The sequence below is a fragment of the Galleria mellonella genome, unplaced genomic scaffold (assembly GCF_026898425.1).
Source record: "Galleria mellonella isolate WM207_F2 unplaced genomic scaffold, CSIRO_AGI_GalMel_v1 utg1812, whole genome shotgun sequence".
Lineage (NCBI taxonomy): Eukaryota > Metazoa > Arthropoda > Insecta > Lepidoptera > Pyralidae > Galleria > Galleria mellonella.
In genome coordinates this window covers 2,927-291,284 of record NW_026442022.1, presented here as the reverse complement: position 1 = coordinate 291,284, position 288,358 = coordinate 2,927, and the positions used below count along the sequence as shown (strand labels likewise).

General features: G+C 38.8%; 19 protein-coding genes, 1 long non-coding RNA gene and 1 other non-coding gene across 33 annotated transcripts in view; 11 read left to right on the top strand and 10 right to left on the bottom strand.

The window, feature by feature from the left end:
• Window positions 1-32,685: 32,685 nt before the first annotated feature.
• LOC113519081 (pro-resilin) lies at window positions 32,686-58,872 on the top strand. Its single transcript, XM_031911515.2, has 4 exons — window positions 32,686-32,774; window positions 33,908-33,950; window positions 56,855-56,924; window positions 57,168-58,872. The coding sequence occupies exons 2-4, from the start codon at window positions 33,930-33,932 to the stop codon at window positions 58,295-58,297; spliced, it is 1,221 nt and encodes a 406-aa protein (XP_031767375.2). The 5' UTR covers window positions 32,686-32,774; window positions 33,908-33,929; the 3' UTR covers window positions 58,298-58,872.
• Window positions 58,873-60,661: 1,789 nt separating this feature from the next.
• Window positions 60,662-104,384, bottom strand: LOC113518886 (high-affinity choline transporter 1). The gene is made up of 10 exons (XM_026903911.3): window positions 103,862-104,384; window positions 103,252-103,439; window positions 99,648-99,755; window positions 99,362-99,517; window positions 87,296-87,594; window positions 87,040-87,169; window positions 86,597-86,795; window positions 85,928-86,062; window positions 68,358-68,630; window positions 60,662-64,181 (listed from the first exon to the last, which is right to left on the bottom strand). Exons 2-10 carry the CDS (start codon window positions 103,415-103,417, stop codon window positions 63,863-63,865), a joined length of 1,785 nt encoding a protein of 594 aa, XP_026759712.1. The 5' UTR covers window positions 103,418-103,439; window positions 103,862-104,384; the 3' UTR covers window positions 60,662-63,862.
• Window positions 72,155-74,924, bottom strand: LOC128200368 (uncharacterized). Its single transcript, XM_052893581.1, has 2 exons — window positions 74,814-74,924; window positions 72,155-74,289 (listed from the first exon to the last, which is right to left on the bottom strand). Exon 2 carries the CDS (start codon window positions 74,282-74,284, stop codon window positions 72,413-72,415), a length of 1,872 nt encoding a protein of 623 aa, XP_052749541.1. The 5' UTR covers window positions 74,285-74,289; window positions 74,814-74,924; the 3' UTR covers window positions 72,155-72,412.
• LOC128200369 (uncharacterized) lies at window positions 75,538-76,229 on the top strand. The gene is made up of 2 exons (XM_052893590.1): window positions 75,538-75,668; window positions 75,778-76,229. Exons 1-2 carry the CDS (start codon window positions 75,608-75,610, stop codon window positions 76,122-76,124), a joined length of 408 nt encoding a protein of 135 aa, XP_052749550.1. The 5' UTR covers window positions 75,538-75,607; the 3' UTR covers window positions 76,125-76,229.
• Window positions 104,385-105,992: 1,608 nt separating the features above from the next.
• LOC113518964 (uncharacterized) lies at window positions 105,993-118,247 on the top strand. The gene is made up of 14 exons (XM_026904006.3): window positions 105,993-106,136; window positions 106,914-107,037; window positions 107,957-108,103; window positions 109,324-109,499; window positions 109,815-110,009; window positions 110,810-111,025; window positions 111,583-111,763; window positions 113,334-113,550; window positions 114,018-114,162; window positions 114,390-114,515; window positions 114,907-115,055; window positions 115,745-115,985; window positions 116,735-116,881; window positions 118,116-118,247. The coding sequence occupies exons 1-14, from the start codon at window positions 106,125-106,127 to the stop codon at window positions 118,182-118,184; spliced, it is 2,145 nt and encodes a 714-aa protein (XP_026759807.2). The 5' UTR covers window positions 105,993-106,124; the 3' UTR covers window positions 118,185-118,247.
• Window positions 118,248-119,393: 1,146 nt separating this feature from the next.
• Window positions 119,394-126,208, bottom strand: LOC113519097 (RNA-binding protein squid). 2 transcript variants are annotated; one of them, XM_026904156.3, is made up of 8 exons: window positions 125,981-126,208; window positions 124,914-124,954; window positions 124,444-124,718; window positions 123,490-123,621; window positions 123,130-123,397; window positions 121,706-121,768; window positions 120,598-120,720; window positions 119,394-120,084 (listed from the first exon to the last, which is right to left on the bottom strand). In XM_026904156.3, exons 1-7 carry the CDS (start codon window positions 126,103-126,105, stop codon window positions 120,647-120,649), a joined length of 978 nt encoding a protein of 325 aa, XP_026759957.2. In that variant the 5' UTR covers window positions 126,106-126,208; the 3' UTR covers window positions 119,394-120,084; window positions 120,598-120,646. The 2 variants fall into 2 exon arrangements, with proteins under 2 accessions (XP_026759957.2, XP_026759958.2); XM_026904157.3 differs by lacking the exon at window positions 121,706-121,768.
• On the bottom strand, window positions 124,788-124,859 carry LOC113519107 (small nucleolar RNA snR61/Z1/Z11). Its single transcript, XR_003402304.1, has one exon. It is a non-coding gene; the product is annotated as a small nucleolar RNA snR61/Z1/Z11 (small nucleolar RNA).
• Window positions 126,209-128,428: 2,220 nt separating the features above from the next.
• Window positions 128,429-141,095, top strand: LOC113519080 (ras GTPase-activating protein-binding protein 2). The gene is made up of 11 exons (XM_052893591.1): window positions 128,429-128,578; window positions 129,240-129,339; window positions 130,606-130,744; window positions 132,767-132,908; window positions 135,782-135,940; window positions 136,317-136,617; window positions 137,053-137,193; window positions 137,563-137,766; window positions 138,440-138,669; window positions 139,164-139,320; window positions 140,386-141,095. Exons 1-10 carry the CDS (start codon window positions 128,444-128,446, stop codon window positions 139,305-139,307), a joined length of 1,695 nt encoding a protein of 564 aa, XP_052749551.1. The 5' UTR covers window positions 128,429-128,443; the 3' UTR covers window positions 139,308-139,320; window positions 140,386-141,095.
• Window positions 141,096-146,397: 5,302 nt separating this feature from the next.
• Window positions 146,398-167,079, top strand: LOC113518918 (SPARC). Its single transcript, XM_052893583.1, has 9 exons — window positions 146,398-146,557; window positions 160,171-160,252; window positions 160,759-160,917; window positions 162,031-162,112; window positions 162,581-162,696; window positions 163,353-163,499; window positions 164,404-164,606; window positions 165,752-165,899; window positions 166,757-167,079. Exons 2-9 carry the CDS (start codon window positions 160,190-160,192, stop codon window positions 166,805-166,807), a joined length of 969 nt encoding a protein of 322 aa, XP_052749543.1. The 5' UTR covers window positions 146,398-146,557; window positions 160,171-160,189; the 3' UTR covers window positions 166,808-167,079.
• A 3,011-nt stretch (window positions 167,080-170,090) lies between these two features.
• LOC113518755 (histone H2A.V) lies at window positions 170,091-173,669 on the top strand. Its single transcript, XM_026903729.3, has 5 exons — window positions 170,091-170,248; window positions 170,392-170,469; window positions 170,656-170,769; window positions 172,152-172,351; window positions 173,066-173,669. Exons 1-4 carry the CDS (start codon window positions 170,246-170,248, stop codon window positions 172,344-172,346), a joined length of 390 nt encoding a protein of 129 aa, XP_026759530.1. The 5' UTR covers window positions 170,091-170,245; the 3' UTR covers window positions 172,347-172,351; window positions 173,066-173,669.
• A 2,268-nt stretch (window positions 173,670-175,937) lies between these two features.
• On the top strand, window positions 175,938-191,726 carry LOC113518762 (splicing factor 1). 2 transcript variants are annotated; one of them, XM_031907692.2, is made up of 16 exons: window positions 175,938-176,406; window positions 177,117-177,224; window positions 177,858-177,990; window positions 178,779-178,968; window positions 179,251-179,397; window positions 180,242-180,317; window positions 182,944-183,096; window positions 184,268-184,374; window positions 185,031-185,197; window positions 185,856-186,014; window positions 186,155-186,277; window positions 186,360-186,522; window positions 187,089-187,154; window positions 188,436-188,545; window positions 189,416-189,476; window positions 190,721-191,726. In XM_031907692.2, exons 1-16 carry the CDS (start codon window positions 176,210-176,212, stop codon window positions 190,840-190,842), a joined length of 2,082 nt encoding a protein of 693 aa, XP_031763552.2. In that variant the 5' UTR covers window positions 175,938-176,209; the 3' UTR covers window positions 190,843-191,726. The 2 variants fall into 2 exon arrangements, with proteins under 2 accessions (XP_031763552.2, XP_026759542.3); XM_026903741.3 differs by having other exon boundaries at window positions 178,764-178,968.
• A 512-nt stretch (window positions 191,727-192,238) lies between these two features.
• LOC113518791 (MOB kinase activator-like 1) lies at window positions 192,239-198,931 on the bottom strand. 3 transcript variants are annotated; one of them, XM_026903783.3, is made up of 5 exons: window positions 198,782-198,931; window positions 198,302-198,468; window positions 196,397-196,624; window positions 196,142-196,305; window positions 192,239-194,717 (listed from the first exon to the last, which is right to left on the bottom strand). In XM_026903783.3, exons 1-5 carry the CDS (start codon window positions 198,793-198,795, stop codon window positions 194,637-194,639), a joined length of 654 nt encoding a protein of 217 aa, XP_026759584.1. In that variant the 5' UTR covers window positions 198,796-198,931; the 3' UTR covers window positions 192,239-194,636. The 3 variants fall into 3 exon arrangements, with proteins under 3 accessions (XP_026759584.1, XP_052749548.1, XP_031770143.1); XM_052893588.1 differs by having other exon boundaries at window positions 198,763-198,901; XM_031914283.2 differs by lacking the exon at window positions 198,782-198,931 and adding an exon at window positions 198,552-198,703.
• On the bottom strand, window positions 196,935-198,283 carry LOC128200370 (uncharacterized). Its single transcript, XR_008252694.1, has 2 exons — window positions 197,749-198,283; window positions 196,935-197,400 (listed from the first exon to the last, which is right to left on the bottom strand). It is a non-coding gene; the product is annotated as an uncharacterized LOC128200370 (long non-coding RNA).
• A 426-nt stretch (window positions 198,932-199,357) lies between the features above and the next one.
• LOC113518901 (cytochrome c oxidase subunit NDUFA4) lies at window positions 199,358-201,295 on the top strand. Its single transcript, XM_026903925.3, has 3 exons — window positions 199,358-199,529; window positions 199,653-199,799; window positions 201,162-201,295. Exons 1-3 carry the CDS (start codon window positions 199,488-199,490, stop codon window positions 201,216-201,218), a joined length of 246 nt encoding a protein of 81 aa, XP_026759726.1. The 5' UTR covers window positions 199,358-199,487; the 3' UTR covers window positions 201,219-201,295.
• A 496-nt stretch (window positions 201,296-201,791) lies between these two features.
• On the bottom strand, window positions 201,792-216,488 carry LOC113519075 (programmed cell death 6-interacting protein). Its single transcript, XM_052893561.1, is given in 16 exon segments — window positions 201,792-203,463; window positions 203,989-204,109; window positions 204,362-204,411; window positions 204,414-204,507; window positions 204,893-205,255; window positions 205,527-205,712; window positions 206,362-206,495; window positions 206,732-206,760; window positions 207,070-207,193; window positions 208,667-208,886; window positions 211,260-211,361; window positions 211,884-212,008; window positions 213,648-213,801; window positions 214,095-214,222; window positions 215,889-216,007; window positions 216,274-216,488. Coding segments are annotated over 16 exon segments (2,358 nt in total). The 5' UTR covers window positions 216,474-216,488; the 3' UTR covers window positions 201,792-203,254.
• A 293-nt stretch (window positions 216,489-216,781) lies between these two features.
• On the top strand, window positions 216,782-231,872 carry LOC113519074 (sterile alpha motif domain-containing protein 1). 5 transcript variants are annotated; one of them, XM_052893577.1, is made up of 10 exons: window positions 216,782-216,940; window positions 220,172-220,279; window positions 223,710-223,835; window positions 223,912-224,338; window positions 224,452-224,593; window positions 224,845-224,924; window positions 225,025-225,190; window positions 225,268-225,450; window positions 227,109-227,164; window positions 227,689-231,872. In XM_052893577.1, the coding sequence occupies exons 1-10, from the start codon at window positions 216,909-216,911 to the stop codon at window positions 228,112-228,114; spliced, it is 1,746 nt and encodes a 581-aa protein (XP_052749537.1). In that variant the 5' UTR covers window positions 216,782-216,908; the 3' UTR covers window positions 228,115-231,872. The 5 variants fall into 5 exon arrangements, with proteins under 5 accessions (XP_052749537.1, XP_052749536.1, XP_052749539.1 ...); XM_052893576.1 differs by lacking the exon at window positions 216,782-216,940 and adding an exon at window positions 217,587-217,896; XM_052893579.1 differs by lacking the exon at window positions 216,782-216,940 and adding an exon at window positions 217,587-217,896 and having other exon boundaries at window positions 227,705-227,938.
• A 1,059-nt stretch (window positions 231,873-232,931) lies between these two features.
• Window positions 232,932-251,970, bottom strand: LOC113514023 (unconventional myosin-Ia-like). Of its 5 annotated transcripts, none has more exons than XM_052893572.1 (19): window positions 251,704-251,970; window positions 248,773-248,984; window positions 248,579-248,694; window positions 248,257-248,327; window positions 247,881-247,946; window positions 247,756-247,823; window positions 247,073-247,136; window positions 245,309-245,322; window positions 244,618-244,702; window positions 243,956-244,134; window positions 243,330-243,477; window positions 242,921-243,010; window positions 242,618-242,826; window positions 241,977-242,210; window positions 241,777-241,904; window positions 240,747-241,296; window positions 240,536-240,673; window positions 238,073-239,040; window positions 232,932-237,289 (listed from the first exon to the last, which is right to left on the bottom strand). In XM_052893572.1, the coding sequence occupies exons 2-19, from the start codon at window positions 248,887-248,889 to the stop codon at window positions 237,133-237,135; spliced, it is 3,402 nt and encodes a 1,133-aa protein (XP_052749532.1). In that variant the 5' UTR covers window positions 248,890-248,984; window positions 251,704-251,970; the 3' UTR covers window positions 232,932-237,132. The 5 variants fall into 5 exon arrangements, with proteins under 5 accessions (XP_052749532.1, XP_052749533.1, XP_052749531.1 ...); XM_052893573.1 differs by having other exon boundaries at window positions 238,073-238,914; window positions 238,993-239,040; window positions 247,756-247,946; window positions 251,704-251,969; XM_052893571.1 differs by having other exon boundaries at window positions 247,756-247,946; window positions 248,773-249,045.
• A 3,714-nt stretch (window positions 251,971-255,684) lies between these two features.
• LOC113518818 (ATP synthase mitochondrial F1 complex assembly factor 1) lies at window positions 255,685-259,904 on the bottom strand. Its single transcript, XM_026903817.3, has 4 exons — window positions 259,449-259,904; window positions 257,862-258,183; window positions 256,999-257,094; window positions 255,685-255,922 (listed from the first exon to the last, which is right to left on the bottom strand). Exons 1-4 carry the CDS (start codon window positions 259,718-259,720, stop codon window positions 255,755-255,757), a joined length of 858 nt encoding a protein of 285 aa, XP_026759618.2. The 5' UTR covers window positions 259,721-259,904; the 3' UTR covers window positions 255,685-255,754.
• A 1,296-nt stretch (window positions 259,905-261,200) lies between these two features.
• LOC113519073 (cyclin-dependent kinase 2) lies at window positions 261,201-271,237 on the top strand. Its single transcript, XM_026904118.3, has 4 exons — window positions 261,201-261,413; window positions 265,935-266,130; window positions 267,766-268,038; window positions 268,758-271,237. Exons 1-4 carry the CDS (start codon window positions 261,298-261,300, stop codon window positions 269,079-269,081), a joined length of 909 nt encoding a protein of 302 aa, XP_026759919.2. The 5' UTR covers window positions 261,201-261,297; the 3' UTR covers window positions 269,082-271,237.
• LOC113518802 (WD40 repeat-containing protein SMU1) lies at window positions 271,221-279,365 on the bottom strand. The gene is made up of 9 exons (XM_026903797.3): window positions 279,185-279,365; window positions 279,041-279,107; window positions 277,009-277,267; window positions 276,496-276,702; window positions 275,920-276,040; window positions 275,213-275,417; window positions 274,746-274,873; window positions 274,198-274,642; window positions 271,221-271,537 (listed from the first exon to the last, which is right to left on the bottom strand). The coding sequence occupies exons 1-9, from the start codon at window positions 279,208-279,210 to the stop codon at window positions 271,439-271,441; spliced, it is 1,557 nt and encodes a 518-aa protein (XP_026759598.1). The 5' UTR covers window positions 279,211-279,365; the 3' UTR covers window positions 271,221-271,438.
• A 5,543-nt stretch (window positions 279,366-284,908) lies between these two features.
• Window positions 284,909-288,358, top strand: part of LOC128200365 (uncharacterized) — a gene marked incomplete at its 3' end in the record, with an annotated part of 6,368 nt that continues 2,918 nt past the window's right edge. Inside the window, exon 1 of the mRNA XM_052893558.1 lies at window positions 284,909-285,009. The remainder of the gene's footprint in view (window positions 285,010-288,358) is intronic.

The window sequence follows — 288,358 nt, the reverse complement described above, 5'->3', positions numbered from 1 at the left end:
GAATGGCAACGCATGGGGGGTATCATGGGCGAAACAGTATACTCTGTTATGTCCATGGTACTGCTCATGTCTATAGGCGACGGTTACCACTTTACATCAGGTGGGCCGTCAGCTTGATTGCCATTCTATGTTGTATAAAAAAAAAAAAGAAAAAAGATTCGTTAGTGTGTTTGTGAATAAAGATACTAAAATATTGTGCTATCAACAACCAGAAACATAGTTCGATTTGTATTCAGGATTTCTGTATGTTCCGGACATTTCAAACGACTGCATAATAAACTAATATTTATATCTCTACTTTGCAACCTAATATAAATTATTTGTCCCTTCCAATATTAAAGCGACTTCAAAAAACGCAAATCTTTTATTCAAAGTATTTTTACGTGTAGCCATTCTGAAAATAACACAGAGTAAACATAGCATAACATTGGAACGATAGCGCAAGAAGGGTATCATGGGCGACACAGTACACTCTGTTAAATTTATAACTATAGGCGACAGTTACCATTTTCCGACCACTTGTTTGCATTCCAAGTTGCATGAAGAAACTCTTCGAGAAAAATCCATTAAATCGGTGGCAATTAATGAAAATATCTTGTATTTTCATCATTAATTTTATTTTAATTAAATATAAAGGGTACAGACCCTTACGTTATGTAACATCTATCGTTTGACACAAAATAAATATGATTTACAATATATATTAACAAATATTTACGTACATTAACATACTGTGACCCGCCTTGCCTAATGACCATTGTGTAAAGCTAAAGTAACATTTTGGAACTTAGCAAACATACACACTCGCACACCCATTACATACATATGTATAATTTGTATGTTAATAACTATATATGCAATTAATTTGGCTCACTTTCAATTTAGGTAATTATACATAAGGCTCTAAATATCTCAAAATTAAACTCTGGTACAATTTATTGCATAATCATTCTGTAAAATTAGAAACCAAGTAAAAATTGCACATTTGATATTTTTAGTAATTTATGCGTATATATTGCATGCGATAATGAACCAAAAACAATGATTTATAATTTTTTTCTCAGTTTGTATGTTTGTTTATTTCTCCGTATACCTATTAACATTCCAAGTAAAAACGTTTGTAAAAATGTTTCCAATGAACTTTTCACAGTATTGTGAACCAAAGATCAAAATAAAACCTATAGGAAGTTTAAAACATTAACTCCAAATGGTTAATTTTTTTCAAAAGCCATTGTCGTCCATTATTGTCTCTACTAGATAATATGTAGCTTAAAGAGAATAAAAAATATTTGTACAAAAGTAATGAAATTTTAATGGAATGTAAAATGAAGTGAACAAAGTTGCGGGGCGCAGATAGTTCATAAACAAACACTTAATACACAGTAACTCCAATTAGTAATTAGTAAAACTTCGCCTACGCACAAACATAGGCGTATTTAAAGAGGGGGAAGGAGGAGGGGCTGTTACCACCCCAGATTCCGAGGAGCTATCCACAAAGACAAAAACTGAAAATAAATATGGGCCTTATTTAGGAAATCAGTCGCCTTGGCAAAATAATTGTTAACTGAATGGACCTGAATCGATTTAGGAAAGTTCGTTTCCAAAACAACTCCGACGTAGAAACGAACCGGACACCTCATTTATTCAAGCAGCTCCCACTGTCCCGCTGAGGTCGTCAACTTTAAAAATGACGTCCTTTGTACAACAAATGAACTATTATACTAATTATCGAATTCCCAGCAAATTGTATGGGTACTTTATAATCCTGGAAAGCGTTTTCTACGCGATTATAAAATACCTGTAGATAATTATAAAAAACCAAGAGTTAAAATTACATAGTAGATAATGCAAGTATAAAATAAATTTTAAATCATTAATCATACCTTGAGATGGTGCTAATTATGCCGTATATAGAAAGTGACCGGAAAGTCTTCAAGACGCGTCGTGAAGGTCGGCCTCACATGTAGGGATATTCTTTAAATAATTCACACAGCGATCGAAGTTTTGGTGTTCCTCTATATATCGATACGTAAGTTCATTTATAACTTCGTCATATGGTCCAGGTACTCAGCCACTCCTTTCTTTCCCGTGGGTTTTTTATACAACTTAGAATGGCAAACAAGCTGACGGCCCAACTGATGGAAAGTGGTAACCGTCGCCTATAAACATGAGCAGTACCATGAACATAACTGAGTATACTGTTTCGCCCATGATACCCCCCATGCGTTGCCATTCCTGAGGACTCAGGTGTTATTCGTCTGTACCCAGTAAATTCAGGCCATATCCCACCCTTCAAACCGAAACCATGCATACACAACTGGTTTACGGTTGAAACACGAATGGGACAGAGGTACCCAAGCAATCGACTTTTGTACAAAGTCTCCCTCTGGTGTTGTTGTTGGTAATATTTACTTGTTTATCCATGCGACTAACCCTATATCAAAGCTGTACATGGTTAAAATATGATGCTTAGTGCTTGCCCACTAAAACGCTATGTAAGCTTGCATTCATGGTCAATTACATGGCGATATAATTGAACATAATCCAATAACATCACGCAATCTCGACCGACGGACGGACGGACGGTACGGCGGTGTGCTAACGCGCCTTCCGACCGAGTAATTTGTACCTCTCTTCTATATTTCGGGTTCTGTATATTGATTTTACGGCTGATAAGAATTACCTAATAGTAGTTATCTCACTGGAGGAAAAGGGATTGTTAGTAATGGAGACTGAGAATCCCATTGCTAGCAATATACCCAACCAGGTCGACCTCCACGCGGTTCCCCCTGGAAACTATCATGGTTAATTCCTGATGAATTCATCATGATAGGCTAACTGGCCTGTTTTCATTCTCATCGATCACCCTTCACTGGTGCTTCGCCGGCGTATCCCGTTAGCGCAGGCGGAGTTACCAATCCATTTTCATCCAACAAAAAAAAAATAGTAGCTTTTATACTCACGACTCCCTCCGCATGCCTAAGAAGTATTCTTTGAACCAGGATAAAAATAACTCTTTCTCTGTACATATACTATAGTATGTTTATACCAAACATAGTGATAAGTTAAACCGTTGGGGAAAGGGATTGTTAATAATAGGGTCTAACAGCTCCATTGCTAACAATGTACCCTATCAGGTTGACCTCCACGCAGTTCTCCTTGGAAACCATCGTGGTTAATTCTCGTGGAATTCTTCACGATGGCCTAACTGACCTGCTTTAATTCTCTGCTATCACCTCTCACTGGTGCCCCGTCAGCGTATACCGATAACGCAGGCGGGGTTACCATACCATTTTCACCCATTAAAAAATAAAAAAGTTAAACCGTTAGAGCACTAAGAGGTAATAAATAAATTTTAGTCTATTAACCCACAGTTATTTGATGACAGAATAAAAATGAGATAGGAGTAACCATGCAGGTAACTTTGTTCAGAAGCTCAATACACTTTTTTTTATGCAACTTAGAACGGTAAACAAGCTGACAGCCCACCTGATGGACAGTGGTAACCGTCGCCTATAGACATGAGCAGTACCATGGACATAACAGAGTATACTGTTTCGCCCATGATACACCTCATGCGTTGCCATTCCTGAGGGCTCTGGTGTTATACCACTGTACGCTGTAAATTCACGCCATATCCCACCTTTCAAACCGAAACACTACCATGCAAACACAACTGCTTCACGATTGAAACACAAATGGGACAGAGATGCCCACGCAAACGACTTTTGTACAAAATCTCCCTCTGGTGATTTTATTTAAGTAAAACAGCTGGGCCATTTTAACTATTTTTTTCTTCAAATATTCCTTAAGTCCAAAGGACGTACTTATGAAAAGAAAATTTGTATTAATTACGCGTAAATATTTACGTATTACCGCGTATACCTACTCATTTTCTTTTTTCTCATACATACTGTTTTGCGCGTAGACAGAGGTTTGGCTCAACTTGAAAATAATATTTTACTTTGTTTTATATAACAGAAATTATTTATTGTCTCAAATTCTAAGAAATTAAAACACTGTGAGAAACATGACCAAACACGAGTAAAGCGTAGCTACAATTCATAACGGTCTCAATGCATACCTTCCAGTTAACTTTAAAAGTTATTCCTTTACTCGGCCTGACTAATGTCACATAGAGTTATAAAAGAAATCGTCTCTTATATATCTGTCTACCCGTATCTTTTCCTTGAATAATAAAGCTAAAGCCAACCCCTGTCTAACTGTCGAAAAAGGAAAAAATCAGTCTCCTTATAATCCCTTGGGGCGAATTTGTAGCCCACCAATATAAAAGATGTCCATGAGAAAACGTTAAGGTTTCTAATACTGTACTCCGCATAAAAGAGATTAACGTTCAGAATTGTTTCAAGATAGAATAAGGGTATACTAAAAACATTTTTTTTTTAATTTATTTATTTATTTAATACAAAAGTCCATAGCTCTTAAAAATTATCTTACAAGCTAAGTCTCTAATAAATACAGCCAATAATAGATTTCAATTATATAAACGAAAATTAGAATTATATTCTAAAACAAGATAGACAAGTTAGAGTGGGTGTATGTAAGTAGTGTAAGTGGATGTATGAAAGAAACCATGAATAATAATGAGTGTCCATAAAGTCAGGTTAATTAATATATAAATTAAATAAAATCTATATTGCTGCAGTTCAGATATCCACAACAATGATTAAATAATACAATTTCATGGTAAACAATTGTAAAGAGGTATAGATGTATGAGTAGGTAAGTAATATATATATTATGAATATACACGTGTAGTATATATATGTACGTGTACATATATGCACATGTACGTCTAAGTATACGTATAAAAAAGAATGAACGAGAAGAGAACATTGGTTGAAATAATACAGAATAGAAGAGGCAAAATGCTGGGTCACCTTATACGACATGGCGATTTTTTTAAGAGCATAGTAGAAGGAAAGATAGAGGGCAAAAGAGGAAGAGGAAGACCGAGGAATAACCACATGGGACAGATAAAGGAAATACTAGGCGTCATGTCGTATAGGGAGATAAAGGATCTGGCCTGGGATAGAGCTGGCTGGAGGAAGATGCATGAATTAGTTGCACCGACAAGAGGAAACTCTTAAATGAAAAAAAAAACATATATGCACATAGGTAATTATGATATTATCTGATCCATTATTACAGCCCTGAATTTATATCTACTCAATTGGAGTAAATTATTTATGCTGAAACAGTAAAGAATTAAACATAATTCACCTTTGCATATAATACTCGAATTTAAATTCCCAGCATAAATTTAGCAATTTAGCTTCGCATATTTTTCAAAACGCATTCCTCAAATGTTATTTTATCACATTCTAAATACGTATGTACTTACGTCATAGTTATTATGCATGCAATTAGTGCATCATAAAATATACTAAGGTATTATGTAATTTGTTAAAAATTCCCGTAACATTACAATTAAAAATTTTGTTCCACTTCAAATCAGATTTTAGTTTTGACAAAACGTGACTAATACGAGAATGAATCCAGTAGAGTAGCGTCGTAAAGGAAACATCTTATTCAGTACGTATTTAGGAAAAATTTGCGTATTATAAAATTAATGTGCAATTTAAAGGAAAAATTATTTCCACCATCCTGAAGTCAAATGAACATAGATGAAATGTCTCTTATTACTTAGTTTGAAAGATGATTCTAAGTCGTGACTTTCTATGCTCAATCCAATTGGATAAGGATCTTATTTTTTTATGAACAACTTAAAATGTCAAACAAGCTGACAGCCCACCTGATGAACAGTGGTAACCGTCGCCTATAGACATGAGCAGTACCATGGACATAACAGAGTATACTGTTTCACCCATGATATCTTCCATGCGTTGCCATTCCTAATGACTCAGGTGTTATTCCCCTTTAAGATCTAACTTAACATCTGGTATAAGTCCTTAGGTACTTCGATACACCAAAAATAGTCATAACAACGCCGTATACCTCCAGCCGTATATCATTAGCGGAATTTTAATCTATTTAAAACTGCACGTCTAAATTAAATAACGTATATAAAGTACTAAGTTACAAAACTGAGTTAGGTAGCCAAATGAAACTGCCATTTGTCTGCAAATGGAATCCAACAAATGCAATCTAGCTCACAACTGTCGCCCCCGGCACAGTCAAGCCATTACATTTCTTAACATTCGTTTGAACGGAATAGTTTTTATCCCCATGCGTTGCCATTCCTGAGTACTCAAGTGTTATTTCTCTGTACTCTGTAAATTCACTGCCATATCACACCCTTCAAACCAAAACACAGCCATGCAAACACAACTGCTTCACGGTAGAAACACGAATGGAGCAGAGGTGACCAAACAAACAAACTTTTGTACACTCTCCCTCTGGTAAATCTATTTTAATGTATTCGATCAAGAAAAATACAATCTGTTTTAGTAAATATATAATGTCAGACAAATGAATGAAATAAAATAATATAAAAAAATTAAAGAATATAATATCGTTATAGTGGTAGAATACTGACGGATCTATATATGTAATATTTGTCAGATCCGTCAGTATTCTACGACTATGACGATATAATGACAGACAAGACAAGGAATGTAGATATATCGACGCTAGAAAGGAAATATATATCAAGTACCGCTTAAACTGATATCAAGTTATATACGAATAATCATCAATGAATTCAGTTATTTCTCTGCGTTGAATTATATATTTAATAAATCATACCTATTGACAACGGGGGGAAAGGGATTGTTAGTAATGGAGACTGAAAATCCCATTGCTAGCAATATACCCAATCAGGTCGACCTCCTCGCGATTCCCCTGGAAACTATCATGGTTAATTCCTGATGAATTCATCATGATGGGCTAACTGGCCTGTTTTCATTCTCATCGATCACCCTTCACTGGTGCTCCGCCAGCGTAATTAGCGCAGGCGGGGTTACCATACCATTTTCACCCATAACCTATTGACAATTATAGTGACAATTTAGTCAAATTAAATGACCAAAAACATTTTTTTTTTGTTGTATAAATACACTACACAAGTTTTGATTGTTTTCTATTTTTTTTTTTATTTATATAAACTATATAAAAAAATAAGTCTTATTGTGTCAAACGTTTCGTTTAATTGTTCTCCTGTAAAATTCAACTAAGTTACGCTTAACACACATTCTTTTCAAGGTCATTATTTTTAGCCTTTGGGATGGAATAACGATGTCTCGTTGAACTTTAAAGACTTGGCAGACGAGAAAAATATACCTAAAGAGAATATTTATTCAGAGACAAAGAGTCTCTTGTCAGCGCAAACCGTAAGGTGGTACCATGAGATGGTTTGTTCGATATTTCTTTTACGCAACTTATTATTACAAACAAGCTAATAGCCTATTTGATGGCAAATAACTATTATGACCTTGGTAACCATGATGATACAAATAACACCATGATCTTCGGGGGGAAAGGGATTGTTAGTAATGGAGACTGAGAATCCCATTGCTAGCAATATACTCAACCAGGTCGACCTCCTCGCGGTTCCCCCTGGAAACTATCATGGTTAATTCCTGATGAATTCATTATGATGGGCTAACTGGCCTGTTTTCATTCTCATCGATCACCCTTCACTGGTGCTCTGCCAGCGTATCCCGTTAGCGCAGGCGGGGTTACCATTTCATTAATCATCCATTAAAAAAAAACACCATGATCTTTATAGAACACACTGCATTTACCATTCCAACGTAAAAAGAGAAAGAGATAATTTCCTCTTATGGGAAAAAGCTCAAACCCATTAGTGGGATATAAACAGATTATTGGCTGCGTGGTCCCGGCATAGATTCGGCCACCCCTTCCTATTCCGTAGGTGTCGTAAGAGACGACTCAGAGAGGGCGAGGGATGAACAGCAACGTCCCTCTTAAAACATCTCTAAAGTCTGACTGCGGATGCCAATCCGTCTGCTAAGCTTGACAACTAAAGACAAAACCCCCAAAGGGGAGATTTATGTTCAGAAGTGATAGAAGGTAGGCAGTTAACAAAAACAAATGGTGCCTAAATGTTGTACGGAACCCTAAAATGAGGTAAGTGCTAGTAGCAACCTACGCACATCTGCAACACAATACTTATGTATATAGTAACACTGTGACGATACAGAAATTACTATAACCTTCATCAAAAGCGAATTTTAAGAGCCAAGGTCTTATCTGAGAGCATCTCCGTGAAACGCAAATCATTTATATTTCATTTGCTTGTAACTACTGCAAGACTTCTTAGCAAATGTTATGACGGATTGCGTAAAACTTTTCACGGTTGGCCACGGTTTCAGAGCACAGGAGCTTTCCCTATAAGAAAAATTCAAAATTCATTAAAATAAAATTTTTTTATTGGAATTGACAAAGAAAATAATTAATAATTAAAGATTGTGATTCACAAAAAAAAAAAACCAGTTATTTCAGTTTCAGAAACTAAAACTAGTCAACCAATTTTGATAAAATCTCCATAAAACCAATCAGTAAGTATCTCCTTTCAGATAAAAACGAAATATTTTTTCAAATAAGTTCATAACTGACGGAGTTACAAGGTAACAAACGTAAAAAACAAATACAACCGAATCGAGAAGCTCCTTATTTTTGAAGTCGCTTGAAAAGCCAAATGTGATAACCGTTGTCTTTATCCTAAATGATGTACAATAAATATTAGAGTACATTTTTCAAGTAGTTCACTTTGTTAATGCTGTAGAGTGTTAAAAAAAGCTTTTCCTTAGAAATACACAATATAAATTGTGTAAATTCTTCGAAAAATACGTATTTTAGGACATCCCCAAAGTCGTGTAACACGCACGTGACTCTCCCAGTTTTAAATTGTATGGACATGTAAATTACAGTAATCAGAATTGTTTTATGGCAGTAATATATGTAAATAAAACATTAGTGTTTTAATCTCTTCTCAAGCGAATCAATATCTTTGCTCTACCATCAGAATTATTCTACATTTTGCGTTTTTTGTATTTTGCGTTAACGCCCTTTTAATTACAGACCATTTTTTATTATTTATGCTAATTGAGTAAATATTATTAAATATGTTAAAAACTTTACTATCTAGGAAAAAGTATATAAAAGTATATATATATATATATATATCTTCTTGACTTAATGACGTCTTTTAACTGAATTGACGTTCTCATTTCTAAGTAAAAAGAAGAAAACAGAGTCAAGTTCAACAGTTCTATTTAAATTAACAACTACTCTACGAATACAACTTTATAAAGAGGTGCTATTTCACCATAACTTGATCGCGTTTTGATTAACATCGCAAAACAATGTTCCGATACATTTCCCGCGCTGTACATTATTGTACATATGTATTTTTACAATTTGTTATACAACTCTGTACATAGTATTACACAATGTATGAATATACAGACGAACAATTTGGCCAGCTACCGCATAATAATGCAAATAAATCTATCTCGCAACGGGTGTCGAACCCACGACCGCTATCACCACGATATAATGTCGGCTCGCTCTGATTGTCCGGACATATTCGTAGCAACTGTAATTATAAATATAACAAAAAGAGAAATTGGTATAATAGCTGTATACAAAAGTAAAGTCTTTCTTTCTTATTACTAAAGACGTGAAATTGTTTGCATAAATATACCTTGTCATACTTTCTATGTATTAAAATAAATTCTTACACTTTAAAATACTGCAATAAAATTTATGCTTCGAACGAAGTAGGGCTCAAGAGAATTCAATTTGCGTTTGGTTTTACAAGTTGGTAATATCCAATAGCCTGCCTAGATCCGACTTTAAAGTTTTACATAATACTCGCTTACCATAAGACGTTCTGTTGTTTTATATTAAATTCTTGTCTTTAGTTCAGTAAAAACACTCTGTAAAGTTTTGAATTTGTATATTTTTGTTACAACACAGGGGGCAAACGAGCATGCGGCTTACCTGATGGTAAGTGACTACCGCCGCCCATGATCACCCACAACACCAGCGGCATTGCAGGTGTGCTGCCGGCCTTTTAAAAAGGAATATGCTCTTTTCTTGAAGGTTATGTTCTCGTATCGGTTCAGAAATACTGCTGCTGGAAGTTGATTACAAAGAGTGGTTGTGCGTGGGAGAAAGTGCCTTGAAAAACGCACGGTGGAGGACCGCCACTCGTCCAGATAGTTGGGAGGAAATTTATATATTTATTATATATTTTATTATAAAAGTTATCTGCCTGCAGGGGCTTTTTTTGTTGTACATATTAAATCTGTCACGATTAAAATCACATTTTTATTAAATAAAATTTCTAATTAGTACATTAAATTGTTATCTCAATTTACTTTCATTGACTAAAATACTACTAAAAAAACTAAATTAAAATCATCAATCTTCAATTTAATCATATCAGTACTCTATTGTCCAGTTTTGAATATTTGATAACATCTGGCTCGAAGGACCATAAAGACCATAAGGTATAATTTGACACACGTACACTTATCCAGAGGGAGACTTTGTACAAAACTCGATTGCTTGGGTACCTCTGTCTCATTCGTGTTTCTACCGTGAAGCAGTTGTGTTTGCATGGCTGTGTTTCGGTTTGAAGGGTGGGATATGGCGTGAATTTACTGGGTACAGAGGAATAACACCTGAGTCCTCAGGAATGGCAACGCATGGGGGTATCATGGGCGAAACAGTATAATCTGTTATTTCCATAGTACTGTTCATGTCTATAGGCGACGGTTATCACTTTCCATCACTTTCCAAAAAATTCATTGGCTGCCACGAACTTCCTCGTCCTGATCCTCTGACTCCCTATAAGATCGTCACTCCATCTAGTGAAAGGCTGTTCTACACTAAATTTTCTTGTACAAGATTTTAGCTGGAGAAAATTTCTTCCCCCATCGGTTGTAGATCTTCGAGCTATGTCACCGCATCGTTATCGCTTTCTTTTATCTGTGGAAATCCCCATTTGCATTCTACCCGCAGCGAAACCCTTAACATAACGCTCTTCAATACTAAACTTTGGTCTCATTGTTCCAACATATTGTTAGAACGTTGGTATATTTTGCAATTTCTTGTAAGAAGATTATAATTTTGCTTCTGTACCTATAAAATTATATATATTTTCATTTCACCTTTAGAAATTATTTTACTACCTAAATAAGGATGAAATGGTTTTATCTTAAAATTATTCGTTTTGAAATTAAGATGCCTGAAATTTGAATACACAAATCTGAGCTAAAACTGTTCAACGTAACGAAATTTATATTTAAGCCTCGAAAGACATTTCATTTCATTCAGTATTTGTCTTTATTTAGTAAAACCAGAGGGAGACTTTGTACAAAAGTCGATTGCTTGGGCACCTCTGTCCCATTCGTGTTTCTACCGTGAAGCAGTTGTGTTTGCATGGCTATGTTTCGGTTTGAAGGGTGGGATATGGCGTGAATTTACTGGGTACAGAGGAATAACACCCGAGTCCTCAGGAATGGCAACGCATGGGGGGTATCATGGGCGAAACAGTATACTCTGTTATGTCCATGGTACTGCTCATGTCTACAGGCAACGGTTACCACTTTCCATCAAGTGGGCCGTCAGCTTGTTTGCCATTCTAAGTTGTATAAAAAAAAAATTAGACGTAGTTTAAAATGTAAACATATTATATATTTAAATTTTTCAAATGTAGTTCAAGTATAATACATTCAGTTTATTGGAAAGGTAATAAGAATTATTCAGTTATTCAAATAAAATGTAGAATAATGATACAATAAACGGACTTAATGTCAGTAACATATTTTTTTTCAATCTACCTTTGAGATAAGCAGAAAGTCGTTAAAATTAATAAAAAATATTAACAATCTATAAATAGAATTATTACAACAAAGATATAAAGGGAGGAAGGAATACTGCTCATGTCTATAGGCGACGGTTACCACTTTCCATCAGGTGGGCCGTCAGTTTATTTGCTATTCTAAGTTGTATAAAAAAAAATACGCCAAAACATTGGCTTATTTTTGATAAATTCTCTCTGCAATGCATACAATTTGTACATACATAATCCCGAGGGATAAAAATTCTGTTAGCAGAATTTTGATAATACTCTGGTGAGCATACGTGGAAAATATGGCAAAATAAAATTCAGGCTCCATTCTTTATATTATTATTATTATTTTAGCCATTAACTGTCCACTGCTGGACGTAAAACTTCCTCAAAAGGGGAGTTTTGCCAGTAGTTGCCACGTTTGGCAGGCGGGTTAGCAACTGCAGTTAGGCTTTAGAGATGTTTTAAGAAGGACGCTGCTACTCATCCCTCGCCCTCCCCTAGTCAGCTCTTACGACACCCACGGGAAAGGAAGGGGTGGTCCATTCTATGCAGGGACCACACGGAGCACAAAGAGCGGGTTTTAAATCAATTTCAAAACGATGAAAGTTCTCAATTCGGTTGTGTTTTTTTTTTATATTTATTTATTTAACTCTTTATTGCACCAGAAACAAAAATATACAATGACAATTAAATAATTAAAGTGAAATACAGTAACATAAATACAGATTGAAATATATACATAAAGGTACAAAAGGCGGTCTTATCGCTAGGGCAATGTCTTACAGACAATCTTTATCACCTCATAATTCCGTCAGTTGTAAATCGATTTGAAAAATAGATTTTTTTTTTATTAGAAAGGATATAGTCACAGATTAGTCCCATACATCTTATATATAAAATTCTCGTGTCGCGGTGATTGTTACCAAACTCCTCCGAAACGGCTTTACCGATTTTTATGAAATTTTGTGTGCATATTGGGTAGGTCTGAGAATCGGCCAACATCTATTTTTCATACCCCTCAATGATAAGGGTGACCCTCTCCAAATTATTTTTTTTTTTATTTAATTAACTAATTTTTTCATTTTTATTTTATTATGATTTAGCATTAAAAAATACATACAACTTTAAATTTTCATCGTTTTACGATCAACCGCCGTCTTTTAATCGCGATTTTTATATTTCGCCATAAGTGGTAAAAGAACGTTTACGGGGTCAGCTAGTTTTTTTTATAAAAATAGATTCAGTTTTTAAATTAAAATAACAGATTTTGTCATAATAAATGTAGTTTTTTTTTTGTGGAACGCAATCTTAAATCATTTAGAATTATATGAACGATACGAATGTTTTCTGTTTGCACATAACATAGGTTTAATACCTATAATTTAGTTTAACCAACTATAATTTTTTTCTCTTGCACAAATATAATTAGTAACTATTGACTATTAATTCTTCTTTAGTTACGTACAACTTCATAGTAGGTAGATATTGGAACTGGTAACTGAGCCCTTTGTGGGCGGTTGCCATTTTTGAATAGTGACGAGGAATGACATAACGCGGTTTGGCATTACACAAAAGTCACAATGCGCGTTCAAACCATTATTGTACAAAATTACTTTTTTTTTATACAACTTAGAATGGCGAACAAGCTGACGGCCCACCTGATGGAAAGTGGTAACTGTTACCTATAGACATAAGCAGTACCATGGACATAACAGAGTATACTGTTTCGTCCATGATACCTCCCATGCGTTGCCATTGCTGAGGACTCAGGTCTTATTCCTCTGTACCCTGTAAATTAACGCCATATCCCACTCTTCAAACCGAAACACAACCCTGCAAACACAACTGCTTTACGGTTGAAACACGAATGGGACAGAGGTACCCGAAAAAACTACTTTTGTACGAAGTCTCCCTCTGGTTACTTGGTTGAGAGTTGGTCCCACTGCAATTTATATCGACGTAAATACGAACTAGAAGGAAATAAACGCAACAAGTTGCTTATTCTATACTTGTTAATGACTTATGCCCATGACCCTGTAAGTTTGGATATTGGGAAGTAGGAAAACAAAAAGTAATAGAGATAAAAGGAAACAGACTACATATAAATGGCATATTAACATAAAACACATGTACACATATATATACTATATTTCAAATTAGACATTTTGAGTTACGACTGTAAAAATCATATCCAATTTGGTGCAGTTGGTGCAGTACGACGCAGTTTTTTTTTTTGATGGGTGATAATAGAATAGTAACCCCGCCTGCGCTAATGGTATACGCTGGCAGGGCACCAGTGAAGGGTGATCGATGACAATGAAAACAGGCCAGTTAGCCCATCACGATGAATCCATCATGAATTAACCATGATAGTTTCCAGGGAGAACCACGAGGAAATCGACCTGGTTGGGTATATTGCTAGCAAATGGGATTTTTAGTCTCTATTACTAACAATCCCTTTCCCCCCTGTACGACGCAGTTGTAAAGCGCAGTGGTGGACATATCGCTTTGTGCAACTCCGGTCCCGGGTTCGTGTTTAGGAAAAGATTTTTTCGTTTCGGGTCTAGGTGTTCTCGGGTATGTTCCCAGGTGTTGATCGTTTGATTTCTCATTCTCAGGATATCCTAAGTTGAAGAAATGAATAAGACTGATAGACGAAGAAAAACTCTAAAAATTTTAACCCTATTGCTCTTTGTAAAGCATTTAATAATATAATATTTTCTTTTATACCTCCTTTGCTGACGTCATCTACAATTTTATTATACGTTTGATTGTTTTGTTATATATATATTACTGAAGTACTTGCTTATTGGATTATGTTGAAAGCTTTTTAATGCTATTTTGTCAATCCGCTAAACTCGTTTCGACTTAAAAAGGAATAGATAAAGTTGGCGTCATCTTTGACTGGTGTCTTGGCTTGAGCGCCGCTCATGCAAATGGTTTATTTTGAAGAATTATTCTAAATGAAACAAAGACTTTTATTGAGGTCATGTAGCTCAACAATATTGAATCTAAGAAATTAGACCAGCTCCCTGACACACTGGCTTATGGTACTGTATAGAAATAGTTCACCCATATACATATAATAACAATTCTAAAATAATAAATAATAAAAAAAAAATCTTTATTGCACTTGTAAGTTACATATAAAATAATGTATTTATAAATGTTGTGAGCAAGGGTGGACTTGTCTCTGACAGAGATCTCTTCCAGTCAACCCAGTACAGTAAGAAAGCATTTCGTTAGCTGAAGTGCTACAACTATTAATACATAAACAAATATACAGTTAATAATAAAAAATAAATTGTTTTTATTGTATTATATATTCAATTTTAGAGTAAGAAACAGTGTGATTAGAGAGAAGTGTGCACTGAAAGACGATGTAGTGACAAAAATCGAAAAAGGAATGTTGCGTTGGTTTGGTCATTTGGAGAGGATGGATGAAAGAAGAATTACGAAAGAGATTTATCGAGCAAGAATGAATGGAGATGTCGGTAGGGGCCGCCCTAGACGGACGTATGTCGACCAAATAGGCGACGTGCTGAAGAAGGGCCAAATTAAAAGTACCCGTAACCGACGAGCGTGTATGACAAGATTGATGAATGTGGAAGAAGCGAAAGAGGTTTGTTTGCACCGAAGCATTTGGCGTTCCATTGTTTCTGCCTACCCTAATGGGAGACAGGCGTGACAGATATGTATGTATGTATGTATATTCAATTTTTTACTGGGTATTATTTAGTTTATCTTTAATTGTACGGTTATTACCCTTGTACATTCTACAGTTTTCTTTCAGCTTCTCAAAGGTTGACTGTAAGAGATCCCTTTATGGGATAAGTCCGCCATTGTATATTGGATCTTTTAATGTATTCAGTATGAATTATGTACAATAAAGATTTTGCAATACATTACAATATATAATAACAATAAAAAAAAAAAACATATACAACTTTTACGGCACGAAGAACAGTAATTTGGCAAAAGGCTCTGCTCTCATTAAATCCACATACATATTCGAATATTTACATGTAACGCTACATAAAATGTATATAATACAATGAGAATTAAACTGTACTATGCCCATGGCGGACTGTGTAAGTAGATCAGGAAGTTGTAAACCCGAGATGAGCATCGTAACGATCAATGTAATGGGCACTTTTTGACCGACTTCTCAAAAAGGAACACAAGACAGACTCAATTCGGTTGTATTTTTCTATATTTGTTATCTCAGAAGTCCATCATTTATAAACCGATTTGGAAAATTCTTTTTTCCTTGAAAATTATTTTTTCTACCTGCTGCTAAATTTCACCATTATACAACCCACCACAAACTAAAGTTCCATCCCAACCATCTGGATAAGTGGCGGTCTTTCACTTGAAAGGATATATACATGATATACTGTAAATGATACAGTTATGAATAAAAATTTTGCCACAATCAAAGCGCACGATATCGTGTCACAGTTCATTAGCGACAATATTGCATTGCTTCGCCCACGTGAAACAGTACATTCTAAGTTTCTACTCGTGTACCAAATTTCATTCAAATCCGTTCATTACTTTTTGCGTGAAAGAGTAACAAACATATATACATTTTCACATTCTCATATATATAGTAGAATCAGTGCCGTAAACTATAAAAAGCCCATCACATCGATCGTTAACATCATCATCTTAACATTTGTTTTCATTATATTCATCAACAAACGCACAGAAGGTCAATGTTTAATTGAAGTGACATTAAATGGTGTTCGCTCTCCACCCATGAATACCTATTAAGTTTTAAAATTTTTGTTATTTTTGGGCAGTACGTTTATTGAGTTACCAAAAACATAATTGACCTTAAAATCTGTTTAGTTACTGTCAACATGTGTTATTCCGTTACGTCATCGTGGTAAGCAATAATAAAATGTAAAACAGTAATGAAGATCGAAGCCAGATGATGACGCCATGTATGAAGTAACAAGTTCCTAGTCATACTTCCAAGGTACCGTCATCAGGCAGGTAAAATACACAGAGTGAATAATATGAGATGAAATGAGATAAGATAAAATAAGATTTTATTTCCACCACAAATTTTACATAAAAACAGGTAGCCACGTGAAAAAATATAAATATATATGTATAAATATATAATGCATATATGATACTGTAAAACTTATGGGAGAATGGACCCTAAACTGGACCAGAGATCTCAGGAATCCAGGCACCCAACTCGGACACCATGTACAGTTTGCAATAAATAAAGTTAAAACTATGAATAACGCAAAAATGGAAGAATTAAGGGAAAGTTGTAGTTATAGGATAAGACCAAAACGCCTATAGCAATCAGATAGAACGTGTGCTGATGAGATGAAGAAGTTTCCGGAGCCAGCACGTATGTATGAATCGAGTTATAAAAGTGGATGAGATCTGAGAAAAAAATGGATGAAGCAACGGACAGATGTTTTTAGAAATCAGTTCTCTCTGCCTACACCTCAAGGCGCTTAGCGTGATAATATAGAATATAAATGACTACGCTCCCACCAGAACTTAATACCTATCATAAAATTGTATAAATTTATAGATATTGCTCACGTTTGATTGACGCCATATCTCGTAGAGATTATACAACGAAATAATAATAATTGTCATAAAAAAATACAGCATTCGACAAAAAAAAAATGTTGAAACGTAATAAATAGCAGGAAATAAGGATTTGACACTCCGGTAAAATCGATTGTGTACATATAAGATTTATTTAAGCGGCTTTAAAAATTTCTTCAAAGGAAAGGAAATTCTTTTAATTCACCTGTATTTTTTGTACATTTGTTAAACGCTATATCAACGCCATATCTGAATCGATTTTGATAATTTTATTAGCAATAATTAGGTAATGTACTCTCATTATTATTTATTTATATATTCATAGGCAAACCAGGGCTACACTAGAGCAAAAAGATACAGTTTAGGATCACAAAATAAGGCACTAATAGGTTTTCACAAGTAGCAACAATATAGATACAAGGCGCTGTACAGCTGTTAACTGTCCACTGCTGAACATAAGCCTTGGCAGGCGGATCGACAACCGCAGTTGGCTTTTAGAGATGTTTTAAGAGGGCCGCTGCTGTCCATCCCTCGCTCTCCCTAAGTCTCCTCTTACGACACCCACGGGAAAGGAAGAGGTGGCCTATTCTATACAGGGACCACACGGCGATGTACTATCATGGTTTTACGTAATAAAACCTAATTTGTTTTTTATGCCACCAGAGGGAGACTCAGTACAAAACTTGTCTATATTGGTACCTCTGTCTAACTTATCAAGCAAGTGCGCTTACATGGTTGTGTTTTGGTGTAGAGAGAACAGTGAAATTATAGAATAACACCTTAGTCCTTCACAATAACAACGCACGCTTCACACCATCATACCATAATATTGTTATTAGTAATATATCATCTGTGATCTGTCTATATACGTCTATCATCTCCATGGTACTCTATAGTCTTTTTTTATACAACCTAGAACGACATACAAGCTGACGGCCCACCTCATGGACAGTGGTAACCGTCGTCTATAGACATGTGCAGTACCGTGGACATAACATAGTATACCATTTCGCGCATGATACCCCCCATGCGTTGCCATTTCTAAGGGCTCAGATATTATTTCTCTGTACCATGTAAATTTACTGCCATAACCCACCCTTTAAACCAAAACACAACCATGCAAACACAACTGCTTCACGGTAGAAACACGAATGGAATAGAGGTGCCCAAGCAAACGACTTTTGTACAAAGTCTCCCTATAAATATATAATAGTATAATCTAATAATAATATAATAGTATAATCTATAATCTGTCTGGTGATAAAAGGATTGTTAATAATGGGGTCTAATAGCCTCATTGCTAGCAATATACCCTATCAGATCGACCTCCATGCGGTTCCTGAACACCATCGTATTTTTTTTAGTAATCATATAGTTTATTCTTATAGAATACGTCACTGTGGGCTAACTAACCTGTTTTCATCCTCACCTCTCATCTCTCACTGGTGCCCCGCCAGCGTATACCGTTAGCGCAGGCGGGGTTACCATTCCATTATCATACATTAAAAAAAAAAGTACTCTGTCTGTGTCATTAGCAACTGTCACCCCTTTCCATCGGATAAACTGTCAAATTGTTGGTATATATTTTATTTCAATAACAATGTAATATTTGACTATATGGTATATCTTCGCTCCAGTTGTCTTGGATCCCTTATTAGATTGTTTGTAATATCTAAAACTTTATCAACAATCATAAATCTCGTCGTTATTAGATTTAAAATATTGTTTGCATAATTTTCTCGTGCACGCTTCACGAATTTACTCTCTGGCGTTTGTCACGTTCTGTCAACACGAAGACTTGGCCAGCGTTACCAGTACTGATCACCATAATTTAATAAAACTTAAAATGTAACAATTTTTTTTAAATTCCACTGCCAAATAGCTAATAAAAAGGAGGAGAGGATTATTAATAATGTGGACTACTTACTAATACGGAATTGCTAACAATATACCCACCCTATCTGGTCGACCTCCACGCGATTCTCCCTGGAAATCATTGTGCTGAATTCCAGGTTCATCACAATGGACTAACTGTCCTGCCTTTTCATTCTCACCTATCATCCTTCACTGGTGCTCCGCCAGCGTATACCGTTAATGCGAGCGGAGTTACCATTTCATTATCATCCATTAAAGAAAATTACTAATAACCTTTCACATACATGTCTCGTTTGTTTTTTTATTTGTACGTTTTTCAAAGCTACAAAAGATTTACTAACCATCATCTGTAAAATTATGTATTCGTAACTATTATAAAAAGATATAGAAACGAATAGTATTTACGATTTATTTTACGATTTTTGACAGGTCTCATCAAATATTGTTAAAACGTCGTCTGTTTATATTATAAAAACATTTCAATAAATACACATAACGTTAACAGAAATTTAAAAGAGTAACTGGTGAGTTTCTCGCGGGCTCTTCTAAACAGATAACAAATTTTTCGAACCCTGCAGTAGATTTAAAAAAATGACAATTTAAAAGTGCTTATAAACAAGGTTACTTGAATAAAAATATTTTGAATTTGAAAGTATTTACATTCTTTTTTGTCGATTTGTTTTTTATAACATAGGAGCAATCGAGCATGCGGCTCACCTGATGGTAAGTGACTACCGCCGCCCATGGTCACCCACAACACCAGCGGCATTGCAGGTGTGCTGCCGGCCTTTTAAAAAGGAATATACTCTTTTCTTGAAGGTTATGTTGTCGTATCGGTTCGGAAATACTGCTGCTGGAAGTTGATTCCAAAGAGTGGTTGTACGTGGAATAAAGTGCCTTGAAAAACGCACGGTGGAGGACCGCCACTGATCCAGATGGTTGGGATGAAACTTTAGTTTATGGCGGGTAGTGCAATGGTGAAAATCAGCAGCAGGTATCAATCCGAATTCAATTCAGAATAAACAAATGTCGACATATTGTCGACATTTGTTTATTCTGAAACACAACTGTGTACGCAATCTGCGCCATCTTATTTACATACACGTATAATCACAAAATATTATTGTGGCGCCAATTATGGGAATTCAAACCCTCACATGAACAGATGAGACCAACCTGTATTGCCGAACAACCCCCCTGCCCTCACCAAGTTTCCCACTTTTACAACAACGAAAAGAAATTATGATAAAGTTTTTTTTTTTTTTATAAATAGTACAAAATAAAATTATTTCGGTTGCTACTTACCTATTAATAACTCGCAGACATATAAATGAGCAGGCTAAAAACATAAAACGGTCACAGACCGGTTATATTCTTTTTGGCCAGTTTTTTCCCATTTCTAGAGTTCCATGACCATATCCGGGTGCGACGGACGCCGTTAACATGCCGATATTAGCAGAAATGTCGCACACCTGTTGCCAAGCGTGAAGAAAGAAAAAAACGTCTCTTTTAGAATGAACTTATTAACCCTTTGGAAAAACCTCGTTTCTCAGCGGAAAGGGATTGTTACGAATAATAATAACGACCTAACAGCTCAATAACTAGCAGAATACCCTATCCTGGGGGGAAAGGGATTGTTAGGGATGGAGACTGAGAATCCCATTGCTAACAATATACCCAACCAGGTCGACCTCCTCGCGGTTCCCCCTGGAAACTATCATGGTTAATTCCTGATGAATTCATCATGATGGGCTAACTGGCCTGTTTTCATTCTCATCTATCACCCTTCACTGGTGCCAGCGTATCCCGTTAGCGCAGGCGGGGTTACCATAGCATTTTCACCCATCAAAAAACAAATATCCTATCCTTCCAGCGGTCAGACGTGTAGGTCCCAAAATAGAATTGGCCGTCCCTTCTTTTCGTGAGTGTAAGGGAGCTTCTGGTGAAGGGTTTGACAGCAACGTCCCTCTTCAAACATCACCAAAAGCCAAACTGCGGTTACTAATACGCCTGCCAAACGTGGCAATTAGTGATAAACCCCTCCTTATGGGGGAGGCTATGTTCAGCAGTGGACAGTTAACGGTTAATACAACTTCATGCGGTTCCTCCTAGAAAACATCCTTCTAGAAATTATCACGATAGGCACACTAACCTCTTTTTATCGTCACCTATCATCCCTCACTGATACTCCGTCAGCGTATACCGACAGACCAGGCGCGGTTACATTTTCATTATCATCTATTAAAAAAAAAAACAAACTTTCTCGAGGAAGCTCGTTTCACAAATTCCTATATAGTTATTATATCTATAATAAGGATAGATGGGAAGAGAGCAATGGAAGAAAGGGATCTAAGGGACAAGAACAACCGACCACGTTGCTAGCGAGTCCGAGTGAAATAATCTCCGCTTGGCCCCCGCTGTAAAAGTATGCGATAATTTTCTATAAATTCGTCACAATCACCTGACCAGAGTTCATCCTTACCCATCGCCTTACTGATACCCCATCGTTGTAAACCAATAGCGTAGCAAACTTGCTATAAATAAAACAACTTTTATGCCTTTCTAAAAGGCTGGCAATGCGTTAATATCTATGGCCAGCGGTAATCACTTACCATCAAGTGAACCGCATGTTAATTTGTCGCTTTTTTTTTTACATAAAAAAAACTTCAAATAATTCACTGAGTACCTAAATAAGAATATTAATACTATGTTTATTATTGACAGACAGATTTTTTAATACATAAATAGATAGATAATAGATAAATAAACCCCTTTTTTTTTGAAACATTTATGATACTTGTAAATTAACAAACGAGTTCATACAATCTAATTAATTACACTTTTTTAAATACAGTACTACCTCGAGATACGAATTTAATTCTCATTCTTCTCGCTCGTATCTCAAAGCAATTTTCCCCATTGAAATTAATTGAAATGCCATTAACCCGTACTCCCAAAAAACCACCTCAGTTGTTTTTATTAAATGTTAGTCTAAGAGGGGAGAAACTGTTAGACACCAACATCCAGCCCGCATGTTGGGGTCGTGTGCAGCGGTGTAGTGTGCGATTCCCCGTATCTCAAATCTTGCTCTCATCTCGAAGCAAAATATGGCTCGCTCGGCGACTCGTGTCTCAAAACACTTGTACATTAGGGCACTAGTATATCAAGGTACCACTGTATAAAATAAAAATGAAATACAAAACTTTTTCAGACAGAAAAACTTGTGACTGCCACTGCGACCTTTTCGTGATATTTTGTGTTCGCCCTTTTTTTTATAACGTGTTAGCGACATCTTTGACCCGTTGCATTGCCGGTACACTACACGAGCCATGCGCCATTTTTCCGACAACACGCAAATTCTGTTTCTGTTGTTACTAAACAAAATTTCCATATTACTCAAACATAATTACCATATATTTATCGGCGCGGCTCCCTCGCTCGGATCACCGACAGCGGTTGTTCGTATACAAATAATGTGCATACAATCAGTAGGCTTAAAGATTGGTTTACACTTCAAGCGACCTATGGTTTAACTTCGCTTCGCTTGTAATAAAATATATTATATAAAATATAAATATATAAACATATATATATATATAAACATATATATATTTTATTAAATACAACATATACATATCAAATAAAAGAGAACACAATGATGACACTCTTCTAATCAATTATATTCAAACAAAATTAGAAAAATACAATGATTTTAATCCAATAAATTTAATTTAATAAATAATTTCAGTTATATTAGTCTTCAAGTCAAAATACGTGCATTTACTTTCCTATCTTCACTAAAAACCACCTCATAAGTATATGTATTCTTTATTGCACTAAAACATACAGTAATAATAACAAATTAGTAACAATATGTATGTACAAAGGCGAACTTATCTCTAATAAAGAGTTCTTCCAGTCAACGTAACGTAACTATGAAATAACTCTTATATTACCGCTGTCTCTGGTGTGCTGGCCTTTAATAAATGATTAAGTTTTCGTAAGATAACAGAGCGGTCTTGCAAGACTACTCTAATAGCCCGAATATTATGACGTACGATGTATTAATTATGTTCAAATTTCGTTTTGTCAGTACTATTGTTCACTTACAGCATTTACCACAGTAAGTAATGCTTTTTCTGATATATATTCTATTATATATATATAATTTTAAATTGTTGTTTATTTAATTAATGTAAATCGAAATTATTGCATGACAAATGTATTTAAAAACGAATAATTATATATAATATAATCTGACATCTAAATTGACATTAATACATGTATATTAGCTAGCTATCAATATAATTTGGCTACACGCAACCAGGGTTCGTATACTTACTCTACATAAGAACATTGTAACAAATCTATTTTATTTATTTATTTATTCTTTATTGTACACAAAAAATTACAAACATATAATATATATTAAATAAGGATGTACAACGTGCGAGCTTAACTCTGTAAGAGTTCTCTTCCAGCAAACCCTGAGTAGAAAGGTTTTCACCAGAGGGAGACTTTGTACAAAAGTCGATTGCTTAGGTACCTCTGTCCTATTCGTGTTTCTACCGTGAAGCAGTTGTGTTTTTAGACTGTGTTTCGGTTTTAACTTCGTTAAACTTGTGTTCGGGTGGAATATGGCAATGAATTTACAAGGTACAGACGTATAATACCTGAGTCCTCAGGAATGGCAACGCATGGGGGGTATCATGGGCGAAACAGTATGTTATGTTCATGGTACTGCTCATGTCTATAGGCGACGGTTACCACTTTCCATCAGGTGGGCCGTCAGCTTGTTTGTCATTCTAAGTTGTATAAAAAAAGTGAATAAATAAAGGAGCATTAATTACCAGCGGGCAGTGTGCGTACAATAAGAGATGGAAACAGTACAGTTGTTTCTATTAAAAATTCTATATTATGTACATGAATGCATTATAATAAATTTATTTGGGCATGTGTGTGTTGGTTTGCCCTTGCCTTGGGTAGTTCCAATTTAATTTTACTGGATTGGCAGTAAATAACGAATTGTTGTTGAAATTATGATTTTTAATATTGAAACTAAACTATATAAAATTATAATATATATATATATATATATATATATATATATATATATATATATATATATATATATATATATATATATATATATATATATATATATATATATGTGTGAAAATGAAGAGGTGACGGTATATAAAAGGCAATTCAATTGTAACGAACGACGTGAATGTGGCTGCTGATTAGTGGGTCGTCGCAATTTGCTTCACACTTCACGCTCCTTTCAGCAACCATAGATTATGCAGTAACAAAATTAATGAAGCTTATCTTACTACTACATCAATTCTGAATATTGTTATACGTACTCCAACAAGTGTAAGATTATGATCTAAAAAATAACACAAGTATTTTAATTCTCACCGCAACATCTCTACAGCTGTTGGACCCGAGAAACGGAGATAAAATCAGTGTATTCATATTTGACAAGACTATATGTATTATGGTTTGTGTTAAGGAAACCCCCGCACATTTAACGTACAATGACTTGTATTTATTTATATATATATACACTAGAGGGAGACTTTGTACAAAAGTTGATTGCTTGGGTACCTCTGTCCCATTCGTGTTTCAACCGTGAAACAGTGAAGAGATTACTATGGAGTTCTTCAAAAAAGAGGTAAAGAGGTTTCTTCAGGGCCGACATCGCGAGCATAATTCCCCTAGTATTGCAGGCGTTCATAGGCTACGGTAACCACTTATCATCAGGTGGATTGTATGCGTGTTTGCATGGCTGTGTTTCGGTTTGAAGGGTGGGATATGGCGTGAATTTACTGGGTACAGAGGAATAACATCTGACTCCTCAGGAATGGCAACGCATGGGGGGTATCATGGGCGAAACAATATACTCTGTTATGTCCATGGTACTGCTCATGTCTATAGGCGACGGTTACCACTTTCCATCAGGTGGGCCGTCAGCTTGTTTGCCATTTTAAGTTGTATAAAAAATAAAAAATATACATATGATTTTTTTAATAATTTCTAAGTAATTAATTCACAATTCCGTGTTCTGTTATAATAAAAGAAATGTATAACTAAAACAAACGGGTTTAAATGAAAAAAAAAATTAAAGAGTGCATTATACTTATGAATACATAATAAAAGCAACTTTTGAGTAAATTACAAAAAAAAAATGAGTTTCTATATTCATCTATATTTTTGATCCGTATATTACTTGACGTGTTTGCCGTGTGGTCCCGGCGTAGTATAGACCACCTCTCCCTTTCTCGTGAGTATCGTAAGAGACGACTAAGGGAGAGCAAAGGATAGGCAGCTTCTCTTAAAACATCTCTAAATCCTAACTGCGGTTGCCAATGCGCCTGCCAAGCGTGGCAACTATTAAGAAAATGCCCCACTTGCTTATGTTCAGCAGTGGACAATGAAAGGCTGATATGATGTTTATGTTACATGACCATTTCAGAACAGAATTGGTTAATTCTTTTAGCAGCTGTAGCAATTAAATTGCTGCAGCCACATGCTGAGTGGTGACCACGTTGGCAATAATAAATGTAAAGTTTTTTTTTTTTTAATTCATAATGTATGTAACTTTTTGTTGTTGTCAATAAATGTTTTCCTTTCTTTCTTTCTTTCTTCTTTCTTTTTGCAATCCGTAATGTTTACGTCCGCGTTGATAAGGTGATAAAATTACGGGTACGGAAGTGTTACACCATAGTCTTACCGTGTATTTTGTAATGCCTATAAAATTATTTATGTTCATAGGCGACGGTTACCACTTTGCTTCAGACGGGCCCATAAGCGTATTTAAGAGTTGGATCGTTGTTAGACTTGTTGTTGTTGTTGGAGTTGGAGAGACTACAGCATGGGGTTCTTCAAAAGGGAGGTAAAGAGGTTTCTTCAGGGTCGGCAACGCGCGCGTAATACCTCTGGTATTGCAGGCGTTCATAGGCTACGGTAACCACTTACTATCAGGTGGGTTGTATGCTTGTTTCTTCAGTGGTCGGCCCGTCCGGAACGCGCGCGTAAGTATGTTATACCGACTGGTATTGCAGGCGTTCATAGGCTACGCTGAGGTAACCACTTCACCATCAGGTGGGTTCATAGGCTACGGTGCTTGTTTTGCCACCTCAACGGTATAAAAAAAGGCCTTAAATACGCCCATGGGTGAGTTATTAACTTACCACTCCATGTTGTAGAGAAAAAAAATGGCTTTATTAATCAAATATGAATAGATTATGAGCGAAACGTATTTCACATTAAGTGCCTAATATAGGAGTGAGTCCATTATGTACTGGCTTTATAACACATCATTAGCCATGCCCGCGTACATCGTCATGATGGGGGAATGGCGCAATCGCTACGGTTGCCAAATGCAAATTGTTCATAAACTCGAATTTATTTATTGCTTTAATAACAATAATCATCTTTAACTAATAATTACATTGATTGCCGAATTGAATGCGTTGAAGCCAGAGAGATTTATTGACGAATAAAAATGGAATGGTAACTCCGCCTGCACTTTTTCTATATACTGACGAGGTATCACTGAAAGATGATAGATAAGTATGAAAGCAGGTCAGTCAGCCCATCGTGACATTGGGGGGAAAGGGATTGTTAGTGGTGGAGTCAAATAGCCTAGCAACATTTTTTTTTTATACAACTTAGAATAGCAATCAAGCTGACGGCCCACCTGATGGAAAGTGGTAACTGTCGCCTATACACATGAGCAGTACCATAGACATAACAGAGTATACTGTTTCGCTCATGATACCCCCATGCATTGCCATTCCCGAGGACTCAGGTGTTAATCCTCCGTACCCAGTAAATTCACGCCATATCCCACCCTTCAAACCGAAACACAGCCATGCAAACACAACTGCTTCACGGTTGAAACACGAATGGGACAGAGGAACCCAAGCAATCGACTTTTGTACAAAGTCTCCCTCTGGTACCAATATACCCTGTCAGGTCAATCTCTACGTGGTTCCCCCTGGAAACCATCGTGGCTAATTCTAGTTGAATTCGTCAGGATGGGCTAACTGATCCGCCTTCATCTTCATTAGTCATCTATCACTGGTGCCCCGCCAGTGTATACCGATAGCGCAGACGGGGTTACCATACCATTATCACCCATTAAAAGCCCATCGTGATGTATACAAGAATTAACAACAATGGTTTCCAGGGGAAACAGCATACATATCGACCTGATAGGATACATTGCTAGCAGTAAGGCTTTTTAAACCTCATTACTAATAATTCCTTTCCCCACAACAGAGTATATTACTAGCATCGCCTAGACATAACCCAAAATTACCAGACTAAAACTAAAATCAGACTAAAAGATATTCCCTAATGAGCCCAAGCCGAGAAGGTAGTTGGAGTATATAATTACACAAAGGAGCGTAATTAACTAGATACTATATTAGCCTTATTAGAGAGTTGATAATTAAATTTACTGAGACGTACATACATTTTCAAATAAGCACACGGAATTGTGTGTACATATTAATATAATGTTGTAAATACAAGATAGATACGATAAGGAATCTCACACGAGCACTCCCATATTACTTACTAGAAATTTTATAACTATTTATCACAAAATAATCCTAAATATGTTAAAATATCATCTAAACCTAACTGCTACGCCTCGCAGTTACCAACCACCTGCTAATCCTCGAAACTACTGGCAAAACCTCCCAATGTAGGGAGGCCAAGTTTTTTTTAAAGGGTGATAATGTAACCCCGCCCGCGCTATCGGTATACACTGGCGGTGCACTAGTGAGAGATGATAGGTGAGGATGAAGCAGGTCCGTTAGCCCATCGTGACGAATACAACAAGAATTGTTCACGATGATTTCCAGAGAGAACCACGTGGAGGTCGACCTGATTAGGTGTATTGCTAGCAATGGGTTCATTAGATCCCATTACTAACAATCCCTTTCCCCTTAGAAGGCCTATGTCTAGCAGTGGACAGTGAACGGTTGATATAATAGTACTAAAAACATTAAATTTATTTTATTTATTTATTTATTTATGATATAAAGAGCCCCATAAAACGCCGAAATGTAAAAACTATTAATAGATATGCACATTAAGAAACTGTTGAATCACTGCCAAAACAGAACAATAGAATGCTAAAAATATAATCTAACTCTGCATTCAATCCTCCAAGTATATAAAATCCATTAAGCAATAACTTAATTAATTAGCAAATAATTATATATTTTAATTCACTAACAATAACAACGTAAACAATAGCTTTATGGAAACCAAATTATAATACTCTGAGTGAGTAATAAAACAAAAGTATGTCAAAGACGAAATGTCTCGGGGTCCAGCCCCGCCTCGAGCCAGCGGCTTGTTAGCCTCTTGCCCGGGATACAAGTAATTTGAAATTTTCTATGTACTAATATTTTATGACAATAAACATTAAAATAGTCGTGTAAGTCTGGATATAAAATAGGCCACCCCTTCCTTTCCCGTGGACTTATGCTAGAGGGATGGACAACAGTGTCCCTCTTAAAATATCACCAAAAGCCAAACTGCGGTTGCCAACCCGTTTACCAAGTGTGGTTATAACTGGCAATCTCCCCCCCCCCCTTATGGAGGAGGCTATGTTCAGCAGCGGACAGTCAACAGCTGATTCAACAACAAACATAGTAATAATGTATTTGCAATAATAACATTTCGTGATTCTAATTTTCCACTTAGATATTAGCGCGCGTCCGCGACCTCGCTTAGATGCGAATACATTTTGCAGCCCAAAATCTTTTCCATTCCAATTCACGGAAAAAATACGAGTATATACAATGGCGTGAATTTACTGGGTACCGAGGAATAACACCTGAGTCCTCAGGAATGGCAACGCATGGGGGGTATCATGGGCGAAACAGTATACTCTGTTATGTCCATGGTACTGCTCATGTCTATAGGCGACGGTTACGCTTTCCATCAGGTGGGCAGTCAGCTTATTTGCCATTCTAAGTTGTTTAAAAAAAAAAACCTTAGAGTATATAGATAGAGAGAGCATCGAGCCTTAAAAACGGGTCAACTCTTTGTGAGCTAATTGTCAAGTTAGCCGGCTCGTTTTTTTTTTTTATTATACTTTTTAGCAGTGTTCTGGATATTTACGCATAAAGTCTATCTTGACGTATTATTTAATAAATAAAATGAGCGTTTACGCATTAAAAAGATGCAGAAATTATAAAACAAAATAAATATAGAAGTCATAAAGGAATCACCCCTAACTATTTATCACGCAAAATTGTATGAAAAAGTTGTGCCGTTTTTCTCGAAACATTTCTATGGAGACACTCTATTTATAAAATCTAAGATACGAATATTTTACTACAAGAATTCCACAGGCAGTATTTGCGAAATTGAACATTTTTTTTCAAGTAATTAATTTTTTGTTGTACATAAACATAGCGATTTAAAAATTCTTTTCACATTTCGGAAAGCTCCTTATGGATAATTGTTTTCTTTTATATACAACAATAATGGCCAATAAGTATATATAAAATGCGTCTGATAGCAAATGGTCATCGTAACCGGATATTATGTGAACTCTCGTAGCCTATGGACACCTACAATGCCAGAGGTTTCACGTTTTTGTTGCCAACTCGCAAAAAAAACCTTAATAGATATACCGTTTTCGAAGAAGCGTACACTACAATCTCTAGAAAAATCTAGGCATGAAATGTATCATGAAGACTAGAATTTTTTTCTAATCTACGTTTAATTTACCAGAGGGAGACTGTACAAAAGTCGTTTGCTTGGTTACCTCTGTCCCATTCGATTTTCAACCGTGAAACAGTTGTGTTTACATGGCTGTGTTTCGGTTTGAAGGGTGGAATATGACGTGAATTTACAGGGTACAGAGGAGTAACATCTGAATCATCAGAAATGGCAACGCATGGGGGGTGTCATGGGCGAAACAGTATACTCTGTTATGTCCATGGTACTGCTCATGTCTATAGGCGACGGTTACCACTTTCCATCAGGTGGGCCGTCAGCATTTGACTGCGCGCACCACAGGATTCACGGGTTCATACCTCCATCGAATTATTAATCTTCGGAATTCACTTCCCGACCACGTGTTTTCTTTTACCTTGAAGAACTACATTTGCAGGCTGCCAAGATGTCGATCGTCAATACAGTATAAATTACTATAATGCGGACCCTCACATTTGGACCACATTACCTGTTTACTCTCAGGTGGAATATGGTCACTTTAACTAGCTTCTATAAAAAAAAATACACATTGTCTATTGACAAATATTTCAAAATACCGGCCGGCATAGAATAGGCCACCCCTTCTTTTCCTGTGGGTGTAAGAGATGACTAGGGGAGGGCGAGGGATGGACAGCAGCGTCTCTCTTAAAACATCTCCAAAGCCTAACTGCGGTTGCTAATCCGCTTGCCAAGTTTGGCAACTAATGGTAAAACCCCCCTAGAGTTAAAGGGTGATATGATGATGATATATATATATATATATATATATATATATATATATATATATATATATATATATATATATATATATATATATATATATATATATATATATATATATATATATATATATATATATATATATATATATATATATATATATATATATGTACAGAATATATTTTGTACGTAATTTTACAATGTTTTCTCTTACCAGCGTGGGAGGGACGTCACCCACGCTAACATTGCATGTAATAAATATTCAAAAGGAAAAAATAACTACACTTTTACAATATCTTTTTTAAACTTTTAGGTCAAATAGTGATTGAAATATTGACAATGACGAAAAATTAAAATTGGCATGAATGACAAAATTACCAGAGATCATTATTATCTCATACAGTGATTAGTAAGACTGAGGTTACACTTAAATATTTCGATCAGTAATATTTATAATCGTTAAGTTAATACTAACATTATGGATGTGAAAGTAGATCATTTGTTTGTCTTTATACAACTTAGAATGGCAAACAAGCTTTGACGGCCCACCTGATGGACAGTGGTAACCGTCGCCTATAGACTTGATCAGTGCCATGCACATAACAGAGTATACTGTTTCGCCCATGATACCCCATGCGTTGCCATTCCTGAGGACTTAGGTGTTATTCCTCTGTACTCTGTACCTCTGATGGGTCGATTTGTTATTATAGAAGATGTCAGTGTCACCCATAATACCTTTCATATTCCCCTTGGTACTTTAACAACTAATCATCTTGAATTTTGGTATACACAGCATTTAAGGTCAATGAATGCCAATCATGGTGTATTTTGATAGACGATAATGGAATGGTTACCCCGCCTGCGTCACCGGTATACACTGGCGGGGCACCAGTGAGAGATGATAGGTGTAGATGAAGCAGGTCACTTAGACCATCGTGACGAATTTACCAATAAATCAAAGTTTCCTAGAGGATCTGCGAGGAGGACCTGATAGGGTATGTTACAAGTAATAGTCTTTCTAATACCCATTACTAACAATCCCTTCCCCCCTGCCAATCATGAAACCTAGTCAAGCGACCAAAGTCATGCATGTAAGAGAGAGATTATCGTCGACTGTTTAAATACGAATTCTCAAGTACTTCGGACATATCATCCGGAATGAAAATTGTATGGAACATCTAATTGTCCAAGGGTCGGTACACGGAAAACGTCTTCGGAGTAAATCACCAACGCGATGGACTGACCTCATCAAAACGGCCACACAGCAGTCTATTGTGGAATGCTCTCGTTCGGCTGTGAACAGAAGTAGATGGAGACGCATTGCGAGGACCTCAGTCGCGAAGGAGGGCCTCGTCGACAGTCCATTATCATCATAAAAATCACGACCACTCTGTCGAGAGTTTTTTTTTTATACAACTCAGAATGGCAAACAAGCTGACGGCCCACCTGATGGGAAGTGGTAACCGTCGCCTATAGACCTGAACAGTACCATGGACATAACAGAGTATACTGTTTCGCCCATGATACCCCCCATGCGTTGCCATTCCTGAGGACTCAGGTGTTATTACTCTGTACCCTGTAAATTCACTGCCATATCCCACCCTTCAAACCAAAACACAGCCATGCAAACACAACTGAAAATAACAAATAACTAAAAATTAATCTATAATATTCTCAAATTGTAGTAAAACATAAAAATTTTCACACTTTATAAATAACCTTCATTACCTATATAAAATATATAATTTACCTCAACACGCACAAAGAGACAAAACTATTTCTTAACAATTTTATTACTGTCTATTGTGAATAAATTTTTTTTTTTACTATTATTTTCTTATAATGTACATATTTTACGAGTGTGTGCTATGAAAATACTGAAATGAGAGATGACGTGGGGTGGGGCTGGCAGCGTATATATGTGGTAGGCGCGGGCGGCGGTCGCAGTGCGCGCATCACACTTGACACATTGGTCGCATCCCAGTGCCGCCACTAACCCACACTACCCACACTTAGTGCGCCCCGTGACCTGGTGAGTACGCGAGTGAGTGCGTGTGAAGTGTTACCCAAATGTTCCAGTCGTGTGAAAAGTATTTAGTAGTCACGTGGTAAAAACAGATGGAGAAAGAAATTGATTGGAATTGGTATAGATAGTGAATACATATAGTGGAATCAAATATATATATATATATATATATATATATATATATATATATATATATATATATATATATATATATATATTTAATTATATTATGATATTGTATGTAATCAGAATTGGATTAATTGCTCGTGGACTGCATATAATCACGCCACACCCTTTTGGTGAAAGCAGAGTTTGTTTTAATATTCTACATAAATAATCAGTATATATTTGCTATTAAAACTTACATATGTTTGAGTAATGTAGTAAAATGTATTTAGTTGTATTAGACGATACATTCGCCGTTTCAGAGTTGATTTTGATGAATCTTTTATTCCTTTAGCGGTTTAATTCTTTCTGGAATCAAATTTTAATTTTCTTTATTAACGTAACATATTATTTGTGTTTATTCGATAAATTTGCCTGTCAACGTGTTAATATACTGAATGTTGTTAAAAAAAAAAACTATTAAATTAATAATCTATTTATAATATACTTCATCAAAATCTCTAAATTTTAATCTAAAGTGTCTACAAAAATAATAATCAAATGCCTGTAAAATATTTAACGACATATACGCAGTTGTTGTCTAAGGCATTAATTATAAAAGCTTTGTCACTCTCTCTACGTACCCCTTGAAACGTCTAGCGTGAAGTTAATTAAAATATATACGCTATTTCAATAGTTAAGCAATCATGATTCTCAATTAATTACATGGAAACAATATAATACAACGTGAACTCAAAATCCTTATAATTTTGCATTTAAAAATACATAAATTACATTGTAGCTTTATGAACGAGGAAATCCAATTCATACGTGTCCAATAACCCGTCATTACAATGGTGTTTCATATATAATTATTGGCAGAGAAACCCATGTAATTTTCACTTGATATTATCATGCAAATTGAGCACTGGTGAAATAATAAATCGTATGTCAATTAGAATACAATGTATCATGTCTTCCTAGATCATTCCTTGATATTTTAAATTTTAAGCACCTTTTACTTTTATTTTCAGAAACCAACTGCCGAATAACAAGATGATCCAAATGAAAGCAATGGTATGTACTAATTACATTTAATTAATACAAAAAATAAATATGTTCACGACTATAATCACTAATGGGGTAGTCAGTGGTATTTTTTCCGATAATAGTTGAGTTATAGTGAACGCAAAACTCCAATGTCATAGATGGTGAAAATTGATGTTATTGGTGTTACCCATCGCCGCCAAGTTAATCAGAAATTGAAACACACGATAGTTTTTAGTGTCGATTAAATTCGATCTCACGATCTATGCAATGCAAATCGGGATCACCACTAGCTCATATCTCTCTCAATGTTTAATTATTACAGATAAATTTATTTCTTATTTATTTCCATCTAAATAATATGTAAATATCATATATATATATTCATTTATTACCTAACTAGAAGACTATAAATTAAACAGCTGTTTTAAATTAAAATGTTCATGCAAATACTAGACTAGATTTATCTTTGTTAATGAAATAAATCTAATAAATTACGAGCTATGTCATCCGACTAGATTACTATAGTTAGCTATTTTTTTATATTTCCGGATTAATAAATCTATAGGTAATAAATTAAATCTATCTATCATTTATATTTTTTTTACAATTGAGTAAAAAATTCTTTGTATACTGAGTGCAAGGCGAAAGCCGACACCACTGTCAATATTATGACTTAGCTACCAGCTGCTAACAGGACGACAACTCCGAAAACATAGCTACAAACGTACCATCTTCTATAATAACAAATCGACCCATCAGAGGTACAGAGTACAGAGGAGTATCACCTGAATCCTCAGGAATGGCTACGCATGGGCGAAACAGTATACTCTGTTATGTACATGGTACTGCTCATGTCTATAGCCGACGGTTACCACTTTCCATCAGGTGGACCGTCAGCGCGTTTGCCATTCTAAGTTGTTTAAAAAAAAATCTAGACAAGTAGTTTTGTTTTATACCATAAAGATAGCAATCTACATACATACAGCCCGTCTGATGGTGAACGATCATTGTGGTAAACGAGATTATCTATAAATACTTTTCGCTACCACATTTATGACGTAGGATGAATTCTTCTCGTACAAACCATAATAACTGTGCTGAAGCGTTTAAGAAGCTGAAGTTAAAACTTACTAGTTTACAAACCTCTTGTAATCGCTTATGAGAGGTCAACAGTACGACGCTAGTTCGATTCTAATGATTACATAAAATTAACCTTCAAAGATTCACCATGTGTTAAGCTAAAAGTTGTATTTTGCGCAATAACAACGAAATATTAAATAGATATTACAAAATCCAAGTCGTACTACAGACAACTTCATGGTGTTGCAAATGGTACGTGGCCGGATGTTTAATCCGGACGCTTTCTTAACAATATTTACGATCAGACATTTAAACTCTGTTATTTTTTTTTTTATGTAACTTGGATTAACAAATGAACTTACGGGCTATCTGATGGAAAGAAATAATATCGTCTATAGACGTGAACGGGTCTCATGAGCATCAATGTATGCATTTATGTCCACGGATAAGACTTCCATTATCATTCCTGATAAGTGAAATATTATTTCTCCATAACTTGTAATTTACCTGCCATATATGTACCTGCATCTTAGTAAACCGATCATAGAATAAGCACATGCTGATGCTGCTTCGCTGTAGAAACAGTATTTTTCCCCAAAACGGCGATTTTATTACTGTGTTTCGGTTTGAAAGGTGGGATATGGCGTGAATTTACAGGGTACAGAGGAATAACACCTGAGTCCTCAGGAATGGCAACGCATGGGGGGTATTATGGGCGAAACAGTATACTCTGTTATGTCCATGGTACTGCTCATGTCTCTAGGCGACGGTTACCACTTTCCATAAGGTGGGCCGTCAGCTTGTTTGCCATTCTAAGTTGTATAAAAAAAGCCATAAGAAAACAGTGCCATTCTGAGTTAAGAAATTTTAAAATTGTCTATAATCTACGCATACAGAATTGTCCCCAACAACTGTTCACGGTCTGGTTTCCTATATAATCAAGTTTTAAGAACCGTGTAATTGGTGTTATTCACATTTTATTTCACATTTGTGCTGCTAATAATTACAAACATTATGGTATAGAAATCGCAGATAGAGATATCTGACAATCTTCCTCTGAAATTGTAATTTGGCCTTTGCCTAAATATTACCATTGGCAGCCCAACAAAGTCGAAGGTATTTAATATTCACGGCGACTGTTAATCTGTGAAACCCCTAAGGTTATCTCTACAATATATCCTATTACGAAACTTGCGGTTTGAAGGGTTATTATTATTACTAACTCCTCGGGAATGACAATGCATATGACATACAGTGGGCATCAGAATTTACTCAGTTCATGACTACTTTCTATTAGAGAGAACAGCAACTTTTATTGTATTCTAAAATATAGAAATAATCTCCACAAAATGCAATTCTAAAATATATTTCACTAATGAAACTATAATGAAATATAATATTGTCATCACAGGAATAGATAATAACAGATTCACATAATGGCAGCCGCAAGTAACATCGTATCTTTTGTATAAAATATAGTATTTAAAGTATTTATATGATAAAATAACCTGCAACACAGTTCGTGAGCAACGAGCAATCCTTTACTTGATTTAGTTAAGTGAATTCATCGCACGCGTGCTCGCTGTCCGAGCGGAATTTAAAAGCTCAAATTAAAATTTTGTCCTAACTGCAATAACAACCAACAGGGCTGCTAGTATTCAGTACTACAATGATAGAATAGACTAGAAATAATCATCGTTTCTCTATTCTTATACCAGTTATATAAATTTTGAGGTGGACGGTTAATTTTTTTATCCACATTACCCAAGATTTTGACCTTTAGTTTTACAACTAGAAATATTTTTTTTTATATACAACTTAGAATGGCAAACAAGCTGACGGGCCACCTGATGGAAAGTGGTAACCGTCACCTATAGACACGAGCAGTACCCTGGACATAACAGAGTATACTGTTTCGCCCATGATACCCCCCATGCGATGCCATTCCTGAGGACTCAGGTGTTATTCCTCTGTACCCTGTAAATTCACGCCATATCCCACCCTTCAAACCGAAACACAGCCATGCAAACGCAACTGCTTCACGGTAGAAACACGAATGGAACAGAGGTACCCAAGCAATCGACTTTTTTACAAAGTCTCCCTCTGGTAGATATGTAGATAGATACACATTATTGTTTTCTCCAAAAGATTACAGTAGTAAGCTTATTATTAATACAAACAATTACAAGAAATGATCACATTGAGAAAACAATAGGCGATCTTATTGCTAAAAGCGATCTCTTCTAGGCAACCTTTGGATGGAAAGGAAAAGTAACATTTAGGAAAAGAATACTTAGTGTTCCAATCACCGAAATAACAGTAGCACATATATGTCTGTGATTACGGTTTAAAATCGTGGACATATTTAAAAGCATTTTTATTTAAGATTTTAATTGACCCTTTTTGATAAATGTAACCAGTCAAAAAGGACCTCTAAAGCCCCATATATTTAAATAAATTATTAAATCTTAATTTTTTTTATACCACTGAGGTGGCAAACAAGCATACGGCCCACCTGATGCTAAGCGGTTACCGTAGCCTATGAACGCCTGCAATACCAGAGGTATTACGCGCGCGTTGCCGACCCTGAAGAAACCTCTTTACCCCCCTTTTGAAGAACCCCATGCTGTAGTCTCTTGGGAAGACCTCGGAAAATGTTAGTAATTCAACAATATAATGTTATAAATGAAGTTTACGTTACGTTACATATTAACACCGTACACAGGGTTGAAAGCAGATACTTTTATCATTTTAATGTACATGAGGGTTCATGTACATTAAAATGATAAAAGTACACTGCTTACCATTTATTAAAAATATCTTTTTATAAATTGTTTTAATTTGTATGCATTCGATTTATTTATATAAACACTCGAATTTATGAAATTATACAAAACAAACTTCCAGGATACAATGAGCTATAACAAATCCGTAACTTTTTGTTTTCGTTCATATTTTATTCAGAGGAATTTTACCAAAGTTAAAATACATTCCGATTGTCGTGCTGCTCTTGTTTTTAATGAGTTGTATTGTGGTTTTCCAATTATATATTCTGACAGCCCTAACCGGTAAACATTTTGCGACTTTCTTAAACTTCCACATAAAATGTAGCCAATCCAAATTGAACCGTGAAAAATGTGAATATTCAAGGGAATTACTGAAATGGGGAATCCAACACTTTATTTACTATGTATGACGTGATACGAGTGATTTATCGCTTCGTACATACATGAATAAACTTTAGAATTCTATTAAATAAATACAAATTGCTGATGGTAATGTTTTCTCATATTCACTCGAATTTTATTCCTCTGAGAAACGTCCGTCCGAGAAATTAAGCCATAACATCTCACTGTGGCAATGAGCTAATCACATGGCTTGAAGAATCGACAACCGATAGGGAAGAAAGGTTCTTGAGCGGCGACCGCGTACGGGTAAACTCAGTGTAGGACGACACCCCACTAGATAGAGTGACGACCTGAAATACATCGCAGATACAGGTGGCTCAGGACCATTCTCTATAGCAAATCTATGGGGGAGACTTATGTCCAGCAGTGGACGGATCATGGTTGAAATGATGATGGCGATGATGATAATCCCACTGTTGAAATCCCACAGAAGAAAAATATAGCCTCCAATTACCACGCTAGCCATACAGTAGTCATAAAGGATTTAACTTTTTCTTCGTTGTTATGACATTGTATAATTATTCCTGAAAGATCTTTCACGATTTCCTAGGATTGAAAAGGAGTATATTTAAAAGAATTATTTTTAATACCAATACATAGTGTTATTCTATTAACCATACAAGGTTGCTCTGAGTCGTTCAGTGATGTTTAGACGAACTATATCCGAATTTCATTCATTCATTCATTCATTCTCATCAACCATTAACTGTCCAATACTGAACATGCTAACCAACTCCATAAAGGGGGTTTTGTTTTAGTTGCCATGCTTGGTGGGATTGGCGCACAGTTTTTTAAGATAATTTTAGTAGAACACTACTGCCCATCCTTCGACCTTTAAATTCCCTCAGTCGCCTCTTACAATATCTGCAGGTAAAGAAGGGGTGGTCCGTTCTACGTCGGGACCACACGTCAACCCAGTTTCCGAAATCATAATAATAACATAATCCGAAAACTTTGAGGGCTATAGTAGCAATGGATGGTGTACCTAGCCCGAATAACCAATAATAAGTCCGGAGGAAAAGTTCTCTAGTATCGTTATATAAAAACAGATAAAAAAAATTAAGTAACAAGTTAAAGGAAAGCTTTTATTAAAAGTCATTTCATAATACTTAAACTTCCCTATTAGTTAGTTACATCCGTAAGCGGTCTCTAATGTGTTTCCATTCACACGGCCCACCGTAAGGGTATAGATACACGGGCGGTTCTCCCGCCGCGGCTACTCGCAGAGCATCTAAAAACACGATGTCTACATACGGCCACAGACATGGATAGATATAGACGACGCAACTATTTAATAAAACGATATTTCAATGAACTACTTATTGATAAAAAATCTCTCTCTCGACTAACAGAGTGAGAACACGGTGTCACAGATAATACTATACTAGTTTACTTTAAAAAAAATTAAACTAGTAATTAAATTTTACATCAAACAGCCTGACTAATATAGTAATAATAGCATATATAACTCTCTCGTGGGAAAATACCCGTGTCCAGCAGTGGCAACCGCGGTAAATCCGTAACAGACCTTTATCCTTAAAGTTTTTTCAACATAAGTACATGTTTAGCATAACCTACTTTTCTTGTTTTGGATATGATGCACCCCCAGAGAGGACACGTCAGTATAGACAACTGAAACTGGCCTAATAAATCTTACTCAAACGAACAAACATGTAAAAACTCCGAATTTATACTTAGCCGAAGTCAAATAGCCTCTTTTGAGCGTATGTTAGGGTCAACAGTTTACATACAAACTAAATACAGTCTGCGATATCTATTTGAATCTATATCTGTGTATATAGCTTAAAAATTGTCTCTACTAGAGTTTACAAACGGATTCTCGCAACGAGGGTGGCTTACCTGTCACATTATGACATGAATCTATCCAACTATTCTTCAACCTTCCACATATAGCTAGTTTGTAAATGGTCGATAATGTTGGATCGTGGCTTCTTAATACGTATTCATTCAAATCATTGATGATCAGCGCCTTACTGTCCAACTTGACCCGCTGAAACTGCGTAGAGATGTTGCATCTCTGTGCATCTTCTATCGAATTTATCATGGGGAGTGCTCGGAGGAATTGTTCGGATTGATACTTGCTGCTGACTTTCACCACCGTACAACCCGCCATAAACTAAAGTTTCATCCCAACCATCTGGACGAGTGGCGGTCTTCCATCGTGCGTTTTTCAAGGCACTTTCTTTCACGCACAACCACTCTTTGGAATCAACTTCCAGCAGCAGTATTTCCGAACCGATACGACATCATAACCTTCACGAAAAGAGCATATTTCTTTTTAAAAGACCGGCAGCACACCTGCAATGCCGTTGGTGTTGTGTGTGATCGTGGGCGGCGGTAGTCACTTACCATCAGGTGAGCCGCATGCTCGTTCGCCCCCTGTGTTGTAAAAAAAAAGTAGAGTCTCAATTAGTTGGAATAAACTGGAGTCACGTCGGACGGTAGAACTCTTGGACGATAGTGCAGTGTCGGCTTAAGGGTGCTTATGCAGCGCACCGCAGCCCCATCGCTCGCCGTGACCACACGCCGCACGCTGCACGCCGCACGCATTCGTCTTGCGGCCCAGCGCAGCGGCGCGATTGCGTCACGAGGCAATTTGAAGCGACCGCAGAGTCGCGCGGTTGCGTCACACCCCAGCGACGAACCGTCTCGATGTGAACTCATAAATCTTCGCGAAAATATAACGTTTTCGACAGGAATTCATTCGCGGCTTTTCAATGACTGCGACGCGGAGACAGAACTCATTGTTCCGGCAAGAAGTCGAAGTTCCGGGAACGCGGACGTGGTCTTACGCAATACGTCATGATAGGCAAACATGGTGTAATTCTTTATAGACCCATAAAATGATTAGGTGATCGTTTATTTAGTAAAATAGGTGGACAGAGATACCCATATCAATCAAATCTCCTTCTGGTCAAAGACACAGAATGTAAGTACAAAATTGTACCTATAGTATTAGTATTATAGAAAGTGGTAACCGTCGCCTATAGACATGAGCAGTACCACGGACATAACAGAGTATAATGTTTCGCCCATGATACCCCCAATGCGTTGCCATTCCTGAGGACTCAGGTGTTATTCCTCCAGTAAATTCACGCCATATCCCACCCTTCAAACCGAAACAGTATCCAGTTGATATAAGTATATGTTAATTTACTACGAGTCTCTTCAAAACCTATCGATCGATTATAACTTTAAAATCCATTACCTGTAATTTGAATATCAAGTAGGTCGTCAATTAGTTGGCTGTTTCATGTTGCATAAAAAAATGATTTATAACACAAATAATAAAAATTAGCATGTGTTATATTTACCAACTTATTCGGTCTACTTACGAAAAGCGTTACTCAAATTGCTCTACGCATGCAATTTATTTCTTGGGTGATTATCGACTTCTCACTAAACGTTTCTATGTACATTGATGTAAACTAACTCTAGATGCACATTTACATTTAAAACATGCACCCAAGTGTACAGATTGTGTTGTAGTGAACATAAATGAAGTCTATTGCTTATCTCGTCTTACTAACATGGGAAATACTCAAGTAAAATTTGATATGAGGAGTCTTCATGAGATCAATAATTGCCAAAACAATAAAATTTAGAAAATTTGTCTGTCTGTCTGTTTGTTCAGGCATTGCGTAAAAACTACTGCACCAAATTAAATACGGTTTTCACAGTAGTGTTTCTAAACGCTTCTTAAAATCTGGTGTATATTTTTTATCTCGATACACCAATCAGAAGTAATCTTTTTCATTGGTTTTCCTACTTCTAAAATCCACGTTTACGAAATAGCGAGCATAAATCTAGTTGTACAAAAGTCGATTGCTTGGGTACCTCTGTCCTATTCGTGTTTCAACTGTGAAGCAACTGTGTTTACATGGCTGTGTTTCGGTTTGAAGGGTGGTATATGGCGTGAATTTACTGGGTACAGAAGAATAATACCTGAGTCCTCAGGAATGGCAACGCATGGGGGGTATCATGGGCGAAACAGTATACTCTGTTATGTCCATGGTACTGTTCATGTCTATAGGCGACGGTTACCACTTTCCATCAGGTGGGCCGTCAGCTTGTTTGCCATTCTAAGTTGTATAAAAAAAACGCTTAAAAGTGAATACATAATTTACAATTTACAAGTATGTAAACTCTTCAAGTTTCCCAATTTCCGATTGTGTATCTTGAGTTAATTAGTACATCAATAGTCTTGTATAGATTAATACCGTTAATGAACAGTAAGTCACAGTGAGCTAGAAGGCGATGACATAACGGCTACGGACGGCGGCGAAAGCTAAGAAGGTCAATGTCAGTTTCCGCAGCGCGCGCGCAGCGCAGGTGCGTTACGTCACGCGCATGCGCATCTCGCGGGCTCGCCCGGCCCTCGAGTTACCTTATGTTACGATAGCAAGCCATATCATATGTCTACGGTTGTTTATGTTTTATTTTATTAAAGTTTGAATTTAAATATCAAGAGTCATTATGTTTATATTGTTTTCTAAATGCGTATCTTGTAGTACACTAAATACCTATTTGCAACCTACAAAAGGAATTTCACAACATAAGTATATATATAATAGTATTAGTTTTTTTTTAAAGGGTGAAAATGGTATGGTAACCCCGCCTGCGCTAACGGGATACGCTGGCGGGGCACCAGTGAAGGGCGATCGACAAAAATGAAAACAGGCCAGTTGGCCCATCATGATGAATTTATCAGGAATTAATCATGATAGTTTCCAGGGGAATCCGCGAAGAGGTCGACCTGATTGGGTATATTGCTAGCAATGGGATTCTTAGTCTCCATTACTAACAATCCCTTTCCCCCCAATAGTATCAGTTAGGTACAACACCTTTATATATGTGTTATTGGAATCCTGCAATGAGGAGGAGGGCGTTGATATTCGCGACACAGTTTTATACTTCTGCGGATATCGTCGTTTTTTTTAAATAATATTGTAACCAATGTTTTTGTTCCAAATAAAGAATTAATATTATATATTAAACCCCTTAAAACTGAAATCTTCTACAAACCTATTTCAACTATTTCACTGTTTTGTTACTTTTTTTCAAATGGGGAATTTAATGTAAAAGAAAGAGACAAAACCATTGAATAACTAAAACAGGTTTGGTTTGAAGTTTTCATGAAAAAGGGAGTAAGTTTTTATCTCGAGCTGCATAATGATAATTTCATAACGATTGGTTAAATTAAAAATTTCAATCGACTTCTAAAAGGGGCATCTCAATTGACACAATATTGAGTTTCAAAATTATCACGCAGTACTAATATAAAGGTGCCTAAGTTAATTTAGATTTTACTCTATTAGGTAAATTTAAATAATAATAAAAAAAGTAATGATCTTAGGCCATTAATCTTTGCAGATTTCTTTCGCGGCATAATATGGCATACGAGTCACAAAACCTGAGCCGAAGCTATTCTAGTAGTACAATTAGCAGACCGTTTTCACCCGCCTTTCTTTGCAACAATGGTATGATATGACAATGCTGCGATGTGGCTCATTGTTCGGAGATATCCGATGGATTATATCACCGGCAATCGTTTGGCCATTGAACTTACGAGACGTGGGAAAGTTTTCCCATATCATTATATATTTTAAAAACCAATGCCGACCTGTACCCTGATTAGAATAGATAGATAGATAGATAGATAGATAGACAATTTATTTGCATTACTTACAGCACACAAATTACAATAAAAAAAATAAAAAAAACATACACGTAATACACAGTAAAAGAGACAAAAGAATAAAAATAAAAAAAGCACAAATAAAAAAACAAAAATACAAAAACAAAATACATAATCTAACAATCTCCTTTGTTAACATTCCTTCATGCGTGTGCCATAGTAACACAAAATGGTCACAGCTCAGTTTATTGCTTCAATAACAATTGTTTAATAACAAACTTCACGGCAGTAGGTATCGTGGATCCTATCTTTAAAACACTTTGTATTTCCCCCATCCTTGAACGTTGAACTCGTTTATTTAAAATGTCGTTGAATCCTGTTGAATATTAATATTTTGTTTGTTTATCAATATTTAATACATTTATACATATCTGTATTAAATATAATTTTAAATGTTTTTGTAATATACAAAGAAATATAATTAAAAATATTTTTTTGTTCTCTATAGAAAAATCAATTGGCTATATTAGATGAAAACGTAAGCCATCTTAAACTTCGATAAGAAATTAATTGAATAACTTCTCAACTCCAACGATATTTGAACGATACCTACGTTTTTACGAGTATTGGACTAGTATAAAATAAGTATATTTATTTTTAGGATCGACGTAATATTTGAAAAAATGTACAAGTGACTATTGTATAGATACATTGCAAATATTAGAAATATAGATACGGCATCATAACCAATAAACCATCTGCACAACAATACAAATAATTATTTTTCTGTATAAATGTAATATCAAATTTATTACACGTTCTGCTCTCGGCTGTAATCGAAAATCGTAATGAAATATAACACGTTAACAATTTTATCTGTCAACATTATACGGGAATGAGCTTTCCAAATTTTGCATTCAACATTATCACGGCGCATTCGACATATCAACAACACGGGACTGTAACATTAAAAAAAAACAACAATTTTAATACTACTCATACATGTGTTCGAATAGTCAATCTTTTTATACTTGTCTTACTCATATTTAATAGACAAACTAGAGATAGATATTTTTTTAAATTGAGTTGTTTACAAACAAAATCTACGCTTCCAATCTGTGACACATGACAGTTTACGAGCCTCCGCGCGTTTGTTGCTTTGGTTGTCAATTTATTAATTGTCTTGGTTTTTGGTCGAGTAGCCGCCATTTTGTAATGGATTCCTTTTTGCATTGTCATCTGAGAACAAGGAATTACATAGGAGGGAATGATAAAATAAAAACTGTAAATCATATAGTTACCTCCTTCCTTCTTATGCAAATATAATTAGTAAAAAGAGGACGAAAGATACACCATCAGTTGCTATTTTTCTCAATTCACAGCCTGGCTAATGTATAGAAAAAGTTTGATATGTCATCTATTTGTCAATGACAAATATTACATTACTAGATTATATATTCGACACAGTTTATGTAGAAAGTATGCAAGCAGGTTGTATTTGAATTTAGTAAGGTTATACGGCCGTATAATATTTTCTATACACTGGCCTGCTATGAATTGACAATTTTATCACTCCTGCTATGTAATTCCTTGTTCTTAGACTTAAACTAAAACATAAAACCCTTAATTATCATCTTTATTTCACAAGTAAACAGTTCCCAAATTGAACAAGAAATAATTATCAATAGTAGATAGAAGATTTTCTATGTATGTCATTTTATTAAAGTTCATAATTTCATTCGTACTTTGTCCGGTAATTAAATATAATCAATACTAATTAACATTAATTTAAATATAGTGTAGTAATACCACTATATTTATACTCTATCATTCTAACCACAATTTATCGACCCACATTGAAAATGTACATGTAGTTACATGTAGTGGAGGTGTAATTGTGATGGTGGAACTTCTTTATAGTAGAAGAAAACAATATTCATCAAGAATATTTTGTGGCGTAGATGATCCAACAAACTTCTTTTTTTATACAACTTAGAATGGCAAACAAGCTGACGGCCCACCTGATGGAAAGTGGTAACCGTCGCCTATAGACATGAGCAGTACCATGGACATAACAGAGTATACTGTTTCGCCCATGATACCCCCCATGCGTTGCTATTCCTGAGGACTCAGGTGTTATTCCTCTGTACCCTGTAAATTCACGCCATATCCCACCCTTCAAACCGAAACACAGCCGTGCAAACACAACTGCTTCACGGTTGAAACACGAATGGGACAGAGGTACCCAAGCAATCGACTTTTGTACAGAGTCTCCCTCTGGTAAACTCCGATTGACTTGATCAAGTTTTAATACATACCTGTCTTCTTAGAAGGAGGGAATTGAGAAACGGAAGGATATTTGGGTCTTGATAAGTATATGTATATATTTATCAAGTATTTACAGAATATTTACAGAGAACAGGTTCGAATTCAGAATAGAATAAATCTTTACAAACAGTGCGAATTTATCGGTCGTGTATTAATAATCAACAAGACCTCGTATCGTAGCAACTGTATTGCCACGCACGTAACGATGAATACGCCATACAAACAACAACAAAAGCCTGGCTTGAAAAACTTATTCATAACTTAAAACAATTAATAATGACAAGGAAATTGTTGAAACCAAAATAAACTTTTCTTTGTTATAATCATATTACTTTGTCGTAGGCTCTTACATGCCTTTCTAATTTGTTTTTACTGTAAGACATGTTGTAGGTGGACGTATAATAGTAATAAACACATATTTTATCATCTAATACTACAATTCATCCAAGTAAAATCGCGTTGTACTTAACATAAGCCATTGTAGGCCACGACACAAAACCTCTGGGTCACAGTTCACACACCTCATTTGTAGTTTTACATAATACGCGACTGCGACACTTGCACGCATACATCTCTGCTTCTAATACAATTCTTTTGATAATATCAGTAAATGACATTCAATGGATATGATGGCATCGCTCTCAACCGTTGGATTTAAGTCTGGGTAAGAGGAACACTTCTACTTTCGCTTGGGAAACGCAATCGGCCGAATAGCACGTGGCGCGAGTTATATCATATGATGTTATTTAAAATAACATTATGTGCCACAACTTGATACTATTTATAGACGTGGTTCACATCTCTGAGCGACATGATACACATAATTAAGACGATATCTGCATGTTAATACGGTTATACAAGAAAATAATGAATTATCAAATACTCATCTCAAAAATTATATACTCATGCCCGTAAGTAACGTTGTAATTAGGAAAATATTGATGTCATTAGATCAGACGTGAAATTTGTTTACATTTACAAACATTGGGTCACGGTTATGTCATTTACAAACACTCCGATATTCCGGTCGTTCGCACTAAGAAAATGGGCGGGAAAATACCAACGCCATTTTGTAATGGAAAGTGTCATGGCGGACAATCTCAGCTACCGGGTTCCGCGTGATCTAAAATGCACTTCCTCGCTCAATCTCCTAGTGAAGCAAAACCTCTATTGCTTTTCACCTTTCGCCTAACAATGACGCTCGTAAATTCACACAGTTACGAAAAACACTTCGTTTCAAGAACAATTTGTTTTAATTCGCGTTTGATTATGAATAATATGAATAATTGCACGTGCAATCGTTTCCGATCTCATTAGAGGATCTTTGAATGATAGCGCGGGAAAATAATGAAATGTAATGGGAAGAATAATGTTGTGTTTGCACAATTTTTGAACAATACAGCGTATACGATATTGCGCAGACAATTGTAGCGACTACACGGTGGATCGCCATGGGTCGCACGCGCACCCGTGGGAGTCCTGAGACGAGCCGACGCCCGACGGCCTCACGAATAGCCTTTGAATTACTGTAGTCCGCATAATTTACTACTGTCATGTTCTACTTCAATTCAGCTATTTTATCTTGCAAATTTCTAAACTTATTTTTATATTTTTTTTTTCACATGTCGTTTTTTTACGTTGGTTATTTCTCTTCAAAGTTATTATATATAATTTAAATACCTAATAAACAACAATGATGCTTAATTCTCCATTCATAAAAAAAGTGAGTTGGTAAATTAATTTTTTTTTAATCTACGTTTTATTTGGGATTTTTGTTTTTTAACATGTCAATCCCAAATTAATTTTAACAATTATTTTGTAAATTTTTCGTATAAATTTATTTAATTTCAAAAAGAATTATATTGATCTGTGAACGAACCTGTGAAATTTGAAGGAACCTTTTTTGCTAATTTCTGAACGAATGATATAATAATAATTATATAATAATGCATTCTATGTCAGGACCATTATTTCGATAACTATCTCTCACTCGTGCGCCGTCAGCGTATACCGTTAGTGCATGGGGTGTTACCATTTCATTATCACCCATTAAAAAAACAATTAATGATGTTATTTATTATATTATAGTTTAACATAAGTACCTACTCAATACCAAGTGTGACCTGAGTATACCCATTGTGGTACCTCTATAAAAAGTGCAAAATTACTATACCCAATGTTATGCAGTTTATTTTGGTTTATGGTCGATTCTCACTTGATCCAATTTCCGCGCATTATATTGCAAGCAGGAACTCCGGTGATGTGCAGCCATCTTGCGGTTTGTCTCAAATCGTTTTTGCTAATGGCGCATAGAGTGAGCGAAAATTTTTTTCATTTCGTTTCACGTCTTAGAATGAGCTTTTTTTTGATAGGTGAAAATGGTATGGTAACCCCGCCTGCGCTAACGGGATACGCTGACGAAGCACCAGTAAAGGGTGATAGATGAGAATGAAAACAGGCCAGTTAGCTCATCATGACGAATTCACAAAGATTTAACCATGATAGTTTCCAGGGGGAACCGCGAGGAGGTCGACCTGGTTGGGTATATTACTAGCAATGGAATTCTCAGTCTCCATTACTAACAATCCCTTTCCCCCTCTTAGAATGAGCTAGGCATAAGCTATAAACAGGAAGTTATTCAAAAAATGTTTACTTTACTTTAATACTAGCTTTTATCCACGACTTCGTCTGCGTGAGCGGGATATATTTAATGACTGGTATTAAAAATAACCTATATACTTTTCCATTACCTATTGTACATTTATACCAAATTTCATAGCAATTGGTTAAGCCGTTAAAGCGCTTTAAGTTAACAAACAAACTCACTTTAACATTTGTAATATTAATAAAGATAAATTGGTATTTTTATTGGTACTTTTTTATGAAGAATTAACTATATTACAGAAAAAAAGGTTACAACCCACCTATTATAAAGTAATAACCAACCAAACAACACCATGGACAGCAGAATACATAATGAAAGCATGGTACTACCTCATGTGTTGCCATTCCTAAATACTAAAGTATTTGACCTTGTCTTGATGGGACTTTTTATATTATACTTATTTAAAATATTTTTACTAGCATACCCAATTATTTAAATATATTCCCGATTCAAGAATACGATGGTACTGGCAGTTTACCATGTAACATAATTTTGAAATTTTGCGCCAAAATTTCGTTCCATGATGACTCACGTTCATACTGAAATCAGTATTTCATTTGTCATTTCACCTATAGTATTCGAATGATTGAAATTTTTTATAATATTTATTTTGTGATTTTAATGATAGATTAGTTAAATCAATTAGGAAATAATCCTTTGTTCGTACCTAAAGAAATCTGTGATTTATTCGTCCATTGACGATAAATTGTCCTGTATGAACATTAAAAAAACTGTTTCACCACACACGACGGAGTCAGCGACCTAAGACATCCGTTACACTACAGATCTCTAGATGAATTTGTAAAACAATTGCATAATAGCGGGACGGGTGCGCGCGCGCACGTGTTTACACGTCGTGAAATCACTTAATGAGTGTTCACGGTTCGCGCATTTTTTATTGTCTTGTTTGCTATTAATTAACATTTTTTATTATCTATAGTTCGGGTTTAATAGTGAAAACATAGTTTTGTATAGCAACCGTGCGACATTGTTTAAATCTTGATAATCAGATTAGATTAAGATAGATTGCCGTGTGGTCCCGGCATAGAATAGTCCACCCCTATCTTTCCCGTTGGTGTTGTAATAGCCAACTAAGGGAGGGCGAAGGATGGACAGCAGCGTCCCTCTTGAAACATCTCTAAATCCTGACTGCGGTTGCCAATCCGCCTGCCAAGCGTGGCAACTACTGGCAAAACCCCCCAAGGTGGAGGATTATGTTTTTTTGTTATATAACAACTTAGAATGGCAAACAAGCTGACGGTCCACCTGATGGAAAGTGATAACCGTCGCCTATAGACATGAGCAGTACCGTGGACATAACAGAGTATATTGTTTCGTCCGTGATACCCCCCATGCGTTGCCATTCCTGAGGACTCAGGTATTATTCCTCTGTACCCAGTAAATTTATGTCCAGCAGTGAACAGTTAAAGGCTGATATGATGGTGATGATGAATCAGATTAAAGTTTAATTACCATTATCATAATTACAAGCCAAGAATAATTCCTATCTATTATTCATCTCTACTTCAGTTTCTTAAAAAATAACAAACAAATAAAAAAAAACAAAAATCACGTACAGTGCAGTTTCAGAAGGGTGTTCTCTCGCAAACGCTCAATGGAACGAGCTCCCTGCCGACGTTTTCCCAAAAGGCTACAGTATGGGGTTTTCAAAAAAAGGGTGAATTAAGTTTTCTTCAGAGCAGACAACGCGCACGTGACACACCTAGTGTTGCAAGCGTCCATAGGCTACAGTGTCCTTTTACCATCAGACGGGCTGTATGCTTGTTTCTCACCTTCGTGGTATAAAAAAAATATGATCTTTATATACTCTTACCTAATTTTGTTTAGAATTTGACTATTTAATTCAATTATTATTTAAGTAAATTAATTGATAATTATTTGTTACTATTAGTATACAAGATCTTGCACTTTTTCGCGACTAGGCCAATTAAGCATAGAAAATTTTCTAAAGTAAGTCTGGTCGGAGTATTCCACGCAGTTTTAGTCTCCTAAATGTTTATAGTTTGGTGGACTAACTTTGAAATCATATAATTAATAAGAAGCACTTGTAAAGTAATTGATCTACCCTACTTACGAAGCTTTTCATCTTTAAAGTTTTCTTCATACGCTTTATAATAATATATACCAATAAAAAGCTACATAATACATATGTAGCTTTTTAAACATTTATATTTATAAATTGCTCATTCTTTCAATTTTCCATAGAGTCACGTCATATGATTTTTCAAAAAGGCTATTAAAACTATTATCAAAGTCGGCAATGTCGCTTACTGCTTGCCATCAAACTAACGTTATATTACCTTATATACCTTACGATTTCCTCTAGGTACAGAATCTAATTTAAAATCATTGCTTGGGAACAAAAAGAACTAGCATCCAATATAGTGGAATTTTGTTCAGTTTTTAATGCAGAAATGGATCTTAATAGACAATTTACATACTATCGTATATGACAATCTCATACTTCACGTAACCGTGTACCTGCATCGGAGACAAACGGGGGCGCGCCAGTGAAAGTGGTACATTATTTAATTACTGGTGGATTAAGATTGCCATTTAATTGTCCCACAATGCGAACCCATTGAACACGCTGTGTCATTGTGGATGTGTATTTATACTTTAAAAATTATATGATCTATTTATTTAAATCGAAAAAAAAAAACTTCATTACTATATAATTCTGTAAAATATATATTTCTATAAAAAAAAACAATTCTTAAGAATGTATTAATTGTTACATAAATTGTAATAGAAGTATTGAAATTCAAATCTACTAGCCTACTTTGAAATTTCTCGTCTTCACATTCTTCCACGGCCATTCTCATATCAGTATTAAAAAATCGACTTATTTTTTTAATTAATTGTTCTAATTATGACTCTGCACCATTAATTTTTTTTATACAACTCAGAATAGTATACGAGCTGACGGCCCACCTAATGGAAAGTGGTAACCGTCGCCTATGGACATGAGCAGTACCATGGACATAACAGAGTATACTGTTTCGCCCATGATACCCCCCATGCGTTGCCATTCCTGAGGACTCAGATGTTATTCCTCTGTACCCAGTAAATTCACGCCATATCCCACCCTTCAAACCGAAACACAGCCATGCAAACACAACTGCTTCACGGTTGAAACACGAATGGGACAGAGATACTCAAGCAATCGACTTTATTTGTATAATTCTAGATTTAATTTTAAAGAATTTTACTAACTTAACTGAACGTGGCAAAATCTATAGATAAAAAAAAAACAATGAACATTCTTTCCAGTGATGAATGAGTTAATTGTAAGTTGTGGCAACTCGCCGTCCAGCTGGGCCTAGCAGCCTACCATTGTCGCGGCGCATTCTCGTCGCCGCCATTACAGCGCCACGACCGCATACAACAAGCTAATCACTTCACAGCTGAAAGAAATGCCACGAACCACCTAATTAGAATAAATTTGCATGTGCCGCTATTGTTCTGGCCGCCTGTTGGCACACTCGCGTCCGATAATGTTGCAATTACTCGGATCCGCGCTTTTTGTTTTTCACCTCACCTCGTTGTTGCCACATCATAATGTACACCCTTGGGAATAAATAGACCACAATGGCTGTTTATGCAATTATTTAAGCCAATGATTTAAGGCCTTCAGGTTCCGGACAGATCAAGCACACTTAAATCATCATAAAGCCGCATAGAAACAAAATGGGATTTCTTCTTCCCTTCAAGATTCATAATGAACATACAATGAAAATCTGTCCGAAATTTAAATGTAATGTTAAAATTATCAAAAATATGTTATCGAGACATTATTTATGATGGATTAAAATCACACTTGATCAACGAGTCCAATTTTGCTGTAAACGTATTTAATGTAAACGGATTTAATCATACATTAGAAATTTGGATCTGAAATTTCGGAATTACATTTCGTATTAGACCGTCAGACCGTTACACCACATTATTAAATTGTATTTAGTCATGAGTATTAATCACTATTGTACCTTGTCATATTAAACTTTTATTTAATTAACTAAAGGATAATCTTTACAATTGATTGATATTACTCAACAAGTAATTGAAAAGGTTTTCCCTAACAAGCGATAAAAAGTCTCTGCCATCGTTAAAAATTAGGGCTAATCATAAGGAAAAATTTATAAATATATAAGATTTCTCCTACCTGTACAAAGTTATTTACCCTTAATGCGAAAGTTTTAACAATGTTGCTGAAATATGCCAAAATGCTTCCACAGACTTTGGTGAAAATTATGGGCACAAACTTAGTTTGAAATTTTGGTTTAAAATTATGAATTTTCTATGAAATAAATAAGGAAGGAGGAGAAACTAAGAACCCTATAAACAATAACGAAACCATGAGAAACCGCTTGTTTGTATTTTGTTTAGTACCCATAAATAATATTGAAATTAAAAAACTTTTGAAGACTGCTTCAACCCATGCCTTCAACCGGGACAGTTCCGAAGGACTGCCACAATAAAACACATCTGAAGAGCCCTTTTTTATGTCTCTGGGAAAATTCTTTTCGCATTTCTTGTATGCTCTCACTACGAAATCGAATCTATTTTTTTTAGATTTTCCAACATTTTTCACCGCGAAAAAAAGCAGTATACGTATACACGGACGAACAAGGAGATATTTGGTAGACATATTAGATCTGAATTATTTGCAAGTATAAACTTTATATCTTGACTTTCAAGACTAAATTATTCCAATTAGACGTTACTTTATAACAACCAGTTGCTTGCTCCACAAACAAAAGCAACAGTTTCAATCGTTCAAGAGAATTTATATTTATGTCAATTAATAAGCGAGTAAACCCTATCAAATATTATGAGATATAATAACCTCCTTCTTTCAGAAGTGGCTTCAAAAGTGCAAAACGATTTAAATAGAAAATACAAAATCTACATGTTTTTTATGCCATGAAGATGTCTTAACTGCCCTTTTTAAAGAACCCCAAACTATAGTTTCGGAGACAACCTCGACAGAGACCTCACTTTAGAGAAATTCCACTGAAACCGCACTGTACACGACCATTTAAGGTCTACAAGCTATGAAACACACAAAGGAAGGCAAAGTTATACTTAAGGACCATGTAATGTCCATATTGCAATATAACAATAATACTTCTTTGAAAATAGACAACAAACGTTTTTATCATAGATAACGATCTAGTTTAGAGATTCGCGAAAGTGGAGTTAGCATGTTTACGAGTGACGTGAACGGATTTCGGAACAAGTGCCGACGGAGTAGAGCAAAGAAAGATTTTCACCGCGCGGCGGCTGATCTTTGTTTGCACGCGTCATGGATGTTAACTGGCTATTTATGCTGTAAGCAAATTAGATGAGTTTGAACGCCGCTTCGAATATTTATATTTGACTTTATCTTTACTAATCTCTTTTAAACTCAGAACTTGTAATAGCTTTAATGCATATATTTTATAAGGCTCTCGTTGCGTTTCGCAATAAATTGCTATATGTTAATTAATAATACTGGCCAGGTTATAATTTTACAAAAGTGATTTTCAGAATCTAATCACTAAGTATATTTAGTATTACTCCACATAGTGTTGCGGTCTTAGGAGATCTTAATTGAAAAGCCCCTTGCCTTTCAGTCCTATTATAAGAGAAAGAAAATTTAAAATACTTAATTAAATTAAATTAAATTATATCATAATTAGGGCCAGTTCCACTTGTTCCTATAAATACTTTTGAAATAATATCTTATTAATACAATAAAATTCTAACCAGACGATGTCTGTACATATTTTCAATAAGAACAATAGATACCATAACAATAATTTTTAGAACCTGCCTGTATATTTGGTCCAACATCACGAAAAAACTACATCAAATCGGATTCGGTTATCATCTTTATATTCCTAAAACTCTAACCTAAAATCTGATGTATGTTTCATCTTGATACGCAATCCAGTAGTTGTCAAATTTATTAGTTTTCCCTACCACTGAAATTCTCGCGCACTAAGTACCAGACAAGAAACTATTAAGTATAAGAACTATTATTATAACTATTATAAAATTATTATAAGAAAAATTACAGCAATAAGAAAAAGCACATAACGGTGAATGATTCTTATCAAAGACGTCGTGTTAAATTGTTGAATTGAGATTTTTAAATGTTGTATCCCTAAAACAATTTCAAGTTCAATGTCTAATACAAGTACATATTCAGCTGGCGTTGTATTGCAACACAAAAGGGAAATGATGATCACCGCCGCAGCCTTGCCTTGACTCGCGAGAAAAATCATAGTTTCGTCAACAGTTGCGTAAATTGGTCGTTAACATCTAGCCTTAGGACACTACCTAGCGCGTACAGCAATCTAGCTCTTGTTGGGATAGATTTAACAGCGTATATCGATTACGTACAATGTATCTACAATACGTGTACGAACTACAATAATCTGATAATAAGCTCAGCAGCAAATGAGACACGCGCCATTGGCAAATAAATTCGGATTTGGGTGACAGAATCAATGTCAGGGGAAGAGATACGATAACTTGAGTTGCTTCACGTAAATTGCTATTCAATGAACAACGAATGCCACTATTTGTATGAGATAGTGTGGTTAAATGAACAAACGTAAAAGAGAAATCATGTTTTGTTTCTACATGACAAAATCATGGTGTTTCAACTCACATATTTATTTCGTTTCTGAACTTTATTATTACCCGATTGTTTAACATTGAGTGTCTAGCAATCTTTACTGATATTATAAATGTGAAAGTGTGTTTTGTTTAATAACTTATAACTCCCTAACGGTTTAACCAATTACTATGTTTATACATATACTTTATAGGATGAATAAAAATATAGGCTACTTTTCTTACCAGAGGGAGACTTTGTACAAAAGTCGAATGCTTGGGTACCTCTGTCCCATTCGTGTTTCTACCGTGAAGCAGTTATGTTTGCATGGTTGTGTTTCGGTTTGAAGGTTGGGATATGGCGTGAATTTACAGGGTACAGAGGAATAACATCTGAGTCCTCAGGAATGGCAACGCATGGGGGTATCATGGGCGAAACAGTATGTGTGTGTACTGTTATGTCCATGGTACTGCTCATGTCTATAGGCGACGGTTACCACTTTCCATCAGGTGGGCCGTCAGCTTGTTTGCTATTCTAAATAGTATAAAAAAATCTTAATTACGTGGACGATGTCGCAAACAAAAGCTAGTATTTAATAACTAGTTATTAAACTCACAAATAAAGCTCTCAAATTGAGATCTTTATTTGATCTCATGCTAAGTAACAGCACGTTGATATCCCGTAAAAATGCAGCCCGTCAACCTTGTAATACGTAAATTATGTTAAAACACGCCACACAAACAATTTGATTATTGTGATTTCTGCCTCACATAATATATTTTAGGAGTCGGAATCCTTTCGTTCGTGTATTCTTTTTTTTCAAACGACTTCAAAAAGAAGGAAATTATAAAATTTGTTTTTATCTGAAAGGATATGCTTACAGGTCTTGGTCTCATAGAAATTTTATCAAAATCAGTCCAGTTTTTAAATCAAAATAACTATATTTTTTAAATTAAAATTTAATGATTTTATTAGGATTTCAGAATGATTATTTATGATTGTGTTTTACAAAAAAATAATTTATTATTAATTTCTTGCTATAATTAAGATGCACTTGTTACTAGCAACAGTCTCTGGCATTTAGACTTGACTTATAACATACATCAATCATTTAACAATTTAAATATGTATTAATTTAAACGATAGCGTCGTCAATTCTGATCTGAATGTGACTTTTATATTTTAAGAGTAAACTATGGTACTTATGTTCATATTGGTATCATATTAGTTTTATCAAATTTGAAATGGTTTTTTTTATATGGAATACATTTTTAATTGTTTCATAATTTTGTAATAAGATATATAATTATATACCTAGTTAAATCATAGATCTTCACTACCATTTTCTATGTAGCTGTCCACTAAAATAAAATTTGTTTACAGCTGGTGCCAGCTCTGCTGCTGCTGTCGTGCATCGAAGCATCACCGCCGCGGAGACATTACAAGCGCGATGGTAAATATTGCATCTTATGTACACATATTCTCTTCGTCCTCTTACGTCAGAGCTCGCGCCGCCATTAGCACGCCGGCGAGCCGATACCCAACGGCTTCTGTTTGTTTGTCTTCGATGTGCTCTCACAATATTGACATTACTTAGCCCAGATTCTTAAAGTGTGAAATTTACCACACATTCCAATTTCTTACACAGTATATTTCTTGATGACGCAACAGTAAAACAACACTGCTTTTATTCCAGCTCCGCTGAGTTCATCCTACCTACCGCCCTCGAGCGGCAGCTTCGGCGGTGGCAGGCCGTCATCATCGTACGGTGCACCTAGACCATCGAGCAGCTATGGCGCCCCCAGCCGGCCCTCGTCTAGCTACGGACCTCCGAAACCTTCCAGCAGCTATGGAGCCCCGGCGCCCTCTAACAGTTATGGCGCACCAGCTCCCTCATCTAGCTACGGAGCACCCGCCCCCTCAAGCTCCTACGGTGCCCCAGCCCCATCGTCCAGCTATGGTGCCCCGGCCCCATCATCCAGTTACGGTGCACCACCCTCACGTCCATCCTCAAGCTACGGAGCTCCGAAACCATCCAGCTCTTATGGAGCTCCTGCTAGACCGCCAGCGACGAGCTATGGAGTCCCAACTGGACCCTCTACCTCTTACAATGCTCCAAGGCCATCTAGCAGCTACGGTGCTCCAAAACCTTCGAGCTCCTATGGCGCTCCAGCTCCGTCTAGCTCCTACGGTGCACCTGCGCCATCCAGCTCGTACGGTGCTCCCGCTCCCGCACCTTCCAGCTCTTACGGTGCCCCCGCCCGCGCACCTTCCAGCTCTTACGGCGCCCCTGCTCCATCTAGCTCATACGGCGCTCCTGCTCCATCATCGTCATATGGCGCCCCAGCACCATCTTCGTCTTACGGCGCGCCATCATCTGGGTCTAGTCACGGCAGCAGTGGGTTCAGTAGCAGCGCATTCAGTGGAAGCGGTTTTGGATCAAGCGGTTTCGGCGGCAGTGCTCCGTCTTCAAGCTACGGCGCTCCTTCGGCTCCATCTAGCAGTTATGGCGCTCCTTCGGCTCCTTCTAGCAGTTATGGTGCACCTGCTCCTTCTAGCTCTTATGGGGCACCGGCAGCAGCGCCATCTAGCAGCTACGGTGCGCCGAGCGCAGGTAGCTTCTCTAGCGGATTCTCGTCCAGTGGCTTCTCATCCGGCGGTTCAGGTGGCTACTCCTCGAGCAGTTCAGGTGGATACTCTTCCGGTGGATCCGGGGGATTCTCAGGCGGCTCCTCCGGCGGATTCTCGTCTGGTGGTCACGGCTCCAGCGGCGTCCCGGCCACTATCAGCCAAGGATACGATTCAAATGGAGGGTATGTATACTAGAGACAGTAAGACCCTTAGTATCACGTTATCGGATGCATACGTTAGTCAATTTGGTAAGCTACTTGGATAGGCTTTGTATTGGCGTGATGGAGTCTTCTGTCACATATTACATAAGCCCAGTGTTCAGGAATGAAATTGATAGTGTCAATTGTGATAAGGTTACCGTTTAATTTGGATGTAGACCACTGGGTCTATCCAGATATTGTACTGGGTACTAACTCAGTACCATATCTGCCAGTCAACATTGTAACTTCCGACAATAGTTTGCTACAAGTAAATGTAACATTTAGCTCAATTCAATATTCTCAATTGATTACGCTGTATAAACAAACAATGAATATTGTACGGGCGCTGTTCGAGTACGGATGTTCAGGCCAGCGGGCGCTAGTGTCGACTCTCTATTTATTTATCGCGCGCTATCAGTATCACTCATTATCGATCTGTCGCAAGCTTACCACTGTGGTAAGCGAATGAACGAAAGTATTAAATTTATTTAATTTTAATAATGAATTGTACAAAAATTAGTATGTAAGTACTTAAAAACATTTTGTATAAATTAAAAAATTTGTAAATAACTGTGTGTATTTATTGCTTCGATTCCAGTAGATATATCCTATTCAAATTTTTTTTTTATACAACTTAGAATGGCAAACAAGCTGACGGCCCACCTGATGGAAAGTAGTAACCGTCGCCTATAGACATGAGCAGTACCATGGACATAACAGAGTATACTGTTTCGCCCATGATACCCCCATGAGTTGTCATTCCTGAGGAGTCAGGTGTTATTCCTCTGTACCCAGTAAATTCACGCCATATCCCACCCTTCAAACCGAAACACAGCCATGCAAACACAACTGCTTCGCGGTTGAAACACGAATGGGACAGAGGTATCCAAGCAATCGACTTTTGTACAAAGTCTCCCTCTGGTGATGCAACGTATTTGTTAGTGGTAGCTTATTACTCATTATATATGACTTCTATTTAATAATATAATTAACTTATAACATATAGTTATACATTTTATAATGCAATATGATGTTGGTGTTGCTATAAATAAAAAAATTAACAACATCAACAGCCGAGTTCCTTGTCCGTTCTGCTCAAGTGAAACTGCATTCTGAACTGGGCGGGATATTCATAAAAAAATGCTATCAAACAAAAAATATTTATAATTAACTTTATTTAGACAAGACTTCTTTATCTTTATTTAAAAATATTATAAGTACATATATACTCGTATACTGACCCTGGTCTCACTGAATATATAAGGTTAAATAGAAATCCTGCTGTCCTTTTAATTAATGCAATGTAAATTATAATAGGACGCGTGATCCCGGCGCATAATAGGCCACTGGCGACTAGTGTTCATTAGTGAGAAATGATAGCTGACGATGAAAGCAGGTCATGTGACCCATCGTGAAGAGTTTAACAAGAATTAACCACGATGATTTCTAAGGGGAACTACGTGAAAATCGACCTGATAGGGTGTATTGCTAGCAATGGGGCTATTAGAACCCATTATTAACCGTCCCATTCCCCCATTACCTATACTAGCTACATTGACAACTTCATTCGCGAGACCGGAATAAAAAGTCACCCATGTTCTTCTTCATCCCAAACACTGTTCCCCGCCTGCGATCATGATGAATTCATCACAAAAATTAACCATGATAGTTTCCAGGGGGAACCGCGAGAAGATCGAACTGGTTGGATATATTTCTAGCAATGGGATTCTCAGTCTCCAACACTAACAATCCCTTTCCCCCAGAAAGGGATTATTAGTAACCTATTACTATGTCATGTCTATATCCACACGGTTGGCCCTGAAAACCGTCGTGGTTAATTCTTGATGTTTCGTTAAGATGGACCAACTGACCTATTTTTATCCTCACCCATCATTCTTCACTGGTATTCCCGTTTAAAAGGCCGACCAACACACTTGCAATTCCTCCGGTGTCGTAGGTGCTCATAGGCGGCAGTATTCACTTCATCATCATCATATCTTTTAACTATCCACTACTCAGCAGTTTATAAGTAAGAGACAGAGTAAGCTTATAAGGGAAGTTTTGTCAGTACTTGTCATGCTTGGCAGGCGAGTTGGCAACCGCAGTAAGGCTTTTAGACATGTTTTAAGAAGGACACTGCTGCCTATCCCTCTTCCATCCACATATATATTATTGATGTTTATCATATTAATTATCTTTATAATCTGTATCATTCTTTGAAGAGAACAATAGTTGCATTCATTCATCAAGTTCCCTTAGTCGCTTACAACAACCATGGTAAATGATGGGGTGGACCATTCTATGCCGGGACCACACGGCCAAGGGTATGTACAGTATAGGCGGCACTAAAAGAAACACATCAACATACTATATGTTTTATTACTGTCGCAGCAGCGGCCGCAGAGTTCACAACGTTACACATTTTTTTCACATTTTTTTTTTCAAAATATTCAACAAGAACTAGAAATAAGTCAATAGTAGGTATATATATCTACTATCTAACAGTGGACCGATTGCTTCCTAATACCATGGCGTACATATGTAAGTGTAAACAGAAATATAATTACATTTAATTGTATCAGTACAATTATACGTATATTGAGTTAGTTGAATTTGTTCGCAAACACATTTTGTTTACGTAAGAGAAACGTAGCTACACTCAAAATTGTTTTAAATATACAAAAAATAAATGGGTTGTTATGTTAATTACAATTAATTAAGATAGGAATAATTAAATTATTAAAATACTTTGAGAAACACAAAATAAAGAGTTCTCGTAAAAACTTTAATATTTTCAGTTTAAACATAATTAAGTACATCGTAAAAACTGATTAACAATGTAGATATATATAATTAAACAGACTTGACATAGTTATACTACATTAGATCGACTTATATGCTCACAATTAAAACTGCAGAGTCTACATAGGTGGAATTAAGCAAAATTATTCTTTACGTAAATTAACATTAAAAAGGATTTTCCGAAAATACACTGGGAAGTCGCGGGAGTTAGTTTTATGAATTCCAGGTAAATAAAATGGAACTAAATGCAAATATTCTTAAATCAATTCATATTCGTAACAATTGTTATTAGATATATATGTCTCTGTACATATAGGCTATATACATATATATATAGCAACAATATAGTATATAGCAGTATGCTGATAGTAGTAAACGACAAGGATTCCTTTTAGAGATAAAAAAATTCATTTGTCATTGTATATTTTTGTTTATGGTGCAATAAAGAGTTAAATAAATAAACACATTTACAAATTACAACATATGTTATTGCCATTTTTTTTTATAAATAATGACAAAATTCATATTAAGTTACGTTCATGATATAATATATTAAAAACGAAGTATGCCTCTACTTCAGTATCCGTATAAGAATAGCAAGTCCACAGTATATGCAAGTATGTATATATAGTACGCATGAATACTAGAAAGCAACGCCGAAGAACAACAACAAGACCTATATCTACCCTTATAACTATTGATATGTATCCGTTTCACACTAAATTCTCTATGATATGTATAATATATGTTTTATTCTATATTAAGTCACATATAATATGATATGTATCGTGGTTGAAGTCTTAGCAAAGGTTACGATCGGACAGCACGCCCTTACAGTGATATATAGCTACTTTGTAGTACATATAATATAATAATATATATATATATTATCACATTAAATGGTTATTTCGCAACATATATTAAAAACTTTTACAATATAACCTTATTAGTGACGCTAATAATTTAGCGATAAATATAAACTCTTAAAAAGAATTTACAAGCCAATTAATAATTTGAATTGTACAATGTAAATTTACTATTACGAATAATTTTATTATTACGATATTATAATTAGGTCAAAAAGCGTCAGATTCTGACATATACACCGATTATAAAACACAGATAGAAACACGCGTGGTGCCAGCCGTGGTGGGGACCGGGGAGACACACATATGGTGAACACCAACACACATTTAATACGCCTAAACTTGTAAGGTTGACCAATGGTATTATTTCTCATAAACTTTCACATCATACAATAACAATAATATAAATATTTAAATGCGAAATACGTCATAATAATTATTACCAGCTCTGCGTGTCACGAATTGCATACAAGCCGCTATAACGCCAGCGCGTTTAGGCCGACCATTCAATTTTCAACATTCGATATGACAAAATAACGCATCATTTTCAATAAGTTTTAATGAAAATCAATTTCGTAATTTTCAGTGTCATTTGCACTGAATTAGTATTTCAAAATTGAAAACAAAAAGCATTGTGCATGAAATACTAGACGAATGAAACTATGAAGTTCAATCTATATGATGTGATCGTGTTAAAGAAAGCTACTACAACCATTAGTTTCATTCTTTAATGTTATATGTATTTATAGATGCTGTCCAGTTTACCTATATATCAAGGTATGTATTTAACTGCGCTGATTATACCTAAGTTCCCTCTTGTATAACTGATAACACTGGGAGAGTTGATTATTGAAGCATATTAATCTTATACTTCATTAAATAATAGAATAATAAAATAAAATAAATGATCTGTATATGTTAACATATTATTATTAGTATGGCTACGAAACTGTACCTATTAAACTAAAATTATGCATTTGACATTTCATATATAAAACTAATGCAAAATGGGCAGGTATACTTTGTTTTTAGACATTAATTGATATGTATATGCTTTACAAGCAATATTTTAATGTAACACACTACGTGTAAATAATTTCCAATCATTCAACATTTAGGTATGTGGTTAACACCCGAACATTACTTTGGTCACGTGTGCTATATGTATATATTTATCAAGTGTGAACTGTGACTACAACGCACATATTACATTTATGATCTACGAAGCACATAACATACAGTGCTCGTCATCTCTCTACTTTAATTGACTTAAATAAGGAATCTTTATCAATATAAATAATATATTATATATTATATAAAATATATTCTAACCATGTTAATTAAGATTTCACATGTTGATATGTATGCGTTTCACTCATCATTTATGGTGATCACTGATCGTTTACAATATAGATAATATACATTACATTCCGCTACAAAATAACGTCGCATTTTTTCATACATCACTATTAACAAATTGTCTATTGCTTTAATGCGATCATATTATTATTTGCTACGTACATATACTTTAACCTCATTGCGTATCATATATTATCTATGGTACGTGCCATTATTTTAGTGATCCCTCTCACATAGATCACATTATATGAAGTGATCATAAGTAGCGGCCAATGTCCTATTGAACTTTTAAGGTACAAAATCATGCTATCGGAAGATACTGGCGATATGTATTAGGTTTGAGCATATAATTCTAATTTTCGAAAAATACTGTAGTTCAAACAGTTCCCTATTCGATGTAATGATTACGAAAACAAACAAGTCGTAGAGTAAAATCTTCGTAAAATATAACATTCCGTTGTACGAGCACGTCGCACCTCGCCATGACACGTCGACCACTACCTTTAAGAGAACTAATAAAGGTACTTATCGTCTCAGAAAGCCGTTTGCTTGCCGAAAGGTTGCACGGGCGGGGGCGCACTACTGTTGCCGAATAGAGGCGTTGGACCATCGTTGGGATCATCTAGGTCATCGTCGTCGGGCTCCAGGGCTGGGTTGATGCGGCCAGCCTTCTCGTCCGGCCCGACGAGGGTAGAGGCCGCGCCGTACAGCCGGCCCGGAACTCCGCCCAGCACGGACATCTGCTCTCCAGCCTCCGAGGGCTCGTCTACACGCCGAATGTCCTCAGGGATGTTCACCACACAGTTGAAGTAGTCCGACTCGGGACTCAGATAACCAGAGTTGAATAGATACCTGCAGAATGGATACATAATGTTAAAATCAAACATAGTATATATGTATTCCACTTTGAAAGAATAATTCCATAATAACCGCATAATTAATTATTATTCTATTCGGGTTTCTGTTAGTCACTGTATTTTGAATTCTAATAACAAATACAAAGAAATTACAACATGAATACATCATAAATCCAATTAAAAATTAAATAAGAAAGGTACATATATAAATTTCCATAAAAATACATTACTGTTATTTCCATGAACACCTAAGGGTGTAATTATTTTTCGTTCTTTCTAGAAATTTACTTGTAACCGTAATAATTATTACGTATTATAACATTGTAAATTGTTTCAATAAAATAAATAACTTTCGTATAATTCATGGAAATTTTGTAAAGAAACCTATATTCTGAATGATACTCGTAGAGAAGTTGACCGCCGACCTGATAGAATGGATTTATTATCACTAACGGATATCTACGACATCGCTTATCAGAAATTTTATCTTTATCGTTATATTATTCATTTAATGTATTATATATTAATTTCTTATATTCTTTATTATTTATTGTACACAAAATATAATGTTAAACACAATTTATTTTAAACATAATGTACAAAGGCGAGCTCATCTCTAATAAAAGATTTCTTCCAGCAAACCTTTTCATATAAATTGGATGTTATTTTAAAAAATAAAAATAGGCAGTCGTACGATCTGCATATATTGTATAAACATATTCATAAGATATGTATACACAAAAAATAATACAAACTACACATATAAATAACACAAAATACATAAACCCTGTAAACATATAAATAAATAAATACATAAAAAATATGCACATGTACATACACATATACGAGTGGCGGTCCTCCACCGTGTATATATATATATATATATATATATATATATATACATATATATATATATATATATATATATATATATATATATATATATATATATATATATATATATATATATATATATATATATATATATATATACATAATACGTCAGCATAATGATAAGTAATGTTCCCGTTCGTCCCGTCCGGTCCGTTAAATGATAGAATCATAAAAAAATACTATTCAAAAACGCATGTAATTACTTGGATAAACATATTTCTATCCTGTTCCTTCGGGAATTTGGGTGTGTAAGCTGGTATGTATGTAACATGTATAAAGCCTTATATTACAAGAGTATTAAATAAAATCTTGTACAAACACACAAATATTGTTATTTAAAAGTAACATTAAACAACTTCTATATTTTCTCTATGGTGTGGTACAAAAAAAATAATTTCGTATCATTTGTCTTTGGAAATGCGATTGAGAAAAAGGTACAATATCATGTGTGTTCACGCAAAAATACTTATTTCTCGTTATCATCACTTTGACAGATAGACAACTTAAATAAAGACAAACACATATCTGATTTGTACCGTAGATTGTGGAAAAGATAGTATAGTACGTAACTACGGTGTGTATGAGGGAATATAGACGATAGTAGTGATAACGTGAGGGTGGCCGGAGAATTTCTGCCGTGGTCACGACGTGATATAATCCACGCCAAAACGTCAGCAATAAAAGCCAGGTATGTATGTATTTTTTTTTTGTTGGATGAAAATGGATTAGTAATTCACGGGATATGCTGGCGGAGCACCAGTGAAGGGTGGTCGATGAGAATGAAAACAGGTCAGCCCATCATGATGAATTCATCATGAAGAATTAATCGTGATAGTTTCCAGGGGAAATCGCGTGGAAGTCGATCTGGTTAGGTATATTGCTAGCAATGGGATTCTCAGTCTCCATTACTAACAATCCCTTTCCCCCCGGTATGTATGTATTATTTGCTTGTAATCGCGTCGCGTTAAATTCCAGTAGTAAAATCCCAGTAAAATAAGGAAAAATTACTTTTTTTTAATGTATTAATTATTGTAATGATTTTGAATTTTGGTTTATGAAGTTTAAAATGATAAAAGCGAAAACAAGCTGATGACTCAGATAATCATACAAAACCTCATGCGTTAAAGTACCCCTCATGCGTTATTTTAATTCCCGAATATTAAGATGCTATGCTATACGGGTAGAACCCTGCAATTTTGTTTTATAATACTAAACAAGCTGATGGCTCCGCCATATCCCTCTCTTCAAACCGAAACATAACTATACAAGCATCGCTTTGTGGTTGACATAAACCACAGAACGTCATTTACCTGTAAAATTGGATACCGAAATTATAAAACTAGACATGTGTCCAATAAAATTTCTCATTAATACATTCTAGTTTTACATTTGGGAGGCACATTACATAAGAGATTGTTACATGACTCGTGTCATACTCGCATTCTCTCCCAGTCAATCACAGGGAAGTGTCAGAGTACTCGAATGCGAATTGTACACGGATTATTTTACATTGTAGGAGACCATAAATTAGGTACTCAATCATCTGTCATCATAATAATTATAGGCACACACCGATTAGTTGGCGCATATCAATATATGCTCAATAGCACAGTCTTGAGTTTCATATTAAGCTTTTATCATCGTAACATAAATACTTATACGCAGTACAACAATCGAAGTTCATTTACAATTTATAATGTGTAGTTTGTATTATTCTTTGTGTATACATGTCTTATGTGTTTATACAATATATGCAGATCGTATGACTGCCTATTTTTATTTTTAAAATAACACAATCTACATGAAAAGGTTTTGCTGGAAGAAATCTCTTATTAGAGATAAGCTCGCCTTTGTACATTATGTTTATAATGTATTGTGATTAACAGTATGTTTTGTGTACAATAAAGAATAAAGAAGTTCAAGAAAATTATACTCAATTCGTATTAATACTTCAATGTGTCAACGATTTAGAAATTCTGATAATATAATAGATGTAAACACCAATAACCAAAACTAAAGCATTACAGTAATTTATTGTAAATCAAAAATTACTTTGCATGTTACGAGAAAGAAAAGGTTGCCTGCAATCTTTGCATTATTGCAAGATCTACAATATATTTTCACTTATTTTAACAATGGCACAAACATTATTAGGTAACTTGTAAAGTACCTATACTAAACACATCTATGACATAACCGCCAATAAAGGAATTACATCAATACTTCTCGCAGTCATACTAACTATCCGTAAAATATGGAGACAGTACCACAATACAATAGTATAAAAGTGACAATGAAACTTCCAAAACGGCGGACTGTGAACAATTAATGTAACTTCATAAATCGATGACACCAGCGATCTTAATAATCTAAGTTTTAATAAATCAAAAAGGGTTTTAAATATTTACAGCTAAGCCCTTTGTTTCACAGACAGTTCAGGGCAAAAATACGAATGTAAAATTCTCAATTTTATTTTCTGTCATTCTTCTTTTTCATTTTAATTTTCTATCTAGCTTTAAACCTACAGCGAATCTGTCAGATTTTTATATGTTTATTTAAACATCTATTTAGAAAAGGATAAGTATCAAGTGCATTTTTTTTGAACCCTAAAAAGCTACAAAATAGCGTTGTATGGCTGCGGTCTTCTATCAGACGTGTGTTCCATGCATCCATGCACATTTTTGTGTCTCTATCGTTTTTAAAAAAATATTGAATAAACTCGTCATATCAGCAGAAAACCTAAATAACTGTTGTAGAATAAATATGTCCTATAAATTTGCATAGCCCGAATGATCTACGTTTAATGGAATACTAGGTTTTACCCATAACTTCTTCCATGTAATTAGGATATATTAATCAACCAGAATAAATATAGCCTATGTCTTTCTCCACCTCAAATACACGTAGGAACACATGTTAATCGGTTACAGTGCTAAGATGTAACAAACAAACATACTTTGTCATTTGTATTTTTTTTATGGGTGAAAATGGTATAGTAACCCCACCTGCGCTAACGGGATACGCCGGCGGAGCACCAGTGAAGGGTGATAGATGAGAATGAAAACAGGCCAGTTAGCCCATCATGATGAATTCATCAGAAATTAACCATAATAGTTTCCAGGGAGAACCGCGAGGAAGTCGACCTAATTGAGTATATTGCTAGCAATGGGATTCTCAGTCTCCATTACTAACAATCCCTTTCCCCCCCATTTGTAATATTAGTAAGTAAAAATTCAATGAAAGACCAACTAAAGCTATTAATTATATTTATACTCACACAGACAACCAGGATATGAAGGCCAGAGTGAACAGGGACATCACCATCGCCATGGTCCTGAACGGGAACAGCTGCACTTCATTCTCAGCGTCCCAGCCAGGGTAGTGTATCAGCGCAGGTAGACCCAGCAGCTTCTCTCCCCCGGACAACCGAACCACCAGTGCCACTATGTACGCGGCCAGGGAGCCGTATGTGTTGCAATGTTTCTTAAAGTGCACCACCATGAGCAGTTGGGGGAAAAGGATGACATACACCAGATCCGAGCACATAGACCTGCACAAACATACACGTTTAGAAATTCGAAATACCAGCAGTGTATATAGAAAGACAGAGAGAGATACCAGCACTGTGTCGACTACTTGATTACCTCTGTCCCACTCGGGTTTATTTTTTTTTTTATACCACTGAGGTGGCAAACAAGCATACAACCCACCTGATAGTAAGCGGTTACCGTAACCTATGGACGCCTGCAATACCAGAGGCATTACATTGCCGACCTAAAAAAACTTGAAAGTTTTTTGAAGTCCGAGTGCTTAATAGAGCGAAAGTCTTAGCCGTAAAGCAGTTTTACTTGTATGTCAATATTTCTGTTAGAAGAGTTATGTCAGTGAAATGACTGGGTACAGAGGCATAACATCGTAGTCAGAAATATCAACGCACCAGGGTACCATGGGCGTCACAGTATGTTCGGTAATATCCATGATGATGTTTGTGCCTATAGGCATTGTCACTTTTCATCAGTTGGACTCTCAACTTGTCATTCTAGGTGTATATATATATATATATATATATATATATATATATATATATATATATATATATATATATATATTTCTCAAACATGCTTGGAAATGTGAGCATTATTTTGACAATCTTCTTAGAGACAAATCAAAATTGCCGTACTGGCCAGATACATGCGGGCAGCGGCCGGCAAAAGTTGTATGAAAATCCATATCTGTCGTGTTTTGAGGCCAGATAAATTACTATGTAAACTCATATCTGTCCTGTAATTTAAAAATGGAATGACTTTTTACTTCCAAACATGGCTACCAAGGAGGTAATTAATAAAAGGTTTTGTTTAAATCTCGAACTGGCTTGCAAATAGAAAGCTGTTTATTAAAAAAAAAAACAAAGGAACATTATGGCGCGTACAAATAAATATAGATTTTAATTTTGGAATTAACACAGGTGTTTATATAAATATTAATTTAAAACTTAATATTACAAAATGTAATATTACAATAAAATATTAATTAGTTTAAGATTATAACGTAACTGATTCGTCGTATCTGATGAATAGCTACACAGATTTGCATGCTATTAAATATGGCGAAACATTCTCAACATTAAACAGCAAATTGTAACATCATATTATGTAAGTATATTTTAGGCAAATAAATTATTATTGTTAGTACAATAAAAAATGCAAGCGTTCGCTCTTGATAACTTAAAGTCAAGTAAATTATAATACAATATTTTGTGATCGTTCAATTTGATGCTTACGGCAACCTTCTAAATTAAAACAGCTCGTCATCGACAAAGGAGTTCACCCATATTATCACTATAATCATTTCAGCCATTATCCGTTCACTACTGGACATAAGCTTCCCCCATAGACTTTTTTTTTATGCAACTTAAAATGGCAAACAAACTGACGGCCCACCTGATGGAAAATGGTAACCGTCGCCTATAAACATGAACAGTACCATGGACACAACAGAGTATACTGTTTCGCCCATGATACCCCCCATGCGTTGCCATTTCTGAGGACTTAGGTGTTATTCCTCTGTACCCTGTAAATTCACTGTCATAAAGAACGGTCTTGAACCACCTACATACACTGACTCCCTGCAATGCATTTAAGGTCGTCACTCCATCTAGTGGGGGGTCATCCTACACTGCGTTTGCTTATACGCGGTCACTACTCAAGAACCTTACTTCCCCATCGGTTGTCGATTCTTCGAGCTAAGTGACCAGTCCATCGCCACTTCAGTTTGCTTATCCTTCGGACACCAATATATATTAGAATTTAAATTGTCGTGTACAGCGCAGTTTCAGAAAGGCTTTAAAATACATGATAAACTATAGAATCGACAACACATACTTTACACCCGTGGTATTCATGCGATCGTAAGCTATGGTAACCGCTTCTCATCAGGCGATACTCCTAATACCTGTTTATCACCTTGCTAGTAACTAACTTACATTTTATAAAATAATCCAACAATATAATAATAATATTACAAAGTAATATAAACTCCATGTAAATTAGCCGACTAACAATGCTTTGAACCTAAAGTTCTCTTAGTTATCTAATTCCCAACAATAACCACACTGTTGTAGCTGTACGCTTTTGCTATATTGCACTTTATAGGAGCTAATACCCAAGTAATTAAGACTTTTATAATACTCAAACAATAGTTTTAGCAATATTAATGCATTGCCAACGTTGCTGCGAGTATCCTGTTCCTGCAAATCCTACTAAAATTTGCTATTATAATTGGTTTTATCTCGCGAATTCGCCCACGTAGTTTAAGATAAACATGGTCTAACTATAGTTTGTTTTTTGATGGGTGAAAATGGTATGGTAACCCCGCCTGCGCTAACGGGTTACGCTGGCGGAACACCAGTGAAGGGTGATCGATGAGAATGAAAACAGATCAGTTAGCCCATCATGATGAATTCAATTAGAATTAGCCACGATGGCTTCCAGGGGGAACCGCGTGGAGGTCGACCTGACAGGGTATATTGCTAGCAATGGAACTGATAGCTCGCCCCCCCCCGGTCTACCTATAGTTGTAATAAGCTAGAACTATGTTTTGTCTGTAAACCAAATTTCATTCAATTTTCATATTGTATATTAAGTACGTAATTTTTGCAAAATTTCTATATAACTACTTAGTACCTATTATTGGGGTCACTACGACACACATGGCGAAAACATATTTTCGTATTATATCTTTTGTTTTATGTTTTAAAAAGTGTAATTAATTTGTTAATTTACATGTGTTATAAATGGCTCAAATAAAATAAGTGTCACAGTAAAATCTATCTACCATTTCGCCATACCATAGCAATACTATGTCGCCCATAATACCTTTCATTCGTTGCCATTCTTGAGAAGTAACGTGTTATGCCTCAGTACCTCAGTATGTAATTTTACTGTCATATCCCAATGAATTAATTCATTGAATATTAAACAAAATGTGGCACTCAGATGGACTGTTTCCTGAACTAACATGAAGTATATTAAATTTTTTTTATGCAACGTAGAATGGCAAACAAGTTAACGGCCACCTGATGGAAAGTGGTAACCTTCGCCTATAAGCAGTACCATGGACATAACAGAGTATACTGTTTCGCCCATGATACCCCCCATGCGTTGCCATTCCTGAGGACTCAGGTGTTATTCCTCTGTAGCCTGTAAATTCACGCCTTATCCCACCCTTCAAATCGAAACACAGCCATGCAAACAACTGCTTTACGGTTGAAACACGAATGGGACAGAGGCACCCAAGCAAACGACTTTTGTACAAAGTCTCCCTGTGGTAATATTTTATAACTTACACGACTAAAGCCACGGCAATGAACTAGTTGATAATAAAATAGTAATTTCAGTATTTATTATAACACCGAGACTATATAATTTTAATACCTATCTTGGCAGAAATGAGTGGTGAGCCTAGATAGACGACTACTTAACATAATAAGATACAGCAAGGCCTAATTTTACGATGCTCCGAATATGCACGTTTATAGCGTACGTTCGTTCACGACTGCGCGGTATGTTGCGACTAGAGATGGGCAATCCACCTGGGTGGGTTTAAAGTCTGGTGGGTAAAAACCGGGTGTTTTGGGTTTATTGGGTTTAAACCCCATAAACACCCAAATTTTTGGGTGTTTATGATTTTGTACTTCATCATCGTCATCTCAGCCGCAAGACGTCCACTATACTGGACATAGACAATATTATTATGCAGCCTACAGAATAAAAAACTTTTAATTTGATTTTGAGTTTATTAAGAAAGAGATGAAAGTAAAATGTAAAACTACAGTCAATCACTGTCAGATTCAGAGTTATTACAAGCGATGAATTGTATAGGTTCGATAGGCTCTATTTCGTCTAAACTGTTATGTTCATTTACTTGCTCAATGAAAGCTTCTAAGGTATTTTCTTCATTAAACTGAATGTCCTCGCATTCAGCTTTATGTTTAAGATTCCAGTTATAACAAATGAATGAAATTTTTTCAGTTCTTTCAGTTGTAAGTCGATTTCTTTTGTTATTATGTATGTAGCCTTGGATACTAAAGGAACGCTCAGTGGCTGCCGAAGTACAGGGAGCTGATAGAATACGAATCGCTACTTTGCTTAACTCAGTGGAACCACAAATACCTTTCCACCATATTAGGGGCTCAATGCTATCTAATGAGCTCCATACAAATCCTCTGGCCCAAAAGTTTTCTTTAGCTTTATAACACGCCAAATCTGCCATTACATTTGACAAACTTAAGTGTTGGCTTAAATTGTAGATAAACTCCATACCCTTAAGTTCTTCCTCTTGAGTAAGTTCGACTCCTAGAGTCCTGGGGTCTAGAATATATGCTGCAAAATGTATTGGCCTCATTGCCATATTGCATCTTGAAGATACTGATGTTAGAATCTGCTGTTTGCTTTCTTCGCTCAATGTCGAAATCTCATTTAATGCAAAACGTATCTTAGCTTGTACATCTCTAAATGTAATGTATGTGCGATGCAAACGATTCTGGTCGCTCTCTAAGTAAAATATGCTTTCAGTGACTGGTTCCAAAATACTTATACATTCCCCTGTCTTCGTCCAGAAATCATCACTTAGAATTAAATCTTTAATATCTCTTGAAATTACCACATCTTCTCTAACTGTTAATATTTGCAAAGCTATCTTATTTGCTTTCAAACTTTTTAACGAAGTAACATGACTTCCCCATCTTGTAGCACAAGGCAATTTTAGTGTTTGTGTAGAATCTTCACCCTGCCTTGATTTTATCAACAAGGAACTTAATCGTTGACTCCTTTTAACAGTTTTTATTATATTTATGGCTTGCATAATAAACACAGTTACTTCTTGTATCTTTACAATATCTTGGCACAACAAGTTAAGGATATGTGCACAGCAACCGAGAGGAACAACATGTGGATATTTGAGTTTTGTTAATTCGAATGCCTTTTGTATATTTCTAGCGTTATCGCCAATAAGTACAAGAAACTTATTTGCTCCATACACTTTCATTACTTTTTCAACTTCTTGGCTAAGGTATTCACTAGTGTGAGGATTACTTTCTGTATTCAAACTTTTAACGTATGCAGGTTGAGGTTTTGATATAAGAAAGTTTATTATTCCTTCATTTCTTAAATTAGACCAGCCATCGCACTGAAGGTGTAAGTAACTACAAGCATTTAGTTCCTCATTTAACTCAAAACGCATTTCTCTATATATTTTATCTAAGTATTTTGTCGCTAAAGCTTTACGTGAAGGTATTTTAAATTTTGGTTGCAATTTTTCGAAAAATTGTATCCATAAAGGATGTTGCACCATCGATAATGGCGTCCCTGTTACAAATATAGCTCTCGCTAATTCTGTTTTTATATGATCATCGGTGTCTTGAAACTCAGCATTTATTGTAGTGTTAGCAGACGACGAGGGGCTTATAAAAGAATCATTTGTCTCTATCTCTGACAGTCCAGACATTTTGGTTTTGGACGAGCTATCTTTTATAAGTTTCATAGAGTCTTTTAATGTTTCTGGAGATTTTGGACAAGTGATAAGATGTTGAAGCATTTTGGCAGCATTACTGAATTTGTAGACCTTATTACAAAGCTTGCAAGAAACAGACTTGTTTGGTAAAGTACGGTAGTGCTCCCATATGCGTAAATCTTTAGGTCTCCCCATTGAACCTAAAAAAATGAACGATGATTAGTTGGTCTGACGAAAATTCAACAATAGAGTGCCTATTTTTTTACAATGATTATTTCTTGTTATTTACAATAAATTTATTAAAAAAATAATAAAATAAATACAAAAAGCCTTTGTAAAATTACATCTCCTCGGAGGATTAAACGCAGACGCTAGTTTATTATCGTATTGTTCTGTATTTTTCTCAGCAACTTCTTTAATTCGATTAGGTACTTACGCATATTATGTTAAAAATAAATATCTAGTACACATCTTAGGCTATCCACCATTATTATCCAATGACGACTCTCAGCTAACTATGCACTATCATCCAAAATAAACGTGTATGGAAAATTTTATCCCAGTCGGTTGAGGATTGAGGATAATTGCATCAACATACGAACATACCTACATACTTTTATTTACATAACGCAAGCTAAATAAAAGCTTGTAATAATACATCTAATTTTAAGTTAAAATTGTTAAGTGATCATGATATAATTGTATCATTCAAAAATCCACTTACCTTTAATTATTTCTTGTTAAGTATAAATATTATTTCAAATCTGCTCCCTTAATATGCACTTTTTTACTGCTTTTCCTACCTAACACGTTACCAGGAAGTCACGTTACCAGAGTCAGAGTAATAGTGAACACGTTTGACAGTGATTGTCGTCGCCTCATATTCAGCGTCGACGAATAGGGGAATCCCCAGTCATAATGTATTGCATGCGTGGCGGTCTTACTTCAAATCCATAAACAAAGAGATAATTACAGAACTCGATACTAGATGGCGCTGTTTTTGTTTGAAGAAAGTTTGCGGGCTAAAATACATAGAATTTCATCAATGACTTCCACAAAGAACAACATTTCTGTTTTTTCTAAGTCCGTATCTCTTCCGTATATTTCATAAGATATAAGCTTGGGCTACATTGTTATGCAACGTGATTTTGTCGCTGTCTTGCTAGCAGGGTTGACAGATATACGATTTAAATCGTACTCATACTATTATTTCTCTATTTTTTAATGTACGATCGTAAAGATTATGATCGTAATTCGCACAAAAACATACGACTTTTTGGTTACCTGGCAACATTTTTATTATGAAACGAACATGCTCACATCATCAGTCACATGCAACAATTTATTGGGGATTTCCCCTTCACATCTGGCAGTCCTGCTTGCTAGAATATAGGTAAGTCAGCCACAGTTACTGACGATCGATATTTAAAGGGTATTGTTTTTGTGCTAAATATTTCATAAAAACGTTATTTAATACTTTGTGGATTATTAATTTAGTTGATAATCACTGGAAGTAAAATGGATGCTAATTTGAGAGATCAAGATCTTCGTATAAAACAGTTAATAAAAGAAAATCTACGTAAGTACTCTTTTTATACCTAGGTAGGTAAGGTATAATAAACACAAAAGGTACTTAGATCGCGTGTGTTCGAAGCATTTATTCTAATAAATTTAATTTAAAATTGTAGAAAGAAAAAAATGTCTGCCAAGCCGTAGCCGAAGTCGATCTCCAAATATATTTGGCGATAGTGAGACCCAGTGTCCAGATGATTTACCCAGCGTCGTCGCAACAAAGAAAAAAAACGAGGATAAAGTAAAAGAAAATTTACTGAAAGAAGAAACAAACTGTTCTAAATGCTTAATTTATGGAGAAGAGGATAAAAGAAATGAGTATTTCGGACTGTTAGTGGCTCAAGAATTTAAATATATACGGCCATGTGTGCGAACGAGGTGTTATGAAGAAATTTTAAAGTATCTACGGGAAGCAAAAGGCCAACATGTTGATCAACTGCAACATGAAAACACTGAAAATTAATTACTTTCATTTTATTATATATAGATTTTTAAAATTTCCTGAAATATTATTAGTTAACGTTTTATTTAATATTGTAGAATTGATCAATACAATTTATAAAAATAATTTATTGGTATTACTTACATATTTTCAAAAAAATACGTAAAAACCTATTTTTTTGGGTGATTATGGGAGTTTATGGGTGTTTATTGGGTTTTTACCAAAGCACCGGGTTTAAACCCGGTGCTTTGCCCATCTGTAGTTGCGACACAGTCTCCCTTCGAGCACGACATCGTTTGCGACCCACTCAGAGATGGCATAATCCAATCCTGCTGCCCCTGGACTACACTTTTAATAACACCCCTAGAAAAAGTCATTAATTAGGGTTGTGCCATGTGGATTGCTGGATTCTCCAATTCCCGTCTAACGGTATTGGACAATTTTTCCTGACGTCACAATCCCACTGTTCAGTTTTAACCTCGAATTTGAACTTTACTGATCAGGCATATAGCCGATATTGGTCCCCCTGCCAATACGTCATATCATGAGAAATTATTGTCGATAGCTCATCTTCCCTGATCTAATTATTATCGGATGCTCACCACTCACGTCATGTATTTCGAGAAAATAACTTTTTTTTTTTTTAATATTACATCTGGAATCAACAACTTATATCTAGAATAACTAAAAATATTATATTTGCACCATACATTACGTAATTACAGATTCCCAATTTGTATACCAGACAATATTATGTTTATTTTTGGAGGGTAGGTTAAATTAAATAGAAAAAAATCTATAGAGGTACTTATTTGTATAAATATAATAATGAGTAGGGATAATATTTATATTACTATATGTATCACATCTCCATATTTAGAACTAACGAAATTTTTCATCGTGCCTCCCACCAAATTGTTTATAATTACTCCTCTCCATCCAAAGGTTACCTGAAAGAGATCGCTCTTAGCGATAAGGTCGCCCATTGTTTTCTCACTGTGATTATTTCTTGTAATTATTTATATCTATAATAAGTTTACTATTGTAATCTTTTGGAGGAAACAATTAAGAGTATCTATCTATCTATCTATTTGAAACGTCGCATATATTTAAAAAAATCAATAGACATTGTACCAATTGACGTCTATTGGCTGTCACCACATACAAGAGGTGAAAGGCCAACCTGATTGTTATTACAAGTTACAAAAAATTATTGTAATAAAAAAAACCAACATGAAATTGATTTGCAATTGGCGAACTTATTTATTATACAACGTATCATTTATTTTTATCATTATTCTTTACTCCATTTCACAAACAGGATTTCCATTTCGAAATTCGACCCGACTGAAGGAAAAGCTTCGCCTTCGCAAAAAAACTGCGTGGAATTTCCTCGGCAATAACTTATAATAAATACATTTTAAACCAAATTGAGTTGTTATTGATAATTTGAAATTCAATTAAGTATCTACTCGTCGGAACATCGTTTCTTAAATCATAATTGATCAGCAATTTGGGCCAAATATCGTAATATATATTTACTCTTGCAATACAGACTCATATAGCTTGAAAGTGTCATATATTTTATAATCACTATACACTTGCTATACAAGTGTAGATGGTATACTGATACTCAAATTTTACTGCAGTCTCAATCAGTTACTAGGTCAGGGGGTTAAAAGAGGTATGGGTAATAGGAGGAAGTGGGAGAGACTACCAGTATGGGGTTACAATCGATCGGAGATTAATACCCAATCACTGGTACGGTCACACAGAAATATTTATTAATTGCACTCTAAAAATTTTGATAAATAAATAAATAATAATACATTTATTGTCATTCTTTACAAACATACAGAAGTTATAATGTACATATATTAATTAATTATTGTGCAGTATCCGTACTTCAAATGTTAATCTTAACCAATTTTTGTTTATTATATTTGTTTAAAAATCAAATGGACGTTTAAAATATATCTTAAATAAATTGAGGCCTCAGTTAAAAAGAGAGAATAATCTTACCAACTTAAAAAATACATTATCGAATTACGTTCAGAATTGGCGAAAATTCCGTATAATATACACACAAAATAGACTAAAACTTTGGTTCGCAAAATAAAAATTATGTTTATCATGACATCAATTATTTATATGGAACCGTCACGAAAGGAAATCCTACTAAATCCAAAATAAATTGGTTCAAGATCGGAAAATGTCGTATAACGTACACACAGGACAATACAGGCAAAATAGGAATCTCTACCTTTTGAATTAAATTAAAAAATGTAAAGCATGTATATGTAGAGAAGTAATGTAACATTCATCATAACAGTCTTTTACTGTCCACTGCTGAACATAAGCCTTCCCCATAAGGGGAGTTTTATCAGTAGTTGCCACGATTAGCAGGCGGATGGCAACCGTAATTAGATTTTAGATTAGATTAGATTTGTTTATTTGCCAGAACATTGTTTTTTAAAGATATTAATCCATTGTGAAGTACAAATGTTCGCCTTATATTCTAAAGCATGCAAAATCATTTAGATGTTTTAAGAGGAACACTGCTGCCCATCCCCCAGTCGCTTCTTACGACACCCTCGAGAAAGAAAGCTGTGACCAATTCTATGCCGGGACCACACGGCCAATGTAACATTACTGCCAGGGGGGAAAGGGATTGTTAGCAATGGAGTTTGACAGTCCCATTGCTAGCAATATGCCCTATTAGGTCGACCTCCACGTGGTTCCCCTTGGAAACCATCGTGAACAATTCTTGTTGAATTCGTCACGATGGGCTAACTGGCCTGCTTCATCCTCATCTATCAACTGGCGGGGCACCAGTGAAGGTGCCCCGCCGGTGTATACCGAGAGCGCGGGTGGGGATACCATTCCATTATCACCCATTAAAAAAAAATATTACTGCCAGTTTTAATTGTACAATTTATATGTTCTTTTTTGAGGTAATTATAAAATGTATGAGCATTATGAACTCGTGAAACGATCAGTCACACCGGTATACAGATTATTTGCAATGATCATGAAATTATCCGGCGGGATCCACAGAGGATCATATCCCACGGAACTATGTCAATGGCTCGCACGTTCTCGAGCGGGCACATAATGACGCGATGTGCCAATTCACCATTAAAATTATATGGAATCTGTGGTACCATTAAGTGTGGCGGTGCGGGGCAGGGGGAGGCGAACTATTACTGCTTGCGACACCAACATCGTGTTTGACTAATGCGAAATAAATCGTCATTGAAATGATTTAGCACCTTAACAGCTTAGTTATGGCTTGATCATGATAGCTATCTATTACACAAGCTACTGTTATAATCAATTTAAAAAATTTAAATTACATAGTATTTTATGTAGCAACGTTTGTGCAAATCAGACACTAGAGTCTTAGCAAACAACGATCCATGCATCGTCGTTTGACAGACAAAGATCTGGCATAAAGAACAGACCTCCTCAAAAATACTCCTACTAGACATCACAGTGGGTAAATCTTAACCTCCTTATGCTGTGTTTTGGTTTAAAGTGTGGGATATGGCGTGAATTTACAGGGTACAGAGGAATAACACCTGAGTCCTCAGGAATGGCAACGCATGGGGTGTATCATGGGCGAAACAATACTGTTTCGCATAACATAACAGAGTATACACTCTGTTATGTCCATGGTACTGCTCATGTCTATAGGCGACGGTTACCACTTTACATCAGGTGGGCCATCAGCTTGTTTGCCATTCTAAGTTTTATAACAAATAAAAAATAAATGTCACGAGTGGGGGGAAAGAGATTGTTGGCAATGGAGTTTGATAGCTCCATTGCTAACAATATACCTTATTAAGTCGACCTCCACGTTCCCCCTGGAAACCATCGTGAACAATTCTTGTTGAATTCGTCACGATGGACTAACTGACCTACTTCATCCTCACCTATCATCTTTCACTGGTGCCCCGCCGGTGTATACCGATAGCGCGGGCGGGCCTACCATTCTATTATCATCCATTAAAACAATTTGAAAAACTCTATCCACTGATAAAAATCACAAAACAATGACATATCTATCGTTTTTTCTTAAGCCGTCATGATCATCATTATAAGAAATCCTTTAATGCATTTGCATATTTTTTTATGGATGATAGTGGAATGGCAATCCCCACCTGCACTATCGGTATACAATAACAGGGTATCAGTAAGGAGTGATAAGTGAAGATGAAGCAGATCAGTTAGCCCATCGTGACAAATTTAGCAATGAGTCAATCACAATTATTTTCATAGGGAACCGCGAAGAGGTCCACCTGACAGGGTATATTGCTAGTAATAAGGTTGTTAATTACCATTACATACATATATACTTTATAGCTCTCTTCCAATCTCTCCTATTGGTGCTCTTTGGATGCATAGAAAACAATCGCTTAGCTCAGGCTTCGTCTGACCTGTTCATCTAATGAGTGTTCTACCGCGGAGTTTAATACTTTTGAATATTCTTTGCACTATGAGACGAACATATTTTTACCACGAAATGGCCGTAAAGGTGAGAATATGTAGTTAGACATTCTTAGATATGGATAATACATACAGTTCCTAAATTAAAGACTGGTTGGTACAGAACTCTATGCAAATTTTTTTCTAGCAGAAGCAGTGCAGTAGTGTACATTATATGTAGGTAGGCATTATATGTAGTAGGGTTTACATTGGACGTTATATTTCGATAATTTCTTTTTTCAAATGTTAAGAAAAGAAACGGCGCTTTCATATATTTTATTAAATGTTATGGAACTTTATTTTAAACTTAACTTGTTACCTCATACAATCTCTTGACATTTTCCTATGTTAGCAATCAAAGAACAGCGACGTCGCTATGATTTACATTGGCTAGACAGATGAATATAACTCCAAAGAAGTTTACCTAGATCGTATATCCATTTTAAGTTAATAAACTGTAAAAAATATCTACACCTTCCTCGATCGTGGCTCTGTAAAAGGCTATTTCTGTGAAGCTGTCGCATTTATAATGAACGTTCGGCTTACCGGTAAAGTAACATCTTGTATGTTGTCAAGTACTATTTATAATATCTTATTTATTTATTTATTCTTTATTGACCATATTACAAAAAATGTCTGGTACAAAAGGCGGACTTAATACTGTATAACATTCTCTACCAGTCAATCTTTGGCCAAACAGAAATTTAATTATGTGGTGAAAAAAATTTAATATCTTCCCGAATAAGGAAATAAAGTAATGTACAGTGGTACCCGGCACTTTGGTTGTTTTGTTTAAGAGAGGGACCGGCTGAAAACCAGCGCTGTGCAGCTGTTCACATTGCGCTGGGACACTCACAGCATCCGCTGAGCCGGTTCCTTTTGCCGGGTGTGGGACACTTTTTGTATATGTTATTTATATTTTATATTGTAAGTTTACTGGCAATAAATGTTTCTATTCTTTCTATTCTATTCATAAAACCAGAGTTTTTCAAAATACAACAAAATTATTTCATCTTATCTTTGATTAAACAATCAAATATTCTGCATTAACAATAATAAAAATACGATTGCATCTCGATTTAACAATATTAAAAAAAACTACGTCATGTCTTCGCGTACAAAATACCAACAAAGTTTAATGGAAAAAATTGTCTACGAAACAGGAACATAGTCTTACATTGACAAACTCGCAAAGAACTCGCTAAACGAACTTTGAAAAGGATTACGATCGGAATTTGGCTACGTTATTGGATCCAAAATTAGAATATCCTAGTCAGAAGGACTAAAGCGATCGATATAGCCCGAGACAATGTACCTTGTCTATGGTTACAGTCCACGCGATAATCGACAAGGAACGAAATGATGTCTATGATTAAAAATAATAATTGATAAGTAGGTGCAAAGTATATAAATTAAAAAAAAAGTAAATTTATATGGGACTGATTATAGATTTTTTACCCATAATCTTTTTAGACTCCATATTTTCGCCACTCTATTATTTAGGAGCTGCTGATACCAAATCACATTCTACTGGGGCTGATGATAAGGAGATTATCACAAATAATGTACCTAAAGTATTTAATTTATTAATTAAGGAATAAAGAGATTACTGCCTTATCTCACCCTACCTCTATTGGTCTAAATTAAAAAAAAATAAGTTTCTCAAGTGACCATTCCATACACAGACGAATCTAAGACCGCATTCGTTAAAATTCGTCAACTCATTTAAACTAGATTGTAGATTACAGAATATAGGGTATATATTCAAGACATAGGTCCGAATACGTATAAAGAAACATATTTAGTATATACATACATATCTGTCACGCCTGTCTCCCATTACGGTAGGCAGAAACAATGGAACGCCAAATGCTTCGATTCAAACAAACCTCTTCAATCTTTTTATACACACTCGCCAGTTACGGGTATTTTTACATATTTAGTGTTATAAATAATACTGATCTCAATGTATTTACATTGTTAAAAAAGGTATAGGTAAGGTATAAGGTATTCAGCCAAAAAGTTGATAAAATTGCCAATAATACTTGTATACAAATACTGATATAGTATATATTGTATTCTAATTCCCCATTTCCTACACGTCAATCAATTTAACTTACCTCGTTATCTGTCGGAAAGTTATTCGCGCGGAGAGACGTTATGAAAGTCGACAGCAGCTCGCTAGCTCTTCGCTCTAACAACGTCAATTATGAGCAAACGCTTGTGCGTAGATACCTATTGGTAATTTGATAATATTACGGAACACGTGGCAAACTGTCATCACGAAAAATTCTATATATTTAAGGCCACCATATTTATTTTTCGCGACTTTGCCACTATATAAAATACTAGCGACCCGCCCCGGCTTTGCACGGGTGCACGTTACATCGCATCAAATTGGAAACCTCTAAAATTATCAGGGTTTCTCTACTGTATTATGCATTTATTATACATATAAACCTTCCTCTTGAATCACTCTATCTATAAAAAAAAACCGCTTCAAAATCCGTTGCGTAGTTTTAAAGATTTAAGCATACATAGGGACGGACAGACAGCGACAGCGACTTTGTTTTATACTAAGTAGTGATTCTATATTTTTAGATAAAATATAAACTATCCAAATCTCATTCAAATTAGTATCTGCGTAAAAAATTAACAAATATCTATCTTCACCAAATTTCATATTTATAATATATAATAATCTCGTAATAGGACCTTCATATAGGTTATAACACTCTCAAAGAACTGACCGTATGGTATTTGTTATGCAACTTAGAATGGCAAACAAGCTGACGGCCCACCTGATAGAAAGTGGTAACCGTCGCCTATAGACATGAGCTGTACCATGGACATAACAGAGTATACTATTACGCCCATGATTCCCCCCATGCGTTGCCATTCCTGAGGACTCGGGTGTTATTCCTCTGTACCCTGTAAATTCACTGCCGATTAAAGCTACATAAAGATTACCTTTGTCTGTCATCATGGCGTATTGAGAAACAACAACTCTAATAATCAACACAAATGTAACGACGTCTCTTACCATTCAATCATCATACATATTGCTCCAAATTTAGACATTTATTTATTTACAACTACCTCTTTGCCCGCTACATCATACGCGTGGTTTTCAGAAATAAGCAAATCAATGAAATAGACGAATTCAAGATGGCGTATCAAAATAAAACATTTACCAGATATTAATGTAAACCTAAAGTAAACTAATGTAAAGTTGATAAAAATGTCAGGTATACATTGTAAACCGCATTCAATTTTACCCAATAGTTTTTACTTGATGCCGGAGCAAACATGCAGTCAGACAACATTTATAAAAATTATTGTTTTGTCATCTATTAGTCTTATTAAGACCACTTATATTATTTTTTCTAAAATATCTCCCATGTACAGACATCTATTATCGCTGTGGATGTCCTGGCATAGAATAGGCCACCGTTACCTTTTCCGTGGGTACCATAAAAGACGATAAAGGGACAGCGAGGGATGAGCAGCAGCGTCCCTATTAAAACATCAAAACCTAACTGCGATTGCCGGGGGGAAAGGGATTGTTAGTAATGCAGACTGAGAATCAAATTGCTAGCAATATACCCAACCAGGTCGACCTTCTCGCGGTTCCCCCTGGAAACTATCGTGGTTAATTCCTGATGAATTCATCATGATGGGCTAACTGGCCTGTTTTCATTCTCATCTATCACCCTTCACTGGTGCTCCGCCAACGTATCCCGTTAGCGCAGGCGGGGTTACCATACCGTTTTCACTCATCAAAAAAAAAACTGCGATTGCCAACCCGCCTGCCAACTACTGGCAAAACCCCCCAAAGGGAAAGCTTATGTTCAGCGGTGAACAGTTAAAGGCTGACATGATGACGATATGACAGACGTCATCTACCTACTATTTGAATATATTAGTAAAATATATGTACCTATGTAACCAAAAAACGATACCACTCTTTCGTTAACAGTCGCATTTAAATACTCGTATGTATAAGGTGTGTCAACATTAAAAATATAATTGCGCCAAACAAGATTCCCGGGGGAAGGGATTGTTAGTAATGGGGAGATTAGTCCCTATCGCTATCAATATACCTTATCAATTCCACCTCCACGCTGTTTCCCCTGGAAACTATCGTAACTAATTTATCGTTGAATTCGTCACGATGGGCTAACTGAGGGAGGGACCAGAGGGAGACTTTGTACAAAAGTCGATTGCTTGGGTACCTCTGTCCCATTCGTATTTCAACCGTGAAGCAGTTGTGTTTGCACAGCTGTGTTTCGGTTTGAAGGGTGGGATATGGCGTGAATTTACTGGGTACAGAGGAATAACACCTGAGTCCTCAGGAATGGAAACGCATGGGGGTTATCATGGGCGAAACAGTATACTCTGTTATGTCCATGGCACTGCTCATGTCTATAGGCGACGGTTACCACTTTCCATCAAGTGGGCCGTCAGCTTGTTTGCCATTCTAAGTTGTATAAAAAAAAACCGACCTGCCTTTTCATCCTCACGAATCATCCCTCACTGGTGCCCCGTCAGTGTATACCAAGGCAGGGTTATCATTCCATTATCATCCATAAAAAAAAAACAAGATTCCCACTCACAATATTGAATCCTTGAAATGTTTATAAAGTCTATACAAATTGCAAATACCTGCGCCCAATACCGTCTGGTATTTTTGTTAACCCTCGTTACGTTTGAAACTTCGGACTGAAAGCCGGGTCCAGTCAATATAGACAAATGTGCGGTGACATTTCACAGTATGTGACCGGTGAAGGTTACAATAAATTAATCATTAGGTGTACCCGGAATATTTTTGTTCCAATTTTATGAAACCTAATACTCAGTATTGAATAATTACGCAAAATTTTGCAGGTAAACTTACAGGTACAGTCAGATTCTTTATTCCATTTACAAATTCACTGAATTTTTTAAACATAAAAGAACATAGGTACAAGGAAAAAGAAACACCAGAGATGTTTTCTCGAACACTCAAGTTATGGAATGAGCTTCCTGCCGAGGTTTTCCTAAGAGCCTACAGCATGGGGTTTATTCAAAAGGGGGGTAAAGAGATTTCTTCAGGGTCGGCAATGCGCGCGTAATACCTCTGGTATTACAGGCATTCATAAGCTACGGTAACCGCTTACTATCAGGTGGGCTGTATGCTTGTTTACCACTTCAGTGGTATAAAAAAAATACCCACAAAAATGGGTATAAAAAAAATAACAGAATCAAGAGCAGAAATGCAAACATCAAAACACTGCATCAACACCAAATATTTCGAGGTGACCTAAAGGATGATGGTAATAATGACTGTTACTCACCAAAGCCCGTATATGGAGGGGATGGTGAGTGCCATGACGGTAGATAGCACCCCCACAACCAGGATAGAGACGCGCATCACCCAGATGATCTCCATCTCGGAAGCGTTCTGCCTGAAGATCAGCTTGTACACGTTCCTGAACAAGCACATTCTTATTTCAGTTAAAAGTTATATCTTGTAAATATATGTCAGTACGTGGAGAGAAAATCCCGTGTGGTCCCGATATAGAATAGGCCATCTCTTCCTTTCCCATGAGTGTCGTAAGAAACGACTAAGGGAGGGCGAGGATAGACAACAGTGTCTTTCTTAAAACATCTCCAAAGCCTAACTGCGGTTACCAAACCGCCTGACAAGCGTGGCAACTACTGGAAAAACCCCCTTTAGAAGGAGGCTTGTGTTCAGCAGTAGACAGATAAAAGCTGATATGATGATGATGTAGTGAAGACAAGAAAACAGTTCTTATACTGCTTCAGCCAGAATGTTAAGATGATTTACATTATCGGAGTTCACGTGTAGCGCCTACAGAAAAAAGAGAATCAATAAAAAACCGTCCCCTTGAACCTTTTCCTGTAGTTTCAATTGGTCTATTAAATTGATTTAGCCTTGAAGACAAATCCCTCACTTCAATATATTAATAAATAATATGGGGTCTCCATTATTTGTGACTCACCGTGCAAACATAGACGACGCACTGAGAACGCTCGAGTCGGCTGAGGACATAACGGCCGCTGACACGGCGCCGAGGCCGAAGAACGAGACGAAGTCAGGAGTGAGGTGCTGCAGCACCAGCGGTAATATCATGGACGTCTGGTCGGAGGTCAGCTCCCCCGTTGGAGACAACTGGCCGTGGTATGCCGTCTCATTCCATGCTAGGGACAACATGATATTATAATTATTACTTTACTACATTGCAACAATTAACGTCGAAAATTTAATAAAGTATTAGAAAGAAAAAAAAAGAGAAAACATAGAAGAGTAGGTCAATAGGATCAACACATTGGGTCTCTATCTGCATCGACTTTGAGGAAAAGAGCATAACGCAAAATAATATACAGTCAATCAACACATATCTGTTAATAACTTGAAAGAAAATGCGCTCTAATGCAATATTACCGGTGGCCTTCGCAATGGCACCGATGAGGACTGGAGGTATGGCCATGAAGATGCACCCGATGGCTGCCACGTACGACAGAACCTGCGCCCGGCCTGCTGTCTTGCTGCTCAACACTCGCTGGAAGTATACCTAAATAACACACCATAATAATTAAAATGATTAGAAAACTATCCCACACAACCGATAATATTTCTGTATAAAGAAATCAAAATTAAATTAATGATTATTTTCAAAAAATTAAAAACACCAACAAACCTGCCATGGAATTCCACCAAACACCAGCAGGAGCCCATAATCCACATAGAACCAATAATATTCTGGATCAACCTTTCCTATCCAATCCACTTCCATGGAACTGAGTGGTTTGACATGTGGGTTCGCCCACGCAAATGGAATGCACATCCAGAGGCCGAGGAAGATGCAAAATAGCTGGATGACATCGGTGTACGCGACCGAGTACAGTCCACCGAACAGGGTGTAAAATACTGCCACACACGCGCTGAAGATGACCGACGTGCGGTGGTCCATGTCGATGATCACTGCCAGTGTAGCCCCTGCACCAAACAATTAAATGATATCAATTATTTTGACATGAAAATGGAATTGTAAATTTGCACCCCCATTCGCGCTATACGCTATACGTCGCAGTATACGTTGGCGGGGAAGTGAAGGATGATACATCATGACCAATTGACCAGGAATTATTCATGGTAGTTTCATATATTTTTAATATAATATAATAAATTTGAAAATCCCGATGCTAATGGTTTACATCGAGTTTTCCTCTTTTATTTCGCATGGAAAGAATTATTGTTTAATATAAACGTAAAATAAAATTTGAGCATTTTTATTTTTTATTTTGCATCTTTATTAAAGTACTATAAAATGGATGATAATTAAATATCTAAAAATATATATATATTTAGGTCTATTGTTTTTATTTTATTAAAAGTACCCGTAACCGGCGAGCGTGTATGAAAAGATTGATGAATGTGGAGGAAGCGAAAGAGGTTTGTTTGAATCGAAGCATTTGGCGTTCCATTGTTTCTGCCTACCCTAATGGGAGACAGGCGTGACAGATATATATGTATGTATGTATGTTTTTATTTATTAATAAAACACGGGAAAATTATATAAATATAGTTTGTACGGATTTATTATTACTTATTAAAAGGTTAAAATTAGGCGACCTGCTGAAGAAAGGTCAAATTAAAGTACCCGTAACCGGCGAGCGTGTATGAAAAGATTGATGAATGTGGAAGAAGCGAAAGAGGTTTGCTTGAATCGAAACATTTGGCGTTCCATTGTTTCTGCCTACACTAATGGAAGACAGATATATATGTATGTATGTATATATTATTAAATTCCAAATAAACTTTAAAAATGAATTAACGCTGTTTTCTTTCTTGATTAGATAAATGGATGCTCTGGATTATATGCTAAAGAAAGTATGGTTCCAAAATGTTTGTTAGTTGGCACGCTAGTTGGTTATGTAAACGGCTATTGCTTATCTATATATAAAGCTTATCGGTTTTATTTTTTGATCCGTGTTGTAAACTATTCCTTTATATTGCCTCTGATCCCTTCCTTTAAGATAAAAATAATTCTACCTATAGAAGTGTACATATATTTAACAATTATTTTCGCCTATTTATAAAATTTTAACCCTACAATTACACATATTAACAGAATTAAATTTAATTGTTTTTTATTATAACCAAATTAGACACTTAAGTTAAATGTCAGAAATGTTAGAAAACTTTAAGCCTGACCGCTTCTAGAGGGTCAGTGATACTGGAAATAACATTGCGTCCATTACACCTGACAGATATACGACGTCTAGAGATGTTAATTATAAATAAACACTCATATCTTCAATTGCAAAAGTAGTCAGGAATACATTACGATGATAAAATCCACCTGAATTTACATGCCACATTGTATTCCTTTCAAATTTTATATCAGACCAATACCCATAACCCATACGAGCCCATAACTTATTTCAAACCCATTTACATAACTAAACTCAGTAGAAACCATGCATTTTTTTTTATACAAGTTAGAATGGCAAACAAGCTGACGGCCCACCTGATGAAAAGTGGTAACCGTCGCCTATAGACATGAGCAGTACCATGGACATAACAGAGTATACTGTTTTGCCAATGATACCCCCCATGCGTTGCCATTCCTGAGGACTCAGGTGTTATTCCTCTATACTCAGTAAATTAACGCCATATCCCACCCTTCAAACCGAAACACAGCCATGCAAACACAGCTGCTTCACGGTTGAAACACGAATGGGACAGAGGTACCCAAGCAATCGACTTTTGTACAAAGTCTCCCTCTGGTAAAGTCTATTACAGCGGCAACGCACGTATAATTTTCCTAGTATTGCAAGCTTCTATAGGATACGGTAATTAATATACCTGGAATTCAGCACGATGGTTTCCAGGGAGGACCACGTCGAGGTCGACCTAACAATCCCTTCTCCCCAGTTAGTAATGTCAGTTGTCGTTATCGAGTCGACCTCCACACAGCCCCCTCGTTAACCGTTGTTAATTCCAAGTGAATTCACCACAATGGGCCAACTGACCTGGCTTCAATGTCCTCCATCATCACTCATGAATGCCTCTATGAAGTATATACATTCCTTATTCATCTCATTAAAAAAAAATATTCATCCCTACAATAAAGAAAATAAATATAAATTTTATTGCTGGTGGCTATTCAAAAGTGCCCCTTGCGAACTATTAAATGAAAAAATTGCTATTTGCAGTCGACGCGAGTTATCTATATTTCACGGTCGGGCTGGCCGCTAAGGGTCGCTCGATGGCATGATTTAATCATTTCCATTTACCAACGGTCCGCGGGGCGAATTTAGATTATCCAGAATATCAGTGTCAGTGAAGAATTTTTAGAATAATGTTACATTTTATGAAATAACAGTAACCCTTCCCTACATACATTTTTACTTTTATTATTACTCATTAAGTTTTAATAACAAAATTGCCGACGTCTGTATAATTAATTAAAAAAGCTAATGAAATAATAAAAAAGTTAATACATGTTAAAAATATTATATAATATAGAAAAATACAGTTTTGCACTGTGCGAGAATACAAGTGGACTGTATGTACGATAAGTTTTTTGAAAGATCTAAGAATGCGAAAACCGACAAGTTGTTTCAAAAGTACTACAAACTTAAAATGACTACCCATAGATTCAAACTTAGTTCATGAGAATGAAAACTTTACCCATCATTGATTATCGAAATGATAGTACCTTTTACAACATATTGGGTATATTGCAGATCACTCTCCATTACTAACAATCCCTATTAAGCATGCTAAAGTTACTTGAGATTACCTCGTAAATGTTATAAGAACTAAGGGTTTCAATCTTGAATCTTCCGACAGACGTTTCAATCTTGAATTGTCTTTTTAAATATTTAAGAACGACACGAGAACTTATCTTTTGCGTAGTTCTTTTTATAAAACAATAATATTAAATTCTAAAACTCATAATAAGGAAGAGATTAAGACAAGTTGACACATACAATTAAAAATAACTTTAATAATAATAACATTAATGATTTTATTGCATAACCGTGATTGTAACAAACTCAGCACTGGAATGTACAATAAAAGTAGGCACGAATTCATTTGTACATTTGGATCAGCATAAACATCTGTGTCTGAACTAGGTTATAAAACCTGTATCTCAGACAACAGCGCTCAACCCTCATTACATAGTATAATATTAGCTCAGAAAAATTTTACAACTACATATGGAATGTTAATTTTATATAAAGTTAATTAAACTAATTATAGCTATTAGTAGTTATGAAAATTGTGAAATGTGCTCCCTGTGTGTAGAGTGTAGTTTGAATGTACACGTATGTACACGGAAGTGTGCGTAAAATTATTTATATGTATACTGTAATATTATTTGAACAATTTGAAAGTTCAACTTGAATTTAATTATGCAATATTATAGAAATTAATATAATTCTAAATTATTTTTTTACGTTTCTATTTTTTTTTTATACAACTTAGAATGGCAAACAAGCTAACGGTCCACCTGATAGCAAGTGGTAACCGTCGCCTATAGACATGAGCGGTACCATGGACATAACAGAGTATACTGTTTCGCCCATGATACCCCCCATGCGTTGCCATTCCTGAGGACTCAGGTGTTATTCCTCTGTATCCAGAAAAATTCACGCCATATCCCACCCTTCAAACCGAAACACAGCCATGCAAACACAACTGCTTCACGGTAGAAACACGAATGGGACAGAGGTGCTCAAGCAAACGACTTTTGTACAAAGTCTCCCTCTGGTAAATTTCGTCTTGCCACTCTCGATTTCGACCCCAATTCAAAAAGTTCCAATTCTAAAATGACTCTACCAACTATAAAATATATCTTATTTTAGCAAAATGAATTCTACCGTACTCTATTCTATTCTGATTGTTGCGTGATGCCGTGAGCTAGGTAAAGCGATATCAAACTTTTACATTGGCAGAACTTTAAGCATTAATAATTCGGATTATTTTATTCATATTGTATCGTACCTTTATTTTGTTCGACTACGCTGGTTTCAGATATAATTTGAAACCAAGATAATGTGACAATTGTAAATTTTAAAACTAAATTTGTAAATCCTATGCAAATACCCTTTATTTATATCTATGAATGATAGTTAGTACTTTCGATATAGTAGGATATGAACCCGTTTACTATAGGTACCAAGTGACTTCTCTAATGACAGTGCAAAGGAGCAAAGTCTACCAGACGAAAAGATACCAGAGGAAGAGGTTATACAAAAGACCTTTGTATGGGCGCCTCTGTTCCATTCGCGTTTCTACCGTGAAGCAGTTTGCATGGCTGTGTTTCGGTTTGAAAGGTGGGCTATGGCAGTAAATTTGCAGGGTACAGAGGAATAACACCTGAGTCCTCTTGAATGACTACGCATAGGGGTATCATGTCAATTCTTTATTGTACACACCAGTTATAAGAATATTTATTATTTATAATATTAATAATTTACTATATGAATAACTTTCATATCATTCGACTACTAATTTCATTGAATATACCCTTGTACTAATATCTAAAATCATGCATCAGTAGAAGGTAATGTATGAGTCGGTTTTTTTGGTCGTCATTTGTTTTCATTATTCTCATTCATTACTAATTCGTAGAAGTATCAATTCAAATACCATTAGCGACTGGGTCGCAAGACATTTTACTTAACTTTTGGGCTGTTCCGTGGGTCGCAGCATAAAAATGGTTGAGTAACAATGCCTTATATCATTAAATAAAAAAAATAAAAAATGCTGTCAGATTGTGAACTTTTTGTAGATCTGAAAGAAGTGTTTTTTAAGGCTCTGTGCTACAAGACGGAGCAGTAGCGTTATCTCCCGACTCTAATAAACCTCTAGACGCGTCACAAAGGGATCCACACAAAAGCGACGCGAACCCTCGTGATGGATGACCCAAATCTCTTTTACTACTTACGTGGTACTATGAATCGTCGCGATAACTCTTAATCGCGTCGTGTACGTGTTTAGTGCACCATCCGAACGAGTGAATTCGGACAAACTGAGACGCGTAGAAATACGTAAACTAAGAATCCCATTGCTAGCAATATACCCAACCAGGTCGACCTCCTCGCGGATCTCCCTGGAAACTATCATGATTAATTCCTCACGAATTCATCATGATGGGCTAACTGGCCTGTTTTCATTCTCATCGATCACCCTTCACTGGTGCTCCGCCAGCGTATCCCGTTAGCGCAGAGGAGGTTAAATGATATGGTACCATTTTCACTCATCAAAAAAAAATTATGGAATAAGTTTATTAACTACTTCACAATAACAATTACGTAACACGTAATACTGTGTAATTATTTAATCTGTATTTATGTCAGCAACAAATACCACCCACGCCATCTAATGTTTCCCACCGCCCACGCGTTCCCTCGCCTCCCTCTAATTCATTATGTAGTACACAACCTGCAGGAAACTACCTATTTTACCATTCTAAAATAATCTCCCAAATGTATTGCTCTCTTATTATTATTAACTAGCTTTTGCCCACGACTACGTACGCGTAGATGTTGAAAATATATAACTAACTAGCGGCCCGTTTCGGCTTCTCACAGGTGGACATTTTTACAACATTTTAAAAAGTGGTTATTGTGACATAACGATAATAGTTGGACATAGAGTATCGCAAAGTTGTTTGTAGTTATTGATATTTTCTTCAATATTGTAGGACATACTTTTGTTCTATCACCGATAGTTTCCGCAGTGCACGCGACCAAAGATATTTTATAGCATCTTTTTACACCTTAAGTTACGTTATTAAAGTTTTAGTAACGACCCCTAATCTTTCTAGCAATAAATATAGTCTATGTTACTCAGGATGAATGTAGCTTTCTAATGGTGAAAGAATTTTTGAAATCAGCAAAGTAGTTTTTGTGTTTATTCATTACAAACATACATACACACAAAAATACAAATCTTTCCTCTTTATAATGTTAGTGTATGTGTAGATGTAGACTTTAGACGGTGTATCAAGATGAAAGATACACTCGATTTTAAGTGAAACCTTCAGAAATACAACGACGATAACTGCATCCGATTTGATGCAATTTCCTGATGCCAAAACAAACATACAGACTGACAAAAATTCCTAAAATATTTGTATTGGCTTCTGTTGCTCTTATAAGGACGCCCGATATCTATTTTTAACCGACTTCAAAAAAGGGAAGAGGTTTCTTAATTCGACCGTATATATGCTTTTTTATTCTTAAATACTTCTTACGTGGAAACATAGTCTAGTTACAAGTTCGTTGTAGTAGTAAGATTAGTTCATTTTATTACTACGAAGATAATAGCCTTTTTTTAATGGATGATAATGGAATAGTAACCATGCCTGCGTTAACGGTATACGCTGATGGGGAACCAGTGAGGGACGATAGGTGAGGATGAAAAGGTAGGTCAGTTAACATATCGTGATGAATACACATGGAATTCAACACGACAGTTTGCAGGAGATCGTAGTCCCTCGGTCGGAGTTCACCAAAAGCCAAACTGCGGTTGCCAACCTGCCTGCCAAGCATTACAAGTACTGGCAAAACCCCCCTTATGGGGGAGGCTATGTTTAGCAGCGGACAGTTAATGTCTAATACAACAATGTATTTTTTTCAACAAATATTCCACTGTGACGTTTTTAAGGGAACAATATGTCTACACCCTTTAGACATACTAAATATATTTATAACAAACGTTTATAAAAACAACTGCTATAAGAAAATTATTATTATAGAAGGCGTACGTGTTGCCATTTCCGTCGAAAAAACCAATTGACGGGAAAGGAAACTGCGCGCGATGGAATAAAAAAAGCTCACGCTGACAAAGCGTGTTGGCGAAGGAAGTATTTGATAGCCAATCAAAACAGCATGTAGGGACCTTTTGATGTTTCCTTTATGGATTGGAAACCCTTCATTTTAGGTACGCAAACGCTTTTAACCAAACACAAAAGAACTACAATTACCAGACATTTTAATCAGGAATCATTTCGAAAGTAAATAAATTTTTCAAGTTTACATTTCAAAATATATCATTGGTTCACAATTAATATTATTATAATTATTTCAAAATAATTTTTAATTCTATCACAAAGATGGCAAACAATCTTAAATCCGCATATTGTAAAATGGTTACTGTAATCCATGCAATACCACGGGAATCAAGGGCGCTTTGCCAACTCTAAAGAAACCTTATTACGCCCGTTTTAAAGAACCTTGTAGTTTCGAGGGAAGCTTGCGCAGGCAGCTTACTCCACAACCTAAGTTGTCGTGACAGGAAACTCCTCTGAAACCGCAAAGATGGATGATAATGGAATGGTAACCCCGCCTGCGCAAACAATATAAAGTGGCGGGGCACCAGTGAGGGATGATAAGTGAGAATGAAGCTGACTAGTTGGCCTATCGTGATTAACAATAAATCAATCACAATAGTTTCCAGGGGGAACCGCGTGGAGGTCGACCTGATAGGGTATATTGCTAGCAATGGGAATGTTAATTCCCATTGTTAGCAATCCCCTCTCCCCTTTATTTGAGGGTTACCGCATCTCCGATGTCTACGTACCTGCCCCGCCGCCCTGCCTTCACCGCGCCGACATACTGAATATTTTAGAGCTGTCTGCTCGCCTCTCTTAGCTTACAAAGAATGTACAACACCTATATTCCCCAGTCTAGATATAACTCGAAGACCTAGTAGTGTATATATATATAACAAGTAAATTTTTTTTTAAGAACATGTATATGTTACATTTAGTCAGAAACTTTGTCAATGCGGTAGAAACACGCAATGAACAAAGTGAAATACTTATGTTTTTTATATATGTATTATAAATTTTTTGTGTATGTCTATCTATTTTTGTACTGTAAGTAATGCAAATAAATTATACAATATATCTATTTAAAGTCGTTTGCTTGGGTACCTCTGTCCCTTTCGTGTTTTAACCGTAAAGCAGTCCCTTTCGAACGAAACAGAAATGTTTTAAAATTACATAATACATGTTTAAAATTAATAAAAATGTTAAAATATCATTCCTCTAGACTATAAGGATAAGATTTATGATAAACGAAATGTTAAGCTCCATTTACTGGCTCGATTTTGGTACGAACAAAAAGACGAAATTGAGTGCGAAAATTCGGATTTTCGTTTCATGGTGGACCACCAGTTGTGTTTGTATGACTGTGTTTCGGTTTAAAGGGTGGGCTATAGCGTAAATTTACAGGGTACAGAGGAATAACACCTGAGTCCTCAAAAATGGCAATGCATGAGTAGTATCATGGGCGAAACAGTATACTCTGTTATGTCCATGGTACTGCTCATGTCTACAGGCGACGGTTACCACTTTTTTCAGGTTACATCAGGTGGGCCGTCGGCTTGTTTGGCATTCTAAATTGTATAAAAAAAAAAATATATATTAGAATATTTTTTTTTTTTAAAACAATATTTATACAGATTTAAAAACAATCGTAACATATTTGTTTTTGAATGTTTTGATAATTTCTCAAAAACGGTGCCAAATAGAAAAATCATTTTATTTTTAATGTAATGTTCACATATTCGTAAACTGTATTTATTTTTGTAATCTTTTGATTACTGGTCTTTTTTCTCACGTTTTCGATCGTAATTAAAAAAAAAAACATCATAAAAATAAATAACAATCAGTTTTAAAAGATACAAATTATATGATACCTCACTTAAACTAGTATGTTAATTTTGAAATTTTGATTATGGTTTTAAGACCCCTTATTAAAGAATTTTTTTCTATTATTTCCATGCAATATATGCGAGCCAACAATACGTAAAACTATTCTAAAATTTTAAATCAATAGCATTAGTAGTTGGTAAAATATAGAATGAATGAATGAATGAATGAATGAGTATACTTTATTTGCATTATACAATATAGGAAATAAGCAAGACAATTTACAAACACAACGATACAATTGTATAAGTACAGTAAGTAAGTATTAGAACTGTAACAGACGGCCGAACGGACAAAGTGGCATCATAAGTGTTCCTTTGTATTTTTTCAGTAGCGATCTCTAAAAATAGAGTAATGTTATAATCAATTTCAGACACGTTAGCTCTATAGAAAGATTTCATTCGTTAACAAATAAAATAAATATCATGTCAAAATCACCGATTCGATGTCGTTTGATTGCTTTGAATTATTTGAAATTATATTTTGGAATATTAAATACGGACATTATAAATGCAAAGATCAATTCGGGCAAAGCTTTCCGAACAATTAACTTCCAGGAAATGACTTTAATACTTAATAACCGCTGTTTAAAATGTTGTAACTCGTCATCGTCTCTCTAGAGTACGTCACAGACTTAAATTATATAGATAAAGTATCAAGACCCAAAAACGGGTCAACATTTTGTCAAATTAGCTGACTCGTTTTTTTATCATTCTTCTATATATTTACGCGCATATTGTATCTTGACGTATTTATATTTAATTAAATAAAATGAGTTTTTACGCAATAAAGAGATGCTAAAGTTATAAAACCAAATAAATATAGAACTTATAAGAGAAACATAACTATTCATCACGCAAAATTTTATGAAAAAGTTGTGCCGTTTTCCTCGATGCACTTGTATGGAGACACTCTATCCATACAATCTAAGATACGAACATTCTACTACCAGAATTCCGTAATATATATATATATATATATATATATATATAAGGAATTCTAAGATAGATAAGATGAACTTAGTCACAGTGTACGTAATTTATCTATAGTAATAAGTAACTGATCCAACGAGCGTCGTTCTGTCAAAAGGTTTAAACTCGCCTAATGTATGTCATTGACCGAAATAATTTATATTAATGTAGTCTTTGTGTGCTATAAAGTATAAATAAATAAATTCCCGTGTGGTCCCGATGTAGAATAGGCCACCCCTTCCTTCCCCGTGGATGTCGTAAGAAGCGACTAAGAGAGGGCGAGGGATGGGCAGCAGCGTCCCTTTCAAAACATCTCCAAAGTCTAACTACGGTTCCCAATTCGCCTGCCAAGCGTGGCAACTAGTGGTAAAACCTTATGCTTATGTTCAGCAGTAGACAATTAAAGGCTGATATGATGGTGATGATGAAATAAATAAATGTTTGAATTAATAGTTAGGAACAGCTTGCACCAGGAAAAAAATTATTTTTTACGTTCTTCTGGGCAAATTTCTCGATTTTTTCTTCATAAGGACCTTCCGCGGAGTCATACTTTGACGAATATTTAAATAAATAGCCGAATTGGTCCAGTCATTCTCAAATTTTGTGCTTAACATTTCATTTAGCGTATCATTTTCATTTATATAACTTATTTTTAAAAAAAGGTAAATTTACTTGACTATTCGTATCATCAGGATAACTGATGACTTGGAATAGAAAAGAAGCTAACGGCCTAAGAAACATGACATGCATCATCGATTGACAGGAACAACATCATTACATCACCTCATACACTATGATGACTTTGGTACCCCACAATGTTCACATCCTAAAGATTAAGGGGTTATACAATAGTATCCAATAATACCACTGCCTTGTCTTCAAACTGTAATACATCAACTCGGCAACAAAAACACGAGTGATGCAAGATTACCCATATGTTATGTGAGTTTTGAATTCATTCCACTAACAGAAAAGTTTGCAAATTTTCAGTATTTCCAATCTTTTTTTTTATACAACTTAGAATGGCAAACAAGCTGACGGTCCACCTGATGGAAAATGGTATCCGTCGCCTATAGACATGAGCAGTACCATGGACATAACAGAGTATACTGTTTCGCCCATGATACCCCCCATGCGTTGCCATTCCTGAGGACTCAGGTGTTATTTCTCTGTACCCAGTAATTTCACGCCATACGCCCACCTATCAAACCGAAACACAGCCATGCAAACACAACTGCTTCACGGTTGAAACACACAAAGGTACCCAAGCAATCGACTTTTGTACAAAGTCTCCCTCTGGTAAAAATCTAAACTAAATTTAACACAGAAATACGAGACAAACGATTTGCTCAGGCAATACTGCGGGAAACAGCTAGTATTTAATAAAGCTTGACAATTTCAATTCCATATCCAGCAGAATGATAAAATCGGAGAGCGACAAATGACTGATAAATTTATCAGTGCCTACCATTAACCTAATGGATCCCGGGGCCCACTGCGCCCACTGCTCACACAGTGACAATTTATTTCAGTAACAAATTTCTACAAAGCCTCGTCTCGTGGTGAAAGCTATTCATTTGTACATCAAAAGACATTCATAGGCCAACAATTTCAATGTACACCGGTGTACATAATTAATAAGCCTGAGTAACATCACAGGACCACATAAATTACTTTGTAGTAATATAAGGCACATAAAAAATATGTATGTATCAGCGTGAAATGTTATATACTTAGTATAATATATAAACTTTTTATTAAGCTAAGTGAAGGTGCTAGAACCTTCAATTGGAGTGGGTAATTTCCTATAATCATAGCCCAATAATAGAGGATAAGAACACTCCTCGGCTACTTCAATACAATCTTTACTTAAATTAATTATTACTATTCTTTTTATAGACTTTACTTACGTATTAATTTTGGGGTTTGTCTAACTAGGTTTAAACTCAGTAAGAACCCTTATTCATGAGCGCGATTTACGGGTATATCCCGAGCGGTACAATATGTGAATAAAACCCATATAAATAATTATAAAAACAATAATTTTTCAACTCACCAAGCGCTGCAAGGATGCCGGCTGCCCAGAACACCTCACCGCAGAGTGCAGGCAGGAACAGCAGCCCCCCCATCCGGCTACCGAACGAGTCCTGCAGCGGGTCTAGCATCGTTATGTAGCCCTGTTTCCGCATCGGGTTCGCGAAGAAGATCCCACCTGTTTAGTACGTATTTAAGGCATTAGCAAAGGGGGCATTGTACTTTGGTTAACGCTTTATTGAGCCACAGCTCCAGTCGCGTATCTTGGACTGATACATCACGTGGTTATTCAAAAGGAATATACTTACCAAAGACGAGGGATAGGGCGTATCCGAAGGGCGCCTGGCACCACACCAGGCCCGAGGTGTAGATAGCCTCTGCAGTACCATTGATGTATCCGCCTCCCACCCACGTCGCTGAAACAATGTCCTCATTATAACATCCATAGGTACTACTCTACTTAAGAAAATCCAGTGAAAAACTCGGTGCCGGCAGTAACACACAGACACACACACACACACACACACACACACACACACACACACACACACACACACACACACACACGCACGCACGCACGCACGCACGCACGCACGCACGCACACACACACACACACACACATAAACTAAGGTTTCGTAGACGTATTCATGTAAAAATATTGAATATGGAATCATGTGTCGAGTACTAACTTGTAAAGCTTCGAAATTAACTTTTGATATGGAAAAAAATTCACTTGTCACATAATTAATAGGGAACACAGGACGGGTTAAGAATAAAATCTTTGAGGACGAGAAACAACCTACCGATTTCAAAATTAATTGTCAAATTCAGTACAGAATTGTTGACATAATAACTTAAAACGATCACAAAATAACCAGACGAATTAAAAACCTTATTCATTTAAAAATTAGAGAGAATTCTCTTTACAATTTCTTACACAAGATTACAGTAGAAAATATTTCATAAACCTTATACGTCTCACGAATCATTAAAATATGGAGCTCCCTTCCAATATATTCAACTCAAGCCGAGCGTAAAACAGCCGAACTTTCCTGGCCGACGAGACAAGAATGGTAATTTTTGTGAATATTGTATCTTTATAATACATTTACTCGTCATGATCTTATGTTAACCGACTTCAAAAAGGTAAGTTCTCCATTTCACGATCAACTGTATATTCTCTCTCTCTCTTCGTCCTCTTCATTACTGAAGGTCGTGTCCTTGAAAGGTGTCTGTTGCCTCTCTTATGATGTTATTCCAATTTACACGGTCTTCAGCTTCTCGCAGGGCAGCTGCAATCGACAGTCCCGTAACGGCGGTTATCTGGTCCGACCATCGATTAGGCGATCGTCCGCGTGGTCTTTTTCCCTCTATTATCCAACTGTATATTAACACACTATAATACCGTCAATTTTGTATTATTTAATTTGACGTCTCTTTAAAACACGAGTGTCTTTCTTTCTGGTATTGTTTCCTAAAATTATAACAGTGATATTATATTTAATTTAATAGTTTTATTACAATATATTGTGTCAATGCAACAGTAACAATTTACCAGAGGGAGACTTTGCACAAAAATCGATTGCTTGGGTACCTCTGTCCCATTCGTGTTTCAACCGTGAAGCAGTTGTGTTTGCATGGCTATGTTTCGGTTTGAAGAGTGGGATATGGCGTGAATTTACTGGGTACAGAGGAATAACATCTGAGTCCTCAGGAATGGCAACGCATGGGGGGTATCATGGGCGAAACAGTAAACTCTGTTATGTCCATGGTACAGCTCATGTCTATAGGCGACGGTTACCACTTTCCATCAGGTGGGCCGTCAGCTTGTTTGCCATTCTAAATTGTATAAAAAAAAAACAATACGATGGTTGGATGTATAGCATTTATATTGTAGGTACGTGATATATTAATCATATCGTTTTAATACATTATGTGTTTCAAACGCACATTGTATTGATCTCACTCATGGAGGATAGATATATTCGAGTTTTTGCTTTTCCACTCAACAGCGTCCTATTTCCGATTGACTATGAAAATGAAAATAACAACATTCCGTATTAATTTCTTGGCATTTTATGTGATTGTATCCAGGGAATAAAATGCGTGAAATTACTGGGTACAGAGGAATAACACCTGAGTCCTCAGGAATGGCAACGCATGAAGGGGTATCATGGGCGAAACTGTATACTCTGTTATGTCCACTGTACTGCTCATGTCTATAGGCGACGGTTACCACTTTCCATCAGGTGGGCCGTCAGCTTGTTTACATTCCTTATAGTATTTGCGTCTCGTCGCTAGAACGATTGCTAGGAGGCAATTAAAGCAACAAGACTAGTGTAAGTGAAAGTAAACCCAAAATAAAACCAGCCTGGACGAACAGACTGAACGACGCAGCCTGGCAAGTCTTCTACTTATTACGTAATTGAATTTAAATTGAAATATATTTAGACTCTGATAAAATCATCTTCATTTCCAATTTACCTAAAGGACAAGCAGTGCTAATAGATAAATGTTGTGTATGCCCATGCTGTATATGGAATTTGAACCCCGTCTGCTCTTTCATTACTTATACGTTGGCAGGATACCCATGAGAGATGGTTGGTAAGGATGAAAGCAGGTCAGTCGACACCTAATGATCAATTAATCAATGATTAACCACGATGTTTTCCGAGTAGGTCCACCCTACTCCAAATTCCCATTATTAACAATCATTTCCCCCTGGCTAGTCTTCTATTCATCATACCAGCAGTGTACCGTCCACTGCTGAACATAGGCTTCCCCTTTAGGGATTTTTGCCAGTAGTTGTCACGCTTGGCAGGTAGGTTCTCAAGTTGTTAGGCTTTGGTAATGTTTTAAAAGGGACGCTGCTGTCCATTTCTTGACCATTAAATTCTCTTAGACGCCTTACGACAGCCACGGGAAAAGAAGGGGTGTCCCATTGTATGCTAGGACCTAATCTTGTAATAGTAGACTGAAATCCAATTTTTATATGGATAAATCCGTACCTAACAAAAGAACGATAGATTTAGAAGGTAAAGTGTGTAGTGAAGTTGTACATAACAGTAAATGGATAATAAAATTTTAACAAATTGTATTCGATACTATGCCATTCCCTTGGAAAGCTATTTATAAAAATAACAGCGCTTGACAACCGAATCGATAGAGATATAAGGCCTACTGTTCATAAATGTGTAAAGGTTTAGAGCGATTAGAGAGCAATCGAACCGGTGATGAGGCGTAAAGCCACCCATTACCATGCGTCGAATCACTCATCGGTAATATTAGGTAAACGCTCCGTGACAGACGACCTTTTTTGTTTGCTCTTCTAATAATTTAAATGTGACGGTTTGTCTTTAGAAACCGTTAGGTACATTTGTAATACTCGTATTAGAAGAATATTTGTTTCTCAATAACGCTTAAATGGAAATTTGTTCGTTATTAATTAAGTTTGTTACCCAATGAATAGTCCATTAGTATGCATAGGTTATATTTTATTCTAAATTATTCGTGGTTTATAGTTATAAATCATAATATGTGCAATGCGAATTAAAATTTATTTAATTTTATAAAACATAAACAATACTTAATTCCACATATGTTAGTTAGTTACAGTAAATCTTACATCAGCAGTTTTTGTTTTGGTCAGCATCGAAATAAAAGAAAACAAGATTTTGTACCACAAAAAAAAACCTTCGTGGTGTCAAAAAAAAAGAATTTTCAGTCATTACAAAATTGATATGGGAGTGAATGCCATCGATTGAAAAAGACATCAAAAATAATTATCAGAGTCGGGTCAAAATTGACGGAGATATTGTCTAACACACATACAAAACAAAAATACAAGCGAATTGAAAATCGCCTCATTTCAAAAATCTCACAGAAACAATTTAAATTCGAGGAGTCCTCACCAGTCATCGTAAAGATTCCCACGAAGAGTCCGATGGAACGTCCAGCCAGCATCACCTCCTCCTCGGAGTCATTCCCTGGAGGCTTCTTGCGGCCAGCCCATATGCCTACTGCTAGGATGAGAACGTAGAAAAGGATGATGGAGATCACGCCCGCTATATTGATCATCTTGACTGTTTGTATGTTACACCTGTACAAACAAAAATTCAATACTTTAAAAAAGGAAATCCAATTAAAATCACAGACGGATGTGCCTCTATATTATTTTTATACTTGGCATATATTTGTAGTAAGTGAATACAGACGACTCTCTCTTCTACTTCGTTCTCTCGTCAACTTTAGCCACTAACTGATGCGACCATTTTTATGATCAAATGGCAACGCGCCGGCCGCGGCGATGCCAATTAATTCAACCCAAACTCAACACATTTGTAAGGATGACAGAGTACATCTTCCTTACAATACAAAATTACGTATTTACAGATAAAATTCGGATTTACAGATTTATTAGTTTGTATCTGAATTCATGTCTATTACGTGGAATATTGTTTTATTCTTATTACAAGACCGTGTGTGTATGAATGAATATGTTAGTACTGTCACAATGCTCACTTATTTGAAATTGACTCTCCGTCGTCGTGTCAAGACGCCACAAGCTCACACACTCCAAATGTTTTTCACTTCAATTCCATTTCAAAGTCCATTGTAACAACTGTAACACGAACCATGTAAAATATAATCATGTAAATACTCTATCAGGCTTCACTTGTGCACGGTGAAAGTGTGTTAGCCACTAAACTAGTGATGTTAGAGACAGTTCGAGGAGCCCGTGCCGTGCTGGATGATGTTACATGTTAGGCCTGACGGCGGGAGCGCAGCTGTCGCCCCATCGGAGGGAGGTTTTCTGCGAAGGACTATTCCTGGTCCTAAAGCTTAGCCCGCACATGAGCGCGCGTGCCCCGCACCACAGACATCAAAACTAGTGTCCTCGCCCGCGTTACGTAACCCGCCGTGGCCACATCGTGAGCACACGAGATGTAGATCGGTTCACGTGCTGCGATAGTGACAGCAGTCGGCGGCGGTCGGCGGTGGTGGTGCGCAGGCGGGAGCCAGGTCGCCGGGCGCGCGATCGATTCCCCTGACGTCATTGGTCGCCGCCGGCCGCCAGCGCGCATGCCCCGCACCACCGCCCGTACGACCGACCCGATACAAAGGTCAGCTATCTTCGTATTGTTTGCTGTACATTTCTTACTCGTTACTATAACCTTATATCACCTTGTGGACGTAAGCATTTTTGTACCATTTGCCACATTAATACTTGGGGGGGTTATCGAACGCTGATGCTGCCACCGGGGGAATGGTGCGGACTCATTGACAAATTGATTGATGAGTGACATTTGTAATGTATGCCCTAGGGTTAGTAGTTAGTACTATATATAGCTCTACAGCTTCGCTGATGCTCGAGTGGGAGTACGGTCAATACGAATACATGACAGCCATAATAAAGAGCCATCTTTGGGAAATGATAGTTTTTCGTGTAATCTGTAGATCCGTAACATAATTTTTTTTATACAACGTAGAATGGCAAACAAGCTGACGGTCCACCTGATGGAAAGTGATAACCGTCGCCTATAGACATGAGCAGTACCGTGGACATAACAGAGTATACTGTTTCGCCCATGATACCCCCCATGCGTTGCCATTCCTGAGGACTCAGGTGTTATTCCTCCGTATCCAGTAAATTCACGCCATATCCCACCCTTCAAACCGAAACACAGCCATGCAAACACAACTGCTTTACTGTTGAAACACGAATGGGACAGAGGTACCCAAGCAATCGACTTTTATACAAAGTCTCCCACTGGTGAATTTGTATGGAGACACTCTATCTATATAATCTAAGCCTATGTATACCATCAATTTCATGGTGTTCTTGTTTATAGACGACCGGTGTCAGTGTTCCACCAGGTGAACCATCGGTTTGTTTGCAATTCCAACTCACATAATAAATATATACAAATCTCTTGGCTCCAAACTGCAAAACTCCTGACCTTCTATACAAGTCATCCCTTGTCACCTGCAGCTCCTTAGTGAATTCTAAGTTGAGTTTAAAATTAATGAACTCCGTAACTTAGTTTTATTGTTTGGATTTCGTAACTTTACCTCATGTAATCTAAACTTGCAAGAGTTTCGGCTGAGCAATGATTATGATCGATAAAATACGAGCAGGTATGAAATTTCCTCGCACGACCGCTCGGGCTATGGTATGAGCTCCCTGTCGAGGTTTTTCCAAGAGACAACAGCATGGGGTTCTTCAGAAAAGAGGTTTCTTCGGGATCGGTAACGCGCGCGTAATGCCTTTGGTATTGCAGACGTTCATAGGCTACGGTGACGCTTACTATCAGGTGGGCCTTATGCTTGTTTGCCACCTTGGTGGTTTAAAAAAAATAAAGTAATTATTAGTAAAAAAAACTAACCGCAACTGTACTGTAGGCAAATTTTACATTCATTATTTATTCATTCAAAATTTAAATTTAACGAAAAAGGTTTGTTTGAATCGATGCATTTGGCGTTCCATTGTTTCTGCCTACCCTAATGGGAGACAGGTGTGACTGATATGTGTCTATGTATGTTAAATTATAAAAAAATATTATAACTTTTCGCTGGATATTCCATATTTAAAACTATGTAGGTATATTGCCGAATTACTGTTGATGCTCAATACAGTTGACAAGCGGTTCATTTGACATGTCACTGTCAACCACTCACGATTGATATAATTTATCGGCTATTCAAAATTCTGTGCAAAAATTTCAAACTTCAATAGGATCATTTAAAAAGACATTTCCTCTATTTCAATAAACAAAACATCAATATGCATGACACTGTAAGTTTTCTTTATATTTTGAAGTAAATATGTGGAATTAATATTTAGGTAAATGTACATTAAGTACAGGTAACAAAATCTAAACGGGTTTCAATGAAACCAAGAATTCTGAATAATGTAATTCCCAAATGTAAAACACAAGCAGCACAGCAAATTTGTATTATACTAATTGTTTACAGGGGAATCTCCTGTGAGCAACCGTTCTCATGGTTATTTCAGTGGGGAATAAATTGAATATAACCTTGCCTTATAGCTTTCTATTGATAAAAGAATTTTTATAATTAGTTCGCTAATTTCCCCTTCCTTCACCCTTGATTTTTTTATCATACAGTTTGATGGTAAACAGTCACTGTGGCCTAGCAATGGCGCTTGTAACACTGTTCTTTTCTTGCCCGCAATGAATTTCAAAATATACTTATTAAGTCCAATAAAAATCATTAGAGGGAGACTTTGTACAAAAGTCGTTTGATTGGGCAGCTCTGTCCCATTCGTGTTTCTACCGTGAAACAGTTATATTTATCAGGCTGTGTTTCGGTTTGAAGGCAGTAAATTCACAGGGTATACAGGAATAACACCTTCGTCCTCAGGATTGGCAACGCATGTGATGTATCATGGCCTAAACAATATACTCTGTCTCATGTCTACAGGCGACGGTTACCACTTTCCATCAGATGGGCCATCAGCTTGTTTGCCATTCTAAGTTATATTTATATATAAAACTAATTAACTCTTCGATATCGAGTATGCTCGCATCAGACTCTTTGTACGTATGTACAGATAATACGACTAGCAGATGTATGGAAAACATGCAACAAGATTCGAGCGGCGGCGTTCCGCGTAGGCCTGAATCTGTGGGACTGGTACCGCCCGCTCGACCCTGAAGGGAACTCGCTCATATCTGGTAGGAGTCGGTATACTAATATACTAGTGTAGACGAAAGTATTTGTATACAGTTCTCGGTAGAAAAATAAATCATCAATAGCCTATCTACTAATGGCAAAATTTTGTAACTTCCCCGAATGCATTGTTATATTTTGAGCAATATCTGACACAAGAAACTGTGGTTATAGTAACCACAGAATAATCAGAAGGATAACTGATTTAATGTACCGACAAAAGTGTAAGGGTTGCCACAACAGAGTTATTAAATAAAAAAATATATATTTATTTATCATAATCTAAATCATCATCATCATTTCAACCGATAACTTTTTTTTATGTGTGATAATGGGATGGTAGCTCGGCCTGCGCTATCAGTATACGCTGGCGAGGCACCAGTGACGGATGATAGGTGACGATGAAAAAGCAGGTCAGTTAGCCAATCGTGATGAATTCCACTAGAATTAATCACGATAGTTTCCAGAGCGAACCGCGTGGAGGTCGACCTGATAGGGTGTATTGCTTGTTATAGGCAAATCAGACCCCATTACTAACAATCCCTTTCCCCACTCAGCCGATAACTGTCCACTGCTGAATATAACCTTCCCAATAAGGGGAGTTTTGTCAGTAGTTTCCACGCCTGGCAGGAGGGTTGGCAAACGGAGTTAGGCTTTTACAGATTTTTTAAGAGGGACTCCGCTACCTGTCCCTCTACAATTAAGTTCCCTTAGCCACCTCTTACGAAACTCACAGGAACAAAAGGGGTAGCCTATTCTATTCCGGGACAAACAAATCGATTCAAAACAATACTCATATTAAATGTACGAAGGATTTTATTAATTATTATTATTACAAAATAAAGAACAATTACGTTATACCTTCTCTAAATGAGAGAAACTTGAAATAATTGTTTTGACACACTGCATCCTTGTTTTCGTTAGAATCAAAATTCGTGTCAGTGCTGGCGGGTCCCTTGCGCTCAGTGATTGGACTGTCAGACGCCGAGATCTCTCAGCTGGCGGACTACTTCCGCGCACAAGATGGCCGCGTTCTCTACCACCAGCTCTGCAAGATAATACATGGCGAAGGTAACTTACAACAAATGCTCGAAGTGCTTAAAAAATATGAATTGAAGCCTTTTTGAAGAGAATCCGGATATACAATTCCTTTACATTATTCAACCCTAATATTCTCTTCTTATGAGAAGTCTCCGGAAATAAACCATTAATAGATTTTATTCTAAGTTTTTTTATGCAACTCAGAATGGCAATCAAGCTGACGGCCCACCTGATGGAAAGTGGTAACCGTCGCCTATAGACATGAACAGTACCATAGACATAACAGAATACACTGTTTCGCGCATGATACCCCCCTCCCCTCCCCATGCATTGCCATTCCTGAGGACTCAGGTATTTCCTGAGTCTAACTCAAGACTGAGGATTCCTTTGTACTCTGTAAATTCATTGCTATATCCCACCCTTCAAACCGAAACACAGCCATACAAATACAACTGCTTCACGGTAGAAACACGAATGGAACAGAGGTGTGACTTTTGTACAAAGTCTCCCTCTGATATTTATACTTAATATCCTATATATTTCTACTTAATATCTTATATATTTTATTAATATCCTTCTATTGTAACTGTCGCACAGGTCGAGATATTAATTTAATTAACTGTTTTTTAATTAAATTATGGAGCCTTAAATTCTGAGATACGTTATAAAACTTTCGTAAATAAATTAACAAAAGTTGTAACCCTTCATCGTGAGCTCTGTCTGCCTCAAAATAATCAATAAAGATTAGGATATACTCAGTTAGAAGTAGGTACAGAGAATTTTCAAATAAATTCAATCATATTAATGGTATTTTACCAACTAAAGGGAGACTTTGTACAAAAGTCACCAGCATTGATACCATAGTACTATTAGTGTCTTTTTTTTAATGTGTAATAATGGAATGGTAACCCCGCCCACGCATCAGTATACGCTGGGCAGGGCACCAGTGAGGGATGATAGGTGAGAATGAAAAGGCAGGTCAGTTAGCCCATCGTGATAAATGCGTTTAGAATTTAACACGATGGTTTCTAGAGGAGGCCACGCGAGGATTGACCTGTGCTCAGGTGCTAACAATGGGACTTGTCGTCCGCATTACTAACAATCCCTCCCCCCCCCCCGTGTTATTGATTCAAAGAATAAGATATACTGGTGAAATGACTAGAAATAGAGGCAAAAGACATAAAGCCTTCCTTAAAAACAGCAACGCATGAGGTAGCATGATCAAGTCTGATTACTTTGTGCTGCCATAGACGCCAGCGGCCGCAACAAGACCTCCGCAGACTGCTTGCTGGAGGCGTGCCCACCCCCGGCGGAGCCCGCCTGCCACAAACTCGACGTTTGGCAAACGCAGCGCCTGTGTTGCTTGCTGGCCACCATTGCCGCCAGAGAGATACCACTCAAACCGTATTTTCAGGACTATGAACTGGTGATATTATGGCTATATTTATTATTTATTTATAACAAAGTAACAGATTATAAATTAATACATTAATAAAATAAATATTACATAGAGTTTGATTGCTAGCAATATGCCCTATCAGGTCAATCTCTACGTGGTTTCCTCTGAAAACCATCGTGAACAATTCTTGTTGAATTCGTCATGATGGACTAACTGACCTGCTTCATCCTCATCTATCATCCTTCACTGGTGCCCCGCCGGTGTATACCGATAGCGCAGCTGGAGTTACTTTTTCAGTATCAACCATAAAAAAAAATATCGAAGTTTATACGCTGCGTGCAGGTAGCAAAGAACGACGGTCGTATCACGTTCGCGCACTTCGCGCGCATCTTGAACTACATCGGCGTGCTGGTGTCGCCCGAGGACTTCAACCTGCTCGTGCGGCGGTTCATCAAGGACTCGTACACCCTCGACTACGTGGAGTTTCTCAAGGCCGTGGATGCGGTCAAGAAGGAAGGCATACGAGGCCTTGGCCCGGTAAATATCACTACTTTTGACAGAAACTGAAATATCCTCTATGCCCACCACGTAGAATAACTACAACTGACCTGTTTAATCTTCATCTGTCATCTCCCACTGATACCCAGCCAAAGTATACAAATACCGCAGGCGAGATTGGCATTGCTTTTAGACCCATAAAAATCAATGTGATTTAGATATTATTCTCGTCTTATAAAAAGAGACCGACACCTAACAATAGAAAATTAATGATGACGTAGGAAGTGGATATATAAAGCTATGAAATAATTGGAATCACATAATTTAAGAAACCCTTTTTAGTTCCGTATCTCCAAAGAAAAAAACGGAAACCTTATAGGATCACTTCATTGTCCGTCCGTCCGTCAAGACCCTTTTTCTTAGGAACGCCTGGAGGTATCATGTTGAAATTAATATACTACTCTAATACTCAGGTCTGCAATCTTTTAAAGCAGTGAAAACATCAACCTTCTAAATCGACGCAATCAAATAATACGGCCGTATATGTTCTATTTATGTCGCATATTTTGCCATTCGCAAAAGAAATCAAAACCTATACGGGGCTTCCCGTTGATCAAGAATCATGAAATTTGGTAAGATAGAATGTCATATAGCACAAGTAAAGGAAAAAATCCAAAAACCGTAAACTTGTAGTTATTTCCCAAAAAAATAACTTTCTTGATTTTATACGGAACCCTCGTTTCGCAAGTCCGACTCGCACTCGACCGGCTTTTTTATGTATTATTGTCGCAAGCAATATCATGTAAGTATCTTGTATTATCATAAAATATTATCACCAGGAGTACAACAATCCCAGTGCGGTGATCGACACGAGTCTGCCGAAGCTGAGACGCCCAGAGATAGAAGCAGGGCTGTCGACCGCACCGCTCGGAGCCACAGATGTGTTCCACCCGGCCTTCACACCGCCTCGGCCCTCGCGGCAACTCATCGAGCTCATGCTGCGAGTACAAGAGTTTGTGCTCCAGAGACGCGTCAGAGTCTCTGAATTCTTTAGGGTGAGATCTGTATTTAGACCTGATGTAATACATCGACATGTTTTACTAATTTAGGTTATCGATTTATTATAATTAAAGTAATTCCTGCATATATATAAATATTTTCGTAAAAGATAACTCCAAAAATGTTAAACCTCTGTCGTTCGTGTATTTTTTTTTTAATATATTTATTAATTTTTATGTAGAAAGAATGTTAGAAACTGAAGTATCAGCGTCAAGTTGCTGTGCAGAATTCATTACGCGTCTTGGATTTATTTTTTATCTACCACATTTTTTACTTCCCTTCTTTTATAATCATTTTTACATGTTAACAAATGTTCAAAAAAATCTTAAAATGTATCATTAAAATCCAACTCCAGAGAGTTTTAAACTCCAGTGTGTCAGCGAAGACAAGTGGCATAGCCAACGGTCTGAAGACCCGACGATGGAGATTCAGACATTTTGGCGGGCCCTACTGTTGCTCCGGGGGCCCACAAGATACTATATTAACTAAAATTGTTAACCCTACCTATTTCTACATACCAAAAAGTTAAAAAACATTCAAAATCTGCTTCAAGGACTACGACCCACTGAACAGCGGTCGCATCACCCCGCAACAATTCCGGCGCGCGATGGACGCAATGGGTCTGGGCGCAGTGCTGGACACCAACGAAATGCTGTGCGTGATACGCCACTACCTCGACCCCAACGACTCCGACCGCGCGTGCTGGCGCACCTTCGAGGACGACTGCGATCAAGGTCCAAACACATAAGCTGCTGTATACCTTATTATTTCAACTATTAACTGTCCACTGCTGAACATAAGGGTAGTTTTACCAGTACTTACCACGCTTGGCAGACGAGTTGGCTACCGCAGTTCTTTTTATTTTTTGATGCATGAAAATGGTATGGTAACCCCGCCTGCACTAACGGGATACGCTGGCGGAGCACCAGTGAAGGGAGATAGATGAGAATGAAAACAGGCCAGTTAACCCATCATGATGAATTCATCAGGAATTAACTACGATAGTTTCCAAGGAGAACAGCGAGGAGGTCGACCTGGTTGGGTATATTGCTAGCAATGGGATTCTCAGTTTTCATTACTAACAATCCCTTTTCCCCCTGGCTACCGCAGTTAGGCTTTTAGAGATGTTTTAAGAGGGGGATGTTTTACGATGCTCCCCATCTCTCGTCCTCCCTTAGTCGCCTCTTACGACACTCACGGGAGAGGAAGGGGTGGCCTATTCTATGCCGGGACCACACAGCGATGCTGTAGCAGAGGCATGCTGTATACCTTACATAGTTAATATACATGCTAATTTTCAGATGGTCGAATCCTATTTGAAATAGATTACCGTTGATCATTTTGTTTAAAGTTTTCTTGTGTGTAGGAAGTTTGGAAGTTTATTATAATATTTAGATTGTAATAATGGTCGTCAGTATTTGCTGGCTTGGGCTATGATGATTAATTACGTCAATATAAGATATAACTCTCAATTGTTTTCACAATAGATGATGCAGCCTTCTTAGGTCTTCATGAAACAATAGATGCATACTATGAGGCTTTTCTGTGCTTACTGTTACATTATGATGGAATGGTAACCTCGCCTGCGTTATCGGTATACACTGGCGGAGCGCTAGTGAGGGCTGACAGGCGAGGATGTAGAGGAAAGAAATTCATAGTAATGGTAATTTTCTTCAATAAGTGATAATGGAATGGTAACACCACCTGCGCTATCGTGTGAAGTGTGAGGATGAAGCAGGTCAGTCAGCCCATCGACGAATTCAACAAGTATTGTTCACGATGGTTTCCAGGGGGAACCACGGGGAGGTCGACCTAATAGGGCATATTGCTAGCAATGGGGCTGACAAACTCCATTGCTAACAATCCCTTTCCCCCCTAGTAATGGTAATTAGTAAAGGGTATCTAACAGCCTCATTGCTAGCAATATACCTTATCAGGTCGACCCTCGCGTGGATTTCCCTAAAAGCCGTCGTAGTTAATTCTTTATGAATTCATCACTAGAGGCCAACTGACCTGCTTGATGCTCCTGTCATCCTATCATCTCATATTAGTGTCCCGCCAGCGTATACCAATAGCGCAGGCACGGTTACCATTCGATTATCACCCATTAAAAAAAACACAAACAAGATGGGCGAGCATGAAAGCAAGTCGGTTGACCTGTCGTGATGAATTGAAAATTAATCACAATTATTTCCAAAGGGACTGCGTGGAGGTCAATGAGACAGGGTATATTGCAGTTGCTAGTCCCCGTTACTAAAGATCCGTGTTTCACCAGGGTGGTAATGGTAGTATGTGGTTACGCAGTGTTCACGATCAAGGAGCTGGAGAAGCACCCCGAGGCGGTGGCAGGCGGCGCGGTGGCGGCGGTGGCGGAGCTGCCGGCGCGCGGCTGGGCGGAGGAGGCGGGCGGCGGCCGGGCGGCGGCCGCGCTGGACGCCGCGCAGGCCGCGCTGCTGCGCGTGCGCGCCGCCTGCCGCCAGCGCGCCATCGACCTGCGCCCCGCCTTTTCTGAGCACGACCAGTACAGTTTCTTAATAATTCTAAAAAGCACGTTTGTGATCCGGTGATTCCAACATCGATTCCAAGTTGTATTTCTGAATTCATGCTTAATCTATTTAAAAATTATTGTCACTCACCTGTTGTTTCAGCAACCATATCACAGACTTTCGTGTACGACAAAGGGGGGGGCAAGAGTTTCTAACTCTTGACGCTAGAGAGTGAATAAAATATTATGCACAAAAACATTTGTAGTCTTCCACAAATTATAATGACAGATTGTATTTTTGCCCCCTGTGTTATAAAATATATATTTTTGGTGCGAGAAGGGCTTTGCTATCATATCGCAGCACCGAGTCAGTAAGACACATTTAGTTATATCAATACTAAGCGTGCCATAATCAGTAATCCGAGGCACTGGCATCATCTACGCCTGTCAAGCCTGGCTATGATATAGTGCACCGGTGCAATTTAGGTGGTTTGCGCGCGCAGGCACAACAACGGGCACGTGTCGCGCGCGCAGGTGCGGCGCGTGCTGGCGCGGCTGGGCGTGCTGCCCGCCGCCGCGCAGCTGCGCGCGCTCGAGCTGCGCTACCTCGACGACTGCGGCTTCAACTACGTGCGCCTGCTCCACGAGGTCGCACCATTCTCATCAGATATTATAAGTTGCATATAAATCTACAACTAAAAACTTTGCACCTACTTTATATTTCTTAATAACCGTAATTTCTTAGTAACCATTAATCCACATTCAAAATTCGTCTCATTTATCTAATATCATTCAATCTAATTCTAGGATTTCTACTAACATACGTACTAAAATACTGATATATAAAAGGAATTTAAACTAAGTGAGATGATCAGATGGAGGAACGTGCGGTGGAAAGTGCGACGATAGCGCGGCCGGTGGCGGCGCCACGCCGTCCACGCGTTGCCGCTGATCCACTTGAGACCGACATCGTGCACATACTCGCCAAGATCAAGGGAAAGGTGAATATTTATACAACAGATAACCTTATTATTTTGTACGTTATCATAAAAACCCAAAATCAAATCCAAACAGTCCACCTTGGAAACAATCGTGGTTAATCGCCCTTCTACCCTTACTAATTCCCTACTATAGCGTATAGCTATAGTACAATCGATTTCTTATGGGTGAAAATGGAATGGTGATCCCGCCTGCGCTATCGATATATGCTGGTGATTCACTAGCGAGAGACGATAGATGAAGATAAATCATGACGAATTTAACAAGAATTAACCACGACTGTCTCCAGAGAAAACCGTTGGAGATCAACCTGACAGAGTATATTGCTAGCAATGAGGCCTTTAGACCTCCATTACCAACGATCCCTTTCCTTCCATTTGGTGCAATGTTTAGATGGTGCGAGAGGGTGTGCGCCCCCGCGACTTCCTGCGCCAGTATGACAAACAGAACGAACTGGTGATACCACGGGCGGACTTCTACCGCGGACTTGCCGCCGCCGGGCTCGCGCTCACTCCACTAGAAATGGACACACTCATTGAAGTGTAAGTAATTTACAAAGTCAAGTTGTGTGTATGAGCCTCATGAGATGAAAAGCCATGAAGTACCTAACCCCACTTATAGGGGGAGTGCAATATTGGCGCCAACAACCCTACCCTGTCAAATCAACCTTCATGCGGTCCTGCTGTAAAGGTTATTTCTAATAAATTCGTCACGATGGAACAAATGACCTGACTTCCTCCTCTATCGTCACTAGGTGGTACCCCGCCAGCTTTTTACTCTATTAACAAAAATCTGTCTGTACTATCATCACCATAATTTTAGCCTATATCTATCTATTCACTTCTGTATGTACTTTTCCCAATGCAATGTAATGGGACCACACATTATTGGTTCTTTTATTTGGAGACGCTGGGTTTAAAAGTAGTAACAGCTGTGGTCTCCAGAAGTCTGTACCTATATTTAGTATTTCAGCCGTTAACTGTCCATTGCTGGACATTGATGGCCTTCCCCATAAGGGGCGTTTTGCCAGTAGTTGCCACGCTTGGCAGGTAGGTTGGTAATCGCAATAAGCCTTATAGAAATGTTTTAAGAGGGACGCTGCTGCCCTTCCCTCGCCCTTCCTTAGTCAACTCTTATGACACCCACGGGAAAGGAATGGGTGATTTATTCCAGGATTTATTTAGGGACCACACGGCAACGTATATACCTATATACTTTTCACTAAATATAGTTTCTGCGCGCCCGGCCGCCGCCGCTACGTGGAATACGAGCGGTTCAGCTCGACAGTGGGCGAGGCGCTGACGCAAGAGGGGCTGGAACGCGCGCCCCTCCTGCAGCCCGTGCCGCACGTGCCCACCGCCGACTCGCCCCTCAACTTCCTCACCTTCGAGGAGAGACACATCGTCTCCGGTGCACTAACCAAACTCTCCAAATATCCAGACCAGTTGTCTAACATACTGGAAGTGTTTAAGGTGGGTTTACTATAGAAAATGATTGATACAAAGGTAGGAACCTTGATGCAGTATTTATAAGCAATATAAAACTTCAAGTATCTAAAAGATTGACAAAATTACAAATTGGTTAGTGTTCGATCTTATAAAAGCAGAACGCAATAAATAAACTATTTGATTGTAAACTGTGTTTAATTTTATATATATACAGATACACTGTGAAACGTAAATAACAATTGTTTAAAACCGGAGTTGAACTGAACACACGTACGTGACATTAAAAAATTTGCAGCGGAGCACAGTGTTGCTAGTACAATAAAAAAAACTAGAGAAGGGATGTGCTGAGTATTTCCAACAGAGAATTGATTGCCTAGTGTTACTGTCTCATCACTATCCTATCCTATCCTATAGGGGGGAAGGCATTTTTAGTAATAGCGACTGAAGAATCTATTACCAGCAATATACCCAACCAGGTCGACCTCCCCGTGGTCTCCCTGGAAACCATCGTGCTAAATTCCGAGCATATTCATCACGATGGGCTAACCGACCTGCCTTTTACATTCCCACAGTAGATAGATTTATTTCAAGCTTGATATCCAGATAAAGCTTTCGTTAGAATTTATTTTCTTTGACGGACCGATTTATTTTTCTTTCTTTGCTAACGTTCAAATTTTATCGTCAAGTCGTATTTTTCAGCCTTTTATTTATTTATTAGAACAAACAACAGTACAATATTACTAGACAACCTTTTTATTACTTTTTATGTTCAGGACATAGACAAGGAGCGTTGCGGCACGATACCGCGCGTGTCCGTTGAGCGCGCGCTCTGCCAGCGCAACCTGCTGCAGCTGATGTCGGCACGCGAGCGCGACCTCCTCTACAAGTGCTTCGGATACCGCCGGGGCTGCGGTGACGAGGTAGTCAATGATCAATGCAATGATATTACCAGATTGTAGAAGAAAGAAATTGTTAGTAATGGGGCCTGACAACATTATTGCGGGGGGAAAGGGATTGTTAGTAATGAAGGTGGAAAGGCCCCATGGCTAGCAATATCAGGTTGATCTCCACGTGGTTTGCTCTGGTGACAATCGTGATTAATTCTTGTTCTTGTTAAATTTATCATGGTGGGCCAATTGGCCTTTCATCCTTACCTGTAATTCACCTATCATCTGTCACTGGTGGCCCACCAACGTATACAGAGCGCTGCCGGGGTCGCCATTCCATTCTCATCCATAAAAATCCGATTGAACTATACCTTAGTAAGGAATCAATAAGGGTAGATGGGCAATGAACCACGATAGTTTCCAAGGTGAACAGCTTGGAAATCGTACAACCCGATACTAGCAATCCCACCCATAGCGGCCCAGTTATTCATGTATGATCAAGAAATGTAGAAGCCAAGTACACAAACATACCAGAGGGAGACTTTGTACAAAAGTCGATTGCTTCGGTACCTTTGTCCCATTCGTGTTTCAACTGTGAAGCAGTTCTGTTTGTATGGCTGTGTTTCAGTTTGAAGGGTGGGATATGGCGTGAATTTACTGGGTACAGATGAATAACACCAGGAATGGCAACGCATGGGGGCATCATGGGCGAAACAGTATACTCTGTTATGTCATTCAAGTTGTTTAAAAAAAAAATATAATTGAAACAGGTCAATTGCAGGTGTGAGCGTTGTAAACGGAATCTTGGATTTCGATATAATTAGTAGTTCATTTGACATTCTATTTGGAACCCATGCAACACTATACACTACTAGGTTTAAACACTTCGTCCCTGTATCCAACCGGGATATGTTCACTACTACCATAAAAAATAGCCACCCTTTTCCATCCCATACAGTACATGTATACCAATTTTATAGTGATTAGTTAAAGCGTTATAACAAACATACACACTTTAGTAAGGATTTTTAGCCTGAAAACCGACGTTTTTGGCATGTCTCGAAAGACTACATACATCAATTCAATAAGCAAAGCCGTTTTCGCCAGAAACGAGTTCGTTAGGAATGCGGTGATAATTCTTAGACAGTGATGATATTTAAAGTGACTATACCAAGTGATTAGTGTATTTTTTAATAGATAGTGATCATAGAACGTCATTAGTGTAAATTATTTTATAATAGCTTGCTTATGAAATATACTTGTTTAGGTGAACTACCGTGCGCTATGCAACGCTCTGGACTTGTTGTATGCCACCTCCAGCGCGCAGCCCTGCTGAAGTGCAAAGTTCCCAATGCAGTTTGGTGTTTGAAGCATGTTGAATCGTTGAATCCTAGCTTGTGCCGTTCCAATAAACTATACACCATTGACTCCGACTTTTTAAGTATATATTGCCCGCCAATCATTTACTATCTAACTGCATTAAGTTAGCTGGAAGAGATCTCTTCCAAAGGTAAGCCCCTCCTTGCAAAAGAAATCAATAACCATTCCACTTGCCAGCATTATATATCTTCATTCCAGATATATTTTGCGATAGGCTCATATTCTAAACTCCTTTTAAAACTTATTATTACACTTATGGTATCGGCCATCAAACAATTTAGGTTTCATATGAATATACCCATAATTATTAGGGGGAAGGGATCGTAAATAATGCGGACTACCAGTTCCATTGCTAGCAATATACCCTCCCTGTCAGGTCTACCTCCACGCGGTTCCCCCTGGAAACCATCGTGCTGAGCTCCAGGTGTATTCATCACGATGGGCTGACTGACCTACTTTTTTCATTATTCACCTATCATCCCTCACTGGTGCCCCGCCAGCGTATACCGTTAGCGCAGGCGGGGTTACCGTTCCATTAATCATACATTAAAAAAAAAACAGTATTTAAATAAAAGTTTGCATAGTACAAAAATAGAAAATATTGATTGAATATTTAGACTTGTTTGCTAATTTTGTTTCTATGAAGAATTTTAACAAAATTGAATTGCTAGTTACTAAACGTAAAATTACTGGCTTCTAGCTTTATTATACAGTTAAAAAACACTAGCAGGCCATCTGTAGAGCAATAATAGCACTCATAAATATTATAGTTACGTGGCCAAATCAGTTTTATTTTTTAACAAGCCGACGGCCCACCGGATAGAAAGTGGCAACAGTCGCCTATAGACATGAACAGTACTATGGACATAACAGCGTATACTGTTTTCATATTATATAGTTTATTACAAAAATTGATTTAATTTAAAATTATTAAATACAAATAACTCACCTAATAGTAAATTTTAGTAAAATGCCTTGCATTTTAATGTTATTTATTTGCTCAAGTTATGGATAGGAAATATTTGTATCAGGACAAAAATAGAAATAAACGAGTCGCGTTAACTTTAAATTATAAAGATCCAAATACTTAATTATATTACTTTACATTGTCCACTGTTTAACTCACGTAGTAATGGCGGAAGACGACGAGTGACAAACACACATAAAAAGTCAATATTTTTATTTACATATTTGTTTTATTGTGACATACACAAATTGTATATCTTGAGAAGTTTGTTCATGTCCAAATTACTTAATCTAAGAGTAATTTCATCCTAATCAATGGAAGAAACTAGTTAGTACAAAATACATGATTTGATTTCTTGTTCAATTATGTACCAAATTAATAATACAAAACTACAACATTCTGCAATGAGATCCAGAACAATGATCAATGATTATTTTGCAACAGGGCTAGGGGGGCTGCTGACAACACTCATCACATACACTCTCACAAATACAGACACCATTTGACACCGGACACCGGACTCCGGCCGCCGGCCGCCGGACACCAGCACCGGACAACAGGCGCCGGACGACACATACAAACACAAACATTCTTTTATAAGCTCTGTATAATTATTAATATTTGTATTAGACTATTCAGTTCTAAAGGTCAAAATTGAATCTAATCAATTGGCAATAATACTCAAGTGAATCTATTAAATCCATACTATATTATAATAAATTTACGAAGCGGCTCGCCGGTTGCGGCCGCATTACTTAAAACAGTGTTTTATCCTTAAAAAATTTCTTAAACAGATTACTTCCTTAAATTAGTACTGTGGAATGGAATGACACGCCCCCAGCGCGGCGAACGAGAGGGCGCCGGGGACGTTCATGACCGATGACTTAACCTGCAACAAACAACCGACCGACCACTGCATTACACGCTATAGTCATCGCACGCCACGCCACGCCACGCCACACCACACCACACCACACTGCACTGCACTGCAGGGCAGTGCAGTGGACGCATTAAAATTTCTTAAAAGAGAAATTTCTTCATTCACCTGCAGTTACTGTGTTCTATACTATATCTTCATCTATATTTATTTAACAATTTTGCATTTAATGGATTTTATTCATGTACTAATTTGGACAGCAAAATCAAATCTTTTAACAGAAGTAAATTTTTAATAAAATGAAAATTAGAATCATCAGGCCGATGCAGGTGTTCTGCCTCTCACTCGTACCATACCTGCTCATGGGCCAACGATCTCAAATGTACAAGTAAAAAAACCACTTTAAAGTTTTGTAAATGGCTTATTTTAATAAACAATCATAGTATAACTGGCAATATTGTCTACTAAATACTAATATTTATATTTATATATGATGTGTAGGTAGATGGGTAGACGAGTATTCACCTTACTATTGGACTGAGATGACTATCGACAGGTACGCAGGCGGAGCCTCCTAGTAGGGCTGGTGCCGCTGGTTGGTGCGGCCGCCGCCGCCGCCGCCGCGCTGCTTGCCGCCCTGGTAGCCCGCTGCAACGCACCGCAACACAACACATATAGCTACCACCCACCCTCTAATAAATACCGATGGGGTTGTATTTTGAGAGCACTCGCAAAACAAATCGAAATATAGTACTTTAAATAATAATTATTTACACTAATTCTCTCTCAAAATACTACCCCATTTTCCAATCGACTATTACGATTACATTCAAAACTACAAAAACAAATTGTTAAACAAATGGTGAACAAAACAAGTGGTTAGTACCTAAATATAGCTGTAAACACACTTGTATACACCGACATCGTGCCAGGCGGTTCAATTGTTTTAGAGTGAATGTTATTATATACACGATGTGTTATAATTATAGTACAATAGAAATATACTTATTTGTGTAATATTTCCAACTCCACAATCAAGTAATGAGAGATTTTCATCGATCTACATTGCAGCACATTATTTCAACAAGAACGGTGCAAATAAATATACACATATATAAAATATGATAATGCAAGAGGAATAAAAACATCATGCAGCGCGAATTTTCAATACCGACTGATACACTAATGAAAATCTGATGTGCATTCATAACTGCAATGTACGAGTGAAGACATACTACCGTGGTGCGAGGCGCTCCACCGTACAGCGACGCCGTTAACTCTAGTTATAAATGCACTTCCGTAAAGCTCTAGTAGAGAACTCGCATGTCCGACCTCGCTCGCTAACCACTACTCACGTTTTCGTTAGTAATTTGCCTCTACTCTTATCGCATCAAGCGAATTCCAAAAAGTCGACTACACACGAGCGGGACACGGTACGGACATGACTCACACAGTACAACATACAAGCCTACTTCGCTCCAAACGTTTTGCCGCGTTACCGGAACGATTCGTCATTCGTAAACTCGAGGCGTGGTCGTCAGTGGACGCGTAGCGACGGGCACAAAACGTTTGCAGACGGATGTGACTAGACTAGGTAAGAAGTAAGAGTGAAGAGGAGCGTGAAGGGCAGTACCTTTCCCGCGTGGAGTGGTGCGCGCGCCGTACCCGCCCTCGTACCCTCCGTACCCGCCGTAGTCTGCCCGCACACAACAACACATTAGTTGGCCGAGCTCCGCCCGCCTGCTGCCCTGCCCTGCCCTGCCCTGCGCTGCCTACTACTCTACTACTCTGCCGTGTGCCACCACAAACATACATACTACACTCACTTGTCGCATAATTATTCAATAATCTATCATAATTTATATATAACCAGTCTTCAACATTCAACTTGAAAGTACCTACATTATGGTCTGTGAGCAGAGGTAGATAGATTCCACCCAATATTGATGAATTTGAAAATATTATTTCATGTCTATTCATTCAGCATACATGTTATGCTAGTCTATTCTATATATCTAGATGAGTGACTTGATTACACATTCTCCTCCTCTACTCATTAGGCTTGTGTTCCAATCGGAGTTCACCAGTATGATGTAAACATGCGAGGTTAGTAGAGGCGTGTGAACCCATGTGAGTGGAGTGGAGTGGAGTGAAGCATGGCACGCTCGAGTGGAGGTAAAGGAATAGAGGCCAGGGATACATATGGAAACACATTGAGAATTTTTGTAACAGTGCTTTATTCAAAAGCTTTCATCATATTTATCTTTATCACTTTCACAATGTCTCTCCATATTTACCCCATTTCCCAAATGTAGCAAGTGGCGAGTATTAGCAGGTAAAACAAAAATACCAAAACAAAACTGGCGACATTGCTACATATGTCAAAAGTGGTATTACAAATAAACACTTAAAACATAAGGCAGGTAACATATGTACAGAATATTGTACCCGGTGAAACAATGACAAAGAGAGATAGCAAAATGAATGGCTTTCAACTACTATGTATACAGTACAGTAGATAGGCGAACAGAACGGACAGAGACGCGACCGTCTCGCGACGTCACCGCGAGCGATGATCGTTACACCGACCGGATTAGTGATGGCAGAACTAAATAATGAAAAACTAAAAGCGATCAATCCAAAGATCCAATTAATGTGAAATATTGAATTCTATTTATTCAAACGTTAATTATAAATGGGCCAAGGTTATATCCAAATATACATGGTCGCCCTCCACAAACATTCACTACACATTATCTCGATAGAATATTAAATATTTAGAAAAATAAATATTTTCTACACACTAAGTTATAAACCTATCATTCGCGTGATGTCGACCTCTATGAATATAATGTAAGATATACATAATAATAAGGTAAATAGGCATCTCGAGGACGGAACGTGAGCGCCCCCTCGCACGTCAATAACCTAGCCGGGCAGTCGCGCCCCTTACTCTACGATTACATCCTAGGGATCAGGTAACATCAGTCGAGGTAATGTGTCGGTGAGCGGTAGGCGCGGGCTCGCCGATATACTAGTTCTGCTTGCCGCGTTTACCGTAATTGGGGTAGCCGCTGTAATCGTAACCGCCGTAGCCGCCGTAGCCGTCGTAGCCATAGCCGCCGTAGCCGTAGCCGTCATATCCGCCGCCGTAGCCACCTTGGCCATAGCCGTAGCCGCCGTAGCCCTGGCTGCCCCAAGCGCCCTGCCCGCCGTAACCGCCACGGCCCCCGCGCCCACCCCGCCCGCCACGTCCACCGCGCGCGCCTCGTCCACCCATGCCTCCAGGGCCGTCGGGCTTCGGAGTCGCTCTCTTTACGTCCACCTGGAATACAAACCAAATTGTTTTATTAAACAATGCAATTTTATTCACAAATCATAAAAAAAATAAACAAATTAATGGGTACCACTACACACCTCTTTTCCAGCGATGGTCTGTTTGGGAGTCTTTAGCAGTTCATTTACCACTTGTTCAGATTCAAATGTGATGAAACAAAAACCTTTTCTTTGATTCTTCGTCTTGTCAAATGGCATTTCAACTTCAACTATCTAAAATAGAACAAATTTTGCATTATTACTAGTTACTGCAATGAATAATCTTTTTTTTTTTATTAATTATTCAGTGGCCCGGGTTTATCTTCACAAAAATTCAAGAAATTTCAATCTCACCAATACCGGATTTGTCATCATAAAATATTATTAATACTATTTATAAATATATAAACATATCAGCATAAATAATTTTATTATTAATGATTACTAAACCTTTAAATATATTTAGCATATTTAGTAAATAGACATTCTTGGCAATGTCTTTATATTAAGAATGTAGAAAAACAATTGTGTTGTATATGTTACTAGAAAAAGTGCATAATGATGCGTTTACACATTGGTACCTCTTATATGTAAAGTGTTATAACTCCAAATAGTGTGGATTATAACAGACTTTTATTTAAAAAATTCATTGTACCAATTAAATAGAGACTGATCCTAATATAAATCTCAAATATACCTAATTACAGAAAAATAAACATGTCAAGTTTGTTTATGAAATATGTCACCTTAGATAAAACAGCTCTTATGTTAACACTTTGCTGACCCAGAATTCCATCATGTTTAAAATATTTGTAATTAAACTAAAACTGTGATAAAAAAAAACTAAATATAAAAAAAAAGTATTTTTTGGTCATGAACACTGTAATCCAAATGGTCTCGCTCATCATGGTAGTAGGATGTACCTACATGCTAGTGCAATGACAAGTTCACTCATCAGCAGTCAGGAAAGTGTTAAAGTCACTGTTATCTCTGCCAAGTCCATAATGTAGTGAAAAAAGAAATAATTATTTTACAATAATATTATTAATGACTTACAGTGCCAAAATTACTGAAGAAGTTTTTGATCTCATCATCAGAAATTTCACTGCTCAGGCCACCAACGAATATTTTCCCATGCCTCGCTTTCGCCTTTTTGGGGTCTACTTTTTTGTTGTTGATTGTGTGTTCACCAGCAGCCATAACTTTATCAATGGAATCTGATGCCTTAAATACAATGAATGCAAATCCCCGTGATCTGCCTGTGTTGGGGTCAGTCTTCACATTGATGCTCTCAATCTCACCATAAGCACTGAAGTGGTCACGTAACTCCTCTGCACATATAGATTTTAAGCATTAACAACTAATAAAAAAACAAAACATTATTTAACACAGTAAGAAGAAGGTCAGGGTTGTGGGTATAGCTTTCTTCAAAATTAATTCAGAAGCAGAACTGTTATGAGTCATCATGTAAAAAGAAATCAAATCTAATGGTTTCAAATATCAAATGAATGTCAAGTGATACTCACTGTCTGTGGTTTCCCAGCTCAGGCCTCCAACAAAAAGTTTTCTGTGAACGTAAGGAGAAGCATTAACATTTGAAGAAATTAACAATGCAACAATGTCGCCAATTAGAAACTGACTTAAAAATTAAAATTTAATATTAACACTATGCAGTACTTGTTTACAGTACTTTACAGCTACTATTGTGTTCAAAACAAACTCCAAGCACTGCAGCAAAACAAATTGACAACCTGTAAGTTACAAAAGTAAACTGGAAATTTAACATTATCAGATAGGACAACCAAAAATGAAACAATGTTACAGTAATATCGCAAGATTTGAAATTGGCAACTGTGAACGAGGCCCAAAATTAAGTGGCCGAGGCAAACTAGTCAGTTTGGTCGTTGTTTTTACTTTAGTGTGAGCCCAGCAGATATATACCATGGCGTCCTCCGGCGGCTGCGGCAGCGGCGGCGCAGGCTCACACCTGCAGAGAGACACAGCGTTAGTAGCGCCCCAAACTGACCGGCGCCGCGGCGCCCACGCTATTGCGCTACCACCGATTTAAAATCTTGCAAGTACCTACGTAATAAGTAGTACCGCTAACAGTAAACGGTCTCGCGTCCGTTCGCTGACCGTAACGATACTAATTATGACCACAAGTTCACTATCAAACAAAATCGATAAAGGGGCCGGGCCGGTGCCGGTGCAAAGAGACGCGCCATTATGACGCCATTTTACTTCTCATGCGGCTCGGAGATTATCTACATTTAACAAATATGACCTGAAAGTTGTCCGGAACTAAAACTATGACAACTATGAAATGGTTAAAATCGCGAAGAACACACTGGAAATATGAAAACGTACAATTTTGAAAAGATCTCGAAGATTACGATAGATTTATATGCCGATAATGATAATGCCGGACCGACGCCATTGTGGCGGGGAAAAATTATAACTGTGAAAAAATTCCATAAAGCTACGCTTTACATTGCAATATAACTAATAGGAACTATTTACTTGCATTTTATAAAATGAAAACTTAACTTTTAAAAAACTAAGTACATTTCTTAGTCATAAAAACCAACGGTACCTGTCGTCATCGCGTCCAGGAGCTTCCGCACTATTATTTTCTTGTGTATCTCCTCCACCATTCTCAGCATTTCCATTTAGTTGATTTTCGGTTACGTCTTGTGCAAAATTATCGTTATTTGCCATGACTATTTTAGGATATTTTTACAATAATAATAAACTAAACCTAAGGTCTACACGCGACCTTCAACTCCGAATGCCAAATGAAGAAGAAAGAAAGGAAATGCGTGATGAGTCGGCGCGAAATTTTCCGTAATGTTGGCTACACTCAACAGACGCGCTTTTTTTTTGCAAACATTTTAAACCCCTCCACTTTTCTGGCCAATCAGCAAAAAGTAGTCAGAGCAGGTCAATGGCATTTCCAATGTGCAAGTAGAACAAAATGAGTCGAATGTACACGTTTAAAAGGGACAGATTATGAAGAATTTGGTGGCAATGAATCAATACCGGTGCCAATATAATAAAAAAAATACCGCGTACTCTCTCTGTGTTTTAGCTGTGTTCAGAAATTTGTAAAACTTGTCAGAATTAATATGAATGATTACATGTCATCATATTATCCAAAAAATAATGATCATTCATTAAATACTTAATATAATACATACAATATATATATATATATATTAATAGCATAATATAAGTAAAATATAAAAATAATACTCTAACAAAACCGTACACTATGAATGGCTGTTATCTACAATTATATTTATATCTATAATATTATAGCTTGTATCTATTGCCGTATAGACGTTTAAATACAGAGAATGGATAATGGAGTGTTTTTGAAGTGACATTTCCCTAAACTTAATATTTTATATTGAGAATTTCGCGAAATTATTGTTTTACGGATCATCATAAACCAAATTTATATCAATATTGGCGTAAATGTATTAGAAATTTAGTTTTTATTTGTCCTTAGAATAAAGATTTCACATAACAAATGGAACTTTAATTTTAGAGATAGCCTTCGCTTCAGAATCGATCCCAATATTTAAAGTTTTGTATGGGATCTAAATATCGCCGTCGGCTGTTATCTATTATATGACAAGGTCAACTCGACACAATGTTTTAATTTTAATACTGAAACAATCTGACTTGTACTGAAATAATAATAAAATATGGAACGCTATTAGGTCAATCATTGAACTCGCTGTTAGAATAATTTTAATGTTGAAATAATTTTAAAATGCAATTTAAATTATTATGAATTTTTCAGTAGTATGGGATTTATTGCGTTCTGTATAGAACCAACTTAAAACACATTTTCACAAGAATAGCAAGCATTTTGGGAATGTTGTGGAGCTTTTCTGCGACTTTGCGGAAAGAAGCTGATATGTGTATACGGAAAGATTTATACTCACTACACTGAGCTGAGATCCATCCAAACCAGATAGTATAGACACAAAAAGATACATTTCTTCTCTAGGTAAAGAGCATAATATTCATTGATCTAGTCCATTAAAAAAGACGGTTGAACGCCTTGAGTCAAGCACGTATTTTTCCGTTTCTAATGAATTCTGTACACGATTAAAGCGACATTGAATTACATTACACATATATTTTTTATTACATTCCCATAATTTATATAGTTTACATAAATTAAGACAGCAATTTTCTCCGTCTAGAACTCTAATTTCAATATGAATGTGATGTTAGAATTGATTGTAGGCAGTTTAATATTCATTCCCAATGGAGTCAATTCTGAAGCGCTATTTACCGAGAGCTATCTCTAAGTTAAAAGTTATATTTTATATCCTTTCAAAATCTTTAATAAATAGGACATCATTCCATAGGTATTATTCTTAATCTATGATTAAAAATGTTTATATATTTATAGGAACAGCACAGCATATTCCATTATAACATGTATAACAAACATTAAATAAAATATTATTGCACATACCTTTTAAAGGTTTTTACAGCATTTATTTTAACATAATTTTACATTTATACATTTAAACATAATGTTATAGACCTTATTTAAAATGCTATAAAATAGAATTCTTTATAAAAATAAATTTGTGGAAATGTAAGAAGTTTTTAAAATAAGATTTTCAGTTTGACGGTGGCAAATCGTTTGCCAACGCCAAAAATAGGTTTGTATCGCTTTAAAAAAAACGACGTCATTGCAACATTTTTTTTTTTCAATTTGCAACACTAGTAACAATTATTAAAAAATAAATTGACATCCGAAAGGTGAGGTAGGCTCTTTTTCTGTTTTCAGACCTTATTTATTGTGAAAATTACGCGATTTTCGTGATAGTTTGTAGCACATTACACCACTTTGATGCCTAAATTGTACTGAGGTAAGTTTATAATATTTTAACTATACTTTGAATTCTAAAAAAATTATATTTTGATTGTCGGCGGACGTATTTCTTTTAAAGGTTAATCCCCCTTAAATCAGTATTATCAGTCATATCTCTTTTATAAGTGTAAAATGTTACTGTTGTGTTAACATTTAATGCCATATTTCAACGTTATAATAATATTTTGCCGAAAAATTTGTATACTGTCATTAGCTTCCAGATTAAGTCGCCATGCGTGCTTTGACAATACCAGCTCGTTGTGGTTCATTTTACGTATCCGATTCACACCTGTGAGCTATATTTTATCTAAAACTTTTTATACAAGAAAAATAGGTGATAATCGCCTAAATTATGTTTTTATACGATTACATTTTGTTGTTTACCTATTAGTTTATAACAATAAACATTGAAATCCCTAGAAATATTGTACATGACTTAATTCGCCGCCGAAAATAAAGTAAACATTTTAGTTTACAAGTTGTATTTGTATTGTACTTGAAATATTGACTAACATTTACTACATATTACAAGATAAATGATTCTAGATAAGTTAACGAAATTCATTGTTCTAACTATAAATTCAAACCAAACATTGAATATTGTTTATCATTATTTATTGTGTTATTTTACACAATTTTAATTGATACATTTATACTTAACAGGTGTTTCTGTCATACTAGTATTACAAAATCATACATTTTCTGCTCAAATTAAACCTGAAACTTAGTGTAGGATTGCAAATAATTTCTTCATTATGCTGTAATGATAATTGTTGCAATAGATCATTTGTCAATAATAATTAACAGCTATTAATTGATTTTAAATATGAAATTATAATTGCTGTCATTAACAAATGAATGCTAATAGTTAATGTATATACTTAAGAATCATTACAAAGAAATTAAAAGTCATAAATTCTTAACATAGCTGATAACTATATGCTTTAAATAGAGGCAGTCTATAGTAATACTCTATTTCTATTCATACATAAAACGGTTGAGCATCTCTTGGAATAGTCTGTACAAGGAGATAGTTCAAAGTTATTTATTTGGTAAGTCTATTTTAGCTATTAATTCTGTTTGTGGTGAACAATGCTTACATATTGTATTGCACTTTAAAGAGTCAGACATAGGAGATTACTAGGCACTGCTGTGACTCAACACTTACAAGTCACATGGTATTTTTTTAAATGGAATGGTAACTCTGGAATATTGATATATGTTGGCTGGATATCAGTGAGTGATAGGTGAGAAAAATGTGAGACCAGTTGCCAATTATGATAAATTAATTTCAACAATTCCTTAAGGAACCACATGGAGATTGTCCTGATAATATACCCTATATTGCTATTAATATTTATAGATAGATATTAATAGTAATAATTATAGAATTATGATGGGCTGTAAGCTGTTACATGTGTTTGATATTTCTGGTCTACTGTTGTAATTTGCATAAAAAGTCTTTAGTGTCAGTCAGTGCCAATGTTGTATAAATAAAAAACACAAAATGCTCATAATTGTTATATAGGTTTATATTTTATATTTATATATTATTTTTATATTTACTTTAAAACAAAACTAGATGGTCTAGTTGGGTCTACATGTGACTTTGTATCTTCTTAAGCCAAAAACTACATCGGTCTCGAATTATTATTAACATACAAATGCTGCTTATTTCTACAGCACAGCAGAAGAATAATTTAGCTTAGTTTTTACTTACATTTAAATTTTTTTTGAGTCTTTTACATTCTTCTTTATATTCAGTCTGTTTAGTGTAAAGTTTCCCCAATTTTTAGTTATATCTAATATTTTTTTAAACGCTTAATTACAGAATGAACAATAATTTTTCTTTTATCTCCATTAAAAACAAGATTGATTAACATCAAGAATGCTTATTATTTTGTAAGCTACGCATTTTTTCCAAACAGCTATGAATATCAAATCTACTCCAAAAATTAAGGACAGATTTGGTAACACTATAGATACAATGATTGAGTTTTTCTTATTGCCCTATCTAAAAAATATATGTGTATTATCTATCATATAATATTCCTTATTAACAGATTTAAAAGGAGATTCCGAAATTTATTTACTGTATTTTTATTTTTGGATATATTTTATGATAACTATCCTGTAACATCTGACATTTTGTAGCAGTTTAATTCAAAATAAAATATATAAGTTTATACAAGAAATCTTTTAAGTTTCCTTTTCTTTCATCATCTGTTGAGAAGAAATTCTAATTATTCATCTCTGCTAACATGGAGTATTTATTTATTTGTATATTTTAATAATGGCGGTGCTGCGGTTGTTTGTAGGTATAGCGGAGGGCTGTATTGGCGCATTGTTAATAACAGCAATGGTAATGGAGGCGTCCCCGTCCCCGCAGAGCGTTGGCCGCGAGTTTGTCCGCCAGTACTACACGCTGCTCAACAAGGCGCCCGCCCATCTGCACAGGTAAATGCGACGACAATGCTCCATCCATTTATATATATTTGAATCTTTCAAAATAACCACGCAGCCACATGGTCACTTTAGTTAAGAAAGTCAAACATTTATACACATAATTTATATGTGATTTCATCCATGTGGCTGAGATATAACCTATACCATTCTATATTCTAAAATTAAATATTGTATACATGTATTGTATGCAGTTACTGTTACTATACAATAATGAGTCAAAGAACCATAGTCCATTTCTAGAAACAACACCAAGAATGGGCCCTTATAACAATTACTTTTCCAGTTGTCTACCACTGTAGACATTTGCAAAGGGTCTCAGTTCTGGGAATTTTTTTACGACATTCTTCCGTGATCCTTTACAAACAAAATGTTATTGTTATCAGTATATTTAATGAATTTTTGTTTAACTGCGCGCTCGTCCTTGCACTGGCCTACACTGTGCATTGTTCTCAATATTTTTCCATTAACAATAACACGTGGCGATGCTATGTAGGTATAGGAAGGGCTCAGACTTTACAATTTGTGGATGACACTTAACATGTTTCAGTATGGCATGAAAATAATTTTATTTTTAAATATGTCTGCCATTGTCCACTTGAGTGTCGGTAATTTGATGTGTTCCTTTGTTTAATCTTATCTTTACTAATAATGTTCATCATTTATTTTGTATCAGCCTTAAACTGTCCACTGCTGAACATAAGACTCCCACTTTGGGGGTTGCCAGTAGTTGTCACGCTTAGCAAGTGGTTGGCAACCACAGTTAGGCTTTTAAAGAGGGACACTGCTGTCTATGCATTGCCCTCCCTTAGTCGTCTATTCTATGCCGGGACCACGCGGCTAATAATTATACACAGCTGCTAAGAATGTTACCTGTTATAAATATGAAAACAACTTTGTTACTTGTTGTCATCTTAGCATCTCAATTAATTGCTATTATATTAAATTTGTCATATGCATAGTGTTTTGCATAGACAAACAATAATATTTTTCTATCAACCAATTAATAAATACACAGTCTCTAGTAACCCTAATGTTAATGTGAAGCACTTTGTAAACAATACTAAATTCAATATTAATTCATTTGTACTTATCAGTCGCTCTCATATGAGAGAGAAGTCCTAACAATGCAAACCAAGTCTAGTGGACTTGATAAAATGCAGTGTTGTATGATTCACAGAAAAATTATAATAAAAAAACATTTTTGAAGCTTATCATGCACCCAAAATAAAAGGAAAAGTCTTTTTAACACATTCAGTGTAGACTAGTTCTTTTGTTTTCTTTCTTTCATTACTTTAATAACATATTGTCTATTATCTAAATCACAGTGCTGAGCCAATGTTTGTTACATATATATTTGCTTCTTAAATAACATTAAAATTACAAGTTTTTCAATTGACATGTATTTTTTGTATCTGTATTAGATGATTTTTTTTTAATACTACTTAGAATGGCAAACAAGCTGACGGCCCACCTAATGGAAAGACACCTATAGACATGAGCAATACCATGGACATAACAGAGTATACTGTTTCGCCCATGATATTTATTCGCCATTTATTATTCACCAATTGTAAAAAGATGTTGAGAATTCTTTTTTTTTTTTAAGAAATAATTTGATTATGATTAATTAATTTTATAATGATTTTGAATATAAAATATAATAAGCTGTATTATCAGCGAGTTTTATCCTTTCTTTGCATGATTTTTTTTTTATTGGTGAAATAAATCAATGTGATATAATTCATGTTCAAAATTAAAACAAAAATTGTTAAAACAATAAATTTGACAGCTATGTTTTGTTTTTTGCAATGGACATTAAAAAGGTATCTTGACACGATCAACTTAAAGTGAACTTGGTCTTTTATATAATTTTTGGTCATTCAATGTTATAATGGAAATTTCCACCATTATGCAAAGAAGGGTTAAGGCTATATGTATATTACTTTGAAAAATTCTGTTTACTCGTGTGAAGCGGGACAGGATGATCAGTGTACAATGAACTGAATGATACAGGTTTTATAACAACTACTCGTCGTTCGTGCACGGCGGGCTGGACGCGCCCAACCGCGAGACGCTGCCCGTTGTCGGACAGAAACAAATCCACAACCGCATACAGCAGCTCAACTTCCGCGACTGCCATGCCAAGATCAGTCAGGTAGCAGCCCACTCATTGCATGATTGCATTCACAACGTAACAAAAAAGCTAAAATGATATGGTTCACTATTACATTTGTACTGCAATTTTGTGAACTGAATTTTTTTTTTTTTATACTACTTAGAATGGCGAACAAGCTGGCGGCCCACCTGATAGAAAGTAGTAACCGTCGCCTATAGACATGAGCAGTACCATGGACATAACAGAGTATACTGTTTCCCCCGTGATCCCCCCCATGCGTTGCCATTCCTGAGGACTCAAGTGTTATTCCTCTGTACCCAGTAAATTCACGCCATATCCCACCCTTTAAACCGAAACACAGCCATGCAAACACAACTGCTTCACGGTTGAAACACGAATGGGACAGAGGTACCCAAGCAATCGACTTTTGTACAAAGTCTCCCTCTGATATCTCTATCAATTCCATTTATTCGCTTCTTGCTACAATTTCTTTGGGGTCACAGGAAAATACACCAAAATTCATTGGAAATTTTCTCTTTCCATTGAATTGTGAAACTATGGACATACAGAATACTGTGATGCCCATGGCACCCCCATGTGTTAGTAATTATGCACCAAAATCCTTTGTGTTATTTACAAAAAGTGATCAAAAACATATAGATGTGGACAGCAACTTTGACGACCTTAGTGGATGTGTAAATTAATATAGGACATTTTCTTCCAATAGTCGTAGGTTCGATTCATGCATAATACAAACATTTTTATTCATTACTGTTTTTTTTTTTAATGGATGATAATGGAATGGTAACTCCGCATTCACCAACGGTATACACTGGTGGGGCACCAGTAAGGAATGATATGTGAGAATGAAAAGGCAGATCAGTTAGCTTATCGTGATGAATACACCTGGAATTTAACAGAATTATATAGTACATTAAGAAGGAAGTACAAGGTCTGTCAAACAGAAAAATTTAATACACACTTCATAACAAAATTTCAATGTTATATTGGTCCACGTTTATATAATAAAATAAATAAACAATTAGAATTATACAATTTGAACTCATTTCAAATTATGAATAAGTTAGTACCTTGGTTGAAAACCCTAGATTATGATAAAACGGAACAACTGTTTAGTATAATGACTTAATTTATTAACCATTTAAGAGTGTATTGGTGTCCGGGAATACTGATTGAAATAGAGATATGACCTGTTCGTATGCCAGATCTCATTCAGTACTATTTATTATTTTGTTTTTTTTTTTTTATTTTTTTTATTTTTATTTATTTATTTGTTTATTATTATTATTATTTTTTATTATTGATGCATTTACACATCTTCCTTCGTTTATGCTATTTGTATAGTTGCATAGCTATATAAAAGCATTACTCTAATTATGGTAGTATTAATACAGCGGGATACATGGATAATAATTTTTGCCCTAATGTTTCCCGTGTCTTTGTCCATTCCCAATCGCTACTTATATATTATTCTGGTGTCCATTAGTATATGTGTATGCATTTAAGATGTGTGAGTTTATATCTATATATGTAGTTGAGTATTTGTTTAAAATCCACAAATGAATTTGTAAAAGATGTAGCCATCAATCATCATGTAAAATCATACGGGGCAGAGAAAAATAAACAAGTAATAAGGGGAAGGAAAAAAGAAAAAAAGAAGAAGAGAGAAAAAAAAAATTAATAAATTGAAATCCATTCATAATTGCAAATGTTCATAGTTTGTATGGTCTCACCTGACTCATTTTTTCATCGCACTAATGACCAGCTGAACAATGCAGAGCATGACAACTATTTTTACTTATAGTGGCACATTTCTTGATGCAACATTGTAGTTTATTTTCAGATACCCTATTTTAGTAATATATACATGTTGTTTACTGAATCATGTACTATTTTAATTTAGCGAAACTGCACGAAAATATGTATCTAATAGAAGGCATTAGTGTCTAAGATACAGGCTAGTGTGTGGGCATAATGCTACTCTTTATATACATATAATTAACGTTGAAATTTCTGTAAGCCCATGACTGTATATTTTTTATGTGCAATAAATCTTTATTATTATTATTATTATTATTATTATTTCCAGGAGGGCCACATGGAGATAAACCTAACAATCTCCCCCTCACTACTGTGTTTGTGTGTATTGGTTTAGGTGTTTACTGTGTATATGTATTTACAAAAAGGGGAGTATTTAAATATTTCTATAACTCATGAAGACATAGAAAAAGATGGAAGACGTTAGACGAGGCCTTTGTGTTGAAACAACATGTTCACCCGTCGACTGTTGTGCGGCATAAAATTAAATCTATCATTTAGTACGTATAGTACAAGTCTGTTTAATTTAGAGCTAGAAGATGCTGGAATATGTTTAGGAATTGTTATTATTTATTCTTTATTGACACAAAAAAATACAACAATATAATATATATAAAATAAAGATGTACAACAGGCGAGCTTAACTCTGTAAGAGTTCTCTTCTAGTATACCCTGAGTTGAGAGGAGCATTAATTACTAGCGGGCAGTGTGCGTACAATAATAGAAGGAAAAATAGATGTTTCTATTAAAAAATATGAAATATGTTGACATATATAAGTAACTCATACAATTAAAATCAAAATAAATACATATCCATATACAATAATACATATACATATATACATAGACATAAAATATCTCTTTACATACAAAATACGTACATATACATACATAGACATAATAAGTTTATGAGGACAGAGATGCTCTTTTAATCTGCTCTTGAATATATTCAGCGATTGACTTTCACGAATTATTTATTTTATAATATTTAAAAAGAGCATCAGTTGAGGCTCACAATACTTCTGCTGTGCTCGAATGAGCGGTAAATTCGTAATGACGCTATGTGTGTGCAGGTGGACGCGCAAGCGACGCTGGGCAACGGCGTGGTGGTGCAGGTGACGGGCGAGCTGTCCAACGGCGGCGCGCCCATGCGCCGCTTCACGCAGACCTTCGTGCTGGCCGCGCAGTCGCCCAAGAAGTACTACGTGCACAACGACATCTTCCGATACCAGGTGCTTAGTTCGTACCCACACCCTGCTCCCGGGACGCCTCCAAACACCTACATTTTGTACTGATTTCGAAAAGAAGGATGCTCTCGATTTGCTTATATTTTTTTTATGTCTGTTATCTTATTAATCCGTCTGTGAGTTGTAAATCAATTTGGAAAATTCATTTTTTTTTGGAAGAATATGTTCAGCACGGTAAAAAATCTTTTTTGTGCCATTTGAGTATGTTTTTTTTAGTCATGAGAAATTAGTGATCTATGCAATTCTACATTAGCTTATAAGCTTCGATTAATATGATAAAAATTTATCAATTCTTAAAAATTTGTTGTCTAAACTCGAGTCGGTCTCGAAAATGTCTGATGCGGAAACGTCGTCCTCTCAGGACATAGTGTTCTCGGACGAGGAGGGCGAGGGCTCCGGGCGGTCGGAGGGCGAGGAGGAGGAGGCGAGCAGCGCGGGCTACTTCCCGCCGCCGCCGCCGCCGCCCGCCGCCTTCCCGCCGGCGTCGTTCCCCGCGCCGCCCGCGCCGCCGCACGTGCCGCTCGTGTCGCCGCCCAGCCTGGCGCCGCCCGCCGCGCCGCCCGCCGCGCCGCTGCCCGCGCCGCCCGCCGCGCCCGCCGCGCCGCACATCAACGGACACCCGCCGCACGATGACACCAGGCATCTCGTTTCTGCATTGCAAGGTACACCTTCGGTGCTTTATAAACCGATCACTTTGTGGTACCTAGCTCTCTCTCTTCAGTCGTACACTCTTGACAGAGTGGTTGTGGTTTTTATGATGATAGTGCATCGTCGATGAGGGCCTCCATCGCGATTGAGGTTGACCTAGCCAGGAGATGGTAAAGTTTACATTAGAAAACTTATTGTCTTCCTGAGCAGATTGATTTTTACTGTCTTCAAATTTTCTAATAATTTAGGTATTTGATTAGCTGACTATGTAGTCGCTATTATACCAACATCCTTGAATATTGATTAAAAATACAGTCTAGATAAAAAATATCTACCTTTTTAACCTTAATATAATACAATAATGAAACTGCAATAGTTTAAATAAATTAATTTAAATTATTTTTTTATTAATTTAAACTTATCAATTGACGGAGCTGGCGTGCTTCCAGCGTCGACCATATCGAGCGGCGTGAACGAGCGCGACCTGGAGGCGGAGCCGTGCGCGGCGGCGGCCGAGCCCGCGCCCGAGCCCGAGCCCGAGCGCGAGCCGGAGCCCTCGCCGCCGCCGCAGCCGCAGCCCAGCCCGGTATGCACTACACCCATGTTATATATTTTTTACTCTCATCTCATACTATATTTTTTAAGCGATCTCAAAACAAAGGAAGTACTCAATTAATCTGAACTTTTTTTTGTAATTTCGCTACGAAATTGCGTTGTCAATTCTGATCTGGCATTGACAATTCATTTTGCAATTAGTAGAGTTTATTAACCCTTTTTAGTTGGAAGCTGTCAGTTGCCTTTGCAGAGCAAAAAGCTGATTATTGCAATGCGAAATATATATGTAAATACATAATATTTGTAACGTATCCTACGTCCAGATAACAAATAAAATATTAAATTAGTAACCAGTACACAGTAAGCATGTAACGTGTGTGGTGTCGCAGCTGCGCCGGCGGCAGCGCCCGAGCCGAAGACGTACGCGAACCTGCTCAAGTCTGGGTCTGGTGGCGGCGCTGCACCGCCGCGCAGTTCGCCGCCGTCGGGCGCCGCGCCCGCCGCCGCCGCCGCCGCCGCCGCCGCCGCCGCCGCCGCCGCCGCCGCCGCCGCCGCCGCCGCGCCGCACGACCCGCGCCCGCGCCCCACGCGCCCTTACCAGGATATCGGTACTTCCAAATGTAAATAACATAGCCAGTAAGCTTATACATATACATGTCGTACGTACCCTGCACGTTGCGCTGTCGTATGGAAGCCGGCTGCCTAGTCTGACTGGTAAAAAAGATTTGCGTTGCGTCTCCGTTCATGATTACGTCGAAAATTTGCAGCGCCTCTAGTGGACGGTTCCGAAAACTCAGATTTGAGCGCAGTCGTAACGTGAATCTTTGTACGATTCGCACTGAGCAGGCTGCGAGTCTTTTGTATTACTCTGACGTATTCCTTATTTATTTTCAAATTATTAAATTTTGTTTTTGTTTTACTTAAATGTCATTTTACACCCATCAGTCTGTCTCTAAAATAAATTAATTATGCAAACCAAAGAAAATATAAATTTTAAATGGTAATATTTGTTTTTATAACTATGAATGCTCTAGTTCTTTTCCTCCCCAAGTGTCTTCTACTGTAGATGTATCTCAAGGCTCTATTCTTGGTTCATTGCTATTCTTAATTGATATTTAATGGTCACCCTTTTTGTATGCAAGACAGATGTGATATACTACTGTTTGCCAATTAAGTTGTAGAATAATGTTATTAAAAAGATACAACCATTTTCCTTTAATTATCATCATTAAAATTCTATCGTAAAATAAAAATATATAACGAATCGGGTTGGTGTCGCAGCGGAGGGCGGCGGCGGCGGCGGCGGCTCGCGGCGCTACTCGGACTCGCAGCAGCTGTTCCTGGGCAACCTGCCGCACTGCGCCACCGAGGAGGCGCTGCGGGCGCTGTTCGCGCGCTTCGGGCCCGTGGCCGAGCTGCGCGTGCACGGCAAGCCCGGCGGACACCACCCCAACTACGGCTTCATCACCTACGAGACGCCGCAGGCCGCGCAGGACTGCCTGCACGCCGCGGTAAGTACGCCCTAGTCTCCTATGTAAATATGTCAATACAAGAGATAAGAGATACAACTTGCTTCTAATTTCTAGTAGCTTTTACATAAAAGTACCGTTGTGATTGATTCAAATGAAGAATTGGAACTATAATCGGACAGTCTACTACACTGTGTTCGTGGCAACTTACTAGTATTAATTCATGACGGCCTCGGTGCTTGCACCTTCTCAGGTCAATCTCTACGTGATTCCACCTTGAAATCATCATGGTTAATTCTCTTGTAATTCGTCACAATAAGCTAACTTGTTTTCATCCTCATCTATCATCCCTCTCTAGTGCTCCACCAGTGTATAACGATAGAGCAGGTGGAATTACCATTCCATTCTCACCCATTAAAAAAAAATTTAAATTAATGTTACAAAGTTTTCACTCTTGGCTATGAAACTTTATGGATAAGTGTGTGGTTTGCTACATTCGGGCATGTGTATAACGTGTGGCGTGTGTGTCCGCGCAGCCGCTGTACTTCCCGCCGGACAGCGCGGACGGCGTGAAGCTGAACGTGGAGGAGAAGAAGGCGCGCGGCCGCGAGCCGCCGCGCCGCCGCCCGCTGTCGTCGCACCGCGCCGCCTTCCCGCCGCGCGCCGCCTACCGCCGCTAGCAGCCACGCACAGGTCGGCTATTTCACTCATTTCTGGAAACCATCCCCATTCACTGCTATTTATAGATCTCCCTAAAACTTTTTGTTGGTTAGTTCACATGAGTATTTCTTCAAAAAGTAACAAATAAAAAAGTACAATTCAAGTAGGCCGCCGAAACGCAACTTTTGAGCAATATGGCGTCAGTGACGTCACATTGAAGTAAATTTTAGTCGAGTCTCGTAAACGAGTTTCGTCAGTATTTATTTTTTCTTAATTTTTACCGTTTCTATTTGTGAAGATCATTTTAATGTAAATTCATAAACATATTGATGTAACTAGTACTTAATTTTAATCCTTCAATTTTATGAAAATCTTCATTACTAATTTGAGATTATAATTCAATGTTGTTTTCAATGATTTAGCAGTCGAATAATAAAATTAGTAATTACTGATTATTTAAATGATGAATGAATTAAATCATTCGTATCCGCGCATACATTCTCATTCGTGTTTCTACCGTGAAGCAGTTGTGTTTGCATGGCTATGTTTCGGTTTGAAGGGTGGAATATGGTAGTGAATTTACAGGGTGCAGAGGAATAACACCTGAGTCCTCAGGAATGACAACGCATGGGGGTATCATGGGCGTAACAGTATACTCTGTTATGTCCATGGTACTGCTCATGTCTATGGGCGACGGTTACCACTTGTTAGGTCAGGTGGGCCGTCAGCTTGTTTGCCATTCTAAGTTGTAATAAAAACCTGCCAAGAACGCAAGGGAACATCAATGGCAGACATTTTATTTACTTCCATGTTACGTCACTATACATTCCAGGTCATACAGTAGCTGTGTCCCACGGTTACGCTTGTGGGCCTAATGTACTATTGAATTTTATATATCCTTCCTCAAAAAATTATTCAAATCAAATGCAAAAATATTTTTTTAAAATGGACTATTAGTTTTAGAGATGAGAATGTCGAAACATAAAGTCTTTGTAGATGTTACATATTTTTACATTACTAGTATATTTAATAGTTTTTTTTTTTTTTAATTGCGGTGTCAATGATGTGTTTTAATGCGTGCTGTTGTCTGCCGTGCAGGTGCGTGGTGGCGGCGGCCCGCCGGCTCCCCGACTGCGGAGTGGTCGCCCGGCCGCGCCGCGCCCCCTAGGGACACCACACAAAACGCAATGTTACGTTAACATGTAGATACTTTTCTTTGTTTTTTTTTTATATAGATCTATTTCCGGTGGGAGTCCCCGCCGCGCGGCGGCCCGGGGGAGCCCGCGGCGACTCCTCCTAATTATATTTAACACGCTTCGCATATCGCTTTCTCTTTATTTCTTTTAAGTAGTTAGATAGTAAATTAATAATTTTGGTTGGCGGCGCGGGCGCAGCCGCCGCGGACCACGCCTCCTCGCCGGCCGGCGCGGGCGCCGGATTCAGTATTTCAATTCGCACCGTTCGCGCCTATGGAACGATAAACATTTGGACTTTGGCTTCTTCCGTGTAGCGTGGCGTGACGGGAACGAATTGAAATGCTAATCCCGCGTGCAGAATTAGTCGCCGCCGTCGCTCGCCGCGACCGTCGACCTTGTTTTGTGATTTTATACATATTTTGTATGTTTTACACGGAGCGCAGGCGCGTAGGCCGCCAGGCTCGCCTCAGCCGTAAGCTAGTTTGTGCCGATCCGCCCATATATTGTCGAGCGCGGTGGCGGCCGCCCGTCCGCCGCGCCTTGTTGTATCGGCAACACTTATTTTGTAAGTCGCTCGTTAATTTTTTTTATGAATAAAACTATCGAAACTCACCTTTTAAAGTTTAATTTGAGCCTGAAGTAAATCGATCGAATCGTTGTACTTTAATTCGAGTGTAGAGACCACTACCACGTAGTAGCGCGCGGGCGGTCGCAAGCTCGGCGGCGCGCCGCCGACGCCGCTTGCGGCCGCCCGCTTCTGTCCGCCGCATGCATACACTGTATGATGGAACTTCACGTGACTGTAAATAGTTGATACTTGCGCATGCGCGCGCGCATGGGAATTATAAATTGTAGATTAGCTCCGGTATATTTGCAGAAACTAAATATTAAACTTATATTGAAAGTGATCATACATCATGTATCCGGTGGCAGTGAACGGTGACGATGCACCTTCTGTGCGTCGTGTCGCGGGGGCGACCAATGCCAGCAGGCAGCCGGCTCGCGGCGCACGGCGTCCGCTGGACACATATACGCCAAATATCTGAATAGCAACTACAATATTATAATAATAATATCCTTATTGCACTCCACTCTGTCTAAACCAATTCAATTAAGCAATACTACCAAAAGATTAAGGTTTTGATCTCTGCATTGAATAGGCATTCGTTTTACCCTATCTTCACAGAAAAAAAAAAAACTATTTGGTGAATATTGTATGTCCACTGTGTTAGGTGCTAGTATTTCGAAAGTTGACACGCTATATCTTGTCCATTTTATTCTTTATACCTGTATGCAGATTACGTACGCTTCAAATAGAATGGAACTTCATACATACATTGAACATATCCCAGATTATCAGAATACATTATAAGAGACAGTGCAAAAGCATCGGTATTTACAAGAGCATAAGAACTGTTATTGTGGGAGGGATAAATTGGACAAGGTGTACAGTGGGCCGGTTAGTAGCGGCCGGGCCCCGTGCAGCGCCCGCGTTGCCTCACCGCTTACTGGCATTGGTTCTGTTCCCCGTCCCGTCACGTAGCTGCGTATTGTACTACTAATGTTTGTTAATTGATACAAATTGGCAGTGACTCTTATATTATATATAATTTAATGCGGTATGTTTATATTGTCATCTATTTTTCTAACTAAACCCAATTATTTACATAAGCATTATATTAATACTATATCTTCGAATAATTATTCATTACATTGTAAACATACGGTGCAGTGTCACGAATGCTGCCAACGCGCCATCTGTGAGCTGTCTACTGGTAATCGTATTATATTTAAAGTATATTAAAGTAACGCATTTATTCTTTCCCATTTGAATAAGTTTACCTACAGAATCTAAATTATATATAAGCGGTCCGTCGTAGGTACACCTGCATGCACCAGTGCGTGTGACAGACTGGCTCAGTTGTGATGAATTGGAGCACAGTTGTTGTCCGAGTGTACCTACAGCCGACCCTCTTATCTAGTTTTGGTTCTGTAAGAATAATTTGTGGGATATTCATTCGGTGCTGGCGTCTGGCGAGCCGTCCACCGCGCCGTATGTTTTCATTGGAGGTTTGTTAAAATTTCGTGTACTTATTTATATTGTAAATAATTTGGAATCAAGTTTAACTGTGACTTGGGACGGACATCGCGTACGTGCACCCGGACACCCGGACACCCGCCTGCGTTGCCTTTTACTCCTTCTCGATCCTCACATCTTAGTTTTCCTTTATCACAATCACGTTTACATTTTGCTGATTTCCAAACTATATGTTATTTAAATTAAGTAAACATTTAATTGGAATGAAGATTTATGTAATGAACAGAGCATTCTATCTATCGTCAAGGTCGCTGTTCCCCCTAGTCTTCTATTTCCGTTATCCGCTCCCACCTCGCCCCATGTCCTCGGTGCACCGCACGCAGCGCACCTAACTTGAACGATACAGTGAGCAATATCGTACAAGTTGAAAGACCATTCACTATTATACACAAATTTAGTTCACATACAAACGGTCAGTGCAACATAATTATGTTTGAAACCTTCCATTTGAAGACTGTAATAGTTTATAGCGTTGTTTTTAAAACAGTATTGTCCGTCACTGCCAAGCGCGCGCCCCGTCCGCACGCGGCCGCATGCGGACGCCCGCGTCGGCACGCGGCCGCCGCAGCCGGGCCGCGCGCCGCGACCATGGTCGGCTCTCCCGTTCGGTACAGTTGCACGCTCGTTGTGCTACGGCGTGACTGTGGTACGTGGGCGTGTAGCGCGCTGTATCGGCCGATGTCTGTCTGTCTGTCCGCGAGTGGGCAGGCCCGCTGCGAACGACTGCAACTTCGATCTTGATGTGAACGGCCCCCGACCCCGCGTGCCCCGCCCCGCCCCGCTTTACTTGATTGAGCCGCAGTCGCAGGCCGGCCCGGGGTCGCGAGCCTGTGGTTAACAGTGATTTTTTTTTCTATAAATTCGCGCGGAGAGCGCGCGGCGGCGGTCGGCGCCGCGCCGCCCGCGCCGCCGCCGCGCGCGCCGCCCTCTCTAATAGAGATGTACTTTTTGTAACACGCTGCGAGTTTTATTTCCTCCTATGCCCCTAAACCTACAATAAGAAACGGCTAGATAATGTTATCAACATAGGATGCAGGTGGCTCGAGACCGTTCCTCATGGCAGTCTATAAGGAAAGGCCTCTGTTCAGAAGTGGACAGATGACGGCTATTATCACGATAATGAATCAACACAGCCAGCATGGTCGAAAAATTGATACAGGAGTTTGCTAAAAAGAAAATGCATTTTTTTTTTACCTGTACACCTATAAGTGATAAACAAGGACCTAGCAACTGTTGCATACTAGTAAAAGTGCAGTTTTATATGTATGTGTATTATGTTGGAATGTAAATATATTTAAAAAAAGCATTATGAGGGCCCTGATCATGATTTAAAACGGTTCACATTTGTGGATCAAATACCATATTTAGTGTACAGATATGATTTTACTGTAGTTTTATTGATTTTAGTATTTACAATCTGTAAAGATTGTGATGGAAATTAGATATAAATAAATATATATTATATATATGCGACTAGCTTTTTTGTATACCATTCCTTACATGGTGTGCCATACGCTCTTAAGGTAATTTCACCGAACACATTGAAAGCCAACATGGCTATAGCCGGAGCCATCCAACCAACGTCGTCACGTGGATCAGAGGTTTGTAATTAGTGTGTCGTGGCGATTGAAAGGATACTGTTCTATATACTGAGAATGGTAGGTACAGTATTAGGAAGATCTTTATCACTTTCCATCAAGTGGGCCGTCAGCTTGTTTGCCATTCTAAGTTGCATTAAAAAAAAAGCCAAACTGCGGTTACCAACCCGCCGGTCAAATTACTGGCAAAATTCTCCCAATGGCAGACTGTTATAGCCCAGTTACTTATGATAGTCTATCTTCGGGCAGACTGTGCGGGGGGAAATCGGAATCCATTGAACACTTGATGTGCAACTGCGATTCGTTGGCAAGTATGCGTATAAGTCTACTGGGAACGGCTTATCCAGAACCAGGGAACTACAGATATCTTAAACCGCGGGATATCGGTTAGGTAACTCATAGGATCTATGAAATGATGGTATAAAGCAGGGGGAAGCACAAAAAATCCGTATGGGTCGACGTGCATCGGCTTAGTTGACCCCATATGCGAAAAAAAAAGATATGATAGTCTATGGAGGAGGCCTATATTCAGCAATAGACAAATGACGGCCGATGTGATAAATGATTATATTGTGACAGACTAAATTTCAAATATCGAATTTACTAATTAAAATTTAAATATGTTTTGTTTCAAATTTTGCACACCGTAGATAGAATGCGGCATGTACTTTTATTATTTCTGTATTGTATGATTATCAGATCAACATTTAACTGTCCACTGCTGAACAAGCCATCCCCCTAGAAGGGGATGCCAGTAGTTGCCATGCTTGGCAGGCGGATTGGCAACCGCAGTTAGGCTTTGGAAATGTTTTAAGAGGGACGCTGCTGTCCATCTCTCGCCCTCCCTTAGTCTTCTCTTACGGCACCCACGAGAAGGGGGTGACCTATTCAGACCTACCGGGACCACACGACACATTTTATCATCACAATAATCTGTTTCATGCAAATAAAAAAAATAATTTAATTGATTGATTAAAAATAAAAATATTATTAACACATAAATCCTGTCGAATTGACAGCAATTTCATCATGACAGGACGGGGATCAATAACTTTTATTGTATCCATTTTACGCCCATTCTTCAATAAAACGTAACTCGTGTTTCTCATACATGTACAGCCCATAAAAGATATCTTTTGTTTTGTTTATTGATTTCTCTACACGCAGCACATTATACTACATTTATGCTCTATACCTGCGTATGAAAATCAGAAGACAGAAAAATCGGCAAGGTTTCCGTAATCGGATATAGACATTCAAACATTATCAGGCTTGTCTTTTTCGAACTCTGTATTTCCATCACAGACTTAACATGCGTACTAAGTTTATATCCTAATAACCAAACGATTTATTTATTGTTAATGTATTCAAAGAAAGAAAGAAATAATTTTGAATATTCATTTTTATATTCCACTGTCTGTGTGTGTGTTTCAAAATACAATTTTTTATCCAACTTAAAATGGCAAACAAGCTGACGGCCCACCTGATGGAAAGTGGTAACCGTCGCCTATAGACATGAGCAGTACCATGTACATAACAGAGTATACTATTTCGCCCATGATACCCCCCATATGTTGCCATTCCTGAGCACTCAGGAGTTATTCCTCTGTACCCTGTAAATTCACTGCCATATCCTTCAAACCAAAACACAGCAATATACAATTTCAGCTACAATTATGAATTTGTGTGAATACAAACTACCAAGCTGTACTAGGTCATGAAAATTAACATATTACCATACAAATAGGTTTAGAACAAATATTTAAATTAAATCCGTTACAGCGGCCAGAGCAAAACAGTTCCTACAAGCAGCATCCGCTCATTAAAATGACGGATAAGCTAGTCGTCACTGCGCTCAATTATATCTCTCAATAAATTTTAAATTATAAACAGGCATGTATTCTCATTTACTTGGTATTTATTTGCACCATCCATCTATGAGAGACGGCTGCAGGATGTAAAAAGGTGCACTTACACCTTGACTGGAAAGAAAATATATAGATTTCTTTTATTAACTTGCTGTTTAAATAAAAAGCGTCTAAGTTACTGTTCAATTTGTTCGTTACATTATCTAACTTATGATTTATTAGTTAATAATCAGTGTAACGCATAGATGCATGTGCGCTTTTTTTAAAGTAATCACGCCGGCGCCGGCGCCTATGCTGTCCTCTAATACCTAATATTGTTCCAACACAAAAAAGCACATATTCAGATGGATATGTATGCGCGAAGTCGGAACGCTCGGGCGCAGAGCGGGTGGAAGGTGGACGCGGTGGCGGCGGACGCGCAGTCAGTACTCGGCGCTTCGGCAGTCCGTTTCACGCGGACCTCACTCACCCGTATACTGGCTGAAGTCTCAATAAACTTTTTTGGAATTGGTAAGTACACAATACGTTTACTATTTGGTTTAAAAGTAAATCAAACTAGGTATATACCTAATACATGTTTAACGAGCACATCACATGTGATCAGACTTGTGTTTAGTTTAGCAAGCGTAACTTTATTTGCTTATTTTGCATTTTTGTATCGTGTGCTGCACTTCAGTCTATATTTTATAGTTATTGGTGATTTTAAAAGTCGTTCAAAGCTATAAGTATTCTGAAATCTCTAAAAGTGTGTTTGTTTCATTATTTTTGTTTTTATTTTTATAAATGAGCACATGTCGACAAATAACCGCCAATATCTTATAACATTAATAAAATATTTGTAATTTTTTTTTAATTTATATCTATCCTTATATATTTTTTAATGCGTGAGAATGAAATAGTAACTTCGCCTGCATTATTGGTATACACTGGCGGGACACCAATGAGAGTTGATAGGCGAGGAACAAAGCAGGTCAGTTAGCTTATCGTGAACAATTCTACAAAAATTAACTACGATGATTTCCAGGGGTGACCGCGTGAAGGTCAACCTGATTTGCATGCAATAGCCTATATTGCTGAGGGGGAAAAGGGATTGTTAGTAATGAGGAGTAGCGGGGACATCAGCCCTTTTACTAGCAATATACCGCGAGGAGGTCGACCTCTCTTCGCGGTTCCCCCTGGAAACAGTCGTGAGTGATTCATTGGTGAATACGTCATGATGGGCTAACTGATCTGATTCATATTCATCTATCATCCGTCACTGGTACCCCGCCAGTGTATACCGATAGCGCAGGCGGGGCTACCATTCCATTATCGTTCATTAAAAAAACCTTATTTTGCTAGCAATGATGTTGATTAGGATCCACCCGCGCTATTCAAAAAAATTCTAACAATCATTTATTCATGTAGGACATTTTAGCCTCCCGTCAAATTTTTACATTTTATTTACCCTATGTATATAGATCCTACATGGAGATGTTTATTTACAATGATATTTATATAGGTGTCTATGTCAATATGTCGAAAATTGATATTACAATCAATAATTGAGAATTGATTTAACAGGTTTTGAATTTATTTAAGGGTAATTCCATGTTTATCTTATTGTAAATTTTTATACTGTATTTTTCTAAACGTGCTGGTAAATTTAGTCCGTGTTTTTTTTTTGGAAATAAGTCAAGATTTTTATGAACATATAGAATATTTGAATATATAAATTGAGAAGCAACGGTGAAATTTGCCTCTTTGAATTTCTCTCTTAATGAGTCACGACTAACCCCGCCTATGAATATATTCTTAATATCTGGGAGAGTATACGCTGGCGGAGCACCAGTGAAGGGTGATAGATGAAAATGAAAACAATTTAATATTGCAATTAGTATTAAAACTTTTAGATAGAGAGAAATTAACACATTTTGTTTTTTTAGCGTATCAGTGTACCCATCATGATGAATTCATCAGGAATTCACCATGATAGTTTCCAGGGGGAACCGCGAGGAGGTCGACCTGGTTGGGTATATTGCTAGCAATAGGATTCTCAGTCTCCATTACTAACAATTCACTTTTCCCCCAATTTAGTCCGTGTTAGATGGAAGATATTCGTGGTACACCGTCGAATGTAAAGGTGCCTCATTCGCAACCTCATAATGTTATGATACGTATTTATAACAATACCATGCACATAATGTACTTACATAAAATATCTGTAACTGAACTTACGGTCCAAGAACATTAATTAAATAAGAAAAACCTCTTATATAATTAAATAAATTATAAATTAAATCTTTTTGTATTACTGTGGCACACGCATGAAGAAAAAAAAATGTTACAAATTTTATATATTCTGATTTTGTTTTTGTTTATTTTTTTTTTTTTATTTTTGTACATGTATCTTTTTTTTTATCTTTTTTCACATTGCATTTGTGTCTTTTGCTGTTTGTGTGCTGTAAGTGATGCAAATAAATTATTTATGTATCTATCTATCTTATATAATTAAATAATTACATTTCATTATTTAATGATTAAATAATACGAAAGTAACTTACAATAATTTATTAATACCTACTCATATTTGAATAAATGAATGAAAGAGAAAACCATATTACTATCCCAAATAATAATTGGGATAAGGGTAGGAAGATGACGATGATGATTCGCTTAAATGAGACTATTGAATGGTGGGATATGTTCTTATCAGGCAAAACTAAACCACAGATAATATAATGCTTCGTTTATTTGGGCAGCTCTGTCTCATTCGTGTTTCAACCGTGAAGCAGTTGTGTTTGCATGGCTGTGTTTCTGTTTATAGGGTGGGATATGGCAGTGAATTTACAGGGTACAGAGGAATAACACCTGAGTCCTCAGGAATGGCAACACATGGGGGATATCATGGGCGAAACACTATACTCTGTTATGTCCATGGTACTGCTCGTGTCTATAGACGACAGTTACCACTTTCCATCAGGTGGGCCGTCAGCTTGTTTGCCATTCTATGTTGTATAAAAAAAAGTGACCAACTTTATATTTTTTTAATGAGACTTTCAACCTCGTATTAATAAATTCTTATTCTTTGCGTCTATTTGCTTCGGATTTCTCGTGTGTAGTTCAAACGCCGGTTTTATATCCAATTTAACAACGAGTTGGTTTGTTTATTTATATGAAACGGATGCAGTAGCATCTGTACTGTCGTCACTACACAGCACACATTCACAAACATACATCGATCTATCTGTCTATTCATTATTATTTGCTAATTATTTAAACAATGCATTATTTTTATACCACTGAGGTGGCAAACAAGCATACAGTCCACCTGATAATAAGCAGTTACCAGTAGCCTATGAACGCTTGCAAAACCAGTGGCATTACGCGAGCGTTGCCGACCCTTAAGAAACCTCTTTACCCCTCTTTTGAAGAAACCCCATGCTGTAGTCTCTTGGAAAAATGTCGGCAAGGAGCTCATTCATTCCTCAAATATGTCATATGGTATGAAACACCATCATTTCTTCCATCAGTTGGACCATTTTCTTCTCCATTCTCAGTAACAAATATAAAAAAAAAAATATTTGTTTATAAAATACTGCCAATTTTCCCATTCTTAATGGAATGGAAAATAGTTTTTGGTACAATGACTGAGATATGCATATAGATGTAAAAAGTACAGTGGTATTTTTAAATATGTAAACAATAACATCCAAGTTAACATTTAGACGCAAGGAGAGAAAGTGTTAGAGATGAGGATCTAACGGCCCATTGCTAGCAATATACGCTATCAGATCGATTTCCACGCGGTTCCCTTTGGAAACCATCTTGGTTAATACTTAATGAAATTGTCTCTATGAGCCATCGCAGGCGGAGTTACCTTTCCATTATCATCTAAAAAAACATTTAGTCGCATTATACTAAGTAATAAAGAACAATATGTGCATTCCAATCAATGGAAAATAAAAACTATAATACCTCACATCAAAACCCTTAGTCAACGTAGTAAATTATCTGCGCGATGACCCCATCACGAACTTGATATTTTTCTACAAATAGGTTGTGGAATAACGCAGGATTTACACAATTGGTTGAAAACGGAACGGTGCGCAGTCCTCCCAGCAAATTATCATAATCAATTTCTAGTAAATTCGTCACGATGTACTAACTAACCTAACTTCACCTCTCCTGGGGGGAAAGGGATTGTTAGTAATGGAGTTTGACAGCCCCATTGCTAGCAATATGCCCTATTAGGTCGACCTCCACGTAGTTCCCCCTGGAAACCATCGTGAACAATTCTTGTTCAATTCGTCACGATGGACTTACTGACCTTCTTCATCCTCACCTATCATCTTTCACTGGTGCCTCGCCGGTGTATACCGATAGCGCGGGTGGGGTTACCATTCCATTATCATCCATTAAAAAAAAACTTCATCTCACCTATCAACTCTCACACGTATACCAATAGTGCAGGGGAGTTAGCATTTAATTATCATTATATAAAACAAATATCCTCATTACTAACAATAATCCGGGGGAAGGGATTGTTAGCAATGACATATAATAGTCCTATCACTAGCAATATGCTGTATCAGGTCGACCTGCACGCGGTTCCTGTAAAGCATCGTGGTTAATTCTTGTGGAAATCGGCGCTGACTGACCTGCTGTCATCCGCACCTATTGTCTCTCACTGATGCCCCACCAGCGTATACCGATGGGGCAAGCGAAGTTACCATTCTATTCTCACCCTTTAAGAAAAACAATAATAATCTACTATTACAAAGAGGAAAACTCTGTTTGTTTGTTTGGTTGTAATGAATAGGCTGCAAAAAATTCTTTCACCATAAAGCTACATTATCCACGAGTAACATAGGCTAAATTTTATTTTGGAAAAAAATAGGGTTCCGTAAACCACAGTGGTAACGTATAAATATAGCATTTTAATGGTATATTATTTATTGTTAATATTTATATATTATTATTAATTTAAAACTCTGGTTTACGATATGCAGACATAAGTCATAATGATAAAACAATTAACTGTTATTGTTTATTCAGCTTCAGTCTATATTAATATTATAAAAAAGATTTGATTGTTTTTTTTGTTTATTTGTAATAGATAAACTCAAAAACCACATAACCGAGTTTGAAAAATGCTTCCATTTAAATAAAATATACTATATATTATTTTCGAAAATTCCATCTTCCCTGCGAAGTCGGGCTGGATCACTAGTATAGTATGGTATGTATATATATATGGTATGTGTATATATATATATATATATATATATATATATATATATATATATATAGAATTCTCGTGTCACGGTGTTTGTTACCAAACTCCTCCGAACCGGCTTTACCGATTTTTACTAAATTTTGTGTGCATATCGGGAAGGTCTGAGAATCGGCCAACATCTATTTTTTAATTTTCAATGATAAGGGTGACCCACTCCTTAAAAATATTTTTTATTTTTTTGACAACGTTTTTTATTTTTATTTAAATATGATTTAGCATTGAAAAATACATACAACTTCAAATTTTCACCCTTTTACGATCAACCCCTGTTTTTTAATCGCGATTTTTATATTCCGCAATAGGGTTGCCAGATAGCAATCGAATATAACAATTGTAATACGATAAATTTTCCTGCATAGTTCTCGAAATAATGTATATGGTAAAACAACGTTTGCCGAGTCAGCTAGTCCTCTACAAATCAGGGTTGCGAGCTCTACTGTCACTGTCAGTACTGAGCAATTCGTCCCAAATCGCCGTGTAACCATTTTACTGTACATATTTCTTACACTAGTTTTATTATGATGTTGCTCCATTTAGAAATCCTGAGTAATTATCATATAAAACTGTAACGGTATAAAAACGATGACACAAAAGCTTGTTTTAAACATTTTTATCAGAGGTCGCGTGGCTATCGGCGGACACTGATAACTAAGCTTCCGTCGGTGTGGTACGACGCGAACGGCCGCGCGGCCGTATCAACCGCGGATACCATTGTGGAATGTTCGCTGACCTAATTATTATATGTACTAAATTCGCAAACGAACGAAAACACATCTGAGAATTTGTTACCTAAACTTTAAGATAAAGTAAAAAAAAATTGACTTTATTGTATTAATAGCTAAAAATATCGATGCTACAGTAAACAACAAAGAATCCCAGACAGAAAGATCACTTTTTTTACATTCGCGAGTGTATTTTTTTTTTTATACAACTTAGAATGGCAAACAAGCTGACGGCCCACCTGATGGAAAGTGGTAACCGTCGCCTATAGACACGAGCAGTACCATGGACATAAAGTATACTGTTTCGCCCATGATACCCCCCATGCGTTGCCATTCCTGAAAACTCAGGTGTTATTCCTCTGTACCCAGTAAATTCACGCCATATCCCACCCTTCAAACCGCAAACCTTCAAAACTGCTTCACGGTTGAAACACGAATTGGACAGAGGTACCCAAGCAATCGACTTTTGTACAAAGTCTCTAAACTTAATTTCACAAAATCTGTTATTTGCTTTTCTTCTTAGAAGGACCGCATATACCTGCGTATGGAGGCGGATCTGACAAAATATATTGCTAGCAATGTTGCTGATAATCCCCATCACTGACAAAGCTCGGAAACTATCTTAACAATATGAGTAATCTGCTCGAACGGTGTCAACATCCAGATGGTGATAGTTATCCGAAAATACAACTTGCTCGCCTATATTCCATTCATTATTCGACGCGGGTCGTAAACTATTATACTAGCAGTTAGCATTCCACACAGTTCTATAGCCCGCTGACGAAGGCCGACGGGTTATCTTAGAAATACTCATGACACTCGAGCTAAACAATCTGATTGTCGCAGAAATCGAGAGTTCCATCAACACCTTCTCTCATTATGTCATATTTCTTAGTTTATTATTAGAGTTCCGTACATAAATAATGAAGGAAAGGCTCTATTTCGTCCGTCTTTTTGTTCACTTTCACACTATTACAGCAATTCCAAAAAAAAAAAAAAATTCTAATAGTTTTAAATATCTTTAATTGTTCCAAATTTTAAATAGAATTATTAAATGGAGCGGAGTTAATGATTTTTTCTGTAATCAACTTAATGTCTAATTACAATTTTATTTCTTTAAAAACAACTAAATTCGTTGTAGCTCAAACTCGGTAGTAGCTGTAAAATTAAAAATCTTTAATTAATCGCCAATAACTCGTAACATAGACAAAATTTTAATGTTTTCACAAAATACAACCTAATTGGGGGAAAAGGGATTGTTAGTAATGGAGACTAAGAATACCATTGCTAGCAATATATCCAACCAAGTCGACCTCCTCGCGGTTCTCCCTGGAAACTATCATGATTAATTCCTGATGAATTCATCATGATGGGCTAACAGATCTGTTTTCATCCTCATTGATCACCCTTCACTGGTGCCCCGCCAGCATATCCCATTAGCGCAGGCGGGGTTACCACTCCATTTTCATCCAATAAAAAAAATACATCCTAATTCTAAATTTATTTCAATTTTAATTTTATATTTTTTTTTTTATTTTTTTTTTTCTATCTGCAATCAGCCTTAATCTGATCTGTTGATGAATATATTGATGAAAAAAATATTTTTCTATGTAACATAGAAAAGGAGGTATACCAGAGAGAGTAACACAAAATGGTCACAACTCAGCCTATTGCTTTGCCCTAAAAAGAGCAAAACACTGATGTTCTGTTGTGGCCAAAAGTATTTAATATCAGTTACGATGTGATTAACCGCCGTTATAGACATACAGAATCGAACATTGAACATCAACTCTAGTTTCATATTTACATTGTCATCCATTTGGAATACATGGTACATAGTCTCTCTAATAAAATACACAAAATGACGATCTGCATTGAATCCAAAAATAAAGGTCTATTCTCGGTCAGGTCGACTGACGCCGCCCTGCACTTAGTACATTGCTTGGATTCATGGAACTAGCAATGTAATTGTAGTATTAAACTTACCTAAATAACTTTAAAATAAATATTTTAACGACTATAGTCCTTAATGGGGTAGCCAATCGTACAATTGTCGATTGTGTTATATCAATATCTATGTCTTAACTGATAAGTATTTCCTTAACTATAACTTGTGCTTCACCAAAGGGAGACTTTGTACAAAAGTCGTTTGCTTGGGCACCTCTGTCACATTCTTATTTCTATCGTGAAACAGTTGTGTTTGCATGGCTGTGTTTCGGTTTGAATGGTGAGATATGGCAGTAAATTTACAGGGTACAGAGGAATAACCCTTGAGTCCTCAGGAATGGTAACACATGGGGGGTATCATGGGCAAAACAGTATACTTTGTTATGTCCATGGTGCTGCTCATATCTATAGGCGACGGTTACCACTTTCCATCAGGTGGGCCGTCAGCTTGTTTGCCATTCTAAGCAACATTAAAAATAACCTATTTTCCCTTCAGCAGTTATTAGACCACAAATTTCATTATAATGACAATACCGCGACAGTTTTTTTTTAATGTATAATAATGGAATGGTAACCCCACCTGCGTGGACGGTATACGATGTGCAGGGCACCAGTGAGGGATGATAGGTGAATAGTAGGTAATGAAAAGGCAGGTTAGTTAGCCCACCGTGATGAGTACACCAGGAATTCAGCACCATGGTCTCCAGGGGGACCACTTGGAGATTGACCTGCCAGGGTATATTGCTAGCAATGGGACTGGTAGCCCGCATTATTAACAATTCTCCCCCCCCCCCCCCCCTTGCCCTCAAGCGGCAACCACTATCCACCGACTCTTTTGCCTTTAAAAGTTTTATAAAAATAGTTGCATCACTGCACGCCCACTGAAGGAATCTGCTTCGAATGACACATTTGACACTTGAATTGAAATGTGAGGTATTGCTGTCCCATATTCATACATATTTGGGTCAATGGAAACAAATAGATGCTGCGATGCGATATGATTGCGTACGTTGCCGCTCGTTGGTATCAATAATACCAATTCAATAATTAGCTGTGTGCTGTTGCCGACAGCGCTATTCAAATAGGTCGCTTACCGAACATTGTCAAGAACTATACAATTAATAAAAATTATGACAATTTTGGCCGCGAGCTGCGATCTAGGTATAGTTTACTACCAGAGAGAGACTATGTACAAAGGTAGTTTGCTTAGGCAACACTGTCCCATTCGTGTTTGTACCGTGAAGCAATTGTTTGCATGGCTGTGTTTCGGTTTGAAGGATGGGATATGGCGTAAATTTACTGGATACGGAGGAATAACACCTGGGTCCTCAGGAATGGCAACGCATTGGGGGGTATCATGGGCAAAACAGTATACTCTGTTATGTCCATAGTAGTGCTCATGTTCATAGGCGACGGTTACCACTTTCCATCAGGTGGGCCGTCAGCTTGTTTGCCATTCTAAGTTGCATAAAAATAAAGTTATTTGTCATACTTATGTGAAAAAGGAATCGTTACAAATTTTACAATTAATATCGCCTCTCAAACTTTACGACTCTCACTTAAAGAGTCAGTGTTATGCTATGTCAAAAATCGCATTGGTTTCTCTAATCATTGGTTTCGGGGAAAAAGGATTGTTGGTAATGGGGACGTTAATCCCCATTGCTAGCAATATATCCCTGTTCAGTGGTCCACCACGCGGTTCCACCTGGAAACTATCGTGATTAATTATTGTCAAATTCATCGCAATGGGCCAGCTGACCGGACGTCATTCTCACCTATCATCCCTCACTGGTGCCCCGCCAGTGTATACCGACCGATAGCGCAGGTGGGGCGTTTATCTCATTATTATCCATTAAAAAAACATTGTTTTTATTAGTTTACTTAAGTAGTAATTAGTAGTTTATTAGTATTGTAGTTGGTTGCTAGATATGACAAAATGTCTTCGTTGATGTAACTAGCTACCATACGTTTTAAATGTCTGTTTTGGAATCCCGCAATGAGGAGGAGGGCGTTGATGTTCGCGACACAGTTTTATACTTCTGCGGATATCATCGTTTTTCAATAATATTGCAACCAATGTTTTTGTTCCAAATAAAGAATTTTTATTATTATTTTTTTAAATTTCACTAAAATTCTCATCTCCCCTCTTAAGAAGAGGAGATGGCAACTAACCCCCGGCAGAAGCACAGTCGGCCGGGGTTCTGTCTGTGTTTAACACAACGCCCGATTTGCAAAAATTGAACATAAGTATAATTTAACACTAGTCTGTTTTGTACTTACGCCATAAATGATTGAGCTACCAACAGATACATAAATATGATACTGGCTCCTGAGCGTAATGATGAGTGAAACAGATGACTCCTGTGCAACATGAGATCATCGGCGCGCCGTAGATGTGCTGAGGCATCGCCACTTGCGCTCTTGTTTTACATATCACATTACCGACTGTACAGATACTCAATTTGTTCGTATTATTTTTATAGCTCTGACAGATATGATGATCTAGGCGATGAATTCATCTGCAATTATTACCATCAACAGAACGCCAATGTCGCCATGTTTAATTTTGTTTACACTGCGTACTATTTGTAAAGCATTGCATATATCTCGATTGTAATTTTATTTATCTCTCTCTCTCTTTCTCTCTCTTTAAGAAATAAAGAATGTCTTAATAATACATATGAATATGAACTATATTCAGTTCATATTCATATGTATATTCAAGAGCAGATTAAAAGAGCATCCAGCTGTCCTCATAAACTTATTATGTCTATGTATGTATATGTACGTATTTTGTATGTAAAGAGATATTTTATGTTTATGTATATATGTATATGTATTATTGTTTACAGATATGTATTTTTTTTTTTATTTTAATTGTATGAGTTACTTATATATGTCAACATATTTATTATTTTTTAATAGAAACATCTATAATGTTTCCTTCTATTATTGTACGCACACAGCCCGCTAGTAATTAATGCTCCTCTCCACTCAGGGTATGCTAGAAGAGAACTCTTACAGAGTTAAGCTCGCCTGTTGTACATCTTTATTTTATATATATTATATGTTGTAATTTTTTGTGTACAATAAAGAATAAATAAAAATAAAATATGGTAAAATTCAAATGTTTCAATTTAAATTCATCTTTCTACATATAAACCTTCCCTTAAAACTGATTATTATATTAACCTATTTAGGAGCCCAGTTCTAAAACCACAACTACTGTACCCTTATAAAACTATAATATTAATATTAGATATGAAATTACAGTTATGTTTTTTACGAATAAATCTCATTTCATTTCATTTCTACATATAAACTTGTTTACAAGCACTTTTAAATCGTCCTTTTTATATCGTAGGGTTCGGAAAATTGTTATCTGTCAAGAAACAGGACAGCCCTGAATATAGGCCTCCCCCTTGGATAATTTGTGCCAGTAGTTGCCAGGCTTGGGAGGCAGGCCGGCAATCACAGTTAAGTTTTGGTGTAGTTTTAAAAGAAATGCTGTTGCCCAATTCTTGACTATTAAGTTCTCTTAATTATCTGTTACGACTCTAACCTATTCTATGCCGGAATTATACGACAATAACAACGGCGAAAACTTAAGAATATGAGAGTCGAAAGTCGAGAAAATATACAATTTCTTCATGGTGCAATTTAAAGGTGCTGTCCCGATTTCTCAGTTTACGAGTTCGGTGGACGACTTTAGCGGTGCGGTGTGGCGTGGTCAACATACGAGTACATAACAAACGAGCTTGGCTTCGAAATAGCGCGGTATTGCAGTAAAATATTCATGGATCGTGTTGCCTAATTACCTACACATTACAGGATATATATAAGTTTGTTAACATCCATTTCAAATATACTACACACGAATGTGATGAATGAAACGTCTTGATTATTAATTTGTATGTAATTAACTAGATGGAGTGACGACCTCAAATGCATTGCAACCTCAAATCCTTATGGCAGTCTATGGGGGAGGCCTATGTCCAGCAGTGGACGGATAAAGACTGAAATGATGATGATGATGATGATGTAATTAACTTTCATCCTACTGCATATCTTAAGAATCCTTCTTACTTTAATATTACAAATATGAAAGTGTATTTGTTCGTTCTTTACCTCTGTATTCCTTAACAGTTTAACTCCTTAAAGTGGGCAATAACGCCTTCTTGTGGGCGCTGCAGGCCTAAAGGTGGGCGGTAAGAGAACCAGAAAAAAAATTTTAATTTACACAATAATTGATTAATTTAATTTGAAGTAATAGTGGTTTTTAAGTAGGTGAAAAAAATTGAAGGCCGCTAAAAAATAATTTATTCTCAAAGTGGGCAGTAGACAAAATAAGTTTGAGAACCCCTTTTTTTTTTAACGTGAGGAAATCTTCCAAAGACCTTCCCAACTGCCGGACGGAAGGCAGAGGGGGTGTGTGGGATTTTTACCCACTAAAACCTCACGATGTACCTCGAGGCGCATATGTCGGGTCCCCGGGCTCCCGAGTTGAAGACGACCGGAGCCCGACGCGACGGTCCGCCCTGTAGATGTTGTAGGGCAGGCCACCTCTCGTGTTTAGGATGGGGAATGCCCTTCCCATCCTACCGTCTCAGGAGGCGCACGGGTACGTGCGCACACCTCCTAGGGCCCTTAGTGGGGTGTGCCTAAGTTTGAGAACCCCTGGCTTAACTAATCGTTATAAAATGTGGTATACACGTGTTATAATGATATCAAGAAGGATACAGGCTACTTTTACCCCGGTCAATGAACATATTACATAGACGACAATATTGGTAAAAGCTAATACCCCAAAGGTGGGGTGAAAGGGATTGTTAGTAATGGAAATTGAGAATTCCATCGCTAGCAATATACCCAACCAGGTCGACTTCCTCGCGGTTCCTCCTGGAAACTATCATAGTTAATTCCTGATGAATTCCTCATGATGGGCTAACTGGCCTGTTTTTATTCTCACCTATCATTATTCACTGGTGCTCCGTCAGCGTATCCTGTTAGCGCAGGCGGGGTTACCATACCATTTTCACCCATAAAAAAAAAATACCCCAAAAGTTGTCTGGTAGAGAATGCTACTAGCATTAAGTCCGCTTCTTGTACCATATTTTCTTTTGGTCAGTAAAGTTTTTGTAACTAAATAAGTAAATATCTAAAAAAATCCCCAATATTCGTTCCAATATGTCCCTCATTTTAATAGGCTAATTTCAAAAAACTAATTGTAGGGTTGGTCTCATTCTTTTTTTTTTATTTATTTCTAATTAGACACACCAACAGTATACATATTATACATAAATTAAAAAACATTTTTTGTGTAGCACGCTGATATGCACACCTATAACAGGCGTACACAACATTGATTACAGATTAAATGCATATAAATGTCATAATATAATTAATATAATATAATAAATTAAATTTATAATTACATATTCTTTATTACAAAATTCAATTAAATATAAAACATAATTTTTTATACATCGTGGTTAATACCGATAAAATTTAATACATGATAGCATTCATAGTAACTTAGTGAATCACAGCGGAAAATGCAATTACGTACGTAATAGTTACATATATACTCATTATTGTTCCCTTCATAAGATGTTTTTTATTGTAGTAAACTTATAATAAATACAGACAATTACAAGAAAAGTATTACACTAAGAAAACAACGGGCGGCTTTATCGCTAAGAGCGATCTCTTGCAGGCAACCTTTGGATGGAGAGGAGTAGTTATAAACAGTTTAACTGGAGACAAGAAACTTCGTTTTATAAATACATATAGAGATATGCATACGTGCAATAATGTGAATTTAAGTATGTATTAGTAACTTAAAATATAGGGGTGGAAGGGATTGTTAGTAATGCGGATTATCAGTCCCATTGCTAACAATATACCCTTACAGGTCGACCTCCCCGTGGTCCCACCTGGAAACCATCGTGCTGAATTCTAAGTGTATTTATCACGATGGGCTAACTGGCCTGTCTTTTCATCCTCACCTATCATCCCTCACTGGTGCCCCGCCAGCGTATACCGTTCGCGCAGGCGGGATAACCATTTCATTATCATTCATAAAAAAAAAACTTAAAATATAAATGTATATTTTAAGTTACTAATACATACTTAAATAAATAAATAAATGAGATTAAATGTGTTCGTTGTTTTAGGACCAGTACAGAGACCACAATGAAGGGTCGGCTAGTATTGCTGGCGCTGCTCCTCGCTGTGATCTGCACCGCTGACGCTGAGGTTGGTTTCTTTTCTCTTGCACTATCTACGTCATTGTATACCTACTTCACTCTCTGTTCCAGCTGCTGTCCCGTACTATGTTCACTTATATTTATAATCTACTATAAATTTATTTATTTATTTATCTGTATTTGTACATTCACTTACAGTATAGATATTAGGTTATAGCAAAAATGTACACAGGTGGACTTATCCTTTAAAGGGATTTCTTCCAGTCTTTTTTTTTATACAACTTAGAATGGCAAACAAGCTGACAGCCCACCTGATGTAAAGTGGTAACCGTCGCATATAGACATGAGCAGTACCATGGACATAACAAAGTATACTGTTTTGCCCATGCGTTGCCATTCTTGAGGACTCAGGTGTTATTCCTCTGTACCCAGTGAATTCACGCCATATCCCACCCTTCAAACCGAAACACAGCCATGCAAACACAACACGAGGAAACCAATAGCAGAAGTAAACAAAGTGTCCCTGTGCTAATTGTATAATAAATTTCGACACAGAGACACCGGCGGCGCCACAAGCGGCTGCGCACGACCACGACAACGACGGAGCGGGCGGGCGCCGCGGAGGAAGCCGCTGCCGCCACCGACCTCGACGACCTGGAGGCGGAGCACCTCGAGCTCGGCATGGCCGAGCGGCTCGACGAGAAGAAGTACCAGGTAACTCTATTATTATATATTCTTTATTGCACTAAAACACACAGTAATAATAATTCGAAACGATACAAGCAAAGGTGAACTTATCTTTAAACGAGATCTCTTCCAGTCAACCTAACACAGTAGCGTGGGGGGAAAGTGATTGTTAGTAATGGAGACTAAGAATTCCATTGCTAGCAATATACCCAACCAGGTCGACCTCCTCGCGATTCGCCATGGAAACTATCATGGTTAATTCCTGATGAATTCATCATGATGGGCTAACTGACCTGTTTTCATTCTCATCTATCACCCTTCACTGGTGCTCCGCCAGCGTATCCCGTTAGCGCAGGCGGGGTTACCATAGCATTTTCACCCATAAAAAAAAACACAGTAGCGTAGGAAGTAGTGAGCGGGCAGTAGTAGTGCTAAACAGAGATTTAAACAACAATCATAAGTACATATATATTAAATATATAATATACACATATTAAATAAATTTCAGTATGTTGCTATAATTATGTCACATATTTTTCACTACATCTGCCCTTCGTACGCTTTTTGTTTGTAACTGGTAGATGGTTAACTGGTAGAGAATGTCATATGACATTAAGCTCTGCATTTGTACAAAGTTTCATTGTGTAATAGAGAGTAAATAAATAAATGAGAACACAATAATGACAATCTTCTAATCAATAATAGTCATAAGTAATAATAATAATCATACTTGATTGACATTGGAAAGAACTTTTTTAATATGGATAATACTCTCCGTCACTTGTATCTTCTAGACATTAGATATGTGAGCCTCTCCGCACTGCGGAACTACAAATAAAAACTTCATTGTTACTGCCTCTTGCAATAGCTGAATATGGCAATGATAATGGAGTCGCCCTTATCTTCAAAATCCTTCTGTATATCTACCGTACTTGTTTACAGGGGGAGAAGGGGTGATAGGAGCCCGAGTCACACATAATATAATTTTTTCTGTTTGTATCAAATTTCACATTGTATATATATATATATATATATATATATATATATATATATATATATATATATATATATATATATATATATATATATATATATATATATATATATATATATATGACAATTTGTACCTATTTTTGTTAGGATTCGGAGAAAGCCCGTGTATTGAAACTGTTGAACGAAGTGACCCGCAACGGTGACCCGGACCACGAAGTGTACCTCGACGGTAAGATTCAAACAACAACTAAATCTCTTCATACAATTTTATACCTCTCTCTCTGTCTCTCTTTCTCTCTCACTCAGCCTCCCTCTCTTTCTTGATAAGTTCTTTGGACACTACAGCGTCTATAGTACCCATTTCTATACCGTACTTTGTAATTTTAGTGTCATATTCGACCCTTCAAACCGAAACACAGCCATGCAAGCGCATCTGCTTGGTATTAGAATGGTAGAATCATAGATGGGACATATTATAAAATATTAGAGGAAAGTTTTAATCTATAACTAGCCATTTCTTATGGCTTTGTCCGCGTGTATCAGCGTATAAAGTATGTCTTCAGTTAGGATGTATCCTAACCCATGTTCCAATTTCATTAAATCTATTCAACTGTTTGAGTACCAAACATCCTTGCAAAATATTAGTTGGAGAGAAACTTTATGTGTGTGTGTGTGTGTTTGTGTATGTGTGGTGCAGACCCGTGCCTGAAGGTGCACTGCAGCGCGGGCCGCGTGTGCGAGATCGACGAGCACGGCGAGGCCGTCTGCAACTGCATCAAGGAGTGCCCCTATGAAACTGAGCAGCGCAGGAAGGTAACCCCGCGCCTTATTATATTTTCCTGATTCATATTTTGAGGATTTTTTTATAAAGAACATAAGCGAACCTTGCGAGATAAATTTTTATAATAAAAATAAATAAAGTTTTTTTTTTTATATAATTAAAGATTGTGTTGTACAAAAAAATAAACTTCATTTGTGACAAAACCTGTTGTTTTGATTTAAAAACTAAACTACTGAACCGATTATGATAAAAATTTTATGAGAATAATCTGTAAGTAATAATAATAATTCTTTATTTTAGACAAAAAACATTGGTTACAATATTATTGAAAAACGTTGATATCCGCAGTCTGTATATCTGTAAGTGTATATTTACTTTCAGATAAAAAAAGAATTTTCCAAATAGGTGTTTATGTTATATATATATATATATATATATATATATATATATATATATATATATATATATGTGTGTGTGTGTATATATATATATATATATATATATATGTATATATATGTATATATATATATATATATATATATATATATATATCGGAGAAGGTAATAAACATAAAAATAAATACTTCAAATAAGTCAAATATTTTTTTATTTACTTGCATTTTTTTTTATCTTGTCATACGTGGCCCGCATGCAATGAAAGTGTAATGAGGCGGCTGTTTGTGTGACAGGTGTGCACGAACTACAATGAGACGTGGTCGTCGGACTGCGAGGTGTACCGGCAGCGCTGCCTGTGCCTCGACAACTCGGAGCTGTGCCGCGGCCCGCAGTACCACCACGTGCAGATCGAGTACTACGGCACCTGCAAGCAGATGCCGGTCCGTGAGCGGCGCCACTGCCTGCCTCCTTACCACTTTACTCGCTCTATATCACCCTTTTGTTCCTTCAATTAGGATGAAAAGTATCCTGTTAATTTACGATATAATTTGTATGTGAAATTTCGTTCCTATTTTTTTAGCAGTGAAAATACAAGGTGCAGACATTTGATCTCGATAATCTACATCTATCACTAATATTATAAAGTGGAAAGATTTGTATTTTTGTGTATATGTATGTTTGTAATGAATAAACTCAAAAACTACTTTGCCGATTTTAAAAATTCTTTCACTGTTAGAAAGCTACATTCACCCTGAGTAACATAGGCTATATTTATTGCTAGAAAACATTAGGGGTCCTTACTAAAACTTTGGTAACGTAACTCAAGGTGTAAAAAATGCTATAAAATATCTTTCGTCGCATGCGCTGTAGAAACTATTGATGATAGAACAAAAGTATGTTCTACAATATTGAAGAAAATATCAATAACTACAAAAAACTTTGCGATACTCTATGTCCAACTATTATCGTTATGTTACAATAACCACTTTTTAAAATGTTGTAAAAATCTCCAGCTGTGAGAAGGCAAGACGGGCCGCTAGTTTTGTTATAGATAAGTTTTTAATCCAGCCCAACCCAGGACGCAAGTAAAGCTTTCAGCTATGCGTAAAGACGTATGTACATGAGACTAAATAATGTGTCTATTAAGGGGCCAAGCTGGAATATATTTTTAAATACGCCAATGAAATAACTACTTTTTGATTTCATCATACAAATTTACAGTCGAGATATTTTCTGTCTTCATGAAAATGTTGTTCCTGTTAGTTAGAAGGTATTGGGAATAGAGAGTCGACAATAAATTCCTCGTAAGACATGGTAATGTAAGGTGCGAACTGTGGCCCGCAGGAGTGTAGCGAGAGCGAGATGTCGGACTTCCCGCGGCGCATGCGCGACTGGCTGTTCAACATAATGCGCGACATGGCCGAGCGCAGCGAGCTCACGCCGCACTACCTGCAGATGGAGCGCGAGGCCGAGTCCAACCTCACGCGCCGCTGGGCCAACGCCGCCATATGGAAGTGGTGCGACCTCGATGCGCACGACAACGACAGGTGACCGCTACTCGCTGCCACCCACACGCCACACGCCACACGCTATTCGCCAGCCACCGTGTGACTACCACAGTCCACCAGCGTCCAATCTAAACCACAATACCTCTCACACTCTATCGCCATTACATACCACTCAACTTGTATCGATTCACTTAGGTACTTGTTTTTTTTATACAACTTAGAATGGCAAACAAGCTGACGGCTCACCTGATGAAAAGTGGTAACCGTCGCCTATAGACATGAGCAGTACCGTGGATGAAGCTTATGTCCAGCAGTGGACAGTTAAACGCAAATTTGATGATATCTATTAATTGTTCCGATTCTATTCCAATGCTCCTTAGTAAGCTTTTGAAAACGAAACGACAGTAAGCAAAGTGGCCGGATTACTCTTCAAAGTACTAATATCTCTTTGCTTAATTTTTGCAGTCCAATACTACAACACTGTATTGTAATACATTTACTCAGCAATCAATTCCTATTTTTGTTTTTTTATTAATTAAATACAAGAAATATACAACATGAATACACTGGAGCCCTCACTATACGAACCTGTATCGTGGCAGTCCATAAGTAATATCCAAGATACAGTGTTCTCCGAGCCGGTGAAACTGCGTAGAGATGTTGCATTTCTGTGCATCTTCTACCGAATTTATCATGGGGAGTGTTCTGAGGAATTGTTCGGATTGATACCTGCTGCTGATTTTCACCATCGTACAATCCGCCATAAACTGAAGTTTCATTCCAACCATCTGGCCGAGTGGCGGTCCTCCACCGTGCGTTTTTCAAGGCACTTTCTTCCACGCACAACCACTGTTTGGAATCAACTTCCAGCAGCAGTTTTTTCGAACCGATACGACAACATAACCTTCAAGAGCATATTCTTAAAAGAGCAAAGGCCGGCAGCACACCTGCAATGCCGTTGGTGTTGTGGGTGATCATGGGCGGTAGTCACTTATCACCAGGTGAGCATGCTCGTTTGCTCCCTGTGTTGTAAATATATATATTTTTTTTACGGAAACAAACATGATAGGAGGACATCGTTAACTAATATAAAAGCGCTTTGTGAAGACATGTGCATCAATTTATGTAGAATAAAACAAAAATAGGAAGAGTTTCTAATGAAGAGATTGTATTGTGTCGCGTAGATACGTGTCCCGCCACGAGCTGTTCCCGATCCGGGCGCCGCTGATGGCGCTGGAGCACTGCATCGCGCCGTTCCTCGATCACTGCGACGAGGACGACGACCACCGCATCACGCTCGCCGAGTGGGGCAAGTGCCTGCAGCTCGACGAGGTACACACCTGCCAACTGCCACCTGCCACCTGCCACCTGCCACCTGCCTTACCCTTCCACTCCACTCACATAAGACATCGAATGGATTGTTAGCAATGGGGGTGCTACTGTCCATTGCTAGCAGTAAATTCTACCGAGTCAACGTACACGCAGCCCCTCTTGGAACACATCTCAGTTAATTCCTAGTTAATTTTTCCCATTTTGTCGATTGTACTATCTTAATTCTCACTTTTTTCTTGTTTTTTTTTTATGCAACTTAGAATGGCATACAAGGTGGGCACCTGATAGAAAGTGGTACTGTCGCCTATAGACTTGTCACTATTCTTTTTTTTATAATAATGTTATTAGCTAAAGTTATTAAGTTAATGTTAGTATTGAAATTACTTTCAGAATCATAAAAAGTAGGTAAAGATTATTTTTTAAAGGATGGTAATAGAAAAGAAACCCCGCCCGCGCTATCGGTATACGCTGGCGGGGCACCAGTGAGGGATAATAGGTGAGGATGAAAGGGCAGGTCAGTTAGCTCATCGTGATGAATACACCTGGAATTCAGCACGATGGTTTCTAGGGGGAACTATTTGGAGGTCGAACTGACAGAGTATATTATTAGCAATGGGTAAATTTGTAGTCCGCGTTACTTAACCTCCTTTTATCCATTTCCACCTCTTTGCAGGTTGATCGAAATATTATATACTGACACAATATACAGTTCAATTATATATATAAAAAATAACGGTTTTAAAGAAGCTTTTGTACATAAGCCTAATTAAAAATAAATGTTTAATTGGAATATCACCAAATATATATGTTCCGCTACAGATTTTAATTATATTAACTAAATGTATTTCCTTTTCTAGTCGGAGCTAGAGGACCGATGTGACGAGTTCGTGGACGACCCGAACGCGTAAGGCGGCGCCGGCGCAGGTCACTGGCGCGGCGCGGCCCGCCTACACTCACACTGCCGATACTTTGTACTAAGTTAGAACTACACAAAAATTATATTAGAAAAAAGAAGAATGATTTATTAAGTACTCTATCTATAATGTCTTACATACGATCGTATTACATTTGTTACAAATAATAAACACTCTTGTAAATAGCAGTACTGTGATGATCGAGCCAAATTAATTATTACTATAGGTTATAAATGTAAATGTTTTTAATAAATAATTTACACCAATATTTCTGTTTACTTATATCACTTTTTATATATATATAAAAAAAATCACTCAAACCATAACAATATCGTTTCTTATACATGATCTGGATACATCTGCAAGGTTACTGCTTACCAGAGGGAGACTTTGTACAAAAGTCGATTGCTTGGGTACCTCTGTCCCATTCGTGTTTCTACCGTGAAGCAGTTGTGTTGGCATGACTGTGTTTCGGTTTGAAGGGTGGGATATGACGTGAATTTACTGGGTACAGAGGAATAACACCTGAGTCCTCAGGAGTGGCAACGCATGGGGAGTATCATGGGCGAAACAGTATACTCTGTTATGTCCATGATACTGCTCATGTCTATAGGCAACGGTTACCACTTTCCATCAGGTGGGCCGTCAGCTTGTTTGCCATTCTAAGTTGTATAAAAAAAAAAAAATCTGCAAGCTACAAATTGGCTGTACAGCCAATTTGTAGCTGTACAGCCAATTTGTAGCTTGCAGATTTTGCACATTCTCTCATGATGACGTAACAAACAGCATCAATTTTAAATAATTTAAATTTTATTTCACAAATAAAATGTACATATATGCATATGTGCAGTATATATCTCGCCCACATTCAATTTTTGCCTCGTCACTTACTTGAAATTGGGGTAAAAGACCTCACGATGAGTGGCTAACAGGAAAACGCAATGTAAAGTTGAAATCCCCAACTGGACGCGATGTCATGAAATGTGCTGCAGGGAGGGAGGAATTCTAGACCGGGAGACCTATGTACAACAGTGGATATGAATGATGAAAAGCTACGTATCATACGAAACGATTCTTAGCGAGGCTCTCTTAACAGTCGAATATAAAAAAAGTCAATAATTTTATTCACTCACTGGTGTCAATTCTGAGGCGCCGTTTGTTTAAACCTATCTCTAAAACTCAAATTTCAAATTGATATGGTCTAAAGACTGTTATGAACTGAATTTCTAATAGATTTATATCAAAATGATTATTTCAGATTTTGATGTTAGACAAAGAATGGTACATCTTGACTAGCGGTCGTGCAAAATGGAAGCGATTGAAGGAGCCCCTTGCCCAGCAGTGGGACACCACGGTCAATGACTGATTGATAATGATAGTCCATAAAACAGTTATTTTGCGAAACTATCAAATTTAAATTACAGGTTAAGAAATAGGTTTACAAAAATGTTGCCTCATCAGGTGCCACTGAACAGACCCCATTAGGCCTATTTTTTTTTTAATGGGTGATAATGTAATGGTAACCCCACCCGCGCTTTCGGTATACACCGGCGGGGCACCAGTGAAGGATGATAGGTGAGGATGAAGCAGGTCAGTTAGCCCATCGTGACAAATTCAATAAGAATTGTTCACGATGGTTTCCAGGGGGAACCACGTGGAGGTCGACCTAATAAGGTATGTTGCTAACAATAGGGGTGTCAATCTCCATTCCTAACAATGTGTGTGTGTGTGTGTGTGTGTATAAATGTTTGTTTAATGGACAATGGCCCATTATTGTCCCTATCATTATTTTGAGGTTTTGAGGTTTGAGGGACAACAGCCCCCTATGCAAACAAATAAATTAATAATAACGCAGTCGAAGCGGTCGCCGTGACCGAAAACAGTCGGGACTCATGATCATCTCATTTAAACAAGTTATGAGTAACGGCAACTGCTGCTTATTTAGTTATTTACACCAAGTAAATAAATAATACATACAGTAAATATAAATGAGAAGTGATACAAAAGGCGGCCTTATCGTTAAGCAATCTCTTCTAAACAACCTTTGGGTAGAGGACATTGAGAAAAGAACAAAGGGCAGGCAACGTACCATTATAAAGATACTAATGTATACAAACATGCATATATCACTATCATCACTACATAATATAAAACTAAGTCGCTTCCCGTCTGTCTGTCCCTATGTATGCTTAGATCTTTAAAACTACGCAACAGAAAAAAACGCGTTAAAAGCGTTTTTTTTTTTTAATAGATATTGATATATGCATGTACTATGCATATAAAGATTCAAGAAGAAGGTTTATAATGTGTCATGCATAATATAGTAGAGAAACATTGATAATTCTAAAGGTTTCTAATGTGATGTGATGTAATGCGCACCCGTGCGAAGCCGGGGCGGATCGCTAGTTAATATTATAAAGTGGTAAATTTAGTAAGTTTGGATGTTCGGTGTAATCTTCGATACTATAATACTCGTCCGATTTCGAAAATTCTTTCATTATTAGAAAGGTACATTATCCCTGAGTGCTATAAACTATTTATTATATTTTGGTAAATATATATTTTTAATAATTAATATGTACAATTTTAAATAAATAAAATCATCGTTTCATAAAAAAGTCCACGACATCATATATCCAAACTTAATATCTCAGACGAAAGGCTCAGGAACTTCAGACGAAAGGAAACTCAGGCTTTTATGTTAAAAATAAAATATATTTTACAAGCCATTTATTTTAAAATCTTAAAGAATATTAGTGTAGTATTTTGACACACGCTAAAATATCAGCCTTACTAAAATGTGTTCAACAGTTTAAAAATTACACAAACAAATATTGTAAATCGTGCCAAAACCGGAATAAAGGAGAGATAGTAGTATTAAGAAGGTTTTGAAGTCAGTAAGATTTACACAATAGATTAAAATAAAATTTTAATTTAAACCGAAAACGCCCAAACTTATGGCTTTTTTCATCGTTCTTAGAACTATTACTATTTTAGCTAGTTTAAACATTGAGTTACCATTTCACATTTTCATTTTAAAAAAATACACGTTTATAATACAAAGAGAAGACAAAATAAAAAGTAATAAAAAATTGCATAATATTAAGTAATAATTAATATGTATAACATCACCTTACTACTGTGCCTAGGTACGCACGTAAAACGAAACGCTTACGGACAATAATTTAGTTCACATTATCTCCACCAGTAGCTTGGCAGCACAGTGCTGACCGCCATTTTTACTGACACTGATTGGTGGACTTTTGATCAGCGTTGCCTGTTTTACGACATTTCCGTTTAAGTACGGTTGGTCAACCTGTAAGCGTTGCGCGGCAGCGGCGCTACCATCTTTGTGTGTAGTTGATTTACCTTGCCGCCTTTCCTGTGTTGGTTTCCTCACACTAATAGTGATTGTTACTTACACGTTTCAAAATGGTGAGTTTTGCAAGATTTCGTGAAATATATTGAATATAGTGAAGTTTTAAATATGTGTTTTGTTGCCTAGTGATGTAATAAACCTACTAGCGAAGTTTCAGCTCTGTAGGACGAAAATTAATGGGATTTTTCGATAATTTTAGGCTGGTGGTAAAGCGGGCAAAGATTCAGGCAAAGCCAAGGCGAAAGCTGTATCCAGATCAGCGCGAGCAGGATTACAGGTATGTTTTAAAACTTTCTTTATTTATTTTAGGAATTTACAAATCGAAATTATTGTGATTAACAAGTGATAACAGTATTTCATAAAATTTAATAATACGCATGACCTCTCTATTATGGCGGCCACAGTTCAACATTGTTCTGGGGGAAATAATCAATAAGAGGTCTGATATATCAATATTTTTCAGTTCCCCGTGGGAAGAATTCATAGACATCTTAAAAACAGAACCACGAGCCATGGTCGTGTTGGAGCTACGGCGGCTGTTTATTCTGCAGCTATTCTGGAATATCTCACGGCTGAAGTAAGTACGCGACGCCCTATCAATATGGCGGCTGCTGTTCTATCGCAATTACATGAAATACTGATAATTTTGGAAAATCACTATACATTGGCCTACTTCTTTAAAATCTTTATTATGTTCATTTTCGTAAGGTTCACCTTATTTTAGTTTTTAGTTATCAGAAATGTTTGTTATACTGTAATCCAATTTGGCGGGAAAAATTGTTGATATAGTTATTTAGTAAACAATTTTGTTACTCGCTATATCAAACTTATTAGCTTAGATTAAAACACCAAAATCATTTATTGCTTATTAATAATACATGTGAGCGTTCGTTGCGGAGTCCTCGTAATTGACATCACTATTTCCGGACAATTTTCAGTGAATATGTAAATATTGCTACATGATTTTACAAAGCTAAAACATTTATAGAAAAATTTCTCCATATATTTACTACTTATTTACAAATTTGTATCTATCTACTTTGTATTTTGCTTTCCAAATTTCTAAATTTTTGTCATCAAAGTTCAAAATACTTAGATTTATTTTGGTTCTTCAAATGGTTCTAGGTTCAATTCCAACATAATACAATTTTATTCATGTGTATTACTGATCTTCAGGGTATTTTTATTGTTAATGTATATGTACTAATACTTTAAAAAAGTGTTTGTAATCATCTGTGTCTTTAAGCCTATATTCCAGGGGGTGGGGGTCTGGTTTCTTAAAAAAGGCCATTATGTAGTCTGAGATGTTTTTACTCATAGCTAAAAGTTCCACACTTCATTCTGTGTCAAACATATCCCACCCGGCTCCCCCTTAAGTATGCCTATGTTTATTATAAATAAGCTTTGGTTAATTGAAGATGCAATACTGTGTAATATGTCCAGTAGTATTTATTGTTATTATTAACTATTTCATGTAGGAAATATAGTATTTAAGAATACTACTGTCAGGTATGAAACATTATCTGCTGAATATGACCCACAGAATTAATGGCATTCTCCTCATTACATCATTTTCAGTATAAATTATATGTTTGGATACTGTTACTTCAGTCTGTTATGAATTATAAATGATGAGACTTATGACATAAACATTATTTCATGCACTTTTAATAATTTTCCACAGATTCTGGACATTATTATCTGTTAAAATCTTGTCGTAGTAATTATTCTTCAATGGCCAGAATATTGCTTAATAATGATAAGTACTAATACTATTAGACAGAAAATAAGAATGATGTAATAATATACTAAGAATGTTTACAATCCATATCTGTACAATTGAATATTAAGTTCTATAATTATATTCACCTTTATAAATCTTCCAATATAATGCCCATACTACAACATCCAAATGCTTTACTTGTCAAGGATCTTTAATATGAAATGTTTCATGACCAGGTGCTGGAGTTGGCAGGCAATGCTTCTAAGGATCTCAAGGTGAAACGTATCACACCCCGTCACTTGCAGCTTGCCATCCGAGGAGATGAGGAACTTGACAGTCTGATCAAAGCCACCATTGCAGGAGGTGGTGTCATTCCACACATACACAAGTCACTCATTGGGAAAAAGGGAGGTCCAGGAGCACCCGTCTAATTAAGGTTAGTTACATTTGAATTATAATAATAATAATCTTTATTCAAAATAAAGTTACAGAATTGCTTAACTATGGTCCCCATATTGGTTAAGGCTGTGTCTAAGGAACCTATTAAATTATATATACTTATTTATTAATAAACCATGAGTGTAATTATATTACATGGCTTAAATTGATCAACATCTATATACTAATAATTCTAAATATTTATTTATTCTTTATTGCACAATAAAACTTTGTACAAATGCAGAGTTTATTGCCATATGGCATTCCCTACCAGCTAACCATTAGGTGAAAATGAAATATTCCATCTTATGACTATTTTAGTTCATTCAACAGTCACTTTTTAACCACTTTCATTTTACACAATAATTTTTAATAATAAAAACAAGAATAATAGGGAGTCACTTTTTAAATAATCATGTGTACTAATATATAAAAAGGAAAAATTTGTATTTGAACATGCTACTCTCTTCAGTCAACTGGTCAGATTTTAACAATATTTTTTGCATTTATAGCTCTTTATTCAATGTCACATGATGTAAGCCATGGGATACTTCTAGTTCAGAAATATTGGAAATTTCATTGTTTTTGCTAATTGATAATAATGTTGCCATTCTTATAACAACTGGTCGTACTGACCAGTTATATAAGTCGGTGTAGGTATTGTTAAATAAAACAATTGTAGCTTTTGACACATATGTAATTATAATTGCAGGTATATCTGATACATTTCATACTGCATTTGATTCCGGACGTGATGCAACCAGCTTCTAATATTCATCACCTGATTGGTAAACATAGTTGTCTTCAAGATAGTGATGTTGAACAGGACAGTGGAGTGTGGAGTGATTACAGAAAACTGTTGGTCCGGACTTACTGCTAGTTTATAAGGATTAGAACTATTCTAGGATTAAGGAGATTTAAATATGATTGTATTAGAATTAAGTTTGACTTCTTGGTTTGTTGATGGGACATTTTATTCTACTAAAAATTGTACAATTATTTCATGCTCTGTTAAAATTATCTTGCTACCAGTTACTGAAATATTAAGCAGGTGCTGATCTGTACAAAGTCACACTCCACAGGAGCTGGTGTAATATAATTTTACTCAAATGTAATGACAGGCGCAACTTTTTACTAGTTTGTTTGTAAGCTCAAAGCTGTTTTAATAATTATTTACAGCATTTTGTATCTTTTTTTTTTTTTGTGACATTTTGTACTGAAATAACATGTTCTAAATTGTAATTAAGTATGATTGAACTGTTACAAGTTGTAAGAAAATGTATTTTGACCTTTAAAATATAATGATGAACCTGGAACTTTTTTTATTTATTCCAAAGAGTATATAGCCAAGGATTTATTCAATTATGAAATAGCTAGTGATTTACCTCCATGCAGTGCGACTCCATAAGACTTGTAACGATTCTAATGTATTCTTATGCACTCATTACTGATGACGATTTTATTTATCGATTCGCTTGCCCTTAAACCATTGTGCTAGTAAATTTGTCACTATGAGCCAACTGAGTTTATCTTCACCTATCATTAACCCAGCCAGTTTATGCGACATACCTAATGTGGCATAAAATAATAGTAATGCTACATCGACACACCACAACACAATCGGGGATACCATTCCATTTGGGAGAAAGGTATTGTTAGTAATAGGAACTGACAGCCGATAGCGCAGGCGGGTTTACCATTGTATTATAATAAAAAGTTAATTGTTAGCAAGCATCGATAGGATACTATCAAGTCTACCGCCATGCGGTTCCCCCTTGTTTACTTTGTTATGATGGGCTAAATGATTTGGTATCATCATTATCTATCATTCCTCATTGGTGGCTCTTGTCAGTGCATACCATTAGCGCAGACGGGGTAACCATTCCATTTTCAGTTAAAAATGTACTGTAGTTAGAGAGATTACTGTATGGAAGTTTTCAAAAAGAATATGGTTTTTTCCGGGTCTAAAACGTGCACGTGCTATGCCTGATGTTACATGTGTCCATAGGTATAGATTATAGTGATTGTTTGCCATCAGACTGACTATATGCTCGTTTGTCACCTTGATGATATAAAAAAAAAAAAAAACCTATTTTTTTATAGACGATAGAGAGATACTTGATTAAATAAAGTAGTCAGAGCCCTGTGTGTGAATTAATATTCTGTCCTACTCATATTTTTATTGTGAAGCAGCTATGCTCGCAAGGCTATGTTTCAGTTTGAAATGTGGGATATATCAGTGAAATTACAGTTGTAACAATTTAATCAATATTTAATAAAGATAACACTCAGGAATGGCAAGGCAAAAGAGGTATTAAGAGCGCCACAGTATATACTGATATGTCCTTGGTTCTATTCATATCTATAAGCAACGGTTACCACTTTCCATCTAGTGACCATAAGTATAATTGTTTTTTTTTTTAATATACTAACGACTTGCATCGGTTACGGCCAATCTTAATATATTGCCCGTGTTACTGCTAATATAGGTGAATGTATTTTAAAAATTGGTTAGGTACTTTTGAAATTTTTTTGGAATACAAGTAATAATAATAAAAGTTTGTAAAAATACATATATTACATGACTAGTAATGAAGGTGTATTTATATTGTTAGCAATGAAACATAAAACTGTTATTATAATACCTATTATTGTCAATTTTTCTTCCTGAGCTACTTTTTTTAAATTTGCTAAGCATACATAGGTACCTATTTATAAATTTGATAGTGTAGATTAAAATCAATTAACAATTATTGTTAGTGTTTCCCCCGCAAAGCGATTTGAAGTTAATATTACTGAAGCAACCGACGGTTGGCACGACCTCTGCTGTGCAATTAGTAAAACTAAAACTAATATTATGTATTATGAGTATATTAGCACTTAACCGTTAATATTGTAGAAAAAAAATGCATTTAAGTAGTTTATAGATTAGGTAGTAATCATGTTATGTAATAAAAAATGAATGAAACTGATTACCCAAAATACCAAAAGGATAATCTAACTGTAGAAGAATTTATATATATATATATTTTTTAACTAATCGATTAAGGATATCGATGTTGCCAAACATCAAAATAAAAATTCACACTGAACATCAGGTTGTACAGCTTAGTTCCTTTGCCGTTCCCGTCGTGGATACATTAATACTACCACAGATAATATAATACTATATACTTCTTACTTACTACTACAAAACATGTCAATAACAAATTTTACATTACTAGATTATATACTTGACACTGTTTAAGAAATGTATTTTTATATCGAAAATTTTTGTAGAAAAGTTTATGTAGAAAGTTGCAAGCAGGTTGTATCTGAATTTGGTAGGATTATATGGGCGTATAACATTTTCTATGAACTGTCAAGAACAGCAACTGATGATGTATTTTACATCCTCTTTTTACTAATTATATTTGCCTAAAAAGAAAGGAGGCAACCATACGATTTACTTTTTTTTTTATTTTATCTTTCCTTCTATGTAGTTTCTTGCTCTTAGACAAAACCTAAGTGCAGAAGTTGCCATTCTCAAAATTCACACAAACAATTGTCAATGTCAACATCAATTGACGTCAAGCTTTTCTATCTAGTAATCTGTGGGAGTTTATTTATAACATATTGCTATGAGTAATAAAACTATTCTTTCTTTTTATCGTACACACTTTATTTACGAATGTGGATATTAATTTAAAATATGGTATTTAGTAAACTTATAGATTTATAGAACACATTAATAATAATTTTGCCATATTTGTACCACGCGGGTGTACTGTGATTTGTTCAGAGCTACAATTTAAAGTGTAATAATATTTGTTGATTATATTTTGATTTTGTACTAGTTTACAAGTATAAATATATAATGAGCTCGCGACATCGTGACCGAAGTCGCTCCCGTGATCGGGATCGCCATAAGGATCGAGATCGCGAAAAGACTCGTGATCGCGATAGAGATCGTGACAAAGATCGTGACCGCGACCGCGACCGGGACCGGGACCGGGACCGCGAGCGAGACCGCGATAGGGGCCGCGATAGAGATCGGAGTCACCGTTCCAAGAGGTCAGTTAAACAGTTATATCTTGTATAGTTAATATTTACTAACTGTGTCCACCATTGGAAAATTTATCCAGGGGGAAGGGGCTGGACCCTTAAGAAAGGCTCATGGTGTATCTTAAGACATGTCTTTGTGCAAAGATTAAAATCTCCACGCGCATCCTGGGGTGGGCACCAGTCAATATGATGAAAATCCCCGTGGTGTCCATAGCGTTTATCATTAGACTGTGGTAGGTGATAGGTGGCACTCACTGTGTCTAAAGCTTGTATTCTGTCTTTGCCCACCCTTAGATCTTGAGTTACATATTTATAGTAAGCACTGTAAGGATTCTACATATAGTGATTTTATTGTCCATAGAAATCTGTTATCATGTCACATTTGTTGCAAGGGTTGTCACATTTATTTTCAATAGACTTCAAAATGAGAACATTTCTAAATTTGAGTATTCCTGTTTTCACTTTTTCCATATGAATATCATTTCTGAATAATTCTTTTTATGTTGTGAATGTAACTACTTTTGAATTTTCTAAATTCTAAACCATAAACTTGGTTTATTTCTAAATTGGACTATCCCAAGTTCAATGCACTAACAACAATATTCAACTGAATTTCATTAAACTTACTGATTTGGTCTGGTTGAGCGTAGTTTATTCCAGTTGGATCACTTAAACTGAATCCTAGTACTATTCTTACATCTCACAATTTTTTGTCTCAGGGACAAAGATAGGGAGCGCAGTCGAAGTCGGGACCGTCATAAGGAGAAGCGTAGCCGAAGCCAGTCCCACTCGAGGAGTCGCAGTCGTGGGAGAAAATCTAAAGACAGGTCACTATTTTAATAACATGTACCTTTACCAGTTAGAAAAAACAGGATAACATTTGTAATGTTTCCCTCTTGTCTCTTGTTTATAACATATGAGTTGTCCACATCTCATAAAAGTAACTCATAAACAGCAAATGATGACCTGATTTATGCTGCTTAGCAATTAATACATGACCTGCTTCTATGATGTAGAGATGACATGCTTGTTTTTAATCTAAAATATCCTGCCTTATATGACATGCAGTAACTTAAAAATACAAATTTAGGTCATTTACATTTTATTATTTTTAATAGAACTACTTACTTTAATTTTGATGTTTTGGTACAGGATCAATCTTAGAATACTTTCAATTTAGAAACATAACACTTCACTAGAGCACTTTTGATGGGAGCAGGTGTAGCAGCAACACTCAGTTTTTTTTAGCAATATATATAAATATGTATATATAAATGAAATTGATAATTAAGCGGGAAGTAGAAAAGGTTTGTTTTAATTGGAACATTTGGCAATTTATAGGTTTTGCTCCACTGACCATTAGTAAAATTACACTTACTGTTATTTGAATGATCCTTTTATAAGTTATAAACATGAATCTAACAATATTACATGTAACTCATATCTGTGTTTATGTTTAGGGATGGCACAATTGCATTGCTGGATCAGATGGTGGGCACAACCACCAAAGCTACCGCTCGTCAGGTGACCAGCACCACCACTATAAACCCCGCCACTCAGGCGGCCATCCTCGCTGCTGCAGCTGTTGCTCAGGTACATACACTAGTATATATACATACAAAGGTTTATGTAAGTATAAGGAACTTTAGCACTCTGTTCTCTCTCCCTACCTAGTAAGAGACTCCATATTAATATATTATAATATTGATAATTTTATCTGAAGTATTTATTGAATGAAAATTATATCTGCAGTAATTCTAAACCCCAACCTTGTTGTTATTTACAATACTTACGGTTCACAATTTTCATATTGTGTTATTTCAGCACAATGATAATGAAAGAAAGGTAATATAAATGTTTGAATAAATCCCTAATTGCAATTTCCATTTAATTAAAAAAAAATAGTGTTGTCTTTAAATCTTAGAGTCATAGAATTTTATAAAGTACTTTTTGGTTCACTAAATTATTGTCTATTTTGGAAATTTTAATTCATATAATGTATCATTACATTACTGATATGAAAGTATTCTATTTTATAGAAATATATTGACTTCATGGTAAGCATATTTTTTTGTATATTTTACTATTGTCAATATTGTTGGTCAAGTCTTAAACAATAACCTTACTTGATTATATATTGGCTATAAGTAGGCTAGTGTAACCTAGTTTAAGAGTCGGGTGAAATGAATACATTCTTTATCATTAATTTATTGTTATTTTTATTATTTTATGTTTGTTATGATTGTTTGTATTTTATTTTGTTTCATTGCGCGTCAATTTTGGTTTCTTTTCGGTTGGTTTCGTTGAACGTTTATGGTCGCTGGCCGCTGGGCGCTGCGTGACGTGCGTGGCGTGCGTGGTAACAGACGTTTGTGGCGCAGCGGCGTATCGCGGCGCCGGTACAGCCGGCGGCGGCGGCGGCGGCCGCGCTATCGGCCGCTACGGCCATCCCGCCGCCCACCTCCGTGCAGCAGAAGCTCGAGCAGCTGCAGGCGCGCTCCGAGTCGCGCTACCGGGATAAGCCGCAGCACCACGACTACCATCCCGATGACGACAAGGACGACGGTCAAGGTTCGCAGCATGATATCTCACACATTCTATCTGCCCCTGCGCAGGCTGCACTCACTATTCACCTACGATCTGCAACAGGGGGCGTTCAGCATCAGTTTTAATATTTCTGAGCGTTACTGTTTGTTACAATCGAGGCACAGGCTGGTAAATATAAATATATATTGCTAATAATGTTAGTCTCGGAATTCAGTTTTCTTTGCCTGCCCCGAAAGGGTGAATGCTCCCTGAAGGTAGATAAATATAGGCAATGGTATGTAAGCGGTGTGGCGTGACGGCGCGCAGGCCCGCCCGGCGAGACGGCGGCGGAGCGGCGCGCGCGGCGGCGGCGCACGCGCTGGACGGGCTCGGAGCACGACAAGACGTTCATCCCGGGGCTGCCCACCGTGCTGCCCTCCACGCTCACGCGCGACCAGGAGGAGCAGTACCTGCGTGAGTACTCGCCTTCCTCGCCTTCCTCCCACATTGTTCCTCTTGTACTTTTAGTGCTCCACTCTAGGCTTTCCCCCCGTTTTTTATATTGACGAAGTATTGTTACACTAATGTAGGATATATTTTACTGTATGAATTTAGGTAGACCGATTGTAACAAATTCTCAGTGGAGCGACGCCGCACGTGTATGATGTCTATATCATATGTGCGTGGGGTCGCTCTATTGCCTCGCACTGTGGTTGTTGATCTAGTGACAATGAAGCTACACGAAGGAAATATATTCGAAAATAGATAAGTTCACTTGCCAAAACACACACTAAAAAAACTAAATTTAACCAAATTTGTTTAGCTTTCCTTCTAACTGTAGACTGGTATCTCGACCGATAATGTGGCAAACACTGTGCCCGCCCACGTTAAACGAGAGGCGACAAGTATAACGTAGAGCAGTATTATGATTCCATTTTATAATTAATTAATAATTTAAACTTTTCAGTTTTTAATATTACCGGAATGTTATCAATGTTTGTGTATTGTTTATAAGTAATCATTGACCCCTTTGATCACTCAAAATTTAATTTTATTTCAGCTTCATTCTATATATATATATATATATATATATTATGCTTTACAGGAACATTCACTGTACTGTACCTATGTATAAATATTTAGCCAACTTTTCAGGATACATTTAGAACTGAAACTGATATCCATAATATAGTTTGTGTTGCCTATGTGTCTATGTGTGTGTACGTGTAGGTAAGTGTAGGCATGTAATAGTGCGTTGTGCGGTCAGTATTCTAATGTGCGCGTATGGCCGCGCGGTGGCTAACCCGTTCCCTTACAGTGCAACTGCAGATCGAGGAGGTGAGCCGCAAGCTGCGCTCCGGCGACCTGGGCATCCCGGCCAACATCGAGGAGAGGTTCGCTCGCCTTACTACTACCACCCGCACCCGCACCCCGGCCACACTCCGCCACCCTCGGCCACCACCGGCCACCACCGGCCATTCCGGCCACGCCGGCCCGCTCGCCGTATAAACATTATCCGACACGAGGTTTTATAATATTATTATTATCTACCAGGCGGACGTATCATTTGCGACACTCGGACTTAAATATAACCACTATCGACTAGAGTATTCACTATATTGTAACGTAACATTAATGACTCGTCTGCGTTAGGTAGGTACTGCCGGTAAACAATAACCCCGACAAATATTGTTTACAGGACGCGGGGCACTGTCCACATACAGTGTCATAAACAGTAACTCTCACGTAAAGTGTAGAATATGGTCAGGCATGAGCGTAGCGTGTAGAGGTAGGTCACCTAAACTCTATTTCAATGGAATTTACTGGAAACTCAATTTTGATAAAATGATCAATAAAACTGTCCGTAAGATTCATACAAGAACTAAAAAGTTTAGCATCTTTGTCACCCTATCAAGTTGTGGAACTCCCTTCAGGAATCTGAGTTTCCTGCCAAATATGGCTTGGACTCCTTCAGCGGAGGCGCGAGAAACAATGTTTATGTGTGTATGTGTAAAAGATTGCTTTTATGAGAATAAAATACAGTCTATTACTTGCTAATCAAGTAGCCCTCTATATTTCTATAGGTGAAAGAATTTTGAAAATCGGTAACGTATTTTTTATTTTTATCACATATAGATACAAATAAAAATATTTCCTCCTTATAATATTAGTAGATAATCATTTACCATCATGTGGATATGGAGTCAATGTTGCCAGTATAGAAAATAGAGAGACAAGAACACTCGACCGTATTCATGACACATTTACCCGTATGTTAAGGTAACATTATATTTTACTACTTATTCTAAAAATATGAATTTGAGGATAAAATAAAAAAAAAATATTGATTATCGTATTTATTGCATTTGCTTAAGCAAATAGGACAGATGAAAAAAATGTCTAGTTTATGGTCGCCATTATTCACAGTACTGTACGAAAAAAACATTGCGTTTATCAATAAAAATATTGGTAGCATAATTTAGTGTAATAAAATGATACAGTGTGTTCATTACATCTAACAAATGAATACAGGCGATAGTTTCAGAATTAGCCTATTGTAATTGTAATAATAATAAATTATTACATAATAATAACTAATACTATGGCCATAGACACCACCGCGTTGTCTATGGTCCGGTTTGAGGGTTCGTTTGATTACATGTTTGAGTGATATTGAAATAGACTATAGTGGTGCTGGACCGTGTCGGTGTCGGCACGCTTATTACTAATGCGCCGTTTTCTTCATGTTTGCAGGTTACAAACTCACTGCAACTGATAATAATAATAATAATAATCTAATACAAACGACAGCTAATAATGAATTTTTTCAGCGACGGCCATTTATATAACTCAATTATTTTCAGGGCTAACGATAATAAATTAAAATTTCAGGTTCAGCTAACTGAATTAAAACCATTTTTTTCTCAGGGCGTTAGGTCCGCGAGTCGATGTAGATAGGACGGTCGCTCACTCCACTACCTTATATTATATTTATATTATACAAGGAGACACGACGTGCGCACATGCCTTGCACTAGTGCTCGATTTACTACTCACACATTATAGCTAGATACACTCGCCACGTTCGGTGGCGTGTGTCGTACTGGTGCAGTATGCCTGCACTAGTGCAGAATGTGCGCACATGTTGTGTACACACACGCACACGCGCACGCGCACAGCCGCCAGCCACACCCGTTTTGTTCTCAAACGATGTACTCGTCTCCGCCCGACATGAAGCTACACTATTCATCGTTTATTTTTTACTTTTGACGCTCGATTTTTATTTTATTTTGCATTACATAAAAGATGCATTCTTGGTATATTCTGTCTAATCCATTTATTATGTACTCTAGTACATAGTATATAAAAAATGGTGGTCCGGATCCCTAGATTCGGCCTGAGATCTCTCATTTATTACTCGCACGGGTAGATAGAATTTTTGAAAATAACATATAATAACATAGGCTATGTTACTCGCTGATAATTTTGTGATCTGTAGGTTAAAGAATTTTTAAATTACTTGTTTAATTTCTCCATTACAAACTAACAAACAATCAAATCCTCTCTCTTTATAATATTATTACTTATATATATATATATATATATATATATATATATATATATATATATATATATATATATATATATATATATATATATATATATATATATCGGCTTATTTAATGTATCTTTTTTAATATATCTTTTTTAAAATTTGCGTAAACTATGAAATTTTTCATGATTTGATTGTTAAACATTGCATTTTTGATATTTGAAAGAAGTAAGTGACGAAACAAATGCACGCGAGTAGTGACTTTGTTTAATGCAGGGGTGGGCACGATCGATACAGTACGCCCGTGGTATTGGACTAAAATCGAGCTGTCAAAAATAAAAACACAAGAATGTGTAGCGTGTAGCGTGTAGCGAGTGTATGGGCGGGGCGGGTGTGGCGGCGTGCGAGCGGCGAGTGGGCGGCGTGCGAGCGGCGTGCGAGCGGCGAGTGAGCGGTGCGCTTGCGCAGGTCGCCGTCGCCGGAGCCGATCTACTCGACGGACGGCAAGCGGCTGAACACGCGCGAGTACCGCACGCGCCGCAAGCTGGAGGAGGAGCGCCACCGCCTCGTGCAGCGCATGCAGCAGATCAACCCCGAGTTCAAGCCGCCGCCCGACTACAAGTACGCACACCCAGCCCGCGCCCCGCGACCCGCGCCCTGCACGCAAACACCGGCCTCGCGTGCCGCTACCTGTGCTTCGTTAGAACGACGCTCGTTCTAGTGGTAGATGGTGATCACGTGACGGGAAATGGTGGTAGCCATCGCCTGAGTGACAACAGACACATATTAGACCTATATGTCTGATTTATGCTTTGACCATTTAATTTGATGTGTAAAAAATATTTGGATTTTTTTTTTATACAACTTAGAATGGCGAACAAGCTGACGGCCCACTTAATGGAAAGTGGTAACCGTCGCCTATAGACATGAGCAGTACTATGGACATAACAGAGTATACTGTTTCGCCCATAATACCCCCCCATACATTACCATTCCTGAGGACTCAGGTGTTATTCCTCTGTACCCAGTAAATTCACTGCCATATCCCACCCTTCAAACCGAAACACAGCCATGCAAACACAACTTGACAGAATTGAAAAAAACATGTATATACCTCTCTGTCAGATTTAATGCAGATTCCGGCAGTTTATTATAAAATCTTATGCAATTACCATAGAATGAATTACTGATTTTGTGCAGACGGCATTTAGGTAAAATAAGCTTATTTATATTGCGTAAGTTTCTACTTGTACAGTCTTTGAGTTTTTTAAAACTCGCTAAGTTCTTCCGTGTATACATAATATTTTCATAAATGTATTGTGAAGTAACTGTGAGGATATTTGAGTCTTTAAAGCACTGACGTAATGACTCTCTTGAACCCATACCATAAATAGAACGTATGGCTCTCTTTTGTAAAACAAATATAGTATTTATATCGGCTGCTTTACCCCACAGCAGTATGCCATAAGACATTATGCTATGGAAATATAAAATATATTGCCTAATTCTTCTATATATATATATATACATATATATATATATATATATATATATATATATATATATATATATATATATATATATATATATATATATATATATACATACTTAATGCAAATCTCAGATAAGTAAAAGCATATTGGCTATGTAGTAAAATAGCGTACACCCTCACTCCGAACAACATGAGCATTTAATATTTCGCTCCGCCCGAGTATATGATGTTATTTGTTCGTGTACGTACGATACGGGTGTGTGTGACGTATGACGTGTGACGTGTGACGTGTGATGGCAGGCCGCCGATCATCCGCGTGCACGACAAGGTGATGATCCCTCAGGAGGAGCACCCCGACATCAACTTCGTGGGGCTGCTCATCGGGCCGCGCGGCAACACGCTTAAAGGTACCTCGCCCTGTCAACTGCTCGCGTTAGTGTTACTAGGAAGTGATGAGCACGAATTTATACCACAGTGGAACTAAATTTCATTCATAAAGAACTATGACTTATACTCATGTTAAAATATTTTGAAGTCGATGATATAAAAAAAGAAACTACAATCGTATGTAAATCAGTACGGGGCTAATAAAGGAAAATCCTTTAATTTAAAAAAGAAGCGTTAAAGCAATAATTAAAGATTGTGTTCCACGAAAAGGAGCAGACTTCAGAATTGTGTTAAAAACAATTATTATAATTTAAAAACTGAACTGCTGAGCCGTTTTTGATAAAATTCAGATAAAAAAGAATTTTCCAAATCGGTTTACATCTGACGAAATTACATTAACATATGTTAAGTTATAGTTAGTTATATGTTAACTAACTGTTAAAAAAATACAACTCAATTGAGAACCTCATTCTTTTTGAAGTTGGTTGAACAAGAAGTCAGTCTTATTAAAAAAATCTTTAAAGTCGGTTAAACATAAAGTATTTAGCATTGGTGACTCTTGTTACTAGCTAAAACTACGCGGTGTACTAGTTTTTGTTATGCATAAAATTATTTTTTCCTTAGTTCTTCTCTGTTAATGTATAAATAAAGCATATTTGAATGTTGTAACAACCAGCGATGGAGAAAGAGACGGGCGCGAAGATAATAATCCGCGGCAAGGGCTCGGTGAAGGAGGGCAAGGTGGGCCGCAAGGACGGGCAGCCGCTGCCGGGCGAGGACGAGCCACTGCACGCCTATATCACCGCCACCAACGCGGACTGCGTCAAGAAGGCCGTCGAGAAGGTACGCCACGCGCTCTAGCCTCCACCAGCCTGCTTTCTACACGATCCCACCGTTGCCACCAATGGCGTTCTAAAAAATACTTAAAATAATGCTCTTCTTTGATACTGATGGTATTAATCTCCAAACCTTAAGAGATATACGAGTGTTTTGAAGACAATTTCTACTGTCAGGTGTTCTATTAAAAATATTGTATTATGTTCTGGAATAGCTTCCTATTCAACTTCACTACATAGTATAAAACAAAGTCGCTGTCGCTGTCTGTCCGTCCCTATGTATGCTTAAATGTTCAAAACTATGCAACGGATTTTGAAGCGGTTTTTTTTTAAATAGATAGAGTGGTTCAAGAGGAAGTTTTATATGTATAATACATGCATAATATTGTAGAGAGACACTGATAAATTTAGAGGTTTTCTAATGTGACGTGTACCCGCGCGAAGCCGGGGCGGGTCGCTAGTCTTTCATAAATGTAGTCTGTTCTGTAGGTTCTCTGAAAATTGTGTTTATGTCTAACTACGATATGTATATCTCTGAGCTTTGAAGATCATTCACAATAATTATTTCTGAATATGTTTAACTTATTTATCTCTATATTCTTCTCTTATATAGTAGACTTCATGCTGTGGGTGACAATTTAAAATTGTATTTGTTAAACTGTCAGATCAAGGAGGTGATCCGGCAGGGTGTGGAGGTGCCCGAGGGGCAGAACGACCTGCGGCGCATGCAGCTGCGCGAGCTGGCCCAGCTCAACGGCACCCTCCGCGAGAACGACGCCGTCCGCTGCGCCAACTGCACCGCCACCGACCACAAGACCTGGCTCGTCAGTACTCGCCCGCTGCACACTGCACGCTGCACGCTGCACACTGCACACTGTACACTGTACACTGCACCCCACACACCGCACACTGGTACTCGTTCGCTCTGTGTACTGTATACTGACCTGTCGTGGTGGTGTTGCAGTGCCCGGACAAGCCCAACGTGACCAACAGCATCGTGTGCTCGTCGTGCGGCGGCGCGGGCCACATCGCGCGGGACTGCCGCGCCAAGCGGCCCGGCCAGCACGCGCCCTCCCACGCCAGCAAGGTGAACCATCCCGCCCACGTCCCGCCTCCCGCCGCGACACTACCTCGCACTACACACTGACACGAGCCGCCGCTCTCCGCAGGCCAAGATCGACGAGGAGTACATGTCGCTGATGGCGGAGCTGGGCGAGGCGCCGCCGGGCGGCGCGGGCGGCGGCGGGCCGCCGGGAGGAGGCCCGGCGCGGCGCTACGGCGGCCCAGTGTTCGGGCCGGCGCAGCCGCTGCGGTCCATCATGCCCGCGCCCGGTATGCATCCCGCTGCCTGCAGCGCACCCACCACCATAGAAACAGTAACGTGGCGCTGTTAGTCGAGCGTTCCGGTCAGCCACGGTAGACCCGGCTACGCTACAGTTGCTGACACTTGTTACATTGTTTAGTAACTAGTTGCTGACCCGTGACCTCGTTCACGTGACCGTGGTCATTCTCCATACACTATATGTGCGCCATATTTTATAGCGATCGGTTGAACGATTAGGAAGCTAAGGAATAATAAGTATTAAGAAACAAAAACAAGCTTACATACATTTTTATTATGACGTTGTGTAGTATTATATTAATACTAGCTTTTATCCACAACTTTGTCTATGGAACTGGAATATATAATAGCTTATAATCTCCATCTCATATTTGCACGTGTATACCAAATTTTATAGTAATTGAGTAAGCCGTTACGATGCAAACAGATAACAAACAAACTCACTTTTACATTTAAAATATTCGTAAGGAACCCTACACCTTGCATGTATATAATGTATGTAAGTGTGTCGCCTGTGTGTCCGTGTCGCTGTCGCTGACGCTGCGCGTGTGTGCAGGCGGCGCGGGCGCAGCGCTGCCGCCGGCCAGCTTCCCCATGCACGGCCAGCCCGCGCCCTGGCTCGGTAAGCATGTCTTAGTTTAACATTTATTTATTTAAACATTTTTATTATTATTATTATTATTTCAGCCGTTAATTCTCCACTACTGGACATAAGCCTTCCCCATAATGGGTGTTTTGCCAGTAGTTGCCACGCTTGGCAAGCAGGTTGATAACCGCAGTTAGATTTTACATATGTTTTAAGAGAAACGCTGCTGCCTATCAACCTTCCCCCCTCCCCTAGTCGCCTCTTACAACACCCACGGGAAAAGAAGAAAATGCTTATATGAAAAAATCTAATTTCATAGTTGTTTTAAAAAATAGAAAGTTTTTTATCCGCGTGATTATGATCAATCTGTTTTATTACGTACACGCTGTAAGTCTCTTATAAAATCTTGTCGTAACTCATTCTTGTCCGCAACTGAGAATACTTTGTATAATTATACCGTTACTGCTAGCAAAAATATATGCGAACTATTTTCAAAACATTTCAGCTCAGTTTTCGAGGACAATAAAATTTATTTATCTAACTTTTTTTTTTATACAACTAAGAATGGCAAACAAGCTGACGGCCCACCTGATGGAAAGAGGTAACCGTCGCCTATACTGTTTCGCCCATGATACCCCCCATGCGTTGTCATTTCTAAGGACTCGGATGTTATTCCTCTGTACCCTGTAAATTCACGCCATATCCCACCCTTCAAACCGAAACACAGCCATGCAAACACAACTGCTTCACGGTTGAAACACGAATGAGACAGAGGTGGCCAAGCAATCGACTTTTGTACAAAGTCGCCCTCTGGTAAACTTAAAAATAGATTTCTAGATAAAATTATTCCCTGTCACATATCATGTTGGGGAAGAAAGATCTAGAATTGAAATTGAAACAACTAGACCCTAATAGAGGAGCGGGGCATAATGGAATACCTGCAAAAAAATTTATAGAGTGTACTAACCGTAGTAACCGGAGAACTAAGTGATACTTTGTGTACAATTTTTAACAGACCTTCGATTGTGGTACTCTTCCTGAGATATGGAAATTAGCCATAACAGAGTATACTGTTTCGCCCATGACACCCCCATGCGTTGTCATTCCTGAGGACTCAGGTGTTATTCCTCTGTATCCAGTAAATTCACTGCCATATCCTACCCTTTAAACCGAAATACAGCCATACAAACACAACTGCTTCACGATAGAAACACGAATAGGACAGAAGTCCCCAAGCAAACGACTTATGTACAAAGTCTCCCTCTGGTTTTTTATAATAATAAATTTATACTTAGCAATGAATTCAATGCCTGGCAGGCGTGGCGAACAACCAGCCGCCGCCGCCGGGCAGCGCGGCGCCGCCGCCGCCGCCGCCGCACCACCACCCGCCGCCGCACCCACAACACCCGCCCATCTCCCACCACCAGGTGACGCCTCCTTCTACTGCAATGGGCGGCTGCCACGCTACTAACCAAACTCAAAAATTCAATATATTCATACCATAACAAATTTTATATATATTGACACAAACACATATTTTCTTTATATGTACGTGTGGGTACTTTTTTGATGGGTGAAAATGGTATGGTAACCCCGCGTGCGCTAACGGGATACGCTGGCGGGGCACCAGTGAAGGGTGATTGATGAGAATGAAAACAGGCCAGTTAGCCCATCATGATGAATTCATCAGGAATTAACCATGATAGTTTCCAGGAGGAACCGCGAGGAGGTCGACCTGGTTGGTGTGTATATTGCTAGTAATGGGAGTCTTAGTATCCATTACTAACAATCCCTTTCACCCCAGGTGTGGGTACTGTAAAGTATCATACGGAGCCGTATCTATGTTCATGCGTGCAGTGCAGTAAAATTGTTGGTTTACTAAGAAATTTAATAATTGTTAATTGAGCACTGCACGTACCAGTTCAATGTATCGCTCCACCAGTCTTGTATTAATTTCTTATATTTTTATTTAGTAAATAAGATCATTTCTTGAGCCTTTGGAAGTATATATTTCAACAAACCTCGTCTCAATACAATCCGCAACATGTCACATATCACTCGGGAGAAAAATGACTTGAGAAAATATGGTATAATTTGAAGGCTTCTCGTACTATATATCTTGGACACAAGACATTGTACGCGCTATAAATGTAGTATTAAAAATAAATGTTTGTGAAATCATTCCGCATCAGGTGAGCCGCTGCTAGTTTCTCGAAGTTACACATGTCGCCTACTTGTCCCGACAAGCAATGTACTACTTTGTTGTGTTTAGTGTTTCGATAAAACTCTTTTTGCAGGGGGATAACAAAATGGGCCCGCCGGGCGGACCGCCGCACATGCCGCCGCCGCCGCCACCCGGTGAGTTTTCTTCATTTATTTTATATGAATACCACTTCAAATAATCATAATCGACAAAAGTACATACATACATACATATCTGTCACGCCTGTCTCCCATTAGGGTAGGCAGAAACAATGGAACGCCAAATGCTTCGATTCAAACAAACCTCTTTCGCTTCCTCCACATTCATCAATCTTTTCACACACGCTCGCCGGTTACGGGTACTTTTAATTGGGCCCTTCTTCAGCACGTCGCCTATTTGGTCGACATACGTCCGTCTAGGGCGGCCCCTACCGACATCTCCATTCATTCTTGCTCGATAAATCTCTTTCGTAATTCTTCTTTCATCCATCCTCTCCAAATGACCAAACCAACGCAACATTCCTTTTTCGATTTTTGTCACTACATCGCCTTTCAGTGCACACTTCTCTCTAATCACATTGTTTCTCACTCTATCTTTTAATGTAACAAAAGTATTGAAGGCTATCCTGACACGATGAAACCGAATCAATTTTTTTATTACACTGATAAAAAATCGATATTGAATCAATTTACATGTTTGATAGGAAGATCATTCATGTACTTGTATATCTATGAATTATGTTATCAACTCTGGATATACGTATGAATTTGTATTATTATAAATGGGCTTGCTTGCCGGCCAGCATTGCGCTTTTGCTGACTGAACGTGATCTATGTGTCAGCAAACAAAAGCATAAAGCATTTAAATTTGCACGCATTGAACCTAGATGGTTACATACAGTGTGATTTCAGAGATTTTTTTTCCCGCGAACGCTCAGGCTGTGGAATGAGCTCCCTGCCGAGGTTTTCCCTAAACACTACAGTATGGGGTTCTTTAAAAAGGGTATATTATGGTTTCTTCAGGGTTGGCAGCGCGCACGTGACACCCCTAGTGTTGCAGGCGTTCATAGGCTACAGTGATCGTTCACCATCAGACTGGCTGTATGCTTGTTTGCTACCCTTGGGGTATAAAAGAAAATTACTGTTATTCCTTTCTTAAACAAATCACATTGTCTGCATCAAATTTCTTTTATTCTCTGCTGCTTGGTCACAAAAAAGTTGGGTAAAGTTTAGGACAGTATACACGTGTAATACCGTACGAGGCTAGGGCGCTTTCACACGACACCAAAACGGCGGTGTTCACTGATAGTGGAACAACCGAGAAAGGTACACCACCGGTGGGTGTGGTGGTCGTGTGAGAGGGCCGCGGCGAGTGTAGCGTGTTGCGTGTGGTGCCGCAGGGCTGCTGGGGCTGCCGCCGCCGGGCTGGCGCGCGCCGTTCAACCCGCCGCCGTGGGCCGCGCCGCCGCCGCCCGCCTACCTGGCGCCGCCGCCGCCGCCGCCGCCCGTCTCCTCCGCCTAGTTGCACACCACCGTCACCACCGTCACCACCGTCACCACCGCCGCCGCCGCAGCCGCCGCGCAGGCACACTCTTTCGGTCAATTCAGGCTCCTTTCGATTTTCTTATTGTACTCTATTTATTTATTTATACTTTTGCACACATGGAAAAATGTCTACAGGGCGGACTTAATGCCTGATGGCATTCTCTACCAGTCAACCACCACGCCAAACAGAGAGAGCAAGCGGCGGTGCACAGATTTAAGAAAATAGCAAATTAAATAAATATTTTAAGAGATAACAATCTACGTATTCATATTATTTCTGGAAAATCTAAAATACTTTGTTTTGTTCCCTGTCCAAGAAATATCTACTTTTTTCTCCCTAAACAATTCAGAAACTGCCTTTTCTAAAATAATATGAAAATCATTAATTTGCTATCTTGTGGGAAATAATTGTATAATAATTCATGAATGGGTCGGTGGATGCCCTTACAGTGACTGTTATTTCTTATTACATAATTCCTATACATTCCTGACTATATGAATGAAGTTTAAATCAATTTTCAATCAATTCTATTAACAGAATATATGTAATGAACACTTGCTAAGTGTTCACTTCAGCTTTCTCACTGTACTGGGTTGACTGGAAGAGATCTCTGTCAGAGACAAGTCCACCCTTGCTCGCAACATGTATAAATACATTATTTTATATGTAACTTACAAGTGCAATAAAGTATATATATGTATAATATTGACTCGTTCCCCAAATGCGTTATATGAAGCAATAGTTTTTACTGAAGGATGAAACTGATCGCTAGCTGACTCGTGTGACGGACCATTGGTCACTTTCCTCACTGTAATAGCGTATAATTATGCACTTTTAATAAAATTATATAAAGTGAACTATCCAATCGTTTTAATGCCCTATCAACACCTAACGTTCCTACCTGGGGGGAAAGGGATTGTTAGTAATGGAGATTGAGAATCCTATTGCTAGCAATATACCCAACCAGGTCGACCTCCTCGCGGTTCTCCCTGGAAACTATCATGGTTAATTCCTGATGAATTCATCATGATGGACTAACTGACCTGTTTTCATTCTCATCTATCACCCTTCACTGGTGCTCCGCCAGCGTATCCCGTTAGCGCAGGCGGGGTTACCATTCATTTTCATCCAATAAAAAAAAATAGCTTCTTACGTCAGCAACGGAAAGGAAGGGGTGGCCCATTCTATACTGAGGCTACATGGTAACGATGGTACAACTTAATACTTACATAAAAAAGTTAATAAATCAATTTTAACTCTTCTATGAAATTTTGACTTTGTTTCCAAAGTACCTAAATATCTAACAATAAAAAAAAAATCTGTTTTAAACTCGAATTGAATAGAACTTATAAAAGTTGAAAAGTAAACAACATTCTGTACATAATATTATTTATTATTAGTTCATATCATTGTATGACATTAGATCTCGAGAAAAACACGTCAGTCAAATTCATTATACACAGACCACAGTTACAATTTGAACTTTCAAATGCGATGCAATTAAATGCACAGAATATATGCAATTCTTATTAGGCAGTACCTACAGTCACGTAGCACAAGTGATTATAAAAAAAAAAAAAGTGAAAAATACAATTGATCTAAATTATAACTCTAATGTTTATAGAATATTTGGCCGAAATCCAACGCAGCTTCCCGTATCACATATACAAGTGGTACAATTAGCACTGGCCGCCACTTGCTGTCTGTCACAGCAGCAACTACAAGTGTGCCCGTTTCTGTTCTCGTTACACGGGGACTGTTTGTATTTCGGCCAAATATCACTAATTGTAAATAAATTAATATTACGCTATACAAACAAAATAGGTAGCATCAATGATTAAATATAACACATCGTTTGGTTATATGCTCGAGTACCAACTTTTTTCTTTAATTTTAGAAAATAAATAATATAGATATTTAAAATATAATGACATAACTGTAAACAAAATAAGTAAATAAACATCTCACACGAATCATTTCGATTAAAAAAATCTTCAAAATATACTTCATAGAAGAACAATCAATATACAAATATGTAAAGCAACAAAAGATTCCAATGATTGCTGATGATACTAAAGTAAAAAAAAACAAAATACCTCAGTAGTTGCGATCACGCCTGTCCAACGTTGGACACAAATTTCACTTTATACTCTAAAAATATCTCTTATACTTGTCTATAATTCATACGATAACCTTATCTTCTGTATCAAATCTAAAAAAAATCTGATTATATATACTTTCTATTATTATCGTAGAGAAAGGCAAACTTATCTACGTCCTACGGTTTGATATTTTGTCGTTAGGTGCGCGCGCGCCGCGTCCGGTCGCAACATTAATACGCTTGTTTCCGTCCACACGGACCGACTCGTGGAGGCAACAGATGTTGACTGTTTAATATGGAGTTTTAAATGATTCAAATAGATAATTTATTATACTACACGCGGCCGGCGACGAGACAACCGCCATAGAAAACAACAAACATGTACAAGGATGCCGTAGACTAAATATTACTCGTTTTACAATTGTGAATGAAAAAGAACGCATGAGAGGAAAACATGATTTTACAGTGTAGAAAAATAGATAGATAGATAGATACACTTTATTGTTTCCTTCAAAAGATTACAATAGTAAACTTATTATAAATATAAATAATTACAAGAAATAATCACAGTGAGAAAAACAATGGGCGACCTTATCGATAAGAGCGATCTTTTGCAGGCAACCTTTGGATGGAGAGGAGTAATTATAAACAATTTGATAGGAGATGTGATACATGCAATAATATAAATATTATCCCTACTCATTATTATATTAATCGTATGCATTTAGAACAGGCCTTGATAGACTTCGGCCGGTTCCGAGTGTATAATCCACGTCGGTCTCTGTGAACGGACACTTCATGAGCCGAAACTCGAACTATTTTAAAATTTTCAAAGATTTCTACATGTTCAGTAGATGTTGCGGTGGCGGAGTGCTCGAAGCGACAGGCGGAGGCTCCTGTCTGACGGAGCTCCGAGCCGGCGCCGCAGTCGGCGCGGTGTGCTGTGCGCGAAGTTGCGTACCACCCTAACATAACTAGCTACACTCATACCCAGATCATTTTTGCTAAAGCGCAGATCGGTCTTTAAAATAATCCTCGCTATTAGATCAGCAGGCTACTATCAGACATGCTGCATATGTGCGGTCGACAAGGTCGGCTGCCTACCTCCTGAGGCAATGGACAGAATCATTAACTCCGTCCAGTTTATAAGCCAGGTTACGATTCGATACCGGCTGTCTACTGGTGCAAGTTACGAGTACGGGCAGCTAGCTGCTCATGTCGACTGCACACACGGTCCATCCGACCTAGCAGGTGCAGCAGCCCCAGTAAAAGCTATCACAAAAACATGCCGATCTACGTCGATCAATTCGAATAGAAGATTCACCAAATCAATCAATAAATCGTACAAATTTTAAATACAAAAACTAATATTAGGCGCGAATAGTTCATAAATTAAATACGAGCTAATTGATACTAACAACGACGAAACGAGAAACGTCGCAATTAAAGATTTTCCTCGTTTCGCCGCTCACTACGCAGTACGTACAATATGCGTTAAGGCATACAAGTTAAGTGGCGATGCGCGCCCTCGCACAACGACAACTCGTGTTACTTTTCATTAATATGAAGAAAATGTATTGACTGATATATTTTAGTGAAGTTCCGTTCCTTGTAGTAACACTGGGACGCGTAGCGGGGCGCGGGGCGCGGCCGGGGCTACGCCGCCTGATCATCGCGCCTCCTTGGCCGTCAGCTTCTCGATCAGCTCGTGCAAAGGCGCCAGCTCTCGCCGCTCGATCAAACTAAATTCCTAAATACAATCTCTAGTTAATTATTTAATTATTATACAGTGGACTGAATGGTGAAACTCGCCCGAATAAGTTGCACTGTGCACTGATCAATGAATCCATTTCTCTTTTCACGTAACATCAAAACTAAGGTTTTCAATTCCGTTGTGTATTTTTTGTTTTTCACAATGTTTGTTACCTTGCATCTCTTCCATTTTAAATCAATTAGAAAAATTTGTTTTTTTTTCCATCTGAATGGATATACTTACAGATTGGTCCCGTAGAAATTTTATCAAAATCGGTTCGATAGTTCAGTTTTTAGATGAAAATAATTGGTTTTGCCACAAAGTCAGTTTTATTTATTTATTTATTCATCAGTACAAATATGTGTACATGGCGGACTTAATGCTAAAAGCATTCTCTCCCAGTCAACCATAGTGCAGTGTCAGAATACTCGAATGCGGTACTACTAATTATTGATATACATACATACTAAAATTACATATATAAACGAATAAATATATATGAATAACAAATATACTTACACATATATGATATATACTATATTATACACGAAATTGAGAATAATATAAAGCACTTACTGCTCGGATAAAGTAAGAAAGTGAGCGTGAACGCTTTTTTTGAAAGACGGTTTATTAAATTGACAGTTATTGAAACACAAATTATTATAAGATAATATACATTTATTACCTGTGCTTAATATTGCAAATGCAAGTGGTAAGAACCGAGAATTGAAAAAAGCTATGCTATATTAGCTTTTATTTACGACATATCAGCTTTACATCACGGCTTCGTCCACGCGAAATCGTTTACGAAAAATATCGCTTCGATTACTGAAGCAGCAACTTGTTGGCGATCGCCCACTGCCCATTGCGTGCCGGGCAGTATGTTCACACCATGTATCAGACGCCTAACACATTTCTATTTTGCATACTAAACTAATAGTGTAATATTACAAGAAATATTATACCAAAATTCTTAATTGAGAGGCAAAAGTTAGACATTCCAACAAGTTACCTCTATGTTCCATTTGTCTGCTAGATAAACTATCATATCTGTCTGTTCACTGTACGGATAATCTGGTAGTATTGTTTTATTGTTACCCTATTCCCTTTGGCCGCAACAGAATATCAGTGCTTTGCTCTTTTGAGGACAAAGCAATAAATTGAGTTGTGACCATTTTGTATTGTTATGGCGCACGCACAAACGAATGTTATCTTGCTTTTTATGTATACCTATATATGTTGTAATTTGTGTGCTGTAAATAATGTAAGTAAACTATCTATCTATATATTAGAATATCTGCGTCGTATCGACGTCTGCGCAGGTAGGTAGGTACATAGCATAAACAGCATTTATACTATTTATGCAAGTGATTATGTACTATAATCACTTGATATTAAAATGGATAACTAGGTCTAAATACCTGTACAAAAAAGATAAAATGTTTGAAGGACGTGTTGAGATGCGCCTCTTCGCCGAGCTGCACCACCTGCGGGAAGTGCTGGTGGTAGATGTGCGCGTACACGCGGAACAAACGCTTCAGGATCGTCTTCGCCATCGACAGGAAGTTCTTCGGGAATGGCACACCTGTCGGCATAATGATGGTACTTTATGTCTGTACCCATTGTCCATTTCTCAAAAAAGTTTGAATTATTTAGTTAGTTAAAAAAATATTTACCTATTTTAGAGGGGAACAGTGTTTCATCATCAAGCTGATCCTGTGCCCAGGTCATTAGATAATCAATGTATTTAGGCGCTGAGCACTTTATGGGCTTCTTGACCGTGTGCCCATCAGCCCAGTGGTATTCATACTTGGGCCCCGCCGACATGACCGCGCACGACTCCTCGGTGCAGAACTCTGTTATGGTGCCATACAGCATGTTGATTTGGTTGAAAAAGTCCACAGCTGAAACAGCACAATGACTCATATTAGAACATCACACAGGCTGCCTGGGAATGCATAATTAATACAGATTGACATCATCCCAGTATTTACAAATAGAGTATTCATATAACATACCAGTTAATATTTGGATATGTAATTGTATAATCCATATTGAGTAACTATGGAAACAACAGAATTACTCCTCAGGTTGACCACTAGATGGAGTTATTTTGGTATACATATGTGTGTGTACAATGCGATTAAGATTTCTAACATGGGCATATAAGCTCAGGAATATATTTAAATAATAATAAAAAAAAATCTCATCTGGTACAGTTCAAGGGTGTATTTATTTATTAAAACCTAAATTAAAATGTAGCTGTACTCATGGATGTGTTGTTCAGTAATAATGTATGAACATAATCAATATAATATAATAAATTAAATAATGTTTGAACTAATGGTCAGCTTGTTGTAACAATATGATTCCGTTCATGTATTCAGTGCTAGTTGTTATCTGTGACCAGAATAACTGCCACTAAATTAAAAAATACTAAATTTAATTACTCATAATAAATGTAGAAACTTCATATCTTGACCATGTTCTTACACACAACAGATATAACTTCCTACATGTAACTATAATGGGCAAAGATGCTGGTAAATAAAGGGCGGTTGCAGAAAATATCTTGTCTCTGCAACATCTGGGAGCTGATAGGCATTGTTATGCAGTGCATTAGTGCAGCTGAATTATTCAATCTTGCAACAAACAAGGAGCTCCACTAGTTGAAGAGGCACTATAAGAATAAAAAGTAACTTATATCCTTCAGTATCCCAAATGTTATGTGTATGCCAAATTAATTTATTCATGGCAATTAGACAAGTGGTGGAGGTGACAAAATGTAATAAACTCACATTCAAATACTAAGTATTCAGCACAGATTAATATTTCTTTAAACAACCAGTAAGGCAAATCATACAAATACCACAGGAGAAAGTTACTGAGGTAATTCTTTAAAAAATTCAAAAGGCCACTACCAACCACAGGGCTATTTTAAAATATTACATTGCTACATCTAATTCAATGTGCCAGGATACTTCATGTACCTATATACCTCAATAAATGGCTTTACATATCTACTTACTTCAATAGTTTCATGCTAGTATATTAATGTATCATAATAAATAATGTTATTCATATACTACAGGTCTACACTGCTCTCCATCAAATAAACAACACACAGGATGTCCATATTGTGATAGTGTGGAGGAAGTTATGATTGACACACTAGGCCGTGTATGCTATCAATTATGACTCATACACTAAGGGCTGCTTAGCCAATCTATTGTGTTTTGAATTGAACAATCATCACTGTAATCAATAATCTGCATTGAATGAAGCTCCTGACAACCTTGCCAATAACCAACACAAGTTGTTCAGCAAACTGTAACACACAGGGTTCCTAGTAAGTTGAAAGATATCTCATTATTCATATATACATTTATATATATTTTGAATACAACTATTAAAAAATAGCTGCACCTAGTTACGGCCGCAGATAAAAAAAATACCACCTTTTATAATAAATGATCATGTTAACTTGTAATTAATTCATTGGCCTGGCAGCGTCCCCTGATCAGTCCCTGTGGTCTGTAGCTAATTATGTACAGTAGCATTGATTTGTTGATGACACTCACTGTTAACCGCGACCCACTCGTTGAGATCCTCGCCCTCGGGCAACATGACGGCAAGTCGCAAGTTCCCTGAGCCCAGAGTTGCCGCCGCGTGTCGCATCAAGTCATATTGGTGTGTGCCTTCCGGAATGTTTTTCTTTGGTTTGAATGTTTTATTGGAGCGACTTCCGCTGATATAAAATCATAATAACATAATAATTAGTGATAATAACTTTAAGATAATAGAAATATTATTTATTGAAAGAATATTCACGTCACAGGAAAGTGCTTTTTGTAATCAAGAACATGCACAGAAATAATATTTGTTGCGACCCATTATCCTGTATACAATCAATAGTCAAACAACACAAGGAAATAGTGAATATTTACGATAAGACCTAACAATTCCATATATAATTATAATGAACGAACGTAAACAATACGTCAAAGCATTGGAAATCGAGATATAAATAGTACCTACTTACATAAAACAAATATACTCACAAAAGAAAACTCATAGTGATAGTTATAAGGTTAGATAAAAACCTAATGTAATTATTTTGTTTATTATAGCTCAATAAGATAATTATTGGGTAAATAAAGGAGGTTATTCTGGAATAGCACTTGTGTCAGATACACAGACTACTTATAGAACTTGTCAAGTATAAATATATGTCTAATGACATACACAGTGTACGTCACGAATTAGATAGAATCATTATAGATTAAGGATTAATATCTAAATATTTATGTTGTTGTTAGTTGTTAAATACTTGTATTATTAAGAACAAGGACTAACAAATAATTTGTAAATCGTATTGTTAATCCATCCGTATCAAACTTATCAAAGCCACTTCATGTAATGATAACTTATGACCTTCATCGGTTAGGAAGCATAAATGTTTTTCTTCTTCCTCACTGCTATTTCATGTCTGTTTTCTTAAATTTTTATTTCTTTCATTAAATTTTACAATCTTATAGGCTCCATAGAGATCAAATTTGGGATAATGACCGCAAATATTCTTATTATTAACCATTGACGAAGCTAATTAGACCACAGAGTATAATATTTATCTCATTAGCGAATTGACAGACAGTGCGATATACTGGATTTGATCTGTGCTTGCGATTTGCAGCGATTTTGAGAATACGGAATTAATTTTACTATTACTAATCGATCGTTAAGTCTAAATTGCTTTATACAATCAAAATGCAGGGATTATCACTTCAAAGCTTGAAAAAGCACAAAGCTGTAAGTTATTCATTTGTTTAATGGTCTAATGTGCTATCTTTCTCCTTTCGCGTCTTACATAATTAACCTATGATATTTTTCATTTTGTTGAATTATTAATATTATTTTTAATGTAATGCGTAGTTGATCCCGTTGTACATTTGTACTGCACTGGGTTGCGGCGGTGCCATCGTTTATTTAACGCGGCTCGCCCTGCGTTCCCCTGACGTCTCATGGAATAAGAAAACCAACCCAGAACCTTGGGAAGAATACAGGGCAAAACAATATAAGGTATCTGAATATAGATAGAGAATGCTGTAGACTAGTTTTAAATAGGTTTAACAGTTTGAGCAGTTTTTTCATGATCGTTGACCTCTTGAGGAATTCAGAAAGCCTCCATCATGTGTATTAGAACATTTAACACTCAAGGCACACTACATGCGTGCTTATACACTTTGCTATTTACATAACCGACATAATACATATCATCTGTGATTTGTCTGAACACTAATGTTGAAAAATAGATCATAACTGAACTGGACACCGGGGGTCACTGACATTTGTCTCTCAAGTTGAATTCTCAGAAATACTTTCCCATGGAGAATGCTCATATTTGAACTTAAATAGAAAACTTATTTTGCTAAAATACTCAACTACATTATCAAGTAGTCAATTATTGAGGAGGGCTTGCCCCCGTACCTGCAATGATTAACTCAACATTTATGCTCATTGCTTATTTGACTTTTATGTTGTTACTGTGAACAAGGTTTTAAATCAAATTCATTTGTAAACCTATTATAATTCGAAACTTACTTTTGTATTATATCACCAATTTTTTTAAAATAATATACAATACAATGAGGACAGAACAATATTGCATTTCGAGTATTGCAACAGTGTCCACCATAATGTACAGTGTCCCTAACACTGTAGATTACAGTGGACACTGTTGGATAATGTGGGTGTTCTATTCATTGTATATTTATTCACATAGTTATTAGTATTATATAAAGCAGATCTTTATTGAGTTAGAGGTGCCCCATCTGTGGTGGGTTCAGAGATCCACAGAAAATGTTAGCCTGCTGTGCAATTAACCCTTAAAAGCCTGATTTTTTAAATCAAATTAAAAAATATATAAGTGTATTCTATACTGTGTTTACTAATGGGGGAAAAATAGTAAAAACATCAAAACAATATTTTTATATATTTATTTTGAAAAAAACATTTGGTAACATGTAAACAGCCAAATATTAAAATAAAATCGATTGTAGGCGCCCAATGAGATTTATAACCCCGGTATCAAATTTGAAACTTCAGGTATTTAAGGGTTAAAGTTGGAAATATTTAATTGGGTTTAAAATTACAGAAAAGGATTGTGAATCTTTATAGTCTTAATTTTTTTTAAAAGTTAATCTTCAAAGGAAGGTCGTTTTTAAAAATTCTATTTATATAGAGAGATCTGATTGGATCAATTCAGTTATGGACCACAGTAGTAGGAGGTAGTGTTAACAATTGGACTGTATTTTTCAAAAAAACATGTAGTAATAATTTTATAGCCACTAGCTATTGTATTTTTGGCAATATTTTTTTTTTTTTCTATTGAGCTGTTCTATTAAAGGTAACGACACATTAAACTAATTGTTCTCCTTTCAGTTCTACTCACCTGTCAGGGATTACTCAAAGGAAGAGTCTCCGGCACCCAAGTATTGAAACGCTAATAATAAATAATCTGTTTACTGCAATAGTTGTTTATTTATGATTTAATAAAATAGTTATGTGATACTTAATATGTAGTTTTATTTCCGACTAGCTACCAATGACTTATTTAATATTATTAATAACGAACACCAGGGCACTGTTAATTAGTTTTGAGATTTAACAACATGATATATTGCCAATATTAAGAATAGCGTTGTTTTCTGCATATAAGATAGTGTAATACGTGTATATAGGTACACAAATAGTTCTCATGGAATTCAGCTCAGACTTCTAAAGGGAATAATGTAACAAAAAATAATGTTCGTTTTTTGCAAATACAGAACAGATCTCCGTAGCGAACTACTTAGCACTATGCGTAATGTAGTCCTGGGTTAAATTCTTGGTTGAACCTGTTTAGGAAACAATCTTATTGTGTGTCATGTGTTTTGCCCCCAGATGTTCGTCACTTGGTACCTCATGCAACAGCACGACTGATGTGATTGCGTGACAGTTATTAATGTAGCCCTCGTTTACAGATAACTGTTACCTTAAGGTTATTAGGATTTTTCCAATTCAAACAAACGATAATAAAAAACATATTTATTTCCTACATATTACAATTTCATTCAAAACTATTCAATATTTAATAATTATTATTTTGCTTATAGTGAGAATTTCATATTTATAAAGCACCTAATTGTGGTAATGATTTGATGATGAATTAAAACAGCGTAACAATATATCGCGCTTCAAAGTATTGCAATTTGTAAAAATTAATACAAAATTATCTCAAATATCAAGGCAGAAGATCACAGTTTTCACAGACTTTTAAAATAATAATTAAATGAAAATAAAATTAAAAGAAGAAGATTAATTCTGAATATTACAAGACTCGTGCAACTTTCTATTGTACTACTTTTGTAAATTTTTTTATAAGATCACAGCTAGATTCTTGTATTTATTATTTAGATTCTGTAACTATTATAGTATATATACCACAGTCTACAGAACATCATAACATTGTGTACCGTGTACACCGGTAAACAGCGTGACGGCTTCAGTGGTGCATTATAGAGTTCCTTAACATTACTTATTGAGCCTTATGTTACAAATGCGTCAGCAACCGGCATAATCCTATCATCCGTGTTAGTCATCCTTACACTACCCCTTAACCTAAATCGATACAAGTATTTATATAATGACAGATGTAGCCTGCAGTCGCTGATCTCTACGCAAACATATGAATGGTGTCTCATTGCATATATGAAATGTTTCATGTTTATTATTTAATCTAGGATGTATTTGGCATTTGCATAAGACAAATTAAAATATTTATTACAGTACATTACAAATAAAGTGTGTTCTGAATACAGCATGCAGGTTTATAACGTTAATAAGATGACAACGTGATTACGTACAGTAGCACTAACGTGGTTCACACCGAGGCTGTCTCGTGTGTAACTAACTGTACCATGATACGATTACAGGGAAGGATCTCAGAGGTTATCATGCGATACTATCGTAGCGTTTTATCGCAAATCGTCTTTTAGCTTTCCACTCATTTCAATAATTAAGAGCATTTATACTGCGGCCTGACATGACTGCATTATTTTGACAATGAAATTTTAATCGTAAACAATTTGCATATTTTGTTTTGTTCACTTAGGTATGTTTCGCCTTTAGATAAAACAATACCATGGGTACCACTGTGACGCCCATGATATCACTGGCGTGGCGGTGTGCTTGATGGTACGAGTAGATCAATGAGATTACAGTGTATAAAAGCGTAATATCTCACGTGCATTTATACGCTGTAATTGCACTGAAACAATTATAAGAGAAGCGTCCAAACTGGCGATTCGGTTTCACTCATTCACTGCATTTTATATTGCTATCCAAATTATCATTGAAAAATGTGTAAAATTATTATTGTTCAAATTTCGACAGCCGACGCGGACATCGCCAGTCCTGCGGTACAAATGCTCCTAAGATGGCAATGGCCGGAACAGGTGGAGAGCGCAAGGTGTGACGTCGCGCAGTAGGCATATTTACTGCTGAGGGTAGGGGTTGTAGCCGGCGGGCGGCGGGTGCTGCTGCGGGTACTGCGGCGCGGGGTACTGGTAGGGCTGGTAGGGCTGCGGCGGCGGCATGCGCATGTGGTGCGGGTAGGGCAGCGTCGCGTACGGGTTGTACAGCGCCGGCATCGGCGCCGGGTAGTAGGCCGCCGCCGCCGGCGCGCCGTACGGCAGCGGCATGCCTGCGCACACACCACACACCGTCACTTCCTTCACTTCGTATACGCATTATAAGGATTGTTTACATTTCATGTTTTTAGTTTGGCTCCTGGCTGTACAATACGTGTGTACAAATAATTTCGCATTGATCAATCTCTTTGAAAGGATTCACTCGTGTGTTGGCTATAGCGGCATTGCAGCACAAATGTTAGGCATTTTTGTGAGACAAATGTATAAATTATTTTCAAAAGCAGTTACTTATCAACTGACTCTTAAAAAGAAGAATCTCAATTCGGTTGTACATTTTTATGTTTGTTATCTCGTAGTTCTGACAGTTGTAAACCAATTTTGAATTTTTTATCTGAAAAGATATACTTACAGGCTGGTCCCATAGAAATGTTGCCGAAATCGATTCAGTAGATTTGAAATCAAAATAATTGGTTTTCCCATAACTGAAGACGGTTTTTTTCTGGGGCATTATCTCTGTCATTCTTAAATTGAAAATCGAAAGCTTCGCATTAAATTTTGTAGTAAATGTCGATGCTCACCTTGTGGTTGTGCGGGATATGGAAGGGCCGAAGCGGAGGTAGCGGAGGCTGCGGGAGCTGCGGGCGAGCCCGAGGTCGGCGGCGGTGGCCGCGGGGGAACCTCCTTGCGGACCGCCGGCGGCTGCACATGATATACACGTTACAATACGACCGTCACAATAATTGGGCTGACGCAGTAGTATCTCACTTTTAAAATAAATTATTCTAAGACTTAGATAACATACTATGTGTTGAGTAGTAACTTTCACGACAAACACTTTGATGTTAACATGTGAGGAAAGCCGATAAAAATAAATATAAAAACCTATACAACAAGTTTCTGATGCGAGTATGAATCAGTTTATGAAAACGAATCAGTAATTGAAAAATATACCTCTTCGGCGCCAGCGAGCTGCGGCGGCGCCGGCGCGGGTCTTGGCGGACGCGAAGCTCCTGCGTGAGGTCCTTCAGCAGCTCGTCCTTCTCCGTCTTGCGCGCGAAGCAGAAGTCCGACACCTTATTCTGGAACGCCACCAGCAGCTGCCACAAAACATGGCCTGGATCAGTTTCCATTTACAAACGGACAGCAATTTAATTTATTATTAGTTGTATTTAGTGACTTGATTTTTCATTGAAATTGTTATTCATATTAATTCAGACTAATTATTATCACCTTATCTGTGTGTGACGTTGTTAATATGTAAAATTGTTGTATGTTTATGATTCTGCACTTGTACAGCCTTAAAATCTTATCATGGTCAACACAATGCAATATTGTTACCTAATAAATTGAATATTTTCGTAGTACATCGTCGAGCGAAATAGTGCGAGGCAGAGTTAATAAAATAATACGCGCAAGCGATCACTTCGACGGTGGCAAAAGTTCGAGTACGTGAGAAACACATGCAAACCGCAGCGGCGGTACCTGCGTGAGGTCGTTGTAGAACTTGACGCCCTCCTTGAGGTTGCCGGTGAGGTCCTGGAAGGCGTCGTAGGCGGCGGCGAGGCGGCCGAGCGCCTGGTCGCGGCCGCTGGCGCCGCCGCGCGCCGCCATGAGCGCGGCGTGCGCCGCCTGCAGGTCGGCCAGCAGCGCGTCCTGCCGCTGCAGCGTGGCGGCGGCGCGGCGCTGCAGCGGCGCCAGCGCGGCGCCCAGCGCGGCCGCCGACAGCGCCGGCTCGTCCAGCGCGCCGTCGGCCGCCAGCGCCGCCAGGAACTGCTCGCGCAGGTCCACGGTGGCCGACTTCAGCTCCGCCTCGATCGCGTCGCGCTCCGCCTTCACCTCCTCCACCTGCGCGGCGTCCGCCTCGCGTTACTCGCTAGCTACTCTGTACGCCCGGAGGCGGTGGCGCCGTTTCGACTCGACCGAGTAAAACATATTGTTGCGTGATCTACGATACGGTAACTTGACCGCATATCAAAATATTTTTTTAATATAAACCGACTTAATTCTTTCTAATTATTTCATCGAGTCATCGGTAATAACGGTAGCAGTCAGACGGCGGTTCCCCTTTCAGTGGGTGGCCGGCGGGTGTGGCAGCTAGCGAGGACGGTACACTCACCGTGTCCATGAGCGCGCGCAGCTTCTGCAGCGCGGCGGCCTCGGCGGGCGCGGCGTCGACGGTGTCGGCGGCGGCGGCGCCGGCGGCCGGCACGCCCGCGTCCAGCTCGTCCTCGCTGCCGCTCAGCAGCTCGATGTTCTGCCGGCGCACAGGCCACATCACGTCAGGCATCATCACCATCAAACACTAGTGCGGCTGTATTTTGGGTAATCGTTTACTAGCTCTACAGGCTACATAGTTATTCGTCATCGTTTGTTCATGGAAAAATATACAGTAATCCCCCCTATAACACGGTACTCTTATAAAGCGTTTTCATATTACGCGATTTCGAGCCCTCGTATAACACGGGTATCCCCCCATATAACGCAGGGATCGGACAGTGTACCAAAAAAAAGATGTCGGTGGAACGTTATTTCAGATAGCTCGGACCGCGAATAGACATATAATAAAACTGTTAATATATTTGAAATTAATTGTTTTTTAGTTACATATGCAGAAGTTATTTATTTAAAATGTTTTTTTTTTATAAGTTACGTTTGATTCATAACAGGTTGCTCTTAATATTCTATTTAAAATGTCGATTCGAGAAATGTCGTACAAGCGCGTTATACGACAATACTCCTCCAATGCATTTTCCTATAACGCGGAACGGATCTAACGTGATCTATTGTGATCTATAGAGGGGATTACGTTACTGGGAACTGAGGGTCCATGTAGAAGAGAAGAGAGAAGAAATAATTTAATCAAAAGAAACATGCGGCCCACACTGCAGCGCACAAAACAAAACAAAAGAAATCAAAAACAAAACAAACAAAAGAAAATGCTGCTTATATACTGCTGCACGATTAAATTGTCGGCGCGCACGGTGTGTGTCGATGATCTGGCGGTAGGTCGCGGCGTTGGCGCGGATATTGCCTCGGTGAGGCTGGCGGACGGCGTGCGGCAAGAACCAGCGCGCGCCGAAAACAGCTATATAAAGTGCCGCGTCCGCCTCCTCCATATACAAATCGCGCAGCATGCGCTCGGCCTACGTCGAGGATACTCATACATATGCATATACATATATATATACATATATACATCCACCATATACATGCACATATAGCATACACCGGCCTCGCGCACGGCCACACACATATACAGCGGATGGACGACGGCAATATATAGTGTTCTATCCCCGCCCGCGCCGCTGTTCAATCAGATGCACGCCGGCAGGCTCAGCGACGCCAGGATGCTGCGGGCACACCGCCGCCCATACAACACATGGCTCACAGTGCATACATCGGCGAGAAAATAATCTACAATTTATATTTAACGATGCGCGTCAGTGATTATTCCGGGCATCTTCCATTAAACAAAGACTCTAGATCGAGCGTGTCTTCTGTCAATAGAAATATAAATTATATAGAAACAATAAAATCATTATATGTAAAACGATTTGTCATTAAAAAATTAAAAACATTGAAAAAATAAAAAATATATGCAAATACAGGGAAGATGATGGTAAAAAGACCGATGAAGGTGGGGATCGTACGGTGATTACCTGTTGAGCAGCTGCGTGGCGTCGCGCAGCTTGTCGATCTCGGCCGTGACAAGCTCGGAGCGCCGCGCCTGGCTCGCCTGCAGCGCCTGGTGCACCGCTAGCGGCACCAGCCCCGCGAACAGATCTGCACACCGCCCCCGCGACTGGCATTAGTACTTGGCTGTACGTGGCTACTGTTTGTGACGGATCTCGACTCACCGAGCCCAGTTTCATTGCCATATACGCCGACCCCGACGGGGCACGGGACAAGCTGCCTTTCAGTGGCATTTGATTCTGATTTTTAAAACTTATAAAGAGAACCTGTATTAGTGTTAAAGAAATGGTTTCAAAGATATTCAGTTCGGTGAAGACTAAAACTTACTGATCGCTCGACAACCAGAAAGTACGTGGGACACTCAGAAAGTTTTGCGACACTAAAAAAAAAATGTTTTATAGGATATTTTTATCACATTTTTTCAAAGTACTCTCCACCAGCCTCTATACAAAGTTTCATGCGTCTGAACAAGTTTTTGAAATACTTTTTCCAGTCCGCCGCAGACACCTCGTTTACAGCCTGCTCGAACGCTGAGAGCGCATAATACGGCGACGAAAATTATATTCTTGTCATTCTTCATTATTATTATATTTGAGGTGATTTTTTATTTTTGGGAATAAGAAGAAGTCACACGTTGCTAGGTCAGGGCTGTAAGGAGGGTGATCCAGTAGGTTGACCAGTGTGCTATCTAGGAAATCCCTCGTTTTGATTGCGATGTGGGCTGGCGTGCATTATCGTGGTAGAGCAGTAGCCCGCGGAGCCCTGTGTTTGGTCGCCTGTTGCTCACAACAGAGAAAACTTCTGGCAAGCATTTGGTAGTATATCATTCGACGTTAATGTTTCTTTGGTTCATAAAGGAATTGACACGAAGTAGTCAGGCAAATTGCAAAAGCTTGCGATCAAAATCTTCCCCTCGCTTTAATTTGGTAGGCGTTGATTCGTTTTGAAACATTCAAACCGTCGACTGGCGCTTTGTTTCTGGATCGTATTGATAAATCTAGGATTCATCACCTGTAACGATGTCGTAAACACGCCGAGACGAGCCTGCTTCAAATTTGTCTATCATATCATGGCACCATTTCACCCTTGCCTGCTTCTGAACATCGGTGAGGTTGTGCGACACCCAGCGTGAAACTATCCTCCGCACTCGTAGATGTACGTATAGAATCTCATGAAGGTTTCCTGATCCAATCTGCAGTATATGCTGAATCTCTTGGTACGTAACTCGTCTATTGTCTTGGATCAAATTTTTCACTGCTAGCACGTTTTATCTACGTATGAACTCTATGGTACGATTCGTTCGGTTTCAGACGGTACTTAAAATTGTAAAAAATCATAGCGCGAAAATGTTCTCGACGCAAATCCATTTTTCAATGACACACGGTAATTTTAATTAGCTCGCAAAAAATGTGGAGGGAAGTTTTGAATTTAGAACGTACCTATTTTTATATATTTTTAAATAAATTATAAGTGACCAGTCGCACATACATAAAAACTTTTTGTCGCAATACTTTCTGAGTGAGTACTAGTACTGTAGTAGTGGTAGTGCAGAGGAGAGCGTACCCCTAGCGGGCTGCGCCCAGGTGGCGGGCGGCTGCGGCGGCGGCAGCGGCTTGGCGACGGCGGCGCGGCCCACGGGCTCGAGCTGGCGCACGTCGGGCACGCGCTCGTGGTAGATGAAGTCGTTGTCCTTGCTGGCCTCCGCCAGGTGGCGCGCGGCGCGCGTGGCCTGCTCCAGCAGCGCGCCGCGCGCCTGCGCCGCCTTCAGCTGCTCCACTGCGAACTGCGCCGCGCCGCACCGGCCGCCCGGCGACCTTACGTTATCTACTACGCATTTACTCGCTTCTCTGAGCCCCGATACGTCTGTGCCCCGGCCTCCACTTGTATCATCCAATTAAAACAAGTAGTGTGTGAAAAGTAGACAGTTAAATTTACGCTTCCTAATGTAAGGCAGGTGGTTTCCGTGTAATTTTGAACAGTGATACGTTAAATTTTGTTAACGATACCGTATTTTTAGGAATCACAGTAGACTCGAAGTTGCAGTGGGGTGCCCATATTTCTATATTAGCTGGTAGACTTAGCTCAGCTGCATTTGCAGTTGGAATAATTAGGCAATTAACGGATATAGCACCTGCTAAACTTGTTTATTTTAGCTATTTCCATAGCATTATATCATATGGAATACTGTTATGGGATAAAGCAGCGGGTATAAATACAACATTTTACAAAAGAGGTCCATTCGTTCCATTTATGGCATCGGTTCAAGGGAGTCAGTACGACATCGTTTCAGGGAAACAAATATCCTCACAGTTGCTTCCAAATACATTTACGACAATATTACGTATGTGAGGAAAAATATTATTTTTAAAAAAGTTAGCGATTGTACAAGTAAGAGCTTACGCAACAATCATTGATTAATATTATCTAAATGCCGTTTAACAAATGTTAGTAATTCTTTATGTGAGAATTGCATAAGATTTTATAACAAACTTTCTTTGTAAGTAAACAAACGCATTCTTTGTAAGAAAGCATATTATACATTAGACGAGTTTATAAATGTTTACAAAAAATTTACTTGTTCATATTATTACTACTCATCATCATCATCATTCCAACCATTATCCGTCCACTGCTGGACATAGGTCTCCCTACAATATACTTTATTAATTACTTATTAGTAGAATGCAATAAAAAAATTGAATTGAATTGAACTTCACACAGCTGATTCTGTTGCTGTTTTTTTTTTTAATTTTATAGTATTTTACTATTAAATAATATTTGTTAAGAATTGTAGCTATAATAAATTTCGCCTGGCAACGATATCGTAAAAAAGAAAAAAAATGTCTTGTCTATTGTTATCAAATGTGTCGGTAGAACGTACGTTCATTGTCGTCGTTCTCGTTTTTAAATATTATCGCACGTGTTAGATATTTATTTTAAATTATATTAATTTTCTTAAACATCTTGTGTCAAAATGTGTACCTACATTTATTAATAAAAATCAAAGTAACTACTTTAACTATAATAAAGTATTAAAATTGTTATTATACCGGATTTGGTAATAAATTATTCTTGTAATGTATATAGAACACTAATTTATATTTTAATTGATTTTATAATTATTTATTATCGTGATAATTAAATAAAAAGTAATGAAATTGTAAGAACATGTGACTTGTTTACTCGAATTCCGCCGTGTGAATATAAAAGATTGTCATTTGGGTGGGGAGACACTGCTTGTCCAACCGACTTGAACAGAGCGGAGCTCCCTGCCGTATCAAGAGTGAACAAGTATAGTGAACCACGTGGTCATTATATAAAATATATCACAATTATTGTTGATGGAAGTCCTAAAGAAGCTATAGTTAAATAAGTGTGAATGGATTAACAAAAGTTGGGTATTTATGTTATATTATTTGTTATATATCAAATACTAAGTGAAATAAGTAAATATATGATTTAATAGTATGATATCTAAAGTAAATGAACTGTGAGAACTTGTGCTTCATTTCTATTCATTACCAAGAGGCTTACAACCTTTATATTAATAAATAATATATCATATACATATACCATGTAAAGTTATAATTCCATAATTAAACTACTATATAAATGTATTACCCTACAGTAATTTAATATTTAATTTTGACACGCGCGTGCATGTATTGCCGCGAATATCGTATAAATTTATATATCGTTTCGTATCGCTTTTAAGAGGCTGATTGAGAGGAGGGCATTGCACTGCTGGTCGGTTCAAAGCGGTGGATAGGTAACCTGGATCTGAGGGTAAGTTCGAACGAGCCAGAAGTACTGGGAAGCCTAAAGCCAGAACCGAATCCTGCTAACTACAAAGCTTCAGGTGAGTGGTCGCCACCTTCATTATCCTCTTGTATTTCTTATTTAGCTACCATCATTGTAATAATTTTCATACAGTCCACTAATAACCGTTGCCGGACGATTAATGTCATTTTGTAAGATCTTATTTTACGAACGGTTAACAATATTATTTCTTTTCATTATGAAATAATATCATAAATTACGATTTTCAATGAAAAAATAGAAAAAAAAAAACTTGTAATTTTCCAGAAAGAATTTCCACTGGTTTTCAGTTCAGAATAATGGCCTGCACTGTCCGTTATACCCAATATAAAGTTACCTGCAAGCGCGCGATCTCCTCGCCGACAGCCTTGTTGGCGCGACACACCAGGCTCTGGTAGAAATGGGTGAGACCCCGGAAAGCCATTTGCTTTGCCGTTACCTAAACGGAAATAGAAATATTACTGAATTTAATGTCATGAGTACTTTTATCAATTTACGTATTCATTCTTTTATTTATAAAAACATACAAACTAAAATTTGTTATTGGAATACTCATCTTTTTTTTTTATACAACTTAGAATTGCAAACAAGCTGACGGCCCACCTGATGGAGAGTGGTAACTGTCGCCTATAGACATGAGCAGTACTATGGACATAACAGAGTATACCGTTTCGCCCATGATACCCCCTATGCGTTGTCATTCCTGAGGACTCGGTTGTTATTCCTCTGTACCCAGTAAATTCACGCCATATCCCACCCTTCAAACCGAAACACAGCCATGCAAACACAACTGCTTCACGGTTGAAACACGAATGGGACAGAGGTGGCCAAGCTAACGACTTTTGTACAAAGTCTCCCTGTGGTGATGATCATTTGAATTACAAATGTGGTATAAATGTAGTGATTCGAGTATAGCAGCGTGTATGAGTGAGCGGGTGTGACGAGGCAGGCGAGGTCTCACGGCGGGGATCCAGTCGCGGGCGCACAGCGTGCGCGCGGGCTCCGCGTGCAGCGCGCGCAGCGCGTCCGTGTACAGCTCCTCGCACTGCGCGCACACCTTCGCCACCATGCTCTCCTTCATCTCGTCTGCCGGCAGCGCACCGTACACACTCAGTACACGAGTACACGAGCACACGAGCACACACACACTACAGCAACGGCCACAAGCACCTTCCACACTTCCACATATCAAACAGTTTTTAAGCTATTTATTTATTTCAATTCCATGTATTAGTACGCTACTGCAGCGGCCAGCAACTGAGGCATTGATGGACTCACGTATGTGTGCCTCGGCTACGCCTCGGCCCACATTTGCACGTTCGTCCATCAATGCCTAGTTGTGGCTAAAGCTTATATAGCACTTTTCTCAAACAATGCGCGGAAATCAAAAACACAATTTTACTTTTTAAGTTCAATGACGAATAACGAACAATAATCATTTTTCACGCGCCATAATGTTCCTTTCTTTTTTTTTTCAATAAACAGCTTTCTATTTGCAAGCCAGTTCGAAGTTTAAATAAAACCTTTTATTAGTTACCTCCTTGGGAGCCATGTTTCGAAGTAAAAGGTCATTCCATTTTTAAATTACAGGACAGATATGAGTTTATATAGTAATTTATCTGGCCGCAAAACACGACAGATATAGATTTTCATACAACTTTTGCCGGCCGCTACCCGTATGTATCTGGCCAGTACGGCAATTTTGATTTATCTCGAAGAAGATTGTCAAAATAATGCTTACAATTCCAAGCATGTTTAAGAAATAAACATTAACGTTCACTATATGGTGTAAAAAATTAATGCAGAGGTAGACAATTTTTTTACATATGTATTTTTTTATATCTTTTTATTGTGCATGTCTATCTTTGTCTGCTGCAAGTAATGCAAATAAATTATATATCTATCACTAATGTTCTTGTTGGCATCTGTACTATTCACTATTTTGCTTTAAAATCTGTGCTATAAGTCGATACTGTAACACTGTGTCACCGATAAGGGTACATTATAAATTTGATAATAATCAAAGGACGCGGGCCGCACTACTACTCACTACCCTCTATACAGACAGTGTTATAATATACCAATTGCATACTGCATATAGAATAGGCCACCCCTTCCTTTCCCGAAGTTGGTAGCTAAGTCATAATATTGACAGCGGGATCGCCTTTCGCCTAGCAGTTAGTATACAAAAAATATAGCATTATAAAATGCAACATACATACATGTAGAAATACTACTGGAAAATCCTTCCCAATATGATAATATGTTACTTGTAGTAATATATCATTAATACATATGTACGTACATATTTGTCACTAATATTAAACTTATTGCATATGATCCAGGTACAGAATGAGGCACCCCTTCTTTTCTCGTGGGTGTTGTAAGAGGCGACTAAGGGAACTTGATGGTCGAGAGATGAGTAGTAGCGTCTCTCTTAAAACTTCACCAAAATCTAACTGTAGTTGCCAACCCGCCTGCCAAGCGTGGCAATTACTGACAAAATCCCCAGGGGGAGACCCATGTTCAGCAGTGGACAGTTAACGGCTGTATCATCGTCATTATATTATAACACTGTCAATATAAAATGTGAAGCCAAACACTACATTAATAACTAACATTGATTGTGACAAGTTTCAAATAATTTTGCAACTCCGCGAATATAGCGACGTATCGGCACCGCACAGCGGCCGTATGCGAACTAACAGCGGCAGCAGGCGCTCACCTCGGATGCACTTGTAGGCGATGACCTCCTGCGCCTGCGCGAGCATCAGCTGCGAGAGCGCGCTCAGCGTGTCCGGGCTGAGGTCGGGCGTGGTCTCCTGGTGCACGGCCATCATTATGTTCGCTTTCAAATAAGCGAACACGCCGGCCGCTTGCTGCACGTATGCACAATATTGGAGACACACAACCTCACGTGCATTACAAGAGAGATTTGTTTTATATCAAATAAATGAATAAATATGAGCAGAGTAAATGAGTCCAATTAGTAAGTACATGACCTCTTGATAATTTAACAGTTCATTTAAATATTAGGAAATTTGACATACACATTGTATTTGATTGGGAGAAAGACATAGGCTACTTATTATTGTGGTCAATAGATATAGGTAACCCAGTAATGCAGAAGAGGTTGTGAATAAAAGCTAGTAATGAATATTTAGATAGGAACCTGAAAATGTTTGGCAGCCAGTTTGAGGGAGTCCTCGGTGTCGAGCGGTTGCTGCGCGGCGATGGTGCTCTGCATCGCAGCAATGTTGAACAGCACACACATCCGTTCATAGGCGAGCGAGCTTATGGCTGTCCAAGTAACATATTATTTAACAGAGTTTAATATTTTACTTTTACAATTACAGTTAATATTAATTGATTTTGTTAACACCACATGTAGAGATGTCTCAAACTATAAGAATATTGGTGTTGATTCTGAGGTACCATTTTTCCATATTTATGTTTTAAACTAATATTTTATTTTGACAGTGTATGCAATTACTGTTTCATGGATCATTACAAACTAAATTTATATAAATTTTAACTGAAGTCTATTTGAAGTTTAGTTCATATTAGTAAATATATATCATCTTTACAATAATGATTTCACTGCGATATCATAATGAAATTTTAATTTTAGAGACAGGTTTAGAGAACGGACACCATAGAATCAAGTCCACTGTTGACTAATGGTCACAGATCTTTGAGAACTTCTTCAGAAATTTAATATACCTTAGAAAGAGTCTAGGTCAAGTGGTGCTAACTCAACTGGTTGATCACAGCTATTACCAGTGCAGTTGATCATGGCAGGTAAAAAATATAATATTTTAGTAATCTAACAGATGCTTAGATACAAACTTATACTAATATCAAGAAGTTACTAAAAATAATTTTTTGTTTTATGTTTTCCCTCTAAATAAAATAAAAAGTACCACAATACTACATAATTCTATACTAAACTATGTTGTTTAATTATTTCAAAAAGCATGTAATTGGTTAATTGCACAGGGTTTCATAAGTAAACAGTAAATCTTGGGTCTAGTCAAGTCAGCCACCTCTGGTCTAGGTTATCTTATAAGTAAGTTCACCTCAAGTAAATTTAAATATCAAACATCTGAATAGTATACTATAATAAATATAGGCCTATATTTATTTGCTATCTGTAAACAATGACTGTATAAATACTGCTGACAATACCGAGTTTCTTGGCATAACAATAGATCAATAATGTAACTGGAAACTTCATGCTGAAAAATCAAGCACTAAACTTAACAAATTTGTGTTTGTATTAAATTGTTTATAGAAAACTGCTGACAAGGAATTAGCATTATTAGCTGACCATGGTTATGTATCATCTCTTTTAAGATATGGCATAACACTGTTGGGTAATTCAGTTGATACTAATATTGAATTTAAGGCACAAAAAAAATTATTAGAACACTGTCTAATACACATTTCCGAGTTAGTTGTAAACCATTATTTAGGATGAATAAAATACTGCCTTTACCTTTTCTTTACTTGTTAGAAATGTGTATTTTTATTACTCACAATTATTTAAAAAACAAACAGACATTATAAGCCACAGTAACAGGCATAAAAACTAATTATATGTACCTATACAACAACTAAATGTATTGAGTACTAACACTTACTTCATGGCAATATGGATAACCACCTACCTGAAAGTATCAGGAATTGTAATAATTTATTCTATTTAAAAAAAAAATGCTTTTCAAGCTATTTCTGGATAAATTTTATTACTCAGTAAATGAGTTCTTAAATGATACAAAAAAAATTATAAATTGTGATTAGATATGTCTTCATTTTGTTGCAGCTTTTATAATTGTGTATATTTTTAATGACTTTATATTACAATGAATTGACATGACTAGATAAGTAGTGTATAAATGTACAAAAAGTGACAAAATATTATTGCATTATTATTAAACTAAGATAATATTTAGAGAGATCTTACTTAGACTCATCCGGCCTCCAAAAATAGAGCCTTTGTCAAAGGCATCCTTCCATTTAAAGGGAATCTGCACCTCCTGTGGTGGGATCTTGCTCTCCAAGCGCACAAGCTGATCATAATAGCTGTCGAGAGACATCGTACATTTGTTAAAATTTATGAATTCAATCCCCGGGGCGTCGCACTAGCGATGCGACGTCATTACGTACAATATAATGAATGAATACGACAGTGACATCACTGTTTTGTTTGGATTTCGACATCGGTTACCTATTACTGACATTATCATGATTTACTTGAAATATCTTTTTTTAGATGAACGTATTATGAATTATTTGAATGATTCAACTAGCGACTATGACTCATTCGTCACAATTAATATGTTACCTACCTGTAAAGAACTTCCAAGGAAGATTTCTCAAACACTTTCCAAATGGCGTTGGTCCTGAGGCGGCTCAATTCGTTAAGCGCATCACTGTATTCCTCATTGTTCTCGCCGGAATTATAAGTGGATTGAATTAGATTCTTCAATGGTTTCACAATATCAACATCTGAGGATTTTTTAAACGGTACAAACAATAACTCAGCCATCTCTGCGAGTGACGGTCATTGACTGTCTGTCAAGAAATTGACATCCACTGACATGACATGATGGCATAGGAATGACAGTAAATAAACAAGGAAATAGTGACAAATGCGATGACAATGACAGTTAATTATTATAACGAAAAAGCAAAAATAGGCAAAAGTACAATATCCAAACAGCCTAAAAATAATATGACAATTTATGTACAAATCAATAAAAATAATGGACCAATACATTTAAAAATACCTTATTTAAAATTTATTTCCTTGATCTAATACCTAAAGTTTGTCTGTATAAAAAACGTGGAATGATGGATTTCAATTGTTTCGAAAATGACTTAAAGTATTTTTGTAATAAAATAAAAAAAAATATGTGAATAATATTGTCGTAAAATTTTAAAATTATCAGTGTTTAGGCATAAAGAAACATTTGAAAATAAAATGGTTACCAAAACTAAGCCTGGAATTAATGTGTAAGTAAAATTAAAATTACTCCGATAGGTTAAGAAGGCCGATCTTGTGAGACTCTGTAACTTACATAAAAAAGTTACGCTCGTTAGGAAATAGTCAAGACTCCAATCGTCAACACCACCACCATCATCATCTCAGCCATTATCTGTGCAGTGCTGAACATAGGCCTTCCCACAAATTACCATTTGAAATGGTCCTGAGCCCCCTGCATCCACCGACATCCTGCAATGCATTTGAAATCATTACTCCGTCTAATGGGGAGTCATCCTATACTGCGTTTGTCCGTGCGGGGTTGCTACTCAAGAAGCTTTCTTCCTTATAAGTTGTCGGTTCTTTGAGTTATGTGACCAATTCATAGCCACTTCAATTTAATTATTAGCCCTGATGACGGTCACTTTGGATTTGTTGCGGATATCCTCATTTTGGAAACTCCGAACATAGCCCTCTCCATAGCGTGCTGAGTAATCTAAAGTTTTTGCATACGGGTAATCATGTAGGACCATGTTTTGATTCCATAAGTCATAATTGTCAACACGCACTAGTTATAGAGCTCCGTCTTCAAACTTTGAGGTGTATTGGATACCAATACGATAAATTAATTAAAAAAATATTCAAACATTAAATAATTATTGATACACTCTAGCAGAGATATAGGCGACAGATAGGTATAAAAATGTAAGGCTTAGGTAGAAATTTGTATCCAGTTTAATATAATAGGTATCTAGATAGTCATATAAAATGGCCTTAGATAAGAAAACGAAATAAACATTCAATGGTAGTATAATAGTATGAGTAGAGCATGCGCAGTGCGCTTCGTTGTGAGCCTTGATAATGTGAGGCGGGCGGCGAGCGAGCGACTCAGTCGGTGGAAGGCGCCGCGGTGGCCGTGCCAGCGTACTCGCCGCGATACACCGCGCTCGCACCACGGAAGCGGATGGCGCAATGTTCGGTCGTGGAGGTACTAGTGCAGAACGCCCATAACGCCACGTGGCTCGGCTCGCGGCCGCCGCTGCGCCGCGCCGCGCCGCCTGTGCCGCGACGAGCACGGCCCACCAAACAAACTGTTGCTCCACAATCGATACATTGCAAATGTGCTTTTGTTTTGGACGCGATATTGGCGCGTGACAATTTTATCACGTAGATACTCATTTATCAGCTATCTACACAGGTTTTATGTGTTGTCATGTGTACCTACTGGTAATAGAGGTGAGCAGCCATTTATAGCTTATCAGTTCATAATTTTTGAAACTAAACTTTACTTGAAAATTCAATAAAGGCTAAAGTTAAAAACATCCAACATGAATGATAACTGGGACGCCTGATAGTATTGAAATGTGTACGTTGCATAACGCGGGGGTTGTTGGCACTGTCGCCAGCAGGCCGAACTCCTGTTGGGAAGATGCACCTTCCAGCAGGCTGCGAGCCGTCTCGTCGCTACGTCGCAGTATATCAACATCGATTAAGATTTTATCCATGTCGTTTTAGTTAGCTTGAATTCACTAAGCAGTATTCAAGTGGAGTTATCAATGTATGCCAACAAATAGTCCTTTTACGTTCTCAGTGATAGAATTCTAAATATAATTTGCATTTACCTACCTGTCTAATTGATCCTCGTCAGCAGTGAGACAGGCAGGTAAAGTTTACCAATTTATCCATTGTTGCTTTACTAATTTATAAACAAGAGCCTCGAGTAGTACAAAATAAACCTTCGGTACTAAGTGAATAATTAACAATACGTCGCATTCCAATATGTTCAAAAAATATGGACAAGTCGAATATCAGAATAACGTTAATCACGATGGTTCCTGATACGTGAGTAACAAGACAACGCGTGAAAGATATATACCTAGGGGTAGATATTATTAAAAAGTGATTTAATTTATAAAAAAAAAATTAAGTTTATATTGTAAACATATATAGTACTCGAGTGTTTCTGCACTACGTAGCAGCATAGGCGTATTTAAGGGAGGCAAGTGGACCATGCCCACTGCATAATACTCTGGTGCCTACTCCACGATGATAAGCGGAGTTTTAAACTATGTGCAAAGGCATGTCTGAGGGTACATACTCGAGACGCGCATTTTTTAAAGGACCAAGCTCCTTTCCCTCGGAAAATAGTCTAAAATACGCCAATACGTGGGGGAATCACAGTTCTTATCATTGTCGGCGACGTGTGCCTCTATAGCAGACCGGCAACTAAATACGACATGCTACTTTTACTTTTGTGATTGACTTCCTCACTAGACATGAGCAGTACAGTGGACACAACAGAATATACTGTTTCGCCCATGATATACCCATGTGTTGCCATTCCTGAGGACCCAGGTAATATTCCTATGTACCGTGTAAATTCACTGCCATATCCCACCCTCACCGAAACATGACTATGCAAACATAACTGCTTCATGGTAGAAACACGAATGGGATAGAGGTACTCAAGCAAACGATTTTTGTACAAAATCTCCCTCTGGTAAATAATTAAGCCGAACGAAATGTTTATTATAAATAATTAATTCTAAGCGAGTAAATGTAACAAATAATAAATCAAAACATGCTGTTCAGCCAAATATCGCGGGAGATCGCGGGCGCAGCGCAGGCAGGCCAGTCGGTGCTCCCACCGTTCGCTCGACGAAACGAATAGAGATGCTTCAGATGTTGTGTTATTACTCCTACAGCATACCAATATGAATATTGTCCAGATTACTAGTACCAACAAGCCGAGTCGTTGGACTCTCTAAAATATGATTCCGATTCACAATTTTAAAATTCATAATATACTTTACTATCTGTTGCCAGTGGCTTAGCACGCGTGGTGTCATGTTTCCCTTTTGTCTACATTTTCAAAAATTCTAGTTTAGCGAAAGCTTATGTTATAAAATAAATGGATGTTGTCAAATTTCAGCCTTCTAGACTTAGTAGTTTCGGCTGTGTGTCAAGCAGGACAAATAATTTTCAATCGACTACAAAAAGAAAAGAATTTTCAAGTCGATTGTATTTTTTTTATATCTGTTTATTACCAATTATGGTAATTAATGGCGTATATTTTATATAAGTATAACTTTAAATAAGTTAAAAAAAATACCGAACAACCGAATTAAGCAACCCATTTTTTGGAAGTCGGTTGAAAATAGTAGTTCCTTTGAAAAAACTGTGTTCTTCACAACTGAAACTAAACTTTGTTACTTTTCTTTTGGGCAATCAATTGAATTGAATGGAAATGTTTTGTCTTGCAGGAACAATTTAGAGGGCGTAAAGGCGGGTGCCCGCAGCCAAGACGTAATCATTGTTAAATCCAGTTTGAGAGTAGCCGCACCTGGTCAACGCGACGTCGCCGACTGCAGGTGGGTGGGCCTGTTTTGCTCACTAGCTACACAGTAGCGACCTAATATTAGTTTAGTTAATTTTAGTGTTGTTTGCACATATTTTTAAATACACAATCGGGACTTAACGCTATGAAAAAGCTTTTACAGGTAAATAGTACGTACACACCTGCTTCTTTATAGCTGACGTTTCGACGTGGATTGTACTGTACCACGTCGTGACTACGTACTCATAGCAGAACTGTGAAGAAGTAGTAATAAATCCTGATTGTGTATTTAAAAATAATATTAGAACAATATAATTATTATTTTCAAAATAAATTGGACAACTCGGAAGCTTTTTACACCAATAGAGTTCCATAGTTGTTATTATTATAATCTATACTTATAATAAATCTGTGGAGAGGTCAATTCTGTACATGAAATATATTTCCAAAATATCTATCAGGGGGTGATTAGTAATCGATACTGATGCCAAAAATGCAATCATTAAAATTTTTGTCTGTCTGTCTGTATGTTTGTTATAGAAACAAAAACTACTGCAGTGAAGGGAAATGTTAAAAATGTCCACCCGTGCGACGCCGGGACTAGCCGCTAGTAATAGAATAATATTACAACGTATATAAATAATATATACTCTGTTATGTGCATGGTACTGCACATGTGTATAGGCGACCGTTACCACTTTCCATCAGCTTGTTTACCATTCTAAGTTGTATAATATATATACATACATATTATACAACTTAACTTATACATATAAATAATACGTTGTAATAAACCAATATTAGATTGTACTTGTGTAGGCTACCTACAACAATCATGTTTCATATTAACATATATCACGCTAGATATTGGCCACGGCTTCCCCCTGCGCAGGGGTTTTTGTAGGGAGAAGCCGTGGGAATTCTTTCCATCCCGCCTCATGGTATTTCCATTGTATTCCATTCCATGGTATTCCTTCATACTTCGGAGCAGGTTATAGTATACTTTTCATCACGCTACGATCAATAGGAGCGGAATATGGGATACGGGATATGGGCAAATGGGAGAAGTTACTCCATTTTTAAGCTTCCGTCGCGTGTGCAGCCTTAATGATCAATTTTTAAAATGTAAAAATGTCCACCCGTGTGAAGCCAGGACGGACCGCTAGTCTGTAATAAACTCGTAACACTATATGTTTAGAAATTATTAGGAACATGCTTCAAAGACAAGAAGAACACTTTCGACTTTCGTATAATATTATTATTTTTTCACATTATACTTATATGTACCGGACCGCATCCATGTAGCAAGCAACATATAAGAGGTATGAAATGTTACGGAAAGTTGTAACAATCCGAGATTCAGTGACAGTACCTACATGTAAAACTAGGCTTCTAAGAAAAAAAAATAATTATCAACATCAGTCGATTGTAGAGGACTGAACTATTTGTTTTACGAAATTAAAATGAGACCAACACGAGAGCAAACCCCGTAGATTGTAAAAAGAATTGTAAAAATCAACTTAAAATTGACGCCGTAATTGTGTAACAAAAATAAGACTCAGTCGACTTGGATTATCTCCTTCTTCTGGAAGTCGCTTGAGCAATGGTTATTCGGCATTGTCAGCTTAGAATTAATTAGTACACGTAGCGCAGGCTTCACTACATATGATATATGCCGTATATATGTTCTATGTTCCTAAGTAGAGCCCCCGGCGGCCTAGCGGCGCGTACTTTCTCGTGGCACTAGTCGCATTCATCGATCCACGGGCCGCGGGAACATTAACCTTTCACGTTATCACCCATTCGGGACTCGGGCACACCACATTAACTTCAGCGTACCTAACGGATCCCATGTAAATGATAACTAACACTAACAAGCAATGATTTACAACCAAAATTCTGCTTGATATTACTTTATTTATTTATTTTACACTTTATTGCACCATTTATAAAATAGTAAATACATTTAACTGTAATGAGAAATGATACAAAAAGCGGCCTTATCGCTAAGCAATCTCTTTCAATCTTTGAGTAGAGGACATTGAGAAAAGAAAAAAAGGTTAGGTGGCGCACTATTATATATAAACAAATATGTATAAAGATACACACATATATGTATATGTGAATATATACATATGTATATATATATACATATAAACAAATACGTATGTATTTTTTATAACATATACAAACTTAAAAGCACACATACAACAGGAGAGAGTGACACTGGTAGATGAAGATAGAACACGGGGAAATAGTACTTAATATAAGCAGATAGCGTATACAACATTTATTTTTATTCACATTTCAACTGCAGCCGGCTGACTTGTTTAAATTGAGCGGGAACGCGTGCATGGAGTATTCATAATGCATACAAGAAAATAGCTCCACGAGTATCATCATCATTGTCTTTTTGATAATTATATCGTTCATTAACATTCTTTTTGTATTAAAAACCAACGTATGCTGTTTCATCTCTGTGAATGTTGAGTACAACTATAATTGGATTGCAAACTTATAATGCTATTGTTGTATTCTATTGGTAAGAGTTTTGTTTGTAGTCTGTTGATGTACCACAGAAATGAATGAATAAATAAATCATAGTTGCTGCCTATCCAGGAGCATGCTATCACTTTTTTCAGCCTGGCAAACGGTCCATGTCGTCTGCAACTTTGTTCCGTATGGTCTTGACTGTGGTACTAGAGAACTGAATCGACGTGGGGTATGCTCTCCGTGACAAGTATAGGATATTTCTATAACTTGAAAATGCAAACGTCTGTTATCTCCAGATAACATATCGAATGGTATTCTTGCGTATGGTATCGTGCGCTTGTTTTTAAATTGCGTTGCCACAGCTATTGTCTCCGTTCGATGGTGATAGAGTCATCCGCTTACTGCATGTGCATAAGATTCGTGTTTTTTGCAGTGAGCATTTGTTTTCGATCCTCGCTATGTATATATCTATTTAAATGTCGGAATACCGCTTTGTTAGTATTATCATATTTAAGTATTATTATAGTCTAGATATACTCATATATGGTTATTTTTTTGTGAAATAATAAAATGTCTTCAGTGACAATGATGATAATGACGACCTCCGTCCCGGTTTCGATTCCAATTTAAGAAATGACCTTTTCTTGCCTAGTTCCTCATAACATGGAATATGAGAAGCAGGGTTATTATTACATAATTTTTGTCATAATAAAATAAAGGCACCGACAGGCTGGAATAGTTAGTAATAGAACACCATCGGTCATTTGCGATCCTATTAATATCAGGTCGACTTTTACGCGGTTCTCGAAGCAAAACATCGCGATAAAATCCCGTTGAATTTGCCATTAACTGATCTAACTCTATTATCAACTGTCATCCTTCATTGGTACCCCGTTCATCGATAGTGTTACTATTCCGTATATTTTTTTTTATCTTATAAAACTAGGTATTGGTTCCTTATCGTATTTCAGAAGAACTCGCGAGGCCGAGGCGGACGACGTGATAAATCTGGGTGCACCGCGCCCGCCGCGGCTATTGAGATCCGACGCCTCGCCTCGCGCTCGCACTGCTCGCACCTATACTCCTAACCCCAGACTGTGAGTATAAATCCAACTGTGAACTCTAAGCGACTCTGACACTTGTCGTTTCACGGCTTTGCTACAATTGCTGCAGCTACCCGGGACCATCGCCGAAAACTAAGCTGAAAGCCGAGCGAAGCGAAGGGCACGGTCGACGTCGAAAGCGCACATTTCGGCGGCCGGTGCCCAAAGCGCGGCTGTACCGGGCGGCGCCGCCGCGGGCCGCCGCGCCGACCGCTGTCCGCCAGCACTGGCCGCCGCCCGCGCCACCCGGCCCGCGCGTCCTCGACACCGCGTGTCGTGCCGCGCTGCGGCTCGGCGAGCGGCGGCGCTTGGCCTCACCCGCGTCGCCCGCGCCGCCCCTGCCGGCGCCGCCGCCGGTGTTGTCGGCGCCGCGCCGGCTCGTGGTGACGCTGCCGGCGGCGACGGCGCGCGCTATGGACGCGCGCCCGCCTTGCTCTCCGGACGAGGGCTCCGACGGAAACGATGCCGCCTCAGCGCCCAGCGAGTTTCTCGCCGAGGTCAGTTCCTATTTTAGACATGACAACAATCATCACTCACCCTTGTTAGTTGTAAGCGTAATCGGAGGTCTGCCGCAACCTTATAACACGCTATGTACCATATATGTCGCCAGTTCCTGTCGGCTATTATGCAGCGGCAGTACGCCGAAGCGCTCAAGTATTGCCGCCTGATCCTGCAGTACGAGCCGCACAATACCACCGCGCGCGGCTTCTACCCTCTACTGCAACATAAAGTGAACGCACACAAGCGTGCTGGTCAGTATCCATTCTCAAAATATTGGCACGTTCCAGAAAATGTTTATAAATATTAATCCGCGACATACGATACATACACACTTATTATTTTTAAAAGCAGTCATGGTCGTTTTTTAACTTTTCGTCGGTAAAAATCACTACACTACTCCACACAGGTTTTTATAAACATTTATTGGAATGTTCAACCTTTCTATATTGACTAGTCGAACAAAGTATTTATTTGTATTAACTTATGTGTGTAACCGCCATAGACGAGCCGCGGCCGCGACGCGGCAGCTCGAGCGGCGACAGCAGCGCGGGCTCGCGGCGCCGCGCCCTCGCCTCGCGACACGTATGTACGCATGAGAGCACGTTCATACGAGTAGCACTTGTACTCGAATATATTACATGCATGTGTGTACCTGCTACTAATGGTCGTGTACGGGTGACAGGAGGTGATGGAACAGGAGGCCGATGAGGCCGAGGCGGCGCGCACGGCGAGCGAGTCGGAGGGGGAGGGCGGCTCCGACACGGAGGCGTCGTGTGCCTCGCAGTCCTCGCTCGAGCTGGACTCCTCGCCCAGTCTCTCCATCAGCCGGCGCACGGACCACACCGACAGTTCGTATATTTACTGTGAGTGCTCGATTCTTGCGGAACGTCTCCGAGAAATGCTTGACGGTTGTATACGTGAGCAGGTGCGTGCGCGTCGGGCTCCGGCTCCGGTTCGATGTCCGGCAGCGGCAGCGGCTGGGAGAGCACCGGCACGGCGGGCAGCGCCGACGGCGGCGGCGGCGGCAGCGGCAGCGGCGGCGAGCGGCCTGCGCCCGCCGACGACAACGGCAACGCTCCGCCGCCGTGCTGCCGCCACTCGTCACCCGGTGGGCAACTTTTACTATGTTATCATATTGCTATATTTATTTGCATAAGTAAAAAGCCAGGAGGACGATCGCGGCGCGCCTCAAGGAGAATACTGGAGCTGGTAGCTATTTAGCGCCAAAGCAGTAATAAAAAATGTCAAAAAACATAATCTGTATCTTGTCAACGGCACTACACCACAGAGTACTCAGTACAAGGTGTGTACATATATAATATATCTACGAGTATTATTATGTAGTGTCGTTGATTATTTAGTTTTTCGAAATTTAAAAATTTTGCTAAATAAAAGAATTTTTTGAGACACTAATAATTAATACATACTAAAATTAGTTCTAAGAAATCGATTTTCCTAATGATATAATGTACAAAAGATTAACTTAATTAGATTAATAACGTAGATCTTCCACTCACAATAATAATATATTAAGCAGCATTAGTGTCACTACTAGTTTAGTTTAGTATATATATATATATATATATATATATATATATATATTTAGTATATAGCATAGCGCTAGTACTTTTTTTTTTAATGGGATAATGGATTGGTAACCCCGCTCGCGCTATTGGTATACACCGACGAGGCACCAGTGAAAGATGATAGGTGAGAATGAATGCAGGTTAGTTGGCCCACCATGATGAATTCGACATAAATTAAACATGATGGTTTCCAGGAGGAACCGGGTGGAGTGACCTCCACCTGAGAGGATATATTGCCAGTAATGGGGCTATTAGACCCCATTACTAACAATCCCTTTCCCCCCACCGCTAGTACTAGTACTGGATTCAATAAATAACTAAATAAAAAAAATAAATCAAAATTTATAAAGAACTGTATAATATTATTAATCGACTTGGGAAGCAGAAATAACATTATCTGAAGATGGATCCCTGATCACTTAAACATGAATAATGAAGTAACTGACCAATTAGCAAAAGACTGGGCAAAGAATGCCCAAATAGGACCAGAAGCTTGCATACTTCAAAGCCTAAAGCTCTGAATGCTTAAAAATAGCAAATAAAACTAAATGAAATCACAGGAAACCTCTGATTAAGGAGCTACTAAAAGAATTTAATTCTTTCGAGTAAAAACAACATTTGTTTTCTCTCATTGGACACTGCAAACGAAATAAGCACCTGGCCCAACTAGGTTATACCCATAATCCGTTTGTATATTTTGTCATGACGCAGAAGAAACGCTACAGTACATAATTTGTGGCTGCGGCACACGCATGCACAAACGATATATCTCTTTTAGGAAATATACTTTAATCTCCTTAAGAAATAAAAAACATGGCTACTAAGAACATTTTAAAATTCCTATAACTGCCAGGAATTAGCAGCGAACGTTAAAAAGGGCGAGCACAATAGATCACAGAGGTCGCAGTGTTACAAGGTTTCCAGCTCTTTCTCAATAATAATAACTGATCTTTAACGAATCACAACCGCGATGATGGGCTGGGGACGACTAGCAAAGTAGATAGAAACGGGAAAAACATATTTCTCTCAATTTTATCTGTGTGTCCGGCTGTTTGTTTGTACAGGTGTAAACACTGTCGAGATGAAATAATAAATCGATTTTCTATAGACGTGGTGTGTTCAGCACTCCAAAGGGTAGCGACCGAGGTGCACTTATCTGATCTTACTGTTTTGTTTTCAGTTTGTTTACAAATCGATGATCTCGAGAATGATAACAACGATACTACGCACTACAAGGTAATTCTTTTTTACAGTTCTTAATTTAGTTATTTTTTTTTTTCTATAAATGGAATGGTAAGCCCGCCTGTGCAGATGGAGTTGATGTTGGTAGGGTACCTACTATACTACACTAAGGTGACAGATGATAACAAAGTCATCGCGGATGGTCTGCGTGGAGGTCAGTAAATAAAACAATTTTTTTTATGATAGAATAGAAAACACGCTGACGGCACGCCTGATGGAAAGTGGTAACAGTTGCCTGTAGACACGAACAGTAAGTACCACAGACATCACAGCAGATACTGTGATGGCCGTGGTACCCCTTATGCATTGCTACTCCTGAGGACTATAGTGTTATGGTATGCCTCCGTCTTGTATAATTTCTCTGCCATATTCCACCCTTTGAACCGAAACAAAGCACTGCTGCTTCACGACAGAAACGTAGATGGGATAAAGGGATACGTGCAGACGACTTTTGTATAAAATGTCCCTCTAGTTAACATGAAGATTTTCCTTCGCTACTTGTATAACTCAGTTTATAGCGCTCGCTTGTCGCAGGCGGAGGTGGAAGCGGAAGCGGAGGCGGAGGCGGAGACGACCGCGGCCGTGTCGCTGCGGCGGCTGCGCGCCCAGTTCGCCTGCTCCATCAAGTGAGCGGCGAGCCGCCGCTCGCTCTTGTCGTGTCGTTGTGTCACTGTACATTGTTTTCACTTGCCCATTTGAGTTTTATTTCATGTAGCTGCAGTATTATAACGGCGAGCCACCTGCAACCACTTGCAACTACAACAACACGCCGACGGTGGCTATCGCGACCGTTGTTACCGCGACGTATTTTTTTATTTATAAATAGATCTTATACAGGGTTAATCAGAAGAATAAATAGAAGTTGTTATGTGGAGTGTTGGATTATGAACAACTTTCCATTGGCATATTTGAGATTATTCTCCAAAAGGGACCTGACCCCTTAAAAAGGCGGTATCGTACCATCAGACATGTCTCTGCGAAGCCTTGTTGGCATCCCAGGGTGGGCGCGGCTCATCCAGCCCCCCATTAAATACGCCTATGAATAAACTTTATTCAAGGAACATTAGTCACTTACCTGCATATGTTAATAATTTTATACTTAATATTTCCAGTAACTGTTCAAGTACTTTGACTAGCTACTGCCACTGTATTTTACTGTCCAGCCTCCCTGCACATGATACAAAGCAATCTATCAATAAAATCGTTTCACTCAGCGCTCACATGAGACATTTGAACAAGACTTATGGGCTCGCTTGTAATAAGGACTCTATCAATACTAAATGTATTGATAGAGTCCTTATTGCAAGCGATATTCGCTATATATTATATTTGGCCATATTCGCGGCCATATCCGCCATATTGGCGGCACTGGCGATAAAATTGTTAGAACGTTAATTCCTTAACTGAAATGAGAAATTAATTATCGTGAATAGCCATCGCTTTCCTGTCACCATGTGGTCGACCAGGCAGGGACTGTACACTATTCTGTAAAGTTGAGCTGGGCTGATTCATCTGTATAGACGCTATGTACCTAATCTAGTTGAGGTAGTTTTATTCGGTGCCGCCACCGCGTACATGTTGCGACTAGCAACCCCTGTTGAGCACCTCGACAGCATTCTACAGAGACCTCTCGCTCCTCACTTCCATCTCAGAGGCATTCTGTGATCTGTTTGTGTAACAAGCTGACCGGTGGCGGCGCTGAGCGAAGCGTAGTAAGTTGTGAGTGAAGAGAGATGGATGTTTCTGTGCCGCGGTTGTACTCGTATGTACATTGCGGCCGTAGACAGAGCCACAGTACGTGTTAAATTAATTCACTATAATTGATGTTATATTTATATTGTGGTTTGAAAATCTTTAAAATCTCTATCAAATTATAAGTAATAATTTGTAGGCTCATTTATATGTAGGTGATGTTTGGAAACACGTTCTAAAATTACAGCGTACCTACCCAATGAAGCTGACGTTGCCGTGTTGCCGTTCAGCCAAGGTTAATTGAACAAATAAAAGACAAAATAAGATCTTAGCTAGGTATGGACCTATTTATTTATTTGTGTGGGCGTTTCTCTTTTGATCTCAGCCTAGTGGAGTCCCCAGTAAACAATATAGTCGAGTTGTATAAATGAGAAAGTTCTAATCGGTTATTTCTATATATATAGGTACTCATAGTATGTGGAATGTAAGAGGCTGGTCTCGGAATCGGGGTGTGGGGTCGCTGCACGGTAATTATTCGAAACAAGAACAATGTATTTCGTTGATATTGTCGTCATCATATCAGCCGTCATGTGACCACTGCCGAACATAGGCCTCCCTATAGACTGGTGCGGTGCTAGGAGCGCTCCGGTGATATGCATGAGTACAATTGTTTTTGATAATCAATATTACAAGATCAATATACACAAGAACCGATACGTTGAGGTCACGAAGTCGGGCACAGCACAGTAAATGTACTCCTACACTACAATGAAGCAGTGGGTGGGGCCCTGGGTTTATATATAGGACATGTGAGGCGTTGATATAGAACCAAGTGATAGTCTTGAGAAGTTCATCGCTGGACAATGGATGGTTAAAACCGACCGTACCGGCTCTGTGCTCGACAAAATGCTTGCGGTAGCAGCGACCACCACTTTGCAGCGGCTCAAAGCTCCTATTGTAACGTCGCATCATGGCGAGTGATAGAGTCCGCAGCAGATGTAACACTATCTAGAATCTTGTTCCTATCACCTCCTATTACCGGGTGAGGAATAGGTATGAAGAGTCATGTTTCGAGTTTTTCATCTCTTGTCTCTTACATACATACATACATACGAGTACCTACGTAAACATTATGAAATAACGAGAGTATCGTGACTAAGTGACTGCAAAATTTTTATTATTACCTATAACATGTTATAACATTATTTACATATAAACGTAGACCCTGTCCAAAGTACCCACTGTGTCTAAATACCTGCAATTAGATACAATATACCTACTGTAATATGTCTACAGTATGTAGGTACATATCATTTGTCACTATGTATAAAATATATAGATCGTCATATCATACCATTTTGTCGTACAGCTGTGTATACTGCCCCCTTGGCGAACGAATATATCGTACGTTTTCGTTGCTGCCCATATGGAAGCGGGTACACTGTTCCATCTTGAACCATAAAAAGAACTTTGCCTGAGGAGACCTATATTATTAATACGTTGAAAAATATACTTTCCAATACCTACGCATAGATGCACTACCAGTGTCCTTTGTATAGCAAAGGATACTCGTTGACGCCTCAAACATGTGCCTATACGGCAGTGACAACGTATCGATAGATTCCTATGCTGCATAATCGTCCAGGGGGCTGTTTGTAATATTGCATCAGTTATAAAGAGTGTATGAATCAAAAAGAAATCACCCAAGAAGGATTAGACAAATCAGGGTGCAGTGTTGCCGATGTTTGTATCTAGATTTCAATCTGTAGGCACCCCTGCATATTATATTGCTTATAGATATTATATTTACACATTCACCTATATAACATAGCGCTGAAATCGACAGAATTCCTACCTACGTAGACGATATAAAGTTTTGTATGAGCTGCGTGTAACGAGAAGACTGAATGGTATCGGCCTGTTTTGTTACTATATAACTATAGGTACTGTTTATTGTGTGCCTAATTTTTAACTAAACTAGTTTATTAGGTAGCGTACACTACGATAGGTCGGCACCTGCCTGTCGCAATAGGATGCTGTCGCCCAGCAGCTGGACTTGCATGGTTGGGATGCGGCAGTGTAATTTCAAGGTATGGAGGTATGACATCGTTGCTCTTCCTCTGTTCATACCTACAGGTGACTCCTACCACTTACCAGCAGGTCAGCTTATTTGCCATTCCAGGTTACATAAAAAAAAACAGGATTGAAGAGTGTTACGTAAAAAAAATAAAACAAAGAATAAATAAATAACACACATCGTGATTGCTACTGGAAAGAATACGAGAGGTAAACACCAAATGGTAGAAAGTGCTCAGCGGTAGAGGCCGGCCTTAGAGGGGCATGATCAAAATGACCAGGAGCTGGTCATCAAGACTCTCGCATCAAATTCAATATTAGTAGTTTTGACTAAGTGCGGAACTGTTCTGAGAGATTGTCCAAAGTCGCTGAACGGATATCCAGCAAATTATCTAATAGGTGGATCAGTATCTTTGTAACACTGTCGGCCTCGGCGGCTCCTTAACCTGACCTTTTTTTTTAATATTTATTTGGGCGCCATAAAGAAGTGTTCAATATATGAGCGATTTCTGTTTTGGTATATACTGTAGGCTCAAACTATGCAAGTCGAGTGGAGCGACACTGCGGCGATACCTATGTAGTATAGCTGCGTCATATGCGTTGCGGCACCGTAGGTGCTTACCTACTTGCAGTGTACCGAGCAGCCCCAGCTATTACCTACCTACTTTACCCCACACTTATACAAGTAGGTACCCATATTGTTACTGTTTTGTATGAAATATTCTAATTATATATACTAAACGAAATATTAAATAGATTTAAAGTTATTACTGTAAAGTACCTATTTAGTATTGTTAGTAATAATAATGTATTACTACCTATTTAGTTTGATCTGTCTCAACATAATATTAGGAATATCATCTACTGAATAACGTTTTGTTAATTATTATATAGACATTAGTACTTTGTGTGAATAAAATGTGATTGAAGTATCCGACTTGTGTACATTATTTAGAAGCACAACATCGTATCTACATTAGTACACCGCCAAATATAATTTTTCATATCTGCCTGAAGTATCTAATTTGTTTAGTCAAATAAATATTTAACTATTATGTAATTAAAATAAAGAGCAGTGTTGATAAAATAGTTATCAGCACGTTAAAAATCTATAGATGGCGCTGTGGTAGGACTAAAATGAATATTGCCATTTTTATGATAGAGTCCTAAAAATGTTAAGCGATATATTTTGTGGAATTAGATGTTATTTTGCAAAAGCCCCTATGACTAGTTGGTTTATTTCAATTATTTAGTGTAATTTCGCTACCATTAGTATGTGTGCAACTGCCAACATTCAAAGTTGCTGTTATTAGTAAAAGTTCTACGATCTTCCATCAATGATCAACCGTTACTAACTCCATGCACACATGAGACACGTGTCTTACTTCTAAACGAGGCATTTCCAGCTAATTTAATAGATCTCTGGTCGGAGCGTCGTGTGGACCGCTCGGCGGCCAGACTGACTGCCAACTACTATTACTAACCGTAGTCGCGCGCAAATTAACAATTGTAATGGAGTCCCCAGCGTCGTCCCCAGCGATATCGCCACCAACTCTAAACTGATATCTGCTGATAATAATTATTTTTGCGAGCAACATTGATACGATTCCCTGCCGTGTTGTTCTCGTAATAATTTTGTCTCTACTATCTTTTTGCAGAGCCAATATATTAATTGTTGGGGGGAAAGGGATTGTTAGTAACGGGGACTGAGAATCCCATTGCATCCCAACATACACAACCGGGTCGACCTCCTCGCGGTTCCCCCTGGAAACTATCATGGTTAAATCCTGATGGATTCATCATGATGGGCTAACTGGCCTGTTTTCATTCTCATCAATCACCCTTCACTGGTGCCCCGCCAGTGTATCCCGTTAGCGCAGGCGGGGTTGCCATACCATTTTCACCCATCAAAAAAAAAAAAATGCAATATGAGAAAAAAAAATCTATTAAATAATTTTTGAACTTGTGACGGAAGCAAAATGGAATGTGGTATAAATAAAAATCATTTACTTTTTTTTAGCTTTTATTAAAAACAATAAAACATTTCCCATAATTTACTTATAGTTAACGTAACTCTTTGTTCAACAGAAATGGGATATTGAGCATGTCCCTCGTAGCTCGCCTGTCGGCCGAACGTGAATGCTGAGCTTGCACTATGAAACATTCTCTTACATCCGATAATAATATAATAGCTATTCTTGAACGGCTCTCGCGCGCATTCTAACTCTAGTCGTGTTCTAATACACGAACGTGGAACAAGTTTAAAGTAAATCTTATTCATCCTAGGAATTGCTTACAAGTACAGGTAGTAAGTATTCTCGCGTGTGCGTGATGGGGCCACATCCGAAACTATAAGGAAAATAGTGAAACATGTTCATAGACGTATCAGGGCTGATATCGATAACAACAATAAAGGTATCTATAATAGGTTTCTGAATTTTTTTTTAACACAAAATAGAACCTGTTTATTTAAAATAAGAATTTGTTCAAAATGAACCAAACTAGTTTAGCCTTTTCAAAATACTTATTAATAGAATAATAATAATTAGGCCTTTATTCGGAACATTGATAAGAAATTTAATTTTTCAAAATTTAATAATAAAGTGTAATAACAATATATCTACAGCATTACCGTAGTTGGTGTATGTTCATGTAGGCATGTCGGTGTATGTTAAGGCCCAACTTTGTCGATTGTTTAAAATGATGGGTTTAACAAATTACAGAGTATGGAAGCTTAACACCACAGTCCTCGAAAATGGCAACGCATAAATGCATGGCAAGGACTATAACCATGATGCCCCCATGCTGTTCATGTCTATAGGGACGGTTGCTATTTTCCATCAGGTGGCCCGCTATTTCGTTTGCCATTTTAAGTATCATAAAAATAAAAACATGAAGCCGCCGTGAGTAAAACATCTCATCGAGTTCCATGACAGCCGCAACACGATCCAAAGGCACATTACGATACACGGCACAAGGACCTCAACTGATACGATATGTGGCATGACGTGACACGACAGCCGAGGCGCAGGCGGCGCACTGATAACAAACAGTGAGTGTAACAGCAAACAGAGCCTCTGTGAGGGGCGGCGCGGCGAGCTCGCCCCGCGTCCCACTGGCCCGGGCGGCGAGCTCGCCCCGCGACTCACTGGCCCGGGCGGCGAGCTCGCCCCGCGACTCACTGGCCCGGGCGGCGAGCTCGCCCCGCGACTCACTGGCCCGGGCGGCGAGCTCGCCCCGCGACTCACTGGCCCGGGCGGCGAGCTCGCCCCGCGTCTCATAGGCCTGGGCGGCGAGTTCGCCCCGCGACCCACTGGCCCGGGCGGCGAGCTCGCCCCGCGTCCCATTGTGCCGGGTGGCGAGCTCGCTCTGCATCCCACTGGCCCGGGCGGCGAGCTCGCCCCGCGTCCCACTAGCCCGGGCAACGAGCTCGCCCCGCGCGCCTATTTACAATCTATCATAATCGAGGATATCTAATGTACACAGTAAGTAGTTGGCACGTACACGTCACATCACTGCAGTCGCTACTGCACGCGACGAGCTTTGGCACTTTGTAGATTTGGCGATTCCGATGCGCACTTATCAATATGATTATTATTATCATCAGCTTGTCACTAAGATTTGCAAGTAATCGTACACGGCAGTGATGACGAACTCTACTCGATTTGTGCCGAGAGAGGAGACCGCGTAGTTTCATCGCCGTGCGAGGAAGTATCTACTTTATCAATTATTTTCTATTATATTTATATTGTGTAATTAATTTATTTTTAACAGACTTTCAAGTACATGCGTAGGTACGACGCTATATGCCGATACATTTAGATAATGACCGTGTTTTATTTTCTATTTGAGCCGATTATTGTCCATCGTCTGTATTGGCCGGCGAGCACCTAAACTTCTAAGGACAATAAGGAACATTCCAGAAGCTGCATCGTACCCGAATGCCATTCCGTTTGCATGTTAGCCCCGGTGCAGGATCACTCGCTACATACCATGTGAACGTTCAGTTCACTGTATACACACACACAGACACAGTCGGCATAGTAATGTGGTGCGAATACCGCTTTATGTAGCAAATGTATGCAGTGCTGCTGGGCTTTATGTATACTCATCTACTCGACTCGAAACATCTCCATCCGCAGTGTCCGTACTTACAAATATGATTATATAAAATACATTACTTACTCGCAATACAGCTACCACAATCAGAAGTAAGGCAAGTGCTTCAAGAAGTCAACAAATAGTTAGGCGAAGTACATAATGCAGGCACCTCTGTACCAAGACATCGGCTGGATAATCAAATAATGTCGTTCAACTTTGATTACCAAAATGTTGGAATAGCAATAACTCAGCATTGTGCGGTTTTTGGGTTCCATTATCAGAAAGGTATAAAGGAATCCTTATGGTGCTACTTTTTCCATCCGTCCGTCCGTCTGTCTGTCACAATGCTATATTTGAAATTGGAACAATGCTGGATATCGTTGGCCCACACGTATTGCAAAAGAAATAAGTATTTTTATTTCGCTTGCTTGACGGTCCAAAAGAGGTGCACAAAATTTTAAAATTATGCTTCTAGTCGCAAGCAAGGGAGAAAGTTTTATTTGTACATTCTAAAATCGTTTTTATATCGTGGAATTTTTATGTATGATCGAAAATGTGAGAAAGATCAGAAATAATTACAATTTATAAAAGTAGTATGTGAATATTACTAAAAAAAATGACGTCTCTAATTATTAGTTTTTGAGAAATTATCACAATTGTAACCCAAAATAAGAAATGTGAATAATAATAATAATAATTCATTAACTACTGTGTCTATTTAATGTAAAAACATAAACACCTACGAGTATATGTATATAAGATTATTTTATCTCATATCTATGTACGGAACGCCCGGCTTTATTTTTTTAAATATACATAGAGATACCGTCAGCGGTATTCCCCAGGTAAATATTAATCGTTTCATGCCGAATGTTTACTGTTAGGTAGCTAGTACATTGCAATTACATAAGAACAAATACAAAGAAAAAAAGCAGGAACGTGAAATATCATTTATAGATTCGAAATAGTGATCGCGTAGTAGCGGCACGTACGCGGAACTGTGCGAAGAGTGACGTCACTGGGCAGTATCAGCCACCCGCCTTACAGCACAGTGAAGTTTGCCCGCTCGCTCGCTGTCATTGCGGATACGTACGGAACGTACCTGAGGGATGGCGGATACAAAGTATGGCGCTGCGATATTAACCATGCAATGTGGACACGATGCGCGTGAACGACATACCAAGTTTGATATTTTTTCTATATGTCGAACACTTTATGTTTACGACAGACTAGCGACGTCTCCCGTACGATACTTATAAAATCTAAGAGTAAAGCTAGCGTAGGACGCGACGCGTGCTCACGCCGGCCCGCAGGCGGCACGCGCTCCTTCCACGCGGCACCATCCCTAACCACTATACCTCTACCTAGTTACTAGTACTATAGCGATCGATCACTTATATACTTATTAGTTACAAGCTATCATAAGACCCTAGGTTGGGGGTTGTCCCAGTATCGATAAGAACACGGCGGTGTGATGTCACGTGTCACTCACTCGGCGGCGAACAAACGCGCTGCCAATTTATATCTAACTACGAGTACGATCGGACCAGAGACGCGAGCGAACCTTACAATTATTACATTATGATCCGGGACATGACGCACAACTTACATGTTACAATGCGAGGGGAGAGCTGAACGAAAACTTCCCCGAGTGATACTAAAATTAGACTAATGTTAAGAGCGTTTACCAAAACGCAGCAACGTCAAAAATGTCCGTTATTTTTTAATTTTCTGATTGATCATTTAAAAGTGCTACTCTGCTAGTGAACGCGCAGGGTGCACAATACAATGTACCATTAATTTTTTTATTAATTTTATTACATATTTGGTTTTGGAAGTGTTGGAACTTTCATGCCATTGGAACCTTCTGCGCGATTGCCATTTTAATTTGTTATCAGTTCAGTTAACATCACTTTATAAATTATAAAAAATGGCCATACTTTTGTAAGCTTCCGCGGGAACACTCTCAGGTCCATCTTCTTCGTTCAGATCTCCCGGCGAAATAATATCTGCATGGTGGCTCGCTCATTTCTGGGGCAGGGGGCCACTTGTAACAGTAACAACGGGAAATTTATAACGACACGGCGCGGCCCTCACAGCAGCACGTCCATGCGGCTGCCGCGCCGCAGCAGGCGAGCGCCGCCGCTGGCCGCCAGCGCGGGCTCGGCCGCCAGCCCGGCGCCCTCGCCGCCGCCGCTCAGCACGTGGAACGACACCGTAACTGTCTGCTGCCCGAAGTTAGCCTCGAACCTGCGACGCAGCGCGCATCGGTCACCACAGATGGCCTTTATTTATTGGATGGTAGTGGAGTGCTAACCCATCTACGCTATTGGTATACGCTGGGGGGGCACCAGTGAGGGATGGTAGCTGAGGATGAGAGAAGGTCAGTTGGCCAATCGTTACGAATTCGACGAGAATTAACCACGATGGTTTCCAGTGAGCTAGCAATGAAACTTTTAAACCCCCCTTATTGCCGATCAGTCCTCTCTCCGGATGGCCGTCGACGATTAAGCTAATATTACTGTGTCAGCCACCTAGCCACCCCGCCTAGCGGCGTGTCTGAGCGCCTTTTCTGTTTTGAAGTTAGTTAGGTGGGTCACATTGCCGTATCTCTTTAACGGCCCGGTATCGTCTAGAAGAGCTTTAGAGCACCTCGTGAACACAAACGTGGGACCTTGTTTCTTTCTCCACAACACGATGTAAACGAAAGTAGTAAAGTAGTAAGTCCATCGAAATTTCAAACAATCAGGTCAGAGTTTATGTACTATAATTCGTATGGGTGGCGGTGCTGGGAAAGTTGTAGAAAAATCGGTAAAGCAGTTGGTACTATTAGAACTATTCAGGCCTCATAAGACAGTCGCCCTGCCCTATACTTTTTCAGTCTTCTATTGTTTAGTGAATTAGGCGATGTCACCGGTTCCGCCAAACGTGAATCAACGACACGGGCAGTAATAGAAAACGTGTTTATATTTGCGAGAGCCCGGGTTTCGGAGAGGCACGCGGGCTACATGGGGGTGTGCAGGGTATAGTTACTCGGTAGCGATGTTGACGTGCGGCGGCGCGCCGACCGCGTTCTGCACGACCAGGAAGAGCTTGGTGGCGAGCTCCAGCACGTGGCAGGTGCGCAGCATGAGGTCGCCGCGCCGCCGCCGCGCGCCCTCGCCGCCGAACAGGCAGCCGGGCGCGTCGGGCGCGTCGCGCGACGAGCACTGCGACAGCTCCTCCGCCGAGCTGTCCGGCGCGCCGCACGCGCGCACGTGCACCACCAGCACGTCGTCGGCGTGCGGCGACAGCGACAGGCGGTACACGGCGTGCGCGGGCACGCGGCGCTTGAGGCGCAGCGAGCGCGCGTCCAGCAGCAGCAGCGCGCCCGTCGACAGCACGGCCAGGCAGCGCGCCACGCGCCCGCTCGACCGCGCCACCTTGCCCACCACGTCCGCGAACACCACGTAGCGGTCGCCGGCCGCGCCCAGCCCGCGCCGCCACGCCGCCGACGCGCGCAGCCGCACGTAGTCGCCCACGAACGGGTGCGCCACGCTGCGCGCGTACGTCAGCTTGCGGTCCTTGAACAGCACGCTCGCGGTCACCTTCTCGCGCATGCGGTTGCGCGCGGTCTGGTCGAACGCGGCGCGGTACAGGCGGCAGCGCCAGCGGTGGTGCAGGCGGCGCAGCAGCGCGTCGGCGCGGCCGAGCAGGCGCGGCAGCGGGCACGGCGGCCAGGCGGCGCAGGCGGGCGACGCGTGGCGCGGCGGCAGGCGGCGCGCCAGCCCGCGCAGGTAGCGGCGCCGCGCCGCCGTGCACCACGCGCGCCACACCACGCCGCCCGCCCACGCCGCCGCGCCGGCGCGGCCCAGCGCCGCCACGCGTCGCCGCGCCTGCGCACAGTCGCGCCCATGTAGCACGCTCACATCCCCCGCCTCCGCCGCTAACGGGTACAGTGACGCCTCACCCACCTGCAACTGACGCTGCAGCGCTTGTCGCTCGGGCAACTCCCGCGTAGCCTGCACAGTAAAACGAGACTTTTTTTTCTGAATGTATTTGCTGTTGGCCATGAGTGGCCTTTACAGCTTCACCGAACGCGTATGCAGGAGCAAGTGCAGATGGCACTCGAAGCCCGCGAGAGGGGAGCGACAGAGGTGTCGACTCTTACTTATAGACTGCGGCATGCGCCTAAGGGCGTCAGAGTGACTCGGGCCTCGGCTTAGGCCACCGCACTTCGACCCCCGTCGAGGAACGGCGAAGGATCGGTATGTCGAAATGGATGGGAACTCTGAGTCGTTGGTGTGCGCTAGGGTGCAAACCTGATCGCGCGCGAACCGTGTGTCGCGTGGGATCTTCGTCCCCGCCGGCGGGGTCGGTGTGTGCGGTATGTGGGTGTATTTGCGAGGGCTCTCAGCGAAGATTTCGCGATAGGAAGGGAGGGGAGCGTGTTAGCTATAGTAATTGAATCGTCGGGGTCCAAGAGTGCATGCCTCGGGCGACGACATCGGGGAGTGACTTTCTCCAAGGGGGTTTGTATTTACCCCCTTTTACTATGAGTGGATTCGAGTGGGATTCGGCTAAGGCAAAGTAGCGTCGAAACGCTTGCTTCATGAACTGCCTCATCGTGGGTATTTTGAGGTAGCGATGTAGATTCGCGTTGCGCACTAACCACGGGGCGCCCGTGACCCGTCGCAAGAATTTATTTTGTACCACCTGAAGGGGGCGTAGCAACGAAGAGAGGGCATGGTCGAAGACGACGCTGGCGTACGTCATCACCGGTCTGATGCATGGTTTGTAAAGCGTTAGTTTCGCGTTAAGCGAAAGTAAGCGCAGCCAGCTTATTGATGAAGAGATGAAGACGTCCCAATATAAAATTGGCCAAGTCTCGAACGCGCTTAAGATGAGATGCGAAGTTCAACTTGGAATCTAAGGTTACTCTATATTTGGCTTCGTCTGTCCAAGGGACGGGCGTGCCAAAAAAAGGGCAATTTGCACTCGGGGCTGACGCGGGATATCGTTGGTATACAACAAGAAGAGGGTGGGAGAGGACGGCGCCGGTCTCTCCCGGGCGCCGGGCGCGCGCTGGAGCGCACGCCGTTGACACAATAGCGATATGACCTATTCAACAAGAAGGTCCGTATGATGTGCACGAGCCTGTCTGACATTCTTATCTTGTGCAGCTTGTATATCAAACCGCTGTGGCATTGGAAATCGCCGCATTGATCGCTACTGATAGTAGCAGAATAGATTCTGCCAGACTTAAGGAGCCTGTTGGTGATTCCGTAGGTACCGGGTGCCTTACGGCTGGGAATTCCTTTGATGAGCGCTCGCACCTCGTCCAGAGTCACGGGGGAGAGCTTCTACTGGGGGGATCAAACAGGATCCACTTCGTCTCGGATTCCACCTTTTTTAGGTGACCGTCCGGATCCGGAAGGGTGCTCGGCGTACATGGTGCCTCAAGGCTGTCTGCTAGCGGAACATAATGGAATTAGAAGAGGAGGGCGGGGCACGCACCCGGTAGGCGCGCCAGGCGCGGGCGAGCACGCGCTGCGCGCGCAGGCGGCGGCGCGCGGCGTGGCGCCGCCACGCGCGCTGCAGCGCCGCCGCCAGCCGCGCCACGCGCGCCGCGCGCAGCGCCTCCAGCTCCCACACCTGCGACACACGCCGCGCTGTAGTGCACAGTGGCCTCGCCCGGGCTCGCACGTGCCGCACGTCCCGCACTCACCGTCCGGGGGCTGCGAATGAACACCTTGGTGCGCCCGTACGCGAACTCGGCGCTGGGGATGGGCAGCGAGCGCAGCAGCGCGCGCGCCGCCCGCACGGGGTCGTCGTGGCCGCGCGGCGCGCCGGGCCCGGCCAGCAGCCCGTAGCGCGCCAGCAGCGCGCGCGCGCACATGCTCTCGCACCAGCCGGCGCGGCGCAGCAGCGCCATGTCCATGATGCCCTGCGAGCGCAGCTGGTGGCGCAGCAGCGGCGCGTCGAAGCGCTGCGGGCGCAGCAGCGGGTCGGGCCGCAGGCAGCGCACGAGGCGCGGCGCGGCCGGCAGGCGGCGCACGAGCGCGGCCACGAGCGCGCGCTGCCGGCACGCGAGCGCGGCGGGCCGGCGCGGCGAGCCGGCGGCCGGCGCGGGCGGCGCGGCCGGCGCGAACAGCGCCGCCAGCAGCGGCTCGCGCGCCGCGCCCAGCGCCGCCGCGCAGCGCCGGCACACGGCGTCGCGGTTGCGCTGCACGATGCCGCGCGCGCTGTACGTCACCGGCCCGCCGAAGTGCACGATCCTTCGCGCGAGACCACCGCGTCACGACCATGATACGACACGACACAGACGAGCGATCGGCGGTGCCGACCGTCTCGGCCGAGGATCGTAATCATAACATTTACAATTGTCAAAATATATCACGTTTTAAATTGTTAAAATATATTTACACGTGGGTATAAATATATTTTAACAATTTAAATGGTGGCATTTTGTTTTTAAAATACTTAGAATTGAATAAAAATGTATTATTTGACAAAAACACAAAAACAAGATACAAAGGGCCCCGCACTAGGTGAACCTGTATCGTAGGCATCCGACAAAAATTAACAAGTCATAATTTGTTATAATAAAAAGTACGCATAAATACCGATACCGAAACTGCGATAATCCGATTGACTAGGTTTCATCGTCACCTACCAATCTTCCTCCTTGCCCGTGTTGAGTGCGACACGATAAGTAAATGTATATATAATAATAAAAAAAATGGTGGTGCGGTTACTGGAAGTGGTCGGGCGGCACGACGTGCAGGCGCGGGTGGCGGCGGCGCTGCAGCCGCTGCAGGAAGGCGGCGTCGCTGGCGCGCCGCACCGTGCAGTCGCGCAGCACGCCCAGCACGCTGTCCGGGCCCTGCGGCAGGAGCGGCGCGGTCAGCGGGGCGACGAGCGGCGACGGGGCGGGGCGGGGCGGGGTGGCACTCACCGCGTCCAGCAGGTCGGCGTGCAGCTCGTGGTCGTGGTAGGGCAGCGGCTGCCACGCGAGCCCCTCGCGCGCGTACTCCTCCTGCTCGCGGCGCAGCGTGGCGCCGGTCACGGCCGCCTGCACGCGCTCCGCCGCGTAGTTCACGAGCAGCCGCTCGAGCCCGTTGTACGCCAGCGACTCGAACCCGTACACGTCCAGGATGCCCAGCGTGCATCGCTTGCCCGCCTCGGCCGGCTGCTCGCGCCGTATAAATATTCACACTTACAACTTACACGTTCAGAACTAACGGATACGGTAGTACGACGAGGGCGTACGTGACAGGGGCGCCGGCTTCTAAAAAAATTTCGTGAGTGCCCAAACTCTTTTGATAACTATGTCATCATTCCAGCTGAAAGACGAAGACTGCATGCTGGACAAGCAAACGCGACTTAAACAACAGATAACGAGATGAAGACTATTTATTTGTTTAGCCGTTATTTACTTCTCGTGGCTCTACTGGAACCACTGAGCGCCCACGGTGTCGGCGCCCCTGGCACACGAATGCAAATTATGTAAATTATGCTGACGACTCGATGATTTGCTAATTTTAAACTTAATAATCCAATTTTTGTCGGCGGCGTCCCGTCGGCGACCGCGCGTACCTTAATGGCGTCGTTGACGGCGGTGATGAGCCACGTGAACAGCCGTGAGTACAGCGCGCACAGCAGCCGGTCGCGCAGCGCCGCCGCCCACTCCGCGCAGCTCTCCGCCTCCGCCTCCGCCTCCGCTTCCGCCTCGCCCTCCGCCGCCGCCCGCGCGCCCGCCTCCGCCTCCTCCCACTCGTACTCGTGCTCGGGGACGCCCTCCGATTCTGCGTATATAAATTTTCAATTTAATGAAATAATACTAAGCGAACGATTTTATTGAGTACGTATAAATTTGAAAGCGTTCGCTGGGAGACTAACCTGCGCGGGCCGGCGAGGGCGGCGCGGCTTGCAGCGCGGCCGCCAGCGCGGCCGCCTCCACGCCCACCAGCGCGCACGCCTCCGTCAGCTCTGCACCATGGAAACGTACACCGAGTATTACAAGTTCCTCGAGTATATAGTCACATGTCATCATCATTACATCAGCTTTTAACTGTCCACTGCTGAACATAAGCTTCCCCCTAGGGATTTGCTAGTAATTACCACGTTTGGCGGGCGAAATGGTAACCGCAGTTAGGTTTTGGAAATGTTTTAAAGCGAGGACGCAGTCGCAAACATCCGGGTGTTTTTGCTGAAACACATCGAATTGGGAATAAAGGAACTCTATCGTGAAGGTCGTCGTCGTCGAAAATACTGAAGTAGTACTCGTATACGACGGTGGTGTACCGACCGTAGGGCTGGTGCAGGCGCGCGCCGATGCTGCCGTCGATGTTGTGCTGCGGCTCGAAGCGCACGTTGCCCAGCTTGAGCACGAACGCGAGCACGCGCAGCACGGCGCCGCACTCGCCGCCGCCGAATCCCAGCGTCGCCATCGCCGCCTGCCGCCGCGGACCGAGCACACGCTTTATCTCACCAAAATATCTCTCCGAAGGAATAAATCTTGCGCCGTGTGTAACTTTTTTTAACTTGTTCTTATTATTAAAACTTAAGTTATATGAACTCGAAATAATTGTCGTTATTTACGTCATTACGGTAAGTTTCAATATTTTTCCTGGATGAACGTGAGTTATAAACGATAGAAATTATAAAATTTAGATGCTAGCTCGACTGCACCGCTGCTAGCGATATGAACGATGATGACGACTCGAAGCAGAACGTCCGATTCTCACGGGATTGGTCTTTGCGAATAGTCTTCGAATCGATACTACTCGATAACCGATACTGCTACTACAACATAATTGTAAGTCGCGGCAGAGGGACGAGGAACCCGGAACACGAAGGGCATTTTTGTCAATCGGGATGGATGAGTGAGGAGCTTAACTCTCCGATCCGTCGTCGGTTGGGCGTGGAGCTCACCTTGGTGAAGGCGAAGTGGTCGGTGTCGGCGTGCGGGGCGCGCGGGCCGGGCGGCGGCGGCGCGGGCGGCGCGGGCGGCGGGCGGCGCGGCGACGAGGCCGGCGGCTCCGCGCCGCCGCCGCCGCCGCCGCCGCGCAGGATGCGGTACTGCTCCCACGACCGCTGCAGCTTCAGCCGCTCTGCACACACGGGGCGAACAACTAACATTCTTCTCGTGCATTTTATGACATAATTCACAATAGGTTCTTTATTATTCAAGCGCATGCGCGCTTGTGTGTGTGTGTGTGTGTGTGTGTGTGTGTGTGTGTGTGTGTGTGTGTGTGTGTGTGTGTGTGTGTGTGTGTGTGTGTGTGCGCGCGCGCGTCTGTGTATGCGTGTGTGCGCGTGTGTGTGCGTGTGTGTGTGCGTGTGTGTGCGCGTGTGTGAGCGCGCGTGTGCGTTCGTGTATGCGTGCGCGTGTGTGCGCGTGTGTGTGTGTGATGGTGCGCGTGTGTGTGTGTGATGGTGCGCGTGTGTGTGTGTGATGGTGCGCAAGTGTGTGTGATGGTGCGCGTGTGTGTGTGATGGTGCGCGTGTGTGTGTTGGAGCGCGCGTGTTGGGACGGCGCACGCGTGCGGTGTGCGGTGTGCGGTGTGCGAGGTGGAAGGCCGGGAGGCACTCACTGAGCAGCGAGACGTCCGCGCCGGCCAGCAGCTGGTACAGCACGTGGAAGTTCCGCTCGCCGGCCGCCGCGCCGCACACGCGCTCCTGCACACACGCACTGCGCTCTACTACCGGCTGCACCACCACCACCACCACCACTACCACTACCACTACCTACTACATATCTACACCGCCGAAATACTAGATGGAAGCTTTGTATACAAGTCATTTACATGGGTATCTCTATCTGTCTCGTGTCTCTGCTGCGATATAGCAGCAGCTATACTATTCTGCATGAGCTTGTTTCGGATTGAAAGGTGGAACATAATGGGGAACTCGTAGGGCATGAAGACACAACACCTTAAGACTTCGAGATTGGCAACGCACGAGCACCATGCACGTCAGGGTGCTTTTCATGCTTCAGACGATGGTTCTTAATCAAGTAGATCGTAAATTACACTCAGCTTATGGAATTAGCTCCCAGCCGCGATTTTTCCAAGAGACTACAGAATGGGGTTCTTCAAAAGGGGGGGTAAAGAGGTTTCTTTAGGGTCAGCAACGCGCATGTAATACCCCTGGTATTGCAGGCGTTCATAGGCTACGGTAACCACTTACCATCAGATGGGCCGTATGCTTGTTTACCACCTCAGCAGTATAAAAAAATTGATTGTTTATATGTACATAAATAAGGATTCTTATCTGTTACGTTACCTTTTCCAGGAGGTCTGCGTGCGCATATAAATTTATTTTATATATTTATTTAATATTTTACTGAATTAGATGTTGCTTTACGAAAGTTCATATCGCCAGTTAGCCGATTAGAATGATTTTGTTTAGTTCCGCTACCATTAGTATGTGTGCGAGTGCCACCACTGCAACATCGACCACTACTATATATATATTCTTTATAAGGTGGTGGTCAATCTTTCGGAGCCTAGTGTTAGCCAAACTGCAATAATTACTAATAGCATCCGTAATCCGTGTGGTCCCGGCATAGAATACGCCACCCCTTCCTTCTCCGTGGGTGTCGTAAGAGACGACTAACAGAGGGCGAGTGATAGGCAGTAGTGTTTATTTTAAAACATCACCAAAGTCTAACCGCGGTTACCAATCCGCTTGCAAAGCGTGACAAATACTAGCAAACCCCCCCCCCCCCCCAATGAAGGCTTATGTTCAGCAGTGGATAGTTAACGGCCGATATAATAATAATAATTACTAATAGCAGCGGAATTAAACAAAATTATTCTAGTCGATTAAATTTGTTTAAGTTATAAATTGCTCTTTATGAATGTAGAGGTATTTCAATAATAAATCACAAATATTTAATGGTTGCCTCAACACTTTACTAAAACCTGATAAAATAATTGAAGAACCTTGTTATATATTTATATTATTTTAAACGGTGACTGTTTATTATTACGCTGATTCTTCTCAGCAGATAACATTCCTGACCCAGCAATAGTTACATGAAAAACCGGTCGTCGAGGTTCGTACATAAAATGGTCTGTAAATAAACTTTTGTTGACAAAATGTTTTCTTTGTTGAAAAAAATATTTGAATATATATGTTATGTAGATATACATAGAATATTTATATCTATGTATTCATTTATTTCTATATGTGCAAAGTTACTTTTAAAATGTTGACACTTTTGTCATTTTACTAATTTATATAGTATTTTTTTTTATTGCCCAAGTTATCGAAATAATTATATAAATAACATTTAATTTTGTAATGAGCGCGTGTACTGATGGTCACATTCAATTTGGTATCGATATTTTCGACGTAAGTGGCGTATCTTGAAACAAGTCATGCTCGCTTTAATGTCCAGATTGGTGGCGGCGTGATGGGAAGGATCGATGGCCGCCCTACAATATGGTTGAATACAATGATGGCTGACTCATACTTTGTCATACTCGTGAACAACGTACAGGTGCTACTATTAAGGACTGGTCTGTTCAAGAACACTGATTGATTGTAGCTTTGTACCTTATTATTTTCTATCTTTTTATCAATACAAACTTTGTGATAGTCACTTTATCCATTCATATTCATCTGTCGTACACTTAATTCTTATTAAAAAAAAGCAACAGCTTTGTTTTTGCCTGTTCTTCTCAGCTGACATTACAATATATGGCTCGGCTAATATGGAATATACATGTGATAGCTGCCAGTATGTTATTACAATGATTTCTTATTTTGGCCTACGACTGCGTTCCAAAATAATTACGTTTTTAGAAATTATACAGTAATTTCTCGATTTCTAAAAAATAGAAACATTATTTTATTATAATTTTTAATAAACCTTTATAAAATGTAATTACGAACTTTTAATTTATCCGTAAACCAAATGAACGAAGATTTGTTTACAATCTTTGTTTACATGTCGAGGAAAGGTATTCCTCGACACGTAAACAAAAATTATTTTTAAATTCTTAAAATTTTGAATTTCAATTTAGTTGAATATGTACTCACAATGTGTGATGTGTCCTCCGACCGGGTCGCCTTTGAAGTCGAATTCTATGTCTAACAGTTTTCCCTGCAATGAGATGGACACTAAAGTACCGCTCATATATTTGCCACGACGAGGCGGACCGCGCTCGCGTGGCTGTCACCTTACTGACTAGAGGCGACGGAAGTCGAGTCGAGTCGGTTGCTATTTTCCACTCTCGGTTAGGCTACCTACTCATGGCTTGTTTGCCATTTCAAGTTGAAAAAATATATATACTATATTTTACATATATATATATATATATATATAAATTTGTTTTACCCGCGACATCCTGTGCGCGTTACAGTCATTAGGTATCCTCCTACAATTGAAAGGAGAGGACATGTTCTATGAGTATATTAAAGTGGCATTCGACCGAGGGAGTGAGCACTAGTTCCTGTTATACTTTTTTAATTGTTGTTTAGTATAAACGTAACCGAGAGTATCTTAGGAGCGTTATTCCATTCTGCACTCCTCTTTTCGTCGCCGCACTAGCAGTCAAAGGAAGTGCCCCAGTGTGTAGCGCTTCATGCAAGGAACTTCATGAAATGTTTGACCGATCTTCTACGCGAAGCGACCAATAGCAGCGAATGTATGCCACTCAACGTACAGACGCTCTATCGCCGATGACTGGCAAGCGAAGATAGAAGATAAGAGATGAACTCACAAATCGGCTGGCGTTGTGGTTGCGCGCGGTGGCAGCGTTGCCGAAGGCCTCGAGCAGCGTGCCGGCGGCGGCGAGCGCGGCGCCGGCGCCGCCGCCGTCCGGCGCGCCGCCGCCGGCCGCGCCGGGCCCCGCCAGCACCGCGCACTGCAGGCACACGCGCGCCGCCTCCGTCTTCCCGGCGCCGCTCTCGCCTGCAACACGCGAAAACAACATGTTCAAACGAGTCGTGTCTCACACCGACTGATTCATTTCAAAAGTAGTCGTCGTAATCTCGACAGTGCGAATCATAATCGGTCGTTTGTTACTTAACCAGTTTGAAAAAATATTTCTATATCTGAAAGGATATACTTACATATTGGTTAAAATTTGGTTCAGTGGCTTAATTTTTAAATAATAATAACTGGTTTTGCTATTATAATTACAGTTGAATCGAGCGAGTCCTACCGATGTTGACTTTGCTAATAACGCAAATTATGAATATGTAGTATATGAGTTCATTACCTGTTATAACGATGCACTGACTTTCATTCCTATCACGAACCCAGCGGTAAGCGGTGGCCGTGATGGCATATCTGAAATTAAATATATAGGTATTTTTAAAGTTTATAACTGCAGGCATACGATGGAGTCTCCATTTGACGACCGTGTCGCCGGCGAGTTGTTCAATTTCAGATCGGGAGCCCTCACACGGTTTCCTCAATGGTAAAACGGGTACCGAGCCAAACCATTGAGATTTCGTCTTGGTTTCGAAAATTGAATGTGAAACAGTGTGGGACTCATACAGGAGAGACCACCAGAGCGGTCCAGAGCGGTGGATACTAACAAGTGCGGCGGCAGTTGATAGGGCGGACGCGCGAGGTACGCGCGCACCAGCTCGGCCGAGTACAGCGGCAGCGGCCGGCACGGGTTCACCGACACCAGGGCGTTCCCCACGTACGTCTGCAACACGCACACACACCATGTAGAGCGACACGACCGCCGGCCTCACAGCGCCGGTGCGGACACAAGTAAACCTACATATATAATGTCCCGCTTGTAGCGCACGTGCAGGTTGTGCAGGAAGGTGTCCTCGGTGAGCGGCGCCAGCAGCACGGCGTCGGGCTGGCCGTGCGCGGGCGCCGCCTCGCCGTCCATGGCGGCCGCGCCGGTCACCGCGCGCCGCCGCCGGCCGCGCCGCTCGCGCCGCCCGCGCTGCGTCCGCGCATGTCGCCGCCGCTCTGGATGCGCGCCTGCCCCACACGATACACGCGCCAATCAGCGATCCACTCAATCAGACCATTTATAGTGTAACTGCAGGGTGAAAGGGACAGGTTGGCCGAAACGAAAACAGTTTCAGATGAATGATCTGAATCACATAGCAAATTATTTTACCACCGGAAATGCACCACAGCCATATAATTAATGATTTTTAGTTTTTAAGCCGCACAATGTATTTGAAATTTTAAGATCCACATGACACGTGAACCCAAAAACATGTGCTCAATAGAGTGTACTGTTACACTTCTAGCATATAGACATATTATTGCTGACTAGCAATATGCTTAGAGTATCTTACACAGCTGATTCCGTGCGCCGCAGTGAGATTTTAATATTTGTATTACATTACTGTTTTTTTGCATTTCATTGTTTTTCATTATATAATATTATTATTTCTTTATATTCTGACATAATATTATAGACAACATAATTTTAAATGAAAATAATGAGTAAAAAATTTTTTGTATACCAATTTTGTTTTTGATTAAATTTTGCAATTATTTAATGTAGATTTTTAGGTGTTCTTAATTTTTCTCGTTAGTTAGATATAGGATCTTTTAATACATTTAAAATATTACCAAATACAGGATGTAAATATACAGGAGTTCAAATTAAGATGGGTGTTCACCAGGGATCTATTTTACACCCATTTTTGTTTTTAATTTACATAAATGACTTCCTTTGTTGGTAGAGAAAATAGCAGATGTAATTTTATTTGCTCACGATACTTCCTTAATATTTAAAATTAGATGACAGACTAAAAAGTTGAACGAAACAATTGGAGCTCTTTCTACTGTCCTAAAATTGTTTATTGCTAATATTTTATTTTTTATTAAATATTCCAAGTTACTGGATTCCTATGTAATTTTACCATATGCATCATATTTTTAGGTACCACAATACTCTAAATTGCATAAGGGCACCCATATTTCCAAATTAACTGATAAACTTGCTTGCATATGCAGTTAAAAGTATTAAGTAATTAAGGGATGTAGCAACTGCTAAACTTGTTCATTTTAACAATTTTTATTGCATTATGTCATATAGAATAGTGTTTTGGAGTAAAGTAGCTAACATAAATACAATATTCATTATTAAATAAAAATTTATTTTACAAAAGAGGACCATCCACTCTATTTATGGCATGGGTTCAATGCAGTCAGTATGAGAATGTTTTAAAGAATTAGAATAAAGAAGTTATAAAAAATATTCTCACAGTTGCTTCCCAATACATTTACGAGAATATTATGTATGAAAGGAAAAATTATTACCACTTTTAAAAAAAATTGTAATTGTACTAATAATTAATTAATATTGCTTACGAAATAATTATAAATTAACATTATCTAAATCCTGTTTAACTGAGAGGTTAGTGATTCTTTCCATAAGAACTGCTAAGATTTTATAACAACTACCAGGCCCTGTTCTGAATTTTCCTAAAAAAAGGTTTAAATCTTAACTTAAACTTTTAACTTAAAGGTTTAAAACATATATAAATAAATATATAACTCAACTGTCAATTGTATTGTAAAATCTTTTTATTTAAGCTTTGAAAGCATGAAAGGTCTGCGCTATTCTAGTGTCACTTGGGAGGGATTTCCACAGTCTAGCAACTTGCAACTTTAAAGGATTTGGAAATTTGAAATTATATGCCTCTCCCTATTTTTGGCAGATGGGTTGGCATCCATAGTTAAATGTTGACAATATTTTAAGAGGGACTCTGCTGGCCACCCTTCAACCATTAAGTTCCTTTAATGGCCTCTTACAACACCAGAACTGCATGGCAAGTTCATAATAAGTTGCAGTTAACAAATTTATTTTCTATTGATAGCATACAATTATTGTTTTAGTTTTTTATTTTCTTTTAATTTCTTCTATAATTGGCCTACTTTAACAAAAATCCTATGCTATTTGGCATTTTGTATTCACTCAATAACATTAGAAATTCAACTTTTATGTAAAAAATGGAGATTCTTGCCCATTCTCCTCAGTCAAAAATTGTAGTCTGAGCAAAATGTATAAAGTTTTTTCATATAATGATTCAAAAATATTTCTATTCTATTTTAAACAAATTTTATATTCATACATTATATCAATCAATCATCTTTATTCATTTACATCTGCTACATATTCTTATGGTAAGTCACTTTATAATTTATAAGTAGTAAAAGACACCTTAGATAAAATTCAATTGACTTGGATAATTTAGTGCATCACTAGAAGATGGTATTTTTCAATATATAACTATGCTGCTTGCATATAAACTAAACTGAACAAACAATCAATGTATATAATGCATGACAAAATTAATTTATGTATAAATTATGATTGTTTATGTGTACATTATGAGAAACATTACAGTGGAAATAATTAGATGGACAACTGGAAAATATTTTTTGTTACAATATTGAGGTAAATAATGAAAAACATTATGTAGTGACGATAATATGTAGAATAAAACTATTAATATCAAATAAAATACTACAGCAGTAAATACTACAAAATCGTCTCAATTATTAGTAAAAGATTATAGTAAAGTTTATTACCATTAAGGTGATTTAGAACGTAATTTGATATGTTTAATTTACAATAAAATAGAAATCAAATTGTTATTAGTTAAATTGTAGATTGTCGAGTGTCACAGCACAGCACAGGCGCCTTACCTAATTAATAATCGTAACACAGCCTCACCTCAAAAGAGACCAATATCACATCCAAATGGCAGTAAAGCAGAATTCATAAATTGGTCTTCATTGCTAAATACTGGTAAATTTGCAAAATGCTAATTTGCCTATTTTAAAGTTTGAATTATTTTTCTCTATTACATTTGATTCTACCTATAAGGGAGGCAATTCTATTTTGATTTATTTGACACATTTGACAATTGACAATGACAGTTTACATTTTTTTTTTTTAATTTTTAAGACTTTGGCTAGCACACCATATGCATTCTATTTAGATATCTATGCAATTAAGAAGACAGCCATAGATAGGTATCTAAATAGATAAAAGAATTCATATAGATATATAAAATTTATTTACAAATTCCTTAGTACACAATAGCTTCAATATTAAATCACAAACTATTTTATTTATGTCATTATTAATAGTAATATTAGCGGTATAAGTATATGTAAATTTAGTTAAGTTTCATGGGTATATTTAAAAAAGTAACCTGTCTCTAAATAAAACATTCAATTTCATATCAAAGCAGAATCTTTATTGTAAGTATCAATATAAACTCGTTGTTTCATAGATTGAAGTCAAGAATATTAAAATTTTAGGTAATTGTTACCTACCTTTATACAGTGACTTAACGAAATTATTAATTTAAAATATAACATTAAAAGATAGGTTTAAAGAAATGGTATCCATTATCCAACATAACACAAATTGTTTCCCTACACATTATTGTATGCAGAAACCCTCAGTATGTCTATGACTTAATCCATCTAGCAATTAAGTATCAATCAATTGGATTTGGAATCGATGGCGAACTATTTGACTAGTTTGAAAGAGGGAATGAATTACATTATTAATATTCATTTATTTTTTGGATATTTTCATGACTTTAAATGGTTACATAAAGATATTTTCCAGTTCCGTCAATATAAAGATGATGTCAAGCCTTAATTAGCATAGTGAATATCTACCTACGTTTGAAATAGTACGTTTGAAGTAATGTATTTATTATTATTTAGCTTATTTTCTTGCTAAGAACTATGATTTAAAGTTGAATGTATAATTCTTGTTTTAATGGGTAGGTACCTAGTAAATATTTACATTATTAATAAATAAATAGGTATTTCCAAAGTTACCTATTTACTAAGAATGGAAGCGATAAATTGCAGAGTAAAATGCAAAAGACAGAAAACAAGAAAGTGTCTTGACAAATTAAGAAAAAGATCACGACATTGTACTAACATTATCAATCAAGTCGCATCACGTCTACAAAGCCCAAAAAAAACTAAAATATCTGAACTCTCTTTATCTACATTCACTAATGTTATTCGTTCTAAACCTATAACTAGACGTAATATCCAGTCTGAATCAAATAATCAGCAAAATCTAAATAACCTAATCGTAACTTGCACTAAAAACTCTGCTTTGAATCAAAAGTGTAGAACAAGAGTGACACAAGAAACCGAACTTGATACCGGCATTACAGATAGATCAATATGTAATGCATTAATTAAAGATTTTAAACAATGTAACTATAGAGAAAAAATCAGACTGAAAACTGGAAAAGATAAATCTCCTGAAAGTTATAATATTTTATTTAGTCCTGTTGAAGTTGATATTAAGGAACAAATGGTGAGTGGTGATACTACTTCACCACAAACAAATATTACCAGAGATACAATAGCAGAGGATAGGCACCACCTTTATGAAAAAATTATGGAAGAAATCCCTATTTACTTACGAACTAATGTACCCAGCTTATTCAAAGTTGATGTCATGGCAAATACACAATCACATATGCGAAAATTGTATACACGCTCTATAAAAAAATTTGACTGTGATATTTTTCAAGATAAAAGAGAAGAAAATAACAGTAATAATAAATACAGTGATATGTCTCACAAACTAGAAAACACATTAATCGAAAATCCGCTTGAATATATAACATATGGAAATGCTTGGCAAAAAAATGTGCATGATAAATTGGAGATTACAGCTTCTGCAACTACTAAAATATCAAAGTCTCCTTGTATGTCTTTTACAACTGCCAGCTGTCAGCCATCACGTATGCTGTCTCCGATTCATATAACACCAGATCACAATTTCTTCCCACACAAGTTAAAATAATATAGGTAGATTAATTATATATTAATAGGCATAGTAACTAGTTACTTACTTATACATTTAGATTTTACAAAACAGCTCAACATTTTTATCTATGTGTGCATGTATAGGTATAAGGTATTGAGTAGGTACTCAATGTTTAGAAGAAATTATATTGTAAGATAAAACTGAAAAATAAAAACAATACTAAATTCTTACAAATATATTCAAAAGAACATAAGATAAACAGTACATAATGCTTCGTAATGATGCTGATTTTTAATTATTACTTTGATTTAAATCTGAATACAGAAATAAAATATGTTTTGTTTTTAAATTACTGAAAATGACCGCTTTTTTATTTAATATATAGTTGTATATTAATTAGTAATATATAATATTAAAAAATCATACCCAATTTAAAAATAAAAATATATATAGAGAAAATTTTTTTTAAAGAAATAGAGGTAGGGCACAGCGAGGTCTCTCGCCTGATATCGGAGCCTCCCGGACTAGCGCTGTACCTTCACCTTACTGAAAATCGCAATCAAATAGTGTTGTTTTAACAGTGGTATGTTTCTGCAGTGAGTAAGGCAACCAGATCTTCTTAGAGAGGGGTTATGCTGGTTTCAGGGGACCCGATTGCCCATAGTGCTGTAGGGTAGTGCAAGCGCAACGTGTTGGCGCTGACTGGCCGTGGGTTGTTGGGTTACCGAATCCAGAGCATACTTAATCTCCACTCTGAGAGGTTAAACCGCCGCTGACGCATAATCCACTAATGCAGTAGTCGTGCCGGAGTAGAAGACCGGAGTAGACTCGGCTGCTACATTGGTGGAGGGATCGGAAGCCTTCCGGCTGCCAGCAAATTGCACAACCTGTACTGCACCGCGGTGCGTTGGTGTCTTTTTGTCTGTTTTGTTACCAGCATTTCTCCCTATAACTTTTTAGAATCCCTTATATTTATGGCTAAAGATAAGAAAATTCGTAGTCTTAGCGGCATCGCTTTCCACCATAAAAGTAACTGTAACGTAAGTGGACTTCCCATATCATCGCAGTTCATTATTACCTCGAAACTGTGGAGCCGATCCTGCTATTCCTTACGGAGACGAGACTTTTGTTGGAACCTTTTTTTAGATATTTATTATAACGTAGTGATTCTAAGAACAAGTAATTACATAGAAGGAATGATAAAATTAAAACTGTTAATCTTATGATTGCCTCCTTTCTTCTTATGCAAATATAATTAGTAAAAAGAGGAAGAAAAATACACCATCAGTTTGGGATGATAGATGTGGACGAGGAGAGGTCAGTTGATCCATCGTGTAGAAATCGCTGAGAATTAACATGATGGTTTCTAGTAGAAACCAAAGTGGAGGTCGACCTAATATTTTACGACCCTATTGCTAGTTGGGGGAAGGAGTTGTGAGTAATGGGGACTAGGTGAGCAAGGCGGTTCCCCCTGGAAATCATCGGGTTCAATTCTAAGTAAATTCATCACGATGGGCTAATTGACCTGCCTTTTCATCCTCATCTATCATTATTCACTGGTGCCCCGCCAGTGTATACCGTCAGCGCAGATGGGGTTGCCATACCATTGTCATCCTTTAAAAAAGACCCTATTGCTAGCAATAGGCTCCCGAAACCTCATTGTTAACAATCCCTCTAAACCCACTTACTGTAAGCAAGAAATCGCGATGATTTCTAGGGGGTGGGAGGGCATCGCATGGAAGTGACATTAACTTGAAAGGATATATTGCTAGCAATTAGGATTAACTATTAATTATTAACAACCGCTCCTCCCTCATCCAGATTATAATATTGAGGGAACCCCTCTAGTTTTATCATAACATCGCATTTAATTAAGGACTTTTGTATCAACAAACGTAATAACAACATAATTTATTTATATTTTGAAATCAATAATATATTAATTACATTTTTAAGCAGTGAATACTGTTTAAAATAAACTTATATTTTCTAACTGTGCTATAAGGTCCATGTGTTTGAATGTATCAGGGTTGTTGGTGAAATTTTCCAAGAGTTTCAGCTTATTCTGGTCGTTACCACTGTAATACATTTGAAACTGATTTGCTAAGCATTGTGCTTCTTTACCAGTTAGCACATTCTGAAACAATTAAAACATACTGTTACTTAATTGTTAAGAATATCCAGTCCAGATAGGAGGCATGGTGTTGTCAACCGTCCCCCACCCATTAGGCTGTCACTACTGAGGGTGGGTAATATATATATACAACTTAGAATGGCAAACAAGCTGACGGCCCACCTGATGGAAAGTGGTAACTGTCGCCTATAGACATGAGCAGTACCATGGACATAACAGAGTATACTGTTTCGCCCATGATACCCCCCATGCGTTGCCATTCCTGAGGACTCAGGTGTTATTCCTTTGTACCCAGTAAATTCACGCCATATCCCACCCTTCAAACCGAAACACAGCTGCTTCACGGTTGAAACACGAATGAGACAGAGGTACCCAAGCAATCGACTTTTGTACAAAGTCTCTCTCTGGTGACTATATATGTACCAGTATGGACTATATGTATGATAAAAAAAAAAGTTGTTATCTATTCTTATAATAAATCTGTAGAGAGGTCAATTCTGTACATGAAATATATTTCCAAAATAACTATCAGCGGGTGATTAGTGATCGATACTGATGCCAAAAATGCAATCAGTAAAATTCTTGTCTGTCTGTCTGTATGTTCGTTATAGAAACAAAAACTACTAGACGGATTTTAACGAAACTTGGTACAATTATTCTTCATACTCCTGGGCAGGTTATATACTTTTCATCACGCTACGATCAATAGGAGCAGAGCAGTGAAGAGAAATGTGTCTATTACATCAAAACCACTGAACCGTGAGGAAGGACATAGGCTACTTATTTTACGAAAAACAACGAAAACGCGGACCAAGTCGCGGGCAACAGCTAGTAAATTATAATTCAGTTGTGGAGACGTTATAGGTTGCATCAATATAAAATGAGAATTGTCAAAAACTTACCTTTTTTAATATAATAGAATGGCAAACAAGCTGACGGCCCCCCTGATGGACAGCAGGAACAGCCGCCTATAGACATGAAGAGCACCATGGATATCACAGTATATTCTGTGATATCCATACTCCTAATGTATAGATGCTCAATTAATTAGATACAATAAGTGTAGTATTCATACTGACCTTGTCATATTCACCCCTCATAAGTACAATTCCTTTCTGAATTAATTCTGTGTAGTGGACCATGGTCAAACATTCAGGAGCATTCTCTTTATGTACCTTAAAGAAAAATAATAATTGGCATTAAAATAGAAATTCTAAATCTGTGTCTTGTCTTTTAAATTATATGGTTTGAGTTTATATAAGTATACTGAGCCAGAACCTACCACAGTAGTTTCAGTGTGTTTGTAGCTACAGGAATGTAGATACATGATGAAATTAAACTAGTAATCATCATCATATCAGCCAGTAACTGTCCACTGCTGAACATTAGCCTCCTCTGTAAGGCGAGTAGAATGGTAACATTAATTTGTCAAAATAAATATGAACCCATCTTTAGCAAGAGAACAAATAACATTATACTAGGGGTAAGAGAAAACTTTTTTGATTAAAAAATATACATATATATGTATATATGAAATCATTAGAAGTAATTAATAATTAAAATATTTTCTTGCTGGAGGGATTTCTGACAGCTATAATAATAAGTGATGGGTTTATAAATTGTCATAATGATGGCTTTCCCATTGTGTGATGGTGGCCTCTTTGGTCAGGTCTTTAGGAGACTTCCAATGTTCCATTTTATAAGGAGACAATTTCAGATAGCTTGTTTTTTTTTTTTAAATATAGCACTTTATTATAAATACTAGGTTTTACTTGTGACTTTGTCTGCATGATTCCTAAGGGTATCCACTGACCAAAGTAGGTCTATGTCCCACTCTATTTCAAAAGGTATGTATGTTAAATTTCAGAATGACTGATAGAGACAAATTTGTAAGTTCACTTAAATGTTCAATGACTGTGATTTGTTGTACACACATACTCACCTGGTATGCTAGCAGTGGTGTGAAGTGCACTGTGCTCCCATAGCTCTGGCTCATGATGAACTCATAACCTTGTGACCGTGGTAAAGGGAATAGAAAAGTTGGGTATTTTTTCATGTTCGCTTGTATGACATCATACGAGTTCTTAGGGACTGTTGCTGATATTACTTCTCTGTTTTTGTGATATGCCTCCCAAATATCTTGTATTTCTGAAGCTTCTTTGTCCTGCACTAAATCTATTTTAAATATATCACTGAGTTTTTTCTCTTCTTTGGAAATGTCTGACTCAAGAGCTTGTTTTGGTTGCAACACAGAAGAATATTGACTGAAACAGAATTGTACAGTTAACTATCTGATTATATAAGTTTCTATTTATAGTAGATGTGAATTAGAATGCAAGTAAGATTTTTTTTTAATGGATGATAATGAAAAGGTAACCCTGCCTTCGCTAACTGTATATGCTGATGGTGCACCAGTGAGAGATGATAGGCGAGAATGAAAATGGAGGTCAGTTAGCCCATCATGAGGAATATATCTGGAATTCAACACAATTGTTTCCAGGACTATGTGGAGGTCGAACTGATAGGGTATATCACTAGCAATGGGATTGGTAGTCTGCATTACTAACAATCCTTCCCCCTCCCCCCCCTGATTAAAAGCTTTTTTTTTAATGGGTGATAATGGAATGACAACCTTACCTGCACTATCAGTAAACATTGGCAGTGCACCAATGAGAGATGATAAGCATGAGAATGAAAGCAGGCCAGTTAGCCCATCATGATGAATTCAATAAGAATCAACCACAATGATTTCCAGGGGGAACATTGCTAACAATGGTGCTGTTACATTTCCATTACTAACAAACCTTTTCCCTAATAGATTTTTTTTATGGGCGAAATGGAATGGTAACCCTACCTGTGCTATCTGTATACACTGGAGGTTGACCTAATGTTCTGCTAACAATGGGGCCATTACACCCCATTATTAACAATCCCTTTCCTCCCCAAATAGAAGGTTTTTTTTTTGTGGGTGAAAATGGAATGGTAATTTCAGGGCACCAGTGATAAGTGAAGATAAAAGCAGGTCAGTTAGCCCATTGTGATGAATTCAGCAAGACTTAATCACTTGGTTTCCAGGGGGAACTACATGGAGGTTGACCTAATAGGGTACTCTGCTAACAATGGGGCCATTACACCCCATTATTAACAATCCCTTTCCTCCCCAAATAGAAGGTTTTTTTTTGGTGGGTGAAAATGGAATGGTAATTTCGCCTGCGCTAACGGGATATGCTAGCAGAGCACCAGTGAAGGGTGATGGATGAGAATGAAAACAGGCCAGTTAGCCCATCATGATGAATTCACAAGGAATTAACCATGAGTTTCCAGGGAGAACCGCGAAGAGGTCAATCTGGCTGGGTATATTGCTAGCAATGGGATTCCCAATCTCCATTACTAACAATCCCTTTCCCCCCGAATAGAAGAGGTTAGCACCCAATTCTCTCTTGTTAGTAGTTGCTGTTTAAAAGATAAATGTCGCAAACGGGTCAGTGAGTACCTTGTTCTGAGGAGCAGTTTAGATGTACCTACTTACCGAGTATCAACGGAAGCAAATTTCTTTTTCATTTCATCCTTCTTGGCTTTCTGCTGTTCTTCTATTCTATGTAAAAACTCTTCTGGAGAAGTTTTTTGTAATGCTGCAATACGTTCAGCATACTTATCATAATAAGGGTTATTTTGTAAATTTTCAAGAGCTTTTTCCATACTAGGGGTTGTAGTTGAGATATTCCGTGAGATGGAGATAGAAGAGCCGAAAAATTTAGATTGTTTCAGGAGGCTGGACAGTCGCCATAAATTTATAGCCATTACCAGTACCTATTTACTGAGTGTTTTGATTGAAATTAATTTATTAAATAGGCAATTTATCACTGGATTTATATTCCATCCGATAAATCTATAGTTTATTTTGGAAATATACACTGATAAAATATGGTTCGGTTACACAATCATATATAACCACAGACACAGATTATATCTCATTTTTTTTTTTTTTAGTACGTTTGTTCCGTTTGGAACAGGCTAAGGTCGGAGACCATGCTGCCTAGTCTTCAAGAAGATAATTTGTCTGGAATGATTATATCTCAACATAAATGTCATCCCAAACAAATTAAAAAGAGTACGAAGCGTACGAAAGTTGGAACAATGACGTTTTTGTATGAAGCTATGTTACTGTCGTTTTTTTTTAACGGGTGAAAATGGAATGGTAACCCCGCCTGCGCTATCGTATACCCTAGTGAGGCACCAGTGATAGATAATAGGTAAGGATGAAGGCAGGTCAATCGGCCTATCGTAAAGAATTCGGCAAAAAATAACCTAGAATTAATTAGTAATGTAAAATTTGTCATGAACAAATAATTGACATATCAAACATTTTCTATAGACTAGCCTGCTATGAATTGAGAAAAATAGCAATGATGGTGTATCTTTCGTCCTCTTTTTACTAATAATATTTGCATAAGAAAAAACTAGAAAACTATATGATTTAGTTTTTATTTTATTATTCCTTCTATGTAATTCCTTGTTCTTAAGGGTTATACAGCCAATAAGATCAAATTGATATATCTAGATGAATTTGACTTCTATTGACTATTCAAAATACTGATACGTTTTTTTATGTTTTTTTTTATATAATTTAGAATGGCAAACAAGCTGACGGCCCACTTGATGAAAAATGATAACCGTCGCCTATAGACATGAGCATAAGTTCACGCCAGATCTCACCCTTCAAACCGAAACACAGTCATACAAACACAACTGCTTTACGATTGAAACACGAATGGGACAGAGGTACCCAAGCAAACGATTTTTGAACAAAGTCTCCCTCTATCTTTCTCTAACGCATCGTCCATGTCATAAATACAACGAGCTACACACTATGTGAATTATGCATTTCATGTATTCTATTCCGAAATCTTTAATCGTCAGCATCAATCAATATCTTCTTTAATTTGAAAATTACCCTAATACAAATTGAGGAAGAAGTAATATGATAATACATATCTCACGTCCTCTATTTGTTAATAATATTAGCATAAGAAGAAAAGTGCTGTAGTCTTTTGGGTAAACCTCGGTAGGGAGCTCATAACATAACCTGAGTAGTGAGAACTCTCTGCCAATGGCAAGACGTACGATGGTAATAAGTGGCCGTTGGCATTATATTAAATAATTCTTCTGAGCACAATCCGTTATAGATTGTAATAGATTTAGGCGATTATAAGTTTTATAGCAGTAAAAAAATTTGGTGACTTTAGGCTACATAGCCAATTTTTGGCCAATATAGGTTCATTTTATCTGGCAATACTATAGTATTCTCAAGAATGAAACTTGTTATAATAATTCTTAAAATATTTTTCTAAAATTGGAAGCTTAATCAATGATTATCAATGGATAATTATTCCACCGTAGAAAAAATTGGGGAAGGGACCTATGGCGTAGTGTATAAAGCAAAAGATCGGACAACAGGACAAGAAATCGCATTAAAGAAAATTAAACTCGAGAAGTAAGTTTTGGCGCGAAAAATGACGTTTCTTTCGAGGTTTTTTATTTAGTTTTTTTTATTCATAATAATCGTATACTTATCAATTTTATCATATTATAATATTGTTTTAAAGACTTTATGACCTTTTTACTTTTTCTCAATTCTCTTCTGAAAAATTCAGGTCTTCACGCCACTTAACCAAGAAGTTAGTGTAATTGTTCTCTTGCAACTACTTTCCATTCTTTACTGCGTCTGTACATTCATACTACAATTTGCCGTTTAATTTTCACAATAAATAACAACAGATATTTTGTTTGTTATTTATTTATAACCATATATTTCGATATTATTCTTGTAAATTAAGATAAAAAAGTATTTGTAGAACATGGATGGCATCTATTTATGAACTAAATTTATAATTTTATAATCTAAAACGATAATAATATATATTTTATTGTGACACTATGATGTTTTGAAAGAATGAAAAACAAGTATTTAAAATACTTGAGATGTTTATTTTATACATTTTAACAATAATTGCATAAACAGTAAAATAATTAAATTTTATTTCATAAAAAAAACACCAACTTCATTTGTGGTAAAATCAGTTATGTTGATTTTTAAACTTGAACCACTAAATTGATTTTGATATGTAATATTTCTATTGAACCAATTTGAAATTATATCCTTTGGAATAAAAAAACCATTTTCCAAATAGATTTACAAATGACAAGTTTATATAGTAACAAACATAAAAAAAACTGAATTGAGAACCTCAATTTGAAATTAGTTGATAAGAAGTTATCATCAAAGATATTTTTAATCTTAGAATATTATATGGGATGTTAGTGTATCCCAAGATATTTTATTTTTCTCAGTTTGTGATTAACCTATACATTTGAATTTCTGTGTATTTTATGTTTAATGAAAGCAAAGGAATAATTTCTTTTAAGAAATAAAATCTGATATAATTACAGTTTAAAGGATTGTCAATATTGCCGTGTTGGTCCCAGTATAGAATGGGCCGCCCCTTCCTTTCCAGTAGATGTCGTAAGAGGTAACTAAGAAAACTTATAGTCGAGGGATGGGCAGCAGTGTCCCTCGTAAAATATCTCAAAAGACCCAATTGCGGTTGCCAAATCACCTGTCAAGCATGGCAACTACTGGCAAAACTCCCCAATGGTAAATACTGTAATGAAACAGTCCCCAGTCCCCGGCGGCTCCATTTTTCCTGATCACAGTAGCTGTCATGGTAACGGCAGAGCAAGGGGTGCTGAGAATCTCTGGCAGAGATTCTATTACTAATCCCAACAATTGGATCTGGCAAAATATAATGCACGATACTTAAGGACCAATGAAAAGATTGTGAAGCTGGAAGAAGATGTAAACAAGTTACACTGGGATATCATAGGATTATCTGAAGTCTGAAGACAGGGGGAGGATATGGTAATCCTTGAATCTGTGACCATCCATCCCATGGTGATGTTGGGTTCATTGTCTGCAAGTCCTTCATTAACAACGTTATAAAGATCGAGAGTGTATCTGCAAGGGTGGTATACCTGATACTCAGAAATACTAAAAGGTATTCGCTGAAGGTCATACAGGTATATGCGCCGACCATGACACACTCCGATGATGAGGTGGAGGCAATGTATGTAGGACATTACAAGAGCCATATATTCCTCTAACACTCAATGTACAGTATTGATGGGGGACTTCAATTCTAAACTGGGCGCAAGGAAAGACGATGAGACAAGAATGGAGAACTACGGTATCGGGCAATGAAAACTTAAGGGACAGCAGTTGGCCGACTTCATGGAGAAGAAGGACTCTTTATGATGAACTCCTTTCAAAAGCGTATCACCGTTTCCACACAGGAAATAGACCTGGGCTAGCCCTGACGGATATACAAAGAATGAAATAGACTTTATTATGACGACAAATCGCCATTTGTTCAATGATGTCTCAGTGACCAACAGGTTTAAAACCGGAAGTGATCACCGAATGGTAAAAGGCACATTAAACCTGAATATTAGGCTAGAAAAATTTCGTTTGATGAAGTCTACGCTCCAACCTTCGTATGCCCTTATCGAAAACTCCGAGAGTTTTCAACTTGTATTGTCAAATCGCTTACAGTGCCTGGTAAACTGTGAAATAGCGGACGATAACAACAATAAGCTAGTAGAAACGGCCCAAGCAGTGGGAGCTAAATTTTGCAAGCCCCAAAGCTCAAAAAAAAAACCCAAAAGCTCTCTGATCACACTAGATCTTATGAGGAAACGGCGTGAATTAAGGTCTCAGTTTTCAACGTCTGCGTCAGAATATAGGCAGCTTAATAGGAAAATCTCCAAATATATACGCCGTGACATACGCCAATTCAATACTATATGCATTGAACAGGCAATAGAGCGGAACCAAGGCTCCAAAGTGTTCGCCAGATATTTGGCTATTGGGCGAATCCGACTGTCAAAGTTAAAGTATAATTTCCGCTGCATCTGAGATTTTGATTGAGATGAGATTTGATTAGTTCTACGGACTGCTATATACATCGTCGTTAACACCGTATACTAATGCGAATAACGAACAAAGAGCTAAAGTTACCCGACGCTATACCGACGATATCCCGGACGTCAGTTTGCAAGAGATTGAAATGGCTCTCAAACAGTTTAAAAACGGGAAGGCACGTAAAGAGAACGGAATTACAGCAGAGTTTCTAAGAGTGGGTGGAAAACCTGCACATGTAGTCCTTTAGAAGCTATTTAATTTCATCATCTATAACGGTATTACTTCAGAGGCGTGGGGCAGAAGTGCGGTAGTCCTGTTCTTCAAGAAGAGTGACAAAATGCTATTGAAGAACTATAGACCATTATCCCTTCTGAATAGCGTCTACATACTGTTTTCGAGTATCCTGACCAATCGTCTTACGCGTAACCTCGACAACTTCAAGTCACCCGAACAAGCTGGCTTCAGAAATGGCTTTAGCGCCATAGACCACATCCACACAGTGCGGCAGATTATACAGAAGACCGAAGAGTATAATCAGCCCCTGTGTCTAGCATTTGTGGACTATGAGAAGGCCTTTCATTCAGTCAAGACATGAGCGGTACTACAGTCCCTCCAGTGGTGCCAGATTGACTATAGGTATATCGAAGTATTGAAGTGTATGTACAGTAAGGCTACCATGTTTATCCGAGTACAGAACCAGAGTACGTAACCCATTCCAGTGCAGAAAGGTGAAAGACAGGGTGACGTAATATCCCCAAAACTTTTCATAGCTGCAATGAAAGATATTTCCAAACTCTTGGACTAGAAAAGATATGGTATAAACATCAATGACGAATACATCACTCACCTTCGATTTGCTGATGACATAGTAATTATGGCGGAATCCCTGGAGGATCTGAATACTCTATGACCTCAATGGTGTTTCTTGACAGGTAAGTCTGAAGATGGTCATGGACAAGACTAAAATCATGTATAACGTCCTCGTCACACCTATATCGGTTACGATTGTGAACACTACGCTCGAAATTGTTGATGAGTATGTATACCTGGGACAAGTTGTCCGAATGGATACGTCCAACTTCGATTGAGAGGTCAACCGACGAATCCAACTCGGCTGGGCAACGTTCGGAAAACTACGCCACATATTTTCATCTAAAATATCTTAGAATTTGAAGACAAAGGTCTTTAATCAGTGAGTGTTGCCAGTGATGACTTATGGAACCGAAACATGGTCCTACACTATGGCCCGTATGTAAAAGCTTCAAGTTGCTTAACGGGCTCTGGAAAGGTCTAAGCTCAGATTCTCTTTGTGTGATGGAATCCGAAAAGATATTATCGTAAGAACCAAAATAATCGACATAGCCCGAAGGATAAGCAAGTTGAAGTGGCAATGGGCTAGTCACATAACTCGAAGAACCGACAACCGATAGGAAAGAATGGTTGTTGAATGGCGACCGCGTACGGGTTAACGCAGTGTAGGACGACCCCCCAGTAGATGGAGTGACGACCTGAAATGCATTGCAGGGAGTCAGTTCTTTTTTTATGCAACTTAGAATGGCAAACAAGCTGACGGTCCACCTGATGGAAAGTGGTAACCGTCGCCTATAGACATGAGCAGTACTATGGACATAACAGAGTATACTGTTTCGCCTATGATATCCCCCTTGCGTTGCCATTCCTGAGAACTCAGGTGTTATTCCTCTGTATCCTGTAAATTCACGCCATATTCTACCCTTCAAACCGAAACACAGACATGCAAACACAACTGCTTTACGGTTGAAACACGAATGGGACAGAGGTACCCAAGCAAACGACTTTTGTACAAAGTCTTCCTCTGGTAAAATAAATAGACGTATAGAAGAAGCAAAATAATTTCTATCTTAATATAATCTATATCTGTAGCATGGGCAGAATTTTAACTTAATGTAGCGTTAACAATGTAGTGTACAATGTGTGTGTCCAGGCTCCGACTACGCTCAACACGACCTACATGTTATGTCCATGTCGTGTGAGCATGCCCCTGTACTGTTTGCGCAGTGAGCCGGAGGGGGTGCCGTCGACGGCGCTGCGCGAGATCTCGGTGTTGCGCGAGCTGCAGCACCCGGCCGTGGTGCAGCTACTCGACGTGCTGCTCACCGAAAACAAGCTCTACCTAGTCTTTGAATTTCTGCACATGGATCTCAAGCGGCTCATGGACCTCACCAAGGGCCCCCTGAACCTCGATCTCGCCAAGGTGAGTTCTCTCATCTCTCTTCTAATACGTACACATACCTTTGCCACCGAGCTGTTATGTCGGCATAGCAACTTATCGATTTGAAAAATGAGATATGGCAGTTGAACTACTGCACAGGAGAGATATACACATACTTTTTATTGTCTTTCTTTTTCAAAAGATTACAGTAGTTTTCACCAGAGGGAGACTTTGTACAAAAGTAATCTGTTTCGGTATCGCTGTCCCATTTGTGTGTTCGCCTTGAAGCAGTTGTGTTGGCATGGCTGTGCTCTAATTTAAAGGGCAATGAAATTACAGTATATAAAGGCATAACACCTGAGTCCTCAGGAATGGCAACGCATGAGTGGTATCATGGGCGACACTCTATCGTGTCCATGGTAGTATTCATGTGTTGTATATATATACGGTACATACACCAAAATAACATTTTTAAATTTTTGTCTGTCTGTCTGTTTGTTCTGGCTAATCTCTAAATTGGCTGAACCGATTTTGACGGGACGTTTATTGGCAAAAAGCTGATGTAATAAGGAGTAACTTAGGCTTCCTTTATTTTAGAAAAAATCTTTTAATTTAGAAAAATAAAGTAATGTTGGAATGTCCAAGTGCTGCCCAGTACCGCGCGCAGCTCACGCGCATGCCACAGCTATTGTCAATAAAAATATAACTTAATTTGGAATAAGTAAAAATAAAATGAGATTAAGTATCATAATAAAAAAAAAAACTAAAAAAATAAAGAATTTAGTTAGTTGTTAGGCGGAACGAAGTTCGCCGGCTCAGCTAGTCCAGAATAAAATAAGTTGTGTTAGAATCAGTACAGATACCTAAAAAATACATAAAAGAAGTAAGAAAGTTGTTCGTTTCGTGCGTGTGTCACAGTAACACAAAATGGACACATAACATAAATACCCAACTTCTGCTAATCCATTCACACTTATTTAACTATAGCTTCTTTAGGACTTCCATCAACAATAATTGTGATATATTTTATATAATGACCACGTGGTTCACTATACTTGTTCACTCTTGATACGACAGGGAGCTCCGCTCTGTTCAAGTCGGTTGGACAAGCAGTGTCTCCCCACCCAAATGACAATCTTTTATATTCACACGGCCGAATTCGTCGAGTAAACAAGTCACATGTTCTTACAATTTCATTACTTTTAATTTAATTATCACGATAATAAATAATTATAAAATCAATTAAAATATAAATTAGTGTTCTATATACATTACAAGAATAATTTATTACCAAATTCGGTATAATAACAATTTTAATACTTTATTATAGTTAAAGTAGTTACTTTGATTTCTATTAATAAATGTAGGTACACATTTTGACACAAGATGTTTAAGAAAATTAATATAATTTAAAATAAATATCTAACACGCGCGAGTTTTCGTGCGTGCGGTGGTGTGTGCGAGTGTTTGTGTAGGTCGGCTACAATGCAGTTGCACTCACTCGCATCAACTCATAATAATTTAGGCGCTCTATCATTAAGATTCAAGACAGAGGCTTATTTTATATCTCTTTTCCAGTTTATTTTGTGTAAAAAGTTTTTTTTTACAAATTATATTAAATTTTGGTACTTGGCGGTGCGGTGAGCGTATAATAAGTATCGGCGTCGTTTGTCGCAGAGCTACCTGCGGCAGCTGCTGGAGGGCATCGCGTACTGCCACGGGCGGCGCGTGCTGCACCGCGACCTGAAGCCGCAGAACCTGCTGGTGGACGCGGAAGGCCACATCAAGCTGGCCGACTTCGGGCTGGCGCGCGCCTTCGCCATCCCCGTGCGAGCGTACACGCACGAGGTCGTCACGCTGTGGTACCGCGCGCCCGAGATCCTGCTCGGCGCCAAGTTCTACTCCACCGCCGTCGATATCTGGAGCCTCGCCTGCATATTCGCAGAGATGGTACGACCCCATATTGCACATGACTTCACACCGGCTCTACTCGTACGTACTCACGTGTTACGTAGGTACACGGAGATGAGCCAGTATCGAAGTCGTCTGTGAAGCGAAATAGATGTCTTTGCTGTATCCATATGTAGTCGTGTGTTCAAGCCCGTGTGGACTGCGACATACTATGTCACTCATATTGATTACGGTGATTCCGGAAATGCAATATGGAACTTTGACTCGCTACAATATACTTATACATTCAGTTTTTCTTTTTTATAAAGATATTTTGCTCGCTCGCGCTGGTTGGATGGAAATACTTTTTTAAAATGTATTATAATAAATACATTTGCATCCGTTACAAACAGTAAGACTATTCACGGAGCGTGTTCACCTCTCCATGGAACCGGGCTGTGGTTGCTCTAATAATAATGTTTTTAGCAACCGTGGCTCACCCGGCAGGAACGAGGTTTTTTTTTAATAGATGAAAATGGAACGGAAACCCCACCCGCGCTATCGGGATACACCGACGAGGCGCCAGGGGAAGATGATAGGTGAGAATGAGTGCGGGTCAGGTGGTCCACCGGGATGAACTCGATAAGAATTAACCAGAATGGTTTCCAGGGGGAACCGCGTGGAGGTCGACCTGAGCGGGTCAATTGCTAGCACCGGGGCTACCGGCCCCCCGGGCGACAGCGAGGTCGTGTTGTAGTGCAGCGTAGTGTGGTTTACAGGCGAGCGGGCGCACGCTGTTCCCGGGCGACAGCGAGATCGACCAGCTGTTCCGCGTGTTCCGCGCGCTGGGCACGCCGGGCGGCGGCGTGTGGCCGGCGGCGCGGCGCCTGCCCGACTTCCGCGCGGCGTTCCCGCGCTGGCCGGCGCGGCCGGCGCGCGCGCTGCTGCCGGCCGGCGTGCGCGGCTCGCCGGCCGGCGCGCTGTTCGAGGGCATGCTGCGCTACGAGCCCAGCCGCCGCCTGGCCGCGCGCGCCGCGCTCGCGCACCCGGCGCTGCGCGGCCTGCCGCTCGTGCGCCCGGCACTGTCCTCCCCGTCACACTAGCAACTAGCCTACACCGCGCTCGCTGCAAATACACGCTTTCAACATGTTTTGTATCATTCTTTAAACTTCTGTTGTTAACGATATAACGGAAATTTTGTGAAACTACAAGCGTAGCGAGATAGACATGTTTTATGTCACCTGAAAGTGATTAGCTGCCGCCGGTGCCGCCGCTGCAGAGCGATCGAGGAATTCTTAAGATAGGGACCTACCGATTAGGCCGAGAGCTCGTCCCGTAGGTACTAGGTAACTAGTAGACATACTTACCTCTTTAATAATTACAGTATTATAGCGACCGATTAAAAAATATTACAATTAAGTTTCCGACGGTCCATAGAACTGTAATTTCGCGTAGTGATCAAATTAAAATATTAGGTTAAGAGATAGGATCGGAGAAATGGCGTCATGAAAGCGGCCTCGACCAATACTCGACTCGTCATACAATTATCAAAAAATACAAAGAGATAACGTATTTTCACTGCACACAATACTGTGGATAAAAAGTAACTCCGCTTCAAAATGAAATAGAATATGTTTCATATTATACTAGCGATCTGTCCCGGCTTCGCACGGGGACCATGAAAGGACACTTTAGCTTAATATAATTTTAGTTTAATAGGCAATATTTTGCCTTACATTGTTGTAATTTTGGCAGGGTCCGTTTTTAAACAATATATAACTTGTTTTTAGCTGATAATGTACTTTTCTATAAGTAAAAAAAAAAAAAAAAATGAATAATCATTTGAGTAGTTTCTGTTTATGCATTACATACAAACATACTAAAATGTAATCTTTCCTCTTTATAACAATATAATAATAATGTATTATATAAACTGGCTGTTGCCCGCGTTGTTCTTTTTTTTTAATAGATGATAATGAAATGGTGGTGAATGCCCGCGCTAACGGTATACACCGGCGGGGCACCAGTGAGGGTGAAGCAGGTCAATAATCCCATCGTGACAAAATGCAACAATAAATCAATCACGATGCAGGGAACAGCGTCGAGATGTCGACCTGATAGGCTATATTGCTAGCAATGGGGTTATTAAGTTCAATTGCTAACAATCTCTCCTCCTTTGCTCGCGTGGTGTCGTGCGTGTTTCCCGTTAATGTTGAAACCTCAACATCTTGGCAGATCCTCACGTTATACAATAGATTGTGTTCCAAATGTAAGCTCTGTTAGGCGCAGTAGTCGTCCCTGTGTAGTGCAGTACGAAAGATTGCATAACAACAAATGCAAAGCAATAGCAGTACGTTGTATTAGAAAGGTTGTGAGTGCGCGCTCTGTTGCGTGATGCACTTTGAATTATTTATTTTTAATCTTTCATTGTCCTTGAGATGTATAGAACCGGAAATTAATAAATAACGCATAATAGTCTGTCTGTATAGTTGAGCGCTACTTCAGAACGCCCGTACATATTTGGCTATAATTTTATTGTTGTTTGTAATTGTCAGGATAAGGTTTATACCTATATAAAAAAAAATGTGTGAAAATAAAAAAAAATCATATGGAAAATTAAAAAATGTAGGTTAAAGAATTTCAATATATAAAAGTGAATGAGACAAGACAGCAGGATTTTTTTTTAATGTTGAAAAATTTATATGTTGTCTCATTTTCTTCATTAGTTTAAAATAAGTAAGGTAAAATGTAAATTTTCATATAGCTACAGTACGGCGGGGCGCCTCAGCAGTGGCAGGTTGATGGGCCACGATGATTACACATGTGCTATTGAAGAAATTATGCAACATGAAAAGCATATCAAAACTAAACGGAATTTACTGTCACGTAATCATTAAAAGCACACCTCACGGCGGACATGTCATTGTATTTAACGAGGTTTGTAACAATAAACGGGTGATGTACAACGACACTCGTTGTATTGTAGTAGTTTTGTATTTTAAAATATTGTTTATTACAGTCATGATATGAATTGTTGGAAATAACGCGAGCGAACGTAAACTTATCTCTATGATCTCTTCCAGCGAATGCAACACAGTGAGACAGGAGGACAGCTCTCGAGTATTGTTATATGTGATTTCAATGATAATTATTGTAAGTTCCGTTTACAAGTTGACTAGTAACCGTCGCCTGTGTCGCACGCGTCATTCTATAAGTATTTCAGGGGTTCTCAATAAAACAAATTATTCAAGTGCTAATTACTATTATTGACAATAATCTTACAATATTTCCACGCGTGTGCTTATGTCTAATTAATAATATTGCCGAGACTGCGCACTATCCCTATATGCATGTTTTGTATAACTAGATATATTACACCACTATACACTGCACATATGGGGGGAGAGGGGCGGGGTAGCAGCGGCGGCGGCGGTGGCGGCGGTGGCGCCGGACGATCCGCTTACGGCTTCCACAGCTTGAGCAGGCCGTCCTCGCTGTACGTGGCCAGCAGGTTCTGGTGCGGGTGGTGCGTCAGCCCGATCACTGCCTTCTCGTGGATCTGGCCGCATACAACAACATGTCACTCATACATATTTACTTACATTGCTACATACAAATATAACTAAAGCATGTATTTCGGTTATTTTTATACTATAAAGTTACATATCTATATCTGAATACGTTATATTCTAAAGTTGTCAAAATATGTAAGCGAATTTATTGATTAGTGTATTAACCCCATGTGGGCTGATAATTATATTTTTATAATATTAATGTACATAGAAAAAGTGTAAATAAATTATTAAAAAAAAAAAAATCGTTTTATTATTGTCAACCTACTGAAAAAAAAACTCTGTCAGGTGAGAGTTAAACTCACACGCCGGAGTTCCATACATGAGATAAAATGGACCTTTATTGCATTTCTCATACGAAATATACACTTAAGAGGTTTGTTTGAATCGAAGCATTTGGCGTTCCATTGTTTCTGCCTACCCTAATGGGAGACAGGCATGACGGATATGTATGTATGTATGTCTATACACTTAATAGATGTTATTGGTATATGTTAACGCTTACACCTGTGTTCAGCAGGAGAGTGCCCGATGCGATATTATTGATGAGTTTAGCCAGGGAATTGATCGATTGCCCATTCTTATTGACTAATTAATAATAGCTTATTACTATTAAGCGATATTTTCGAGTCGTCTGAACCGATGTTGCGTGGAGTGTGTGGAGTGCGTGGAGTGCGTGGCGTGCGTGGAGTGTAAGGAGTGCGTGGCGTGCGTGCAGTGCGTGGAGTGCGTGGAGTGTAAGGAGTGCGTGGCGTGCGTGCAGTGCGTGGAGTGCGTGGAGTGTAAGGAGTGCGTGGCGTGCGTGCAGTGCGTGGAGTGCGTGGAGTGCGTGGCGTGCGTGGAGTGTAAGGAGTGCGTGGCGTGCGTGCAGTGCGTGGAGTGCGTGGAGTGCGTGGCGTGCGTGGAGTGTAAGGAGTGCGTGGCGTGCGTGCAGTGCGTGGAGTGCGTGGAGTGCGTGGCGTGCGTGGAGTGTAAGGAGTGCGTGGCGTGCGTGCAGTGCGTGGAGTGCGTGGAGTGCGTGGCGTGCGTGGAGTGTAAGGAGTGCGTGGCGTGCGTGCAGTGCGTGGAGTGCGTGGAGTGCGTGGCGTGCGTGCAGTGTAAGGAGTGCGTGGCGTGCGTGCAGTGCGTGGAGTGCGTGGCGTGCGTGGAGTGTAAGGAGTGCGTGGCGTGCGTGCAGTGCGTGGAGTGCGTGGAGTGCGTGGCGTGCGTGGAGTGTAAGGAGTGCGTGGCGTGCGTGCAGTGCGTGGAGTGCGTGGAGTGCGTGGCGTGCGTGGAGTGTAAGGAGTGCGTGGCGTGCGTGCAGTGCGTGGAGTGCGTGGAGTGCGTGGAGTGCGTGGCGTGCGTGGAGTGTAAGGAGTGCGTGGCGTGCGTGCAGTGCGTGGAGTGCGTGGCGTGCGTGGCGTGCGTGGAGTGCGTGGAGTGCGTGGCGTGCGTTCAGTGCGTGGAGTGGAGTGCGTGGAGTGCGTGGCGTGCGTGGAGTGTAAGGAGTGCGTGGCGTGCGTGCAGTGCGTGGAGTGCGTGGAGTGCGTGGCGTGCGTGGAGTGCGTGGAGTGCGTGGAGTGCGTGGAGTGCGTGGAGTGCGTGGCGTGCGTGGAGTGTAAGGAGTGCGTGGCGTGCGTGCAGTGCGTGGAGTGCGTGGAGTGCGTGGCGTGCGTGGAGTGTAAGGAGTGCGTGGCGTGCGTGCAGTGCGTGGAGTGCGTGGAGTGCGTGGCGTGCGTGGAGTGTAAGGAGTGCGTGGAGTGCGTGGAGTGCGTGGAGTGCGTGGAGTGCGTGGCGTGCGTGGAGTGTAAGGAGTGCGTGGCGTGCGTGCAGTGCGTGGAGTGCGTGGCGTGCGTGGTGCGTGCAGTGCGTGGAGTAAGTGAGTGCGTGGCGTGGAGTGCGTGGAGTGCGTGGAGTGCGTGGCGTGCGTGGAGTGTAAGGAGTGCGTGGCGTGCGTGCAGTGCGTGGAGTGCGTGGAGTGCGTGGCGTGCGTGGAGTGTAAGGAGTGCGTGGCGTGCGTGCAGTGCGTGGAGTGCGTGGCGTGCGTGGAGTGTAAGGAGTGCGTGGCGTGCGTGCAGAGCGTGGAGTGCGTGGAGTGCGTGGCGTGCGTGGAGTGTAAGGAGTGCGTGGCGTGCGTGCAGTGCGTGGAGTGCGTGGAGTGCGTGGCGTGCGTGGAGTGTAAGGAGTGCGTGGCGTGCGTGCAGTGCGTGGAGTGCGTGGAGTGCGTGGCGTGCGTGGAGTGTAAGGAGTGCGTGGCGTGCGTGCAGTGCGTGGAGTGCGTGGAGTGCGTGGCGTGCGTGGAGTGTAAGGAGTGCGTGGCGTGCGTGCAGTGCGTGGAGTGCGTGGAGTGCGTGGCGTGCGTGGAGTGTAAGGAGTGCGTGGCGTGCGTGCAGTGCGTGGAGTGCGTGGAGTGCGTGGCGTGCGTGGAGTGTAAGGAGTGCGTGGCGTGCGTGCAGTGCGTGGAGTGCGTGGAGTGCGTGGCGTGCGTGGAGTGTAAGGAGTGCGTGGCGTGCGTGCAGTGCGTGGAGTGCGTGGAGTGCGTGGCGTGCGTGGAGTGTAAGGAGTGCGTGGCGTGCGTGCAGTGCGTGGAGTGCGTGGAGTGCGTGGCGTGCGTGGAGTGTAAGAAGTGCGTGGCGTGCGTGCAGTGCGTGGAGGCGCGGAGACTCACGTTGATGGTGCGCTCGAGCTTGCCGGTGGCGGCGCAGAAGGCGTACAGCACGAGGTCCTCGCCGGCGCAGTAGACGAGGCGGCCGCGGGCGCCCAGCGCCGCCGCCACCAGCGCGCCGCCCTCCGCCTCGCGCCGCCCCGACGACAGCGAGCGCACGATCTGGCCCTGCATGTTCATGATCACCACCGTGTTGGTGCGGTTGCACACCACGAAGTGGTCCGGGTTCTTGGGCGTGAGCAGCAGCGAGTTGACGGCCGGCTCGCCGCTGCCGAGCGGCTTCAGCGTGGCCGTGCACTCGCCGCTGCGCACCGCCCACACCTTCACGCTGCCGTCCGACGAGCCGCTCAGCACCGAGTGCCCGTCCGGCGTGAACACCGCCTCGTTCACGAACGACGTGTGCCCGCGGAACTCCTTCAGGATCTTGCCCGACTTGAGTCCGTGGATCCTGCCGACGCGTCACCGCTCGCTTTAGTACCTCGTCCGAATGCCGTATTCGTTTGAGAGATAAGATGTGTCACGCTGCCGCGTACGGCGTACGCCGACTGTACCTGATGGTGCGGTCGAAGGAGGCGGACAGTATCTGCGAGTTGTCGCGCGTGAACTGCAGACACGTGACGCCCTTCGAGTGCGCGCGATCCAGCTTGCGCAGCACCTGCCCCGACGACACCTTCCACACCTGCCGCAACACACACACACGTACACTATGTATTAACAAGTTTCACTGGATGCCTTATCTATGTCTTTTTTTTCGTTAAGAACCTGTGCATGACGATTTCAGAATATGGCAGTACAATTATATGTACAGAGGCACTTTTGTACTTAAAAACGAAAACGGAAAAACAAATTTCAAAAGGACAATTCTGAAATTGACAGTAGTATTTGTGCATGTTACCATCACCGAGGGCTAGTTCTGATTATCATATTCCGGTGTTGGTCTCGCGCTAATATGATCGTGGTGACTGAAATACTGAGTAAGGTATGGCATTAGTGTTGCGTGGGCGGGTGTGCGGCGCACCTTGATCTTGCCGTCGTTGGAGCCGGCGGCGAGCGTGTCGCTGTCGCGGCCGAAGGCGAGGCTCAGCACCGCCTCCTCCATGCTCATGTACTCCTCGTGCGCCTGGTAGCGCAGGTCCTTGCGGATCTTGCCTGTGGTGAAGTTCCACACCTCCACCAGCCCGTCCACGGACCCCGTCACCAAATATTGACCGTCCGGCGAGAATCTATACAAAATAGTATACTTATTTGAAACTGTCACGGTATTTAGGATCACGAATATGGATAAAAATTGTTTGGATTCACAAATGCTGTGTCAATTTGTGATCAATGTAGCGCATGTGAAATGGTGATCCAGTAGAAATTATATTAAACGATCCATAATATTTAATAGTCAGCTGGTAGAGAATGCCATATGACATTAAGCTCACCATTTGTACAAAGTTTTATTTTTTATTTTAATACTTTATTGTACACATTAGTTATAAAAATATGACAGAGGTAAACAAAAGTACAAAGGCGAGTTTAACTCTGATAGAGTTTTCTTCCAGCAACACCCAAAGTGGAAAGGAGCATCAATGTCAGCGGATACAGCAGTGTACAATTTTTAAATAGCCAAAATTAAATTAATTAGATTATATATAATTTATTGTGCAATAAAGAATAAATAAATATTTCTTGAGTAGATTAACAAATAATTACACTAGAACATGTACACTGTCCATTCACCTGGCACACTCCACGTGCGACTTCTGGCCGAACTTGATTATTTTAGATAGTTGCGTGGGGCACTGGTCGTCTTCCTCGTCCCTTATAGCCGCCTTACCGCGGAACAGATCGATCGTAGTTCCTGAGGTGGTAAAATGGACATTTAGCAAGAATGCCAACCGGTCTAGAGCTCGGGTCAGTGAAACCGGTCAGGAAAGGGAGACTAGCAAGCGGGGACTTTGTATGGAGTCGATTGTATATAATACGTACTTTATTGTTGCAACACAGTCGTGTTTGCATGATTGTGGTTACAATAATAGATTCGAAGGCATAACTAACCATTTTGCTCTCAGCAATAGCCAATGCATGAATTATTACGCTTATTTGCCATTTCAAGCTTGGAAAAAAAAATTCGATAGACACAAAAAGGTTAATGGAGAACAAAAACCATTGGAAACCTGCGTCACATATTTTAGTTGAAAAACACATTGGGTTTTTTTTTATAAGTTCGTCGCGTTCCTGATATTGTTAGAAGTTTGCAAACGATTTAATACGAATTCGAGTATGTGTATGTGTGTAAGGGAGGATGAGGCGCACCAGGTGGCAGCAGGCCCTGGTGCTGCTGCCACTTGAGCGCCTGGCCCAGCAGCGCGAGCAGGCGAGAACTGGGCACCACCGACACCTCGCCGGCCAGCGCGGCCGCTATGGCGGCGCGCCGCCGTTCCTTGCCGCCGCCCCCGCCGCCGCCGCCGCCGCCGCCGTACGCCTCGCGCGGGTCGAAGTACGACCGCGCCACCAGGTTCTCTGTGGACGTATACGTAATACGTTGTATCCATACGCGGCGACCACCACAACTGATTTATTAAACTAAAATGACTATGAACTTATTTTTTTTTTTTTTTTTTTTTTTTACTATTAATGGGTCCCGCAATTGATCACATCTCGTCTGATGGTAAGCGATAACGTGGTCTAACATGGAGCACAAAATGTATTCAAACTTTATTTTGACTATTTAACTTTATTGCAAGATATTATGTCGTGCTACGATAAAATAGAAGCGGCGTGTGAGGGCGCCTCGTGCAAGGACGTGCGATCAGGTAGTGTGCTGACCGAGGTGTATGTAGCGGTCGGTCTCCTGCTGCTTCATGAGCAGGCAGGGGTGCGTCTGGCGCAGCAGCGAGCGCGCGGCGCCCAGCTCGCGCAGCTCGATCAGCTCCAGCACCACCTGCTCGTACAGGTCCATCAGCTTCTTGTCGGGCAGCTTCAACGACGCCGTCGCCTTTAGCACCGTGTCCCAGTGGCCATTGTTGATGTCCGCGCAGAAGCCGTCCACGCTGTCCACCGTGTTTAGAGACACCCCCGTCTCCTCCTGGGTCAAACGTTATATCGGCCGTTCACTATCTACTGCTGCACACACACACATAGGCCGGGGCCACACAGTCACACGTCATATAGGATATATAAGTTGTAGCATCTTATTCTAAAATTCCATTGTGACAGCTCTCTTACTCTAAAATGTATTCATAAACTGGATTCGACTTATAATGTACTTTAGCTACATATTAACAAATAGAACAACAATTTATTTATTTATTGGTACATCAACAGTGTTACATATAGTTTGTTATAATACAACACTCAACATACACATGGTAATATATGCACACTGGTCAGAGATGTACACATCATCCGCTGTACAATAATAATGTTATACTCGTATAGTGTGGAATTACTGTTTTATTATTCGTTAATATGTAGCATGCAGCATTCTTATATTAATACTAGTTAATGTTGTTATGTCCCATACCAGGTCCAATCTGTCTCGAGCAAACGATACATATCTAGACAATTTCATTATAATTGGTTGAGCAATTATTAATTAATATTACTTCATTTTCACCTTCATAGTTGTGCATGGGAGAAAGTGCCTTGAAAAACTTTAATACCAATTACAAAAATGGCTTCTAGACCATTGCTTCAATTCAATTAATGAATTTATGAAATTAAAAGTAAAATAACTATTAAAATAATTATATAATCAGACCTGCAAACACATATTTATATGCTCCTATAATATAATATTAAATGAAGTATATTTATTATATTAACATGAAATTGTATTTGACAATTTTTTTTTTTTTTTTGTATAAGAATTGTTAACATTATTTAAATGTAATTCAAATCAGAAAATGATAATGATTAATTGTATGAACTGGACTTGTATGTATAATTTAAACTGTCTGTGTAACTACATATGTTTGTATGCTGTACAGGCGTAACATGTCAAACGACATTGTATCGTTAACATCTGCATGTATTTATATGCATGTTTTACAAATAAATAATATTTAATCTTAAAACTTAATTCAATCAATATTTATGTATTTTAAATAGTGCATGCCCAATTATGGTGAAATATGTGGACTTACACCTATTTTAATATCTGTATAACCATGTCTTGCAAATATTGATTCATTCATCCAATCATATGGTGAATGTCTACTGCAAGTATATCTATTGGGACTGTTAGAACCATTACTAACAAGCCCTGCCACCCAATATTATAAGAACTAGTGAATTATATAATAATGAAATTGGAAAATACAATGATAGAAGAATAAATTACAACTGTACACTTCACAATCATATTCTTTAAGGTAAAAGACCTTTCATAACTATGTTGAAAATAGAAATGTGCTTTGCATGTGTAAAATGCTATAATATATAAATAAATATTTTTGTATACATTGATAAATAAATTTTGCATGTGTTAATTATTTTAATCTTTAATAAAAAAAGATACAATACATTTTTTTTATTTTGCATGTTTTATCTATTTAAAATGACTATTATGAATATTAATGTAAAATCATTAAGAATAAAATAAAAATTGTTTATGTACATACATTGGTGTTGATGAGGAACTCTGGCAGAGTGCAGTTTCCTAACATAGGTATTTAATTATACTTAAAAGGAGACTCTAGCCCATGTTTTTAAACTATGTAAAGGATAAATTAATAAAGATTATTATTATAATTCATGCCAACAAATTCACAGATGGATTGTATCATCATACTTAGGTAGCGGCATTAGTGACAGTTTCTAACCTATAATTCCAAATAATTTCAGTATTTAAACTTACTTGTAAGGTCTGCAACGTCTTTGTGAGATTTGATTCTTTCAGGTATTGTTGTATTAAACGAATCACACTGTAAGTAATAAACGGAAAGTTAATTTCTTCAACATAAACAATGAAAGAAAAAGTAATTGTTGGTAATGGACTTACTCAGCTGATTCTATTTCGATAGACATTATTATGTATTAAATTTTTTTTTTTTTTATTATAAGTGTAAATGTCCAGATATCTATTTTTTTATTACAGTATTTTAAAATAATCTGTTATGAAAATTTCGCAATGTAAACAAAATAACAAATGGCATCTGCCAAAAAGTATATAAAAAGTGATACCATCTGTAAACTGACATTGACAGATAATCAGGGCTGCATGATCAGTGTTGCCAAATAAAATGGATCGGAATTCGTCAAAAAATGGACCCCCAAGTAGCCTAAAATCGGGAGACTGTCACTTGAAGGTGTTAGTGAATACACGTTTTTGTGTTGGAAACTTTCTTATTTAGTGTTATATTGTGTTGAGAATTCTTATATTTATTTCATTTTGTCCTGTGTTTGTCCTATATTCTTAGTGGTGTGTGCTAAGTAGTTTCTTATGTGTATATTCACTCCACCTCCGTAATAATGGAGGTGAGCGGTGATGAGGATCCTCCCGATATAGGAGGTATACCTATAGAACCTATCGATGATGGCTTGGAACTCTATCAATCCCTGGTAGGTAATACAAAGAAGAGACGAGCGTCTTTTGATCTTGACAACAAGGATGGGGAAAAAATTAATCAACCCTCAGAATCAATACTATCTGTTTATACCAGACCAGGTTTTGAGAGTGACTCAAAAGCAAAGTATAATCTTCAGGATGCAGCTCCTTATTCCGTACATGTAACAAGAATAGAACCGGATGTTTCAACTGGATTATCTATAAAACTATTAAGATTTGCGCAGTTCTTACACAAAAATAAAATCACAGGAATCAGGAAGGGAGGTATCAAAGCACTAGGTCGTAATAGGATATCTGTTGAATTTAAAAATAATTTTGAAGCCAACAATTTTGTTGAAAATCCACTCCTCACAGATAATGAATACTCTGCTAGCATCCCAAAATTCCAAATCTCCCGAATGGGGGTTGTTCGTAATATTCCTAATGACTGGTTCCTTGAGGAACTGGTCAAAAATATCGATACTCCTCTTAATTGTGGACAAGCGATAAGAGCTAGACCATTAAATGTCAAATCTCATAAACCGGACAACTCAGTCACTTGGATCCCCTCATCTTTAGTTGTATTGACTTTTGAAGGGCAGGTTGTTCCAGAAAAAGTTTATTTTTTTGATATCTCTTTCACGGTTCTGCTGTATAGGTTATCTCCTATCTAATGCAGAAATTGCTGTAGGTTCGGCCATATTCGCACTCAGTGTCGATCTAAACCTAGATGTTATTACTGTGGTGCTCAACATGCAGGTGATGCATGTGATAAAAGTAAGGAACAACCACATTGCATACTCTGTGACAGTAATAACCATGCAGCTACAAAGCCGGTATGTCCCGAACATGCAAGACAAAAAAGTATAAAAATTGTAATGTCTGAAGAAAATATAAGCCACATGGAGGCAATTGTCTGATTTCCATCTGTAAAGCGGTCATATGCTGATGTAACATCGACTCAACAAACCTTACATCAACCTCAAACCTCTCATCCTCTAAACTATCCATTCTCAGTTATATCATCCCCATCCTCATCACCCCAAAAGTCATATCGTGAAACAGTCCTTATAACTCCCCGACCTCGCCTCTCCATGGGTAAATCATATGACATATCTACACATAATAATATTACTCAGACACCCAAATCCTCTCAACCTAATGGTTGTGCTGTTATAGGCCAACAAAAATATGAGGAAACAAATCCTCTCCCTACCCCAAATGACAATCTTGTGGAACTTCTTGTTTGTACCCTCATTAACATTATATCAAAATTCTCAGATGCATTACCGAACAACGTTTAACAATTACTGCAGCTCCTTCACTCTTCCTTCTTAAAAAATTACCCAAAAGCTCCTACAATCCTAAATTATAGTTCCCATCTTAAAACCCCAAAAAGATCCTAACGATCCATGTTCTTACAGATAGAAATTCTCATTAAACATAGACTCGGATGGATTTTAGAAAGTAAAGATTTATTATCCAAATACCTATTTGGATTTAGACCTGGCATAGGTACTACAGATAGTCTTAGTGTCCTTATTTCGGAAATACGGCTTGCTTTCTCTCGCAATGAACACCTCATAGGAATTTTCTTTGATATCTCATCTACATATGACAATGTCCAGCTTCCAATACTCAGGCAAAGGCTGCAAAATCTGAGTATTCCTGTGAGACTGACTACTATCATATATAATCTCTTAATGGCTAGATCGATTTCCTTGCGTGTTCATGGCTCTCTTTTTCCTTTAATACTGGTCTGGAAAGGTCTCCCATAGGGCTCTGTCCTTAGTCCCCTTCTATATAGCATCTATACATCTGACCTTGAATCCTTCGTTACTTGCTTCTCCAAATCTTACAATCCTACAATATGACATTGCTATGTATATCGACTCAGATTCATTTTCTGACTCCTCCTCCCGCCTAAATTCCGCGTTATATTACCTCAATCAGTGGTTAGATGATCATGGGCTAACACTTTCTATACCAAAGTGCTCAGCGGCCGTCTTTAAGCATAAGAGACAAATGCCCGTTATTGAACTCTCTCTAAATAACGAACCTATCTCAATACAAGATAAAGTTAAATTTTTTGGGTGTTATCCTGGACTCAAAATTAACAGGCCTGCATCATTTAAGCAACGTACTAAATAAATGCGAAAGTAGTATTAATATCCTAAAATCCCTTTTTTTTTTTTTTTTTTTTTTTTTTTTTTTTTTTTTTTTTTTTTCATTTTTTTTTTTTTTTACCTCAATATTGCCCAATATAACTCCCATCCTCTCCTTCCTATCTTAGAGTCTCTCTCAGAACAAATAAACCAATCAAGTTACTGGACGCATAAAGAACACCCGCCCATTATTAAGAGCTTTACCAAGTACAAAAACCCTATCTCACTTGTTAAAAAAAAAGGCCGTAACCCTCTTCTCGAATTTGATTATGATTCTCTAATTTATCGTCCTGTAATTCTAGATTTTGGATTAGTAAAACATTCGCCTTCTGTTAATCAAAAGTTTAATGCTATTGTTGCGGAAACATGGCACGACTGGCTCCTGATGTTTATAGATGCTTCAATAACTGAAAAATCAGATCATGTTTGAGCCACTGTATGGATTCCAAAGTATACCGTTGTCCTCAACTTCAATTGTTCACCTTCATCCTCAACATTTACTGGTTAATCCATAGCTATTATGGAAGCAGTATCCTATGTAGAAGCAGATAAACTAAATAAAACTCTCATTATTTCGGACTCCCTAAGCTGTTTACAAAATATTTAAAACATTTTACCACTGAACATCGCAAGAGTGCCTACAACAAGATACCTCGGAGTAGTAATTGATCACACATTGAACTGGAAAAAATCAAATTAAATCTTTATGTTTCCAGATTCGTAAGCTCAATATTATATTCAAAAGGCTAAAGAAAGTTGCTGACATTGACGGAATAAAAATGTCCCGTCCCGTTCCGTTCCGTTCCGTTCCATTCCGTTCCGTTCCGTTCCGTTCCGATATGGCCGAATCGGTAATATTAAAGTGAATATGGTAGTATTCAGAATATTGAATATAATTCAATATATTCAATATTTTAAGCATGACACCGTCCTGTCACATAATGGCAATTAGTGCTACCGCTGACCACAAGACGTCGCCCCTGAAAGTAATAGTAGCACTATAATACCACTATTGGCCACAAGACGTCGAATATAAAGTAATGGAGTCACCAACGGCCACGAGATGTCGCTACAGAAAGATTACAAGTCGCTATAATTTCCTCTGACTCAATCGGAATATTCGATTCGGTTCGGTTCGGTTCGGTTCGGTTCGGTTCGGTTCGGTTCGGTTCGGTTCGGTTCGGTTCGGTTCGGTTCGGTTCGGTTCGGTTCGGTTCGGTTCGGTTCGGTTCGGTTCGGTTCGGTTCGGTTCGGTTCGGTTCGGTTCGGTTCGGTTCGGTTCGGTTCGGTTCGGTTCGGTTCGGTTCGGTTCGGTTCGGTTCGGTTCGGTTCGGTTCGGTTCGGTTCGGTTCGGTTCGGTTCGGTTCGGTTCGGTTCGGTTCGGTTCGGTTCGGTTCGGTTCGGTTCGGTTCGGTTCGGTTCGGTTCGGTTCGGTTCGGTTCGGTTCGGTTCGGTTCGGTTCGGTTCGGTTCGGTTCGGTTCGGTTCGGTTCGGTTCGGTTCGGTTCGGTTCGGTTCGGTTCGGTTCGGTTCGGTTCGGTTCGGTTCGGTTCGGTTCGGTTCGGTTCGGTTCGGTTCGGTTCGGTTCGGTTCGGTTCGGTTCGGTTCGGTTCGGTTCGGTTCGGTTCGGTTCGGTTCGGTTCGGTTCGGTTCGGTTCGGTTCGGTTCGGTTCGGTTCGGTTCGGTTCGGTTCGGTTCGGTTCGGTTCGGTTCGGTTCGGTTCGGTTCGGTTCGGTTCGGTTCGGTTCGGTTCGGTTCGGTTCGGTTCGGTTCGGTTCGGTTCGGTTCGGTTCGGTTCGGTTCGGTTCGGTTCGGTTCGGTTCGGTTCGGTTCGGTTCGGTTCGGTTCGGTTCGGTTCGGTTCGGTTCGGTTCGGTTCGGTTCGGTTCGGTTCGGTTCGGTTCGGTTCGGTTCGGTTCGGTTCGGTTCGGTTCGGTTCGGTTCGGTTCGGTTCGGTTCGGTTCGGTTCGGTTCGGTTCGGTTCGGTTCGGTTCGGTTCGGTTCGGTTCGGTTCGGTTCGGTTCGGTTCGGTTCGGTTCGGTTCGGTTCGGTTCGGTTCGGTTCGGTTCGGGTTCGGTTCGGTTCGGTTCGGTTCGGTTCGGTTCGGTTCGGTTCGGTTCGGTTCGGTTCGGTTCGGTTCGGTTCGGTTCGGTTCGGTTCGGTTCGGTTCGGTTCGGTTCGGTTCGGTTCGGTTCGGTTCGGTTCGGTTCGGTTCGGTTCGGTTCGGTTCGGTTCGGTTCGGTTCGGTTCGGTTCGGTTCGGTTCGGTTCGGTTCGGTTCGGTTCGGTTCGGTTCGGTTCGGTTCGGTTCGGTTCGGTTCGGTTCGGTTCGGTTCGGTTCGGTTCGGTTCGGTTCGGTTCGGTTCGGTTCGGTTCGGTTCGGTTCGGTTCGGTTCGGTTCGGTTCGGTTCGGTTCGGTTCGGTTCGGTTCGGTTCGGTTCGGTTCGGTTCGGTTCGGTTCGGTTCGGTTCGGTTCGGTTCGGTTCGGTTCGGTTCGGTTCGGTTCGGTTCGGTTCGGTTCGGTTCGGTTCGGTTCGGTTCGGTTCGGTTCGGTTCGGTTCGGTTCGGTTCGGTTCGGTTCGGTTCGGTTCGGTTCGGTTCGGTTCGGTTCGGTTCGGTTCGGTTCGGTTCGGTTCGGTTCGGTTCGGTTCGGTTCGGTTCGGTTCGGTTCGGTTCGGTTCGGTTCGGTTCGGTTCGGTTCGGTTCGGTTCGGTTCGGTTCGGTTCGGTTCGGTTCGGTTCGGTTCGGTTCGGTTCGGTTCGGTTCGGTTCGGTTCGGTTCGGTTCGGTTCGGTTCGGTTCGGTTCGGTTCGGTTCGGTTCGGTTCGGTTCGGTTCGGTTCGGTTCGGTTCGGTTCGGTTCGGTTCGGTTCGGTTCGGTTCGGTTCGGTTCGGTTCGGTTCGGTTCGGTTCGGTTCGGTTCGGTTCGGTTCGGTTCGGTTCGGTTCGGTTCGGTTCGGTTCGGTTCGGTTCGGTTCGGTTCGGTTCGGTTCGGTTCGGTTCGGTTCGGTTCGGTTCGGTTCGGTTCGGTTCGGTTCGGTTCGGTTCGGTTAGGTTCGGTTAGGTTAGGTTAGGTTAGGTTAGGTTAGGTTAGGTTAGGTTAGGTTAGGTTAGGTTAGGTTAGGGTGCTGGGTCGGAAAACCTCCAAGAGTGCCCTGGCTCATTGTACGGTCACTTGTCCTGGTGCGGATACGTCCGGCGGGAACGGTGGCTGACAATGGCTGGGGCCTGGTGCATCCTGGGCAACGGCGGTAAGTGACTTCTCGCTATTTAGAGATCTCACTTACCGACGGCTAATATTCCGACACGAGGTGGTGAGCGGCGAGCCCAAGTTATGGGGTTTGTCGTGTTTTCGTTGGGGGCGGGTTTTGTTCCGCGACTTCTCGTAGTGGGAGTGGTCGGCGGGCCCGGTGAGTGCTTCGTTGCGCAGCCGGGCTGGTTTCAGTGCCACCGCCGAAAAACCGTAATCCCTCGCGGAGGTGTGGTCATGTTTCGCACCCGAGTGAGGGGACGGGGGCCTTGGCTTAACCGCCTGGGCCGCGAGGAGTAAACCTCTATAAAAATCCTCTTGTGTAAGCTTCGGTGCCTGGCGATGCATAGTTCGTTGTGCGGTGCACGCTACCGGACATTAAAAGTTCGGTTAGCGTGTTCTGTGCTGCGGGCGGGTCGGTGGAGTATCATCGGCCGCAAGGGCACCAACCTCGGGGTATCTGCCGCACCCCGTTGTATGTAGGCCGCACGCAGAAGCAGGGGGCTCCCCTGCGTGTGAAACCTTTCCCCCATACTCGTGGGAACAAGTATGGATATGTCAAAAACAAAACCCAAAATTGATGTCGTGTCCGAGAAGGACGGTGAGAAGTCGGTGCCCGCGAAGGGCGGAGAGAAGTCGGTGCCCGTGAAGGGCGGTGTTAGTAAAAAGAAGTCGGAAGTGGAGGTTCTGAAAGAGTGCTCCGTTGTACTGGGCGAGGATGTTGTGGAGTTAGGTCGCCGTCGCACTCGTCACAGCTTGTTGAGGGCGGTTGCGGGCGAGACCGACTGCGGGTCTTCGCGGTCGAGCTTGTGCGCATCCCCAATTGATGAAGGCATGGAGACGGAGCAGTTGCCGTCCACATCTGGACTACGCTCCTGGCGCAAAAGGCGTCTCAACGAGTCCGATACGGACTCCACGGTCGAGGATGAGGGCGATGTCCAATCCGTCCGCAAAAGGTCCGGCAGCCCTAGAGTGGGATCGAGAGCCAGTTCGATCACTAGAAAGAAGGAGGAGTGTCGGCAATTCACATACCGATTTTTCGAAGATGAAGGGACAGCCGCTGGCAAATCTGGTCTGCCCCCAGTGACGGTCTTAGATTATCACGAGAGTGATTTCTTTTCTTCCGGAGATGAGGAGTCAGACAAACCGACGGAGCTGGACAGGCCGACGGCATCTGGCGCCACTGCCACCGCTGCCGCCGGTGACAAGAACAAAGTGGCCGAGGAGGTACTCCATAGGGCGAAACTTCTCGTCCATCGGCAAGCGGATGCTCTTAGCGACGTCGTTAAGAAGGCGGGAAATCTCAAAGGGACCACCATAAGGACCCTGAAAGAGGGTTTGGCCGGGATCACACAGGTTGTGGACACCTTGGAGGGGGATCTATTTCCGACGTCGGTCTCTCCACTGGTCTCAAAGAACCTGAGACTTGAGCAGGAAGTCGAGTACCTGCGTCGGCAGTTGGCCGAGGCTCGTGCTGCCAAGCCAGCTGCCAAGCCAGCGGCCCAGGCCGGTATCTCGGCAGACGGTGTTCCTGTTGTAGGAAGTGATGCGAGCGCATTCCGTGCTCAGATAATGAGAGATGTCGGCGGCATCGTCCGCCAAATGGTAGGGACATTTATGAAAGAGGTGAGAGAAATGATCTCAAGTCGCCCCCCTCCAGAGAAGGTGTCGTCCTCGTCTGCGGTCTCCACGCAAACTTTGCCCGAGGCCGGGACAATGGCGTCAGATGTGCCCGACACCCCTAGAGTCGGCGACCGGGGTTCTCTTCCCCAGTCAGAAACGGGTCGGGCCAAGAAGAAGAAGGCGAAGAAGACGCCCGTCACACCGGCGCCCTCTGGACAGCCCGAGCCGGTGGCTTCGACCTCCGCTCAAACGTCTGTGCAGTCGACCGCGTCCTCCTGGGCGACGGTCGTAAAAGGAAAACGGGGCAAGACCGTCAGTGTTCCCGAAGGGCAGCCTGTGGCTGCGAACCCTCCGGTGACGAAAGCCGGTTCGGCCCCCTCGAAGAAGGCAAAGAAGACGAGCGCACCCTCGCCTTCTAAACTGAAACCGCCTCGCTCCGCGGCGGTGATTATTACGTTGGACCCGGAGGCGGAAAGGGAGGGTGTCGCGTATGCGAATGTCTTTGCGGAGGCCAAGAGAAGGATCGATCTCCGCGCATTGGGGATCGAAGATATGCGGTTTCGCACCGCGATCACCGGCGGTAAGGTCCTAGAGGTCCCAGGTGCTGATGGCGCGGAGAAGGCCGACGTTCTGGCGTCGAAGCTCCGGGAGTTCATCCCGGAGAATATGGCCAAAATCTCCAGGCCCGTAAAGTCCGCAGAGATGCGGATATCGGGCCTGGACGACAGTGTTACGTCGGAGGAAGTGGCCGCTGCGGTTGCCCGGGAGGGTGGCTGTCAGGTGGACCAAGTGCGAGTCGGAGAGGTTCGACGTACTAGATCTGGGGTGGGCACTTGCTGGGTTAAAGGTCCGTTGCAAGTTGTTAAGAAGATGACGGTCGCCGGCCGAGTTCGTATAGGCTGGGTTTCGGCGAAAGCAGAGCTCCTGCGGCAGAGGCCGCTTCGGTGCTTCCGCTGCTTGGAGGAAGGACATGTGCGGGCATCCTGCAGTCATGAGCAGGACCGCAGCGGTCTATGTTACCGCTGCGGAAACGAAGGCCATAAGGCGGCGATGTGCGCGGCCGACCCAAAGTGCGCTGTGTGTTCAGCGCAGGGCCGGCCGTCGGACCATTGGGTGGGGTCCAAGGCCTGCACTCCTCCTAAGAAGCGTAAGAAGCAACCGGTGAAATTGCCGAACCCAGCAGGCCGGGTGAGTGTGGAGGGAGAGGAGATGGAAACGGGCAGGTAGTCCCGCCCTCCTCTCCGGCGATAATTACATCGCCACAGGGCCGGGGTGACGACTGCGGGGGCAGTCCCACTCCACACCAACATGGCCCTGGGAAGTCGCGCGCGCATCCCCGCGCGCTTCCCCTAGACGGGGGTGGGTATTCAACATCTCGTACCCGCCCCAAACTGAGTCGGGGCCCGCGAGCCGGTGCGGGCCAACGCCGTTGGGATCCCGGTGGACTACGCAAGGGAACCCGGGTCCCCAACACAAAGGCGCGGCGAGGGAATGCCATGTGGTTTTTAGCCGGTAGGAGTCCGGCAGTATTCACACCCTCCCCCGGGGGTGTGTCTCTGCATGACGCATTTTCCACATGTAAAAAAAAAAAAAAA

What these genes read in the sequence shown, in the direction of transcription:
- LOC113519081 (XM_031911515.2), top strand. Translation starts at nt 33,930, where the DNA reads ATGATCCAAATGAAAGCAATG. An exon ending in TGATCCAAATGAAAGCAATG is followed by an intron (nt 33,951 to 56,854) that starts GTATGTACTAAT and finishes ATTTGTTTACAG; the next exon opens with CTGGTGCCAGCTCTGCTGCT. An exon ending in GAGACATTACAAGCGCGATG is followed by an intron (nt 56,925 to 57,167) that starts GTAAATATTGCA and finishes CTTTTATTCCAG; the next exon opens with CTCCGCTGAGTTCATCCTAC.
- LOC128200368 (XM_052893581.1), bottom strand. Translation starts at nt 74,284, where the DNA reads ATGGGGAGACCTAAAGATTTACGCATATGGGAGCACTACCGTACTTTA.
- LOC128200369 (XM_052893590.1), top strand. Translation starts at nt 75,608, where the DNA reads ATGGATGCTAATTTGAGAGATCAAGATCTTCGTATAAAACAGTTAATA. An exon ending in GTTAATAAAAGAAAATCTAC is followed by an intron (nt 75,669 to 75,777) that starts GTAAGTACTCTT and finishes TTAAAATTGTAG; the next exon opens with AAAGAAAAAAATGTCTGCCA.
- LOC113518886 (XM_026903911.3), bottom strand. Translation starts at nt 103,417, where the DNA reads ATGATCAATATAGCGGGCGTGATCTCCATCATCCTTTTCTACGTTCTC. An exon ending in GGGAATCTTTACGATGACTG is followed by an intron (nt 99,756 to 103,251) that starts GTGAGGACTCCT and finishes ACATTGTTTCAG; the next exon opens with CGACGTGGGTGGGAGGCGGA. An exon ending in CCCTCCATATACGGGCTTTG is followed by an intron (nt 68,631 to 85,927) that starts GTGAGTAACAGT and finishes ATGTTTGTGCAG; the next exon opens with GTCTATGTGCTCGGATCTGG.
- LOC113518964 (XM_026904006.3), top strand. An exon ending in AGGGAACTCGCTCATATCTG is followed by an intron (nt 107,038 to 107,956) that starts GTAGGAGTCGGT and finishes TGTTTTCGTTAG; the next exon opens with AATCAAAATTCGTGTCAGTG. An exon ending in ACGTGCGCCTGCTCCACGAG is followed by an intron (nt 114,163 to 114,389) that starts GTCGCACCATTC and finishes TGAGATGATCAG; the next exon opens with ATGGAGGAACGTGCGGTGGA.
- LOC113519097 (XM_026904156.3), bottom strand. Translation starts at nt 126,105, where the DNA reads ATGGCAAATAACGATAATTTTGCACAAGACGTAACCGAAAATCAACTA. An exon ending in CCTGGACGCGATGACGACAG is followed by an intron (nt 124,955 to 125,980) that starts GTACCGTTGGTT and finishes TTACGTTCACAG; the next exon opens with AAAACTTTTTGTTGGAGGCC. An exon ending in CACCACTCCACGCGGGAAAG is followed by an intron (nt 120,721 to 121,705) that starts GTACTGCCCTTC and finishes GGTGCGTTGCAG; the next exon opens with CGGGCTACCAGGGCGGCAAG.
- LOC113519080 (XM_052893591.1), top strand. Translation starts at nt 128,444, where the DNA reads ATGCCATATTTCAACGTTATAATAATATTTTGCCGAAAAATTTGTATA. An exon ending in TACGTATCCGATTCACACCT is followed by an intron (nt 128,579 to 129,239) that starts GTGAGCTATATT and finishes TGCTTTAAATAG; the next exon opens with AGGCAGTCTATAGTAATACT. An exon ending in AGGACTGCCTGCACGCCGCG is followed by an intron (nt 138,670 to 139,163) that starts GTAAGTACGCCC and finishes GTGTCCGCGCAG; the next exon opens with CCGCTGTACTTCCCGCCGGA.
- LOC113518918 (XM_052893583.1), top strand. Translation starts at nt 160,190, where the DNA reads ATGAAGGGTCGGCTAGTATTGCTGGCGCTGCTCCTCGCTGTGATCTGC. An exon ending in TCTGCACCGCTGACGCTGAG is followed by an intron (nt 160,253 to 160,758) that starts GTTGGTTTCTTT and finishes ATTTCGACACAG; the next exon opens with AGACACCGGCGGCGCCACAA. An exon ending in AAACTGAGCAGCGCAGGAAG is followed by an intron (nt 162,697 to 163,352) that starts GTAACCCCGCGC and finishes TTTGTGTGACAG; the next exon opens with GTGTGCACGAACTACAATGA.
- LOC113518755 (XM_026903729.3), top strand. An exon ending in CAGCGCGAGCAGGATTACAG is followed by an intron (nt 170,470 to 170,655) that starts GTATGTTTTAAA and finishes AATATTTTTCAG; the next exon opens with TTCCCCGTGGGAAGAATTCA. An exon ending in TGGAATATCTCACGGCTGAA is followed by an intron (nt 170,770 to 172,151) that starts GTAAGTACGCGA and finishes TTTCATGACCAG; the next exon opens with GTGCTGGAGTTGGCAGGCAA.
- LOC113518762 (XM_026903741.3), top strand. Translation starts at nt 176,210, where the DNA reads ATGAGCTCGCGACATCGTGACCGAAGTCGCTCCCGTGATCGGGATCGC. An exon ending in AAGCCGCCGCCCGACTACAA is followed by an intron (nt 183,097 to 184,267) that starts GTACGCACACCC and finishes GTGTGATGGCAG; the next exon opens with GCCGCCGATCATCCGCGTGC. An exon ending in GTCCATCATGCCCGCGCCCG is followed by an intron (nt 186,523 to 187,088) that starts GTATGCATCCCG and finishes GCGTGTGTGCAG; the next exon opens with GCGGCGCGGGCGCAGCGCTG.
- LOC113518791 (XM_026903783.3), bottom strand. An exon ending in CGAGTGGGTCGCGGTTAACA is followed by an intron (nt 196,625 to 198,301) that starts GTGAGTGTCATC and finishes GTGCTGTTTCAG; the next exon opens with CTGTGGACTTTTTCAACCAA. An exon ending in ACTGTTCCCCTCTAAAATAG is followed by an intron (nt 196,306 to 196,396) that starts GTAAATATTTTT and finishes TTATGCCGACAG; the next exon opens with GTGTGCCATTCCCGAAGAAC.
- LOC113518901 (XM_026903925.3), top strand. Translation starts at nt 199,488, where the DNA reads ATGCAGGGATTATCACTTCAAAGCTTGAAAAAGCACAAAGCT. An exon ending in GCTTGAAAAAGCACAAAGCT is followed by an intron (nt 199,530 to 199,652) that starts GTAAGTTATTCA and finishes TGTAATGCGTAG; the next exon opens with TTGATCCCGTTGTACATTTG. An exon ending in ACAGGGCAAAACAATATAAG is followed by an intron (nt 199,800 to 201,161) that starts GTATCTGAATAT and finishes TTCTCCTTTCAG; the next exon opens with TTCTACTCACCTGTCAGGGA.
- LOC113519074 (XM_052893576.1), top strand. Translation starts at nt 217,727, where the DNA reads ATGAGTAGAGCATGCGCAGTGCGCTTCGTTGTGAGCCTTGATAATGTG. An exon ending in GCGCACGGACCACACCGACA is followed by an intron (nt 225,191 to 225,267) that starts GTTCGTATATTT and finishes ATACGTGAGCAG; the next exon opens with GTGCGTGCGCGTCGGGCTCC. An exon ending in ACGATACTACGCACTACAAG is followed by an intron (nt 227,165 to 227,688) that starts GTAATTCTTTTT and finishes CTCAGTTTATAG; the next exon opens with CGCTCGCTTGTCGCAGGCGG.
- LOC113514023 (XM_052893571.1), bottom strand. Translation starts at nt 248,889, where the DNA reads ATGGACGGCGAGGCGGCGCCCGCGCACGGCCAGCCCGACGCCGTGCTG. An exon ending in GCGCCTGCACCAGCCCTACG is followed by an intron (nt 243,011 to 243,329) that starts GTCGGTACACCA and finishes TCCATGGTGCAG; the next exon opens with AGCTGACGGAGGCGTGCGCG. An exon ending in GCGCCTGGCGCGCCTACCGG is followed by an intron (nt 239,041 to 240,535) that starts GTGCGTGCCCCG and finishes TTTACTGTGCAG; the next exon opens with GCTACGCGGGAGTTGCCCGA.
- LOC113518818 (XM_026903817.3), bottom strand. Translation starts at nt 259,720, where the DNA reads ATGGCTATAAATTTATGGCGACTGTCCAGCCTCCTGAAACAATCTAAA. An exon ending in TTTGCTTCCGTTGATACTCG is followed by an intron (nt 258,184 to 259,448) that starts GTAAGTAGGTAC and finishes ATTCTGTTTCAG; the next exon opens with TCAATATTCTTCTGTGTTGC. An exon ending in CACCACTGCTAGCATACCAG is followed by an intron (nt 257,095 to 257,861) that starts GTGAGTATGTGT and finishes TTTTTCTTTAAG; the next exon opens with GTACATAAAGAGAATGCTCC.
- LOC113519073 (XM_026904118.3), top strand. Translation starts at nt 261,298, where the DNA reads ATGGATAATTATTCCACCGTAGAAAAAATTGGGGAAGGGACCTATGGC. An exon ending in AAGAAAATTAAACTCGAGAA is followed by an intron (nt 261,414 to 265,934) that starts GTAAGTTTTGGC and finishes CTGTTTGCGCAG; the next exon opens with TGAGCCGGAGGGGGTGCCGT. An exon ending in TGAACCTCGATCTCGCCAAG is followed by an intron (nt 266,131 to 267,765) that starts GTGAGTTCTCTC and finishes CGTTTGTCGCAG; the next exon opens with AGCTACCTGCGGCAGCTGCT.
- LOC113518802 (XM_026903797.3), bottom strand. Translation starts at nt 279,210, where the DNA reads ATGTCTATCGAAATAGAATCAGCTGA. An exon ending in TCGCACGTGGAGTGTGCCAG is followed by an intron (nt 275,418 to 275,919) that starts GTGAATGGACAG and finishes TATTTTGTATAG; the next exon opens with ATTCTCGCCGGACGGTCAAT. An exon ending in TCCTTCGACCGCACCATCAG is followed by an intron (nt 274,643 to 274,745) that starts GTACAGTCGGCG and finishes ACGCGTCGGCAG; the next exon opens with GATCCACGGACTCAAGTCGG.